At 48.7% G+C, this 283,013-nt stretch overlaps 7 protein-coding genes and 1 non-coding gene across 24 annotated transcripts; 5 read left to right on the top strand and 3 right to left on the bottom strand.

Moving 5' to 3' along the window:
- Window positions 1-66,808: 66,808 nt before the first annotated feature.
- UBIAD1 (UbiA prenyltransferase domain containing 1) lies at window positions 66,809-82,380 on the bottom strand. The gene is made up of 2 exons (XM_036350386.1): window positions 81,511-82,380; window positions 66,809-69,352 (listed from the first exon to the last, which is right to left on the bottom strand). The coding sequence occupies exons 1-2, from the start codon at window positions 82,037-82,039 to the stop codon at window positions 68,865-68,867; spliced, it is 1,017 nt and encodes a 338-aa protein (XP_036206279.1). The 5' UTR covers window positions 82,040-82,380; the 3' UTR covers window positions 66,809-68,864.
- A 6,641-nt stretch (window positions 82,381-89,021) lies between these two features.
- MTOR (mechanistic target of rapamycin kinase) lies at window positions 89,022-208,243 on the top strand. 6 transcript variants are annotated; one of them, XM_036347881.1, is made up of 59 exons: window positions 89,022-89,136; window positions 90,144-90,312; window positions 91,542-91,717; window positions 92,337-92,445; window positions 93,146-93,378; window positions 94,847-95,047; window positions 95,802-95,936; window positions 98,066-98,341; window positions 98,424-98,532; window positions 101,422-101,608; window positions 102,522-102,650; window positions 103,554-103,798; window positions 104,841-105,056; window positions 105,389-105,594; window positions 108,773-108,895; window positions 109,983-110,072; window positions 110,195-110,287; window positions 111,168-111,302; window positions 111,549-111,678; window positions 113,427-113,677; window positions 115,435-115,521; window positions 118,732-118,899; window positions 119,601-119,713; window positions 120,028-120,190; window positions 121,306-121,398; window positions 122,091-122,237; window positions 126,843-126,985; window positions 129,881-130,043; window positions 130,179-130,324; window positions 162,767-162,842; window positions 165,826-165,965; window positions 174,796-174,896; window positions 176,703-176,818; window positions 178,019-178,096; window positions 178,282-178,389; window positions 181,501-181,626; window positions 181,722-181,853; window positions 185,796-185,911; window positions 187,053-187,170; window positions 189,314-189,562; window positions 190,179-190,279; window positions 190,980-191,076; window positions 191,378-191,476; window positions 191,763-191,885; window positions 192,074-192,256; window positions 192,637-192,771; window positions 192,982-193,156; window positions 195,066-195,201; window positions 195,854-196,001; window positions 196,871-196,993; window positions 198,323-198,405; window positions 199,516-199,588; window positions 200,078-200,152; window positions 200,545-200,680; window positions 201,452-201,517; window positions 203,849-203,929; window positions 204,200-204,280; window positions 206,585-206,690; window positions 207,342-208,243. In XM_036347881.1, exons 3-59 carry the CDS (start codon window positions 91,556-91,558, stop codon window positions 207,355-207,357), a joined length of 7,650 nt encoding a protein of 2,549 aa, XP_036203774.1. In that variant the 5' UTR covers window positions 89,022-89,136; window positions 90,144-90,312; window positions 91,542-91,555; the 3' UTR covers window positions 207,358-208,243. The 6 variants fall into 6 exon arrangements, with proteins under 6 accessions (XP_036203774.1, XP_036203772.1, XP_036203775.1 ...); XM_036347879.1 differs by having other exon boundaries at window positions 122,064-122,237; XM_036347880.1 differs by lacking the exon at window positions 90,144-90,312 and having other exon boundaries at window positions 89,025-89,136; window positions 122,064-122,237.
- ANGPTL7 (angiopoietin like 7) lies at window positions 136,260-142,129 on the bottom strand. The gene is made up of 5 exons (XM_036347885.1): window positions 141,528-142,129; window positions 139,130-139,230; window positions 138,372-138,566; window positions 137,649-137,847; window positions 136,260-137,405 (listed from the first exon to the last, which is right to left on the bottom strand). Exons 1-5 carry the CDS (start codon window positions 141,895-141,897, stop codon window positions 137,236-137,238), a joined length of 1,035 nt encoding a protein of 344 aa, XP_036203778.1. The 5' UTR covers window positions 141,898-142,129; the 3' UTR covers window positions 136,260-137,235.
- LOC118677827 lies at window positions 161,484-161,590 on the top strand. The gene has a single exon (XR_004974553.1). It is a non-coding gene; the product is annotated as a U6 spliceosomal RNA (small nuclear RNA).
- A 2,272-nt stretch (window positions 208,244-210,515) lies between the features above and the next one.
- On the top strand, window positions 210,516-230,892 carry EXOSC10 (exosome component 10). 4 transcript variants are annotated; one of them, XM_036350426.1, is made up of 25 exons: window positions 210,542-210,652; window positions 213,013-213,149; window positions 213,934-214,057; window positions 215,061-215,165; window positions 215,709-215,874; window positions 216,030-216,144; window positions 217,462-217,537; window positions 217,757-217,867; window positions 218,069-218,212; window positions 218,721-218,911; window positions 220,039-220,195; window positions 220,461-220,609; window positions 220,791-220,841; window positions 221,462-221,573; window positions 222,915-222,965; window positions 223,118-223,196; window positions 223,285-223,394; window positions 225,080-225,175; window positions 225,450-225,524; window positions 226,672-226,759; window positions 227,682-227,755; window positions 228,257-228,428; window positions 229,393-229,454; window positions 229,881-229,957; window positions 230,756-230,892. In XM_036350426.1, exons 1-25 carry the CDS (start codon window positions 210,542-210,544, stop codon window positions 230,784-230,786), a joined length of 2,664 nt encoding a protein of 887 aa, XP_036206319.1. In that variant the 3' UTR covers window positions 230,787-230,892. The 4 variants fall into 4 exon arrangements, with proteins under 4 accessions (XP_036206318.1, XP_036206319.1, XP_036206320.1 ...); XM_036350425.1 differs by lacking the exon at window positions 229,881-229,957 and having other exon boundaries at window positions 210,516-210,652; XM_036350427.1 differs by lacking the exons at window positions 227,682-227,755; window positions 229,393-229,454; window positions 229,881-229,957; window positions 230,756-230,892 and having other exon boundaries at window positions 228,257-228,423.
- A 9,596-nt stretch (window positions 230,893-240,488) lies between these two features.
- Window positions 240,489-246,724, top strand: SRM (spermidine synthase). Of its 2 annotated transcripts, none has more exons than XM_036349681.1 (8): window positions 240,489-240,762; window positions 241,332-241,452; window positions 241,872-241,964; window positions 242,611-242,764; window positions 243,306-243,389; window positions 243,468-243,613; window positions 243,704-243,826; window positions 246,302-246,724. In XM_036349681.1, exons 1-8 carry the CDS (start codon window positions 240,596-240,598, stop codon window positions 246,323-246,325), a joined length of 912 nt encoding a protein of 303 aa, XP_036205574.1. In that variant the 5' UTR covers window positions 240,489-240,595; the 3' UTR covers window positions 246,326-246,724. The 2 variants fall into 2 exon arrangements, with proteins under 2 accessions (XP_036205574.1, XP_036205575.1); XM_036349682.1 differs by having other exon boundaries at window positions 240,490-240,762; window positions 243,939-246,724.
- A 3,993-nt stretch (window positions 246,725-250,717) lies between these two features.
- Window positions 250,718-265,312, top strand: MASP2 (mannan binding lectin serine peptidase 2). 2 transcript variants are annotated; one of them, XM_036348647.1, is made up of 11 exons: window positions 250,718-250,983; window positions 251,079-251,307; window positions 251,435-251,612; window positions 252,286-252,417; window positions 254,505-254,701; window positions 254,775-254,922; window positions 255,861-255,979; window positions 257,575-257,653; window positions 260,500-260,634; window positions 261,139-261,213; window positions 262,431-265,312. In XM_036348647.1, the coding sequence occupies exons 1-11, from the start codon at window positions 250,751-250,753 to the stop codon at window positions 263,195-263,197; spliced, it is 2,292 nt and encodes a 763-aa protein (XP_036204540.1). In that variant the 5' UTR covers window positions 250,718-250,750; the 3' UTR covers window positions 263,198-265,312. The 2 variants fall into 2 exon arrangements, with proteins under 2 accessions (XP_036204540.1, XP_036204541.1); XM_036348648.1 differs by lacking the exons at window positions 254,505-254,701; window positions 254,775-254,922; window positions 255,861-255,979; ... (2 more) ...; window positions 261,139-261,213; window positions 262,431-265,312 and adding an exon at window positions 252,989-253,114 and having other exon boundaries at window positions 250,904-250,983.
- Window positions 260,862-272,554, bottom strand: LOC118675854 (TAR DNA binding protein). 7 transcript variants are annotated; one of them, XR_004973942.1, is made up of 9 exons: window positions 272,454-272,554; window positions 271,303-271,551; window positions 269,915-270,078; window positions 269,174-269,314; window positions 268,190-268,360; window positions 267,677-267,803; window positions 266,603-266,742; window positions 265,599-265,873; window positions 260,862-264,821 (listed from the first exon to the last, which is right to left on the bottom strand). XR_004973942.1 is itself a non-coding variant. In XM_036348650.1 (7 exons), the coding sequence occupies exons 2-7, from the start codon at window positions 271,538-271,540 to the stop codon at window positions 266,687-266,689; spliced, it is 897 nt and encodes a 298-aa protein (XP_036204543.1). In that variant the 5' UTR covers window positions 271,541-271,551; window positions 272,454-272,554; the 3' UTR covers window positions 265,892-266,686. The 7 variants fall into 7 exon arrangements, 2 of the variants coding, with proteins under 2 accessions (XP_036204543.1, XP_036204542.1); XR_004973940.1 differs by lacking the exon at window positions 265,599-265,873 and having other exon boundaries at window positions 260,862-261,436; window positions 264,723-264,821; window positions 266,603-267,803; XR_004973941.1 differs by lacking the exon at window positions 265,599-265,873.
- Window positions 272,555-283,013: the final 10,459 nt, after the last annotated feature.

The raw sequence follows: 283,013 nt of genomic DNA, 5'->3' as shown, positions 1-283,013 counted from the left end.
CTGTGGCCAAAGCTTGGGCCAGGATTCTATCTATGTTCTGGTCCCCATCTGCCCCTGCTCTAACGGCAGATCATGAGGACACTTTGGATCCCTATCATCAATGTCACCTTGGGCTCTGTATTCAACAGTCTTGGACATGTCTGGCTATCCCCTTCCCCCAGCACAGTTACCCAAGCCAAAGGCCACAGCTCCCTTTGCAGAAGGCCTGGGGCAGGCGTTACCCTGTATGCATGGCTCCTTCTTCTTGGGGATCCAGCCTCTCCTTCAATGAACAGGTTCTGGATCTGAGCACCAGTGCAGGCCTGGGAACTGAGTAAGGGACCATGGCCTTTGATTGGGGCAGCTGCTTCCGCCTGCTGGTCACTGGCCCCGGAATTCCTTTGGCTGTGTAAATTACGTAACGCCTTGCGGCTGCCCGCCTATCTTGTAGGACACCGTGTTCTATGATCAGCCGTGCTGATCGCTCTCTGCAGGCCAGGCGTCCTACCTGCCACTCTGACCTACTTGCTCCCTGCACTCATTTGGCCCCCCTGCTTATGATGTTGAAGTCCCACCACTGGGCCTCCATTATTTCCGCATCTCATCATCCCTCTTGCTCTCGGAGGACTCGGTTCTGACCCAGCATCTCCTGCTGTCAGCCTTGGCTTGACGGAGAGCAGCCACGATTGAGCTTTGCAGCCACGCTGTGTCTCCATCACGGGTCCTCCGGGCCTTCTCACGGAACCCAATTAGCAGGCACACTTTCTGGCTTTCCGTCGTGTATCCACTCCGGCGTGGCCACTTCTCTGAGCCTTTGATGATCTTCCTTCAGCATCTGCCTTAGCCGTTCTGGCATTTCTAGTTCACATAGTGTGTGCCCTTGCTTTTGCCAACCTTCCAAGAGCCATCCTAGCATCGGGCTCGCATCATCATCTGGGGCGCTTGCCAGGCTGTGCAACCCTGTATCGGGGTAGGGTGCTCCATGCTGATGAAGTCCCGCTGTGCAGCCCCACGTTCCATTGCCTTTGATCCCAACATCCCCGTGGCCTAACCCCACAGACACTCTTCTGGTTGCCGCCAGGACGTGTTGGCGAGGTCCCGCAGCCTCTTTGGCACGCGGCTCCTTTCTGCCCCGGCATGACTGCATGATATTGTAACTTGACTCTAATGACTAAGGTTTAGTGGCCAGAATGGGAGGTGGAGGAACACACTGGCCTGCAAGCCAGAGGCGTCAAGCAAGGGGAAGAGCCTGCCTTTGACAAGGAGGAGGGGGCCACTTCTGCAGGCCCAGAGGCGTTAGAACAGTGGTTCTCAACCTTCCTAATGCCGCGACCCTTTAATACAGTTCCTCATGTTGTGCTGACCCCCAACCATAAAATTATTTTCGTTGCTGCTTCATGACTGTCATGTTGCTACGGTTATGAATCGTCATGTAAATATCTGATATGCAGGATGTATTTTCATTGTTACAAATGGAACATAATGAAAGCATAGTGATGAATCACAAAAACCATATGTAATTATATATGTCTTTTCCGATGGTCCTCAGCGACCCCTGTGAAAGGGTCGTTCTAACCCCCAAAGGGGTCGCGACCCACAGGTTGAGAACCGCTGCGTTAGAAGAATACAGGGATTTGAAATTTTCAAATGCATGCACCCAGCTGTCCCCATCCATATGTCATATATCAGCATCCCACTCTTTCCAATCAGCCCTGACCTTGGCGGAGGCTTGACAGAACTGAGACGCCAGCCTCCTCTGCAGCTCCACTTATAGCTGAGTCCTGGGCCCGATCCTCCGCTTCTGCTGTCCTCGAGCTGCAGGAGACGAGCGTCTCTTGATAGATGTTGCCAAGGAGGCTCTCTGGATTTCACACTTCATGAAAATTTGTGATTAATCACCCTCAGTCTTTCACAGCCTTTGTCCAACGCATGGGGAGCAACCCCAGCCATAGCTATCTGACTCCACAGTCCCTGTCATTATGACTGCCTCCAACGTTCTCGAGTGCCTGAGCTATGGTACCCACCCCCTGCGACAGGCTCTTCATCCCAGTTCCCCACCATTGACAGTTTCAGTGACTGCGTTGCGACAGCACATCAGGCCCTATCAGTACCCCACCTCCCACCAGCGCTGGGGTTCTGCTGCCTTTGAAACTACTACAGAGAGGGAACAGGATGGCGGTGAGCCCGAGCCCTGCCAGGCAGCGTGGCCAATGCCAACATTCCCGCATCTGCCGCGAGCTTGGCTGTTCAGAAGGCCTGTCACCTCCCCGACAGGCTGATCCTCACAGAAGCGCTGCAAGGAAGGTATTGTCATCTCCAGGTTACAGCCAGACTGTGAGGCTCAGAAAGGGCAAGCAGCTTGCTCCGGGTCACCCAGCTCTGCGGACTCCCCGTCCAGCGCTCCTTCTATCCCTGCCCCCTGCACACGCCTGCGGAGGTGGTTCCTGCAGAGGAGAAATCAGGACGTGGGGCAGAGCCCAGGGGCCACGGTGTCCACCCCCAGCTTTCAGGCAGCAGCCTTGCCTCCCACATTACTTGAAATCTTCAAGTGAGGGGAGGAGCCAGAAAGACCCAGATTCCAAGGTGCAGAGGCTCTGAGCATGCCCTGCAGAACTGCCCAGGCTGAGTTCAAACCCCCCTCTGCTCTTCTTCTAGTGTGACGCTATTGCTTCTTCCCAGCCTCGTTTTTCCCATCTGTGAAATGGGTAATCTGTAAAATGGTTATGCCAAAAAGGTAACCGACACCTTTTAGGTTGGTGTGAAGATTAATTGAGCTAATACTCAATAAATAATTGTTATTCTGAAGCATTAATAAAAGGGGCTTATCACACCCTACCTATTTATGATCTTTCCCCAAACCCAAAAAACACAGCATTTATATCTGATTAGAAGCCCGGTGCGCAAAATTTGTGCATGGGGGGGGGGGGGGCCTCAACCCAGACTGCACCCTCTCTAATCTGGGGGGATCAGGCCTAAACCAGCAGTCAGACATCCCTCTCACAATCCTGGACCATGGGCTCCTAATCGCTCACCTGCCTGCCAGCCTGATCACCCCTCACTGCCTCTGCATGCCAGCCGGGTCACCCCTAACTGTCCCCACCCTGCCAGCCTGGTCATCCTTAACTGCCCCCTGCTGCTGGCCAGGTCGTCCCCAACTGCCTCCTCCCTGCTGGCCTGGTTGCTCCTAACTGCCCCCCCTGCCAGCCTGGTCACCCCCAACTTCCCCCCCGCCGGCCTAGTCGCCCCTCACTGGCCCCCTTGCCAGCCTAATCGCCCCCACCTTTCCCCCCTGCCAGCCTGGTTGCCCCCAACTTCCCCCCGCACCAGCCTGGTCGCCTCTTACTGCCCCCCCCTGCCGGCCTAGTCACCCCTCACTGTCCCCCCGCCATCCTGGTCGCCCCTCACGGCCCCCCTCCGCCGACCTGGTTGCCCCACGTAGCCTGCTTGTTCAGTCATTTGGTCATCCCTCACTAACCCCCCTGCCGGCCTGGTCATAGGCAGCCATCTTGTGAGGGAGTGAGGGTTAATTTGCATATTACTTCTTTATTATATAGGATACCCAAATCTGTCCTCCTTAAGTTTTATATGGAACCAGGTAAGGTAGTATAAATAGAGTAATATGCACATCTATCACGAATGTCAATTTCCTTGTGAAAATACAATTACTTTACTATGAGTTCGATAATGACAGGCTGACTTAGCAGTCCTCTCATTTCTCCAACTTGACCCTGGTCCACCCAACAGCTGTTGCAGCCTCCTCTCCAAGCCCCCGCCTGCCCTCGCCAGCAGCCCGTGACCTCCGTTCCTGCCACACCATCCCTGCTTGCCAGAGGAGGAGCCCTCTGGCTCTCGCCCAGGATTTTATGCTGAGCCCCAACCTTATCTCATTAAATCAAATTAGCACCTCGGCCTGAGCGCTCCTTTGAGTAAGGCTATTACTTCTCTCTCCACTCCCTCATTCCCTGCCTTCCTCCGGATCCCAGAGAAAAGACATTCCTCCTCCCTCCACCAACACCTCTCATCTGTTTGCTTTGCCAGCTCCTCTGTCCCCAATCCTCCCCCTGTAACTGGAAGCTTCCCACCAAGCTCCCTCTCAGCCCTCCACACACACTCTCCTCTGTTAACGTTCAGCCGGTCACCAGTCCCCTTGGCTTGTAAGTCTCGCAAAATCCAAAGAAGCCTACACTTTCAAGAAGTGAGGAAATAAATATTTCCAAAGGGTGAAAGTGATTTAACCAAAGTCAAACAGAAAATTGGTGGTAAAACATTGTTACCCAGCAATTCCACTTAAAAGCATGCACCAGCCCGGCCGGGGTGGCTCAGTGGTTGAGCGTCAACCTATGAACCAGGAGGTCATGGTGCGATTCCTGGTCAGGGCACATGCCCAGGTTATGAGCTCAGTCCCCAGTTGGGGGTGTGCAGGAGGCAGCCAATCAATGATTCTCTCTTATCACTGAAGTTTCTATCTCTCCCTCTCCCTTCCTCTCTAAAATCAATAAAAATATATATTTTTAAAAAGCATACACCCCCCAAAAAAATAAAAAACAGTGACTAGGACACTTGTACGTAGATATTCATAGAAGCATTATTCACAATAGTCTAACGGGAAAAACAACCAAGTATCCCTCGGCAGATAAATAGATCAGCAAACTGTGTGTCACCGTGCAATGGAATATTACTCGGTCATGAAAAGGAGTGACGTTCTGACGTGTGCTACATGAACGCATCTGAAAACATCATGCTGAGTGAAATAAGCCAGACACCTCGGCACAGAAGGACAAATATTGTACGATTCCACTTATTTAGAATACCTAGAATAGGCAAATCCATAGAGACAGGAAGTTGCATAGCTGTTCCCAGGGACCTGAGGGAGGAGGGAATGGGCAGCTACTGCTTAATGGGCACAGTTTCTGTTGGGGGTGATGAAAAGTTCTGGAAGCGGATAGTGGTGACAATTGCATAACCATGGGAATATACTTAATGCTATTGATTGCCCGCTTAAGATGTGTTAAAATGCTAAACGTTATGCTATGTATCTTTTGCCACAATAAAAAAAAATAGATGACTTGGATATAGCTACTGCTCTGCCATTAACTAGATCAGTCCCCTGCTACCCAGTCCAAAGCTCTGAGGTGCATACAACTGTCAGTCCCCCGACCCCCTCGCCTCTGCCAACCAGCAGTCTGATCTCTGTATCTATGAGTCTCTTTCTGTTTTGTTTGTTCATTTATATTCTTTAGTTCCAACGGGAACTAACACAAAATAACATCGAATGTAAACTGTAATGGAAAAGTTTTAAACGGATATATTTTAACAGCAGGAAAAGGAAAAGAGCTGTCAGTCCGTCGCTGTTGATTCAGAATCCTCACATCCAGAGCTTTGCAGCCACGTGTTTTCCATGTATCATCTACACCCCAATGATAACCTCCACTGACGAGCTCCTCCCTGACTCGGCGCAACGGGGTTATGCTCAGCCCCTCGCTTAAACTTGGACCGGCTGTGCCTGCGCCCTCTGCCCATGCAGGCTTCTTTCTGCTTCTGCTGCAGGCTCGTGTCACCTTTCTTGAAATACCTGCCCAGTGGGCCCCTTCCCTGGCGAGGGCCACCCCCCACTGCAGCTCACTTAACTCCCACTACAGCCGCCCAGTTGCTTCTCCGCCCCTGTCTACTGCCCGCTCTGGGCACCCCGTCAAACCAGTCAGCAAATCTCAGAGTTGGACGGGATCTCGGCCTTTACCCTCTCCTGATGCACAGACACTCTTTACACGGTGAACAAAGAGCCGGGAGTGTCAGCTCCAGCACCTCCAGGGGCAGGCCACTGACAGCCCCCAGAGCCTGCAGGCGGAGTCAAGCTCCTCAGTGGGCATCTGGGATCAGACCCCGCCCACTCCTCCAGGCAGTCCCCCTGCACACCTGTGGCCTGGGTGTCCCACAGGGTCCAGCACACACCCTGCATTTAAACCTCCACGCCTTTCCCGGATGTTCTCTCCACAGGGGGCAGGGCGACTTCTCTTGTGCATCAGAGAATTGCCCCACTCATCCTTCAAGCCCCAGCTAATCACCGGCTCTGTGAAGCCTTCTGTGACACACGGCCTGACAGCACTAAATGATCATCTTTGTGCCGCTGCGTCTATACTCCACCCCCCCATTACCTCCTCTAGCTCCCCAAGTGCAATCTTGGTTTCTATCTCCTTCACTCAGCTAAGACTCTCTGAGGGCAGGTAACATGCCTTATTTCTATGTTCCCTAAACGAGGCCAAGGCTGGCACTTAAAGGCCCTCTCACTAAATAGGACCGCTAAGGGCTTCAACATATGGATTGGGGAGGGGCACACAATTGAGTCCATAACAGGTAGGAACACATACCCCTTACTCTAGAGGGCACACCTGCCAAGTCACATGGCAGAAGGTGTACGGGCCCTATTCTGGACCAGGGAGTGAAGAAAAGGCAGCAATAATTGGATCTGCCACAGGTTGGTGTAAGGGCTAAAGGTGTTCACTCGTGGAACGTGCTTAAGACAGTGTTCGGCATCTAATAACCTCTAAATAATTTTGGCTAGTTATTACCCTATGGTTCAACTAAAATACCTACCATGTGATGGTTTCACTACTTATACATATGTCAGACCCACCAAAATGTTTATTTTATACACGTGCAATTCATTGTATGTCAAGTATACCTCAATAAAGCTGTTTTATAAATATATAGCAGATAGATAGATAGATAGACAGATAGATGCATTTGTTCATTAAAAAATCGAGGCTCCTGCCCTAGCCAGTTTGGCTCAGTGGATAGAGCCTTAGAACTGAAGGGTCCCAGGTTCAATTCTGGTCAAGGGCACATGCCTGGGTTGTGGGCTCCATCCCCAGTAGGGGACACGCAGGAGGCAAATTGAGGCTCCTAAATGCACTGTGGCATCCTGGATTTAATCCTGAAACAGAAAACAACATTAGCAGACAAGCTGATGAAGTCTGAACAAAGTTGGAAGTTTAGTGAACAGACTGTACCCATGCTAATTTCTTAGTCTTGATGAATGTGCTGTAATTATGTAACATGTTACCATTAGAGTAATCTGGGTGAACGATATACAGGAACTCTTTGTACCATCTCTGTAATTTTTCTATAAAATCTAAAGTTATTCCCCCAAAAACTTACAAACAAACAAACACCCCTCCCAGGGCTCCCTCCCGCCTGCCACAGAGGGAGGAACTTCGGGCTTGGGAACCTTGCCTGCATTTCCTCTGGTCTGTGGGCAAACTGCCAAGATCTGATCACAGATCCAAACTAGCAAACACATAATAGCATTTTAGTGCAAATGAGAGGCTGAGCGGAAATGAAAAGGCCCAAATCACCCAACCAAGCTCTCGCAGGCACAGGCGGCAGGCTGCTTCCCGCACCAGGGGGTGACTTAGAGCTGCACTGTCCCACGAGGTGGCCGCCAGGCACACGTGGCTGCTGAGCCCTGGAGAGGTGGCAGGTCCAAGCTGACATGTCCGGCTGCTTCCACAGGGTGGGCGTCAGGCGCAGGTGCAGGCCCGAAGGAGGAGAGGAGCCTGCGTCTCAGCCAGGATTTACACAGGCCACTTCATGCAAATCTAACCTTTCTACCTGCAAAGCAGCCAACTTTGTTTAAGACAGCCGGGCTGCCTACATTAGACCAGGCAGCCCATCACAACAACCTATTAAAAAGGCCAGAAGGGCCCTAACCGGTTTGGCTCAGTGGATAGAGCGTCGGCCTGGGGACTGAAGGGTCCCAGGTTCGATTCCAGTCAAGGGCATGTACGTTGGTTTGAGGCACATCCCCAGTAGGGGGTTTGCAGGAGGCAGCTGATCGATGTTTCTAACTCTCTATCCCTCTCCCTTCCTCTCTGTAAAAAATCAATAAAATATATTTTTTTAAAAAAGGCCAGAAGGCCCTGAGGCAGCCACCAGCAGCCTGGGAGGAGGCTGCCCAGTGGCGTCTCTCCACAGGAGGACGGGGCCCCAGCCTGGGTCCATCGAGGCACAGCAGGCCACCCGACACCTAGAGATGCCCGCCAGGAGCTTATTCTCTTTTTATCCTCTGTCTGGGTGGCCGCCTCACCTGGGAATCACCCTCCCAGTCCAAAGGCCACAGAGAAGGAGAAGTCTTTTCTTTCTTCACATGTTCATGTGTACAGTCCCAGGGAAGGATTCTGATTGGCTCAGCTTGAGTCATGTGCCTGTTCTTGGAATAATCACTGTGGCTGTGGCTGGGTCACATGGTCATAGAATAATGTGATTGGCAGCTTCTCCAGAAGCACATGGAGTGGGGAAGGAGAGAGGAAAGAGCAACTCTCCAAAGGAAGGTCGGAGGGAGAATTGTCAAATGGGGAGAGATGCAGGACAGAAAACAAAAAGTGCAGACAAGTCACTGCCCTCCTCCAACCCCAATGCCACCTGGAGTTGCATCTCCCTGCTCACCAAGGTAAACTGAGCATTAGTCCATTGAGAGAGCCAGAGCCAGAGGTGGAATCCAGGAGCTAAACTCAGGGAGCTTTCAAGGTGGGGGGACCCTGTACTTGCCCCACACAGACAAGCAGGAGGGAGACCACTGTGAGGTCAAGGAGTTCTACACATCCTGTCCCCCGCTCCACCCAATGACCTGGTTTCCTCCACCACACATGTGTCCTGAGCCCCGTGTTGGGCTCTGGGCAGGACACTGGGGACCCAGGAATGTAGAAGGTATGTTCCCTGTTCTCGGGAGTGCACCGCCTGTGGGAGTAGAATGGGGAGTGCGACGGTGTCCGTGGGGCCGCATCAATCCGGGAAGAGCTGGACCCCAGTCCTCTGACTGCCTTGCACCCAGCACCACCTATAAGTGGGGCATGCACAGCACCCTGAGTGGCAAGTGCCTCCTGTACCCAGCGCCACACCCCGGAGCCCACCCCCGATGGCAGCTGCGGCTGCGAAGGACAGACGCGTGAGGACTCCGAGGACTCTGGGCTGGCAGCCTCCTGCTGGGATGCACTGCAGATCAGAGACCTTTGAAGCAAATGTCACCCAGAAGTTAGGGGACTTCACGCCCCAGAGCAGCCTTGGGAGGAGCCAGTGGATGAACGCTAACTCCCCGCCCCCCAGGCCGGCATTCTGGGAGGCATTCCATCCGTCCTTCTCGGGGAAGTCACGGGGAACCAGCGCCTGTGGCTCATGACAGCAACCTCATCTCGCACCTGATGTGGCTTGTCCTTCTCCCTGACTCTCCCGCTCCTCGTCCCTCACACCTGTTTCCCAATTAAACTACCTGCACTCAAGTCCTTGTTTCATGTTCTGCTCCGGGTGGAGATGGTCCCCAACTGAGACATCCAGGTACTCGCTGGCACCACAGGGATGCAGGGATGAAATGGTCCATTGCTCCTGCTCTTGGCACTCGAAGTGTAACAACCTGCCGGAGGTCCCTTAGGCACAGGGCAGCCCTCCCCCACTCCCCCAGGCCCTCAGGGCCCCCAGCCCTAAGCCCCACCCCAGAGTGGTGCCCTGGCCTGGGCTCTCCATCCCGGCCTGCAGCGCAGCCCCACCGAAGCCCTGGGGACTGGAGGCGGCTTCGCTGCCAAAGCCACGCACACGCACACAGAGAAAGTAATTTCCCATTCTCCACTAATTGCTTTCCACAGCCTGGCCTGGCCCTCCCACTGCCCCTCCTCCTCCTCCTCCCCTTCTCCTTCTCAGCCTCCCAAGGACAAGGACACAGAGCTATGGCCCCCCTGGGCCCAGCTCCTCTCACACAAAGCGTTTGTGAAATGTAATCCGGGAGGTGACAGGAGGACTGCGTGGTCGGCACAGCCCCACGGGGAGGGTGGCTTTCTGATGCTGCCTCGGGCCTTGGGGCTCTGGCCTGGCCTGAGAGAGCTCTTGGGCTGGGAACCAGGCACACACCCTCACTCTGTGCTCCTTCACGGCTCACCTCACTCGCTTCCTCACTCCCTCCCGCCATCCCTCAGGCACTGTGATGGGGATGTCGCACGCACGGCCCACAAAAGCCCGCGTCCCCTGCTCAGTTCCAGGCGCCTTGCCTTCAGGAAGGCCCATGTCACCTGTTCCGGCCAAAAGACCGTAAAGGAAAGTAACATGACTCCTTTCAAGGCTGAAACACTTAGGAGCCAGCGTGTGACCTTCGCTTCTCTCGTCCCCTCCTGTGGCAACCATGGAGACCTCGGTTCCAGCTGTGGCAGCTCCCAGAGGATGGAGCCTCCATCAGCCCGGGTCCTTGAATGACTGTGCTGGGCACAGCATCCCCAGCTCCTCTAAGCCACACTGGACATGTCCTGTGAGAAATAAACCTTTGTTAGGTGAAGCCCTAGGTTTGGGGTTGCTTTGTTATGCAGCATAACCTGTACTATGCTGATTAATACACTTGTTTACTTAGACATTCTCTTCCAGGGATATCATTGGTGGCCAAGGAGGAAAAACAGGGCAGTGTATTGCAGACAAGCTGACATCATGTGGGGATATACAGGGGGGCTGCTCCAGAGGGTCCCTCTTCGAAGAGCCTCAGAAGTCACCAAACGCCCTACCCCCATCTCACCGATGAGAATACTTTGACCTAGGGAAGTCCGAGGACTAACTGAAGCTCCTGTGACTAGGCCCCTGGGACCCAGGATCCCAGGGCCCCAGACCCTCATGAGAACATCTGCCTCCCGGGGTGTCCTGAGGGCATTTTTGAGAAGTGTGAATGCCAAAGGCAAACTTCCTGGAAACCCAACTAGACCTCATATCACAACAAAATGTGACATTTATTAAGGATGACCAAGGTGCAGAGCCTGAAGAAGCTAGTTTTAATAAAAATATAAGAAATACAAGGCCCAGACCCTATTCCGGAATCTAACCAGCCAACCTGAGAGCAACTGGGATAAATACCCTCAAACAAGGAACAGAGATGAAGCAGCCACATTTTGTCATAAGAGGCATAAAGGGTGAACTCCGGCACCTAAGGGTGTTTTCTTCCTTCCCTCTTCCTGGCCTGTCCCCACCTTGCTGAGGCCCAGGGAAACGGCCCCGCCCCCTTTATGCTAATCAGGGCTCAGCGCTCTCCCAGTTCACACCCACTCCTTCCCCTCAGCTTCCACACGCTGGAGGAGAGTTCCCCCGATCCTCACTCCCAGGACCCCGGGGAAGTAACCATGTTGGACATTGTACTGCACCTTTCCCAGGCCTCACCTTCACCTGAAACAAGCCGCTCTGTCACCCCATCCCTTTTGCTAAGCAGGCTCCTACTCTAGCTTCAACACCCAGCTGAGGAGTTACTTCCTCCAGGAAGCCAGCCCTGTCCTGCCCTCTCCTCAAGGCTGACCCCCAACAATGTTTGGTGGTCCCCCACAATATTCCAGCACCCTGTGTGTGATGCCTACTCAGGCCGCCTTGCTGTGTTTTTTTTGCCTATTTATAAGTCTTCTTCCTCCAGAAAAGGATGATGGTGAGCAGGGACTGAGTTCTGTGATGGTGGTGAGCAGGGACTGAGTTCTGTGGTGGATGGTGAGCAGGGACTGAGTTCTGTGGTGGATGGTGAGCAGGGACTGAGTTCTGTGGTGGATGGTGAGCAGGGACTGAGTTCTGTGATGGATGGTGAGCAGGGACTGAGTTCTGTGGTGGGTGGTGAGCAGGGACTGAGTTCTGTGGTGGATGGTGAGCAGGGACTGAGTTCTGTGGTGGATGGTGAGCAGGGACTGAGTTCTGTGGTGGATGGTGAGCAGGGACTGAGTTCTGTGGTGGATGGTGAGCAGGGACTGAGTTCTGTGGTGGATGGTGAGCAGGGACTGAGTTCTGTGGTGGATGGTGAGCAGGGACTGAGTTCTGTGGTGGATGGTGAGCAGGGACTGAGTTCTGTGGTGGATGGTGAGCAGGGACTGAGTTCTGTGGTGGATGGTGAGCAGGGACTGAGTTCTGTGGTGGATGTTGAGCAGGGACTGAGTTCTGTGGTGGATGGTGAGCAGGGACGAGTTCTGTGGTTTCTGTCCAGGATCTTTTGCCATGTTCTCTCCAGCGAAGTTCTTCTGTCTCTAGAGAACGTTCTGTGTAGGTTCTGTGCCTAGGTTCTGTCTCTCTTGGTTCCGTGTTCTAAGTTCTGTCTCTAGCTGTCTTATTACATCTGTATTTATACCAGTTGATTCAATCCTATCAATCTCTATTACAAAGGTTAGGGCGTTTCTTATCTTCATTCCAGGGAGTAAAGATTATGTAGCTTAAGCATGATTGTTCGTAGTTAAAGTGATTAATTACCCACCTGGCACTAGTTAAGAGGTTTTATTCCCTCCCTAACTTCAGGGGAAAATCCCTACCTGGGGAAACAACCTTTCTCAGAGACCTTGGTTAAAACACATAGTGCCAAGAAGGTAAGCAAACATATAAAGAACCGTATGCCATATGCCAGGTCCCTTGAAACAGCAAGCATGGACCGGCTCCCGGCAAGCAGGGACTGAGTTCTGTGGTGGATGGTGAGCAGGGACTGAGTTCTGTGGTGGATGGTGAGCAGGGACTGAGTTCTGTGGTGGATGGTGAGCAGGGACTGAGTTCTGTGGTGGATGATGAGCAGGGACTGAGTTCTGTGATGGATGGTGAGCAGGGACTGAGTTCTGTGATGGATGGTGAGCAGGGACTGAGTTTTGTTCATTTCAGCTCCTCTGTGCCTAGGCCAAAGCCTGGAACTTGGGAGGAGCGCCCATACGTTTGTTAAAGACACTCATGTGTGCATGGTGGCTTGAAGATATGAGTGGGAGACAAAGGAAGTTTCTAATGGTGAAATTCGTGGCATCGGGAGCTAAGTGTGGAATGAGGTGTGTGTGTGTGTGTGTGTGTGTGTGTGTGTGTGTGTGTGTGTGTGTTGTTGCTGCTGCTGCTTGGAAGCCCATGTCATTCAGTCCCTTCAGCCTCATCACACAGGTTCAACCCTCTGCCTGCAAGCTTACAATTTTTACGCCGTTCCTGATATTCTGTTCTATTGCCAAATCTCGAACTGGCCCACGTGTTCTCCTCTGGGCTTCATAAACTCCGGCCCCTGTACTTGCAAGTAGTTGAGCTTGCTCATGGCAATGGACCAAAGTGTTCAAAGTGCCTCCGAGGCCAGGGCATAATGCAGGGGGTGGGGAGAAGAGGGCATTCTTTGGGAGACCCCCGCCCCTCCTCCTCAATCTTGAACTGAGAAGACATCAGGAGGCATCTGTGCGCACTGCACACCGTGGAAGGGGAAATGAGCTGCTTGCATAATTAATGAGCCACCTCCGTAATCCTGGAGGCTTCTTGGAACAGGTGGAGTGAGAAGGCAAAGGAGATGAGGCGGCTTGGCTCCCCACTTCCAGCTGAGAAGGCTTCCCAGCTCAGCCCTCGCCTTCCGAGGTCAGATCTGCAGCCGCTGACCCTCCCCTGTGAGTAGAATTGCTGTCCTCTCTTGGGTGCCCCCCCACCCCCTCCAGGCTCTGCTCAAACCTCTCTCACATCCCCTTTGATGACATGTGTGTGTCTGTCACCCCCAGGAGCTTGCAAAGCCTCTTGTTGCAGGAACTGTTTCTTCAGCACTCGTGTGCCAGGTGTTTGGCAATCAAAGTTGATGGATTACTGGATGGATTACCAGATGGATGGATGGATGGATTACCGGATGGATGGATGGATGGATGGATGGATGGATGGATGGATGGATGGATGGATATATGGAGAGATGGAATAAGATCTTCTCAGGAGCCAGAACCGGTTTGGCTCAGTGGATAGAGCGTCGGCCTGCGGACTCAAGGGTCCCGGGTTCGATTCCGGTCAAGGGCATGTACCTTGGTTGCAGGCACATCCCCAGTCGGGGGCGTGCAGGAGGCGGCTGATCAGTGTTTCTCATCGATGTTTCTAACTTTCTATCCCTCTCCATTCCTCTCTGTAGAAAATCAATAAAACATATTTTTAAAATAAAATAAAATAAAATAAAATGGTTAAACTTTAAAAAAAAAAAAAAAAGATCTTCTCAGGAGACACTATGTGCAAAGTGCCATGCTAAGTCCTTCTGACATGCATTGTCCTCATTTAATTCTTACAGCAACCCTATGAGTTAAGGAATCATAAGCCCACTATGATGAGAGGACAAGGAGACTGAGGCCGATGTCACAGCCAGAAAGCATCAAGGTAGAAATTCAAAGCTAAGCAAGAATGAATGACTACGGATTCCGTGCTCTTAGCCACCCTGGCTTCTGTACTACCTCTTCTCTGAGCCTTGATTTACTCACCCATAAAATGGAGTGATGACACCCACCTTGTGGTTTGTACATGTAAGGGTCGAGCTGGGGTCATTGCAGCTTCCAGGTTTCCAGGTGCCTTTCTGTGTCTTTCTGGGTTCCCTAGCTTCTGCCCATTCGGTTTTCTTTGGCTGTGGGAGGCCACCCTACCACCTCACGGGGGGAAGCTTCCCTGTGCTTGCAGGGAGCCAGTCCAACTGCAATGGTGAGTCCTGCTCACTGGGCACCAAGCTTGCCAAGGACAAGTGAAGGGTCCCTTCTAGTACCCTCTCCCCAATGCCTTTACTCTCCTCTCTCTCTCTATTTTTTTAAAATATGTTTTAATTGATTTCAGAGAGGAAGGGAGGAGAGAGAGAGAGAAACATAAATGATGCGAGAGAATCATTGATCAGTTGCCTCCTGCACATCCCATACTGGGGACTGAACTTGCAACCCGGGCATGTGCCCTGACTGGGAATTGAAGTGTGACCTCCTGGTTCATGGGTTGACGTTCAGCCACTGAGCCACGCCAGCTGGGCCTGCCTGTCTCCGTTTAATTCAACAGGCCATGGCATGGGAGATATCAGTCTCACGTATCTGTACGCAGCAGATCTTCTCGCCCACCATGGAGAGGGCCTGATGGCTCCCCTAACCCACTTGAGCCCTCACCATGGCCTGGGTGCTGTGAGAATCTTCGAGAGACCAAGGCTCAAGGCAGATCCCAAAGCCACCAGCACTAGAGCCCAGATTCCACATTTCTGACCATTTGGGGGCAAAAGGCGGATCCTTCCAGCTTTTCCAGAGAATGAGGGTTGAGAAGGGGGCTTCCTGGAAGCTTGATGGAACCTGGAGCAAGTGAGAATTCTCAGCGGGCCTTGCCCGTTCCTATCAGGGTGGGCTTCCTGGAAGAAGAGGGATTTAAACTAACATTAAAATGAGAGGGGAGCAGTGAGGAAGTCTGGTTGGGGGAGAAGTGGAGAAAATGAGAGGAGGAGGTGGTTAGGAAAGGAGAAGACAACGTGTGTCTGGCTGGCTGAGGAGGAGGGAGGCTGACCAGACACAGCAGGAATCAAAGCAAGCGTGGCAGGCGCACGGGGGACGGGGTGAGGGGCAGGGACCTCAGAGGCCAGCCCGCAGTGGACGAGCACAAGCCCTGCCGGAGAATGGCACTCTCTAAAGAGAAACAGCCAAACCTGAGCAATGAATGGCCTTGCTAATTGGCCATTTTGTTTTTTATGTATATTCATTAGCAAGATAAAATAACAACTAATCATGTAACTGTCTCCCCGGCTGGGAAATAAATGCTCGTTAACCACCTGAGTGTTCTCAGCTGCTGGCTGAGCTGCAGGTCTTTTGGGCCAGGGCTCTGTGGGTTACAGGGGGCCATGGTGTGAAGTCTCCTGACCTCATACCCCAGGCCAATGCCACTCCACTGAGCCCAGGACTTCCAGCAGGGGTGGCTGAAGGGGGCAGTCCTTCAAGCCTGCCTGGGTGGGGTAGGAGAGGGGAGGGCTGGGAGCCAGACCCCCAAACAGCCCTGAGTGACGCTCTTTTAAAATATATATATTTATTCATTTCAGAGAGGAAGGGAGAGGGATAGAGAGATAGACACATCAATGATGAGAGAGAATCATTGATTAGCTGCCTCCTGCAAGCCCCACACTGGGGATCAAGCCCACAACCTGGGCATGTGCCCTGACTGAGTAGTGAACCGTGACCTCCTGGTTCATAGGTCGACGCTCGACCACTGAGCCATGCTGGCCGAGGCCAAATGACACTCTTGAAGAATCAAGATGTGGGCGGCCACAGAAGGTCCACCTTCCTCCTTTGCCAGAAGAGCCTCAGTTATTTCTCTCCTCACACAGAGACCCTGGCCCCCAGCCGGACAAGGATCTCACCTGCTGATGCCCTCCCCATAGCCATCCTGAGACCGATGCTTTGGGAAGGCGGCAGTGAGAGGAAGGCGGGTCTCCATGGTGACCCTGTCCACTCACCCTCCCATCACTAATTGGTGGGAAAATGGGGCAAGGGAGCCTGGTTACCCAGGCAACTCTCTGGAGTCCCCAGCCAAGGGCTTGCTCCCACAGGTGGGGGCTGGTGTTGTCATGGAGACTCCTCAGCAGCATTGCAGAGGCAGGAGCTCTGGTTCCCCTCCCAGCCTGGGGGCAGGGGACTTAGGAGTTAAGAGATCAGGAGCCTCTTGGAATAATGTGGATGTCAGAGTGACAGCTTGCCAGGGAAGAAAGTTTCAGAAAACAGTGTGCTCTCCCCCTTGCTTCTCCCCACCCAGCCCAACACACACACACACACACACACACACACACACACACACACACACACGGACCCTGAACTTGAGCTGCCTCTAGAGCTCTGCTGATGCCCAGCTCACACCCGTGGCATGGGGTCTTGTCCTTTCCATCTCTTGGCCCTTCTTTCTCAGTGATGCTGATCATTTCAGGCAGAGAGCCTAACCAAGGGTCACCATGACAACTAACCAAGCCTTCGGTCTCCATGGTGACAAGCCTTCAAAGTTATTTTTATTTACTTACTGGGAATTTCAAAAGAGATTCCACTCCCTTGGCCAGGCCTGGCCTTTGGGAGACTTGGGTAGAGCCATCCTTCTCCCCCAGGCCGAGAAAAGGAGGGTGAGGGGGGGAATGATAGCTAACATGTGGCTGAGAGGTGTCCAGTAACTACCTCCTTGAAGCTGCAGAAAAGAGGCCTCGCTGGGCTCTTCCTCCCTCGTCAGCCAGATGCCTGGAGAGGCTCTCAAGAATCACTTAGCAGCCACCCTCCTTGGGGAGGTTCTAAGTGCAGCCTCCGGGGATGGATGCAGAGTGAAGATGGCTAGTTGTCCTCTAAAGAACCACTGGTGTATTTACAGGAATAGACAAGGCCCAACAGACAAAAACAAATGGATGAGGGATGCGGAGCCCAGGGAAAATGAGATCATGCCGGGCCAAGGGGGAACGCAAACATGCATATTCTAAGATTCTCACAATAAGGGTGACGCACCACAATCCAACTCTGAGCTGCCTGCTGGCCACGGCAGAGAAGGAAGCGAGATGTAAGGAGTCCATAAGAGCAAAGAAATGGACAAAGGCTGGTTCAGGAGAAGTATTGGCTATGGGAGGATAATAGGAGCTACATTCCCAGCTCAACTGGACCCCTCCCTCGTGTACCTGACCCCAGGCCTTCATGTTTTCTGCTTGTTGGCCCTATCTTGTTAGTTTCCTCTTTTTCCAATAAAGCCTATTTCTTAACCCAGGCCATGTGAGGCCGTGTGATTGTTCCCAAACCCGGTGCATGATGGGAACCCAGATGACGCTCACCTACAGAACAAATGAGTATCTAGAAGGGGTCCACCTTCACGGCAACTTACCACTGTCTACATCATATCCATCGGAATGATTTGGGTTTGCAAATATTAGGCCCAACTCAAGATGGCTTCACCAAACAGACGCTTTATCATTGCACAGAACAAGACATTCTGAGGTCGGTGAATTCCAAGCGTCCTTGGCATCATCCAGAACCCTGGTGTCTTGCACCTTTGAGCTGTCCATCCCCGGGATGGCAACCAAGGTCCCAGCCATCACACACAGTGTAGCATGCCCAAGGGGGGTTGTGGATTTACCTTTGTGTCTTGTTTAAGAAAGTCATTCCCAGAAACTCCCCATGGATATCCCATTCTGTGTCCTGGGCCACATCTGGTCACCTGCTCCCTGGTAACCTAATCCAGGGCAAGGGTGAATGAGGTGAGCATGACTCGTCAGACTAACTGGTACTCATGCTGAGTCACGTGGGAGGAGGAAAGGAGCCCAGAACAAAAAACAAAGGCTCGGCCCATTGAGGAAAGAAGGAGATGGGTTTCAGGTAGGTGTCTTCTCTTCTGTGAGCCCCTTAGAAGTGAGCTTGAGATGAAGACTGTGTACTGGGGTTTAAGGAATGTTCCAGAAGGAGCTGACGGGGGACCTGGGCAGCAGGACAGAGAAGATCTATGGGAGTGCTCTGGAGCAGAAATTACATCTCAGGGGTCATTCCAACTCAAGGCCAGGGAGCGGGCTTTCATTCTCCAACAGTCGTCAGTCATTGGCTCATGGCCCCCTCTGGGGAAGCGTAAACTCCGGGGTAATTCCTGTTCTCTGCACACGGCCACACCAGCTCAGGCAGCCCAGGGGCAGACCTCTGAAGACTGTCGCAAGGCAGGCTGGCTGTTAGAAGCAAAGCACACAGAGGGAGGGATGCACATGCAGAAATGGTAACAGGGCTCCCAGGGGCATCTGGTCAACCCACAGTGTCCACCGCAAAAATGATCTGTGCGCCTGCTGGAGTGCAAGCACCATGAGAACAGAGAGCAGGTCCATCTCCTCTGTTTCCTCAGCCCCAGCACGATACTTGCACATGTGGGCCTCGGTAAATACGTGTTAAACAAACAAATGAATGCCCAGGCTCTGGGGCTCAGATGGAGCTGCAGCTGAGCCTGGGGGCCTTGCCAGCAGATGAGCCCACTAGATGAGCTCCATGCACACCATCCTCATGAGGCTCTCCAGCCAGAAGCCCCTCCTGCCAGGGGGCAGCCCCCACCCCCAGCCCACACTAGAGTTTTCTGGGGTATCCTGTCTCCATGGAGCCAAGGGCAGCCCCCTTGGAGAGCCCCCAGCAAGCCAAGCCCACTGGGGTGAGTCTATTCAGAGGCACAGAGGGTGGGGGCCACCCTCAGGAACTGAATGTACCCACAGCAAACAAGTCGGCGTTGTTATTCTAAAAAAGAGGGTGCAAATGAATTCATAGCAAATGGTGCGGGGCGCCTCACCTTCCAAAGGCTTCTGCAGACATTACCTCAAGCATTTCTCACAGCCATCCTGTGTGTAGGGTGTGACTGTGTCACCGTCATCACCCTCAAAGGAAGAAAGAAAAAACTGAGGCTCAGAGAAATGAGTTCCCTTGCCCACAAGCAAAGAGTAAGGGGTCAGACACTTTGATGCGAGGTCCCCATCACGCCGCCTCCCGTGAGGTCTGGGGAGACGTCTTTGGTGGTGCTGAGCCCCCAGATCACCCTTGACTGTGCATCTGTCTTGCACGAGACCAGTGGTCGGCGAACTGCGGCTCGAGAGCCACATGCGGCTCTTTGGCCACTTGAGTGTGGCCCTTTGAGTGTGGCTCTTCCACAAAATACGACGTGCGGGCGTTCATGTACAGTGCAATTGAAACTTCGTGGTCCATGCGCAGAAGTCGGTATTTTGTGGAAGAGCCACACTCAAGGGGCCAAAGAGCCGCATGTGGCTCGTGAGCCGCAGTTTGCCGAGCACTGCACTAGACCCTGAATTCATCAAGAGAAAAGGCTATGACTGTGTCATTGTCATCTTCCAGGCCTGGCAGTGCCTGTGAGAAAGTCATCAGGAGTGTCCACAAACACTCTTTTCCTCTCCCCTTCAGGGCACATGGTGAAGTGACACTTTCTGACCCACTTGAGGTTAGATATGGCCACCTGACTTGCTTTGGCCCATGAAATGACATGTCATTTCCGAGTGGAAGCTTTAAGAGGAGGTACGTGTGGTGGCCACAGTCAGGAAGGTGGCTGCTTCCCAAAGTGAAAATGACACAGAGTAGAACCTCAGGATGACCTGCGATGACAAGTAACTTGAGGGATAACTATGCCTTGTGAGCTGATGCCACTGAAATTAGAGGCATGTTTGTTACTGCACCATAACCTACCATATCCTGACTGATACGGCACATATTAGTAGAGACTTAATAAATGTTTATAAAAGGAAATTTAAAAAATGGAAAAAGGGAGGGAAGCGGGGGAAAGTAGGGGGGATGTGAACAGAACAGACAAATACTTCCAGACCCCAGCAAGATCCTCCAGAAGCAGATTAGGTAAGTGCGTTCCTGCAGCTCAGACACCCTCTGCTGCCCACACCCTCACTCCAGGATGCTGAGGTCCAGAGGGGAACTTGGATCTTCCAGGCCCTGGATTCCCTCCTTAGCTCTGGACCAGTAGTTCTCAACCTTCTGGCCCTTTAAATACAGTTCCTCATGTGGTGACCCAACCATAAAATTATTTTCTTTGCTACTTCATAACTGTAATGTTGCTACAGTTATGAATCGCCATGTAAATATCTGATATGCAGGATGGTCTTCGGCGAGCCCTGTGAAAGGGTCGTTTGACCACCAAAGGGGTCGCGACCCACAGGCTGAGAACCGCTGCTCTGGACAATGCAGCCCAAAGCCAGAGCACAGAGAAGCCATTTCCCCTCCAACCGGAGACTTCTTCAGCCAGATGAATAATTCATTGTAAATGACTTTGAGATGAGTCGAGTCGCCATGTTGCCACCTGATTACATGCACCATAAAAAGCAATGGCAGTAATTTGTCTCCTTTCTCTCGAGGGGTGGGCCATGGGGACGGGAGGAAATACTCGGTGCCGGGCACGGGGTTATGAATCACTCCTCTTAGCAGTTCAGCTGCAAGCTGCTGACACGTTTACTGATTTGTCATTAAATAATGCCAGCCTTGGTCTGGAAGCAGAGAGAGGGTCCGACTTCCCTTTCCCAGGGAGGGCCAAGGGGAGTGAGAGAAGCGGGCCAGGGACCGTGGTTGTAGGGTAGGAGGAAGGGAGGCGTAGAGGGGAGAGGAGGTGTGCAATTTGGTCTCATTAGTGCAGCCTGAAGCTGTCTTTTCTCTAAGACACAGGACGGAGGCTGGGGCCTGAGCTGCAAGTGACAAGCTCACATCTGAGCAGTCTCAGCTCCGTGGGCCGCGGAGGGACACAGGCAGGGGCCGGCTGCTCCCGGGACATGCCCAGCCTTTCCAACTTAGAGGAGGCCGACACCCAGCCGCTCACCACCCTCTTTCAGATAAACCCTGGTCTTTGTGCTGGAGGGACCCGAGAATTCCCTAGCCACGACTGCTCTTCTCTATTTCAGCTACAAGGGGGAAACATGCTTCGCAGCTTGCAGATGGGGAAACTGAGGCCCAGAGTGAGTCCATAATGAGGTAAAAGGCACACTTCGAAGAGAGAGAGTGGGGACACACCTCCTCCAAAATTCAGACCGGACCCTCCTCTGCAAACCCCAATCGCTTACTCTATTCATGTGCGAAGAAGATAAGAGAATCCCAGAGAACCCTGAGGCTGCACACACAGTGTGCATATCTTTATTTTGACAAAAAGATTCTTTGGAGGCGTGGGGAGGATCCCATGAAAACCAAATCCATTCCCAGAAGGAATACATTCACGCCCGCCCTGGTCAGTGACTGCACAAACATTTTTCCAAAACCCACCCTCGTTTGAGTCAGAAGCATCAATGAAGGGATCAGTTCGGTTTTTTTTTTAAAAATCTCCCCTAATAGCAGCTTTATTTGTAATAGCCTCCAACCGGAAGCCACCCAGATACCCATCCTTCCCCGGGGAGAGGTTGAGCAAACTGCGTGCGTACGTCCACGCCAGGGAGCAATGCCGGGCGACAGACAGGAACGGGCTGGTGACGAGGAGGATGAACAGCGGGGCCTTGTGCTGAATGGAAAGCCGTCCCCTACAGGTTCCACGTTGGATGAGCCCACGGAGGTGTCGTTCTCCGAATGACAAGATTATAGAGCCAGAGAGCAGATTAGCGGCTGCCGGGGGTCAGAGATGGGGTCGGGGTGGATGTGGTTATAAAAGGGTAGCCCAGGCCCTAGCCGGTGTGGCTTAGTGGATAGAGCCTCAGCCGGCAGAAGGAAAGTTCCTGGGTGCGATTCCAACCAAGGGCACGTACCTCGGTGGCAGGCTCGATCCCAGGCCCTAAAAGGGGCATGTGCAGGAGGCAACCAAGTGATGTGTCTCTCTCACATGGATGTTTCTCTCTCTGTCCCTCCCTTCCACTCTCTCTAAAAAAATCAATGGAAAAATATCCTCAGGGGAGGATTAACTAAAGGAGTAACCCAGGATCCTGGTGCCAATGGAACTACTCTGTCTTGACTGGAGGTGGATTCGAAAAACCCACCCATGGGATAAAATTGCATAAACACACACCAATAGGTACATGTGAAACCGAGGAAATCTGAGTAAGAGCGGTAGATTCCATTTATGTCCATTTGATGGTGCAGTACAATTCTGATTCCGTTAACACTGGGAGAGACTGGGGAAGGGTACACAGGACCTCCCTGTGTTATGTCTCCCAACTGCATGTGAATCTACAATTATATGAAGATTAAAAATTTAATTTAAAACAATTATTTTAAAGCTCTCTGAGTGATTCTGTTCAACCAAGGATGAGAACGCCTGCTAGATTGAGTTTCTTTTAAAAATGTCCCCATCCATATAGTCCACACACGTCCCCTTTCAGCGGCCAAGGAGAAACTGTGCACCCGTTCGGGATGCAGACGTGCGAGCCTGGCCCGGGGCTAACCAGGCAAGAGACGAGGCCTTTACTGCCAAGCAGCGGTGGGGGGGGGGGGGGGGCAGGGGGGCGGGGGGGGGCGCTCTGAGCAGCCCAGGCTCTCCACCCACCAGCTCTGCAACTTTTGGACAATTATTGAGGGCCCCTAAGCATCTCCACAAAGTGGCACATCGATGACACCTGCTTTCAAAGGTGGCTGTAGGGTGGGGACAGGAAGGTGAGGAGCCTGGAAAATAGAAATCTCTCGGCGGTAGAAGCATTGCCAAATGTGCAGTGAGCCCGGCCGGCATGGCTCAGTGGTTGAGCTTTGACCTATAAACCAGGAGGTCACGGTTCAATTCCCAGTCAGAGCACATGCCCAGGTTGTGAGCTCCATCCCCAGCAGGGGGCGTGCAGGAGGCAGCCAATCAGTGATGCTCTCTCATCATTGATGTGTCTATCTCTTTCTCCCTCTCTGAAATCAATAAAAATCTATACATTTTTTTAAATGTGCAGTGAGCAGTGGGGAATTGGGTATATGTGGGCCTTCACTTCACCCCTGGGCCTTCACCCCACCTGGGCACACCTGGGCCTCAGCCCCCCTGAATCTCAAACGTGCTCTCTAAGGACTCGGAAGCAGAGTGCAGGGTGCAGGGCCGAGGTGGGCTGGAGGATGTCCCGTCTCTGTAGGAGCTGCAGTGGATCTAAAGGACTAACGCAGGGAAGAACTTCATAAAACGTGTCCCCTCCTGCACCAGGCGCTGGTTCGCTCCAAGCCAGCAGCCCCAGAGGTGAGGCTGGGACTGAATTGAATAGATTATGTCTGAGGTTTCTGCAGCTCATGTTTCATATAATAGGAGGCTTCCTCTCTGTCAATCAGAGCCTTCCTGCAGAGCCTGCGTGCAGACAACCCCAGGCGCCCAGCCTGTGTGTGCAGACCTCTCCCTGGGTGTGCAAGTGAGCACGCGCACGCGCACGCGCACACACACACACACCACACACCACACACACACCACACACACATGCCACACACACACCACGCACGCCACACACACCACACACACACATGCCACACACCACACACACACCACACACACATGCCACACACACACACACCACACACACACACACCACACACCACACACACACCACACACACATGCCACACACCACACACACATGCCACACACACACACACCACACACACACACACACACACCACACACCACACACACCACACACACACGCCACACACCACACACACACCACACACACATGCCACACACACACACCACACACACACACACACACACACACACCACACACCACACACACATGCCACACACCCACCACGCACGCCACACACACCACACACACACATGCCACACACCACACACACCACACACACCACACACACACATGCCACACGCCACACACACGCCACACACACACCACACACACATGCCACACACACACACACACACACACACACCACACACACGCCACACACACACACACACACACCATGCACGCCACACACACACGCCACACACACGCCACATAAACACACACACACACACCACACACACACACACACACACACACCACACACACACACACACACACACACACACCACACACCACACACACATTCCTGTGCCACATGCGCCTCCTTCCTAGGAAGGACTCGGATTCGTGTGAGAAGGGACTCTGTGAATGCCAAGGCCGTGCACAGCCCATCTCCTCCCCTGGGCCCTGCGGAGGGAAGCGGGAGACGCAGCTGGGACCCAGGCCCTTTCATTATTTATGGTGCTTTCGTTATTTCACGTATAAATAATCGATGACTGCAAAGTGCGGCGGGCACCACCACGGAATATGCATGAGCCACGTTTGCGGGGATTTCGGCTGCCGCCCGGCCCCAGATGTGCTCGCGCGCACACAGGCCCCAAATACAAATCATCATAATGTAGATTTCATCTGTCAGGTGGGGCCTCGTCTCCGGGACAGAGAGGCAGCCTGTGCATCCTCAGCACCCAGGGGGGTGGCCCGCCTGGTCATGGCTGGAGCCAAGCGCCCAGCTGGCTGGGGAGAGAGGAGGTGGCCCTGGCCATGAGGGAGTCCTGACATGCCAAGGTCTGATCCACTCCTCACCCTGCCTCGCCAGGCGTGCCTGCTGAGCCCACGGCCCACCTGGCCCTCGGAGGGGCTAGTGCTGTAGACTCGGGGCTGTGCGTGGGAGAAGTGGTCCTGTTCCTGAGTTTCCGCTCTGCCTGGTCCAGAGCATGGGAAGCTGACCCCCTCCCATCATGGGATTCGGGGGGGGGGGGGGGGGCGCAGGGGAGGATGAGCCAGATGGAAACAGCGTCATCCCCCGGGCTCTGGGAGGCTCCCTTCCTTGCCTCTCGGGCTCCTGCTTCGCTTTCCAGGCTACCGCTCCTTTCTGTCTCTGCCTTTTCATTCCCTCTCTCCCCAAGGACTTTGCATCCTCGGCTACTTACGCTGTTTCCTTTGCTTAAAATTCTTTTCCCTTCCCCACCAATGCCTGGCTAGTGCCTAGTCGCCCCCCAGTAGATGTTGGGGTTGTGGAGAAGGGATGAGGGGCTGTCCGCTTACTGAGCTGCGTGCCACCTCCTCGGGGTCATCTTCTCCAGCCCCCTACGCTGGGTGAGGACCTGGACGCCCTGTTCCGGATCTTATTTCGTCGTGTTGTAATGATCTCTTTGCTCATGTCCCCCTCCCCCACCACACACATTAGATTGTAGATTAGGTGACAATAGCGGGCTTTGGCAGCCAGCAGACCTTCGTTAGAGTCCAAGCTCTGCCACTCACAGCTGTGTGTCCTTAGCCAAGTGATTGAACCTCTCTGTGCCCAGACGTCTTCTTGTCAAGTTGGAATAATAAAAATAGAACCAACCTCACAGGGCTGTCGGAGGATTTAATATATGAATCCAGTAAAAGTGCCTGGCCCAGTGCCTGCGCGCAGCTCAGTAAGCGGACAGCCCCTCGTCCCTTCTCCACACCCCCAACATCCCCAAAGCTATGAAAACCAAAAAGCTTGTGAGAACTTATTTGGCAGTAAAACTTGAACTAAAATGACCTTGGAGCTACTTATGGTCTTTATTTATCTCATTTGCTGGAACTATCCATACGTATTCTGCTACAGAAATATGAATGTGTTGGCACGTTCCATAACATATTTAAAAAAATGACATTTCGAAAATCTGGAAACATTTCAGAACCTGAAATGCATGTAGCCCAAAGGTGTCTGTGAGGCACCGTGGGCCCACCGCGTTCTCACGGTTTTTCTTCTTGACGGTGTCGTAACAGTGGGCGCCCGGCGGCCAGCAGCATGCCCCGCGCACAGTCCTCCGGAGATACTGCTGAAGGGCGAAGGTTGGGACTGTGACTGGAGTTAGCCCTGATTCCCGGCCTTCCTGGGAGGCTGTGTCCTCCCGCCCACCCTCAGAGCCCCGAGCCCAGGCCCCGCGTGCTGGCATCCCGCGGTCACCCATTGCTGTGGGTGGCAGGAGCGGCACAGAGGGTGAGTTACTCTTCCAAGTCGCAGCTGAGGAGCCGGGAGCAGCCAGGAGCCACTGCCTGTCTCTGCTCTCACAAGTGGCTCCCTTCTCCCAGGAAGGCGGGGGATGCCCTCGGGCCCTCCCTGACCCCTCCCCACAAGGCACCAGAGGAAGAGCCCGGAAGGGAAGGAACCATCAAATTAAATGAGGCTGAGCACTGATTGTGCTGAGTCCCAAGGTGTATAGATGGCATGGATGCTAGAGATGGAGAGAGTGATAGAGGATATAGATTATGGATATAGATGATAGATATAAATGATATAGAGAGATAGAGATAGAGATAGAGATAGAGATAGAGATAGAGATAGAGATAGAGATAGAGATAGAGATAGAGATAGAGATATATAGGTGAGATGGGGGATATAGACATAGATCTCTATAGAATACTAGAGGCCCAGTGCACGAATTCATGCATGGGTGGGGTCTGGCCGGCCCACCCCAATTGGGGTGGGCAATCGGGGGCCGGGCCGGCCAGGGGGAGGGGCCATGAGCAGTTGGCCGCCCATCCCTGCCCTCTGGTCGAACTCCCGGACAATTTGCATATTAGCCTTTTATTATATAGGATACCACCACCTTTTCTATCCTGAGCTTGATGTGAGCACTATCAGCTCCCCACCTGAATTCAGATCCAATTGAGAGAGAGAGAGAGAGAGAGAGAGAGAGAGAGAGAGAGACTGGAAACCCTCAGTTAAAGGTCAAACGCCAGGTTTAGCACTTGCCAAACACTCCACTGCAGAATGTGACATGGCAGGAAAGGCTGGGGTTGTCACATCCCTTCTCATAAAAATAAGAAGCCCATTTTGCAGATGAAGAGACTGAGACAAGTGAATGGAAGGCGAGGATTTGAACCAGGACCTTCTGTCTCCACTCAGTTATTCCACCTGACTTGTTGCTCTCAACAAGCCCCAGAAACAAGGCCTCGGGACCTCCAGGAGCCCATGGTAAAATGAACCCCCTATGAAAAGACCTTAGGGGTTGGGGAGCCTGCAGCAGAGCCCAGGGTCTGGCCAAAGGCTGGTCACGATTTCCCTCACTCCCTGTTCCCCTGTCCGATCACCACCGCTCACTGCCGCTGGGACTGTGCTTGGTGAAGCGGCTCTCCTGGTTCCCTGTCTGATCCTCGCACCTGAGCCAGGCCAGGGACTAGCTTTCAGCAGCCACTTCCATCTCCAGCTCATTACACAGCAGATGCCCACGTCTGGGTCCACCAGTCTCAAGCCTGATCCATGTCTGGCAGCTGGAACAAATCCTGTGAGAAATTAAAACAGCCCCAGTCACTCCGACACCTGCGGGGAGGCCAGGGCACCAGTGGCTGGAAAGCCAGCTCTCAGGGCAGCGCCTCTGTCTCATGGCTACCCTAATTCTGTCTCTCGGACTAGGATTGCAGTCAGTGTATAAACCAGGCAGAGAAAGCTGCCACATGTTCAAGAAATGGGGCCCCGTGCTGCCCCCCACCGCCCAGGACAGACAGCCTGCCTCTGCTTCTGGCAAATGTTTCCTTTTGTGAACCAAGCCCGTGCGGGCTTTCCAGAATTCTGAGGCGGCTCTGAGCTCAGCGGGAAGGCGCCCTGTGATGGATTAGGGATGTCTGCCGCGGCTGCAGCCTGGGAGACGGTGGAGCTCAGGCCATTTGTTCACTTTTCCGGATTGTCTGACACTTTTACCGATGGATGGCCTTTCGGGGAAGGACCCTATCACGGTGTCACTCTGAGCTTGGAGGTTCTCTGTGCGCGCGCATGTGTGTAATTTTGAAAGATAGGCGTTTACAAAGCTGAGCATAAATCAATGGCCCAAGAAACCTCTTTCTTCCGCACCATATGGCCTGTATGACCCCCAGCGAGCACAGGGCCTTCTGGAGCCACATTTACAAATCGAAGAGGAAGCTGTCAGTTGGGACAAGGTTGAATGCATTCGAGTCCTCCCTCCTCTTATGGTGACAGAGGATTTGGGTTTGGGAAATCATTATTAAAAAAGCCATACATTCGCCCAAACCGGTTTGGTTCAGTGGATAGAGCGTCGGCCTGCCGACCGAAGGTCCCAGGTTTGATTCTGGTCAAGGGCATGTACCTTGATTGCGGGCACATCCCTAGTAGGGAGTGGGCAGGAGGCAGCTGATCGATGTTTCTCTCTCATCGATGTTTCTGACTCTCTATCCCTCTCCCTTCCTCTCTGTAAAAAATCAAATATATATATATATATATATATATATTTATATTTTTTTTTTTTAAAGCCATACATTCTACAGACCGTGGTAAGCAGGGGATAGAGCCTCAGACTTGCTGCTCTCTGGGTCCTGCACTGAGGGGAGCAGCAGGAAGTTCAGTTCCCCCAGGATGTTAGAGCCCAGGGCCTCCTGGTGCAGGGGAACCCCACCACCAGAACTCTGCAAGAGCACCTCATTTCCTCGGGGCAACAGATAAAGTGCTTACAGCCGGCCATGTGTCCTCATCAATGGCCTCTCCTACTACTCTCCCCTCCTCCGCTCCAGTCCTACCACACTCACCTCCTCGCTGTTCCTCAAACTCAACAAACACACTCCTGCCCCAGGACCTTTGCACTTACTATTCCCGTGCCTGTGTTGTCGTCCCCCGCCCCCGCCCCCCCACCCCTACCCCAACCCCAGATATCTTTGTGGCTCATTCTCCCACTTCCTGCAGGTCTTTGTTTCAGACGTTAGCCTATCAGAGTGGCCGGCCCTGACCCACCACCTTATATAAAATAGCCTCTCCTACCCCATCACTCTCTATTACTCTTACTTTGTCTCATTTTCTCATAGGACGTATATTTGTCTCTTTGTCTCTTGTCTGTCACCCCCGCTGCCCCGATCCCTAGCTCCACGCGGTTAAGAGTGCTGTCTGCTGTGTGAATTCCTTTATCTCCAGAACCTAGAACAGGGCCTGGCCCAAAGCAGGGACCCACGGGATGTGTGCTGAATGGGTGAATGGCGGCTGGGCATCCGATTTTATGGATGAGGAAGCCGGGGCTCAGACGTGTTGAGTGACTTGCCCAGTTACCATGGCTGTGCTCTCTGGAGGGTGCTTGGTGCCAAGCCGTGCGCAGAGCCCGTTCACGCACTGTCCCTTCAGCCCGGCAGCAGCTCTGTGAGGCAGGACAGCCCCTTACACAGGTGAAGACCAGCCAGGCTGAGTCTTGTTCAAGAGCACACAGTGGGTCAGAAAGGGAGCCAGGGTCTGATGCCAGGCTGCGTGTGTCCCACGCCCCCACTGGTAGCTTCTTGGCTCCATGGCCTCCCAGGGCCTGAAATCAAGGTCTTCCGACCCCAGTGTCCCCGCAAACAAAGCAAAGGCGTCTGTGTTGAGGGAATCATTTAGTCATCCCCTCTCTCCGGGCACACTGTGTCTATACCATCAGGATCTCTCCCAACTTTATAAACTCCTTGCCAAGGGATCTCACCATTTCCCAAGTCTCCCTTTCCAATGGTGTTCCTGGAAGAACAGTATGTTCTTCTTCCCGTCTAGCCTAAACCCCCTTGTTTTCCTACTGGAAAGACCTATTTCTTCTGGTCCCCGCCTTCCATGGAGCTGGGCAAGGCCGGCTCAGGACTTCCGACACAGGCAACGTATCCAAGATGCTTCGTTGAACTGGGAAGGAGGAGGAGCCACGGGCTCTGGGTCCCAGGGGTCCACGCCAACCCAAGAACCCCGGCTCCCGCGGCTGGCGCTGCATCAGCAGTCTGCCCCTCGCTCCTCTGAGGCCGGCCTTGCCAGGGTGATTTATGGGCCCTGTCAATCTGCGGGCTGAGCCGAGGAGACAGCGGGAGGAAGCGGGGATCAGGAGCAGCCATCCGTGGGGCCAAGCCAGGACGGGGTGGGAGGGGGGAGAGGCAGACCAGAGAAGGGCTGGGGTGGGGCTGCGGGTAGGAAGGCAGAGACCCCGACCCTCCAGGTGATGGGACACAGATCAGGATGGAAACCCCAGCAGGTGGTCAGAGAGGCCACCGCCCCAGGCCAGGCCCAGTGGTGGGGGACAGAGACACAGAGCAGAGTGAAGAAAGAGGGCGGGAGTGAGCGGGTAAGTCAGCTGGTAGACATCCACCTCGGGAGTTTCTGATTCCCTTTATCCTGAAGACAAAAGCAAAATGAAAATGACTGACGGCGAGAGACTTTTAGGGGGGGTTGCTTTTCTGCAGACCGGCTGGAAGTCACAGATTCGCACATCTCCCCACGTGTCAGAGCCCTGGCAGGGACCTCAGGGTCCTGCCCCACCCACCCCAGGCGGGGAGCGCTCCATCCTCCCGCTGTCTCTCGCCCTGGTTTATGTGTCCGTCCCTGCAGCGTCACGCCTGCCCACTCCCGTTTGCACCCGGCCTCCCTGCCTTAGATTTTCCTGCTTGATGTTCTGTGGCCTCTTCCTTCCTTCCTCTCGGGTGTTCTTACTCCCTGGGAGCCGCTCTGGGTCAGCCTCCCTGCCTCTCTCCCGTCTGTCTAGCTGCCCCCGTCACTCTCTGCCCCTTCATGGTGTCTCTCCCTACTTGCCTCCCTCCTGGTGTGGCCCCTGGGCCTCACCCTCACACTGTCCTTGGTCCTTCAATCTCTAAAGTCCACTAGTCACAGGTGCCCCTGACCCAGCCCTGGGCAGTGGGTCCAGGTGGGAGGGGAGGGTCTCCAGGCCAGGAGTTGCTGCGGGGAGGGGAGCCCCCACATCTGTTAGCTGGGCAGCTAGGCATAAAGGTGAGGCAGCACCCCTAGGTAGGGGCAGCAGAACAGGCAGCTGGCAGCTCCCTTTTATCCAGAGTGGATTTGATATTCCAGGCTTGCACACACATGCACACATGCACACGCAGGACACAGCACAACAGATATGCACTGAGCAGCCTCAGACAGCCTGGCATCCAGACTCCCAAATTCACATCTTCTCCGCTGGGTCTAGAAACTCCCTCCTCCAACTTCACCCCATCGGACCACAGAGATGTCCCCCAAGCCAGTGCACCGGAACCCACGGTGGGAAGGCATGTCTACTATCCCCAGGGGAAAGGACAAGGGCCCCAGACTTAAATCCTACCCCCTCCAGCACCATGGACACACAGCCTCTCCCCCCACCCTCCCCTCCCACCGCCCCCCCCCTCCTCACCCGACCCCGGGCAGGAGCCAGGAGCTCAGAGCTGAGCTGCAAGCCCATCTGCTCCAGGTGATCTCTGTTTCCCACTTGGCTTCCATGCCCTTGATTTATGAGACTAGGGGAGAGATCCCTTCTCATTTATACTTTGAAGCTGATTCAAACTGTTTCAGTAACAAATTAGTCTAAATGGAAAGCAAAGTTTCCATCTGTTTCCAGGGGGTCTGGTGGGTGGGTGGCTGCCCCCCTGACGGTTCTGGCAGGGAGGGTGGTGCGCCCCCTAGGGGCCAGTGTGGAGATGGCAACGCCTGCCCCTGGAAACCAGGCAAGGGGAGCCTCACCATGGAGCACTACGCATAACTAATCATATGCTCTTATGCACCACATATACACTGTGTTCAGTGTAGATGCACTGTGTAGGCACGACTAATACACTGATGTCCACTGAGCTATAGACTGGCTGCCCCCTCCCCTCGTCATATGTTGAACCTATTCCCGTGTGATGGAATTAGGAGGCGGGGCCTTTAGCGGGTCAGAAGGGAGCTCACAGCATCTAACCCCACAGACTGTTCTAGACCCAGCCTCTCTACCTGTGCCTCGTACCCAGGCTCTGCCACCTAGAAATGCTCACACAGGCCCCCCAATCAGATAAGGGGCAGCTTGAGCCCCAGGGACCCAGGCAAGAGCCACCCAGACCTCCATCCCAATCCCAGCTCCCCCAGGGTTTAGCTCTGTGACCTTAGGCAAGTGGCTGGGCATCTCTGAACTTCCACTTGCTGGGCTGACACAAGGACACCCCCAGATACATACACCCCCACCCGGCAGAGGGAGGCGGCGTGGAGGAGGTGCAGAAGGAGCTGAGGGCGGAGGTATTGCACAGGTACATGCGGGGTCTCAGGTGCCCCGTCAGGAGCAAGTGCAACCAGCGTGCTGTTTCTCTGGCCCAGCACACGCTGCCCCCAACCGCCGGCCCGACAGCCGGGGCAGCGTGGCCTAGTGCGGAACCTGGAACGGCGTTCTCTTTGAGCGCAGGACCGCATGAGCAGGCCCCCGGGTCTCCTGCCAACTCCAGGCTGCGCCGAGGGAGGGAGGGCATGGTTTTGGGGGGCCTGCCTGGGTGGCAGGGGCAGGGCCCCGGGTATGGTCGGAGTGGAGCTGTCTGCAGCACCACCTCCCCACCTGGCAGCTACTGAGAGCGCCTATCTGCTGGGGACAAAAGATGTCGCAGGAAGTGACAGCGTGCTATGTTTCCCCTAAAAATAACAGTGACAGGGGTTTTTTTCTTGTCAGGAGAGACAACCGCTCAACTTTGCTTCTGTCAGCAGCTCTGCCGCTTCTCGAACCCCACCCCTCCCTGCTGCCCCCTCAGGGCTGGGGCTCAGCCAGGTGCTGGCAGGGTCTGAATCAGGCCTTCCTGCCCCACCCCGAGGGCCACCAGCAGCCGGCACTCTCCCTGTCTCTCCCTCTCCTCCTCCCTCACAGCCTCAGCTTTATTTCTGTCCCTCAAGTCCCACCCCCAGGGACAGGAATCAAGAGGAGTCTGGGCCAAGTCCACCCTCCCCAGTCCCCGGGCCCCACTGTCCCCCCTCAGCGGTGGCCTCTGTGGCGGCCGGGCCAGACAAGGCCAGAGCTGGGGAGCGGGCATCCCTCTGCCTCTCCCTGGCGTGTGGGGTCCCCCCAGCCGGAGCAGAACGCTCCATGGAGAGCCGTCCACGAGGAGGGCCAGGATCAGCCACAGACGCATTTACAAGCAGCTCTAATAAAAAGTGACGTTCCTATCTTCTAGAAAATACGGTGCCATTGCCCCATTCGTGTCTGGCTCAGCTTTGTGGGGAGGGACGATTCGATCTCCCTGGCAGCCGCCTCCCTCCCACCACCTCCTGGCATGTGCTAGGGCCATAATGGATAGGGAGCTGCCTCGGGGGCAGCCGCCCACTGCAGGTGCATCCATCTCTCTCGCTGGGGCCCAGCTCAGGCTGGGAACTCCAGGCCCACCCCCACTTCCCTCCCCACCCCCACCTCCCATATTGGTGTATCACAGCCTTAGGGAAGGGGAGGGCTGAGTACCCAGCAGGGGTGCCCCAGGGGAGCCTCCCTCCGAAGGCAAAAGGTTCACTTATTCATTCAACAAACACTTATTGAGCACCTGCTAGGAGGCACTCACAGGTCTAGGCCCCAGGGTGAGAGCGGTGAGCAGACAAGGTCCCCACCCTCAGGGAGCTGACATTGGGGGTTGGGGGGGGCGGCCTGAAATGAAGCAGCTACAAATCAACGAGGTCACCTTAGATGGCAGACTCGCAATGTTAAGTGCGACTGGGTCATGAAACAGGAAGAGGCAGATGGAGGAGCCTGGGGCCGCTATCACAGGGGTCAGGAGGGCTCTCCCAGGAGCTGGCCTTGTGCTGAGACCTGAATGATGAGAAGCAGCGGCCTCGAGCCAAGGAGAGGGCGTGCCAGGCAGAGAGGGGCAGGGGCAAAGGTGTGGAGGAGGGGGTGGAGCCCTGAGCCCTGGCAGTACAAAGGCAGCGAGTGCCAGTGTGGCGGGTGGAGGGAGGAGGGCACACGAGGTGAGAAGTTGGAGAAGGAAGGAGGTGTGCGACTCCGAGAGCATGTGGGAGATTTTACAGGTGGAATCAAAGCCGTTGGAAGTTTTAAGCAGGTTGTTCTTTTAGAATCACCCTGGCTGCTGGGTGGAGAGTAGCGGGCAGGGTCCGTGGAGAGGAGGGAGCAGCCCGGGTTGTATGGGTGGGGGGTGATGGGGAACCGAACAGTGCGTGCACGGTTGGGGGAGTCGTCAGTTCAGGATATATTTCAGGCCCCGCTGACGCACTGGCAGGTGTACTTGGCCTCCCCTGCTTCCTCCAGCAGGAAGGAGGCACGCGGCCTCTGTTTCCATAGCCACCCACCTGAGGGCCGTGTCTTCCTCTGTCTCTCTGCCGCCCCAGCTCGAGGCTGGCTCTCACTCCCAGCTGGGTCACGAAGCCACATCTTCCCTGGGGGCAAGGAGAGAGACCTCGGACCAGAGAGGGTGCCTGGCGGCCAGGCCCCAGCTCAGGGGCGAATCTGACCCTGCTCCCAGCACCACTGAGGCATTCCACCCATTCTGCAGAGGGGAATGTGAAGGCCCCAGGGTTGGGGATATTCTTGGCTTCTGTGCTGGGCCTGGGACTCGAGCTCCTCCCAGCAGCACAAGGGAGCAGGAAAGAGCAGGTAGGAGCTCAGATGAAGCCATCCGCCTGGGTGTGAATTCAGCTCCACCAGATACAAGCTGTGTGACCCTGAGAAAATGACTTACCTCTCTGAGCCTCGATTAAGTCCTTCATTGATTCAACAAATAGGTAGTGAGCCCCTACTATGTGCCAGGCCTTAGAGTGGATGCTGGGGATGCTGCAGCGACAAGAGGGATTTACAATCTCAGAGAGAAGATAGGCAACGAGTGAACAATTAGTGTCATGGCTGTGATCAGTGCCAGGAAGTGGGGATGGGGGTGCGATGGAAGGAAGGAACTAATTAGGAGGAGGTGGTGGTGAGGATGAAAGATCACACACGGAAAGCCCTCAGTGCAGAGTGTGGCACGTGGTAAGTGCCAGTGCCCAAGAGCCACTATTGGGAGGGACCCAGGGGGAAAGGGTGAGGGCGTCAGGACTGGCCCTCAACTCCAAGCCCAGAGCTGGCCAAAGGGGAAGCCTGCTTTTGCCCCTGGCACAGGTCAGAGGTCAGGCCTGGAACCTCTTATGGGGCCTCGGGAACAGACCAAGCCCTGACTCTGGGTCTGGTGTTCGTGAGTAGGATGCCCAGGCCCTTCCTCCGATGTCCCACTCGCGGGGTCCCTCACACAGCTGTCCCTTGGGGGAGTCATCTTCCTGTTATGCCCAGAATTCAAGATCCCCAAGAAACCATGCCAGGGAGTCAGTCCGATGCAAAAGCAGAAGGTCCTTTATTGAGTTAGCTAACCCAACCCGGGCCTCCAGTCGACTCAGCGACCGGAAACCGAGTGCCACCCGTGAGAATAGTGAGGGGAGGGGAGCCGGCTGTGGGCCCTGCCGATTGGCCAGGCGCAAGTCGGGTCTTGTTAAATCCTGGGCGTGGCCAGCAGGGGCCTGGGCTCAGGAAGAAGGCACTTTTCTGAGCACATGGCCTCTGCCCCATCATTCCCCCCTTGTCTTGGAACTTCCGGCTCAATCATGAGACGGACTGCACTTTTATTTCACCGTCGCTAGGGGCCCGTAGTGAGCACACAGAACTATCAACTGAACTATTTTATACACGTAACAAATGGTCCGGTGGAAGGGAAAGAAACCATTTTAGCTTTAACAACTTCTATTGAAATAGGATTTTTCTTCTTAAAATTCCTCCATGGCTATTAAAAAGCCAAATCAAGATTAATTTATTTACTGTCCTGATGTTTACATAAACACAACAAGAATGGTAACTGACTACCTTTGCTGGAATTTCATGGTTGAACCTTAATGTGCCCCGTAGGGCCAGGAAGCCAAGCCATACAGCTGCCATCAGGCCTGCCTGCAGTATCTGCTGAGTTAGGTGAATCCCTCACCTGTAGCAACTCCACCTGAGCCCATGCTCCAGGCTTTAAGGCCCATTTCAGTAGCCCTCCTACTCGTTGCGGCCCAGAGTGTGTGGGGTTTCTGCAGGGATGCAGAGGCATCTTTACTGCTCCCCTTCTACTCTTACCAACCGCCAGTGATGGTAGGGCATGGGCCTGACGCTCCAGCACCAGCCGTCTTCAGGGCTCCCAGGCAGGATACCAGGCTTTCTTCATGGCATTCTTAGTGGCTTCAAGTCTTTAGAGCTCAGATAGGGCTCTTTAAAACATGATACTCCAGTCAAAGTTTTCTGTTAATAAAACCACTATTAGGAACCAGTCTTACTGAATCTATGCAAAGAAACGTACTTACTTAGCATTGCCAGATTTCGGAGGAATTACATAAGGAGAAAAACATACTGATTTACTCTAAGATTTTCTGACTTTCCTTGCTAATTTCTTTTCATGGATTTAAAACAAAACAGTAATTGTTGGTCCATGCCTCAGACTTTCTACTCTAAACAGGCTTTTTCCAGCTTTACTACCCCTGACATGGGCATGGTGACTCAGGCCTGCAAGACAGTATTACAGGCTGTCAACTGTTAGCTGTCTCTCAACAGAGACCAAAACCTGATGGGCACCCTTCCCTGCCCAGTTGGGCACTTGTCCTCTTGGCAGCTAGACACCCTTTACTTTTGGGGGTCACACCACACAGCTCCCTTCCAGGACAGCCAACATACATTCAAACCTGCAAAAGAATCAAAGGTTAATATAACATATCAATACAATGAAACATAATATTGGCATCATGGCCGCTTCAGGCAGCCAAATCTACCACTAAACATGTGATCCTATAAATGGTCCTTGTCTCTTTGGAGCCATGTCCATGAAGATGCAGGCATTATCTAAGTGTACTACACAGTATTGTGGGGGCTCCTGGTGACAGGAGCGATCGCGAGTCATGTTACCGGCATCAGGCAGGTCAAGCACTCCTTAGCTTGAGCTTGAGCGGGTTGCGTTGATCTTGATCGATCGATGCTCCATTTGGTGATGAAGTCTTTCCGGATGGACCCAGGTCGTGACGCCTGCTACCTTGAGAGCGGTGGGGGTCTTCAGCACCACAGTGTAGGGACCCTTCCAACGTGGCTCTAGGGTCTCCCAGCAGTGCCTTCTGTTGTAGACCCAATCTCCTGGTCTGTGCTGATGAGGAGTTGGGGTTGGGCTGGTCCCGTAGATGGCGTGGAGGCGCGGCCAAATGTCCTCGTGTACCCTCTGGAGCCCTCTCAAGGAAAGAGATTGTTAAAGAAAAGCCACCCAGTCCTCACCAGTCTCTGAGTCAGATTCCTCCTCTCTTGGAGAACTTCAAAGTCCTGATGGCTTCTAGGTAACCCTGTTTATCAGTTACAGCACTCTGCTTTTTTGTCTTTCTACCAGTTCCCTTTGTGGCAGAGCAGCAACCAGGCCTCTTTCAAGGGAGTGCGCTAGAAGTGGGTATCAGCCCCTCCTTTGCTAGCAGCAACAGGTACCAAACTCTTTCAGTACATTTGACCAGCTTCATTCCCGCCCACCTTTACAGATTCTAAGGTCCATTGTTTTCCTTTAACCAGCAAGCTAAATGACACTGGCCTGTATTATTTAATTCAGCACAGGCAGGGGGAAGGGCCCATGGAATCTCTGCCCTGAGGAACTGTGAGCCCTACCCTTAAATGTCCCAATCAGACTAGAAAAGTCACAAATATCTTTTAAATCTACCCCAGAATTCCAAAATCCCAACCTAGCACAGAATATATTTCCACACTTATATAAACAAATACAGTCTTGGGATCTTGAGCAGGTAACAGGAACACCGCCCAAGTCCCCTGATGGGGGCCTGACAGGAACAGATGTGGGGGCCTCCCTTTCCCACGTCCCAGGACAGGATTCTTGACCTATGTTTCATCCAGATAGAAACGGTACTCATATTGAACAAGGAAATCAAGACTAAATAGACACGATAACTAGATACATTCCCCATTAAGAACTTTGAGGTGCATGCCACATTTATACCACAAAATACCAACAAATCAGTTTCAGTTGTGTCAAGATACAGAACAAGTCCCTGAACAGAGGCAGTAGAAAACTGTCTAGGAATGCTTCTTTTCTATCTTTCTAAAACCCCTAGAGATTCTTGATAATCTACATCAGTAATCCATTTATACAATCCCCTAAAAGTTAAAGAGGAAGGAAAGAACCATTCAATGTCCTTCAAGAGGATTAAACACATTGGATCCTCTGACGTTTCAGGGGTACCAAGGAAGGAGAAATTAGGCCATGTTCAGCCCTTCTCACAATCCATCATTAGTGACCAGTCCCAGCTCACTGGTATATTATTCACTTAACATTTCTTTTTTTTTTTTCTCCTATCACACCAAGGCCATGCTTTCCAGGTAGCTAGAACTCTTAGCCTTAATTCTTAGGTGATTAGCAATACATTTTAAGGGACACAGAAAAAAGAAAAATCTTTCTTGGGTAACCTAGGTAAAACTTAGGAAAACATTTTCAACACTTAAAAACAGTTCTCAACATAATAGGATTTAATAAATTACTCTTAATTTGTGTATGATATATGTATAACTGTGGTTCTACTGCTATCATACCACTGAAATTATATTAAGACCGTGATTGCTAATTTATTAAGTATTAAATAAATCCACGAGGCTAGCACACTTTTTGCCCCATCCGCATTTCCGCAGTAAAACTCCGCCTTAAAACTCCACCTCTGAAATTCTATCCTCCCTTAGTGAGCAGACACTCCTTTTGTGATTGGCTAAGTCAGAGGGAGGGGCTGTTCCAAGATGGCGGCCCCCAGGGGCGCGGCAGGCCATGCGGCCAACATGACGGCTGCCAACTCAGGCAGCTCAAAGTGGCGGCTGTCTACACTGTTCTCTGACAGAGCAAACCAAAACCCCTAAAAGGTAGATGGCCAACATTATATTGTAGACAAACAGAAATCTCATTAGCTGTTTATACCCTTTATAATTATTTTAAAGAATATCAATTAAGTTTAAACTGGTTTTTGTATTAAAAATCTTCAGTTGAGGTCACAAAATAAATCCTCTCTTCTCAATCAGATTAATAAGCAAAGGCATTTTCAATTAACAGATTAACTTCTATCATTTAGACTTCATAATAGGCATACTCAGATCAACATTTCAGTATTATAAATTTCAATGCTTTTAGATGATTTGCACTTAAAAGTTTTAAATTTCCAGCCAATAAGCCTGGCATAGCTGCTAAAATGGTCACAATTTTCCTGTTGGGGAAGTCAAGAAACAAAACCATAGCTATTCACATGTAAACTTGACTATCAACTTCCTGGTGGTACTTGCCTCAGGGCGGGAAATTCCAAAAGCTACTTTAAATCGCCTTGGGAAACCTGCCTGTATTTTTTTTTGTCAGGTTCATCTCCACCTTTTTAAAGACCAAAACAGTCTTGGGTTTTTATTCTGTACACAGCAAAAAGTCAAGTCCAGCTCAAAACTATGCGCACTCGTTTTTAAACTGGCCTTTTCCCTTTACATGTGCACAGAAATCCCGGATGCATTTATAAATTTGTAAACGCTTTTCAATTACAAGAAGGATTTTAATTTTAGAATACTTGGGGAGGGGGTGACCTGTTTCCACAGACCCTCACTCAGGCGGCCGTCCGACCGCCACACAAAGGAGGGGTGAGAGCAGTCCCCCTCCCTCCACATTCATACACTTTCACCAGACATCCATTCAGAGTTTAAATAATCCATTCAATTCCTAACAACTTCCCCATTCCTGAGGGAGCTCTAAAGCCTCCCCCAATCTCCTTGAAATTATTAATCCAGCAAGTCCACAAAATAAAACGGAAACACAAACAACTAAAGGGCCCAAAAAAGTACAGCCTTCCAACTCCATGGAAGCAAAAACCGAAAGCTAGACGATGGCTGCGCGCCAACCAGCAGGAGCGACCCGCCTTTTCTCAGATTGAGGGGTTCCTACAGACCTTCCGACTCCGCGGAAGCAAAATTTCCCCTTTTCAGATGGAGGATCGGGGCGCCCCCCGACTCCTCCTGCCTGTCTCAGGTTAAGGGGGTTCCTACAGACCTTCCGACTCCGCAGAAGCAAAGCTATACCCCTTCAGATGGAGGATTGGGGCGTCCCCCAGCTCCTCCCGCCTGTTGATCTCATGCATCCACTCAAATCATTATTACAGGCATTTATAGGCATTTACAGATTTCAGAAGTGAGCTCACACCGGATAGATACAAAACAAAACACACGACACAAACAAAACAAGACCTACCGCGGTCAGTCAGGCCCTCCGGACTGGGGGTCCCTCAATGGTGTTGGGGATCCCGGACGAGCCCCCAAATGTTATGCCCAGAATTCAAGATCCCCAAGAAACCATGCCAGGGAGTCAGTCCGATGCAAAAGCAGAAGGTCCTTTATTGAGTTAGCTAACCCGACCCGGGCCTCCAGTCGACTCAGCGACCGGAAACCGAGTGCCACCCGTGAGAATAGTGAGGGGAGGGGAGCCGGCTGTGGGCCCTGCCGATTGGCCAGGCGCAAGTCGGGTCTTGTTAAATCCTGGGCGTGGCCAGCAGGGGCCTGGGCTCAGGAAGAAGGCACTTTTCTGAGCACGTGGCCTCTGCCCCATCACTTCCTAGGCTGCAGGTGGAATTTACAAAACCTCTGCCGTCCCTGGTCACCCAGGGCCAGAAACCCCTCTGAGAGGCTTCCTGGGATAGTCGCAGGAAGGCAGGGCCCTTGACCTTCCGGGTTGGGGGAAAGTCCCCGCACCCTCCCAGAAGCATTGGATGAGAAGGCAGGAGGGAGGAGCACGGGGTGGGGACACCCCAACCATTCTTGACCTCAGGAATGTCCTCCATGAGCACTCCCCCAGGTAAGGGCCGAGCTAGGACTGGGCAGGACAGACAGAGGAAACGGGGGCCTCCCTCTGTCCCTCTGACTTCTCGTGAGAAGGTGATAAAACTGCAGGCCAGCACGGCCAGAGGACATGATTTACTCAGGCTGGGAAAGCTTTCATAAGGTCCCTCCGCAAACGGCCATTAAGGGAGTGGGATAACCACAGGCTAAGGGGCAAGTGCTACGGGCTCCAGAGTGGTTGAAGCAGAGAATTAAAGAGGCCTTCGGAGCCTGGAGACGTTATTAATAACCGCCCCGGGCACTTGGGAAGGCCCTTCATCCCAGCTGGCTTCGTGGGCACCAACTCCTGGCGCTCAGGTCTCTGGTGGAGCCGGAGGAACAGGCAAGCTGGGGGATGGGTTCCCCCACTTTTCAGCTGGACAAGTGTGGGATGGGCTGGGGTCTTGGAGCTCAGGGTGCCTGGAAGATTCTGGGTGACACACTCTCTAGTGGTGCAAATGAGATTGTAGAGGGAACGGCCAGCGCTGTGAGGAGGGCAGGACTGTGGGGAGGGGTGAATATCAAGTGGGCCTCCAGTCCCACTATCAAGGCTGGGGGTGTGTGTGTGACATGGCAGCAGGTGGGAGCAGAGAACCCACCCTTCCCATCCGGAGGCTCCTCTCCTAGGCCTCCTCCTGCACAGAGGCCTGAGGAAGCTTGAGTCTCACCTCCTGTGTGGGCCACCCCACCCCACCTGGATCTCCCGGGTGAAAAGTCCAATGTCCATAAGGTCCCACTCCCTCCTCCTCGCCCATCTCTCAAGGCTCAGTTCAAGCAATGCCTCCTCCATGGAGCCTTCCCAGCTCTCACCCTAACTTTGCCCCTCTGAGCTGCATCCTCCCCACGCCCTACTCTCAATAATGCAGACAAAGACCCTGACAAAGGGTCCCAGAGAACCTCCCCATGGGGCTGCCTGCTGAGCAGAGCTGCCTGGCCCCTCCATCCCACCCCCACCCTGGCTTCGTCCTCCTCTGTAATTTCTCCTTCCCAGAATTTATCTCTCCCACTGAAATTAGCATTCCTTTTAAATGTTTTCACACTCTCCAATCATTCCTCAAATGCGCATATTAACTGGGAAAATGACTTGCCTGAGCTACTTCACCCAGCCTGACATTAATCTCCCCACAACCCCATTCCACTGAGCGCGCCTGGCCTTCTCTGCTCAGCCTCGAACACCCAGGGCCACTCCAGAACAGCCCCCAGTGCCCAAGGCTCACAGCCACAGAGAGCCAGGTGCCACCTGGAGGGCCAGCGGAGGAGCCCCGCCCTGCTGGGCTTGCCGTCCACAGGCAGAGATGGCAGGGGAGGCTGCCCGCCTTGGCACCCCGTTCTGAGTTAGTTTCTCACAGTATCAGAGCTTCCCCAGGGCCAGTGACTTCTCATCTTATGGGAGAGGGAGCTGGGAGTGAGAGGTCAAGTCACTTACTCAAGCTGAAGCCCTGGGCATTGTGGGCTCCAAAGCCCAAGCCCTTGGCCACCATTCTGCTTGAGGAACCAAGGTGATGGGCGGGAGGTGGTGTGGCGTTGCCACCTATCGGCTGTGTGACCTTCGGCAAGGACAGTTAGGAGGTCAGAGCAGATTTGTATTTATAGCTCTTCATGTACAACTAGAGGCCGGTACACGAATTCGTGCATAGGTGGGGTCTAGTCGGCACACCCCGATTGGGGCCAATTGGGGCTGGGCTGGCCAGGGGGAGGGGATGCAGGAGGTTGGCCGCTGGCCCCCACCCCTGATCAGGGTGGGGGGCCAATCGGGCCACAGTGTGCATCAAAGCAACTGGTCGTGCCCGTCGTTCCGGTCACTTGGCTTGTATATATATATAGATAATCATGTAATCCTCATCACAACGCTATGAGGTAGACACTACGACCACTGTTCTATAGATAAGAAAGTTGGTGCAGCCCTAGCCGGTTTGGCTCAGTGGAGAGTGTCGGCCTGTGGACTGAAGGGTCCCAGGTTCGATTCCAGTCAAGGGCATGTACTTGGGTTGCAGGCACATCCCCAGTAGGGGGCGTGCAGGAGGCAGCTGATCGATGTTTCTCTCTCATCGATGTTTCTAACTCTCTATCCCTCTGCCTCCCTCTCTGTAAAAAAAGTCAATAAAATATATTTTTGCCGAAACCGGCTTGGCTCAGTGGATAGAGCGTCGGCCTGCGGACTGAGGGGTCCCAGGTTCGATTCCGGTCAAGGGCATGTACCTGGGCTGCGGGCACATCCCCAGTGGGAGATGTGCAGGAGGCGGCTGATCGATGTTTCTCTCCCATCGATGTTTCTAACTCTCTATCTCTCTCCCTTCCTCTCTGTAAAAAATCAATAAAATATATAAAAAAAAAAAAAAAAAAAAAAAAAAAAAGTCAATAAAATATATTTTTAAAAAAATAAAAGAAAGTTGGTGCGAAGAGAGGTTAAGTAACTTGTCCAAGGACAAACAGCTAATACATAGCAGAGCCAGGACTCAAAGCCAAGGAGTTTGCCCTCTTAAGCTCCACATTATATGGGCCCCTCGATAATGACAGGGGAGACCCATCATTGCACCACTCTTCCAGGCGGCCTCCCAACCATTAAACCTGGAAAGGTCTTGTCCTGAGTCCAGTGTAACGTTTAGCTCCGACTGCAACTTTAGAGTCTATGCAACCTCTCATTTGGCCCAAGTGCAGATGGCAAAGGGAAGGGACCCCACACCAGCTCTGCCCTGCACCCCACCCAGCCAACCACCACTTGGTGACAGCCCCAAGGCGGGCAATGGCCACCAGCATCTGAGCCTGTGTGGCCTCATCCTGCTTCCTCCTCACTGGAATTCTCTGGGACTTTCCACCAGGACTTCCCCCCAGGCCCCTCCACTGCTGGGCAAATGTTCCAAAGTCCCCACATCAGGGGCCTGCCAGAGTGCCTGGGACAGAGATCTGTCTTCCAGAATCTATAGACCAGTGGTTCTCAACCTTGGCTGCACATTAGAACCACCTGGGAATCTTTTTAAAATCCTTATTTCTGGGCCTCATCCTCTGGAAATTCTGTTTCTTTGTTATGGGGAGGGGCCACAACATTAATAACAAAGGAACAGAATTTCCAGAGGATGAGGCCCAGAAATCAGGATTTTAAAAAGATTCCCAGGTGGTTCTAATGTGCAGTCAAGGTTGAGAACCACTGCTATAGACTGTCCCACCCTCTGCCCCTAATGCGGGTCCTCAGGCCATTAGGATCAAACAGACATCCGATTCCGGAGCCTTGGCGGGCAGGCGGGAGGCCGGAGGGAGGCGGGCGAGAGGCGGGCTGGCCAGGGTGTCGCCAGGTCAGGAACGGGACCTCACTCCCTGGCTAGGATACAGCAGTCCCCCGGCCTCCCCGATGTGATTTCCCAGACAATGACAACCTTTCACGTCCGCTTGGCTATAATCTCCTTTATCTTAATACAATCTTTTCCTGTTGAACTCTCCAGAGCCCCAACCGCTTTTTCAACGGAGAGATTTTTTTTATTATGACTTGAGACTATGATAACTGTCGAGCTCTCAGTCTTTGTGGAGGGGAAATTAATAAGTTTTTCTTAAGCACTCGGCACGGCCACTGCATACCGAATGAGGCCGGGCCAGCTCCCCCGCTGTGGGAGTCGATTATCAATCTGGCCTCTTGCCCGCTGGGGCCCGGCAGTTCTCATATCTGCAGGAAGCCGGCCATTAGGGGCCAGCCTGGTGCCAGTACTTCCGGCAAACGCTGGACATCCCACGAGGGGCCAGGGGCCCACCCTGCTCCATTCCTGGCCGTGTCCTGGGGCAGGAATCATAGATGTCGAATCCCAGAACCAGAACAGGCCTTCGCTTCCAGCTCATTCAGATGGAGAAACTGAGGCCAAGCAAGATGTGACAGCTAGCGGCCAGGCCAGGCGGTCCCGCTGGGTGACATCTCGGTGCTTCGGACTCTCTTTCCTTCGAGTCTGGCTGCCGTCCCTCCTGCTGCCCTGCTGCCTTTGTCCTGTTCCAATTAGGCTGAAGGTTGACAGGTGACGTCTCTTATCCCCGCAGGGAGAATGAATGGAGACAGAGCCCTATCCCAGAAACCCCTGCTCTCCTCCTGGCCTCAGCCATGCTCGGCCTGGGGGAGGGAAGGGCTCCCTTGGGCGGGCTGCCAGTCAGCTGCCTACTCGGGCAAGCGTGGCAATGAACAAACAAAACAAACACCACCCTATTCTGCCCCGACCAACCGTGACCATTCACTGAGCAAGCTTGTCTCAGCTACCCTGGGAGACGGGAGGGGAGGGACTAGATTGTTCCTGTGACCCAAGGCGAGGCCAGGCTCGGGCAGCAAGCCGGTCACAGTGCCTGGCGGTCCCAGGAGTCTCAGGCTTGGCCTGGAAGGTGGAAGCCAGTCCCCCACCAACTACACTGATGGCGAGCAGTATTGGCTGCAACCGGAGGGAGTCAGGTTAGACAGCAGGAGACTGTCAATCATAAGGAAAGTTTAGCCCCTCCCTGGGGTCACCAGAACAATGACAGCAGTCAAAGGGGGGTCCGGTTGAGGCTTGAGCCCCCACTAGAAATGGAGACCTGGGCTTCTCTGGCTGCACGTGGGCAGGCCGCTCTGGGCTGGACGTCCTGCTCCCACAGACCCTGGGTTCATGCTTGACCTCTGTTCCACCTCTGTGCTGCATGATCTTGCATGTCTCAGGTGACAGAATGAAGACACCGGGCTACCTGTCACCCCCAGCCATCACCTGGGAGGCGAGTGGAGCAGGGAGACACACAGATTTGGAGAAGCCCCAGGTCCAAAGTGCCCGTTGCAAGGACTGAGGCACACGGGGTGCGGGAGCGAGGCTCTCGTGTGCATTTGGGGATTTGACACACGGAGCACCTGACAATGTCCCTGTCATCACAGATGCTCAGGCTCCAGAGCAGAGAGATGGTCAAGAAGCAGGGAACCAGGTAAAACGTCAGCCAGGGTGAGGGCTGCATGGGGATGAGACAGAGGGAGATGGGGTGGGGACAACTAGAGATCAGGGGGCTCTCCCTGCCCTGTGCAGAGGTGACTTGGGGGGATGGGAGGGCCACCTCCCCAACTGGCTGAATTTCTCCTTCCCAGAATGTACCTTTCCTGCTGAAGTGAGCATTCCTTTTAAATGTTTAGTTGGTGGGGGACCAGCCTCAGCTCTCTACGTGGGGTGGATAAGACCGTTCCTCTCCTCAGCACCCAGGGGGCAGCAGACAGGCTTCCCAAGCAGGCGTGGTGATGGCCAGGAAGGTGCCTGGGCTCAAGGGATGCCTGGCCACCAGGGGGAAGGCTGCCAGAACCTGGGTGGGCACCTGTAGGGGGAGAAGGGAGTGAGTGGACACTTGGGCTGGGTTCTGACAACAGAATGACAGCACATTACTCTTACTAAGTAAATTAAATCCATTCATCATTGTAATTAGCACAACTGCTCCTCAGGCCTTCGGCCGAGCTATTAATACATTGGCAGAGGCTCCCACCATGGACTGGTGACCTCCCCACAGCTGATCGGTGCAGGAAGGCTTGGCGGTTTGTTGCCAGGCTTGGCAGGAGAAGGTGGAGAATGGAGCCCAAGTACTCTGAGCGGAGGAGAGGCCACTGTCCCTTCCACATGTCTCCTTCCGCCCTACGGTTTCTTTGAATGACCTGAATGGCCCTGTCCCACTAGCATGTAAGAGCCTTGGGGTAGGGACACCATTGGCCTGGTTCACTGCTGTAGCCAACGCCAGCGCCTAGAATGGTGCCTGGCACATAGTAGGTGCTGGAAAAGCGTCTGCTGAATGAATGGATGCGTGAACAAGTAAATTAATGAATGAATGCCTGAATGAGTGAACGCTCTCTTGCTCCTGGGCATCTGTACAAGCACACTTTGCCTAGCTACTACCCCAGATCTTTCAGGTCTCAGCTCAGCTGCCATCGCTCCCTGGGAAGACTTTCTGTCCCGCAGGTAAAGGTTCTGTGCATCCATCTCGCACCTGGAGTCTCCTGTGCTCACACCTGTTGTAGAGGTTAGCACACAACATTACAGTTCATCCCTGTCCCCCAGAGACTAACCGCTCCGTTACGGCAGGGGCTGTCTGGGCCACCGTGGTCTCTCAAGGCTTAGCCAAGTGCTCAAGTGATATTTGTTGAATGAATGAGTCAGTGAATCAGTGAGCGAGGAATAGGAAACCAGCCGCTGGGCCGCTCTGACTTTGACTTGGAGTTGTCCTGAGCCGCAGTGTGGACGGGGAGGGAAGGGGGAGCCTGAGCCCACAGTCCTGGATGCTGGGGCTCCTCCTCCATCCATGAGCATCTCCCAGGACCTGGGCTTTAATAACAAAGGTGCCCAGGGCCTCACAGTCCAGGGCCTCCTGGGCTGCAGGTGGGGTCATCCTGTCAGGACACCCCTGTCTCCAGAAGCCTCTTGGCAAAGCATCCCCAGGGCTGGTCCCTTTCCCCGGGCCCCACCCCTCAGCAGCCAGAAAGGCCGCCCCGGGAGCGCCCTCTGGTGGCAGTCAGGCCCTGAGGCTCGGCTCAGGCTTGGCCTGGCGCCTGTGGCGGGCAGTCAGGGGTCCCAGGGAAGATGGGGTGGCTTCAGGGACCAGATGATGTCCACCCTTTGATGGTGAGAACCCGTGGACATGCTCAAGAAACTGGAAGCCGCTGCCAAGACATAAGTGGGAACAGGGGAAGTGGTATACGGTGAGGCTGCAGGGGGGTTTGGGGGGCTCTGGGATAGGTGGGCTGGAGGAGGGGAGGCCAGGACCCAGCGGATGAAATGAGGTCCAGGTGAAGACCCTCCCTGGGCAAGTGGCTTGGGGCGGACACTCCCTGCTCAGGGCGGACACTCCCTGCTGGGGCGGACACTCCCTGCTTGGGGTGGGCCTCCGTGGCCTCCGGGGGCTCGGAGTCAGGGCAGGGCCTTTGGAATCAGCTCACCTGAGGGAGCGCATTTTTATGACTTAACGTCTCTGAGCCTCCACATCTTTACCAACTTAATGGGATGATAACACCTACCCGGCAGGTGTGGGGCTTAAATGAGACAGAGCAGGCGAAGCTCCCGGCACACAGCAAGGACTCGGTGCTTATGTCACCCACTGAGCCCCCACCAGCCCACCAGCCCTGGGCGCTCCAGGCCAACACTGCCATGTCCCAGGGCACAGAGCTGGACACACAGAGCATTGGAAATATTTCAGCTCCCACACAGCCCCTTAGCTGGAGCCTTCGAGCGGCTGGAACTACCAACATAGGGAGCCCCCACCCTCCCTGTCACGAGGACAGACAGAACTGCTGGTGAATGAGGCTGAGAGAGAGACAGATAGAGCCCTGGTGACATTTGACCCTAGATCCACCCCTGGACTCCCCTGTCACGGAGACAATGAAGCCCCTTATTTTGCTTAAGCCATTTAAGTCGGGTTTTCATCACTTGCTCTCTCCTTTCCTGGGAACCTCCAAGCCTAGAGGCTGCAAACCTGGTCGCCTGGGCAATCTTGTTAGCCACGGGGGCACAGGAAAACGGCTTTCTGGAAACTGAGGTAGCAGCAGAGCGGACAGGGGGAGCTTTAAAGTCTAGCTCTCACCAGAAATGAGAAAATAAGAAGGGAGTCCCGCCCTAACCGGTGTGGCTCGGTGGGTAGAGCGTCGGCCTGCGGACTGAAGGGTCCCAGGTTCGATTCCGGTCAAGGGCATGTACCTTGGTTGTGGGCACATCCCCAGTAGGGAGTGTGTAGGAGGCGGCTGATCGATGTTTCTCTTTCATCGATGTTTCTAACTTTCTATCCCTCTCCCTTCCTCTCTGTAAAAAAATCAATAATATATGAGTCCTTTGTTTGCTAACAAGAATAATAGCAATAATACCAGCACGTAGAACAGTACCTCCCAGAGAGACAGTTAAGACTATGTATTAGCTAGCATTTTGAACATTTATGTGCCGTGTAGTTTATTAAGGATTGATAATCATCACCCTCCCGTTTTGCAGATAAGAAAATTGAGGCCCAGACTTACCTAAGATCTCACGGCAGAAAGTGGCAGGGCTTGGACCGCCTCATCCTGGGGAGCGCCCTCTGGTGGCAGACGGGAGCTCTGGGGATGTGTCCTCTCTTGGGCTTGACTTGGACTAAGTCCCCTTCCCCTCCATCAGTCTCAGTGTCTTCATCTCTAAAATATAGAATCAACTTCAGTCCCTCTGCCCGCCCCCAACAAACGAAGTGGGAGGTGAGCCAGCCAGGAAGCACAAAGCTGGGGGGCTGGGGGGGGGGGGGCTCTTGGGAAAGACAAAGGTCCTCCCAAGGCAGAGAGAGCTGTTCATCTCCGGCCGGAGCGCACACCTTTGACTTCGTGGAGTCTTCGCCGTGCCTCACGGCCGACGTGGCAGATGTTATTTGCTCCGGTTTTACGGATGAGGAGCCCTGCTCCTCCCCCACCCCCACCACCCCCCGACCCCAGTTTCGGTCCCACGGCTGGTCCAGGCAGACGGGCCCTGCTTCACGCTGTGGGGTCAGCGGCCAGCAGACAGTGTAGCCAGCACAGACGAACATTCTGGGTGTCAGAGCGCGGGTCCCTGCTGCTCCCTTCCTCCCGGGCAGGGGTCCTCCCAGCTGGTTCCCTCTGCTTTGCTCTGCAGCCCCAGCCTCAGGTGTTCCTGCCCCCACACACACCTACCCCCCCACCCCCCCCCCCCCCCAGGCTGCCCTAAATGCTCAGACACACTGACTACCAGAAACAGCAGAGGGCTGGCAGAGAGCGGGGCTGCTGATATGGCGGACTGGGCCTCAGGACCCAGTGATGGTCACCTGCCGGCAGGCTCCCCACCAATCAAAGACTTTCCCCTTCCTTCCCTCTCCCCTTCTCTGGCCCCTGGAGGACAAGCTAGTGAGCAGGTGAGCCAAGAGGTGAGCAGCTGCCGTCTAGGATGAGGAGGCTCCCTGCGGGAAGCTTCGCAGGAGAACTTTGACTCGGGAATGACACGCACGAGGATTTAGTTCCTCGTTGCTGGGCTTCCAGCTGAAGCGCGGGCTTCTTTCCACTTGGCTGGGCAGGTGAGCTCAGCTCAAAGGTGTCAGCGAAGCCGCCCAAGACTCCCATTCAACTACATTTCCTGAGCACCTACTGTGTGCGAGGCCCGGTGCCCACGGCTTGGCCCACTCCGTCCCACTTAACCTCATAACAACCTCTGGGTGTGGGAGTCTTGCTCCCATTCTAGAGATGGCGAGGGAGGCTTCTTCAGGAGCCCACGCTTGTGATAACACAGCCAGCTGACATCACTGCACGTATTTGCCATGTGCCAGGTATACTCAACGAGGTCCACCCATCTAACCCATGTAATTCTCCCAACAACCCTGTGAAGTAGATACTGCTCTGATCCCCATTGTGCCGACGGGGAAACTGGGGCCCAGTGAGGGTAAGTAACTGTCCCAGGCTACAAACGTTGGTGAGTGATGGAACTCGGATCCCAATCCAGGCCAGCCGGCACCAGGGACCAGAGCTAGAAACGGTCCAGTTCTTTGGGTTCGTGACCAATTCCTAAAAACCACAGTTATTCTTGGCTTGACCGCCCTCATGCCCAGGCAGGGATGGGTGCAGAGGGACCACGTCCAGGAACCTACAGGCCTCAGGAACTGAAAGGCAGCGTTGGCGGGACATTTCCCTGGCAAGCTATGGAAACCCGACCCAACCGGCTTAAGCAAAATAAGGGGCTTCACTGGCTCCACGACAGGGGAGTCCAGGGGTGGATCTAGAGATCAAATGAGGTCACCAGGGCTCTGTCTGTCTCTCTCTTGGCCTCATCCACCAGCAGGTCTGTCTGTCCTAGTGACAGGGAGGATGGAGGCCACCGATGTTGGCCATTGCCACCCTGCTCAAAGGCTCCAGCTAAGGTGCTGCAAGAGAGCTGAAATATACCCATCACTCTGCTTGCCAAGCTCTGTGCCCTGGTCTGTGGCAGTGTTTTCCTAATTCATCTGCGGAGGGGAGGGGAGAGGGGGGGGACAGTGCTCACCTATTCCTAATGCATGTAAGACGCTGTAGAGGCCAGTGGCAACCCTCCTCCTGGTGCCTGAGGCCAGCCTCACACCAGCGCCTCTGTCCCCACACATGTGACTCCATCAGATTCATCCTCTCAGCGAATATTTATGGAACCAATGGAACCACTGCCACTGGCCAGGTAACTGAGGAACTCCCTGCCCTCCGGCAGCTCGCATTCTGGTAAGGGACCCAAGGAGTCACAGCCACACTAAGGCCAATCACCGACGCCCAAGAGGATTAGGATATACTGTGATTGGCATAGCTAGCCATGCACCCACCCCTTTGGGAAGCTGGGACACTGGACTGACAGCCTCACCAGGCTGAACTAGGGCACAGGAGTGGGAGTGGGGGGAGCCGGGGAGGGGGGCGGTAGGAATCCAGGAAAATTGCAATCCTTCCCTTTCTTGGCCAATAACCTTCCCCATTGCATTGGGAGATGCCTGGGGCACAGTACTGACAGGAGTGGGGCCAGGGTGTCCCTGAAGGGCTTAGCCATCAGCCTATCACAGGGGAAAACTCCCTCTGGCCCTGCTCAGAGAGAAAGGTCAGGGGTCAGGACTGTGTACCCAACAGCAAGGCAGTCTTGACTTTCGGGGCAAAGGGGAGGGCGGGGACTGCGTGGGCTCCTGGCACTGCTAATAGAGAGATCGTCTGCTGTGTGCAGGAGGGGCTCTGCCCGGCACAGGAGCCAGTAGATTCCAATCCTTTTCCTCTTTAATCTTGCTTTCGCCTCCTTTGGCTCACAGGTTTCCTCATGCCCCACAGAGCTCCAAAAGATAAGCCCCACACCAGAGATGACAGCTACCCTCCCTGTCTCCAAGCGCAGCAGAACTCAGCCAAGCAGGGAACCACGGAGTCTCTGATTGGCTCTGGGAGCTGGAGGAGCCTGTGGGTGTCAGAGACCAGGAACCGCCGCCCCGGCTGTCATACCCTCCAGCCACTGACTTGGTCCTGCCAAATCCCACAGGACCCCCGGATGGGCCGGGAGCTGGGGGCCTGCGTTACCCATGGAACGGCCGGGCCAGGCTGAGGCAGGTGGCCCAATGGTCAAGGGCAGGGCCTCTGAAGTCAGATAAGCCTGGGAGCAAATCTCAGCTCTGCCACTTTCTCCACGCGCCCTCGGACAGCTGACTTACGGGCTGGGCCCTCAGTAAGTAGGAGTGGTCAGCAATAGGACTGCAGGTGACCCCTCCCTGTCCTCAGCCCCCCTCAGCCTTCTTCCCGTTAGACAAGGAACAAGAGCAGGGCAGGGCCACGCTGGGGTGCTATGCCACACCAGGACATGAAGCTATCCTTCAGGCCAAGCAATCCCCACAGAACAAATCCGTTCTGTGCAATAAAGCACTTGGCTGCAGCCCTGCTCAGGGCGTGCAAGATCCGAATTGCTGCCCTGGCACGTCAGGGACAGAGAAAGGGAGAGGCAAGCTCGGGGCCCCTGGGAAAAGACCTTTAAACCTGCTTAGGAGTCAGACTTGTCTGACTGCCGTCCATCTGCCCTTCAGGTTTGGAGAAAGGGAAGGAACTGTGGAGGGCTGCCTGTCGGGCACAGGAAATAGTGGGTGAAAAGGGCAGGATTCGGAAAAGGGGTGTGGCGAGGACACACCAACCTCTTCCCCTGACCCAGGGATGCTCTGGGCAGCGGGAGAGAAGAGCCCCTTGCTGGGGTTAGGATGAGCAGACTTGAAACTCACAGACGCAGGCAGATAAACAGCTCAGGCCCCTTCCATTCATCCAGGCCAAGCTCTGCCCTCCTCCCGGCCCTGCAGACTCCATATGGATCCTCTAGCCCAGGCTGCCTTTGATGCTGGCTCATCTGTTCATTTATTCATTCAACGCCCTTACATGGCGCATCCTCCGGGTGCCAGTGAACAGGGAGGACGGCAGAGCTGATTAATGAAATTCAAGTTCGGAACTACAGAGCTGATGGAACCCATCATTGCAGCCCAACCTCAGGCATCTATTGAGAAACAGGGCATTTGGGGGAGAGGGGTCAAAGAAGGTAACAAACACTGCCCGAGAGAGTCTGGGAAGGCCTCACAGGAGGGCACATTGGAGCTGGACCGTAAAGGCTGAAAGGGAGTTTCCTGCAGATGAAAAAAGAGAAAGAGGAGGAGAAGCAGGCAGAGGAAGCAGCATATTCAAAGCACAGAGGTGGGAAGGGCAGGGAGTGTCCAGGAAGTGGGTTTCACTTGAATTATGTGCAGAAGCTACACGGGGATGTCTTCCATCAGCTCCACACCCTGCTATGCGATACCCCTGGCCCTGTCCTCCCATCTCCCGCCCCACCTGTATTGGTTATCCATTGCTGCATAACAAATTATCCCCACAAGGCCACTTAGACAATAATACACACTGAGATCTATTATCTCTCCCAGGGCCTGTGGGTCAGACACTGGGGGAGAAGTTCACTCCGGGTCTCTCTTGAGGTGGCTGCCAGGGCTGTGGTCATCTGAAGGCTCGACCGGGCCTGGAGGCTCTCCTTCCCAGTTGGCTCACTCCTGTGGTGCTGGTGGTTGGCAGGAGGCTTCCCCAGAGTGAGTGACAGGGGAGGGAAGCAGGCAGAGGCTGCCATGGTGTTTTATGAACTGGCCTCAGAAGCCACGTACAGTCATTTTAGCAATAGTCTCCTGGGCCCCCAGGTCAGCCCTATTGGGTATGAGAGAAGACCACACAAGGGGGTGACTACCAAAAGTTGGGGGTTCTCAGGGGCCACCTCCGTGGGTAGCTCTAGGCAGGACAAAAGACCTAGTCTACAGACTCCCAGGAAAGCAAACACTCAGACTCCAAAGCGGACTCTTCCATCAGTTTCCATGAGGCTCTCAAGGGTTGGGTGAGCGTGGCATAGGGCAGGGCTGCTGCTGACCTTCCCTGGGGGAGGGGCCTGGAGGTCAGGAGGACCACCTGTGTCTCTCAATTCAAGGCAACACATAAGACTGAGCCACCCCTAGCCCTTGTCCACCTGCACACACGGCTTCTGGAGGGGTTATCCTCTAAGGAGGTGCACAAATGTGCCCTCCAGAAAATCCCCGAGACATTGGACGGCCCACAACGCAGCAGAGATCAGCCATGACAACGAGATCCATGCAGGGGCCTGGGACCTACTCAGGGGTTAGTATGGAAACTGGGGGATCCCACGAGGCCTCTACATGCCCAGCCCAGGTCCAGGGCAGCTCCCACCTGCCTGCCCCTCCGGCTGTGCAGGCCTTATATAATTGGAATGCCAGGCAGCACCCACAGACAATTTTATCACACTCTGTATAATGTGTAAATACCATTAAGTTAGACAGATTTTCTCATTAATTCTCGGTCCCAGTGACAGACCAGGAATTAACACAATTGATTTTCCAGTCCCTACTCATTATCAATCATTCCCAGAACTTAGTCACATTTCATCTGTTCCACCTGGGCCCCGGCATCTATTTGGAGGTTTCAACATACATTAAACTAATAAAGAGCAAGGGGCACAGCTGTGTCAGCCCTGGACTCTGGTGGGGATGATCAAAGAAACCTATCTTGGGCAAAAAGTGGGGGGAATGGACAGACTATTTAAGGGCACAGTCCAGTGGGTGCTCAGGCAGGGGCCTTCGTCACTGTATCAGCTATGAGTTGCTGTGTGACAAACTCCCAAGCCTAATGGCTCAGAACTAGTGTCTTATCTGCTCATGATTCTCTGGGTGGACAACTGGGCTAGTCCCTCCTGGCTCACTGGTGTGCAGTGAGCTGGTGGCTGGCATGGCCAGGGGGTCTACTAGTAAAAGTGGCCTCGTGCACATGTCTGGTGGTTGGTGCTGGCTGTCGGCTGGATGGTCTGGGGACCTCAGCTGGGACAGCTCATCTCTGCTTCCTGTGACTTCTCACCCTTCAGGGGACTGGACCCGACTCCGTCACCTGGCAGTATCAGGTGTCCCAAGTGGAGGGAGCTGAAGCTGCCAGGCCTGTCGAGGCCGAGGCTGGGAAGTTGTACAGCATCGCCTCTGCCGTGTACTGTTGGTCAAAGTAAGTCAAAGGCCGCCCTCGCTGGTTTTGCTCAGTGGATAGAGCATCAGCCTGCGGACCAAAGGGTCCCGGGTTTGATTCTGGTCAAGGGTCCATGGCCGGGCTTGATCCCCAGTAGGGGGCGTGCAGGAGGCAGCCGATCAATGATTCTCTACCATTATTGATATTTTTATCTCTCTCCCTCTCCCTTCCTCTCTGAAATCAATAAAAATACATATTTTTTTTTAAAGTCAAAGGCCAATGCAGATTCACAGGATTGGGAAAGAGACTCTGCCTCTTGAAGAGACGAGTGGGGTAAAGGCTATGAAAAGGGATATGCCCCGGGGAGGGGGCTCCTTGCAAACAGGGGACCACAGTCACCAACCAGGCTCTCGGGCCCTCCTCCAATGGGAAGTTTCTTTCTGACCACTCATACTAAGGAGAGCTGTCTCTCGCTCAAAACCCGACTCTGTTACCCATCAAAGCAGGAGAGAAATGTGCACTCCAGCGACCTGAACAGCGACCACACTGAGCAAAGGGACAGGAGGGGGAGGGAGGAGATGACCCTGTCAGATTCTTAACCCTCCCTCAGTCTGACTCCCTGCCACGTGGAATGCTTCTGAGCCATCTCACCCCCAAGACTGAGTAGCATGTATTCAGAAACTGCCAATTCATTTTAATATTAGCAAGAGCACGTACACTTCCAGAGGCAAATCTTTTGCAAACAAAGTGTGTGCTGTGTCTAATGCCCTCATTCCAAGTCCAGGTTGAGAACAATGTGGGTCATGCACTGCTTTCTGTGATCTGAGCCGCCCCTCCCTGGCAGAGAGCCTTTCATCTCAGGGGTATCAGTATGGAGGTATTAACAATCTCCCCTTGACAAAGGGCTTCTGGGGTATACATTTTGTTGAGGTGTCATGCACGTTCAGAAGGGGGCGCAGTTCTAAGTGTCTAGAGGTAAAGTCAATGCACCCCTTTAATCTGTTATGAAGCCCCATCTGATCCCTCAAGGACAAGCACTCACCTGACTTCTGACACCATAGGTTAGTTCTGCAAGGTTGTACAGGGAGGGGCAAAAGTAGGTTTACAGGTGTTCGTATGGAAAATAATACAATAATCCTTTATAATAAAAGCCTAATACGCTAAGTGTCCAGTCGTCCTGTTGGCCGTTTAACCAATCAAGGCATATTTAATATGCTAATGATATGCTAAAACTGCTCAACCACTCGCTATGATGTGCGCTGACCACCAGGGGACAGATGCTCTGACCGGTAGGTTAGCTTGCTGCTGGGATCCAGCCGATGGGGATTAAGTGAGACGGGCTGGACATGCCCTGGAGCCCTTCTGGGTTCCCTCCCCGCATCCCTCCCCGGCCCCAAACGTGCACCAATGGTGCCCTTCAGCCTGGCCTGCCCCCTCTCACAATCGGGGACCCCTTGGGGGATGTCAGAGAGCCAGTTTCAGCCCAATCCTGCAGGCCAGGCCGAGGGACCCCCTGGTGCACAAATTCATGCACCGGGCCTCTAGTTAGTAAATAATAATACAAGAATAAACTGTGTTCACATACTCACAACTGTAAACCTACTTTTGCACCACCCTGTATATTTGTAGGGAACATGCTTTAAGGAGGCGCATCTGCCCTGCCCAGGTCCCACCTTGGGAGATGACTAAGGTGCTGTCATTGCCTTCAGGGCTATAGGAGTCCCTGCTTGGGGCAAGGTGATGGCCGTCCAACTTCTCAGGGCTCCTCTCCATCCTAAGTCCTCGAGTGTCATCCTTAGGGAAAGCCCTTCCCTCCAGAAAACACCTCTTTGCCACACCAGATCTGAGCATCAGAGCAGGGGCAGTGGGGGCTAGGGGACCGAAGTACAGGGGAGGGGAGAAGGGGCCATCGCAGGTAAGCAAGCTTTTGGGGGCTCCAGCCCATTTCCTTTCGTTTTCTCCTGGACGCTGTATATTAATGCTGGTATGGAAGTCAGGAGAGCTGGCAGGGATGCAGTGAGGGGTTGGGTAGGGGGCATTGGAAACATTGGAAAGAACTTCCTTAGTGCTTCCTGGAGCAGAACAAAGTGGGTGGGCCCCAGGGCAAGGGGCACGTCCTCCCTCAGTTCCGGTGCTAAGCCCGAGCTCACCTAGATCATCACTAGACAATAATAATCATTTTTATGGGAACCACTTCAGATGAATTCTAATGTGCTTTATGATGTGACTTTTTTAGAAGTTCTGCTACGGGAAGTGAAATAGGTTCTGAATACCAAGTAGGAAAAGGTTACGAAGGGCATCTCTGCCTGGTAGGCACCTCCCCAATTAATTAGCTCCCTAATTCATGCCAGGTAAAGAGGGGATGACAGAACAGGGCCCCGCCACCTCCCCGCCCCCCACTCAATGATTAGGTTCTCTCTTCTTTCATCAAAGCTGTCTGGGTGGACCAGGGCACGCTCTGCCCTGGGAAGCCCTTGCTGGCTGGGGGCCTGAGCTCACCTGCAATCAGCTCCGCGGTCCCAGCGGGGGGAGGAGACAGGCACAGAGCAGGGTGAGGTGCAGTTAAGGCAGCCGGGTCAGGGAGATGGGTGAGATGCTGGGGCCTCTGTCTCCACCCCATCTCTGCCCCTGTACCCCACTGAGATGTGGAGGAGGACGGGTGCAGGCAGAGGTGGCCCCATCTCTGAGCTTCTGGGGTTTGAAGGTCAGCAGAGCATAAAAAGCCCCCTCCTCCCACTCCAGCCAGGGGCAGAAAGGCTGGGATAGTTCTGTGCTCTCACACTGCCAGTCTCAAAGCAGAATGGGGCGATCAGTGATGTGTGGAACCAGGTCCTTCTCAGAACTAAAATTCCTAATTCTCCCCCTAAAATTCCTAATTCTCCCCCTAAAATTCCTAATTCTCCCCCTAAAATTCCTAATTCTCCCCCTAAAATTCCTAATTCTCTCATACAGCCCCACAGCCCCCTCCCAGGGCAGCAGCCCATGGGCTGGCCGCTTCTCCTCTCCGTGGCATCAAAACTTGCCCACTTTGCGTAGCATTCATTTTGGGCCCCAGCCTCTGTTCTCCACGGTGACGGCAGATTTTTTTCTTTCCCCTCTGTGAGCGCTTGTACATCAGCAAGGGCCTTTGGGAAATACAATGCCTTCATTTGAAGGACTGGCTCATGGGGGAATTGGAGGCACCCGGGCAGGTTGCTGCAGAGCTATTTAGGTGCAGGAGAGCCTCTGAGCTGCCATTAAATCATAGCCACAGTGGCCTGGTGGAAGAGCGTGTACTGTTCTTCCCGTGGAAAGTTTCCACCTGCAAACGAGCAAGCTGCTGCCAGGTGTGGGGCTAAGCCTTTGAGAACGTGCTCAGCATGTCCAGCCGGCATGGCTCAGTGGCTGAGCGTCGACTTATGAACCAGGAGGTCACGGTTCAATTCCTGGGCATAGGCCCTGATTGCGGGCTCAATCCCCAGTGGGGGGCGTGTGCAGGAGGCAGCCAATCAATGATTCTCAGCATTGATGTATCTCTCTCTCCCTCTCCCTTCCTCGCAGAAATCAATAAAAATATATTTTTTAAAGGAAAGAATGTGCTCAACAGCAGATTGTTGAATGAATGCATGAATGAATCACAAAAATAGGACTCAAGACCTTCATCTCATCAGCCCTTGACCTCATCAACCTTCTAGACCAGTGGTTCTCAACCTTGACTGCACATTAGAATCACCTGAGAATCTTTTTAAAATCCTGATTTCTGGGCCTCATCCTCCGGAAATTCTGTTTCTTTGTTATGGGGTGAGGCTACAACATTAGTCACAAAGAAACAAAATTTCCGGAGGATGAGGCCCAGAAATCAGGATTTTAAAAAGATTCCCAGGTGATTCTAATGTGCAGCCAAGGTTGAGAACCACTGCTCTAGACTCTGAAAGTCAAGGCGGAAGGCCCAATGTCTCCATCATCCCTTCCTCTTACATCAGCTTAGGGTCCCCAGGTGGTGGACCTACGAGAGAACAAAGGCCCCTCCTCCCAGAACCAGTCCTCAGCACCCAGCGGCCTGGACAAGGGACCAAAAGGGCAGCTCCTCCCCACGGCTGGCCCAGGACACTCAGAGCAGGTGGAGGAGGTCCCTCCCTGCACCCTTTGTGTCCCACAGAAGTGCCAGCTTCCGGAAAGAGCCTGAAATAGACACACATCTCCGTCTCTCTAACCCCCCTCCTGGGCTTAAGTGCCTACTAGGGACAACGGGCCAGGAACAGAGGACGATAACATCTGTTTTTCCAACAAGCCAGTGACAATGCGGATCTGGGGGGTGGCGCTCGCATCAGCACTGCGCCCAGCTGCAGCCCTGCAGCTGCGGGAGCAACCGGCACGCCATCATTTCTCAGAGAGATGATCTCCCAATCAGCGGCTCCTCGCTTGTTTGCTTTATCCCCGCCCAGGGAGCCATCGCTGCTCTCGGCAGGATCAGGCCGCCTGGCTGCTTGCTTTTTACCTCTGGCACGGGCAGGGCGCATTCCTTCCCTCTCAAGGCGGGGACCGAGGTCGGGATGCTGGCCGTGCCCCGAGCACGGTGGAAAGAGCACTGGGTGAGGCGGCCCCGCGCTGACTTCTAACCCCACTTTGGCTCCTGGCTCTGCACCTTGGGCGGCGGCACCTTGAGAGCAAGGGGTTCAATCTTGTCGCAAGAGCCTGTTTCCTCATCTGGAAGACGGGAACGCTCATAACTCCATCATGGAATTGCTATGAGCCCCAAAGGTGAACACCCACCCGTGTGAGCCTAATCCGGGTCAGATGGCAGAACTGAGGGGGGCGGTGGGGCGCTGCACTGTGGTTTCTATAGGGGCCTCTGTGGGAAGACGCTCTCGCCTAAAGATGATGCCCACCATGCCCAGCTGGCATGGCTCAGGGGTTGAGCATCGACCTATGAACCAGGAGGTGACGGTTCGATTCCCTGTCAGGGCACATGCCTGTAATATGCGGGCTCGATCCCCAGTAGGGGGCGTGCAGGAGGCAGGCGGTCAATGATTCTCTCTCGTCTTGATGTTTCTATCTCTCTCCCTTCCTCTCTGAAATCAATAAAAAATATATATTTTTTTAAAGATGATGTCCACCAAATTTATAGGAGCCGCGCTTTCGCCCTAGATGGGGGATGGCTGAGGTGACCTCCACATCAGACTGCACAAAGCAGACAGAATCACCCACTCCTCAACGGGGAGGACCCTCTCTTTCATGAGGCCCCTACCTCTTCTGTGTCTCCTGCAACACCCAAGGCAGCCAGCACGAGGAGCCCCATGTGCAGGGGGAGCTCAGGGGGAGCTGAGAAAAGGGTTGCGGGGGGGGGGGGAGCAGAAGGGGAGGGGAGGGAGACAATGACAAGAGAGGCAGCTGTGGTTCTTTCAACATTTTTAAAGAGACTGAAATTGAGATTTATAAAAACGAACCCATCATGCATTCCCCCTTCTACAGAAGAGAGAAGTGTGAACATGGAAAGGATTGTTTAACCAAATGAGTGCTGCATTCAGAGTCAGAGAAGCGAGGGTTTGGGTCGAGGTGCTGCCGTTCCGTGGCCAGGTGACCTTGAGCGAGTCACAAAACCACTGAGCCTGTGGCACGAGCTGAGCACGCGGCTCTCAGGGCCCTGGGGACGCTGGGATGAGAGGCTCGGGGAGAAGGCCTTGGTGCAGCCCAGGTTGTGCCAGACTCAGAAGACGGAGACTCTCGCTGTGATCACAGTTGGGTGGTGTGGGTGGGCTGCTGTCCCTCCCGCCCCTCCCTCCTCTTCGCCATCTGAGGACAGATCCCAGGGAGTGAAGGTGAAAGGGCGAGGGCTACGCCCTCCATCTTACCCTGGATCCTCCATGTTGGGGCAGAGGCCATGTGCTCAGAAAAGTGCCTTCTTCCCGGAAGCCCAGGCCCCTGCTGGCCACGCCCGGGATTTCTTTGAACTAACCAATGACAAGCAAGGGATGTGCGCGCCATAGAGATGACCACATCCTGTGTAACAAGACCCGGCCTGCGCCTGGCCAATCGGCAGGGCCCACAGCCAGCTCCCCTCCCCTCACTATTAAAGCCCTGATTTTCTCACGGGTGGCACTCGGTTTCTGGTCGCTGCGTCGACTGGAGGCCCGGGTCGGGTTAGCTAACTCAATAAAGGACCTTCTGCTTTTGCATCGGACTGGCTCCCTGGCGTGGTTTCTTGGGGATCTTGAATTCTGGGCATAACAAAGGACGGGCACCTTCCTCGAAGCAGCCCAGGCCACCTCCAAGAGCGGCCACCCAGGGCACGTCACCTGACCCACAGAGGGGGATTCAGAAACTAGTATGGAGGATCATGCGGGGCGGGCGGTGGGGTCTCCGGGCAGGGCCTGGCCTCTCCCCGGAGACAGGGACCCTCCGGGGAAGCAGGTCTTCCTGGCGGTCAGGCAGAGCGAGATTAGCTGCAGCCACCGATGGCCCGGCCCAGCCCGGTCACAGGGCACCCTTCTCCACGTGACTAATTTGGTTACCTGTGCTCTTCACCGTCCCCTCACTGTCCCTTCCTGGAAGAGGAATGGCGCTTCTCAGCTGAGCAGCCACCGTACCCAGCCTCTGCTCTGAGCTGGCAGATAAGGAACCGCCCCATCTCCCTGCCTCTGCCTCTGCCCCAGCGGCTCCGGGCTATCACTTGCTCACAGTCCCCGAGGCTTCCTTTTATCCTCCCTGGGATTGCACAGAGATTGGCTATCTGGTAATTGAGATTGTCTTACAAGGTGTCGCTCATTGCATTGGTTCCATTCATTTTCGGCTCCTTCTGATGCCCAGAATAATAACTGCCCTGTTGGGGAAGGGCTGGGGCAGGAGAGGGTGGGCACATGTAAGTGTCTCACATGTGCACACATGCACGTGGGAAAAAACGTTTTTTAATGTGACAACCCTGGTAAGACAGACTTCAGCCTCTGGCTGTCCCTTCCCTTGCTGGACTTTGATAGGACCCCAAGGAGATGATGTCACCTCTCCCCAGGGCATATTTGGGGAATAGGACCTCCTTAAAATTCCCTTAACCTAGAGATTCCTGAAGCCCCTCTGAATGACAGGCCACCCACAACCACGGAGAAGCCACCCTGACAGTCTCTGTCCCGAAAGGGAAGCCACCCTGACAGTCTCTGTCCCCCAGGCCAGAACCCCAGGGGGACTGGGCTATGGTCGGGAGAGGGGCCAGTTTCCCAGTCCCCCCACTGGGATTCTAATCTCACACAACCAGCTCTGGCTCGCCCTCAGCTTCCTCACAGAACCTGTGTGCGCACCAGAGCAGAGCCCCCAGGAAACAGCAAAGGGACCCCCACACACAGCTTCACAATGAAGAGCTCTTTTTCTTTTCCTCCTCCCTTACTCCCTTAGAAGCTCCATGAGGGCAGGGACCTGGTCTTGTTTGTCTTCTATTTTGAATTTTTTAACACAGTGACTGGCACTTCTCAGAAATGTTTGTTGAACGAGCGAGTGAACAGGCCAGCACTGTGAAGAACACCACGGTGCCAGCCGTGTCCTCTGCCCATCGGCGGGGAACTCTGCGATCACACAGAAGCACCCACATTCTAACATAGTCACCAACGGAAGGGGAAAGGGGGCTCGCTTTATGAAGTGCCTGCTACAGACCAGGCGCCATGCTAGGAACTCTCCGAACAACACTTCGCTTACACTCAGAGCTACCCCACAAGGTAAATGCTCTCATCCTCCTTTGCAAAGAAGGCGCTGGAAGCTGACAGAGGCTGCACATCTTGGCTGAGTACATCCGGGCGAGGGATACAGCCTGGGCTTAAACCCAATGCTGGCCGCTTCCGGCGTGTTTCATCAGACGAGTGGCGTGGGGAGTGCCGGTGTGTCTTTCCTCGAGATTGCAAGAGGCCAGAGGGCAGGGGCCAGGTCTAATTCGCCATTATCCCCCAGAGGCTAACCAAGTGTTGTTAACATAATACTTGCTCAATTAACTGTGAATGACAGACTGGCCTGGCAGCCGCCTGCAGATGGTGCCAGAGAGGATCAGAGGTCAGAAGAAGAGGTAAAACAGGCTCTTGCCACCAGCAGTTTGGAACAATGGGGCCTGGAGAAATTCATCTCTGCCATCTCTTCCCAGAAGCCATTCTCCCACAGCCCTTGGAGCTCTGCTATGACCCTTGGGGTGGCATCAGGATAATGTATGTGGATGTGATCTCTGCACAGCTCACTGTGATTCCTTAGGCAGAGGCGTGCCTTGAGTCCTAGGACAGAGATGGCCCGGAGCAAGTGCTCAGTAGGCCAGGGACCTCGGCCATGGAAAGTGGCAGCTGAAAGGCCCTAGTTGCTCACAATTGGTGCCAGAAGTGACCTTGGACCTCCTTGGCATCCCCCCTGAATCTGAACTCCTCCTTGCCTAGCATTCCCTGGCCTCGGTGCAGCCCCGCACCGAGGCCGTCTTCCCATTCCCCTCCTAGGATATACTACCCCCGGGCCTGGTCTCCCGGAGCCATTCATCTTGATTAGGTATTGGCAGTCTGGCTGATTTAATGGCCCACCATCGCTCCTGCTTGTTTCTCAGCAAGGAGGTGTCAGGGTTCTTCATTCTTCGGGCTTTGACCTTGCCAGTGGCGTGCTGGGTCTTCGCACACCTGCCTCAACGCCGAGGCTGCCTGTGCAGCCAGAGAGGTTAATTAAGAAAAACGTCCACATTCTCAGGCAGAAATCAGGGATTTTTCTCTAGCTGGGGGAGTTGGAGGCAGCCGTCCACCGGCACCTCCGCTTTGAAGAAAACAGTCACCCTTCTGGCCATCTCTTCCTGGAAGTCTTGATCCCTGCTCATCATCACCTCTTCCTGGAAGCCTTCCTGATGACCTCCACCCGGCACCCTATCTCTAACCTCAATGCACTGTGTTTATCAGTGTTGATTCTATAGTTGACATAGCCCCCTCTCACGGAACCTAAACAGCGAGTCTTCTGTGCCCCAAACACGCGTCACTATCACCTCCTGGTGCTGCTCCCCCTGAATGTGGGGCGGGGCTCTCAGTCTCCCCCCCTCCCCCGTGGCCAGCACATTCCTGACGTGGGCACTCTGAATCAGTGGCCGGTGAGAAATATAAGAAGCAGAAAAAATAGAGACAAGCAGATGGGGGAATTTAACCTGAGGCTAGAGCTTCCTGGGTCATCGGAGGTGAGCCAGTGACCACTCTCTGTTCTTCAGGGATGGGAGACTTTGACCTGAAACTTTGGCCCGCCCAGCCAGCCAAGGCAGGTTAGACAAGCGGGCTTACTGATCCCTGTAGAGCCGGCCTCCTGGGGAGCTGAAGGGCAGAGGGCCAGGGGCCTGAGGGGCCTCATCTTGAAGACCAGAGGGCAGAGAAACAGTGCCAAGGCTGAGGGCAGCACCCAGCAGGGCCCATGGCACCTCCTGGCCCTCCAACTGCTCATCTCCCCTGTCAGGTCTCAGGCTTTCCCAACCCCCAGGTACCTGTCGCAGCCCTCCTGAAGCGCCCAGACCCGGTCCTCCTCGCCTCTTCAGGCAGGCGACCCGACTTGCTTCACACCACTGTTTGGCAACCGGGCTTAGTCACTCACGGTGGGAGGGCTGTCCCAATGTGAAGAAAGGCAAATCACAAATGTCAACTGGCTGAGGCCCGAGTGCCAGGTTCTTGCCAGAGGCACTACTCTTACACCAGCCAGCACAGTCTGGAGCCCGTAATGAAAGAGGCTGACAGTCCATTAGCAGCAGAGTGTCCGCGGGGCTCGGGGGAAGGGAGCTGTCATCCACCTCACTTCAAAGGCTTTTGACAGTGAAATCAACTCTGTGTGTGTGCATGTGTGTGTGTGTGTGTGTGTGTGTGTGTGTGTGTGTGTGTATGCGCGCGCGCATGCGCACAGGCATGCATGCAGGTGCACGTGTGTGTGCACAATATAAAAAGAAAGGAATATCAACCGCAACTGTGCCTGTAAAAATGGGCCGACAGACAACAGTCTAAAACTGAGAAGAGGGCATGTCAACATTTTTCTTGTTCTCTGTCCTCCCAACCCCTGAGGGCAGGTCTGAGACAATCCCTTAACAACAGAACAACCATGTCGCAGGATCAGAAGACCCTGAGGTCTTCTCATATACCCCTTCTCTGATGTCCAACTCTCCGCTGCAGTGTTCCTGACAAGTGTTCCTTTCTCTTGAATGCCTCCAGTCACAGGGAACTCACCGCCCACTGGGACGTGCCAAACATCTCACTTGCGATTCCTCTACTAGCTAGAAAGTTCCTCCTGACCTAAGAGCTTAAACGTGGGGCCATATAACTTCCACCCATCGGTTTAGCTTTGCCTTTGAAGTCAAAGGGGGGAAAAAAGCCCAATCTCTTTCCCCCAAGACAGCCCTCTCGTGCGTCTCCTTTCCACGCTGCCGTAGTTTAAGTGCCCTCACCAGGCTGCCTAGTGCTTTCTGGACAAGATCCAGTTTGTTAATAACATCTTCAAAACGTGGCTCCCACACCAGGACGTAAAACCTCTGCTGCAGCTGTTCCCAGTGTGAAAACACATGCATGTGCACGTAGAAATCAAGTTCCCAACTGGATTTTCACTAATTCCACATTTCACATCACACTGGCGAACACCTTGCTGAAAGCCAAGCGGACTGCACCCGCAGCATGCTCTTGACCAACCCCCGTATTTGCTCTCTCAAGAAAAAATAAGAAGGAAAGGTGCCCAGGAATGGATCCTGCTCCCACCTGTGGCCCGACAGCTCGGGGATGGGCAGGGCCTGCGCCTTCATTGTCCTGGACACTAATCTATTAATTCCACCTCCGATCACATTCACCTTCATGGAAGCCAGAGCTCACTGACTCAACTGAGGTTCAGGCCAGGTCACAGGCTCAGATTTTTGCTTGTTTGAATGCAGGAATAACAGAAGAGTTAGTAAGATAATAAATTATGTGTTTGCATCTTCTTCCTCACCCCACGCAAGAGGCCAGCATTGGGCTTCCAAAGGCACCGTGGGTGGGACTTTGTGCAAAGGTCCTGCAAGGGGTGGGGAAGGAGAGAGACACTGTAAATAGGGGAGGTAGATGAGGTAGGTCATGGGGAGAATGGGTGCTTCCCGGAGACGGGGCAGAAATGGGGGTGGGGTGGCAGGGACTAGTGCCCTGCAGACCTGCGGTACTTGTCAGCGGAGGGCTCTGTCAGGGACATTCTGAGCCCTTTCAGAGCAGAGTGTAGAAGCAAGGGCAGATTCCAGGGCTGAACCCCAGCATGGCGGAGCAGAGAAGCGACCATAGAGATAGTGAGCAAATGGAGCAGGGCCCAGCCAACATCTCTGGCTTCTTGCCCCACGGAGGGCCAGGAGTCCTGGGATGGGGGCCAGCCCGAGAGGTGGCTAAGGTTAAATTTCCAGCCTCCCGACTGGATAAATCCGGATCACAGAAATAAAGGCCTGTGATGTGGTATCCGCGTCATTAATAAAAATCACACCCACCACATCTATTGTCAGCACTCCAGGGATCTCCCCCTTTGGATGTTGGGGGATCCAAGTATATTGCTTCCTATTTATTCATGCTAAAGTCTTCCTCTGACACATCGAAGCAGCCATCTGATTTGTTGTCATTCTATAAGCTCTTCCTCCCAAGATTTACAAGACCTGCGATTTGGGCTGCCTAATCCCAACCAGTAACAACAGGTGTTGAACCCAGCCGGGCAGAGCAGAGGGCAGAGGGCAGAGGGCAGAGGGCAGGCGCACACTTGCTGCCAAAGGCGCCCTTGCCTGCTGACAGTGACACGCTGATTAGTGAGCTCTCGCTCACAGCTTGTCAGTCCCCCAGAAATTCATCCAACTAGACTGCTATCCATTCCACGTTTCTCTGCTTTGTTCATAAAGATATATTGTCAGATGCCTCGCTGAAACCCAAATGTACTCTACCGACTACGTGTTCTCAATCTATCAGCACAGAGACCCTCTCAAGGAAAAAGAAACATAAAAGTAGGAAAGGACAGAAGGAAACTAGGTTAATCTGGCCTGACTGGCTCTTGGCGAATCCACACTGGCTCTGAGTGGTCCCTACTGTCTTTTCTAAGGACTCCATCAAATCTGGTCCCATCCTAGCCCAGCTCATCACTAAAGATCATGTACCCCATCCCACCCCCACCCAATACCCCAGTGCCCCTGTGCTGGTCTCCAGAGATTTATGAACCAGAGTTCACAATCAGACAATAAGACAAGAAGTAGGAGGAAAGCAAAGAAAAACTGGAAACATAATTTTTATTTCATTTTATTAACAAGTCTAAAGAAAATTTCATTGAATTACGGATATAATATAAATTATGGTGACCTGCATATAAAACCTGGCATCAAGTTTGGCCTTTTAGAAACATTTGTGTATAAAAATATGCATTAAAATCCGCACCAGAGCACAATGTGGAGGCTGACACCCCAACAGGAGGGAGCGCTTACAAAGGTGGGTCTGGTCTGCGGACACAGGTCTTGGTCCTACAGCCGCAGGCTGAGCCCTGTGTGAAAACGGTCTGCTCTGAGGAGGGGCCCAAAGAGCTGGCCTCTGAAGGCAAGACCCTGTGAGCACCAAAACGCCATAAGCCTGGCGTGAACCAAAGATGGTGCTGGGAAGAAGGGTTCCTTCCCTAGTTCCTGGGCTCGGGCCACCATCTGAGGGTTTCAGATCTCTATACAAACCACCTTCCCCTTTGAGGAACTTCTGCCATTTCCAGATATGTTTTTTCCAAGTAAGCTAATTCCAACTGAAGGAGCCAAATCATATCATTAGCCTGATTTTCAGAACTAAGAACTAATTCTATGTCATTTTCTGCAGGTCAAGCCTCTGAAATAGCTATCAGAATGGCCATCATCACAACAGAAAAATACAACAATGATGGCCTCAATCTATTTCAGTCTTAGACCAAATGCAACTGAGCAAGTCTGGCCCAGAAATTATACTTCCCAGGCAATGAAATGAAAAGCAGCTTTGATCCACGTTGGAATTCCCCCATTCTGGGAGCAAGCTATCTCTGCACAAGGCAACTGCAGGCTCTGGGAGAGGCAGGGTCAGTATTGCACATCCGTCTTCAAGGCGGAAGATGCAGCTCTTTAGCTGGCAGGCCTGTCATCTGTCTGAACAGGGTTAGGTGGGAACTTCCTTTCCGCCCAGGGCCATTTGGGTATTTATAACATCATTCGTGGGCCATACAAAATAATCACCTTCAAAGTGAGCCTGCTGTATTTAGTCAAACATTTCATTCACTCATCCCTAATGCCTGGGCAGGGCCAGACCAAACGATTTAGGGCCGGACGTCCCCCACCCCTGGTCTATTGGCTGATTCCTTCATGGAGGAGCTGATGTCCCTGGCCTGCTCGTCCTGTGGCTCTGTGGCAAGTGGCAACTGTCCCGGGCTCAGCTGCTGAGCTGCTGCACAATCAGTCAGGATGCCAGGCTGGGAGAAACAGAAACGGGAAGCTGATAGACAGGGAGGGTGGGCGTCAAGGAGCAACCGGAAAGGCAATTGGGCAGGACGAAGAAGCCTCGTGGACCGGAAGTAGCTGGCAAGGAGAGCAGGTGCCTCTACAATTTCAGGGCTCCTACCAGTAACTGAAAGGGCTGAGAGTCGTAGGGCCCCCCCGCCCCCCCCAATCATTCCAGCAGATTCCACAAAGGGAAACAGCCGCCCTGCCCATTCCCATCCTGAAACAGCGATATTCTCAGCTTCCTCCAGGGGTGGGTCTTTCCCCTTCCCAGTCCTGCTGGCTTGTCTTGCCACAGGGGGATCTGACCCTCTTCCTCAGCTGCCACAAGAAGTGAAGAGAGATAAAGGACAAAGGCCTCTGAATCACAATTTAGGCAAATCGCCTGGAGGCACGCTAGGCTGTTGCTGAGGGACCTTCTCGGCTGTGTATTTCAGGACCCAAATGCTCAGAGGAAGAGACAGGTGCTCTTGGTGTCGCTGAGCCTGGCACCAGTCATTACCACATGGCTCTCTTAGGTCTGGAGGCCAAGCCAGGCGGCTCCTTCACCAAGTCTACTTTAAAGTGACCTAACAGCACCCTCTAGTGGAAATTATAAATAACACACGGGCCATGCAGCCAACTCACCTTCTGATACCAGTGATTTCAAGATTCCCCATAACACAGGACAAGACGTTATCTTTAACAACATAATAACTTTTAAAAAGGTGTGAGTTTACAAGCCATCCTTAGGCTCCTCACTGCCAAATCACCTTCTCTCCTGAGAAACTGCTTTCAACGCAGTCTCAGACAGGGCGACCTGCTGCCCGAGGAGCTCCTGGTCCCCTTAGAGTTTGGGCAGGCTGCCTGCTGGTGCCAGGATGATGCCAAAGACGTAGAAGAGCCCCAGCAGGAGGTTGAGTTTGGCGGTCCTCTGGGGCAGTTTGTTGAAAGTCTGGCTCCGGAACTGCCTCTCCAGGGAAAAGGCCATGGGAATGGTGAGCAGCGGGAGGGCCAGGCTGATGCTGTAGTGCGTGGCCAGGATGCTGAAGATCAGGTAGGGCAGGAAGAGCAGCGCGTTGTAGAGCATGTACGAGAAGGTGGGGCCGATGAGGATGGCGAGCGTGACGATGCCCGCCTCCCGGTCGGACTCCATGTCCCGGGTGTTGTTGGAATGGAGAATGGCCTCGGTGCTGAGGGCGAGCGGGATGGCGTAGACCAGTGGGAAGACGGCCAGGGACCCCACCTGGACGGCGTAGGCGAACATCACGGCCAGCGGGCCGAACGTGATGAGGATGATGAGGTCTCCCAGAGCCACGTACTTGAATCCAATCCCTGTGGCCAGAAAACCCAGAGAGTTGGTGTGAGATCAAGGACTGTTCATCAGTCAGAGACCAGCCACTTCTGGCCGGGAGCGCTGAAGTCAGCCGAGGAGAGAGGACTCACTGAGTTCCCTCCCTCCGGTGGCACGGAGGTCCAGAGAAGACTGTTCTCTTAGCACTCAGTGAGGCTTCAGAGTCACAGCCAGTCTTTCCTTCCTACTGCCCCCAACTACATCCTGCAACAAAGAGCTGTGGGTTCCCACCACACACACAGTTCCACGGAAGAGCCGTGAGGATCTGAAAGGTCTTACAGTCCAGTTTCCGGCTTCTTTCACCCTTTCCCGGCCCCTGCAAGACACCACTTCTGGCCCTGACTGGTTTGGCTCAGTGGATAGAGCGTTGGCCTGCGGACTGAAAGGTCCCAGGTTCGATTCCAGTCAAGGGCATGTACCTTCATTGTGGGGAGTGTGCAGGAGGCAGCTGATCGATGTTTCTCTCTCATCGATGTTTCTGACTCTCTATCCCTCTCCCTTCCTCTCTGTAAAAAATCAATAAAATATATTTTTTTAAAAAGATTCTTTCTTGCCAAAACCGGTTTGGCTCAGTGGATAGAGCGTCGGCCTGCGGACTGAAGGGTCCCGGGTTCGATTCCGGTCAAGGGCATGTACCTGGGTTGCGGGCACGTCCCCAGTAGGGGATGTGCAGGAGGCAGCTGGTCGATGTTTCTCTCTCATCGATGTTTCTAACTCTCTATCTCTCTCCCTTCCTCTCTGTGGAAAAGTCAATAAAATATATTTAAAAAAAAAAAAAAAGATTCTTTCTTTACTTCTGCACAGCAAAAGAAACCATCAACAAAGCAATGAGAAAACCCACTGTGTGGGAAAACATATTTGCCAATGTCATTTCTGATAAGGGCCTAATCTCCAAAATTTATAGGGAACTCATACAACTTAACAAAAGGAAGATAAACAATCCAATCAAAAAATGGGCAAAGGACCTAAATAGACACCTTTCAAAAGAGGACATTCAGAAAGCCAAGAGACATATGAAAACATGCTCAAAGTCACTAATCATCCGAGAGATGCAAATCAAAACAACAATGAGGTACCATCTCACACCTGTCAGACTGGCTATCATCAACAAATCAACAAACGACAAGTGCTGGAGAGGATGAGAAGAAAAAGGAACACTTGTGCACTGCTGGTGGGGATGCAGACTGGTGCAACCACTATGGAAGACAGTATGGAGTTTCCTCAAAAAAGTGAAAATGGAACTCCCATTTGACCCTGTGATCCCACTTCTAGGAATATATCCCAGGAAACCAGAAACACCAATCAGAAAGGATATATGCACCCCTATGTTCATAGCAGCACAATTCACCATAGCTTAAGATCTGAAAACAGCCTAAGTGCCCATCAGTAGATGAATGGATTAGAAAACTGTGGTACATCTACACGATGGAATACTATGCTGCTCTAAAAAGGAAGGAACTCTTACCATTTGCAATGACATGGATGGAACTGCAGAGCATTATGCTAAGTGAAATAAGCCAGTCAATGAAGGAAAATACCACATGATCTCACTCATTCATGGATAATAGAGACCATTATAAACTTTTGAACAATAATAGATACAGGGGCAGAGCTGCCTCAAACAGATTGTCAAACTGCAGCAGGAAGGCCGGGGAGGGTTGTGGGGCAGGAGGTAGGGGGGTAAGAGATCAACTAAAGGACTTGTATGCATGTATATAAGCATAACCAGTGGACATAAGACATTGGGGGATAGGGGAGGCTAGGGGACTGTCTAGGGCGGGGGGATAAAATGGACACATATGTAATACCCTTTGTAATACTTTAAGCAATAAATTAAAAAAAAATAAATAAAAAATAAATAAATAAAAATAAAAAAGATTCTTTCTTTAGAAAAAAAAAAGACAGCACTTCTGTCTGTAACACCGCTGGGCCAGGCCCTCACGGAATATCCAGCCCAGTCTCTTATGCTTCCGCCTCCTTCCTCTACAACCTCTGCAGGCATCTGCTGGTTTTGAAACCACCACCACCACCACCCCCTGCCCCAGCAAATCTCAGTGAAATTGCAGGGCTCCCAAACTCTGCATAAAGAAACCTTCAGCTACACAATGAGTAAAAGAGCTAAGGTGATGAAGTTACAAAGCAGCTTCCCCTCTCTGGTTCCCATTAAGTTAAAACTAAGTCATCCTTAACTCCTCCTCCTGTACTGCTATCGACTTCAAATCCTGTCTAATCTACTTCCGTAAAACCTGCCCAGTTCTCTGCAACCCCAGCGGCACACTCCAGCCCACCTCACCCCATCTCCAAATCCGAGTAGTGGTCATTATATGTCTGGAACACTGCAACAACCCCAAATTGTTGTAAGAATGGCTTCCATTCTTATAACAACCTCCGTCCCCCTCCTCCCCCCCTCAGTCCCCCCGACTCCCCCCACACACACACACCTAATCTCCACATGCAGCCAAAGTGATCCTTTAAAAATACTAATCTGAGCCCTAACCAGTTTGGCCTGCGGACTTAAGGGTCCCAGGTTCGATTCCGGTCAAGGGCATGTACCTTGGTTGTAGGCACATTCCCAATAGGGGGTGTGCAGGAGGCAGCTGATCAATGTTTCTCTCTCATCGATGTTTCTAACTCTCTATCCCTCTCCCTTCCTCTCTGTAAAAATCAATAAAATATATGTTTTTAAAAAAATACTAATCTGACCATGCCCGCCCCGTCTCCCCCCCCCCCCCCCGCCCCCAACATATACCTGAAAACCCTTATCAACGTCTGTCCTCAGGATAAAAGCCAGACCTTTCTTCCTCCTGGCTCCCCTCTGGCCTGCCCTGGCTCTCTCCTGCTCACCTAGAGCTCTCCTCCCCTCTCCCCTCATACCTTTCATTTCCTGAGGCCTTGAGAACCATCCTCCCCCCTTAGCCTGGCTGACTCCTACTCACCCTTCAAGACTATAAAGACCATTCCTCACCCCTTCCTTCACCCCTACCCCACAGTCAGCCCCTTGCAACATGGTCCATGCACCCTGACTCCTACTTTCATAAACTTCATCACACTTCTCATCACTTCATCTCTGTCTTTCCCAACAAACACTAGATTCCATGAGGGCAGGGCCTGTGTCTAGCTTGTTCACAGCTCGCTCCCCAGCACTTGGCACAAGGCTGAACTGAACACAGAGCTACAATAACAAGCACCTGGAATATGGGTCGGGGGTCAGACAGACATCCCACTCAGAGTAAAGCAGCACGGATGGGCGAGGGGTGACCCACGCATACACTGCCACAGAAGCTTGGGAAACTCCAGGGCTAACTGTGGGGCAGTTAGACATGAGCAGAACAGGACGATGGGCCAGTACAGAAGGTCCCCAGGGTGGAGAGCCCCAGGTGCCAAGCAAAGAACAACTGTAGGGGGGACCTCGCCCCCAGGGTGACCTTTCCTCCCCTAGCACATCACTGGTCATGAGGTTTGGACCCCCTGACCTTTCCTCCCATACATAACATCTAGTCCCCAGTTATATTTCAGCTCCAGGCCCAGAGAAGCAGCCAAGCCAGACCAGCGACCCCATGGCTGACCTCAGAGCAGCTGCACTGAGTAATGCCCCCTGCCCTGGGCCCACCAATCAGTCAGTGCAGACCACAACCCTGAAAGGACCCCTGGAAAGCTGCTGGATGCTCTATTGAGATCTTCCCCTGCGACCTCCCCTAAGATCTCCCTTAAAAATCTTAGGATAAGGCCCTGGATGGTTTGGCTCAGTGGATAGAGCATCGACCCAGGTTCGATTCCGGTCAAGGGCACATGCCTGGACTGTGGGCTCAGTCCAACGTGCAGGAGGTAGCCAATCAATGATGTTTCTATCTCACTTCCTCTCCCTTCCTCTCTGAAGTCAATAAAAATATATATAAAAAATATACGAAAGATAGTTAAAAATAATTTTTAAAAAATCTTAGGATAAGGACCCAGCATGCTCTCCCTCCCCTTCCCCTTCCCCTCACCTCCACCATCACCTTCCTCACTCCCAGGCTCCAAGGGCCCTTCCTTTACCTCCACAGCTTGTTTCCTAAGCCCCTTCTCTGAGGAATTACTTCTACCTTCTTCTACCTGTGACTTACCAAATCGCTGTTCTCTGACAGTTTGGCCTACAACACACCCGGGCTGGGCCAGGTGACTGATTTCTGTGCACCACCACCAAGCTACCACGGCACAGCCTCCACAGGAAAGCTGCTTTCACCACCTAAAGCGGTAAGGGTCAATGGTCTATAGAGGGTCTGAAGCCAGGCAGCCAAAGAACAAGATTCAGCCCAACATCACCTTCACTAGTCGTTGGGCTTCTTTGATTTCTGTCCCCCCCACTTGAACTTTATTGCGATATAATTAACATATAACACTGAGTAGGTGTAAGGTGTACAAAGCGTTGACTTGATACCCTTATATTGCAAAATGATCCCCACCACAGCGTAAGCTAACACCTCCATCTGTCACCTGACAACCACCCTTGGGTCTTAAGAATGAAGTGCCCCAGGGGACTGAAGCACAGGCATGGCCCTTTATACCCACCAACACGCAGCAAGCCAACTCTGTACTCCCCAGCAGTGTTTTGATAAATTGCTTGGTTGTCTGAGGACATGCCCTCCAGGAGGAAGTTCTCTCAAGCAGAACATTAGCTCCAGTTCTAAATTAGTAAATCGATGTCTCCTGCAATAGCTCACATATTTAGAGGACTACAGTAATCCCCTTATCCTCATCCAAGACCCCAAGTGGGTGCCTGAAACCACAGAGAGTGCTGAACCGTATATGTACTATGTTTGTTTCATGTGCATTCTGCACATGCCTTTCCACTTCAAGGAAACACTTTATGTCTTCTCTTTGGCATATCCCAATTGCCAGCATCACTACTCATGAGATGTGAAATAAAGGTCACTTGAACACAAGCACTGTGATATCTCTACAGTCCATGTGATAAGCAAGACAGTTACTAAATACGGCTAATGCCAGGGAGCGTATACAGCGAGGATATGCTGGACAAAGGGATGATTCACTTCCAGGGTGGGACAAAGCAGACAGCACAAGATTTCATCACACTACCCAGAACAGCTCGCAATTTAAAACATGAGTTGTTTATTTCTGGAATTTTCCATGTAATATTTTTGGACCACAGAAAACTGAAACTACAGAAAGTGAAAGCGCAGATAAGGGGGGACTGCAGCAGCCCTGCCCAAGGAGGAAGATGCCGGGCAGGAAGACTCCCAGCACAGATCTGGCTTCTCCTCCAGCTGCCTGCTTTCCTGTGGCTTATGTTCTCAGCTCTCCAAGCAGAGGGAAGGGCTCTGACTAGGACAGAAAACACAGCTCTGAAGCCCCGACCTCTGGCTTACCCAAGATTACCCAAGAACACCTCCCGAGAACACCGAGCAAAACAATGATGTCAGCACGTTGACAGAAACCTGTGCCTGCAAGGACAAGCCCCCACCTTCCACAGGCCTTACCCCAAAACCAACCGCAAACCCACTTTAGGGGTGAAAAAGGCCTAGAACAGGGGTGGGCAAACTTTTTGACTCGAGGGCCACAATGGGTTCTTAAACTGGACTCAGAAGGAGGAGCTGCGGCCGTGTTTCCCGACGTTGCCATGTGAACACTGCTGCTGGTGAAGGAGCGGAGGGGAGAGCAAGAGAACCCTCCGCTCTTTCGGCTCCGCGGGCCGGATAGAACAGCCGAACGGGCCGGATCCGGCCTGCGGGCCGTAGTTTGCCCACGGCTGGCCTAGAACCTCCTACAGCAGTGGTTCTCATCTTTCCTAATGCCGTGACCCTTTAATACAGTTCCTCATGTTGTGGTGACCCCCAATTTCATTGTTACCAATTGAACATAATTAAAGCGTAGTGATTAATCACAAAAACAATATGTGATTATATATGTGTTTTCCGATGGTCTTAGGCGACCCCTGTGAAAGGGTCGTTCGACCCCCAAAGGGGTCGCGACCCACAGGTTGAGAACCGCTGTCCTACAGGATAGCGGACCCAAGAAAACGCTAGTGCCCTGAGGCGGAAGCCCAATGTCCTAAGTGTCCAACAGGTGGGCACCTGCTCCAGAGAGGGGCCCACCTGGGCGTCTCCTTTAAGGCACGCCCGCCCCTCCCAGCACCATTTTCCACAGTGAACTACTGGGCCCGATCTCCGCACAGCAGCTGGAATGAACTCGTTAAAACAGGAATCAAGCCCTGACCGGTTTGGCTCAGTGGATGGAGCATCGGCCTGCGGACTCAAGGGTCTCAGGTTCGATTCCGGTCAAGGGCATGTACCTTGGTTGTGGGTACATCCCCAGTAGGGGGTGTGCAGGAGGCAGCTGATCGATGTTTCTCTCTCATCAATGTTTCTAGCTCGCTATCCCTCTCCCTTACTCTCTGTAAAAAATCAATAAAATATATTTAAAAACAAAAACAAAAACAAAAAAAAAACAGGAATCAAAATATTGACAAGAATGTGGAGCAGCGGAAACTCTTGCATACTGTGGGATAGAGCAGGACAACCACTTCAGAAAACACTGGCAACTTCTCATAAGGTGAAACATCATCGACCTAGGACTCAACAATTCCCTTCGTAGGCATTTACCCAAGGAAAGTGAAAACAAATATCAAAAGACAGGAACACAAATGTTCAGGCAAAATAGCCAAAATATGGACACAGGTCAAAGGTTGAGGGCCAGGAAAATGGATAAACAAATTGCAGTATGTCCATCCGATGAACACTACTCAGCAATGCCCTCGCCGGTTTGGCTCAGTGGATAGACCGTCGGCCTGTGAACTGAACGGTCCCAGATTCGATTCTGGTCAAGGGCACATGCCCGGGTTGTAGGCTCGATCCCCAGTGGGGGGCTTGCACAGGAGGAAGCTGACCAATGATCTCTCTCATCATTGATGTTTCTCTCTCTCTCCCTCTCCCTTCCTTTCTGAAATCAATAAAAATATATTTTTTAAAAAATAAATAAATAACAAAGGAACTGCTAATGTACATCACAACCTGGCAAATCTCCAAAGCCTCCTGCTGAGCAAAAGAAGTCAGGCACAAGGATGCATAAGGAATGATTCCATTTCTATGCGGTTCTAGACCAGGCAAAACAAATCTGTGTAAACAGAAAGCAGAGCACTGGTGGCCTCTGGCTCGGGATGGGGAGAGAGGGGTTGACGGGGAGGAGGCACCAGGAAACTTTTGAGGGTGATGGAAATGTTCTGTATCGTGATTGGGTTTGGGTTATACAGCCATATGCATCTGTCAAAATTCATCAAACTGTAACACTTAAAATCTGGGCACTTCACAGTATGACTTTTATTGCTATATAATTGACAGTGTTTAAAAAACCATAAAATCAGATTATGTCATTACTCTGCTCAATATATTTTATTATCTCCCCATTTGTTCATTCCATGAATATTAAGTACTGACTACATGCCAGACACAGTTCTGGGCACCATGGGTTCAGAGACTAAAATCCCTAACCCCAGGGAGTTTACAGTCTAAGAGGGAAGATAATTAACAAAGTACGTACTTACTTATGCTAAAAGGTAGTATGCTGTGATGAAAAGGCAGAGAAGAGCAATAGGGCAGGTTTGGGGGGGATGGGACACAGGGTATATTGTATGTGTGTAATTTTATTTTTTCTCAGCTGCTGCAGAAAGCATTGTTTTGTAACTTTAAGTAGGGTAGAAAGCAAGGCCTCACTAAACAACTGACAAATGGGGAGAGTAGGTTAGAAATGGAATCATACAGATAGAAGGGGGAAAGCATTCTAAATCCAGGAAGCAGAATCTTCAAAGGATCCATGAGGCAGGAGCATTCCTGGTGTGTTTCAGAAACAGCCAGGAGGGCAGTGTGCTGGAGCATGTGAGAAGGCAGAGGAAAGGAAGAGGACAGATCGGAGTGGGGGGGACTGGAGAAGATGGGAAGATAATGGCCCTGGGATCATTGTCAAGACCTCAAGACCTTGGCCTTTACTCTGAACATGATGGGAGCCACTGCCCAAATGGGTGTGGCTCAGTGGTTGAATGCTGACCTATGAACAAGGAGGTCATGGTTCTATTCACAGTCAAGGCATGTGGTCAGGGCACATGCCCAGGTTTCAGGCTCAATCCCCAGGAGGGGGCATGCAGGAGGCAGCCGATCAATGATTCTCTCTCATCATTGATGTTTCTTTCTCTCCCCCGCCCCCCCCCCCCCGAAATAAAAACTTATTAAAAAAAAAAAAGATGGAAGGCATTGGAGAATTTTGAGCAGAGGACTGATGTAACTGCCTGTTTTAACAGGATTACTTTGGCTGCTGGCTTGAGAATGCCCTGCCAGGGACAAGAGTGGGTGCACAGAAGTCAGTAAAGAACCTGCCAAAATACCCAAGGGAGATAAGAGTGGCCGTGGCAAGAGGCGGTGAGCAAAGGTCAGATCCCAAATACATTTTTGAAGTAGAGTCAACAGGATTTGCTGACGGACTGATGCACGATGTGAGAAACGAGTTGGGATGATGCCTGTGAAGAACTAGAAGGAAGAAGTTGCCACTGAGTAAGAGGGGGAAGCTGTGGAAGAGGTTTCTTTGGGGAGAAGACCTGGAGTTGGGTCTCAGACACGCTTAGCGGGAGGTGCCTGGAGACCTCGAAGAGAAGTTACCGAGGAAGAAGCTAAGTAGGAGTCTGGAGTGTAGTGGAGAGATCTGGGCCAGAGGTATAAATTTGAGTCACCAGTTTAACAGATAGCATCTGAAGCCATGGGACTTGGCTAAAATCACGAAAGGAGGAAATGGAGACAGAGGAAAGAGACCTAGGGATTAAGCCTGCAAGCTGGGAATGAGGAGAAACCCACACAGAAGACTGAGGCCCTAGTAGACCAGCATGATCTAGCCCCCGCCTACCTCTCCAACTACATCTCCATTCTCCCTCTCGAACACATGGGCCTTTCGGTGGATCCTAGGTGTCAAGCTCTCTCCCGTGCCAGTGCATTTGCATTTGCTGTTCCTTCAGTCTTGACGGATTCAGCACCTGAGTCAGACCCCAATTCTGCCAGAGGATGGCTCCTTATCCTTCAAGTCTTAGATTAAGTGTCGCCTTCACAGAGAGGGCCTTTTCCCTCCTTACCCCCTGACACACTCTGTTACAGCATCCACTGGTTCCCTTTACTGAACTTCTTACAAGTGACCACCAGGACACCAGCCTCTTGGTCTTCTTTCTCCTCCAGATGCTCCATCACAGTTCCCTTTACCTGTTCCTTCTCTTCTCCCCACCTCTTTTTTTTTTTTAATATATTTTTATTGATTTCAGAAAGGAAGGGAGAGGGATAGAGAGATAGAAACAAGAAACATCAATGATGAGAGAATCATTGATCAGCTGCCTCCTGCACACCCCCCACTGGGAATTGAGCCCACAACCCAGGCATATGCCCTTGACCGGAATCAAACCCGCGACCCTTCAGTCCACAGGCCAATGCTCTATCCACTGAGCCACGCAGGCTAGGGCTTCTCCCCACCTCATAATGTCGGAGTGCCCCAGGGCTGTCCTGGTCCCCCTCACATCTCTATCAACAACACTCTCTCCTCTGGTGGTCTCACCCAGTCGTACAACTTTATGTGCCAATGATCCCCAAATATCTTTTTTTTTTTAATATATTTTATTGATTTTTTACAGAGAGGAAGGGAGAGGGATAGAGAGTTAGAAACATCAATGAGGGAGAAACACCGATCAGCTGCATGTACTGTAGCCAAGGTACATGCCCTTGACTGGAATCGAACCTGGGACCCTTCAGTCCTCAGGCCGACACTCTATCCACTGAGCCAAACCAGCTAGGGCCCCAAATATCTTTATCTCCAGCTCAGACCTCTCCCTGAACTGGCTCTTATATCCACTTGACATCTCCACTTGGAGATCTACTACGTCAGCGGTTCTCAACCTGTGGGTCGAGACCCCTTTGGCGGTCGAACGACCCTTTCACAGGGGTCGCCTAAGACCATTCTGCATATCAGATATTTACATTACGATTCATAACAGTAGCAACATTACAGTTATGAAGTAGCAACGAAAATAATTTTATGGTTGGGTCACAACATGAGGAACTGTATTTAAAGGGCCAGAAGGTTGAGAACCACTGTACTACATTAAGATGCTCTGTCAATTATCTCTCCCAAAACCTACCTTCAACTTTATCTCACTTGAAATCAACTCCATTATTCAAGCTGCTCAGGCCAAAACTGCCAGGAGCCGGTCCATCCTTGCTGTTTCAAGGGACCTGGCATATATGGCATACTGTTCTTAATATGTTTGCTCACCTTCTTGGCACTATGTGTTTTAACCAAGGTCACCTCTCTGAGAAAGGTTGTTTCCCCAGGTAGGGATTTTCCCCTGAAGTTAGGGAGGGAATAAAACCCCTTAACTAAGTGCCAGGTGGGTAATTAATCACTTTAACTACGAACAATCATGCTTAAGCTACATAATCTTTACTCCCTGGAATGGAGATAAGAAACGCCCTGACCTTTGGAATAGAGATTGATAGGATTGGAATCAACTGGTATAAATACAGATGTAACAAGACAACAGGACCCAGAACCTAGACACAGAACCTAGACACAGAACCTACAGACAGAAGAACTTCGCTGGAGAGAACATGGCAAAAGATCCTGAACAGAAACTGGCCACAGAACCTAGAGACAGAACCTAGAGACAGAACCTGGCTGAAGAACCTAGAGACAGAGCCTGGCTACAGAACCTGGATAGAACATGGCAAGAGAACCTGACTAGAACCTGGTGACTGAACCTGGCTGGAGAACCTAGCGAGGGAACATGGCTACAGAACCTGGCTGGAGAACCTAGAGAACCTGGCTATGATGATCAACTGAACTCTGCCTCCGTGTCCTTCCTTCTTCGCTGACTCCGTCCACACCTTTGGGGACCCCTGGACCTGCTGGGGTTGGACCCCAGCACAAAACCTCTGAGTTATGCTTCATTGTTCTTTCTCTCCTGCCTCACATCCCATCTATCAGCATACCCTGCCTGACTACTTCTTCCCTCTCCACTACCAGCCTGATCCAAGCCACCAAACATCTCCTGCCTGGGTTACTCAGCAGCTCCCTTCTCCTCCATCTCCCTGCTTCTACCCTTGCTCACTCCCCGTTAGCCATTCTCCATACTTTAGCCAGAGTGACTCTTTTAAAGCAGTAAGGCCTACATAATCTTTGTGCCTCCCTGACCTCCCCAAACGTACTTCCCTTACTTCACTTCCTTTCACTTTCTCTCTCCCTCACCCTGGTCTCCATGCTGCTCCTCAAACTTTTCAGGAACATTCCTGCCTTAATGCCTTTGGCAATTGCCGTTCCAAGATTTGGGACACCCTGCTCAGCCAACTCCCTCACTTCTCACCTCCTTCCATTTTTGCCCACATGTTACCTTTTTGATGAGGCTTTCCCTGATCAAACTGCTTAAAACAGTCCGCTGTGTCCCCCTTCCTGGCTCTACTTACTATTTCTCTCCGTGGCACTAATCATCTTTCATATGCTATCATCAGGGTACCGACTCATCCTAACCCACCAGGAACTTTCCTGGTTTCAGCACCCAAAGTCCCACATCCTGGGAACCCTCTCAGTCCTGAGCAACCAGGACACTGGCCAACCTAACTATAATGGACTAGTTTTGCTTTCTGTCTCTCCTCATCATCTATAAAATAACTTTCACAGGAGCAGGGATCTCTGTGACTGCTGTGTTCACAGGGAACAGTGCTGGCACATAATAAATGCTCAACAAACAGAGCTTAGCCACCTGGCCAGCGCCACCTTAATTAGCTGTACCAATTGTGAGCGCTTCCAAGTTAATTCCACTAAAATTTGTAACTGTGGCATTATAAGATAGGGCCAACAAAAAGAAATTGGATACAAAAAGTTTCCATATATATGGCAATGACATATATATATATGTATATAATTTCTAACATCCATAAGCCAAGCCAGGATCTTCTCAACCCACCCTTGTTTTCAAAATAACCCACATAACCCGCACACTACAGATTTCACATAAGTGGCCTGGGAACTTTTGATACCCCTCCTCTAGTCCTAACTCCCACCCAAAGCCGCAGTTTGGAGTCCATGCAGCGAAGACCTCCAGCACAGGAATCGGGCCGGTCCTTACCTCCCGTGTAGAGAAAGGAGCCAGACAGGCCTCCGAAGTAGATGAGAGCCAAGTGCTCCAGTTTCAGGGCGGACAGGTAGTAGAGGCAAGCGGCACAGACACAGCCCAGGGTGTAGAGGAAGACTCCAAACCGGACCACATCCTGGGGCTCCAAGATCCGGTCCACCAGGGTCCGGTCGTCGCTCTTTTTGTGGTCAATGCCCTTGGAAAAGTCATAGTACGTGTTGACCAAGTTGCCAGCCCCGTGCACGGCCAGCACCGCCACGGCACAGCCCACCAACAGCCTGGGGTCCAGGACGCCCTGGGATCTGTAGGCCAGGGCACTGCCCAGGGCCACCGGGGTGAGCGAGGCGCTGAAGCTCCAGGGGCGCAGGGCCAGCACATAGGAGGCGCACTTGTGCCTCCAGGAGCGCGGGACGGGCTTGTCCCACTCGGGGCAGTCGTTGCCCGGCAGGTCCCTGTCCCCGGCCGGGGCGGTCTCTCCCGCCTGGATGCTAATCTTCTCCCCCGGGACCGGCGAGGCCGCCATGGAGGTGCACGTGGCTGAAGTCGTCAACGTTGATAGTGAGCCACCCACAGAACAGCCACGGCGGTGGGACCGGGAGGGGTGGGGCGTCCAGCCCTGACCTTCCTTCGGGTCCGCCCCGGGGCAGGGCTGGGGACGCAGCGGGGCCCCGGGGCAGTAGCGAGCGGGCCTGGCGCCCCACGAGCCCGGTAGCACCGCTCGGCCTTCCGGTCACCTGCGCGAAAGCTGTCTCCGGACCCGGCTCGGCGCTAGAGCCCGAAGCCGAGAGGCGACCACCTCCCCGGGGATACCGGGGCCGCCATCTTGTGCGCCCGCCTCTGGAGGCCGGCGGGAAACAGGGGCCCCGGGCACTGGCGGGCCGGGACCGGAGGGGCCGGGGCGGGGCGGGGCGGGGCGGGCAGGGCGGGGCGGGGCGGGGCGGGGCGGGGCGGGGCGGGGAGGGGCAGGGCAGCCTTCTCTCCCAGGTGTGCGCCCCGCAGCTGCTGGGAGACCCGCTGAATGCAGCCTCGCTTAGCATCACGCGATCCACCACAATGCATGTGGCTTTTCGGCTTCCCAAGAGCTTTCATGCACCGAAATAGGACGCACTCATTGTTTCCATGCAGTGGGCGCACTATTGTACGCAGCAATGAACAAAACCAACAAAAGTCAGGGAGCGTATTGAGGAGGTAAGAAAAGTATCATTATCCCCGATTTTTTCAAATGAGAAACTTGAAGCTCTGAAACGGTAAATGATGTCTAAGAAATGATTAACTCTAATAACAATCACGACAGCAAAAACTCTCACTTTCTATTGTGCAACTTCCAATGGCATAAACTGGCCTGCCTACTCATAGCACACGAATAACTGCCCTTCCCACCCCACTAGGTAGCCGGCTGGGTGTCTTCATTGCCGGCTCTCATTGCCCACCTTCTGGGAGCTTCGGGAGCTCCTTCTGACTGGGGAGAGTTGGTTGTTAAATTTTAAGAAGTTTTGTGAGCCACTCACTAAGCACAGCCATTATTAAAAATTAAACTACACAAAGTTACTAGTACAGTTACATATATATATAAAACCCTAATATGCGAATAGACCAAATGGCAGAACAACCAAACAACTGGTCACTATGACGTGTGCTGACCACCAGGGGGTGTACATGGGACATGGTGGGCGTCGGCTGTGGTGGGATAGTGGAGCTGGTGAGTGGGGGCACCAGATCAAGGCGGGGCCCTGGTTGCTGTCATCGGGTGAGCCTCTGGTGGTTACTGAAAATTCTTTGCTCCCATGTGCCGCAGTCCGACCTGGCGCTCGCACCTGCTGCTGGCAACAGCCCTGCTTGCACCCACTGCCAGCACCTGAGCCGTTGCTCACACCCGCAGCTGGTCCCAATCACTCGGCACCGTCAGCAGGTGCAAGTGGTGGCTGCTGACCCCAATTGCCCCTGAGGGCTTCTTCACCTCCCCCTGTTCCTGGGGGGCAATCGGGGGCAGCAGCCGCCGCTTGCACCCTCTGACGGCGCCGGCCTTGCTTGCACCCGTGGCTGGTGCTGGCCCCAATTGCTCTGTGCCATCAGCGGGTGTGAGCAGGGCCGGCGCTGTCAGCACTTGGGAGCAGCAGTGGTGGGAGCGGGGCTGCCAGCAGACAGGGGACCGGGGGCTGTGGCGGGAGGAGCCAAGCAGGGGCACAGAGGATGGGCTGAGACCCACCCCTCTGCCCACTGCAGCCTCGCTGACCACAGTTCCTTTCAAGGTGCACGAATTCGTGCACTGGGCCCCTAGTATTAAAATAAAATTAACAAATACTCTAAGCTCATTACTTCCTCATTACTACATTTTACCATTTGTGCTCTTTAGGTTGTTCACATTTGTTTTTGTTTAATGTTTTTATCGACTTTAGAGAGAGAGGAAGGGAGAAGGATAGAGATATAGAAACATCAATGAGAGAGAAACATCATGGATCGGCTGTCTCCTGTACATCCCCTACTAAGGATCAAACCCGAAACCTGGGCATGAGCCCTGACCTGAAATGGAACCAGTGACCTCTTGGCTCATGGGCCCATGCTCAACCACTGAGCAACCCTGGTTGGGCTGTTCACATGTGTTGTATCTGCATTGTGGAAATACTATATAACAAGATGCTGCTTGCTCATTCATATCTCCTCCCAGCTTTTCATCCAGTGACAGTCATTGGTAGTTGGAATCTGCCATAGTGGGAATATTTACTGCATGCAAACCAGCAAATGCCTGATAATTGTTTTGTTCATCTAGACTACAATCACTGAAAAAAGTTTATCATGCAGATTAGACTTAAAAGTGTCAACTCTATAGCCCTTACATTGTGAATAGCAGCAAAAATATGAGGAAATATTCTTCCAGTATTGGAAAATGAGTATCCAGTTCAGCAAAGAAGTCTTCATGCCATTGACAAACTAGCGAAATTTCAAGGTATCTCTTGATTGTCTCACTTTCCCCTTACTCATTAATATAAAAGAAAATATCAACCAACATTCATGTTGGAACTACACCCATCGGTCAACTGCAACCATAGGGAGGCTACACGATATTTAAAAAAAAAAAAAAAAAAAAAAAAAGACTCCTGTTGGAATCAATTGGCCATATGGAATTTACAATAAAGAGTATTGTGGCTCAGTCAGTGTGGCTCAGTTGGTTGAGCATCGTCCCATGGACCAAGAGGTTGCCAGTTCGATTCCCAGTCAGGGCTCATGCCTGGGTTGCAGGCTCAATCCCTAGTTAGGGGGCATGCAGGAAGCAGCCAATCGATGTTTCTAGCTCTCTCTCTTCCTTCCTCTCTCTCTAAAATCAATAAGAACATATTTTTAAAAGTGTTGTGTATTTTATTATTTGTGAGTTGTATGCGACACATCCTTTATATCAATGAAAGTTATACTAAAAATATAACATATATGTCCACAGGGCTGACTAGATAATTTTGGTACCCAGTGCGAAATAAAAATGTGGGGCCCCTTCTTAAAAATCATGAAGAATTTCAAGACAGAGCGTGATAACCTCACAGGTCACAGCAGCCACAAAGCCAGCCCTGTACAGACATACATGGTCCCTCCCTTACCAGCTAGCTCAGTGGTTCTTCAACCTTCTGGCCCTTTCAATACAGTTCCTCATGTGGTGACCCAACCATAAAATTATTTTTGTTGCTACTTCATAACTGTCATGCTGCTACTGTTATGAATCGTCATGTAAATATCTGCTATGCAGGATGGTCTTAGGCGACCCCTGTGAAAGGGTCGTTCGACCGCCAAAGGGGTCGCGACCCACAGGTTGAGAACCTCGGAAGCTGGTTGTTAATTTGCAACTTTAGCACCCAGCACATACCTGCAAACCCAAGTAACCTATACGTCCAATGGGACACTAGGAAGAAGCAGATATTTTTTAACTCCTCCCCTACCAATTCTATGACCCAGTCCTTCTATATGTCATTTTACTCATGGAAAAAGTATAAAGTGGGGACAATACAACCTGCCTTGTAGGAAGTGTTCAGAAAGAACAGTAACAGCATTTTTTGACTCTGCATGTGTCATGTAGTGTTTTAGGTACTTCACATGTAGTAGCATTTAACCCTTACAACAGTGCCTACCAAGGTAGTGTGGACACTAAGAAAAAAGATACCTACTAAGAAGGGCTCCTGGTGGCCAATTGGGCTCAAATTTCCTTAAACACACACACACACACACACACACACACACACACACACACACACAGCCTAACAGCCATTTCTAAACTGGGGCATCTTATGCAAACCGCACGTCAGGGAGAAGCCTGCATTCAGCTACCTGCCTCCAGCACTGAACTGCCTGCCTGCAATGTGCTCCTGTCACTTGAGCCAATCCTAGCTGTGCAGCTATATCCCCCGTCAACATCTTCACCGGTCAATCAGAACTGATTCATTCTGACCAATCAGGACAGTGCCTTTTGGCCCAATCAAACTTCGAGGATTTGGAATCTTCATTTGCATGAGGACAGACCAATCAGGGACCAGAGGCAGGGACTTCTGTCTATATAAGTTAGCGACCCTCTGGCTGTAGAAGCACACTTTCCACTGAAGACTGTGTTTCTCCGACTGCAGCTGAAACGCTACGGAGCTGTTCCACAGCCATGCTGTGTCACAGTCGGTCTGTTGCACTGAATAAAAGCTCCTTCCTCACCACATGCCTAATTGGGGATTCCTGTTGACTGAATTGGTGCCAACAACCATCCAACCCTTGGTTGTCAATGGGTACATTATAATCTTTCAGTTCTTCAATTAAGGGAATATGTATATAGACATTAAGTACTTGCTCATATAGCTGGTAAGTGCTAGTGCTAAGTTTCAGATTCAGTTAGTTTGACTCTACCCTGCTTTTAACCTCTATTCTGTAATGTCCACTGCCGGAAGCAGGTCCATCCTTGCTGCTTGACACAATCGCTGCAGGGAAGAAACATCTGCACAGCATATGTTTCAAGGCGTATATGGCATACTGTTCTTAATATGTTTGCTCCCCCTCTTAGCACTATGTGTTTTAACCAAGGTCACCTCTTTGAGAAAGGTTGTTTCCCCAGGTAGGGATTTTTCTCTGAAGTTAGGGAGAGAATAAAACCCCTTAACTAAGTGCCAGGGGGGTAGTTAATCACTTTAACTACGAACAATCACACTTAAGCTACATAATCTTTACTCCCTGGAATGGAGATAAGAAACACCCTAACCTTTGGAATAGAAATTGACAGGATTAAAATCAACTGGTATAAATACAGATGTAACAAGACAATAAAACACAGAACCTGGCGGGAGATCCTGGCTAGAACCTGGCTAGACTGCTGATCAACTGAAGGCTGTCTCCGTGTCATTCCTTCTTTGCTGACTCCGTCCACACCTTTGGGAACCCCTGGACCTGCTGGGGTTGGACCCCAACAGTCCACCAGCATGGTCCTTGTGGCTCAGTGGTTGAGCATGGACCCATAAACCAAGAGGCAATTGGTTAGATTCCTGGTCGGGGCACATGCCCAGGTTGCAGACTCGATCCCCAGTAGGGGGCATGCAGGAGGCAGCTGATTGATGATGTTTCTCTCACATCAATGTTTTTCTCTATCCCTAGCCCTTCCTCTCTCTCTAAAAACCAATTTTTAAAAAACATAATGGTCACCAAAATGCCTGATACTTTGTAAATACTCAAAAAATATTAGTTATTATTTTAACATAATGGATAAGAAAGCTCTTTGTAAATTTGGAAAAGAGGCCTAAAAATGCACTGGTTACTGTTACTATAAAGCCATCTTTGATAGTTAATTAGAAAACAGCCTTATCATGTCTTAGGGTGGCAAAAATCTCATATTGCTGATGGAAATGAAAATTGGTACCTCCTTCATAGAGTTAAATTTGATAATACCCATCAAACTACACGTGTTGACCCCTCTAATCCCATTTCTGGGTATCTGTTTTGATCTAATGCCAGGGAATAAAATTATATATATATGAATTTATTGTAGCATCATTAGTAATAACAAGAATTTGTAAACAATACAAAGGTCCATCAACAGAGGACTGGAAAAATAAATGATGGTACATCATGTGATGGAATACTATGCAGCTATAACAACAAAAGAACAAGGAAGCTTTCTATTTACGAAGACAGAAAGATCTCTAAGATATACTAATTTTTTTAAAGTACAGAACAGTGATATACTGTAATAAAATGGAAAAATAAAAATATATATTTGGGATACAGAAAAACAGAAAATAAGTGAAAGGACAGGGGTGAAGCAAGACTTGGTGATAAATACCATTTTATTTATTTTGAGATTTGAGCAGTGAATATATTACATAATCAAAAATGTTTAATGGGTAAATATGGACATGTTGAACACAAGTGAGGAATGTGAAATTCAGAGTAACAATTATTTCACAGAAAATCAATGCAATGAAGAGATCCTCAACTTAAAGCAGTAATCATTATTTTTTTTTTTTTCAATCTGACAGAGTATTTTGTTAGCCACAGAATATTACCAAACCTTTTTAATTTGGCAGGTTAACACCTCAGGAAATTTCCATATCCTCAAAAAACACTATATGTTTATTATACAAGTCATTGATGGTAACGTATAAAGAAAATAGTATGTCTTTCCCAAATTTCATTACATCTTTGTACATGTTCCCCATGGTAACAAAGACACATAAGAAATAATAAGTGTTTTTAATGGTTATATGTAACTTATATTGTGTAATTTATATTTTTAATAAATTATGAACCCTCTTCCTTCTTAACAAATATTCATCTACATTACCATTATTAATGGCGACATATGTAATAAAAATGTGTTATATTTTATTTAATGACTCCTATTGTGGATTATTTAGGAATATTCAATATTTATTATAATAGGCCATAGTTTTTTTTAATTAAAATGTAGTCAACTTCTATTTTTGTTATTGTTTTCTGAAAAGTTGTTTTTAAAATTATGTTGCTTTGAAATTATTGATTTAGGAGAAGCTCATTTAGTTCAAATTTGGCTATGGTTTCTCGCGAATGATCTTGTGAGCTTCGATAATTTTGGAAAAGAAGTAAATCTAAGTAAAAAACTTTTCAAATACATGTTACACTTAACAAAAGAGAAATCACGGTCCCATAAGCCCGAAAAGTTTACGTCTTTTCCTCCAGTCGTGGCCGCGAGCCTTCGCTAACCACCGCTCAGCCCCATCCCAGGTACCAGACAGCGGACTAGACAGGGCCGCACCCCCAATGCTGGGGGGAATTATAGTAGCGATGGACCGGATGTGTGCGTGGAAGTGACTGAAGTCAACTCACGACCGATTGGTTCTCCCTAGTGGACCTGAGCCTCCTTTCGTCTGCCACTGGCCGCGTGGTTTGTCTATTTGAACAGTCCCCGCCCCCTAGAGAAGCCGGGTCCCCAAGCTTCACTTCCCCTTCATCCCTATTGGCCAGCGTTTCAGTCCATCGTCTTCTTGCGCCTGTCGATTGGTCGTTGGGGCTGGGAACCTGCCCTCCCTCCCGCGGCTTAGAGGACAGTGGGGAAGGCGGGTGGTGGGGCTGGGGGCCTGAGGCGGTACCGGCGCTGTTGGCGGCCGCTGAGGCCGTGGCCGAAGCCGCACGGTGAGTCCGGAGCCTGGCACCGACCCCTGCAGGGCGGCGGAGTGTCCAAACCCACAGCCAGTCTGGCCCGGGGTAGGGGGACGGGGAAGCCGCCCGCCGGGACGCGGGGTCCCCTGGGAGACGGCACCCTGGAATTGAGCACCGCCGGAGCCCTGGCCCCCACCCTGTGAGGCAGCGCCCACCTCCTCCCGGGTCCGCGGGGGATCCCCGAACCTCTGAGTCCGCCGCGCGCCTGTGGCGCCGCGAAGGCCGGCCCAGGAGCCCCGGTACTGCCGGGCCGCCTTTGCGTCCACCTCCCAGTTGTCTTCAGGGGGGACCGGCGCCGGTGTCAGCCCCGTGCACTCCAACCTGGAGGCTCCGTGGGCCCGTCCCCCAAGTCCGAGCTCGGTCCCCTCCCCAGGCTCCGTCCTCGTGCCTCCCCCGCTCCCATCCCAGGCTCAGCCTCCCAACTTCGGCTCCTTTCCGAAGCCCTCGCCAGGGTCAGGATGCCTGCCCGCCAGTGCCTCCATTGACATTTGCGAGGAGCCGGGGGCCCGTGGACCTCGGCCGGACAGAGAGAGGCCGGGGCCTCCCCGGGAATGGACGCTTCCTGCCTCTCGCAGAGGCGGCCGCGCACCCTGTCGCGGGTTTCTGGGTTTCCTCTCCCCGGAAGGGTGACCCTTCTTTTGCAGTCATTTTCTTGGTACTGGAGTATTGAAAAGCTTTCAAAAGCGTTTACTCCTTGTTTACTTTTTCTTTCTCAGCATCACAAAGTCTTTCAAAATAAGAATTTTGAAAAACTGGTTTTCTAATATAATCTGGACATACGTAGGAGATATGTGTTTATGTAGGTATACATGTAACTATATATATAATACGTATAATGTTTATAACGTATATATGTGTAGGTATATATGACATATAATGTATATGAAGACATATATATGTATATATATGTAATATATGTTGGCTGAGCCCTATTCTGGCCGCTTTATTGCGGTTGCCTGATTATTTGTATTCACCCCCAGGTTGTAAGCTCGTGGAGAGAAGAGACGGTACCTAATGCAGGAATGAACGAATGCTCTCGGGGTCCTTTCAAGTGTTAGTGTTCTGTAGACCCGCACTGTCCAGGGCCGTGCCACCAGCCACGTGTGGCGCAGAGTGTTTGAAATGTGACTCGTCCACACTGAGATTGTTGTAAGTGTAAGATGCACGCTAGATTTTAGACATTCGGTACAAAAAACAAAAAAAGGATGGAAATGTATCCATTTTTGACATTAATAACATTGAAGTGATATTTTGGATATATTGTATTAAATAAAGTTCATTTCACCCATTTCTTTTTACTTTTTTTTTTTTATATGGCTACTAGGAAATTTAAACTTGCAGTTTGTATTTTATTTCTGTTGGACCGTGTTGCCATAGAATAATTACTCTCTTTAAATTGAACTCTTTGAGGAAAGAGGTAGTTGTAGGTATGATTTATTCTCTCTTACCTCCCCACTTTTTTTTTTTTTTAAATATGTTTTATTGATTTTTTACAGAGAGGAAGGGAGAGAGATAGAGAGTTAGAAACGTCGATGAGAGAGAAACATCGACTAGCTGCCTCCTGCACACCTCCCACTTGGGGATGTGCCCGCAACCCAGGTACATGCCCTTGACCGGAATCGAACCTGGGACCCTTCAGTCCGCAGGCCGACGCTCTATCCACTGAGCCAAACCAGTTTCGGCACCTCCCCACTTTTAGTTCCTGGCACTCTGCCATGTGCATCGTAGTAATAATGATAATAATAGCTAACAATTTTAAGAACTCGCGGTGTGTCCAGCACTTTTTAACATGTATTAACTTACTTAGTCCTCACATCAACCCTATGAGTTAGGTACTATTATTGCCCAGTGGCAGCTGAGGAAATAGACATTTTTTTTTTTTTTTAAATATATTTTATTGATTTTTCACAGAGAGGAAGGGAGAGAGATAGAGAGCTAGAAACATCGATGAGAGTGAAACATCGATCAGCTGCCTCCTGCACATCTCCCACAGGGGATGTGCCCGCAACCCAAGTACATGCCCTTGACCGGAATCGAACCTGGGACCCTTCAGTCCGCAAGCCAACGCTCTATCCGCTGAGCCAAACCGGTTTCGGCAGGAAATAGACATTTTAAGTATTTTCTCAAGGTATATAATTTGGGGGTGGATTCAAACTCAGGTAGCCTGGCTCCACAGCCCACAATTTGACCCTCTTACTATGCTGCCTCTTCTAAACATGAGTCATTGTTGAATAAATAGAGGCTTTCTACACAGTCCTCAGCGAGGTCTCCCCACCTGACGTGGACAGGGTGGAGATCTGTGTTGAGGAACGGGGCCATAAATAAGTTTATCGCCGTAGTTTGTTATCCAGAATATTAAAGGAAGCTTTTCTCCACAGAACCTCAGGGCAAGATGCTTGGAACGGGACCCGCGGCCGCCGCCGCAGCGGCCATGGCATCTAGCAATGTGAGCATACTGCAGCAGTTTGCCAGCGGCCTGAAGAGCCGGAATGAGGAGACCAGGGCCAAAGCTGCCAAGGAGCTCCAGCACTATGTCACCATGGAGCTTCGAGAGGTGGGGGCTTCTGTGATTTGGGGCCATTCGTTATAGATGTTTGGGCAAGTGCACCATCCCTGGCTTAGATTTCATTGGATAGCTAAGTAAGATTCTATTTCAGAAAGGCACCCAGTTTCTCACGTCCCTAAAATATGCAGGTTCCTTTGCTGCGGTTATACCTTTCTGTGGCCTCTCGGTGTTGTGACACTTTAGGAATCAGCTTAGAGTCAGCTGTTTTTAAATTTTTTTTTTTCTTTTTCACACTGCATTCCAGACCTTTGATTCTTTTTGCCTGATAACATCGGTTGGGGTGGGTTGGAAGAGCTTGGGGTTTTTAAAATAGAGACCAAACTGGAGGTCGGGGATATTGTCTTGTTCGTTCTTACACCCCTGGTACTAGGTAGATCCGAGGACAGGACCTCAGAGTATACTCAATAGTATTTGTTAAATAAATAGATGAATTGCGAGTTCAGTTGCTCTATAGTTTATAGAAATGGGAAGTGCCTTTGTTATGTTCAGTTTAAACCGTACCTGCTGATACCTGTCAGGTCCTATTTTTTTGGAAACCACGCTACCAGCACCATCACCATCATCAGGGAGACATTAGAAATTGTTCTGAGTACATCTTCCTTTGCAGATGAGTCAAGAGGAGTCTACTCGCTTCTATGATCAGCTGAACCATCACATTTTTGAACTGGTCTCCAGCTCAGATGCCAATGAGAGGAAAGGTGGCATCTTGGCCATAGGTAAGGACAGAGTCTCTGGTGACAGTATCAGCTGGGAACAAAGGACTGTTCACCTTTGTGTCCACTGCACCCCGTATCTGCTGCTTATTAGATGCTTAGTTCATATTCGTTTATTAAATATTTAAGGAGCCCGGTGGGTTTCCATGTACTTATTTAGGTATTAATTATAGCAATAGTCCTGGCACGTAGGCAAAGCAAGTATTTTCAGATATGGAGTCTCAGAACCATGAAGCAACTTTTCTAGGCCAGACAGTGTGCCGGAGCTGAGACTGGATGCCAGCTTTCTTTCCACCACCCCATGTAGCTCTTCGCAGGTTCTAATTTCTCTGTAGAGTAATATCTGCCATAAGGCTCATGAATGGAAAAGTAGAGTTGGGACAGTGAACAAAAGGCAGGTAATTTTCAACTCCCAGAGGTGGTCATCCAGCCTGTGATTTAATTTTCAGTCCCAGTTTCTTTTCCTTTCCTTGAGAAAACAAATTATATATACTAAAATGAGAGCATTTGCTTTATGCAAATATCCTTGTACAAATATCAAATCTGTTGGTTAAAATGAAAAGTGTCTGCATTGCTTACCGTCTGGACCTTACAGTGTGTACGCAGAATGAAAGGAAGGGGTCCTGCCCGCTTTCCTTTCAAGGCAGCGCACTTTCCCGGACCGCATGTGTTCATCCTCACCTTTTGCCTTTCTCTTTTCCAGCCAGCCTCATAGGAGTGGAAGGTGGGAATGCCACCCGAATCGGGCGATTTGCTAATTATCTTCGGAACCTCCTCCCCTCTAATGACCCAGTTGTCATGGAAATGGCATCCAAGGCCATTGGTCGCCTCGCCATGGCAGGGGACACTTTTACCGCTGAGTATGTGGAGTTTGAGGTGAAGCGAGCCCTGGAATGGCTGGGCGCTGACCGCAACGAGGGCCGGAGACACGCAGCTGTGAGTGCCTGCAGGAGCACAGCCAGCCAGGCCTAGAGCATGATGGCATCGTGCCGGGGTCCCTCACACAATGTGCTTAGGTCCCCAAGGGGCAGAACATGAGAGGGGATGCTCCAGGCAGAGACACTGCTTCTTGGTGGCCTTGGGTTCTGTCCCGGATTCCTTTCTGTCTTCACCCTGAGCTTTGCACCTGAAGAGGAAACTTAAAAGTTGTTTTTCATTGCTTGAGGGGCAGCCCTACGTGCAGTGTTTATCCTGAGCTCTGATTTTCTAGAGTCAAAATTACAAGAGCCATAGCAAGAGAAGAAGCCACAGCCAAAAGGCTGCAAAGCCCCAGACAGCTGTACTATCTGCATGATCCCTGTCATGTCTTTGCCAAGGTCTCTGCATCTGCCGGGGGAATATGGAAGAACTGGGATTAAGAGAGGAGCAGGGGAAGTAGATACCTTCCCCACCCCCAGTGGGAGAGTTGGTCAGCCTTTCCTGTTTATTTTGTAGACATTTGTTCATTGGTTGGTGCTTAGCCCAGACTTCCTCTTTCCCCATTGGCTATTCTGCATTTGGGGGAGTGGTAGCTTATCCTCTTCTTTTGTGGGTACATCTTCCGTGGTTTTCGAAGCTTGTCCCTGAGGCTGGTTTGTTGGGCTAGGACGTCGTGCTGTGAGATAGGAGAGTCTGTCTTCAAGAGGGAGAATTTGGACATGAATGTATTGGGGGGGTCACAGGCATCAATCAGATCCTTTCCAGTCAGCTCCCTCAGGAGGCAGCACCACAAGGAGGGAGAATGGTGTGGGGGAGAGGCCCGCATTGGGACCCTGGTTCAAGTCTTGGCCTTGCCATTTCCTAACTCTATAACTTGGGGCAACCTCTGATCTTTACTTTCTTTCACTGCCGAGTGAAAACAATAGCAAGATTAAGCATTAAAGAGGATTTTTCATTCATTCAATAAGTGTTTATTGAAAACTTGCTATATTCTATGTATGGGGCTAGGCTGTCAGTAGAACAGGATACAAAACAAGCCTGCCCCTCCAGAGCTCGTGTTCTAACATTACCAGCATCGTCTGTAAACACTCTAGGATAATGAACACGGATGTTTGAGCAGTTTTCCTTTCCTTCCTAGAGCCCCAGAATTCCCAGGTCTGCTCTTTTTCTGATGTACATAGGTTCTAGGAAGCCAGAAGCGATATTCCTGAGAGAACAAAACTGTGTGATACAGCTTGGCTGGTGTGGCTCAGTGGTTGAGCATTGACTTATGAACCAGGGGGTCATGGTTCAATTCCCGGTCAGGGCACATGCATGGGTTTTGGGCTCAATCCCTAGTAGGCGATGAGCAGGAGGCAGCTGATCAATGATTCTCACTGATGTTTCTATCTCCTCCCACTCCCTCTCTGAAATCAACTTTAAAAAAAAACATTAAAAAAAGTTCTGTGATACAGATGACAGTTCTCAGTGTGCCTTTTTCTCCTAGGTCCTGGTTCTCCGTGAGCTGGCCATCAGCGTCCCCACCTTCTTCTTCCAGCAAGTGCAGCCCTTCTTTGACAACATTTTCGTGGCTGTGTGGGACCCCAAGCAGGCCATCCGTGAAGGAGCTGTAGCCGCCCTTCGTGCCTGTCTGATTCTCACCACCCAGCGTGAGCCAAAGGAGATGCAGAAGCCTCAGTGGTACAGGGTGAGGAGATGGTTCTGTTCCAGCCGCTAGCAAAGCACATGCACAAAGAGTATCACCGGGCCTTGGGCAGCAACAGGCCCCTTGCCACACAGCAAGTTTGTTTTGGTCTCATGATTTTTTTAAGCTCAGTGTACTAGTAAATCAATAGTTATTTTATTATTTCAGTAAAGCAGATTCATGGGTAGCATACCATTATTTCATGTACCACTAAGACTGAAAATATGATGCCAATTAAACTGTGACTCAGTGCCTTCTTGTCAACAATGATAAGGTATCTCTTTTCAGATACCTTAAAATAGGAAAAAAAGGGTGACTCAGAATCGATGAAATACGGTTAATACTAATTTAGAAAGTGCCAGTTCTCTCTCCTCTAGAATGTTGAGCCCTGTGCTGATTGCTGTTGACAAGAGAATTTACTAAGGAGCCCGTACAACAAAAAGAGCCCTGAACATGGGGTTGGAGTCTTGGGTTCTAGTTTTGGCTTTTCTATGTGACCTGGGACAAGTCACGTAATTTCGTTGAGCCTCTATTTTTTATTTATTAAAATAGGGCTGTAATGGTATCTGCCTCATGGTATTGGGAGAGTTGAAGCTAAATTAAAGGCGAGAGCTTGGTGAGTTAGTATTATCGATGATACTGGTACAAGGCACTGAGCAGGCACGCTAACCCCTCCAAACCACCATATAGATGGGGTCTGCCTGTGTCCTCTAATTTTGGACGTTGGGTAATTAAGGCATTCTCTCTCTCTCTATAGCACACGTTTGAAGAAGCAGAGAAAGGGTTTGATGAGACCTTGGCCAAGGAGAAAGGCATGAATCGGGATGATCGGATCCATGGAGCTTTGCTGATCCTCAACGAGCTGGTCCGAATCAGCAGCATGGAGGGAGAGGTGAGAATTCGTGTCAGGGGAGTCCAGGCTTCTCCCTGACACCCTGAGCCAGACAAAGCAAGGCCCTTGTCCTCACGGAGAAGGGAAACAGGCAGTAAACCAATTACTTTACCTCCTTTAGTCTCATTTTCCTCACTTTTGACAGGGATTTTACTCACCTCATTGAGTTCCTGGGAGGTTTCTTGATGCATAGTGGGAATTCCTTAAATGGTAGCCCTCAGAGATTTGCCCAGCCATGTATGACGTGGTGCTTTCCACGGTAGCCCCGACAGCTCTGGGACCTTTGTTTCCTCCTAGTAACACAGGACAATATTTCCTAACTCACAGATTTAAACGAAATGCTCTTATCGTGGTACTTTGTAAATTCCCAAGAACTATCCAGATGTAAGGTATTGTAATTTCCTAATACTATGGGCAAGCTACATCATGTATTAAGAGCTAGAATAATGCAGCATGAATAAAACATTTCATTCTAGCAGGGGGAGACAGACAATGCACAAATAAGTAAATCTGTACAGTGTATCTTACAGCAGGGAATGCTATGGAGAAAAGTAGGGCCGGGAAAGGGAATAGAGATGCTCGCATGGATTAAGGATTCTCTTTTAAAATATGGTGATGTTTGAGGACAGTCATGGGAGAGGTGAGAAAAAAAGCCAGACAAGTACCTGGGGAAGAGCAGTCCAGGCAGCTGATTCTGCAGGCACAAAGGCCTGAGGAGACAGGAGTAGGCCGCTCTGTTTGGGAAGCGGCAGGGTCACCATTGTGGCTGAGCAGAGCGGGAGAAGGGAGGAGGTGGGAGAGAGGTCAGAGGAATGCCTGGGGCAGGGTGGGGGCACATCACGTAAGGTCTCAGAAGCCACGCTGTAGACTTTGTATGTGAAGTGGGACGCTATTAATGGTTTTAAGCAGTGGAGTGGCATTTGACTCATGTTTCAAAAGGATCGCTCTGGCCACTGTGTTGAAAATGGCTTATCGAAGGGGCAAGAGTTGAAGCCAGGAATCTAGTTCAGAGAGAACTGCAGCAGTCTTAGCAGGGGACCTTTGTGGCCTGGACCATAGTGGCAGCTGTAGGAGTACCAGGGGTGGCTGGGTTCTGAATTTGGGATTTGGAGGTCGACGGAAGAGAGAACAGTCCAGGTGTTTGGCCTGGGAAACTGGAGTTCCCATTTACTGGGGGGGAAGATGGAGATGGGAGGGGCAGGTTAGAGTGGCTACAAGGTGGAGGGCATCTCAAGATGGTAGCTTCAGCTAGCATTGGAGAAGAGATAGCGTCTGAGAACCCAAGGTCAAGAAATGAGGAGCAAACATGGCGGGAAAGCTCTAGGTCCAAGAAGCCAAGTGAAGAAAGAGTTTCAGGGAGGAGGAAATAGTAAGTTGGATCAAATGCTGCAGATAAGTCACATAAGTAGAGGCCTGAGAACTGGCCTTCAGATTTTGCAGCATAAGAGTCATTGGTGACCTTGGCAGGAATAGGAGACAAGATTTGGCGAGGCGGGTAGTGGTGGAATCTGTGTTGAGAAAAGTTTGGAAGTTTAGAAAATTGTTTTATATCCTCATTTTGGACTGTTGGAGGGTGAATTGCTAAGCAGCCCTTTGAATAGGGAATAGATGTGAGTTCTGTGCCAGCCAGCATATTGCACACCTCCTATGGAATTCCTAGGGTTCTTAGAGAATGATTTGCCTAAGTTGTTTCTACCTGGGTTTCCGGCCAGAAGCAAGAGAGCAGACTGGCCTTAACAGGATGCTGGAGTGGGGCTGCCCCTCACCTTAGCAAGAGACTTCCTTGCCGTGACTTGGGTCTGTAAGCAAAGCAATTTGCAAATTAGCTTTCCCAAACCAGCTTGGGGTGGGGGAGAGCGAGTCTTTGGCAGTCGATCCTACTGCTTCTTTATTGTTCAGTAGGTGGTGCTCTTTTACCTAAATTACAACAAAATTTTGTTCTAATTTGTTACCCCAGTAGGTGGCCTCTTGTAGGGTTCTGGGGAAACCTTCATCCTAAAGTTGAAGAGTGGCCACCGTCCACTTTGGAGCTAGTTTCTTTTAGGGTCGGGCACATGTGCTGCTCTGTAGGCTCACAGTGCCTGGGCAAATGCTACTTGTAAGTAAAGGTGGTGTTTTTCCCTCTACAGCGCCTGAGAGAAGAAATGGAAGAAATAACACAGCAGCAGTTGGTACATGACAAGTACTGCAAAGATCTCATGGGCTTCGGAACGAAACCTCGTCACATTACCCCCTTCACCAGTTTCCAGGCTGTACAGCCCCAGCCGTCAAACGCCTTGGTGGGACTGCTGGGGTACAGCTCTCACCAAAGCCTCATGGGATTTGGGGCTTCCCCCAGCCCAGCTAAGTCCACTCTGGTGGAGAGCCGGTGTTGCAGAGACTTGATGGAGGAGAAATTTGATCAGGTAGGTGGCAAGAGGCCCGCTCCCTCCTTCCAAGCTCCATACCTCCCTTTCCTTCGCCAACCCTGTACCCTTCCTCTCTCAGGTGTGCCAGTGGGTGCTGAAATGCAGGAATAGCAAGAACTCGCTGATTCAAATGACAATCCTTAATTTGTTACCCCGCTTGGCCGCCTTCCGACCTTCTGCCTTCACAGGTGAGGATGTCTGTGGAAGACGTCATTACCCACTGAAGGGTAATTAAACAGAGAAGTGATTCCAAAAAGTTATGTCTGCTTCTCATTTGAAGCAATGCCAACTAGAGGCTAGTCTCTGGTTCCTTTGTCTCCTATCCAATTTCAGGCGTATTCGTTCAGGTTTTCTATAGACGTCTGAGGCAGCAGAGCGTGTAGGCACAGAGGCAGTTCTAGAGCCAAGCAAGCTCTCCGGTATGGAAGCCAACAACAAGGTCACGAATGGACTAAAAAGAGACCAAGGAAGGGAGTTGCATTTTAGATACTCGGTGGGGCAGGGAGGACTGGGCGACTGTCCTGCTTCTGCCTCTGGAGGTCACTGGGATGCCTCTCCACTCACGGGAAGAAAGGGCTGGGTGTCCCAGAGGCGGGTTTTGTGGATAATAGACTGTGGGTTCTCATATTCCACTCTTTGTCAGCGGGAAGTGAATTCCTGGCTCCTGAAGGTGGCCCAACGCAGATACTGGCTTCCCCGAGGCCTTCCTGGATTACTCCAGCTAGAAATATTCCATGCCTCTTCCATGATAGCCCCAGCTGTGCAAAGGCTTGTGCGTCAGACCTGGGGTGAATCCTGCCTCTGTCTGTAGCTGAGGTTTTGGACAGTAACATTAAAACAGCAATCCCTGCATCACAAGGTGAACTGCAGTAATGCCTGAGCACCTGCTCTAAGTGCCTGGCCCAGAGTAAGCCCTCCAAAATGGAAACTATTACTGCTGCCTCTAGGTACTTCAAATCCATTTTAGAAATTAGGTAAAGGTGACAATTACAGTATGCTCCAGTTGCCTGCTCATATTTATGTCCTGTTTCACCTCTGTATGTGCTGAGTGTAGAGGCCCCATCTGGGACATGTCCTTGTACTTCATTGTGGTGCACACTGAAGCATTCAGGACCAAGTAAGAGCCCGGAGTGTAAGTGGAAGGCCAGCCTGACCCTCGGCAGATGCCATTCCCTAGCACAGACTCATTTCACACCACCCAGCCCAGATGCAAGCAGGAGAAATACAGAGCTGTTGAGCTGTTAAATGTGCTTTGTGCGAGAACAGAACTGCGTTGTGTAAGGACAAGACAATTAGCCACATGAAACCAATGAACCAGAGAGAAATGATATTATGAAAATCACCCCTATTTTTTCAGCTTTCCATTCTTCCCACTTGATACCAGCAGCTTTTTTCTTTTTAATGACCAGACATGCCCCAGTTCAGTAGAGCTGTAAATGATCTTGGGTTGAAAGTCTGTGGTTCAAAAGAAAACCCGAATAACTAGGCCAAATTTGATGAAAGTCTGGCATGGTGTGGAAGCAGTCCCCCTAGTATGTTCCAAAGGCTGCCGGCAGCGGAACACAAAGGCTCAGAGGGCCCCTGGGTTATTCTTTTGAAGTGGGTTTTTGTTGTTTTATTAAATAATATACTAAAATATGCCATTGAAATTCATCTGGGCAGCCTCCAAAGTACATGTCTCATCAGGAAAGTGCTGCCTATTTAAAGTTTGTAGTTTAGAAGTCATTGCTCGAATTTCCTGATGATGTCAGCTTTCTGAACATCAAAAATACCCTAAGATTGATTGGGTTGGAATCTCTAACAAAGTCAGATTCCTAATCTCTTAGGGTGCTAAATCTAGAAAAGGAACTTCTCTTGAGTTAGGTCCGTTTCCTGCTGAACTGCTGTTCCCCTTTGCAAAGGCCTGATTTTCCTTGATGATGCACTCTGGTGGTAGGGTCGTGTCACTGTGGCCGTTTTCAAGCCCCAGCATGCTTTAATGTCATTTGCTCACAAGAGCTGTAGGAGAGGACGTGTCTTGTTAGAGTAAATATAGTGATGTGTACGTGCTGTTTGGGAGTCTAATGCACTGTCTCCTGACGGTGGTTCAGAAGCCCTCGACACCCCTAACTTTCTAATGGATGTGTGGTCCTTCCCTCTCTGCTGTTATGTGCTTCTGGTGCCAATTAAATGGAACAGAAGAAACATAAGAAGAGGCAAGAATCAAGAAATTCCAGCCTTCACAGGAGTAATAACACTTTAACTTAAATTGCCCAAGAATCACCTACCCATGCACATTGGCTAACGTAAACTTAATGAAAACACACATGTGGATTCCCCAAATTACAGACTCAATCTTGTTCTGTTAAATATAACTGTAACAGGAATCTCTAGGTCAGCGGTTCTCAACCTGTGGGTCGCGACCCCTTTGGGGGTCGAATGACCCTTTCACAGGGGTCGCCTAAGACCATCGGAAAACACATATATAATTACATATTGTTTTTGTGATTAATCACTATGCTTTAATTATGTTCAATTTGTAACAATGAAATTGGGGGTCACCACAACATGAGGAACTGTATTAAAGGGTCGCGGCATTAGGAAGGTTGAGAACCACTGCTCTAGGTAATGGCAGAGATTTCTAGGCCTAACCTAAATGGAATGGCCTATTTATTGCAAATAGTATTTAATATTACTTTAAATCCTCAATACAATATAAAATAGTTTAGGTGGTCCTCTCTTTGTTTTTAAACAAGATGTAACATATATTCCTTAAACAGGAGGATGTAATCTTTTCCTCAAAATATAACACTAATGGAACAATTATGTGATATTGTTTTGGAGACCCGATAAGTTTTGTGGGTTTTTCTAATTAAAAAAAAAAAAGTTATATTTTTAGTATTTACAAAAGATGTATTTGGAGAGTGATTATCAAGCATAAGTCTTTGGTTATTTAGTACATCCTCTAAATTCTTACCATCTTTCTAACAGACATTTTTAATTTATCCTTAAATCTAAGTGATTTATGGGAACTCTGGCCTTTGACATATAGACCAACCCTGACCTCGAGCCATACACTTTGTCTTTTCTGTGCCCAGATACCCAGTACCTCCAGGATACCATGAACCATGTCCTAAGCTGTGTCAAGAAGGAGAAGGAGCGGACAGCAGCCTTCCAAGCCCTGGGGCTCCTTTCTGTGGCAGTGAGGTCTGAGTTCAAGATCTACTTACCTCGTGTGCTGGACATCATCCGAGCAGCCTTGCCCCCTAAGGACTTTGCCCATAAGTAAGCATCTCTGTTTTGATTTCCCCTGCCACCCTAGTTGGGAGAGGAAGGATGCACCATCCATCTCCATGGAGCTTAAGTCCGTTCTCTACCTCCTTAACCTCCATGCCATAGCAAAATCATATAAAGAACAGCCTTCCTCAGTTGAGCGCCAACCTTTTCCCAATGAAATGGCATTGATATTTTTAGGTTGATTGAGTACCCTGTGAGGACGTTAGATGCCAGTGCTGTTTTCAATATTATTACTCACTGTGAATCACCTGGTTTTGCTCTTTTCTCTGGCTTTCAAAGGTCTTAATTTGATATAAGACCTAAAGAGAGACTCCTAGACTAGAACTTAGTTGGATGAGTTATTCCATCTCTTGAAACTTTCCAATGAATCAAGCATGAAAACAACCATTAGCACCACCAAGATGGATAGGCCAGGGTGACTTCTCTCAGTCTGGGGGTGGGGGGGGAGGGGGTGTCAGTGTTCATTAGAATTGTGTCTTTATATTTTCCTGTATTAGTAGCAAGGATTGTTCTGGCCAATTAATAGGGAGAAGAATTTCTTTCCGTAGAATGGCTGTGCCCTGCACTTATGGTCCCTAATGTACACATTGTTCAGTTTGCTTCCTAAATAGGTACGTTTGCCAGCACCACACTAAACCACATGGTGCCATTTGTGTGAACTGGGGAAAGGGGCCCCTTCCTCACGACCTTTACCAGTACTGCCGTCTGCTGGATTGTTGTAAATGCTGTGGACAGATCTGCAGTGACTGTGTGTGATGGGCCCCCTAGAATTGTGTAGTAGATAACCTGCACGTGTGGTGACCCTGCCTGGGTAACTGGCCCTCCTTGCCCCAACAGTTTTGAGGTGGGGCCTCACAGAATGATGTTGTGTCTAAACTAGCCCCTCCCTGGTTCTCTGCAGAAGACAGAAGGCAATGCAGGTGGATGCCACAGTGTTCACCTGCATCAGCATGCTGGCTCGGGCAATGGGGCCAGGCATCCAGCAGGATATCAAGGAGCTGCTGGAGCCTATGCTGGCGGTGGGACTGAGGTGGGTGTCAGAAACCTCGGCGTTCCCTGTCTCTGGTAAAGGCATGAGCCACAGGATTGTGACTATTGAAAGAGCAAGGCATGATGGTTTGCACGCTAAGTTGGATAGGTAGGATAGTTCTCACTAAACACGTAGGCTAGTTTCAAATCCTAGCCTCGTCACTAGCTAGCTATGTGATCCTCAGTTACTTTACTTCTCTGAGCCTCAGTTTTCTCACCTGAAATGTGGGTATAATAGCAGTTCCTGCTGTCTGGGTTTGGGAGGATTAAGTGAAAGCGTTCATGAAATAGCCGCTCTTAGCACAGTGCCTTGCATATAAGAAGTGCCCAATTCATGTTTGCAGCTATCGTGTATATGTTTATTGGGAAAATAGCTTAAGCTCTCTACACTAGTTCTCTTCATCCATAACGGGTGGGGAACCTTTTTCTCCCAGGGATCATTTGGATAGTTTATAGCATCATTCTTGGGCCATACAAAATTATCAACTTAAAAATTAGTCTGCTATATTTGGTCAGATATTTAATTAACTCACCCCTAATGCCTTGGCAGGGCCAGCCCAAAGGATTTCTCATGCCTTATATGGCCCACAGGCCGGACATTCCCCACCCCTGATCTATAAAATAAGGACAATGCTCTCAATCTGACTCCCATGTTGTTTATTGAGACTTGGTCTTCTACAGTGGTCGAATTATGTTCAGCAAGTTCTCTCATGGCAAAAACCAGAAACGCATTGTTTTGAAATCTGACCAGGCCTAGAGAGTTATTCTGTAGTTTTCTATATACTTTAAAGACCAAGAGTGAAGGGGCCCGATCCCCTTGCTGGACAAGGAGGATTGCTTCTTCCCAAGAACAGACTGAATGTCATGTATGCAGCCCGTGGATGACTGGTGTCCTCCCTCTCAGCCCCGCCCTCACAGCTGTGCTCTACGACCTGAGCCGTCAGATTCCACAGCTAAAGAAGGACATCCAAGATGGGCTACTGAAGATGCTGTCCCTGGTCCTCATGCACAAGCCCCTCCGGCACCCAGGCATGCCCAAGGGCCTGGCCCATCAGCTGGCTTCCCCTGGCCTCACTACCCTCCCTGAGGCCAGTGATGTGGGCAGCATTACTCTTGCCCTTCGAACTCTTGGCAGCTTTGAATTTGAAGGTAAGAAATTGCAATAGATCTTGCGAAGATAGTGAGCGATGCGGGGAACCTTGAGAAAGAAATGAGGGTGTCTAGAATTCCTGGATCTTGCTAGAGGCCTTGGAGACAGGGGAGCTGTCTCTGTAGCAGCTCATCTTTCCTAGAGTCTTTCTGTATATTGTTAATTCCTACTGCTTGTTTCTTTGTCCCATACTGCGTTTTGGGGCAGATGGTGTTTCAGGAAAAGTGTGCTTTGGTCTAAGGAACTAATGCTTCAGAGATGGAAAGTCAGAGATGGATCCCCTAGGCCCCACCTCCGGGTAGCTAAGATGGTACTTAATGCTTTAACATGTGTGAGAATGGGCTTTGGGTGTTTGTATTCCTGTGGCTGTGTGATTTCCGAGAGCGCTATGCTGTGTAGTTCAGTTTGGAATTCTAAGCTGCAGGTAAACCCCACTAATTCCCTAGAGAGATTGAGGTCAGGAGAGAAAAATGGGCACTTTTTGAAATTTAAGATCATGTAGGTGGTCTTAGTCAAGCCTATAGGGAAACAAGCAAGTACCAAAAGCCTGAATGGCATGCCGTCTGAATACGGACAGCCATCTGTTTTCCCATTGCAGTTCCTCATCACGTTGATTAACATCCAGGACAGTTTCTTTGTAATGAATAGAAAGTAGCTATATTTCAACCCAGCCTACAACAGACTCTCTTTTTGGTATTTAAATCAGGAACTAAAACAGACAAGGTAAATTTGATCAAGAATTGTTTTACTCTCTGGGGTTGGGCCAGAATAAAACAAAATGATTTATTCTCTGAAGAGAATAAAAGACAGTTAGGATGGGAGAATGCCTTTTTTCTGTCTCCCAGCTCCTCCGCCTCCCGTCTGCCTTTCTAATGATTGAAAGCTCATTGTTAGGAAGAGTTCTGGGTCAGTGTCTTGCTGATCAATATCTTGTTAAAAATTGAATTAGTAGCCACAGAGTGGAAAATGCAGCTAGCAAGTTGCAGACCTGTTGTCTGAAGCAGCAGTGATTGTTCTGTTTTCTCTCTGCTTTATATCCAGGACACTCCCTGACCCAGTTTGTCCGCCACTGTGCGGATCATTTCCTGAACAGTGAGCACAAGGAGATCCGCATGGAAGCCGCCCGCACCTGCTCCCGCCTGCTCACGCCCTCTGTCCACCTCATCAGTGGCCACGCACACGTGGTTAGCCAGACTGCAGTGCAAGTGGTGGCGGACGTGCTCAGCAAGCTGCTCGTGGTTGGGATAACAGATCCCGGTAAAGTTGATTAGACAGAAGCAGTCGCGGGAAGTTTAGGGGTTTGGGGCAGGTTCATGGCATGGCCTCTCCAGGGACCTTCAGCCTCGTGACGCTCAGCTCTTTCTCTGCCAAGGTGTTGGGTTTGGCTGCTCCATCCTATTGTTGTAAGATAACCTGTCTTTAATTCTATTCTCTTTGTTCCTGTGACTAGAGAAAGGAACGACAGGTTAGATGAGAGAAGGGTATCTGGAATCCTCTCCCGAGGCTGACGGCAGTGGAGGGAACACTGGGGAAGGGCTGGAAGGATGAGCTAATTGAAGAGGTGTTCAAAGGCTCACTTGTTCTTGCAGACCCTGACATTCGCTACTGTGTCTTGGCCTCCCTGGATGAGCGCTTTGATGCACACCTGGCCCAGGCAGAGAATTTGCAGGCCCTGTTTGTGGCCCTGAATGACCAGGTGTTTGAGATCCGGGAGCTGGCCATCTGCACAGTCGGCCGGCTCAGTAGCATGAACCCAGCCTTCGTCATGCCTTTCCTGCGCAAGATGCTCATCCAGGTAATGATATGACAGTCAAAGCTAGAGGCGCTGGGAGAGGACTTTTCTCATGACAGCTGTTGGGAGAAAGAGAATTTAAAGACAGGATTGAGATGCTTGGTCAAAGCCACATTTGGCTCTAAGGTCCACGTTTCCCCGGCTTTATAATTGGCAATTCTAGTGTTTATCACCTCAATAACTCTCTTGTTAGTATAACTCCAGTGTGCCTCTTAGTCCAGACTAACCTCTCACACAGCTTTTTCCTGGCAAGTCACCAGCGATTCTATTTCTTGGTGCTCTTCCCTGCAGATGGTCTTCCCAGCACCTCTCTATCCTTCCAGGCTCCTGCTTTTCTTGCTGATGCTAGGTCAAGCACAGAGGCCAAATATGAGGTTCCAACATTGTTTCTCATAGTTATTGCTCCTGGTCTGTGGTCCCTGGCTTTCATTCTTAAACAGTGTGAGATGCCAGACTAAGCTGCTTGGACTAGAGCCTGCGGTAAATCCAGATTGACATTGCTGGTAGAGCCAGTAGGATTTTCTATTCTGGCTAAAACCTGTCTTGACCTACCCAAGTAAGTTTTCTGGCCTCCTGTGAGTGATGTGTGGTTCAGTCCTTCCTGCCTCCAGTTACTTCCACCCACCTTTTCTGGGTCTCAGTGTGGCTCACCCAGACCTTCCCTATGCCCCCATTTCTACCCTGTCCCCACCTCACCCTCTGCTTCCTAACTCTCCCCCATAGTTTCTTTTGAAATAAACACTTTTCATAACATATAAAGAACTTAAACATAGAAAATCATTAATATATATAATTTTTACCCTAGAGAAATGTTATTTATTCACAATTTGTCATAATTAAAGTGACCATAAATTATATCGTCATTCAATAAATTAGAAGATTTTACAGCGGCACTTCTGTTTTTAGCCTAATAGTTTACTTATTTAACTGCTGGCTAGGTCTGTGTTAGGAATACCTGCTGTTTTGTCTTTTAAAAATACTGTAGTTCAAATCATGCTAAATAAGCTTGATGTAGAAATATCTCCTAGTGAGAACAGCAGTGTGTTAATTCAGTTAACAGACCTTTTGAGCACCTATGTGTTCCAAGGTGTTCCAAGTATGCTGGGTGCTGGAAGCAGGGAGCAGGCCAGGTGGGGCGTGCGTCCTCTGGGAGCCTCCAGTAAACTACCAGGCCGCCTCACTGTGCTGGTACTGGGGAGCCTGAAGCACCAGTGAGTGCGCATATCAGGACTGGACTTAGCCTCCGAAACTCCAAAGTTTAAGTAATCGTTCTTGTTTTGAAGATGCAGATTTTTCCGAGATGACGTGCACGTTTTCATGCCTTGATAGGGACATTACCTAACCGTGCTTCAGCTTTTTCTTGCTGCCTTGGTCATCGAGGTGGGCATTGGGTATTGTGATTAAGGTGCAGTGATGCTCTCTAGCTCTAGAGGTGAGTTTGGGGTACTTTGATTTGGCCCTGTGCTGCCCCAGAGAGTCGTGCTCCCCTCACTGGTACCCATTTCTTCCCAGTCAGCCATCTCTCCTTGCTGTTGTGGGTCTGTTCTTAATATTCCACTCCATCCTCTCTCGCTGCTGTCTGCTGTGACAGGAAAAACAGGCTGCTAAGAGGATCCAGAAAGTCAGGATTAATCTTAAGTCAGTAACCAAGACAAAATTTAACACCACGTTGTGGACTCCTCCTCTGGGTAGCAGAGGTAGCCGGAGCTTTGTTTTTTCACTTTCCTCACTTTTCAGAGATTTCCTCTGGCAACTTCAACTCTTCAGAAGTCTGTCTATAGTAAGTTCTTAGCCCGGCCGGCATGGCTCAGTGGTTGAGTGTTGACCTATGAACCAGGAGGTCATGGGTTCGATTCCCGTTCAAGGCACATGCCTGGGTTGCAGGCTCAATCCCCATTGTGGGGTGTGCAGGAGGCAGCTAATCAATGGTTCTCTCTCATCATTGATGTTTCCTTCTCTCTCTCCCTCTCCCTTCTTTGAATGCAATTAAAACATATATTTCTAAGAAGTTCTACCCCTTACTGGTTTGGCTCAGTGGATAGAGCGTCGGCCTGCGGACTAAAAGGTCCCAGGTTCGATTCCAGTCAAGGGCATGTACCTTGGTTGCGGGCACACCCACAGTGGGAGGTTTGCAGGAGGCAGCTGATCGATGTTTCTCTCTCATCAATGTTTCTAACTCTCTATCCCTCTCCCTTCCTCTCTGTAAAAAATAAATATATGCCAAAACCGGTTTGGCTCAGTAGATAGAGCATCAGCCTGTGGACTGAAGGGTCCCAGGTTCAATTCCGGTTGGGGGCGTGTGCCTGGGTTGCGGGCACATCCCCAGTGGGAGATGTGCAGGAGGCAGCTGATCAATGTTTCTCTCTTATCGATGTTTCTAACTATCTCTCTCCCTTCCTCGCTGTAAAAAATCAATAAAATATATATATAAAAAAAAAGTTCTTTTTTTTTTATAGCAAAGGTGAAAATTTATTAAGAACAAGTACAGACTCCCACATGGGGAAAGGGAAAGATTCTCACAGCACAGACTCCCACGTGGGGAGGGGGAAAGAGCCCCCTAAAAAGTTCTTAATGTCTGTGTCACCATGAGCATAATGTGTGATTTGCTAGTGCTTGAAGGATGTCGGTACAATCATGTTATCTCTGTTCATTAAGGTCCTTGGAGATTGATTCTACTGCTATAATCCCTAACTATTTGGGTTTACCTAGATGTGCCTGAAGCCACTACTGAATGTCGGTATTTCTCTCAGCATCATAGCTGTTCTGACTATTCTCTGATTCCTTTGTCATTATTTATAGGCACGCTTAGTAATTTGCTGTCTGGACAAAGATTTTTTCCAGCAGAGAGCCCTTCCTTCATTCCTCATTTCTGCAAAACACTGTTCACAGCTATCCCTTCTCAGTCTTTTGTGACTGCTGCACTGTTAAAAGCTGTGCGCTGGAGAGGACTGTGGGACCTTGGGTGTGGTGATGGGGAGATGGGGCTGGTTTCAAACAGTGTGTCTTTCAGTCACTGCTGCCTCCAAGGCTGGGCTGCAGAAATGTCCTTTACGTGTAGAGTATCAGGCAGCTACCTCATCCACAGTGGAGTTCTGGTTCCTTCTCCTGTCCACACTTTCCCTTTGGCACGCAGTTCCTCTCTGCAATTTCCTCTGCTGCAGTGAGCCTTTCTTCCCTGCAGATTTTGACAGAGCTGGAGCACAGCGGTATTGGAAGAATCAAAGAGCAGAGTGCCCGCATGCTGGGCCACCTAGTCTCCAACGCTCCCCGACTCATCCGCCCTTACATGGAGCCTATTCTGAAGGTAACTCACGACAGACAGACTGGCACTTGCTCTGGGGTGTCTCACGCCTGCTCATTTGGGGTGATGAGACTGTTTCAGTGCTCAATGGGATGATGAACAAACTGGACAATTTCTTTGGTCCCAGGGACAAAGGCCACATCAAGCACCCTCAGTTAAAGAATCCCAAGAATCTCACAGATTGCAGCAGAAGGGTCTCCTTATAAGAGATATGCTTCCAGCACATCCTCAAATGTGTGCTTGGGAAGAAGTAGGTGGTTTGCAGCATAAAACAGCTCCCCCAAAATAACAAAAAAAAATGAGCTTTAAAATCTGAAACAACATTCAAATTTGAACATGTTAGAGCCATGTGCTGCCTTTCATAACTTATGTGAATCAGGGCAGATGGTCACACCGATATAATTTAGAGGAAGCATGGAAAAGTTTTTAAATCATGGCACTTCCCAGCTCTGTCATGTGTCAAACTTGTGCGCAGTATGGAGAAAAGTTTGAAAATCCATTTTCCAGCCCTAACCGGTTTGGCTCAGTGGATAGAGCAGGGGTGGGCAAACTTTTTGACTCGAGGGCCACAATGGGTTCTTAAACTGGACCGTAGGGCCGGAACAAAAGCATGGATGGGGTGTTTGTGTGAACTAATATAAATTCAAAGTAAACATCATTACATAAAAGGGTACGGTCTTTTTTTTCAATAGTTTTATTCATTTCAAACGGGCCGGATCCGGCCCGCGGGCCGTAGTTTGCCCACGGCTGGGATAGAGCATCGGACTGTGGACTGAAAGGTCCCAGGTTTGATTCCGGTCAAGGGCATATACCTTGGTTGCGGGCACATCCCCAGGGGGTGTGCAGGAGGCAGCTGATCAATGTTTCTCTCTCATTGATGTTTCTAACTCTGTCCCTCTCCCTTCCTCTCTGTAAAAAATCAGTAAAATATATTTTTTTTAAAAATCCACTTTCCAGAGAAATCCTGGCTTCATAAACCTCCAGTAATTTACCCATGACTGAGCTGGTCTCTGTGTGAAGTTTGCTTTTATAAAATAAAGGTTTCTCGTAGACTAACCTGCATTCAGTTTCTCATACTTTGTTTCCATAGGCTTTAATTTTGAAACTGAAGGATCCAGACCCTGATCCAAACCCAGGTGTGATCAATAATGTCTTGGCTACAATAGGAGAGTTGGCTCAGGTAAGGAGACAACTGCCTTTTCCATTGGATGGAAAGAATACTATTTCACCTCTGAGGAAGTCAAAATACTTCTTAATGTCACAAGTTCTAATTTTATCCACTCCCTCTTTTTCATGTTGTAGGTTAGTGGCCTAGAAATGAGGAAATGGGTTGATGAACTTTTTATTATCATCATGGACATGCTCCAGGACTCCTCTCTGTTGGCCAAAAGGCAGGTGAGTATCACTGAATCCTGATGGCAGGACAGAAGGACAGATTCCATGAGGCCAGGGCCTTGTCTCTCACAGTCACCTCAGTGTCTCTAGCTAGCATCTAGCACATGATATGTACTCTGGAATATTTGCTGAATGAGAAAAGGGAAGAAAGACTTGGAGCCAGAATTAGCTGTCATCCTGGCTAGGAGTCACTTTCGGCAAGGATCATGGCTGACCAGTGCCATTTCCTCTAGACAAAAGAAAATGCAACTCATCTGTCAGGGCCCAGCCCCTAAAGGGAAAAAGAAAGCCTTGGCCTTGGGCTGTGGATGCCAGCAGAGCTTTAGCCTGCCCTCCCCAGCTTGGCTTCCTGTTAGTCATTGAGGTCATTAGGTGACTAGACTAAAATTAAGAGCAGTTTTAGCCCTAACCGGTTTTGCTCAGTGGCTAGAGCGTCGGCCTGTGGACTGAAAGGTCCCAGGTTCAATTCTGGTCAAGGGCATGTACCTTGGTTGCAGGCGCATCCCCAGTGGGGGGGTGTGCAGGAGGCGGCTGATCGATGTTTCTCTCTCTCATCGATGTTTCTAGCTCTCTATCCCTCTCCCTTCCTCTCTGTAAAAAATCAATAATATATATATATATATATATTTTTTTTTTTTTTTAAAAGAGCAGTTTTAATGTCCTTTTGAGTCAGACTTCTATTATTCAGTGAGGCTATGTAAGGGCTATGGATTTCCTTTGGGAAAGGTGGGACTGTTGTTTCCTTTTTGATTTAGTGATTGTCATAAAGGTTTATAGCCTTGTTTTTATGTCCCAACTCCCAGGATTTCTGTTCATGTGTAGTGTCTTTACTGGAGATTCCTATTGGCTCAACTCACCATGTGTGCTTTTGTCTGTCCAGGTGGCCCTGTGGACCCTGGGCCAGTTGGTGGCCAGCACCGGCTATGTGGTGGAGCCCTACAGGAAGTACCCCACTCTGCTGGAGGTGCTGCTGAATTTCCTGAAGACGGAGCAGAACCAGGGCACACGGAGAGAGGTAGGGAGCGTGGCGTGCTTCGTCTTCAAAGCCTGTGCTGGGAAAACGGAGAGAGAGACACGAAAGTGTGGCATTCACATGCTCTGACAATGTTGATTAGACTTCCTGTCCCTCTCCATTCTGTTCATGTAGCTGGTCACTGAGTATGAATTGGATATCATGGAACATGAGAAGAATGCCCCTGAGAACTGTTGTAATCAGATGTTTTGATGAATGTTTTCTTTTTCCTTCCCCCTCCCCACCCAGGCCATTCGGGTGTTAGGGCTTTTGGGGGCCTTGGATCCCTACAAGCACAAAGTCAACATTGGCATGATCGACCAGTCCCGGGACGCTTCTGCTGTCAGCCTGTCAGAATCCAAATCAAGTCAGGATTCCTGTAAGTTGAGGGGACCCATGAGAGACTTGCCAAGTGTTTACCTCGCAGAGCCCTTGCCAGCTATGTTTAGAAAGAGCTGGATAACTATGAAATTAGAGCATATTGACTTGCTTTGCAACTTTGAATGAAAAGTCAGTAGTTTTCCTCTTGAATCTTATCAGGAATGCTGCTTCCCAGTGCTCCGGAGTCCTCATATCTATCCAGGTTCTTTGTCAAGGTTCAACAGGCTAAGTCTGTACTCACATTCTTGGGGCCGATGAGAGAGATGTAAAATACCATCCCAACATTTCTGTTCACATCTCATGCTTTGTTAGTGCTTCTCTATTTTCTATTGTTTTCTATTCCCATGGCACCCAAGGAGGAAGAGGGTAGAATTTTAATTGATAGGAAAATCTGAGGCAAGGCTCAGGAGCCTGGGAACACGAGTAGCAATCAGATTCCAGGGCTCTTCTGTCCATCAAGTGGTCTGGCCCTAGAGCCTCTTTGCCTGTGGACATATTGTCTAAGACAGTGATGGCGAACCTATGACACACGTGTCAGAGGTGATGCGCGAACTCATTTTTTTGGTTGATTTTTCTTTGTTAAATGGCATTTAAATATATAAAATAAATATCAAAAATATAAGTCTTTGTTTTACTATGGTTGCAAATATCAAAAAATTTCTATATGTGACACGGCACCAGAGTTAAGTTAGGGTTTTTCAAAATGCTGACATGCCGAGCTCAAAAGGTTCGCCATCACTGGCCTAAGAGCTTGGATAGGGTGTGGGGATGCAGGAGAATTTAAAAAAATAATAATTTTTATTGAATTTAGAGAGGAAGGAAGAGATAGAAACATCAATGATGAGAGAGAATTATTGATTGGCTGCCTCCTGCACGTCCCCTACTGGGAATTGAGCCTGCAACCCAGGCATATGCCCTTGACTGGAATCGAACCTGGGACTCTTTAGTCCGCAGGCTGACGCTCTATCCACTGAGCCAAACGGGCTAGGGTGAGAATTTTCTAATCATACCCATTGTTCATCACGGCAGGCTTATTTCCAAGTGTGGAAGTTCACCAATGACTCTCCCACTGTCCAGCAAAATGTTTTTTACCCAAAATAAAATAATTTGTTCCTAAGTTCTATGGATGGGATCATGTTGCTTCCAATTTGTTCTTCCATATTATAGAGGTGTACCTGTGATGTTACCCTGTCAAGAGCAGAGCCTGAGCCATGTCCCTCCACGTGTTCCCCTTACTCAGCAATGCCAATCATCCAGTCTTACCCTGTCCTTAGTGTACCATAAACCACCCATCCCAAGTCTTTGAAATCCTTGTTCAGGTCAGGTAGTATTTGCCACTCACTTGTCTCAATTGCCATGGGGACCAAGCAACTGCTGAACAGATGTTTGCCTAATTTAATTCCCTTTATTTTCATTTGGGAGAGTAATTATTTTTATAGATGGTTTCAGCTACAAAGTTGTGAACTGTACTGGTAAGAAGCAATTTAAAGAAAAACCCATCATGTACTGTTTTAGGCTCTAGTGGTTTAGGTAATAGGAAAGCCAAAAACTGTTTAGTCCTTGATGCTGAGAATCTATCCACTGGTTCCTACTATATCGTGTATTTCCAATGGTGTTGGACCAAGGGAGAAGGATATGAATGCTCATGGCGGTCAGGAGGTTTTTCTATTGTTGTTAACCAAACCATGCTGTGCCTGAAGTCAGTCGTGTCATGTACAGCTCATGATTCTCGTTGTCCTGTCCTAGCTGACTACAGCACCAGTGAAATGCTGGTCAACATGGGAAACCTGCCTCTGGACGAATTCTACCCAGCCGTGTCCATGGTGGCCCTGATGCGGATCTTCCGAGACCAGTCCCTCTCGCACCACCACACCATGGTTGTCCAGGCTATCACCTTCATCTTCAAGTCCCTGGGGCTCAAGTGTGTGCAGTTCCTGCCCCAGGTCATGCCCACATTCCTGAATGTCATTCGGGTCTGTGATGGGGCCATCCGGGAAGTAAGTAGCTAAAACTTCAACCCTTGCTCCTCCCTGCTCTAAGCCACACCTGAATGGAAGGTCTGTCTGTTCCTAAGCTTCCTAATAATGCACTCTGCTGGCTCTTGAACCTGATGCCTCTCCTCTTCCTGTTTTTCCTCCAGAGTAGATTTTCTATCTTCTTTCAGGTTTTGTATAACATAACTAAAGAACCATATACTTAGCGGCTCATGTTCCTTGATGTCTGTAATGTACTTTTATAGGAACCATTTCACAAAAACTGTCAGCAGTGATTCTGTGAGGAGGTGGCCAGGAAATATTAGGGATAGCTCTACTGAGTTAAACCTGTGCCGTGCAGTGACCAGTTCTAACCACCTTAGAATCCAGTGGTGTCCCTGTCATTAGAAACAGCTAAATTCGCTTTGAGCCCAATCCCGTATGTCCTGTCAATCTCACCTCTTCAGTTAATGAGTTCTGTAATTTTGTTACTCACTATTTAAAGTACTTTATTTATCCCCAACTTAGCCAGGTTTCAGATTGCAAGAGTGAAAATATGTATGTTCATCACTAAATTATTCTTTCTTTCTTTCTTTTTTAAAAAATATATATTTTATTGATTTCTTACAGAGAGGAAGGGAGAGGGACAGAGAGCTAGAAACATCGATGAGAGAGAAACATCGATCAGCCGCCTCCTGCACACTCCCCACTGGGGATATGCACGCAACCAAGGTACATGCCCTTGACCAGAATCGAATCCGGGACCCTTGAGTCCGAAGGCCGACGCTCTATCCACTGAGCCAAACCGGTTAGGGCACTAAATTATTCTTGATAATGGAGGGCAGCAAAGACACGAGAGCTATAAAAATACTTTGGGGATAAAAATCTTTGGGGGAAGGGCATTTAGAATATGATTTACTTAATATTGAAGATCATAACAAAATAAAAACTACACCCTGAAGACCTCTTTTACCTGGAAAGTACTTGGGGTTTCCCTTCCCTAAGTCCTCCTTATTCCCAACTTTATTTAGTGGATGGCATTTTTACTTACAGTTGCAAGGTATCAACCTAAATAGAATTTCCTTATCCCATCCCTTCCCCAATTTGCTTGCTGTTTTAATTTCTTAGAGACAGTTAACTTAATAATTAAGACCTAATTAATTGAGTTAATTACTGAAAATGCATTTCAGTGCCCATAATTGTATTATATAGCTGTATTTATTTTTAGAAAGTAATTGGTAGTGAATTAGAGTTGAATAAACAAAAGGTACATTTATAGTTGATTAAAGTTTTTTGTTGACTTTGGAGTCTGGTGACTTAAGAAATTCTTCAGTGATAGCTGACATTCATTGAGTACTCAGCAGTATTCATGTTCCTGTTCTTGTGCTTTCCAGATATTATCCCATTTAACTCTTGCAGCAAGCCTGTGAGACAAAGACTATTATCTCCATTTTTCCTCTGAAGGAGGAAATGAAGGCTGGGCACAGAGAAGTGAAATGAAGTTCACAAAGCTAATAGGTGCTAGAATGGCTCACACTAGTCAGTCTGGCCCCAAAGCTCCTGCTCTGCAGGAACTGGTATGCCTGATGTATGAAGCCATTGACGGTTATTTCTAGCCCCCGCTACTATCACCACCAAATGTTTTAAAACTTTGAACTTAGTAGATAGAATGTGTGGAAACTGATTCCATTGTTGTCCTTATTCATTCACATGGACTTAAGGTGAGCCCGGGAGTTCTGCGTCCTTCCTGGTGCCAATGTGCTGACCTCTCTCTGTTTCAGTTTCTGTTCCAGCAGCTGGGGATGTTGGTGTCCTTTGTGAAGAGCCACATCAGACCTTATATGGATGAAATAGTCACCCTCATGAGAGTGAGTAGAAATTAATGCCTTGGTCTGCTCATCAGTGTTGGGTCTGTGAACTCGGAGCAGGTTTGGATAAGGTGGACATTCTTCCATGGGTCCTGGTAGAACTCTTACAACCCAAGTATAAGCTGGAGGAAGGTGTCCCACTGACTTAGGAAAGGGGGCAGAGGGTTATTGCTGCAGGCTCCCAGGTACAAGAGAACCGGTGTGAAGTCTGCAGAGGAATCCTGAGGCAGTTGTTCTGCCAGAAATAGGCTCTTGAGTTCTTTACCTCACACACAACAAAGCAATTTCACTTAATATCACAACAGTGCTTTACTATGCCCATGAAACCCTCTTTCTAACTGCCCATAAAACCAGGGGCCTGAGAGCTCTGGGGACTGGGTCTCCTGTATGATGGACTCCTGTCAGGCACCAAGGAAGAAGGTGCTGCTTCCCCTGCTGCCTTCAAAGGCATAAATGCTGCCTCTGACTGCAGTGGCACATGCAGAAAGGCTCACGTCCCAGGTTTTATAACGTTCTTTCAGCAGGTGCAGGACTCCCCATTGATGGCAATAGCGATTTTCTATTTGAGTGTGAGGCCTGCTTCCTGCTGTTCTATATAATTTAAATGTTCTGTTGGGAAGGTTGCTTGCAGAGATGACTGTGTCCTCAAAGAATTAGAAGACAATCCTTCCATTGATTTCTTTTCTTCCATACCAGCCCTTTGTAGTTAGCTTGGAAGAAGCAGCAGGACTGAAATCAAAGTGGCTGGCTTCAAAAATGGAACTTCCCGAAACTGGGTCTCAGAACTGAAAACTCCTCCACGTGTGAATAATTAAAGCCGCTCTGTTCCCTGGCTGCTGCCACAGCAGCTCTACATGGAAGAGTCAGGCAGAATGCTAAAGAGCCTGGCGGACGGTCCTGGGGGAGGGGCGGGGAGAAGCAGTGTACTTGTGTTTGAAGCTGAAGTGATCTGTGACTTATCCCCAAAAATACTAATGACCAAAACATAGGGATTTGAGTCAGGGAGCCTCACACCTGAAAAATACAGCCTTTATTTCTTCCAAGATAGAGAAGGTGCAACAGGGCTCCTTTGTTGGCTGTTGATCCTGGTGTTTTAATGAGCTCCCCTGAGCCCAGGAAGAGAGCAGTCTTTGTGAACACTGATCCAGCCCACATCCCTGGGCAGGCTGCCTGGCTTCTTTGAGTAGAGCAACCCCTGTGAGGAGCCGAGAGAATACAGTGGGGGGGTAGGGGCGCTTTCTCTAAAGAAGGCAGAGTGTAGTACAAATGAATGAACATCAGAAAAACGGTGGAGACCATAAGATCTGTGGTGTTTCTTTGGCAAAGCTTTCTTATCTAGAGAAAAAATAGCTGTTCCAAAGAGATTACTTCTCACTCCAAGCAGAGAGAAAGAACATTTTACCAGCATCTTTTAGTATGGTTTTTACTTTCTAAACGACTATACTTTTTAAAAAAATTTAAGTACCTTATGCTTCTATGTAAAGTCTTTCTCTTGAGAGGTTATCCTTTGTTTTTATTGATTTCTACTCTGAATTATTTGGGGGCCCAAGAGTGTTAATAGGCATGTGTTGCCATCATTATGGTTTCTGTTATCAGGTCTCCTGTGGAGGTTCCAAAGAAGGCAGGAGGCCGCTGTCTTTTTTAGTTGACTTTAAGTGACTGCTTTTCCTGGAGTCAGAGACTTGGACCAATTTGCCTCGCACTGCTGAGGCAGAATCTGTGGCCAGTTGACCAAATTTTTATTTTAGTAACTTTTATAGAATCTATATATATAAAAACATAAGTGACCTTCCGACCAGTAGCTATGACGTGCAATCACTACCAGGAGGCAGATGCTCAACATAGGAGCTGCCGAGCTGCGGTGACTTTGCAGCTGCAATTCTCGGGTGATGCACCCGGAACCAGAGAGGAGAGCCTGCAGGTGCGTCACCCAAGAGCCGCCCTCTCACAACCTGGGACCCCTTGGGGGATGTCAGAGCCGGTTTCGACCCGATCCCCACAGGCCAGGCCAAGGGACCTCACTTGCCAGAGAGACCCCCCACTCCGCAGACGCCCTTTGAGCCTCAGTGCCACCCCAGATGCAGCCGGTGCCACCCCAGGTACAGCCGGCCAGGGAGGGACCGCGGGTGGTTGGCTCCAGGGCATGTCCGGCCCATCTCACCCAGTCCCGCCCCACTGGCCACCTTCTAATTTTCTTTCAATGTGCACAAATTCATGCACCGGGCCTCTAGTGTAATTATATGGGTATAGAAAGTGCTTTTTTTTTTTTAAAGGATGTTTTTATTGATTTTTTAGAGAGAGGGAGGGAGGGAGGGAGATAGAGGAACAGAAACATTGATGAGAGAGCAACATCATCAATCAGCTGCCTCCTGCACACCCCCCATGGGACCAAGCCTGCAACCCAGGCATGTACCCTGACCAGGAATCAAACTGGCGGCCTCTTGTTCCCAGGGTGGATGCTCAACCATTGAGCTACACCAGCCAGGTGAAAAGTGCTTCTTTTATGCCACTATCCAGGCCTGAAAATGATATTGGACAGTTGTCAGATGATAACCAACAAAGTCTAAATTCAGAAAGGGCAGGACACGTTACAGTGGAATAGCCCTTTGGGAGAGACCAGGTGATACCCAAAGTAAAGAATCCACCCTGGACTCCTTGAGAGCTCCAGGTGACGTATACTTAGTCATTTGTTTGTTCTGTAAAGGTGTGTTTGGCTGGAATATGCCATGTGCTCTACTAGATTCTGGGGAGTTGGGTGGATCAAAGGGGTTCTTGCCCTTAACTAGCTTACAGTCTAGCAGAGGAAGAGTTGCAATGAGAATTATTACAGGTGCTAGAAAAGAGGAGGGCAAAGGGACCAACATGGGTAACGGCAGGAGAGGAGGAAAGCCTTCATAGAAGTGAGGCTTGAGTCAGGTCTAGAAAGAGGTGCTCAACTCTTGCCCAGCTAAGAGGTGGGATTCTAGGTAAAGAGCAGCATGAGCAAAGCACAGAAGAGCACAAGTAGCCTTGTGCATTCAGAGAAATGCAGTTTTAATTTGTTCACTGTCACTGTGACAATACAAGGAGGCCCAGGGAGAGGAGAGGGAAAGGGTTTATCTTGGGGCAGACCGTGTCAGTATGTTTTTGCTCCTTTTGGCCATCTCAGTTCCTTGGTTCATACCTCAGCAGAGGGAAACCTGACTTTGCTCCGCTCTCCCCTCTTTATAGGAATTCTGGGTCATGAACACCTCAATCCAGAGCACGATCATTCTTCTTATTGAGCAAATTGTGGTAGCTCTTGGGGGTGAATTTAAGCTGTACCTGCCCCAGCTGATCCCACACATGCTACGGGTCTTTATGCATGACAACAGCCCAGGCCGCACCGTCTCCATCAAGGTGAGTAGCCAGAACTTCTGTAGAGCAGCGGTTCTCAACCTGTGGGTCGAGACCCTTTGGCGGTCGAACGACCCTTTCACAGGGGTCGCCTAAGACCATCCTGCGTATCAGATATTTACATTATGATTCATAACAGTAGCAACATTACAGTTATGAAGTAGCAACGAAAATAATTGTATGGTTGGGTCACAACATGAGGAGCTGTATTTAAAGGGCCAGAAGGTTGAGAACCACTGCTCTAGAGAGATTTCCAGCATCCATCAAGGTCAGCTGGGAGACAAGACCCTGTTCTGAGTGTCAGGGTGGTGCTTGGTCCACAAGACTAACTCCAAAGAATACTAATACCTGCTACACACAGCTTATAGTTTGCAGAATGTGTATTGTCCTTGATTATCCTTATGTTTTGTCTCCTTTAATGGATTATTTTTGGTAAATGTTTTATCTCAGACCAGTTTTTTTCAGTTGTCTAGCATCGGATTCCTTACCAATTGAAATAAGCTCAGAGAAAGCAGAGTAATCTGTAAGCAAAATAAAATGAGGGGAGAAAATGCTGCCGAAAGAATGTAGTTCAAAGCTACTTAATAAAGGCTTTTCGGAGGCCCCAAAGAATTTGAATTCCCCATAGCACTGCCCCTCCATGTACTTCAGTACTTGACCCCTGACCTCACGTGTCCGTTGCTGTGCCTTTGCTCCCTCTGCAGTTGCTGACTGCAATCCAGCTGTTTGGCGCCAACCTGGACGACTATCTTCACTTGTTGTTGCCGCCCATCGTGAAGCTGTTTGATGCCCCTGAAGTTCCACTGCCATCTCGGAAGTAAGCACCTGCTCTTGGGGACGAACAGTCAGCAGGCCTTTAGCATTCTGTTGAAAATGTCCTGTTTTAAAATTCCCAGGCCATCTTTTGTTGTTGTTATTGCAACTCCCATTATTTTAGTCCAGAAATGTTCCAGATTTATGGAAATCTTAACTGTCCCCATCCCACTGAAATATATGTTAGATCCATGTCACCCAAAATTCCTCAGAAGCCATCCCTCCCCATTCGGCACTGATTGCTAAGGTAGCCCTCAGCCACCTCTCTTCCTTTGGGGTTATATGTTAGCAGTTACTGTATGTCAGTGATTGTTATAGGGCAGCTCTGGAGACAGTGGACCGCCTGACAGAGTCCTTGGATTTTACTGACTACGCCTCCCGGATCATTCACCCGATTGTTCGAACCCTGGACCAGTGCCCAGAACTGCGTCCCACAGCCATGGACACGTTGTCTTCCCTCGTCTTCCAGCTGGGGAAGAAGGTGAGGCAGTCTCTGTGGACACACTCTTCTGCCTGCCTTTGGTGGAAGACTGGTGGACTTCTCCATCTGTCAGTCTGTAGGCCTCACACTCTGTCAGAAAACTAGGAATTATAGGCGCTTTTTTTTCTCCCTTTATTCAGCAAATATTTATTGAGCCACCTATTTGGCGGGTGAAGTGCTGCTCTGGGGATAACCTAATAAACAGAATAACGTCCTTGTTTTCACAGAGCTTACATTCCAATGAAGCCAAAGTTAGTACACGCAGTTTGTCTCAGAAGAATGGTGGAGGGAGTGGGAGAGATGCTCTTTATTCAGGGTAGACAGGGAGCATCTCTGGTAAGTTGACATTTGAGCAGAGACCTAAATAAAGTAAAGGCCCAATCCCAGAGAGAGAGGGGTGCAGGCAGAAGGAATAGCAATGCAAGGGTGGGAGATGGCAGCGTGCCTGAAGAGTCAATGAACAGCAGGAGAGCAGTGAGACTTCAGAGGAGGAAACAGGGAAAGTGCTTAGAAAAGGTCCGAGATAAGGCAGGGCTGGGTTGGGGCATGGAAACTTGGTGTTGGCTGGCAATATTCAAAATGTAGTCCCAGATGAGCAGTGTCCTAATCTACATAGCTGGGAGCTGTTAGGAATGCAGATGCTCGGCCTCAGCGCAGACCCACTGAACCGGACACTCTGGCTATAGAGCCAACGATCTGGTTTCATAAGCCCCCCCAACCCCCTGCGGTGATTCTGACGCCATTTGCACATGATTGTTGTAGCCATTGTACTTTGGCTTTTACTCCAAGAGCCAAGACTGGAAGTCTCTGGAGGATTTTGAGCACAGGACGACTATGATCTGACCTAAGATGTTTAAATGATTACTCTCAGTGCCGTGTGGAAGAGTAGCCTAGGCCACGAAGGAAGCAGAGAGGCTGTTTTAGGCTGTTGCAGTAACCCAGATGAAGGTATCTGGATAGATTTATAGCAGGAGAGGGTGAAAAGATTCTTCTGAATACCGCAGAGCTAGCCCCACACTCAGAAGAAATAGCTATAATGTAGTGGGGGTAATGTTCTTTTCTCAACTTTCCACTCTCCAAAGTAATGGTTTCTGATCTCCTTCCTCCTGTTATAGTACCAAATTTTCATTCCAATGGTGAATAAAGTTTTGGTGCGACACCGAATCAACCATCAGCGCTATGATGTCCTCATCTGCAGAATTGTCAAGGTGAATTGCACTTCATTTTTGTTTCTAAATCCCTTGTTGTCTTTCCTATTGGTATTTTTTAATCTTACCTATGGGACTATATCTACATTTTTAGTTCTCAACCAGGGATTGGCAAAAAAACCCCAAAACAACACACAACAACTACATTTTTTTCAGGTTTGCAGGCTACTAATACGTGGTCTCTGTGGCAACCACTCAGCTCTGCCACTGCCTCCTAAAAGCAGCTATATGCACACATACGAATGAGCCTGGTTGCATACCAGTAATATTTTACCTATGGACACCAAAATACAGTGCTCTGATAATTTAATATGTTACAAAATAGTCATCATCTTTTGATATTTTCAGCCATTTAAAAATGTAAAAACCATTCTTGGCTCTTGGGCCACACAGGCACAGGCTGCGGACTCTTTGCTGCCCCTGCTCCTCATCACTTCACCATTGCTCACAGTTGCTTCCTCTGTGCCAGTTGCATGCTCATACTCCTGTCAGTGCTTGTCAGTGACCTAGGGTGACCAACACAGACTGGTCTGCAGTGGGGAATACAGCCTCATTTTGTCCATACTTGGAGCCATGCCTACCTAAGTCCTGGCTCGTCCAGAAGATGTGACCCTCGCAGAACTTAAGGATGTTTTCCAAACTGGGAACATCTTGTGGAGTTGCAGGTCTTGTCTGTCAATCTCTGGTTGCAGGGCTACACCCTGGCCGATGAAGAGGAGGACCCTTTGATTTACCAGCATCGAATGTTGAGGAGTGGCCAAGGCGATGCATTGGCTAGCGGACCAGTAGAAACGGGACCCATGAAGAAACTCCACGTCAGCACCATCAACCTCCAAAAGGCAGGTCTATCGTTTTTTGGGAGACTTGGAAAGGAAAGCCCTCCTCTTCTGTCTTGTTCAAAACTTTCAGTGCTTGCTACCTTTTGTTAAAAACAACCAAAGACCAGCCCAGGAATTTTTCTGAAAATCTAGATACCATCAACTCAGGTCATTTTGTCTTTCTTGGGGTAGCTGAATTATAATTCTTTTTTATTTTTATTTATTTTTTAAATATATTTTTATTGATTTCAAAGAGGAAGGAAGAGGGAGAGAGAGATAGAAACATCCATGATGAGAGAGAATCATGGAGGATCAGCTGCCTCCTGCAAGTCCCCCACTGGGGATCAAGCCCACAACCTGGGCGTGTGCCCTTGACCAGAATCGAACCTGGGACCTTTCATTTCGCAGGCTGACGCTCTATATCCACTGAGCCAAACCAGCTAGGGCTATAATTCTTTTTTATTAGAGGGAAAATAAAGAACAAAGTGGCCTTTTGTGCTTTGATAATAAAACGTTCTGTTGCAAATAACGTTTGTTACATGAACGAAACACAACCAGTGAGCCCCCTAGTTAGCACTGAGACTGATGCAGGCTTTTTAAAGCAGGGCTTCTCGGACTTCTCGGGCACGTGGGGTTTACCAACCGCTTTAACTGCTTGTTAAAATGCTTGTTCTGATTCAGGTGGGTTGAAGTCAGGCCTGATACTTTGCATTTCTAACAAATGCCTAAGCTACTGGTTCACAGAACACACTTAGAGTAGCTATACTGACCAATGCTTGGGACATAACCAGCTGATGTATGCCATCAGTCATACACTTCCAAACAGGCAGTTTCATAACCTCTGTAATGGATCTGAGCAGAATAATCATAGTTATATCACTGGCTTTTAAGTAAATACACCAGGTTGCTTATTTTTCCCACTTGGCATTAGTCTTTAGTGCTTCTGAGGAGTGTAAGCGGTTCGCAGTTTGGAGTTTAACATGGTATTCCTCACTGTTAGCAGCTGACCCAAGGCAGCTAGCTGCACTTAGAGTGTAGCGGCAGATCAAGGTGAGGAACTGGACAGGACTGAGTCCCAACTGACCCTTCTCTTCTTGGCCAAGCCCATAAAGATGTGAGCACAGACCTGTGGGCATGTGTTCACACACAGTTCAGCACATTTGGAGTTTATTACTGACTGTGATGTCAGTCTTTATCCGCCCAGACAGCTTAAAATGACCACTGCTGAGAGATGTATGATAGTTTCAGATGGCCTGGTGAGCGATCCCTGGGTCAGGAGTGACAGTTTTCCCGCTGTGGGCTTTGGACTGCTGGCCCCAGACTCGAGGAGGAAGAGAAAGGTCATCAGTCACCTGGCATTCCCAGGCAGTTTTGAGGCCACCTTATTGACACCTCACACTTGAGGGAAGGACTGAGCAAGAAGGCCATTTCCACCGTGATGTTTTCAGCTGCCTAGGTTCAGAATGTTCTTCCAACCAGGCAGCTGTCCACCCTGCTTTAGAGCTTTGGTCTCTATTTTAGGAAATTCCCCAATAGTCAAGCTTGTTTCCAGGAAGTTTTGCTTTCTACTCAGGACTTGGAAAAATAAGCATAACCATTGCCAAATCAAAAAAAGAAAAATCTCTAGATTATGTACCCTGAGAGAAGAGATCAAGTTCAAAAGCCTTGAGCAAAATCCTCCAGAGCTACCTCTCAGCTCCATTTCATCAAAAAGTAAATTGTGCTTCTACATATGTACTAGTATGTGTTGACAATTAGGGATTGGAATAGTTGCCAGTTTTCATCAGCTTTCAAAATAAGAGTTTGCCACCTCAGTCACCTTTCTATTGGCAGTGCTAATAGAGGATTTCCATGGTACAGAAAACCATTATGTATACATGTTGAATACCTTCCAGGATTTTCAGCAGTTTTTACTGTCTTACAATCATCTATTAGGTCTACCTTCTGAATGAGTAAGCTGACATCCCAGCAACCTGTACCAGCATTACCAGACAAAGCAGTCAGCAGGCGGTGGGCAGGTGGCAGAAGGAAACTGGTATCTAAACAGTTACTAGAGAATGCAGAGAATTGAGAGTTTAAATTAAAGAACACAGGGAAAGGCCCATGTGGAGGACTTGGCCGTTAAGCTTTTTTTAAGACCTATCTGCTATCATTGATCAGGTGATAACAACAACAATGATATCAGTAACAGCTACCAACATTTGTTGAGTGCTTTCTGTGTGAGCCACATTACGTATATTGATTCATTTAATCTTCACAATAACCCTATGAGTTAGGTGCTATTATTAATGTCCCCATTTTACAGCTGTGGGCATTGAGGCACTGAAAGGTTAAGTAATTTGCCCAATGTCAGCTAGAAAATGGTGGAGCCTGGATTTGACCTAAATAGTGTGACTCCAAAGCCAGTCTCTTAACCACTGTGCTGAATTGCCTCTGCCTTAGCCAGGCTCAGCCTCATGTTAATAGAGGGCAAAGACAGTAATACTTTCTTGCATGTGTCCAGCTTTTAAAATGCCTTGTACTACAGTGCAGCTATCCGGAGACTCACTGTGTAGGGAGGAAGCTAGAAATCCATGGATAGAAAAGGACCGATGTTTCTATTTCATTCAGCAGAACAGGGTCTAAAAGGCAAGTCTTTAGTACAGAGGTGGGCAAACTTTTTGACTCGAGGGCCACAATGGGTTCTTAAACTGGACCGGAGGGCCGGAACAAAAGCATAGATGGAGTGTTTGTGTGAACTAATATAAATTCAAAGTAAACATCATTACACAAAAGGGTACGGTCTTTTTTTTTTTTTTAGTTTTATTCATTTCAAACGGGCCGGATCCGGCCCACGGCTGCTTTAGTATCTAGTTGTACTCTTCCTTCTAATTCAGGGGTGTTCATTGTGTGCTCAGTGAGAATGCTTCACATAACTTTTTAGTTTGTCTCTTCTAGTATCTCTACTTCACTTTCTGGTATAAAATAGTAATTTGTGTAATATCACTCATTGGTAACTCATCAAAAGCAGCGGCAAATTGTACAACTGAAACTTACATAATTTTATTAACCAGTGTCACCCCAATAAATTCAATAAAAAAGCATCAGTGCCCAGCCAGTGTGGCTTAGTGGTTGAGCGTTGACCCATGAACCTGGAGGTCATGGTTCAATTCCCAGTCAAGGCACATGCCTGGGATGCCAACTTGATCCCCGGTAGGGGGTGTGCAGGAGGCAGCTGATCAATGTTTCTCTTTCATTGATGTTTCTACCTCTCTATCCCTCTCTTTTCCTATCTCTGAAATCAATTTTTAAAAAATAACTTTTTTTTGTTGTTTAAAGCAGCAGCAAATCTCCAGTTTATCCCAGGAAGGGGATGGACTGAGTTGGTGGTGGTTAGGTGCTGTAGCACCTAGGGGCCTCTTCACTCCCTATTCCACTTCACTTGAGAACTTCTTTTGTAACTTCAGTGATTTCCTAGTTCAGGGAGGATTGACATGTCTATTCTGCTGAAGAAATCTTTTAAGAATATATAAAGTTTGGGGTTTAGTAGTTAGGACCAGGCCAGTACAAAAGAGATGTCATTTTTGTAATAATTGCAACCATTTTTTGCTCATCTTTTCCAGCTAGGCCCTTAAGATAACATTACCCTCAGGTGAGGAAGACTGAGGCTCAAATGTAGCAAACAAGTAAATTGCCCAGAGTGCTATGACCGCTAAGTTGCAGAACTGGGATTCCAACCAGGTGTTTCTAACCAAAGTAACAGGCACCTACGTGCACAGCACTTACTGTGCCAACCACTGTTATAAACCCGTTACACATATAAACTTAGTTAATCCTTAAAACACCCTATGAGGTGGGAACTATTTTCCTTATTTTACAGAGGCAGAGACCAAAGCACAGAGGGGTTAAGTGACTTGCCCCAGAGGAGGAAACTGAGGCACAGAGGAGTTAAGTAATTTGCCCAAGGTTAAACAGCCAGATTTACACTCAAGCCGCTGAGATCCAGGGTGTGGCTGTTGGTCACTGCACTGTACTGCCTGTATCTAGAGCCTGAGTCTTTCCATCCATCTCCCTACGCTGCCCCTGAAGTAATTCTCAGTGCCTGGAGGGCCCAGAGTCTTGAAAAGTTGGAGGGCATGTACTAGAAAGTAAAAACAAAATCTGCTGTACACCTTTTGTCTCATTCCACTATGGTGCCATGTGCCTTGGGCTCACTGCTCATCTGATTGTAATATGACTCATGATGCTGAGAACCTGAGCGTTTCTCTTCTCCCTGTGTGACTCTACTGTCAGATGAGCCAGAGCCCTAATACAGAGAGTGCCCAGGGCCCTTCCCACACTGCACAGGCCATTCGTTGAATGTACTCTGAATGTGACAGTCCCCATCCTCTCTGGGTCTGTAGAGCTCTCTGCTTTGCTGATAGAATCCAGCACAAATGAGTGGTAAAACAGGCTTTTTCTATACTGTTGTATATTTTAGAGGTTGCTGTTTTTGCTCTTTGGCTTTTAATTAAATATTACTCTTTCATATTTGTGCTCTGGGGGAATTTTATAAATCAAAGAAGTAGGATAATAATTACATGGATGAGGGCTCTTTACATTTGGCCCTTGAAGCTGATGGTTTTCCGTTGTCACCTGTGGAATTAGGCCTGGGGAGCTGCCAGAAGGGTCTCCAAAGATGACTGGCTAGAATGGCTGAGGCGGCTGAGCCTGGAGCTGCTGAAGGACTCCTCATCGCCCTCCCTGCGCTCATGCTGGGCCCTGGCTCAGGCCTACAACCCTATGGCCAGGTATGATGTGTGGGCTCCTTCTGCACAGCCTCAGATCGGTTCGAGAGGATTTACACATAGAAAATCACATACAAGAATTGGTAATAGTAATAGGCAACCATAAAAGGGCTAGTAGTTTTGTTTGTTTGTTTGTTTTTGTTTTTTATATATTTTATTGATTTTTTACAGAGAGGAAGGGAGAGGAATAGAGAGTTAGAAACATCTATGAGAGAGAAAAACATCGACCAGCTGCCTCCTGCACACCTCCCACTGGGGATGTGCCCGCAACCAAGGTACATGCCCTTGACCGGAATTGAACCTGGGACCTTTCAGTCCGCAGACCAAGGCTCTATCCACTGAGCCAAACCAGTTTGGCAAGTAGTAGTTTTAATCTTGCTAACTTCTGGGGGGGGTGGGGAGGGAGTACACAAAAAGCAAATGGAAAAGCTCATATTGCAGGAAAAGCATCCATTTTAATCTTGCTGGTAGGCTTTTCTTAGTAGATTTAGGTCCAAAATTTTAATTAAAAGTCATTTATAACTCTGAAAACAACTATATAATAGTTTAATATAGCCTGTTTCCAATAATAATATTTTCTAATTATTTATTGCTGCATTACAAATACCCCAGAACTTAGTGGTCTAAAACAACAACAGTCATTTTATTTGGCTCATGAATCTATAATTTAGGCAGAACTTGTGGAAACAGCTGACCTCTGCTCCACAAAGAATCAGTGGGGGTGTTCATCTGGGGACTGGAAGGTTTACTTTCAAGATGGCTTATTCATATGTCTGGCAAGTTGGGGCTGAGTAGCAACTAGAAATTCAGCCCTGGCTAGGGCCCTTGGTTCCTCTCCCCATGAATCGCTTGGTGGATTGCTTGGGCTTCCTAGGAGAATACTGGCTGGGTTCAAGAGTGAGTGTCCCCAAGGAAGTGCATGGACCAGTATTTGTATGACCTAGCCTTGGAAGTCCCATAGTGTCACTTCTGCCAGACTGTAGTCCAAGATAGTCAACAAAGACCCACTCATATTCAAGGGGCAGTGTTTAATTGACAGATAGGGACGTGGATGCCCCATGATAGGGGAGTAGCACAATTCTAGAAGAGTATATGCAATAGGAGAGTGTTTCAGCCATCTTTGGGAAATAGAATTTGCCATGAAAAACACTTTTAACTAGTAAATCTTAAACAGTTATTAAAAATTAGGTTTATAAAAAGTTATGTATGCAAAAGATTTATAGTATAGTGTAAGTGAATAAAATGGAATACAAAATGGCATAAATGTGTGTTTAAAACTATTAAAAACATATGTACATAGGGAAAAGATTAGAAAGTAATACAACAATGATTATCTCTGAGTAGAAAGATTTAAGCAATAATTATTTTCTCTTCATTTTTTTCCCCTATTTTCCAAAATTTTCTACAGTGGACCATTATTATTTACACTGAGGCATAAACTGGTGGTTTAATGGACAGATAGCTCTTCTCATTCACCAGAAGCAAAGAGCACGGCATTTCATTTCATTTCACTTTTGGCAGCACAGCAGGTGTGCTGTTGGAGTGTATTTAGCAGGTGGTGGTGATTTAGCAGTGTATTTAGTGATGGTCCCTGAGACTGTTGCTTTGATGCCATGATTTGGTTCATCTCATTTCTTTCAAGTATTTTTCTCATGCTTTAAAAATAGTTCCTAGGACTTCTCTGTTTCCATAGTGTGCAGATTCCGTATGTTTAGCTGGCGTGGCGTACCTCTCTTCTGCTCCAAGTCACTTTTGAGCATAATGCCATCCAAGAGAGACTTGTGATAAATACACACATATGTGTTTATCTTCTTAGTGCCACATATTTTCATTTGGGACCCAATGTGGCCTCGGACCTAAATCAGAAAGCTTTATTTCTTAATTTGCATGGGACTTCTTCCCATCTTTGTGTTATCCTTTGAATTTCAGATATTGTTCTTTCCATCACATTCCAAGATTACATACATTGGTCTGATTTAATCTTTTAATGTAACAAAAAGTGAATGCAGAGCCATCAAATGCTAAACCTACACATTATAAGCATATTCTGTAGTTTCCAAGTCCCCTCCCCTCAACATTCACCTAAAAAGAGGGGTAGGATTAAAGGCCAGATGTCAGGGGTAGCATATATGTCCACCCATATGATGCTGTAATGATTTTTAAAAATAGTTTTAGTAACCTTAGAAATGGCACCTCTGGTTCCAGGTCTTCCTAAGGTCCCAGCTGTAAGAGACTGGCTCAGACAATCCTTCAAGACTTACAGACTTGGATTCTATCCTCTAATGCTTCCAGTTTCTTAAGTTCTGTTGTCATTTTGTTTATGACTATCCAAAAAAAGGATTCTGGTTTTATTTTGAAAAGAAGTAGCAGATGCTGCCTTTGCCATTTCCAATTTTAGGAATTTGAACATTGTCTGAGAAACATCCCAAGAACCATTGGAGGATTATTTTCAGCATCTGTGACTGCCAACTTCTGTGATAGAAGTCCCCTTTCTGATCGTTTTTTCCAGTGAGGAGAAGTGATGCAAAAGCTGCCAAGAAATGTGCCTTTTACTTTTCTCTTCTATCTCCTCCTGCCCCCACACAGTCCCTGTATATCACGGTGTCTACCTGCACTATAAAATAAGTCATCAGTAGCCACAAAGGGGTTATTTTAATTTAGTTGAAATGAAATAAAGTTTAGCATTCAGTTCCTCAGTCGCACTTAATATAGTTCATGTGCCCAGTGGCTACTATGTTGGACAGGGAAGATATGACCATTCTCAGCAAGTTCTGTTGGACAGCACTGGTCTGTATAACCAGTATCAGCGATGCCAGGAGTAGACTGGTGGGTATGACTGTGTCAGGCAGAGGCATGAGAGGTGTTCCAACCTCTTTCTCCACTCCTCTCTGCCTTCAGGGATCTCTTCAACGCTGCCTTTGTGTCCTGCTGGTCTGAGCTGAATGAAGACCAGCAGGACGAACTCATCAGAAGCATCGAGTTGGCCCTCACCTCACAGGACATTGCCGAAGTCACACAAACCCTCTTAAACTTGGCTGAATTCATGGAACACAGTGACAAGGTGAGACTTTTCCCCATTGTTCAAATGGAGCCCGACAGGGCACCAGCTGGTGGGAGGGGAGAAGCCCCCACGCAGCCCACTCTTATTTGTGCCCCACCTGCCATTTTCCTATGCTGGGGTTCTGCTCTCCTCCAGGGCCCCCTGCCATTGAGAGACGACAATGGCATTGTTTTGCTGGGTGAGAGGGCTGCCAAGTGCCGAGCATATGCCAAAGCGCTACACTACAAAGAACTGGAGTTCCAGAAAGGTCCCACCCCCGCCATCCTAGAGTCTCTCATCAGGTAACCCTTTTAAATTGCTGCCTTTATCTCAAATGACCTCTCTTCTCCCGCCAGTTCACTGGAGTCACTTGGAGACTTCTGCTCTGTGAAATCTGCCTCTCGGGTCTGGTCGGTACATTTAAATAAGATGTTGTGATGCAGAGGGCTTTCCCTGGTATTCCAGCCCTAATTGTCATTTCTCTTGACCCTTAGCACTGGGGCTCCTCTTGTTTTCCAGCCTGTGCTTACTTGTCCCGATGAAGTCAGTCTAGAAGCAACTGTTTCCATAGCAGCCTAGAAAAATAGCTTTTCAGTGTGGTTTAGGTAGTGCTCTCTGGGGCAGGAGGGGGAAGTGCTGGTTCCTGTGCCTCAGGGGCCACCCAAAGGCAGGGCGGGCTTTATCGATACATATGTTGGTGCCTGTGTTGTGCTCCTCTGGAGTCTGTGATTATAGAAGGCAGAGCGATGTCTGAGATTCACTGGTCCTTTCCCCTGATTTAGTTATGTTCTGTCCTCTCATAAGCTGGTATTGAGTCTTCTGGATACGGAAAAAATAGGTTGTTTAATAAATTTTCTGCTGTTATGAAATTACAAGCAGCCTGAAATGTCAGTTCCTGCTCTTGGAGAACTGCTCACTTCCCCTAATGATGACCAGAGAATATTAACCCTGGGATCTAATTCTCTTCTTGTAAATGCCAACATGATAGTGTAGGAAAGATCCCCTGGCTGGTAAGTGCCTCCAGAGCGGCTGGAACAGGCTGCTGTGTGTGCTGCTTCCTTCACTTACTTGAGAGTGTAACCAGATAGCAAGTTCTCCGCCAGCTCTGCTTTTGAGTAGACACTAAAAGTGTTCCTGTACACACTAAAATGTGATAAAACAAAAACAGTACAAGCATGTTTTTGCCCGACAGAATTGGACTTGGAGAGAATGTTGATTTCTAAAATACCGCATGTTATTTTAGAAGCCTGCCATGCTAGGGGTAGGCGTCAGTTTTCAATTAGGTACAGCACATGTGAAAACCTGTGTTTTTTCCTCCCGTCTCTGTCATAGGTAATGCAATCTTGTTTGGTAACTAATAGAAAACCCGGTAACTGAATATAATAACTTGAACATCAAATAACTAGTTTTGCACCTTAACTTCCCTGCTAACCTTTTCTGTTTGATACCTCTCCAAAGCCTTCCACGTCCTACCCCAGATTTCCTCCCACATTTGAGAAGTCATAGAAGCATTAATGTTTATGCAGATTTGTAGTAGGAGGATATAGTCAGGGGCCTGGAAATGTGTTAAAGAAGGTCATTTAACTTATTAAGGCAATATACTTGAAAATAAGTCCTCAGAATTCCCTACAGATTAATGTTGGCTTTGAGAAAACAAACACCTCTGTTCCCAGGTAAAGCCAAGACTGGAAGTTCTGTGGCATGTTCCTAGTCTGATTTAGCTCAGCTGCCTCCCTTCAGTTGGTCTCCAGACCAGAAGGTCCACCTGTTTTTGTTTCCATTTATAGATTTTTCTACTGATTTTCTAAACTGCTTTTCCTAAGCACCATTGCAATGTTCTGGTGCCATTTTCATTGAAGAAAGTTTGAAGAAACAAACTGCTGTTAAGAAAGTCTCTCTCAGCCTCCCCAGTCCTCTATGGGCCTCTTGGAAACCCCTTCCAGTGGTCAGACCAGTGGTGGTTGTACATCCCTGAGCCACTACGTTGGTCTGATCTTGGGGACCTTGCTCTGCAGTAATAAATGGAATTCCCTGCCTCACAGTAGCTACTGGCAGCTCGGTTACTGGCCTGCCTCTGACAGATTACAGATGTCTTACCTGTTTGGTCTACTAGCATTACCTTCCTCGCCTCCAGCTTTATTTTTCCTACTCTTCTTTTCTCTTCACTATTTGTGCACCTTTCAAAAGCTCATCAAGTGTATACACTGAGTGAACTGCCGTATTCTTTTTTCTTTAAATTCTTTATTGTTTAAAGTATTACATAAGTCTCCTCTCCCCCCCCCCCCCATTGACTTCTCCCTGGTTGCCCCTGCCCTAGCACATGCCTTCACATCCTCCATCCCCCTCCCCTCGCCCCGCCTAATTCTTTTTGAAAGAATCAGGTTTGCTGTACACAAGAACATCTTTGCATAGCTGATTCTTCATGTTTATTTTAAAAAGCTATGCTGAGGTGACAACATTTTTCTCTTGCTGCTGGATTGATCTATCGGTCTTCCTACCTATTGACATTTTCCCCCTATCTGCTCCAAGACAAATTAAATCCATGTGCAATCCCCAAATCAGAGTTATCATTAGACAGTATAAATTATACTCATCTCCTCAAAATGCATATACATCAGTAAGTGTAATAGCTTCTTAGGGAAACAGAGGATTAAATGGATATTCAATTATTTGGAAACAAATACATACACACACAGATACATGGCTTTACTTGGTTAGCCCATAGCATTAGGGTAAGGTCTGGTGGCCTGTTCAAGCTGCTGTAAGTATCGTAGATTGGGTGGCTTAAGCAACAAACATTTCTTTCTCACAGTTCCAGAAACTGGGAAGTCCAAGATCAGGGATGGATTGGTTGGATTCTGGTATTGTTCACATGGTGGAAAGTTCTGTGGGGTCTCTTTTATAAGGGTGCTAATCCCATTCATGAGGGCTCCACCCTCATGACCTAAAGATCTCCCAAAGACCTCACCTCCAGCTACCATCACATTGGGGATTAGGCTTCAACATAGATTTGGGGAGACACACAGTCAGTTCATAGCACCTGTTTTTCTTTCTCTACAGTAAGTAGAAGAGAGGGTCTGATCAGAACTGGATGTTTTCATTGCCTAGCCCCTGACATATCTCATTTTAAGAAAATGTTCTAATTGACACATCTGTAGAATTAAAAATAGAAACAGGAGCCAGTGCTTACTAAGTGAACATGTAACTCTAACAACTGCCCCTCAGGCCTGTTCTTTTTCATACCATTCATACCTTCTTGTCTCACATCTTAGAGGATGTGCTCAGAACAACATTGCTCTCTCCTTTGGCTGCTGGGGGTTTTGTCCTCTCTAAGGTCAGAGACCATGATGTGCTCATCTCTGAGTCTTGGTGTCCATCAGCCTGCTCAGAGAGGCTTTAAAAGTGTTTATGGGGGGAAAAAAGGAGACATACCCTTTGTAATACTTTAAGCAATAAAACAAAAATAAAAATAAAAGTGTTTATGATCAGAGCCTATACCCTGTAGGTGAGTGGCTGGGTGTTCTGTGCATTCTTTAACAGCCACTCTCCCTTTTCCCTCTGTCCACTCTCAGAAATCTTCCTAGAACATGAATAAGCCATAGGCCCTGGCTTAGGACCTCCATCTTATGGTGGTGGTGTTTTTTTAAGTAACTTTTTAAAAATTAAATGTTAATCTTGTTGCAAAAAGTTTATAATTCAGTTACTCAACTGTGTCTAACCTATATGGTATATATATATAAAAGCCTAAGCAACCATTCGACTTTGACGTGCACTGACCACTAGGGGGTAGACGCTCCGACCAGTAGGTTAGCTTGCTGCTGGGGTCCGGCCGATCAAGACTGGGCCAGAAGGACTGGACATGCCCTGGAGTCCTCCTGTGGTCCCTCCCTGGCCCTGATCATGCCCTGGTGGGGTCCCTCCGCCTGGCCTGCGTCCTCTCGCAATCCGGGACCTCTCGCGGGATGTCAAGAGAGCCGCAGGCCAGGCCGAGGGACCCCACTGGTGCATGAATCCGTGCACTGGGCCTCTAGTATAACAATAAGAGTAAATTTCAGCAACTGTAGGTTTTGATTAGCACAATATAGATACTTTTCTCCCCCAAATGTATTGAGGAATAATTAACAAATGTAATTATATATATTTAAAATACGCAGTATAAGGATGTGATATACATTATGGAATGATTACCAAGATCAAGATTATACCTTCATCGCCTCACATACCTAAATTTGTGTATTGTGTTGGTGGTGAGAATGCTTAAAATATACTCTCAGCAAATTTCAAATATACAATATACAGTACTGTAGTCACCATCCTCTACATCAGATCCTCAGAACTTAATTTATCTCGTAATTGAAAGTTTGTACCCTTTGACCTATACCTCCCCGTTTCCCTATCCCCATTCTGTTCCTGGCAACCATTCTATTCTCTGTTTCTGTGAAATCAACTTTTTTTTTTAGATTTCACATAAGTGATGCCATATAATATTTGTCTGTCTTTGTCTTATTTTACTTAGCATATTGCCCTCCAGATTCATCCATGTTGTTGCAAATGACAGAACTTCCTTCTTTCGTACACTCTGTGTGTATGTAGGTTGTCTGTCACATTTTCTTTACCCATTCATCTGTTGAAGGACATTTAGGTTGTTTCCGTATCTTGGCTATTGTAAGTAATACTGCAGTGAACATGGGTGCAGGTACACCTTCACGATAGTGATTTCGTGTCCTCAGGTATATATCCAGAGTGGTATTTCTGAATCATACAGTAGTTCTATTTCTAATTTTTTGAGGAACCTCAATACTATTTTCCATAGTGGCTGTATCAAATTACATTCCCACCAACAGCGCACAAGGGTTCCCTTTCTTACATCCTCATCAATACTTGCTATCCCTTGTCTTTTTTATAATAGCCATCCTGCCAGATGTGAGGTGTGAGGTGATGCTGTGTTTTTGATGATCAGTGGTGAGCTTATTGGCCATTTGGATGTCTACTTTGGAAAAATGTCTATTCAGTCCGTTGCCCGGTTTTTAATTGGATCCTTTGGTTTTTGGCTGTTGAGTTGTATGAGTTCTTTATATTTTAGTTATTAACCTCTTATTAGGGATTAAGGTTGCAAATAATTTCTCCCATTCTGTAGGTTGCCTATTCAGTTTATTAACTGTTTTCTTTGCTATGCAGAAGCTTTTTAGTTTGAGGAGTCACACGTGTTCATTTTAGATTTTGTTGCAAAGAACCTCAGTTTTGTTTTAGTTGTGGGATATTGGGAAGTGAGAGAAACTCATGTACTTCTGCCATAGGCATCTTAGGCTCTTCCTTCTCTCATCTCCTTCTAACCCCCTGATCTTTTTATCCTGTCTTTTCTAGAAGTATTATGCTGGCTGCAAAGCATCTCAGATTCCACTGCCTGCCTTAGGAAGTTTCTGTTTGAATACCTGTCCCATAGGAAGCCCTACTCCAGTGTACTTTTCTATTCGGTTTATTTCTTTGAAAATTACCAAGGTTCTTGTTTTTGAGGTTAAGTAGGTTCTCAACAATCAAGGACCATTGATAATATTTAAAAATACTGAGTAGGAATCATGGCTTCCCATAAATGGTTCTTTTCGGCAAGAAAAAATGACTTCCTAAAGGTCAAGACTGTCATCTCTTGTGGCTAAAGATATTTTCCCTCTCTCAACGTGTTAGTTTCTTCAAGTAGAAAGTAGTTTGCAAAATGTTTTAAAGCCAGGTGATGACATTGGCCTCCATGGGAGTTAGGTAGGTGGGTAGGCCAGATCTGACCTCTTCTAGTGACTGTTGCCTTTTTAAAAGTCCCTCGTCTTTTCTTTTAATATGTTTTTATTGATTTTAGAGAGAGAGGATGGGAGAGGGATAGAAAGATAGAAATATTGATGAGAGAGAAACATCATCGATTGGCTGCCTCCTGCATGCCCCCTACTGGGGATCGAGACCGAAACCCCAGACATGTGCCCCCAACTGGGAATCGAACCAGCAACCTCTTGGTTCATGAATCAGTGCTCAACCACTGAGCCACACTGGCCAGCCTCGCCTTTTGATTTTTGGCCTCCTGCTGCTCCCATGGTTTCCTGAAGTCTGTAACGAATTCGGAGTCTCTTTCTCATTGTTTTCTGAGTTTTCACTTAAACTTTTTATCATGCTCTGAGTGGTAATGGTGATCATTTAAAAATGAACAAGTGTTAAAAGTTTATTGTAGAAGAAAAAAGAAACTTTGAACATTTGAAACAATCTATATTATATTTTTACAAAGCAAAATGCTTATAAACAGCATGAGTTATTAACTATAGTGCCATCTACTTTCATTTTTCAGCCAATTTTATAGACAAGATAAAAAAGGAAGCTCTTCAAGCTCTTTTCTTAAAGAGTAAATAAAAACAGATATATCTGTAGACTGAATCATTCCAGGCAGTGTCTAGACTGAATCATTTCAGGCAGTGTCCAGACTGAATCATTTCCGGCAGTGTCGTGCAAGCATCCATGAGGGAACTTATCACCACCGCCCGCTGAGCTCCCCGGCCACCACCAGACCCACTTCCTGCCTTCACTGCTGTGCCTTGATGAAGGCCGAGCAGAGGAGGCTCTCAGAGGCCAGCTGCAAGGCCCATTGCCTGGAGTTTCCTCCAATCAAGTCCAACCTGGGTCAGCTCACCTCCAGCAGGACAATTACTGTCTTTTTTTTTTTTTTTTAAGTGTAGACGGAAGGTAATTTCTTGGATTTAAAAATAGAAACTCTTCTCCCATTACCCCCTTTCATTCCTTTCTTTAACACCCAGGTCTTCTCCTTGGTGAACCAATATATATGATTCTCTTTAGCAAAGGGACTTGTTTTCTGCCCTCACTTCACCTTAGAAATGGATAAAGTCATCTGACAACTTTTTTTTTCATAGCAAAATCATGTGGAAAAAAGAAGCTGCTGCTGTGTCAGGGATCACGGCCACAAGAGCCCACTCAGGCAAGCCCCCCGAGAAGTCCGTGTCAGGACCCCTTCATTGTGTCCCAGTGCTTCCTCCCGTTACTGTAACATCCTGGGTCATATCATTGTATTGTGTTCCTCAAAGACTTACTCTCTCATTGGAGACTTTTCTCATAAGCCATTTGCCATTCACACCCTGTCTGTCCTCTCTTCCGGTCCTCCTCCGCCCTGCCCAGTCTCCATTGGTCTCCCATTTCTCCAGCCCTGCTCCGCAGCAGGCCTCCTTTAGGGCTGGAAGTCTTCTGGGCGGATCTTCATCTCCACCCGTTTGAGGGAGTAGGTAGAGCCGTGCCAGCCGTACCAGGTGATGCCGTCCAGGTGCTTGTTGTGCTCCCCGAGGCGGTAGAAGACTCCGTTGAGGTTGGAATCTGTGCAGCAGTTGTACCAGTATCCACCTGGCACAAGAGACAGATCAGCGCTAGTGGGCTGGGTGTATCCTCCTTCCCTTGGAAATGGCTGATAGATTAGGCTGCAGGGTTTGTTTAGTTGTTTTTTGACTAGTAGTTAAGCAATTGGGGCCAATATAAAAAGGAAGTACTGAAGCCAGGATACCAGCCATGCAGTTATAGTTCACACTTTCTCTTTAAGTGGGACTCTGGGTTGATACCCGAACTCCCCCCACCACCTCCAAATCTCACCTTTGCGGAGCTGTGCGCACTTGTCTAAGCAGTTGTCATTGTCCTTGTCCTTGGTGCTGAAGGCTGTATTGTTATGATAGATGAGGGCGTCGTTCCCCACATTACCACTGTAGTTCCCCAGAAAGAGGCGATAACTGTTCAGTTCATTGCCCAAAACAAAGTGGCTGTACTCGGCGTAGCGCACGTTGCCTTCCCAGTCCTGTCAGAGGAGGCAGAGCCTGAGAAAAACTGTGGCAGGTGACATTTCATCCCACCCTGCACTCCTCTCTCCAGCCGCAGCCACACATCTCTACTGCTAGGAATCAGAAAACAAGGGTCCCAGACCAAACTGCTCTCCTGAGTCACCATACGCCTTGGTTAGTCTCTCTTCCTGTATCCCCTCACTTCCTTGTATGTAAGGGTTAGATGTGTGTTTTTACAGTCTCCCCACTTAAAGATGTCATAAGAGTAATTTGAGAATATAGTGAGGCTATATTCTGGGTCAGTAAGGTTTGCACACAGAGGACCTTGTGTCCAGGTCACTGACTGTCGGATGACTCTGCTCTAGCCTGAGCCTGGCTCCTTCCTGTTGTACCTGCAGCCTCACTTTTCTGAAAAATGGGAATGAACCTATTCTTTCTCAACTGTACTGCAACCTGAAGGAAAACCGTCAGAATAAACATACAAGCCTAAAGTGAGTAAGAATAGGAATGTCCTCCCCAGAATTGTACAGTCATTGCTCACCTCCATCTCCACACGTAGCCGGGTTGGCCGTCTGGAGAGCCGGTGGATGTGTTCATTCCCCAGCCAGAAGTCCCCACGGATGCTGCCAAAGCCCTGCTTGTACTGCTTCCAGTCCCGGTAGAAGGAGACGAGGCCACTCTTTCGTCTCTGAATGATGGTCCAGCCACCACCTGCCATCTCCATGTCACAGAACACCTGGAGCAGAGAGAATGCTCTGGTCAGGGGCCCGCGGAGGCAGGAGCAGGAGCGTGGGGTGGACTTCACCTCCCTTTTCCCATCCCTGCAGAGGCAAGGGATGTGTGCATTTCCATGGTCCCCCAGGTGCACTAAAGCACAACTCTGCCCAGTGTGGGCGAGCTGGGGCAGGGTGGTTTGCTGAGGAAGACTTATGGGAATTTAGGATGGGGGCAGGTCAGTGCACATGGAGTTCGAAGGGAAAACTCCAGGTACTTCTGGTAGGCTCCCTCCATGGTCTCTCTTTTCTCTTCCCCCAAAGAGTAGCTGCTCTAGGACATGGCAAGAGATTTTAACTAGTTAGGTGGTGGTTCTAGAATTATTTAACCTGGTGTTTGGTTGATAACGGTTTGAAAGGGCCAAACAGATGGCTGGATTCCCCCTCCCCCATAATTTGAGTGTTTGGATAGTTCCCTGGGGTGTTTGTTCTGTTTTGAGTTTCCCTTTGCTAGACTCTGTCTAGCCCTGCTGTCCCTTTGAGCGCAAGGAGAACAGGGGTAGAGCATGGGTGGTGATGGCCTCACCTCCAACTCAGGGCTGCCCAGGAAGTCATCGGGAGGAAGCTTATACACTCCAGAGATGCGGTAGTTCTTCTGGTAGAGGGATGAACAGTCATAGATGGCATCTGCAAAAGGGACAGACCACAGCAGTGAGCGTGCACATCCTGGCTCCCTGGCAGCCAGGCCTTCCTGCTGCTTGGACATCGGCAGTTTAAGCACAGACTTAATTTCTGCCACAAAATTTGCGTAATTGTTCTGAACTAGGTAGTAGCTGCATGGGAGAGACCAAGACAGGTGTGTTTTGGCTTCTCTGGTGCTGGGACTGAGGGCTGGGGAAGCCCATCCCCTGGAGGGCATCAGTGTGACGAGCAAACAGGTGGTTTAAATAAATGATCCTGTGGTAGGTCTAGACCAGTGGTAGGCAAACTGCGGCTCGCGAGCCACATGCGGCTCTTTGGCCCCTTGAGTGTGGCCACGAAGTTTCAATCACACTGTATGTGCGCGCCCGCACGTGGTATTTTGTGGAAGAGCCACACTCAAGGGGCTGCAGTTTGCCGACCACTGGTCTAGACCATGAGTTCTGGGATTACTACAGTGTGTGAGGGCCACATAACATGCTGTCATAGATCCAACTTCTGGCACAGCCAGCCTCTGTTTCCAGGTAATTGCGAGTATCGTGAGGTTTTGTTGTTTCTTGATTTGTTTGGTTGATTGGTCGGTTTCGTTGTTTTTCAGAGGTAATGGCTACTAGGGCCCTGATTAAGGGAGACAGATTTATAATCTTACCTTTCCCCTGCCTTAATCTCACACTGCTAGACAATGGAAGTGCATTCTGAGGCACCCTTAGAGGCCTCCCCTGAACAGTTATTAGAACAAGGAAGTGAGAGCATTGGACAGGCCAGCTTTCATGCTGGGCTGATTTAAATGTGTCCAGGCTGCCCTGGGGCTCCTGCTTTATACCAGACTTGTCTCCTTATTCTAAATGTTGAAGACATTGTGGAAGGTCCAGCTTCCCTGAGAGGAGGCAGAGAGTGGGAACTCACTGACCAGAGAGCTTCTGCCCTCTGTGTCCTGGAGCTTCTCTTGGGCCTTCGAGAAGAGCACACAGACGGCAGAGCACGTCGGGGAGGGGAGCCTTGAGGATCCTGTCCTTTGCTGAACTTGAGGAGCTGCGTTTGACTCCATGAAACTCCCTGCTGGGAGGTGAGGAAACCCCATTTGGAGGAGCAGGGAGTGGCAGGCAGATTCATCTGTCCGCCCTGGTCTTCTTCATGTCCGATTTCATCTCATGGACCAAATCAGGACTCACTTATCTGGAAAATGGCCTAAGAATAGCTTTCTAGTCCCAAACTGAGGGTCAGGACGTACATGCTTAGAAAGTGATTTACACACATTGGTTTCTTTTTTTTTTTTCTTTTTTTTTTTCCCCACATTGGTTTCGATAACAGAATTGTTAACCTTAATTTCATTTGAACTGAGACTAACCAGTGACTTACTCTATTCTTAGTTCTTGATTTAGTTTGTAGTGTGACCAGAAAGTTTTTATATCAGCAAGAAGTGACTTATCTATAGGATATGCTCCTGATAACTAATAATTTTGGAAAACCAAATTTCTCTCTAATAAATTCACCTTGACCGGTCTGAGCCAAGGTAATCAGAAGCTGAAAGTTATTTTGCAGGAGAAAACATTAAGTGTGTCTTATTTTTGGCTTCCCAAAAATCCAAATTTCAACATTACCTTTTCTTATTTTCTATATTATTGGGCAGAATTTTATTTTAGATCATGGGGAAAATACAGAAATATCAGAATTGAGGAACCTTGAGGACCCTGCCCGTTCCTGAAGACAGGAATTTTTCAAATGGCTTTGGGTCATGTCCATACACTTCATTCTGAGCCAGTGAGAAGACAGTTGGCAGAGAGATGGTACCAAATCCCATTTATGCCCATTCCATAATGTTAGAGACATGAGAGAACTTCTAGAGTAACAGATGCTGTGGTTTTGGTGTTCGCTCCTGCTTCCTTGGAACCGAGGGTGCAGCCTGTCGGCTCTGGGTTACGAAGGGGACCAATGAGGAAACTTGAGCCCTCTTTCTAAGACTTGCTGTGTGACTTTGGGCAAACCACGTAATCTCTGTGCTCCAAGATGGTAATTCATACCTTCAGTGTGCTGGGACATTGTGTTAATAAAAGAGACCTGTGAAGGTACTGGGTAAATTTACAGAACATTAGAAATCAAAATAAATACTTCCTAAGCCTTTAGTAAAGCGAAAAGAGAGCTGGTAGCACGTACCCGAGAAAGTGTATCTCCAAAGAACCCCCCAAATTGTTCTGACCAGGTTATCTAGAAGCAATGTACAGACAGGAGACACTGGGCTATTTGAGGGCAAGGTGGTGAGAAACGTGAGGACACATGCTCCTTACCTGCCGAGGTCTGCGTGACCGTCTGCGCTGCCTGCAGCTGCATGATGTCAATCTGGTTGTTCATTTCAGAGTACTTGCTCTCGGCCTCCGTGAGCCGCGACTCCATACGCTTGGTGTTGCTCTCCAGTTCCATCACCTGCATGACCACACTGACCCAGTCCTTCTCCTGCTTCTTGCTCAGTTCACTCAGCAGGCTGCTTAGGTTGGCAATTTGGGCCTTGAGCTCCTTCACCTCCTCACAGCAGGCGGCCACTTTGAGCTGCCCAGGTGTCTTGCGCTTAGGGGGCTTCTGCGGCCACACTGGGTGGCTGACAGAGACCAAGATGAAAATGCAGAGCCAGGTCACAGCTGAGAGAGGTTTCTTCAGCATCTTTCGTGGGTCTGGGTGAGGAAGGCTCTTCCTGTGGGGAAATCTGGATCTGCCCGGCCAAGGCTTGCAAAGCTGCAGCAATTAAAACCTCACACTTGCACTCTTGATGAGCTCACCACTGTTTTCTCTTTCCTGGCTCTTTCTTAGCCTTTGTCAAAGCTTGAGCTTCTGAAAGTGCAGCTTAATGGGGTATCCTATAGCTTTCCTCCCCAAGCCTAATGCTCCACAAACTCAGCATCTTAAATATCATTTGCTGCCTGCACCTCCACCCCGTGTGCATGGCGCTTTAGCCCCTCCCAGCTCATCTGGGAGGGTCAGGTGCCTGTTGGGTGAAGTCAGCGTAAACTTAGGCCAGAGAAGGGGAGGAGGGAGACAGGGCAAGTCTTTCTTTCCTTGCCGGCACAGTCTCTGGACCCAGACAAGAGGACTGTGAATTTGTGTGTTTCTAGTTTTGCCTATTAGATTATGCCCTTGCCAGCCACTGGCTCAGCTCTAGCAGCAAGCAGAGCAGGGACAGGGAATTTCCAAATTCCATTCTAAAGGTTATATAACCATGGGGTGAGCGCAAGGTGGGCAAAGAGAATTGGGAATAAGATTCCACTCAGCCGGGGAGGCCTGTTAATGTAATCCATGCTGTTTATAGGAGGATCTGGCCTACTGCATGTGCTTTTAACAGGGCTGCTTCTTCCTTCCTCTGGTGTCATTCAGTGTTTCACAAAACCCCCATCCGACCTGGATCTAACACCATCTCACATTTGCACATTTACAACTTAGAAAAGCTCTAGAAAGAGGAAGATGGAGTAAATCTCTTAGGAAGCAAAAAAATGACTTTGTAGTTTGTATGCACAGGACTTGCTCGATTATCTTTCTTTTTACGTACTTTCTCCTTCAACAGAGCAGGCTTCTCACACTTGACTTTAGCAAGATGTCAGAGGTGACAGCAGGGATGAAAACTCAGGAGTAATTGGTCACCCACATTTCCATTGGTCTTCAGGCAGAACAGAGAATCCTTGGCCCATGGGTTCATGCTTGGAAAATACATTAAATCATAGAGAAAAGAGTCCCATCACCGAATAAAGCCATATCTCTAGTCTCATTTTCCACTTCCTGTGCCATATGGTGCAAATCTGAAATTATTCTCTATATATCCCTGAAAACAGGTATATTGTAATTTTTCACGTACTATAATTGAAGGGCACTCTTCCTTTGAGAACAAATGGAAAAAAACTGGGATTTTAGCAACCATAAATCCTTAAAATGAGGTTTTCACTAAGAATGTATACAAAGCTCCCTTTGTCCTTAAACAGTAACCCTGTCTTTGGAACATACTCTTTCGCTTTCCAAGTTATGGCACCACTGAGGCAGTTCCTGGTCTGCTCGGCCTGGGTCCTTCACACACAAGCCAAGCCGACCCCTGACAACTTTTCTTCCCTGCCATGCCCCCCCCCCCCCCCCCCGAGTCCTTTCCGGTCAGGGCTTCTAGCTTCTCAGAAAGTCCTTTCTGTCCAGGCAGCTGGAGTTACCAAACAATTTTTTTTCCTCAGAATAAAAAAGCAGTAGAGGATGACGTGGATCAGGGTTTGTTTTCTCACGTTGTCTCCTTGGCCTGCTAAAGGGTGAGGATGTTGCTGGCACCCTATAGCAAGTTATCGTTCAGCCCGAAAGAGGCTGTTTACAATTGGCACTGTCAACTGGTCCCAGATCTCTTCTCGCAAATGTCTAGCCCAGCTGGGCTCTACAGTCTCAGCTCCATGGAGTTCATTTCATTAACTTGAGTCTGATCCCAACTGCCAGCCTCTGACACAGGGTCTGCTGAACTCCAAGAGGATCTTCAATAGTCTGCTAGCCATCAAGTGACACTGAGCTCAGTCGTGTGCCACGGACGTGGTGTGCGCCATGCAGTCATGACCCTTGGAGCTCCCATGTAGCGGAGTCTAGGGGAACCATCATGGACCAGTGGAGCTTTATGGATTCCGTCAGCTTTTTGTTTGTTCTTCCTGGGAGCTGTTTCCCCCACTAAACAGGAAATGTTGGAAGTAGGTGTTCATATCTGGGCAGAAAATGAACCAGTTGTTCATATTTGCAACCCATGTAGGCAGTCCTTTCTAAGAAAGGTAGGAGGGGGTTTGGCTCACAGCTCTGGCTTTTAGCATGAGTGCCTATGCTCTGACATGTCTTTTCTGGAAACTTATTTCTAACATAAGGCATAAGTTGGAAACTGGCTTTTCTTATTTGAAGATTTTCTTAACTCGCCTAAGCTGCCCAGATGTCAATAACACCCCCCACCCCCAAATTTTGAATAAAATAGCCAATTAAGGGTATTCCCCATGCCAGGAGATGATCTACCCTCCAGAACATCCACAACCCTTCGACATCCTAAATCTGAATTTCTGAAAGAAGGCAAAGTAAGCCCTTGTTTTGAGTACAGCTAAGCCCATAGAGAAAACCAGGAAGAATATGAGACCAGAGCATTTCCTTCTCTCAGAGGCTTTCACTCCCTTCTCTAAAAATGGGAATTAACTGGAAAAATATGGAGGAACCTGGGTTGGATACCTTAGAGTTTTTCCTTTTCTCCATTTTGCTGGTGGTGAAAGGGATCAGCTTGGTGCTCCCAGGGAAAGCTGGTTTTGAAAAGAAAGCTTATATTCTTAATGAGAAAAGCCAGTGAGCTTTTACTTAGCTTGGAAGTTCCCACCGACCACAGTCCGGGCTGCACAGCCTTGGCTGGCACTGAGGCCTGGCAGCATTCAAGCAGCCCGAGGGCAACCGCTGGGAAGGGCCTAGCGGAGGTCTCTCCTCCAAATGGGACTGTCATGTCTCATTTTCTTGAAAATGCCCCCATTGGAGAGAAAGGCTTCTTTTCTAAAGAATCCCTACCCCTGCCTACTCTTACACCATCGCTTTCAAAATCGGTGAGGGAGCCCTAGCCAGGTTGCTCAGTGGATAGAGCGTCGACCAAAGGGTCGAGGGTTCAATTCTCTGTTCCTCCCCCTTCCTTCCTCTCTCTCTCAAAAATTAATGGAAAAAAATCCTTGGGGACGATTAACAAACAAAGTAATTGGTGAGGGAGAGAAACAGCTGCCTTCAGAATCAGACTCTGTTATTGAAAAGGTACATCTTAGAAGAACCTGCCTTGCCGTTAGTTAGTGTACTTCATGGGAATATTTTACTTCTGAAGTCTCTTCATGAGTCACCCTTTTATCACTCAGTCCTATTTCTATCTCACTTACAGCCCAAGTCCATCACAGAAGCTATTTCCATCTGTTCCCCAAACCTTCTAGTTTGCCACTTCTACCAAAGAGGACAACCTGGATGTCTTAGAAACCATTTCTCTCAGGCCTCCTCCTGGAGCCGATTATTTAATTAGAGCACCTAGCACAACAGTCAATCTCAGATCTCTCTCAGGACTTTGTAGCAACCACTTGTTCTGTTAGCCAGGATGCAAGCTGCAGCACCAGTCCAGCCTCAAGTGCTTCGCAGTCCACTTGGAGAAGCAGACAGCCGAACTTTAGGACAGTGTGACATGCTAGGATAGGGGACACAGAGGAGGATTGTTCAACCAAGATGAGCTTCGGGAAGGCCTCCCAAGGGAAGTGGGCAGGGGCACTGTGGGCAGAGGTACAGCAATGAGAATGCGGGTGGTGAGCATGCTGAAGAGTCCGGAGGCAGAGGGCTCGGGTAGTTCAGGCTGGAGAGGTGGAGGGGAGCCAGGCCTTAGGGACTGCATGAGTCCACGTGAGGAGTGTGATTGTTATTCTGGGGACAGAGGGCTGTGGAGAAATCCAAGAAGCTTTTACCTCTTGCTGCTTTGTTTTCCTGAGTCTTACCAGGAAAGTGGCTTTTGTCGCTGCCAAATAAGATTTTTAACTGGATATGGGTGGCTTAGAACATTGAATTTCTTAAAATTGCAAAGCATTCATATTAAATGCCCTGAAGGAGTCAGCTGGCTTGAGGCTTAAAGAAGTGGTATATGAAGGGCTTTAAATGCTTGGGTAAGAATCAAACAAATCTGGGTTCTAATCCCTGATTTAATTTGATAGTTATATCTAATCCCAGATATAACTTGATAGTTCTATGACTCTGGGCAAATTAAAGTACATAATTTCTCTGAGTCTACCAGTGCGAAATGGAAATAAAAATAACTACTTCACCTCACAGGATTTATGTGAGGATTAAGTTAAATAAAGCAAAGGATTAAAAATAGCTAAGGCATTTTTGAATAAGAAAAGTGAAACTAGAGGAATTATACTACTAGAAGTCAGATTTATCATAAAGCTACAGTAATTAAGGCAGTATAGTATTGGCACAAGGATAGGCACATAGATAAGTGGGACAGAATTAAACATCCCACACATATATGGACACCTGATTTATGACAACATAGCACCACAGAACAGTGAGGAAAGGACAGTCTTCAGTAAGCACTGCTGGGTGAGTTAGCCTCATAGGGGATTGTGGGGGAAGCTCTGACCCTTACCTCACACCACACACAAAACTTCAAGTCCAGAGGAGATTTAAACTCTAAATGTGAAAGGTAAAACTGAAGCTTCTGGAAGATAACATAGGAGTTATCTTCAGCATTTTGGGATGAGCAAAGATTTCTTAAACAAGATATTAAAAACACTAACCACATCTCTCTTGGGAGCAACTAAGATGGCGGCATAGGTAAACACCGGGAAATTATTGCCTCACACAACAATTGAAAATTACCCCAAAGGACTGAGCAAACATCATCCAGAACAACAGGAAGGCTGGCTGAGTGTAAATTCCACAACTAGAAGGAAAGAAAAGCACGCTGAGAGCCAGAGGCGCTGCGGAGGTGAAGTGCAGAGGTACAGCGGCGCGCGCGCGCGCGAGGAAAGGGGGTGGCGCCTGAGGACGCGGCTGTCTTTTTGAATCACAAACTCCCGACGGCTCTGAACTCCGGTTCCGGGAAGTCTCTGGGGACCCAGGTCTCACACGGGGAGAAGCTGGTCTGTCCGGCAGCGAGCGAACTTGAGGGCGGCTTTCCCTCAGAGGTGCTTGCAGCCGTTACCGGAACACTGAGACGCGCGACTCCGGGCGGAGAATCGGCCATGGCCGCTTTCTCCGCCCTCTGACTCCCTGAGACCCCGCCCCACCCAGGCTGCCGCAGAGGCTTTTGCATGTGAATGTACCTAACTGCAGCCGAACCAGGCAGACCTGGAACTTCCAAGAGAAGGCCCAAGGCCCCGCAGCGGCTTGCATTGCTTCACAGCTGAGCCTCTTCGTGGCTCCTGCTGTGTGGCCTCAGGCAGAGGCTGAATTAGCACCTCCTTAGATCCAGGAGCCACTGTACCCAGTGGTCAGAGGGGGTCCATCCAGACTGCAACTCCTCAGATCCATAAGGGACGCACTCAGGGAGCAGACTCAGTGAGCACCAAAGCCCCACTGAAGCAAGTCTTGCCCCAGAAGGGTATCTTCAGCACAGAAGTTCTCCCACTTTAGACACAGCTGATTCTCACAGCCAATTGGCCTGGAGGTCAATTCCTCCCAGTGATTCTACAACAACCAAGGCACCAAGAGTGCACCAAGAGTGTCTACCCCAGGTAACTGGGGAGGCTGAGCTACTGGGCCCTACAGGACACCTGGCGCACAGGGCCACTCTATCAACACAGGGAAGCTGCCAAAATGCGGAGACAAAGAAACAGGTCACAAATGGCAGAAATGGAGGAAAGCAAACGATTGGATATAGAGTTTAAGGCCACGGTTATAAGGTTTTTCAAGAATTTTATGGAAACCGCCGATAAATTTAATGAATCCCTCAATAAGTATAGGGAGACCATGGAGGACATGAAAAAGGACCAACTAGAAATTAAGCATACACTGACTGAAATAAAGAATAATTTACAGAGATCCAGCAGCAGACAAGAGGATCCCAAGAATCAAGTCAAAGATTTGAAATACAAAGAAACAAAAAATACCCAACCGAAAAAGAAAAAAGAAAAGAGATTCCAAAAATATGAAGATAGTGTAAGGAACCTCTGGGACAACTTCAAGCGTACCAACATCAGAATTATAGGGGTACCAGAAGGAGAGAGAGGGCAAGATATTGAAAACCTTTTTGAAGAAATAATGACAGAAAACTTCCCCTACCTGGTGAAAGAAATGGACTTACAAGTCCAGGAAGCGCAGAGAACCCCAAACAAAAGGAATCCAAGGAGGACCACACCAAGACACATCATAATTAAAATGCCAAGAGCAAAAGATAAAGAGAGAATCTTAAAAGCAGCAAGAGAAAGACAGTCAGTTACCTACAAGGGAGTACCCATACGACTGTCAGCTGATTTCTCAACAGAAACCATGCAGGCCAGAAGAGAGTGGCAAGAAATATTCAAAGTGATGAATAGCAAGAACCTGCAACCAAGATTACTTTATCCAGCAAAGCTATCATTCAGAATAGAAGGTCAGATAAAGAGCTTCACGGATAAGAAAAAGCTAAAGGAGTTCATCACCACCAAACCAGCATTATATGAAATGCTGAAAGGTATTCTTTAAGAAGAGGAAGAAGAAAAAGGAACTCTTACCATTTGCCACAGCATGGATGGAACTTGAGAGCGGATAAATACCACAGGATCTCACTCATTTGTGGAATATAATGAACAACATAAGCTGATGAACAAGGACTGATCCAGAGACGGAGAGGCATTGATTGGACTGTCGGGACTTGGAGGGAAGGTAGGGGAGGGTGGGGGTAAGGGGGAAAGATCAACCAAAGGACTTATATGCAAGCATATAGGCCTAACCAATGGACATGGACAACGGGGGGGTGAGGGCATGACCGGGGGTGGGGGGGGGTGGGGGGTAGAGGGTAACGTGGGGACAAGGACACATATGTAATATCTTAATCAATAAAAAATATATTAAAAAAACAAAAAAAAAACAAAACACTAACCACAAAGGAAAACATGCAGTAAAAGTAGTCATTTGTGTGCATTAGAAGACACCATGGAGAGACTGAAAAGGCAATAAGATATCTCCACCATACATCTGTGTATATTGTATCCAAAGTACATATACATAGAACTCATTAATTTTTTTAAAGGTGGCCAGATGTGAACAGGCACTCACAAAAGAGGACATCCAAAAGGCCAATAAATGCCTGAAAAACTGGTCAAGCTCCTTAGTCATTATAGAAAGTCAAATTAAAACTATAAAATGCTACTACATACCAATCAAAATGGCTGAAATGGAAAACACTGAAAATACCAAGTGCTGGCAAAGACATGGAGCAATTGGGATTGTCATACATTCAGTGGGAATGTAAATTGGTGAAACCACTTTGGAGAGCAACATGTCCAGTGTCATCGAAAGCCGAACATACCCTGTAACCCAGCAATTCCACTTCAGGAATATCCCGAACGGAAATGTGAATGCGCCAAAGACACGTGCGAGAACGTTTGTAGGAACACCACACACAATAGCCAAATACTGACAACGACCTAACCTAAATGGCAGTCAACAAAAAAATAGGTAAATTGTGGTCTATTCGTACAGTAAAATACTGTTCAGCAATAGTGAAAACTACTATGGCATGCAGCAACATGGCTGCGTCACACAAACATAATGTTGAGCGTTTAAACCAAGTCAAACCCTGGCAGAGCCCACCCATTGTGTCAGAAGTCAGATAGTTGTTACCGCTGGGCATGAGGAAGGAGCTGTGGTTGGGAGAAGGCTCGGGTGCTTCTGGGATGCTGCCATGTGTTGTGTTCTGTTTCTTGGTCTGGATGGTAGTTCCAAGGGTTTCTTCACTTTGTGTGATAACTTATCCAGCTGTACCCCGTGTATACTTTCCTGTATATGTGTGTGTTGTGCTTCAACTAGGAAGTTTCTTTAAAAATAGTGTACATAAACACCAGTAGAATAATATCTGACACATGGTCAGTGTCCAGCAAATAATAAGTATTATTTTTTAGGTAGGTGATTATCATCTGATCAGAAAAGCCTCCCCTGCCCACCCGAATTTAACTACATGTCTAAGCCAGCCGTGGGCAAACTACGGCCCGCGGGCCGGATCCGGCCCGTTTGAAATGAATAAAACTATTGGAAAAAAAGACCCTACCCTTTTATGTAATGATGTTTACTTTGAATTTATATTAGTTCACACAAACACTCCATCCATGCTTTTGTTCCGGCCCTCTGGTCCAGTTTAAGAACCCATTGTGGCCCTCGAGTCAAAAAGTTTGCCCACCCCTGGTCTAAGCACTCTGTTTTCTTTGTGGTATTTACCTCCACAGCACCTACTGCAGTTTGGTTTTTGTACATCTACTTCATCCACCTGTAAGCTCTGTGAAAGCAAAGACCATCACAGTAGCTCTAGCATCTGACACTTAGCACAAAGCTGAAGGCAAGAGATACTTAATTGGAACATGTCAGATGAAAGACTGAATTCCCAGCAGCAGGTTCTGTCCCTCTAAATTAGTGGTTCTCAACCTTGACTGCACATTAGAATCACCTGGGAATCTTTTTAAAATCCTGATTTCTGGGCCTCATCCTCCGGAAATTCTGTTTCTTTGTTATGGGGTGGGGCCACAACATTAGTAACAAAGAAACAGAATTTCCGGAGGATGAGGCCCAGAAATCAGGATTTTAAAAAGATTCCCAGGTGATTCTAATGTGCAGCAAGGTTGAGAACCACTGCTCTAAATGAACATCTGTTATGGAGACTTAGCATCTCTCTCCATGGCCAGTGTTTTATGGTAAGGTCTTCATTGTAGGGTACTGCATGCTCTCCTGCTTTAAGTCCATTTTTCTTCCATAGATCATAGTTTTTTTGTTTGTTTTTTTATAGGTCGTAGTTAAAGAATCAAAGTGAGAACTGGAAGAGTTGAGATCTTTTTTAATCAATAACTTGAGGTAGCATCCTTATAGTATAACTAGTGGCCTGGTGGACAAAATTCATGCATGGGGCAGGGATGTCCCTCAGCCTGGCCTGCACCCTCTCCAATCTAGGACCCCTCAGAGGATGTCCGACTGCCGGTGGGATTTGGCCTAAACCGGCAGTTGGACATCCCTCTCGCGATCCGGAACCACCTAACTGCTCACCTGCTTGCCTGCCTGCCTGATCGCCCCTAACCACTCTGCCTGCCGGCCTGCTTGCCCCCAACTGCCCCCTGCTGGCCTTCTCGCCCCCAACTGCCCCTCCTTGCCGACCTGATCACCCCCATCTGTCCCCCCACCCCGCCGGCCTGATCACCCCCAACTGCCCCCCCCCCCCCCCCCCGGCGTGTCACCCCTAACTGCCTCTGCCTCGGCCCTGCCACCATGGCTTTGTCCGGAAGGTATCCTGGTCTAATTAGTATATTACCCTTTTATTAGCATTGATCCCTTTGTATCCCTGAAAACCATCAATTTGTGTCTCACCCCTCTTTCTTTACCTGTGAAAATCAGCGAGAGGACCACAGAGCAGTGGGTAGGGTTTTGCCCCACTCCTGTTTATTCTGGAGGCCTGTGTAAATGGCATACTTACTCACTTCAGCCTGCATGGGCCTATCAGTAACCTTCATCACTGCCAAGGGGCCATATGCAGCTGCTAATGTTGAAGACAGAAAAAAGAAAATAACATGTCCCAATAAAAACAGCCATGTCTCTGGTAGCTATATTCCCCATATTGTATCCAGGAACCTAACAAATCTTGTGGGCATCAAATGCCCATTACATTGTAATTGTAGACCATCACTGTTAACCAGAGTTAGAACCCTGTCGGGGATGGGGATGGAGCAGGACAAGATGACAAGCTGGGGCCCAACTGCCCTGCAGAGCTTCCCTTCAGGCTGCACCTCTGCTGCCCTGACTTAGACAGCACTAACGGGAAAGTGGTCTGTAATTCCTTAAGAATGTTGGAGGATTTGAGCCAGTTGTGCCTGAGCAGCCAATTAATGGCAGCAGTGACTGGGCTTTACGGTCTTCAGGAGAGGCCTAGATGGATGAACAAAACCGCTCTGTGTCTTAATTCTGAACACATGTTCCCAAGGTGTCTATTGTGTTGCTTGGAAGTATGAGTCCTGCTTTTACAGTTGTTTCCTGGCTTCCAGAAAAGGTACACTGTCTCATTTTTTCCCTGCACCTCTGCTGGAAGAAAAAACACGGTCCAGAAGGGTAAGGATTTGCTCAAAGCTCCTCACTTCTCGGTAAAAACACATTCCAAACCTCTGGGCTCATGCTGACTTCAAAAGTGCCATTGTGCCTCTAGGAACCTGTACTCCTTGTAGCAAAGCTCCAAGCAGCGAAGAGTGGGCGAGTGCAGGAAGCCCAGTGTAGCCAGAGGACAAGCACAGGTTGTGTCTTTCTTTGTAGCCCCATCATTTCTGTAATGCCTTTTCACAGCCAGCCACACCCCAGAGGTCAGGTCTGTCGCCTGTCACCAATAGAGTGTAATTTATCTGGCTAATCTGAAGACTTCCTGCAGGGTCACTGTACAATAGTTTGCATTTGTAGAGCATCTTATAAACCCCAAGGAAGGCTCTTTTCCGTGCAGGAAGCTGGTCCTGCATGAGGAGCTGTACAGAGGGGATGGTCCTAGGGTTTCTCCTCAAGTTGACCAAGAGGGCAGAGGGTCCTCGATTGCAGCCCCAGCCCATTCTTCAGGGAGGAGCTTGCTGTAGTTTAGCGGTAGCCCTCTGCGCTTCCACTGCATCTGGCTCATCCTCAGGAACCCCTCGAGCCTTAGGACCACTAATGGTGACTCAAGCTGCTGCTGCTGTTTATGTATCACTACACGGTGGGGGTGAGGGCAAACTGCTGACAACTAAACAGTGTCACAGTGCTCTGAAACCTTGAATTGTGTGCTGCATCACGATTGCAGAGACGTTCAAGCGTGAAAAAAGTGTGTGTCAGAACTGATGAAATACAGATGCTGGGTTCTGCCCCACCGCGCCCTCTGACAGTTTGTTCCGGTGACAAAGCAATGATCAGTGGTGACATATTGGTCTCCTCAAATTCTTTTGGACATCTCATTGGCTCGGAATGTTGACAATCCAGTCCTCTTCTGTCAGCTTTTCCTTACCAAGGAGTAGGCACATTTTTCCCCCCGATCCCAGAATGGGGATCAGTATTTTTACAATGCCGCCTGACTCCTTAATGGAGTAAAAAGGCCAGCTCACATCTGCTTATACAGTTAAATGTGGAGAGTTCGAAGCTGCCAGGTCACTAGATGCCAGCTCATTTCATTTTTGTTTCCCAACTTCATCCACATAATAGACTGAGTCAGAGCTCTTGGACTTTGAGAAGCCAAGAAATCAGGATTTTACCCAAAGTATCAACTGCTTGGAGTCAAGGTAGTTGAAAATAAGCTTTGGATTCAATCTGTCAGCCCTCTCCCTTTTGTTCCTTTTCTCCCTCCTTTTCCTGGCAGCTTCTTTCTAATCATCTCTCAGAGCTCTTCATTTCGCTCTGGATGGGAAGAAAAGGCCAGGAGAGAAACCTCCAGGCATCACCAGAAAAGGAGCAGAGCTCATTGTTGTAGAATAAAAAGATAATGGCCAATTTGTCAAGAAGTGTTGACAAGAAAGATAAAGTTGGAAGTAATTACCTGGCTGACATGCTGGGAGTGATGTGCCTGCCAATAGCTCCCTAAATCAGCCAGAGCCTTGGAGATGTGACAGCCATTCATCATTTTTACAGCACACCTCTGACAGGCCCCTGGGTTGCACAAATCGAGTGCTTTGACATTTCGGGGCTGTGCAGCCCTCCTGTGTCTAATGCTGGGTTGTACTAGGGCACCCGGGTCCCGGGTCCCCCAGGAGGTGCCTGGAGGTGATGTGTAAAACGGGACAGCTTGCCTGGCTTATCGCTGAGGGTGGTGCTCATTCTCAGGGGACGGGCACTGACGTCTAGGCCTGACCTTGAAGACTGTAGGACATCACTTAATGAGCATAGAGGTGCTGACCGTGAGCTCCCAAGCAGCTCTCCTGGGGGCCTGGTCTTCGACAAGTGCCACTCCCAGCCAGCCCAGAGGGTACACCCACGAGACTGGTTATATACTGGACATCTCAGCAGGATGAAATTAGTATGCAACCATTAAAAGTGATTATGAAGGCTCTGGATAAAGTATGAAATGCCTGTGTTCTGTGAAAAAGCCTAATGCAAATTATAAGGATGCTCTGGTTACCACATGTATAAAATATGTATTTATTTAAACAGATTGTGCATTGGCAAAATAGTTTTTCGGAAAGGTGATTATGTTGTGGTGAAATTCCCTTCCCCAATTTTTTCTTTTTTTGAAAAATATGTTTTTATTGATTTTTAGAAAGAGAGGAAAGGAGAGAGATAGAAACATTGATGAGAAACATCATCCATATGCTGCTCCTGCACGCCTCCAGGGATCGAGCCCACAACCTGGGCATGTGCCCTGACCAGGAATTGAACTAGCAACCTCTTGGTTCATGGGTCAATGCTCAACCACTGAGCAACACCAGCCAGGCCCAATTTTTTCTTAATTAAAAATATATATATACCTGCCCCCCACCGGTCTTGAAAAGATAGGGATTTTTGTCTCCCCTTTTCCTAATTTATCTTCTTTATTCTTAAGGGCCCCCACTTTCTCATACTGATTTAGCATGTCCTCTAGGTATGTGACAGACATGCCTTTTAAATTGCACCTGGACAAAGGAAGGAGTGAAAACAAAGTAAGAGCTCTTTACCTTTAGGCCACTAGGCACTAAGACAGGGGTGGGCAAACTTTTTGACTCAAGGGCCACAATGGGTTCTTAAACTGGACCGGAGGGCCGGAACAAAAGCATGGATGGAGTGTTTGTGTGAACTAATATAAATTCAAAGTAAACATCATTACATAAAAGGGTATGATCTTTTTTTTTTTTTAGTTTTATTCATTTCAAACGGGCCGGATCCGGCCCGCGGGCCGTAGTTTGCCCACGGCTGCACTAAGATGTCCAAAACCTATTTTGATTGTCCAAGGTGGACCACCTCTCTTGCACCAAATCTTTTTTATCTTGGTGCCTTAGGTCCTCAAGAACTCCAAGGACATCAGATGTGCTAGCTTGGAAACTGTCCGGCAAGGCCAGCCTTCTCTTTCTCAATGTGTAGAAAAGGAGTAAAGTTACTTCTAAGTTTCTGAAGCAAGAAAGAATGCTTGACCTGCTATTTTCATCACCTGACTCTGGCCTGACTGAGGCCTGCTAATCTCCCTTCACTTCCCCTGCTGCCTGCACTTAAATTGCCCCTCACAAGCTTTCTCATGTCATGTTTCAAATGTTCCCACATCTGTCTTCACTGCTGTCCTTTTGCTTTTAAATGACCCTATTAAAAGAGAGAGGATCACATGGTTGAGTTCCCCAGTCCATGCTGCTGTTCCCCAAGTCTGGGGTAACTGCCTGGTAAGGACACCAGGGCCCAGCCAATCCCAAGGCTTCCTGGCTCTGTACAGGCACCCACCTGTTTTGTTGGTTCATCCGTTGGGCACAGAGCTAAGTTTTGATGCTGGGGAAAGAGATGGGATGGTCTGAAGCAGTCACTGCTCTATATGGGAAGTAAGGGCTGTTTGATGTAGTGCTGAGAGCTTGCCTCATCTGGGCTGGTCAGGAGCTCCTCACTCAGACCTGCCGAGGTCCCTGTCAGCTGGGTTGCATGTGTCACCAGCGTATCACCAAGGGAATTCAGAGCATTCTTACTTGACAGGGAACCAAATCAAACTCGGGCTTTGGTCTGCATTGGAACTAGACAGGAGAGAGAAGACCCAGAGCCATTTGGGAAGCAAGTGCATAACATTCTCATAAATTCCTCACGGGAGCACTGGGAAAGCCTAAATGGTCCCCCAGATGGGACTGCAGATGCTCCCATCTCACTGACTCCGACAGGCCCGCGCTTTCTGTTGGATAATCCTGCATCGTTTGTTCTTAATAGTGAGGTTACCAAGGCGCTAAGACTAAGAGATGAGGTCGGTAACCAAATGGGCCATACAAGAAGGGATTACCAGGCCAGATTACTTTGACTTTGACATCAGCCCAGAGCCTCTGGAGCAATGACTTAGAAAACCCTTCAGGAAACAAGAGTTCTTCAGGTGGCGGGAATGGCATTCGGAGGCCACGCCGGAGACCCTCTTACTGCTTTGCATGAAGTCCTTGAACAGTTAATGACTGGCCCTTTCTGTCAGTCTCATCTGTAGGGCAGCCGGTCACCGCCTGCCCGTGCAAAGCACTGAGGAAAAACTCAAGAGGGAAAGCCACAGAGACGTAACAGCCCCGCTCCCAGCACTAGCTTCTCAGCCATCGCTCCTGACAGGGCACCTGCCAACGCAATGAGAAGCTCAAATCGGAGTCACTTACTCAGCTTACACACTCTCCTACTTCTGGACACAGATTTTTGGAAAGGAGGGAGAAAAGATGCTTGGCAGAATCTGTTCTTATCTGTGTTTGTTAATTCTACTCAACTCTAGAAAGTCTTTCCTCAGTTGTTAAGAATTTTCTCTGCTGAAACCGGTTTGGCTCAGTGGATAGAGCGTCGGCCTGTGGACTGAAAGGTCCCAGGTTCGATTCCGGTCAAGGGCATGTACCTGGGTTGCAGGCACATCCCCAGTAGGAGATGTGCAGGAGGCAGCTGATCGATGTTTCTCTCTCATCGATGTTTCTAACTCTCTATCTCTCTCCCTTCCTCTCTGTAAAAAATCAATAAAATATATTTTAAAAAAAAAGAATTTTCTCAAAGTCTTCAACTCATCTTCCTTTAATAAAAATTAACTCTTGAGGTAGGGAATGAATGAGAGTGCAGATGTCTGTATGTCCTCTTGTTATTTTTATTTTTTGTTAGTAAAATATTTTTACAGAAAAAACATACATCTTAGGTTGAGGCTAGAGCCAGCACCCAAGGATATTTTTCCATTGATTTTTAGAAAGTGGAAGGTAGAAAGAGGGGGGAGGAAGGGAGGGAGAGAGAGAACAACATCGATTGGTTGCCTCCTGCATGTACCCAGACTGGGGCCAGAGATCGAACCTGTAACCCTTTGGTGCACGGGCTGTCTCTCTAACCATTGAGCACACCAGCCAGGGCTGTATATCCTCTTGATATCCTAATTCATTGTGTTCTCCTGTCTGTCCCTCTTCATTGTCTTTCTAACACCCAGGTTCATTTGTAGGCTCTGGGTTTTAATATATGGATAGGCAGTTTCCATTTGCTCTGTAGAATCACAGCTATATGAAATCTCAACTGGATGTTCTCACTGGAATATGGAGTAGAATGTATACCCCTTCGCCCATGTGAAGACAGCAGTGGGAATTGGTATCCACCAGCTTAGAAAGTTCTTGCGAGACAGCCCTCTTTTCCTTCTGGTCTCAGTACACGTCGAGAGGAGATGGAACACCTGGCCGCCCTGTCACTTCTGCACACTGTTGTGGCACGTTGCTGCCCAGGCCTCTGTCTTGTTGAGCTTGTCTGTTGTCAGGTCTTTTCACACAGACCAACGTCAGTGGGGTCTGGTTTGTGTCATTAGCGCTCATTTGCTGTCAAGCGGGGCTTTGAACAGTTTGCCCTTTGTAAGGCTCCAGCATTTACAGGGGAGAGCTGAGGGGCACACAAGGGAGTGTTTAGAGAACTGGCTGTAGAAAGCTCCCAGCTGCCCCATAAAACGAGAGCTCCTCATTAGGGGGGCTTTTGAGCAAAGGTGCTTTTTTTCCCGTGAGCCAAACGTCATAGGCAGTTTCCATTTGCTCTGTAGATTCAGAGCAGTCTCTCCCACCAGTGTCATAAAACCACATCTGAGTTTAAAAGGGGAATATTTCAAAGGACAGGCTTGTGTCACCCAAGTAGGGAGGAGACTGGGGACTTAGTAACTAGGAACTACTGAGTTTCCATGGAGGCTAATTTATCCCACACATTGCAATCTGAGCTCTGTCTGCCAGCCTGGCAGCCTTGAACAAGCTGCCTCGGAAAAGCTCGCTGTGGCAGCATGGCTGACTATTGCACTGGGAGACTTTAAGGCATATTAGTACCTCCTGAAAGGAAATAAAAAACTAGGGGATGGGAGCTTAGGGGCTGGAGGGGAGTGTTCGCCATAATATCAGTGAGGATGTTAAGATGAAGGTGCAGTAGGATTCCTTTCTCTTGAATGGCCAATTAGAGAGTTAGCTAATCAAAACATCCCGTCCAGTGCTTTTATTCATTCATTTTACAGTTATTTACTGGGTGCCTACTGATGCCCAGAGTGGAAAACTAAGACAGTGTCCCTCCCATTGCAGAGCTTACAGTACACTCTTCGTTATTATTTAAGAGCCTTTCAAATGGCACAGTTTTTTAAGGGAAAGGATGACATCCAATAGCCTGTGACCTACTGGGCCACAGTTTCTTCATATTAAAAAGGGAATATAAACAATAGTGTCTACTTCATGGGGTTGCGATAGCACATGTAAGCATTTAGCACAGTGAGCTCTCAATAAACTTAGGTATCTTTCTGTTGTCGTTATAATACATTGTCTCCCATGATAGAGCGCCGAAGTCATGGAGGAAGGGGAAAAAGCTAAAGTCCCAAACAAGACGACAGACTCTTGAGCACCAAGAGTTTTGTTCTCTTACCTTTCCAGAACCTCCACGTCTGTATTTGCATTCAACAGCAGCCTGTAGATGCATGGGAGACCCCACGGAAGAAACGGATAGAGAAGCGTAGCTTAGGGACAAAGTCCTATGGGAAAGTAAGTAAAAACAGGAAGGAGGAAAGATTAAACAGGTGATAACCGCTGGCTCACTTAAAAATCCCTTCTTTGAATAGTCAAAAGTGGGTGTGTACAGTCCTCTTCTTTCCTTCAGGTCTTCAAATGAGGGACCAAGAACTTAATATTTGAAAGGGACTCAGACTGATCCCTCTCATTTTTCATGGGTGTGTTTTAGTCCATTTAGTCAGGGTTGTAATTCCTCAGTGATTGCCTTGCTGAAGGCCGAGTCAGGAGTCCCTCGAAGGAGCCTGGCCCCTCTCTTTCCCCAGGGCTGTCTGCATCCTCGTCTGCCTCCACACACATTCAGGTGGGAAGGATTATGCAGATGACTTATTTGGCCTTTCTCTTCAAGAAGTGGGGCCATATGAGGAATTTTCTTTTTTAATTTGCAAAGTTGTGGTGGAGGTATATCCAAGCCATAGCAACAGCGAAGTAAAATTTGTATTTCTCTGAGGCCTCCAGTCACTACTCCCTAACTTTGGTCACTTTTTGTGAAACTATTTTTAATGTGTAATGAGTGTGAGAGTGGCACGGGAAGAGATTTTCACTTGTTTTTGGTTTTGTGTTGCTTTATCCCTAGTGAGGCAAACTTTGGTAATACTTTTAATTTTTTCTTGAAAATAGAATATTGCCGAAACCGGTTTGGCTCAGTGGATAGAGCGTCGGCCTGCGGACTGAGGGGTCCCAGGTTCGATTCCGGTCAAGGGCATGTACCTGGGTTGCGGGCACATCCCCAGTGGGAGATGTGCAGGAGGCGGCTGATCGATGTTTCTCTCCCATTGATGTTTCTAACTCTCTATCTCTCTCCCTTCCTCTCTGTAAAAAATCAATAAAATATATTTTTTAAAAAAATAGAATATGTTTCAGAACACAAGATTAGAAGATAGTTGTTAGAACACCTAGATTTTAATGTTTCATCCTTAGAGTTAACACCATTCAGGCAAAGAATACTTTATTTTCCTTATCAAAATAGTTATATTCCTACCAGGACCATCCCAACAGTCCACATTAGGACTATAAATAATATATAAAATATGTAGTTATTTATGTTTATATGATATATTACATATTTGATTATCTATATTATAAAAGGCCTGTGGCCGGAACAACCAAACAGCTGGTCACCAGGAGGTGCATAGAGCATCTCTCGGGCCCTCCCACCACCTCCCAACTCCCACCCCCACCCCCCACCCCCGGGTGCCGGCAGTGTCAGTGGAGTGTCGCGGGGTGGCAGACATGGCCCTGATGGCAGGCTAGGCCTCGGGGACCCTACACGTGCATGATTTAATCGTGCACTGGGACTCTAGTAGATAACTGGTTTTCTTTTTTTCCTGCCTTCTTATGCTTCCAAAATCTTTACTTGGTTCAAGGAACTAGATAACCACAAATCTATACCCAGTGATATTAATTATCCTTAAAGTTCACCCAGCCCATGTGAGTGAGCAACAACATTGAGAACCTGACTTTGGGGTCAGGAGGAATGGGAAAGTGCTTCACAATGGAAGTGCGGTGGGGTTAGTCCTTTTAGATTTAGCTTTTCGTTCTCAGCTTAGAAAGCCTCTGTGAATTCTACAGCAAAAAACTTAGGGAGAATGTTCTGGCTCACTGCTTTGCTTGGGCCTGAGCACTCGGGGGCCTGCCCAGTAGATCCCACATGGGGCTGCCTATCTACTCCTGTAAGTAAAAGAGAGGGACCACGGTACCGTGACCTTCACCTCTGGTTACAGAGCCTGGTGCCTAGAGCTTGGGCTATTTGACTAGTCCTCTACAGGATGCGTTTGGAACTTGATGGTCTGTTAGTGCTGGCTCCAGCCTCAACCTAAGATGTATGTTTTTTTTTCTATAAAAGCATAAAACTGTTTCTAACAACTTCTATTCTTGGACAAAAACAGATGAAGGAAAAAGCATTTATAAGGGCCTGCTTAGCAATTTCATATCCATTATTCCATTTAATTCCCTGAACCCTGTGAAGGAGGTAGAATTAGCCCCACTTTATTTATTTTTAGAGAGAGAAACTTTTATGTGAGAGAAAGAGAAACATCAATCAAGCATCAATCCACTGCCTCCTGCATGCCCCCAACCAGAGACTGAGCCCACAACCTGGGCATATGTCCTGACCAGGAATTGAACCGGCAACTTTTTTTTTTTTTTAAATATATTTTATTGATTTTTTACAGAGAGAAAGGGAGAGGGATAGAGAGTTAGAAACATCATTGAGAGAGAAACATCGATCAGCCGCCTCCTACACACCCCCTACGGGGATGTGTCCGCAACTCAGGTACATGCCCTTGACTGGAATCGAACCTGGGACCCTTCAGTCCACAGACAGACGCTCTATCCACTGAGCCAAACCAGTTAGGGCAAACCGGCAACTTTTTGGTGTATGAGATGACACCCAACCAACTGAGCTACATTGGCCAGGGCTTAGCCTCATTTTATAGATGAGAAATTTGAAACTCAAAGTTAGTGACTTAGTTATGTTCACCTTAGCTTATAAGTAGCAGAATTGGTCTTCCAGAAATGCAAATCCAAGTCTTTTGACTCCAAGTCCAAAGCTGCCTCACCGCCAACCTCACCGTAATAAAGAAGAGGCACAATATTGCTTTGGTCACAGGGGGACTGTCCCCAGTCACGGTAGGCGTTGGGGAAATCACTGCCCGTGTGGGCCTTAGTCTCCTCAGGAGTAAAACAGGCTGAACATACCTTTCCCTTCGTTCTCTTAGGGAGGTGTGAGGTCAAGGCAGTGAGAGGTTGGAAAGATTGTTTGAAATGTGCTTCGTAAGTATGAGACATTAGATTATTACTTTCACAAATGTTAACTGCTCCGGTTCATCATATTTCTGGGCGGTTCCCTCTTGGTTTTATTGGAAAAAATGTAATGATACTCAATTTTTTAAAAATAATATTTATGTGCTCACTTTGGCAGCACATATACTAAAATTGGAACGATACAAAGAAGATTAGCATGGCCCCTGCTCAAGGATGACACGCAAATTCGTGAAGCATTCATAAAAAAAAAAGAATAATAATATTTGTAACAGTAATCTCTTGCCATATTACCACATTGAACTGAAAACCTGGAATTTCCCAAAACCACTTAAAAATGAATTCTAGTCAAATAGTTCGCACTCAGGCGAACTGGCTTCTTGCTTGTTAAACCAGTCTAGACTTCCAAGTTGGTCTGTCGCATTTTGCTTCCTACCTGTGAGCAGAAAGAATCATGTTGTCCTTTGACTTGCTCAAGCCTGTGCCTTCCATCCTAACCTCCTTCCATAACTCAGAATTGGGGTTAGTGTTGTGTCGTCTGCTGTTCCCCCTCTTACATAGAACCCCACTGGAACAAGGTCTAAGTCCTGCGCTCTCCTGCTTTCAGGACCATTTGCAGCCTCTCTGATGAACTGATTCCAGCCACCAGGCCTTCCTGCATTACTGCTAGTTGCCCCAACACAGTTAGAGTCCTCCAGTCCCTATTGCCACATGCTGCCCACACGTGACATCACCAAAGAAGGGGGGTGTTAGGAAAAGGCGTGTCTCTGCCAGAGACCAGGCAGGTAACGCTGAATCTGGTTCCTTCGCAGCCTGTTGCAGAAGTAGGTGGTGGTCCTTGAAGAGGGACTGAGGGGGCATCTGAACTCGGAGGAGAGGAGATGTCAGGGGAGCAGGCAAGATGGCTGCACAGCCACAGTCCCCGGGATTTTCTGTCATTGACGTGGGTGACCCAGCCTCACTGTCATTTCTGTGTTGCCCACAGAGCCCAGTGACTTTTGTTTATTTTGGTTATTCTTATTACTGAAGGCACTGGGGTAGAAGAAGTAAGAGTTCAAAGTTCAAAGGTACCCCATCTGGTTGTGCTATACAACAGGGACAGTTTTGGATTCAGAGTGGCTAGTTTTTAAAAGGCAGACATGTGCTGCCTGCCCTACAGTGTCTAAGAGGAACCAGCCTGTGCCAGCTGGAGGACGGGCCGAGCAGGCAAGGCTTCCTGTCCACCAACTGCCCCCTCACAATGAGTATGCGATCAAGATGAAATCATTCAGGCTGAGCTTTCTGAGTGGTAATAGTAATTGGTTCTCTCTCTGCATCTGCAAAACACTGTCCCGAACATGCTGGTGAGCCACCTGCCCACAAATGACCCCTCGCCTCCCATGCTCTGACGTTTTGAGTATAACCACCTCGTCCTTTTGTTTTCCCAGCATTAATAATAAGCTACAGCAGCCAGAGGCCGCTGCCGGGGTGTTGGAATATGCCATGAAACACTTCGGAGAGCTGGTAAGTGCCTCATTCCTTTTAGAAAAGTAAGAGGTAGCAACCTGGCCAGGGATGCACTTGGCCACGACCTTGAGAAAGTTACTTTCCTTGTCATTTTTCTTATTGGTAACAGTCTGATGTAACTTACCTCTACCAGTATCTTAAGGACGAAGGAGACAGTGGCTATATGGACTCTATTCAAAGTGAACACAGATCCTGAAGACAGAGTCCATAAACAGTAATAGCTGGGATTTATCAAACTCTTAGCATGCGCCTAGCCCTTTGCTCAGTGCTTTATCTGCTTCATCTAATTCAGTCCTCACAACAGCTTCGTGAGTAGGTACTGTTGTTATCCCATTTTACAGATGAGAGACTATGGTCCCAACAGGATAACAACCTCGCCTGAGCTGAGAGAGGGAGTCAAAGGCAGAACCAGAACTTGAACCTGGGCAGTCTGGCATCAGAGCCCAGGTATTTAGGCCCGACCTGACTTCTCTTTGTGTCATCTGTGGCAGCTGGCATTGCCACTGGCCCACAGTTAACACTCAGTACATCAGAAAAAAACCATGGCCAATTCTCCAGAAAAAAATATACTATAATTTATACCTGATATTGAGTGATTGTTCCATTTCATTATTGCTTACATAGCTTCTTCTCTTCTGCCATCTTTGCCCTACCAATATTAAAATCTTTCCATTACTCTCTGTGGTCCTGGGAGGGTGCTTTGGTAACTTCCTAACCATATATAAAGCATCGACTTAATCAGCTTAGCATTGACTTCCTGGAAGGGCAGGGAGTTCTGGGTCCATATATCTGATAAGGAACCCCGCATTAGTAGTGTAGGTCACTTACTCTGGTTTGCTTTAATCAAGAGCCCAGTGTGTTAGAGTGACGGAAAGTGTGACTACTTCCCAGGCTTTTGCTTCACACAAGGACTGAACCCACTAAGGGAATATTTTGCTGTCTTGAGCATAGATCTGTAACTAGACTCTAAAGAAAGCATCTCCCCAGATGACAAAACAGAAAGAACTATGTCTCATTCATCCATGCCACCGTCCTTGTTTGCAGAGGGAAGAAAGTTGGCAGAGGGGCACTTAGGCAGTCCACCCAGACAAAGATGTACTCTTCTTTGATAGCCTTAGAGCTCTAGACCACAGTGAGTGCCAGTTTGAAACCAGGATGCCACAGTCATCTGGTATTCAGGTGATCTCCAAACGGATGGTTTTTACCCCAGTGGCTAAGAATGCCCACCTTACATGAAAGTCCCTCTGTCTCCAGGTCCTAAAGGTGGCCATTAGCTTCAGGGTTACTGCTAAACCCATGGTTGGTTTTCTGTTATATGTAGGTAGCTGAATCATATTAAACTTGACAATGGTTTGCTTTTCCTTGGCAGAGCCTGCGCTTTCTCAGCACAATTTATGTAACAGCAATCTCATTAGAATTTTGTGTGATTCATTGCTTAGACCTTATAGTTTCTGCAATCTATTGCACTTCAAAATATCCTGCCCCCTATCTGACCTGCTCCATATGCCGCTCCCTCTAGTTTCTGCTTGTTCATACTGTGTGTGCCACATTAGTCATTAGCCCTCCTTTCTTTTCCATCCCGTATAGAAATGCAAACCGGGAAACTCTCCAGTGTTACTTCTTAATTTAAGAGTTTTTAATTTCACAGTCTTTGCAGTCACTCTTTCTCTGTGAGTTTTCTCTTTCATGTTGAGGCATAGTCTAAACAGGCTTGGAAAATGAAGCTTTGGTAGTTTTACCTGCCACAGAGCCAGAGATGCCCATTTCGGGAACCCCACTATCCACTGACACTGAAGAAAAGGCTGTGGTGGAAGCAGGATTAGTTCAGGAGCAGCAGAGGGGATTGGCTCTGCTGAAATAAACAAGGGGGTAGTACAAGTTAACGACCTAAAATGGAAATGACCTCCTTACAGAGGTTCAACAAGAAAAGACCCTTTCAGCGAGCTTAGCAGAGTTGCTATGAGTGTATATGGTACTCAAATATCAGTTTTATTTACAAAGGCGAGAAGGGTAATAGGGGGAACTAATGTGGGCCCTGCATTATTTCATATAAATTCCACCGTAGAATCATACTGTTAAAGAAATCCCTGGAGAGCCACTGCCCTGGTCTGGTAGAGAAATAGTCATTTACTAAGCTGGTGATGAAGCCCAGAAAACCAGCTGAGGTGGAGGGCAGATGGAGGGCAGACTGAGACATAAAACAGCCCCCTGATCATTTAGAGAGCCACAGTCTGCAGCTCCTCTTCTCACGTGGCTGACACTGCGTTTCAGCGTGGCATGCCATCTGCCCAGTGCTGGAATCCACCCTTTGGCCCTGACACTGGTGAAGCTGCCAAGCGCTGAGCAGGAAGGAACGTTGGATGGGGGACTTGAGGAGAAGGGGGAAAGGTTTTCCAAAGAATTTTAAGTGGTGGTATTATATTGTACTTAAATTATTTCCTGGAAATTTAAAAATGCATGAAGAGATGCAGAGAATCAAAAGCCTTTCAAAAGTGAGCTGTTTTCCTCCAGCAAATATGCAGATGTGGCCTGACTTTCTGGCCCCATTGAGCAAGCAGTTGCCATCCCTGCCATGTGGCCGCCATTAGCACTCCAGCAGATCAGGCCTTGGCACCCTGCAGGAGCTCTGTTCGGGGCTTCCTGCTGTCCCAGATGGTTCCTCCTGTCCTCGGATCCCTGCACACTGGCATTCTGGTGGCCTCTGTATCTGGGCAGGAAATGATGGGGGAGGGCATGACCTGACATCTACTCTCAGCTTATCCCAGGATCATTCATTCCATCGGTGTGCCAAGAACCAACATTCCTATCATCACCCAGCATACCTCAAACATTCGGAAGTTCTTCTCCATCAAGGCCAAGACATACTGTGATAGGTGAAGTGTCATCCATACAACACGGCACCTTAGGAAAGAGTGTGTGGATTAAAACTGTCCCTCTTGTTCTCCGTGCCTCACCATAGTCCTTCTTTTCCACTTGGCAGGAGATCCAGGCCACCTGGTATGAGAAGCTGCACGAGTGGGAGGATGCCCTTGTAGCCTATGATAAGAAAATGGACACCAACAAGGATGACCCAGAGCTGATGCTGGGCCGCATGCGCTGCCTCGAGGCCTTGGGAGAATGGTGAGCTGCAGCAGGGTGATGGCCGAGTGGCTGCTAGAGAGTGGCTTTGAAAGGCCTCCCCTAAGTTTGTTTCATTTGGTATTTTCCCATGAGTATTTCTGTCTCTGTTCTGTCTCAGTGCTAAATAGAAAAAAGGTTCTTTAAAAAAAACAACATAGATTTTGTCATGCTCTGGGACAGGACAGGCTTGGGTTCTGCTCTGGATCTGCACCTGCTCTTTCTATCTGCCTCTCGACCTTGACTGACTGATGAAGACCGCCTAGGTCAGTGGTTCTCAACCTTGTGGCCCTTTAAATACAGTTCCTCATGTTGTGACCCAACCATAAAATTATTTTCGTTGCTACTTCATAACTGTAATGTTGCTACTGTTATGAATCATAATGTAAATATCTGATATGCAGGATGGTCTTAGGCGACCGCCAAAGGGGTCGCGACCCACAGGTTGAGAACCGCTGGTCTAGATCCTATTTGTTAGCACTTGCCAGTGAGTTTAGGAAAGAACAAATGACTGCCCTCTTCAGGTACTTCAATTTTACTGAATGCTTGCTTATGTGCCCAGCCCTATGCCATGCTCCAGGTGTAAAAAAGACAGAAAACAAGGCCTCCGTTGTGAGGTGGGTGAGACAAGCACATAACAGATAGTTACTAAAGCCTCAGGGAACAGTGACCATGGTATGAGCTCTGACTTCACAAGACCCAAGGCTGATCCTGCAGTTCCCCCTGGAGGAAGGGCCACGGTTGGAGGCAGGTAAAGGAGAGTGGGAGAGGGGAAAGGAGTCCTAGGTAAAAGCAATGGTGGTGCTTAGTTGAGAACACTTGCCTATGTCTTGGTTTGGGGAATTTATGGAGACAGGGAAGAAAAAAATGGTTTCCATTCTTGTTTTCTAGCATCAAGTGCAGTTTTTTTGGTTTATTTTGTTTTGTTTTGTTTTGTTTTGTTTTAGTAAATCTTTATTGTTCAGATTATTACATTTGTTCCTCTTTTTTTCCCCCCATAGCTCCCCTCCACCCAGTTCCCACCCCACCCTCTGCCCTTACCCCCCCCCCCACTGTCCTCATCCCTAGGTGCACAATTGTTGTCCAGTCTCTTCCCATATCTCCCACACCCCTTTCCCCACCAAGAATAGTGAGTCCATTCCCTTTCTATGTCCCTGATTCTATTATAATCACCAGTTCATGCTGTTCATCAGATTATTTATTCACTTGATTCTTAGATTCACTTGTTGATAGATGCATATTTGTTGTTCATAATTAGTATATTTACCTTTTTCTTCTTCCTCTTCTTAAAGGATACCTTTCAGCATTTCATATAATACTGGTTTGGTGGTGATGAACTCCTTTAGCTTTTCCTTATCTGTGAAGCTCTTTATCTGACCTTCAATTCTGAATGATAGCTTTGCTGGATAAAGTAATCTTGGTTGCAGGTTCTTGGCATTCATCACTTTGAATATTTCTTGCCACTCCCTTCTGGCCTGCAAAGTTTCTGTTGAGAAATCAGCTGACAGTCGTATGGGTATTCCCTTGTAGGTAACTGAGTTTCTTTCTCTTGCTTCTTTTAAGAGTCGCTCTTTGTCTTTTGCTCTTGGCATTTTAATTATGATGTGTCTTGGTGTGGTCCTCTTTGGATTCCTTTTGTTTGGGGTTCTCTGCGCTTCCTGGACCTGTAAGTCTATTTCTTTCACCAGGTAGGGGAAGTTTTCTGTCATTATTTCTTCAAATAGGTTTTCAATATCTTGCTCTCTCTCATCTTCTGGCACCCCTATAATTCTGATGTTGGTACGCTTGAAGCTGTCCCAGAGGCTCCTTACACTATCTTCGTATTTTCGGATTCTTTTTTCATTTTGCTTTTCTGGTTGGGTGTTTTTTGCTTCTTTGCCTTTCAAATCTTTGCCTTGATTCTTGCGCTCCTCTGGTCTGCTGTTGGGAGTCTGTATAATATTCGTTATTTCAGTCGGTGTATGCTTAATTTCTAGTTGGTTCTTTATCACAACATCGAGGGTCTCATTAGATTTCTTGAGGATCTCAATAACTTTATCGGCGGCTTCTAGACAGTTCTTGAGAGACCTTAAAAGTGTGGTTCTGAACTCAATATCCTCCATTGACAGTTTTGTCCTGTTTCTTTGTCTCTGCATTTTTTTATGTTTTCTTGGTGCACCCCCTAGTGGTCTTTGTGTGCAGTCTTGTTGTAGTTAAGCCTTGATTGTTGTAGTTAATACTAGGGGGATTTGACCTCCAGGCCAACTGGCTGTGAGAATCAGCTCTGTCTGCAGTGGGAAAACTTCTGTCCTCTAGGGAGGTGCTAATCTAGCCTTTGCCTGAGGCTATCCGGCAAATGGCTCTGCGCAGGGCTTGGGCGGGGCGGGTCGCACGGGATCAACAGAGCGGGTGGAGGGAGCAGTTATGGCTGCTCTCATTCCCGTCCCCAGAGGCTCTGCCTCTCAGAGTCCCAGCAACCGCTGCAAACCTTGGAGAGAAAGTTGCCCTCGCGTTCCGACCGATGCCAGATAGTCCCGCTTCTCCCAATTGAGTCTGGGTCCCTAGAGACTCGCCCAGAACTGGAGCTCAGAGTCTGCGACTCCCTCCCGATTGAAAACGACAACCGCACCCTCAGCCGCCAGCCCGCTCCGTGCGCACCTCCGCACCTTTGTATTTTCCGCACTGCGCCTCCTCTGAGCCTCAGTATGCTGTTCTCTTTCCTTCTAGTTGAAGAATTTCCCCTCAGCCAGTCTTCCTGTCGTTCTGGGCGATGTCCATTCCATCTTTTAGTTATATTTGTGAAGTGGTTGTTCGAGGCAGCTAACTCCGGTGTTTACCTATGCCTCCATCTTGGTTTTTTCAAGTGCAGTTTTTTTTAAAATAGTTAAAACAAGGTGCCACACTCTAGTCGTTAAATAGTTTAACTATAGCCCTAGCCTGCTTGGCTCAGTGGATAGAGCATCAGCCTGCAGACTGAAGGGTCCCAGGTTCAATTCCGGCCAAGGGCACATGCCTGGGTTGCGGGGGTCGATACCCAGTACGGGGCATGTAGGAGGCAGCCGATCAATGATTCTCATCATTGATGTTTCTCTCTCTCCTTCTCCCTTCCTCTCTGAAATCAATATATTAAAAAATAATAAAATAAAATAAATAGTTTAACTATAGTTTTAAATAGTTAAAATGCCAGACCACCTTCCCATGAGTAGATTATCTGACATTCTGTTGGACATAGAATGGTCCCCCATTCGTTCATTCAACCAGTAATTATTGAGCACTTATTCATTGCCAGTGTCTGTGCCAGGCCCCAAGGACACAGCCATGAATGAGACGGACACAACCCCTGCCTTTCCCAAGCTTTTGGAGGAGACAACGTGAATACAGTTACACAGGGAAGCCTAGGGAACTGTGGGAAATAAGAATCCTAATCCAGGCTTGGAAGGTTTAAGAAAGCTTCCAGTTGGGAGTGATATCCTACTTGGACCTGTGCAGTGAGGAGGAGCAAGCAATCTAGATTCAAGATTCTGAAAGTCCAGTATGGCTGGAGGGTCAGGTGTGATGTGGAAAGAGGTAAAAGGTGAGCAGGAGAAGTAGAAAGGGACCGTAGCAAGTACGGCTTATAGGCCAAGTTAGGCATATGGACTTTAACCTAAGGGTTACTGGGCAGCCATCCAAATATTTGAAGAGCCATAATTGACAGGTTTATTTTATAAAAAGACCCTTTAGGGGAAAATTGGAGAGGATTGAAGGTATGCTAGAGGAGATAGCAAGACAAGTTCAGAGACCATCCAAGGAGAGAGATGATGGTGGCAAAGAGGGAAAGCTGAGGCAGTGGGGATGGAGAATGGCTGGATCCAGAGATGTTTAGGAAGTGGCATTAGCGGGATTTGGAGAATTACTAGATGTGGAAGTGAGGGGGGTAAAGGCATTACAGTTTGAGCTTCCAGAAGGAAGGTGACGCTGGAACACGCAGCGCTCCTCAGAGGCCTGATTAACCCGAAGCGTAAGGTTCCCCTGCACCGGACCTCCAAGGAGCTGTCTTGGGGAGATAGAATCCGCAGGCCTGTGCCCTTGCATTTGGATCTGTATGGGGAACCTCTGTCCCTGAAGGCTTCTATTTTTTTAATCTACAGCTTTGTATTCATTTTTTTAATGCATTATTTTTTGAAAAGGTAATATACACATAGCACAGAATTCAATAGTAAAAGAACAGTGATGGAACTGTGAAAACCAAGTCTCCCAGCCACTCAGACTTCCGGCACGGGGACCAGGTCCTCGTGTAGACTTCAGGGAGGACCCGTGCACGCAGGCATCTATGTTATGACAATGCAGTCAACACACCGTTGTGCACCTTGTCTTGTTCATTTAACAAGTCTAGACCACTGTTCCATTTGAGTGCCTACAGGTGCGTCCTCATCTTTTCAATGACAGCATCACTAAACCACAGTCCCTTTAATATAGGCAAATTTTGATTTGTTTAAAAACTTTATACCTTGGAGTTTAAAAAATATAATTGAAAAGTCAAAGTAAGACTTCTAAAAAGAATGATTTCTTGCTGCACATATTCTTTCTGTACCTAATCACAGATATCCTTTTGCTAAATGATTGCTATTTTTATTTCTTAATATAGAGTTATATTTCCCAAATAAAAGATGTTGTATATGAAAATTTAATGTCAATGAAGTTAGCCTTAGGCATTGGATCACATATATATACAAATAATAGTCTGTATATAGTTATTTGAAATTGGTTTGTCTGGCAGCCATTATTAGAGAGATTCAAGTGTTATCATTTATTTTCATAATTAGCATTCCATATTCATCATTTACCTCAATAAACTGAGGAAACATATCCTATCAAATCTGCTCCATCAGTCATCGCTTCTCGGCCTTTTGGCTAAGATCAAGTGAAATCTGCTCCATCAGTTTGTGCAACTAAAGCTGGGGTATGTTTTTTATGTCCAACAGGTATTTAAACTGCACTGTCCAATGTGGTGGCCACTAATTAAATTAATAGTCCAGTCACACTAGCCACATTTCAAGTCCTCAGTAGCCACTGTGCCTAGTGGCTACCGCATTGAACAGGGCAGATATAGAACATGTCCCTCACCATAGAATTTTCTGTTGGCTGGTACTGATCAAAAGTAAGAGAAACATATGTTAATAAGAATTAACTACATTATTTCAAAACCAATTTTCTTTAACTTTCAAATTGGTTATCATACAACTATATGTTATTAAGAGGAAGATAAAAAATGTAAATATTCTCAAAATTAAACTCTAATCAGTTCTTCGAATGATTTAGTATAAATGTCACAGCCTCACATCAAAGTCTTTTGTGTTGTGATCTCAGCCCACTTCTTCAGCCCATTTCTCAGTAGCCTCTGCCCGGAATCTGTGCTCTGGCCAAACTATTTGCTCTTCTCCAAACCCCACAGAATTTTTCTCTGCATTTGTTCCTTCAGTTTCCTGAATTGCCTACCTTTTCTTCTGCTCCTTTGCCTGTTTTTGAAATCCTCCCCATCTTTCAAGGTCTACCTGGACTGCTTCTTCCTTCTTTGAAATCTCTCCTGGTCCCTTCCCCTCCCACCTTTTCTAAATTAAAGACAACTACTTTCCTTAGATGGGTTACGTAGGGACAGCTTAGATATATGAGAAGAGATCTTAGATGCAGTTGTGTCTAGTCCACCTATGTGACAGTTGGGAAACTGAGCATCTCAGAAGTTGGCACAGCCGGCCTGAGGTCTCCCCAGAGCCCTGTGCTCCAGGTCTCCTGACACTGCAGTACCCAGTCCATTTCCCTCGGACCTCTTGGGTTCATTCCAGCTTTATAATCACCTATAAAGAATAAGTGGCAGTGATGCTGACCAAGGGGTTTAAGAATGCAGCAGACTAAAAGATTTTTAAAAGAGATGAAAGAAGCAGAATTCTTTTCCTGATTATATGTAGATTCCTTACTTGGTTTATTCAGTTAATTTAGAGTAATTTCTAAATTGCTTTTGATTTGAATATATACCCTGAACATGCCTGAGGCAGGCATTCACTAGAGGTGGAATGATCCAGGGCTACCACTGAGTTAACCCTTTGCGGTCGTATTAAATTTGGACATGGGTGTCGTACTGGTCGGAATTAATGTCCATTGAAAGAGCAGTGATACTAACATGCAAGATTATGAAGGATAACCAAGATTTATTCATTCTTTTTTGGAACTACGTCACTACTAGTAGAATCACTACAAACGTTATCACTTTCTACGTCAGAGTCAGTATTCAAGGTGCCAAAATAAAACTCTTCATCGTTACTTTCAGATCCGCAGTACACTTCTTTCGGTAACTTTCTTTTTGCCATTTTGGAGTATTATTTTGAAATATCTTAACAAGCGAGAATGCCTAATTACAGTTAAACATAATTTGTAAAGCTTTATTTGAAATTCTGCGAAGTATCTCCGAAGCTTGTCAATTTCTTCACTCTCAAAAGGCGACTGACTCGCCACGGTGTTTTGCATGGCGAGTGTGGAACGACCGCGTTTGTTTATATTGAGTTTCGATATCTCCGATTTGTCGGGGCAATGTTTTGGTTCGTGACAAGGTCGCTTAGACACTTAGGAGCTTTCAGAGAAATTATGAACTGACACATGAATGAATAGAGTTAAGATTCGTACGGTTTCTTGCTGTGGTGGCTGAGAGCAGACATACGACTGGAACGGTAAGAAAGCTTTGGTGGCTGAGAGTAGACAAACGACCGCAAAGGGTTAAGACCCTACGCCTATGCCCATACTCATCTGCCTCTAGGAAGCTAAACTACAGGAGTCAGCCTCCAGCCCCATAATGCACACAGCCACAGCTGCAGCCAAAGTGAGCCTAGGTAAACCCCCTCGCCACCCTGTTCCTTAGATGGCCTCTGGATCCTTGAGAACAGGTTATTTGGGAGTCAGCCAACCGCTTGGTGTTCTAAGCTTTCTGCTGCTACACTGGGTGGGAAAGTCAAAGTCCTGGGGATGAAGCCTTTACCTATTCCTCCCTGGTGTGCAGTGAGAGGTGTCAGAAAGCAGATCCTAATGTTTGCCCCACACACAGTCTCACATTTTTTATTAATTTGATTTTGTTCTGTCCTCCCCCCCCCCCACACACACACACACTTTCTTTGAGAGTTAGGACTCAGTATATTCTGCATTCTTTTTTCTTTTATTCTTTTTTCTTTTTGCATGCTTGCTCATAACAAATACTGTGGGGAGAGAAACCCCACCTCCCTGGGTAGAATTCTGACAGCTGTTGACACAGCCGCAGCTTTAAAGGTGGTGCCTGTGTCCACTGTCAGGGCTGCCTTCCCAGGATGCTGCTCCTGCACTGCTTCTGCCTGGTCTCTTGGGGTAATCATTCATAGTGTTTCACATTGAACTTGCTCCCTTCCTCTAAATGAAAAGCAATGCTAAACCCTTAGACCAGTGGTTCTCAACCTGTGGGTCGCAACCCTTTGGCGGTCAAACGACCCTTTCACAGGGGTCGCCTAAGACCATCCTGCATATCAGATATTTACATTACGATTCATAACAGTAGCAACATTACAGTTATGAAGTAGCAACGAAAATAATTTTATGGTTGGGTCACAACATGAGGAACTGTATTTAAAGAGCCAGAAGGTTGAGAGCCACTGCCTTAGACCCTGGGCCCAGAAAGGGATAGTCCTGACAAAAGACTAGAGAGATGCTGAATTGTTTGTGGCAACAAGCTTTGAATTCTGCTATCCGTGCTTCTTCCCTCGAGGTGTGTGCCTTTGTTCTCTCTCTCTCCGTTAAGCTCCAAGGGCCCTTCTTTTGCCCCTGTAATTTGTTTCCTGAGCCCACACAGCCCAGCTGGCTCACTTTTTCTACCTCTTGGACTTTCTAAATAAACTTTTGCTTTTACTTGGGGGGGAAAATGAGTACCAGAGTCTGTTGAGATCACTCATAATCTCAATATCTCATAGTCTTTAGCCACATTCATGATATTTGTGCAAACCTCTGAGAATAAGCAGCATCTACATAAGACCATTGAAGAGCTTTCTTCCTTCGGTGCAGATTGATTTCATTGGAGTTTCATTTCAGCCTGCAACCATGGGTGTAATCCTTCGAAGAGCCAGTTCTCCCTATAGCTTTGAGCTAAAAATGAATGTCCAGATGTGTCTCTTCAGATCGCTTTCTCTCTAAGCCTGCCAAAGGGAGTGAGCTACAGTTCATTGGCATGCAAGAGAGGGTAGTTAATATTTATGAAGGGGGCCAGATTTTCAGGACATTTCACATCGCATCAAGTTAGACATGGTCCCTATTTTGATAACTCACTGTCAGATAAATTATGAGTACCAGGCCATAGGAACAACAAATTGCCAGTCACTGCTCTGTCGTGTGATCCAGCTGAAGTCCTTTTCATTTAAAGCAGCGGTTCTCAACCTGTGGGTCGCGACCCCTTTGGGGGTCGAATGACCCTTTCACAGGGGTCGCCTAAGACCATCAGAAAACACATATATAATTACATATTGTTTTTGTGATTAATCACTATGCTTTAATTATGTTCAGTTTGTAACAATGAAAATACATCCTGTATATCAGATATTTACATTACGATTCATAACAGTAGCAACATTACAGTTATGAAGTAGCAACAAAAATAATTTTATAGTTGGGGGTCACCACAACATGAGGAACTGTATTAAAGGGTCACGGCATTAGGAAGGTTGAGAACCACTGATTTAAAGGCTCCTGGTTCAAGGCAGGTCCCTATCATCCACTTCCTCTGTGGCCCCCAGCTAACCCAAGAGGCAAAAGAGCGGCAAGTCATAGAGGTGATTTTGGTTAACCCAAACATATAATTCTTTTCCTCCAGGGGGCAGCTCCACCAGCAGTGCTGTGAAAAGTGGACCCTGGTTAATGATGAGACCCAAGCCAAGATGGCCCGGATGGCTGCTGCAGCTGCATGGGGTTTAGGTAAGGCTTCCCTCATAGGCACCCTAGTCAGTGTGCGGAGAGTGAGGCTGGGTGCTCACATCAGAAAAGAAAGCAAGGTACTGCGGCTGCAGGTAGGATGTCAGATCTGCCGAAGTGTCAACCAGTCTATGCGCCTCTGTCTTTTGCATCTGTCCCTACCAGATGATTTTGACTAACTTGTTAGACTTGGATAAAATGGCTTTGCACGGGGAAGCCAAGGAAAGCAGTGAGCAAGCATGGAAATTCAGATGACTTAGTGAGGTGTATTTGGTTTTGTTTTGGGTTTGTCTTTTTGCTTTAAACAAGTTACTGGTTTATTTTCTCTCTGATTAAAAAAAATCGCAAGGTAGGAATTCCCAGACTGTATTCTGTCTCCATTGTCATTAGCCTTTTTCCATATTTCTGCTTTGCATGGGGCCTCTGTGTTCAGTCTACCTCATGATCCAGTACAGTTGCTGGAGCTCCACCCATCATGTCTTTAACCAAAGCAGGAACAAAGAGAGAAGAGAGCTGTCTCCTTTTATTTCTTAACTTTCCCAACATATATAAAGTGAAGAAGATCATCTATTGAGCCCCCATATTCCTTTCACTGTCTCTAACGATTATAGTCATTTTAGCAATTTTGTTTTCTCTCTTCTCCTCCTTGCTGCCTGCCTTACTCCCATTCTACAAGTATTTGAAAGCAGAGGTTTCCTTTTAACCTCCACAGACTAGATTTCTGACCTCAACCCCCAGTTGAGAGGGTGACCAGTGTCTGTTCCAGACATGTTAATGAGAGGGGAAGGGTCCAGAGGATGTTGCAGGAGAAGAGCTTCACCCATCAAGCCCTGAGGAAGGTTACATAACCTTCCACCCACATTCTATCCCTCTTGAGTCACAGAGCTTATAGCCTTTCCTTTCATGAGCTCTGGGCTGGATTCAACACATTTTTCAAAAATAAATTACTTCCTGAGGAGTCATTGTTTGCTATTTTGCTTTTACCCAGAGGCATAGAGAATGGATGAGCTGCTGGGCAGGAGTGAAAGGCAGGAAAATGCCTTATGAAATTGGCAGCCCTGCAGTGTGCAGCAAATGAAGCTGATATCTTTTCTGCAGATGGTCTTAGAACCCCTGGCATTCGATACATGCTCATCCCACCAGGGGAAGCCATTCCGGCTGCATTCCTGGCTGCAACCATTTTCCCACTCGGCCACGACACAGGCTACTGTGCCATGACCTCGGCCATCTTTCTATTTATCTCCTCCCTTCCGAGGCAAAGGTACTGCCAGAGTGAGACGGGCAAACTATTTGTCTAATCCTGTCCCCTGTCTGGATAATGGCTATTTTCAGTTGTTAAGGGGAAATGTAATTTCCAATGTACCATTGAACTGGGAGATGCTTCACTAGTGAGGAAGAAAGCCATTCCATCTCACCTAGAGAAACCTGAGCGAGTTCTCCAGGTTAATGAGGTACTGCATCAAACCCTCTTGTCATGCGGGCTTTGCACTTGGGCGTTCCTCCCATCCTTCATGGAGCTCCCTGGGGCAGCGTGGAGTCCTGTGTTCAGAAGACAGATGTGGCTTTGTTTGTGGGAATGGGTTGCTCAACCTCACAGAGTGTGGAGGGTTCTCTGTAGGATTTTGATACATCAGGCTCAAGTTTGCCTTGTTTGAACCCCAAGCTAAGTGCAAGTAACAATGACAAGGTCTCTTTGAGATGCTGCCTTTAGCCCAGGAAGTTGGCCACCCTAATGCTTCTCTCCCCCTCTCCCCCCCCACCGTGTGTGTGTGTGTGTGTGTGTGTGTGTGTGTGTGTGTGTGTGTGTAGGTCAGTGGGACAGCATGGAGGAATACACCTGTATGATCCCTCGGGACACCCACGATGGGGCATTTTACAGAGCCGTGCTGGCGCTACATCAGGACCTCTTCTCCCTGGCACAACAGGTAAAAAACGCATGTGTGCCCAGACCATCTAGCAAAAACAAGGTACTTATAGGTGGCCTGTCAGTTCCTAGGCACATGGTGCCTGTGCAAACGGGCTGCTGCCCTTCAGCTCTGGAGTCCGGTTCAGTGAGCTCCTCGGAGAGCGTCACTCTCAGAAGAAGCAGGCTGCCAGCACATTAGCCGGGGCCACTTTCCTTTAGAGAGGGACAAGTGTGTTCCAGAAGGGACCATTGCATCGCTTTCGGAGTTAGCTTCTTGGATGCAATGTCATCACTGCATCCTTCTTACCACTTGCCTTGGCGGTCCTTGCCACAGAGAGAAACTGTTTCATCAGCCATCCCCCCTGCAGCAGAAATCAGTCACAGGTGTCTTCTGGTTCTGTAGGTGTGTCACACGCTGATGACCTTCCAGAAAAGCCAGTGCTTTATTTGAAAGCCCTGTGCTGACTTGCAGAATGACATAATGAAGCAATCACATCCACCCTGTCGGGCACCAGACTGTCTTGAATGAGGTGCTTGGGTAAATGACCTGAGCAGTTAAAGGATGGGGACATAGTAATTAACCTTAAACATTCAAACAAGGAAAAGCTCCGCATGATGGGTTTTTAACTGGAGAAACAGCGTAGGCTGCAGTTGCAGTCCCATTGGCCGTCCCTGGGGCCTTGATTTAGTGACAAGAACTGAGACGTGGGCCATCCAGTCACTGGCCCAAAGCCCCGTTTGTACATTCTTCTCCCAGTGTCAGAGGCACCCTCATGAGGACAGGTGCTTCTCAGCCAGAGATGACCCCACCCCCACCCAAGCCACGTGAGTGTTTGCACACTCCAGTTTCACAAATGTGACCCGCAAGGAAAAGGTGAAAGCAGGTAGATACCCAAATTGTCCTCTTGATATGCAAGAGCACGGTGATTCGAAGCACACATTTCCCTCCCTCGTTACCCAAGATTTGGGGTGTTATCATAGATGTTAAGTTTTTGGCTGCCATACATTTCTGTCTTTTCCAAGACACCAGTACTCTTCCCTTGGCATGCAGCTCTAGGAAGAGGTTTCTTCCCTTCTTTGGTGAATGTTTCTCTTTATCATTGGAATTGAAGTGAGACAGGTAACTTCTGCAGCTCATTGAAAAGCCTGAAAATAACAGCACTACCCTCAGCTCCCAAGTCCAGCGCTCAACTCCGGGGGCTCCCTGTTTCTCTCCTAGTGCATCGACAAAGCCAGGGACCTGCTGGATGCCGAGCTAACTGCTATGGCGGGAGAGAGCTACAGCCGGGCATACGGGGTGAGTATTGTTTTAGGGGCCCATTCAGCTCTTTTGTTCAGAGTGGGCTGCTGAGGACTCACGGGCCGCTGAGCACACGCCTGCGTGTTCTCAGCAGACACCCTGCACCAGGAGTGACTGAAATGAAGCCTGGCTTTTGGATGGCTCATGTAGCACTAAGTTGGAATGTGGTTTGCTTTCGTCAGGCCATGGTTTCTTGCCACATGCTGTCCGAGCTGGAGGAGGTTATCCAGTACAAGCTTGTCCCCGAGCGACGCGAGATCATCCGCCAGATCTGGTGGGAGCGGCTGCAGGTGAGCCTGGCAGAAAGCCCTAGGTGGCCCGCCCGCCCTCCTCACAGGCTTGTTTGCTTCGAAGCAGGCCACTCAAAGGCTTTTCACCTGAGCCTTTAGCTATGAGGACTGCCGCTTTCTAGCCTCCTTTTATTCTTCTCTGGGAATAGAAGAAAATGTCTTTTTTTAGTAAATATATTTTTTTATTGATTTCAGAGAGAAAGAGAGAGGGAGAGAGAATGAGAGAGAAACATCAGTGAAGAGAGAGAATCATTCATTGATCAGCTGCCTCCTGCATGCCCCACATTGGGGATCGAGCCTGCAACCCGGGCATATGCCCTGGCCAGGAATTGATCCATGACCTCCAAGGTTCATAGGTCGATGCTCAACCTCTGAGCCATGCCAGCCGGTGAAGAAAATGTCTTTAATAAGTGGCACTTAAGGCCAGCCAGTTGAGAATCTTCACCTCAAAATCAGTGGCTCTCAGTTTTAGCTGCAAATAGAGTGAGCTGGGGAGTTTTTAGGAATTCAGATACCCAGGCCACTTTCCAGACCAAATAAATCTAAACTTCCGGGGAGAGACCCAGGAGCAGCATCTCTTTAGCCTGAGTCCAGTGGGTGGCCAGCACTGAGCACCACAGCTCTAAACCCAGCCGCTGGTCACCTGCATCCAGCTCTTCCCATGGCGTTGCCTGATGTTCTCATTGACCAGTGCCACCGTGTACAGTTCCTCAGGTCATGGTCATCCCATGATCTCTATTCAGACTTTTTCACAGAAGTGTCCAGTCCTAGAGAAGCTTTTCCATGTCCTCCATCAGTGTTTTCATCGTACATTTCTGATCATTTTAGCATGTGGAGCTGCCGATTCCAGGTCTGGGATTCAGCAGTCTTAGGTGTTCTTGGAAAGGGCAGTTCTCCCATGCCTTGAGCAGGTAGGAGGGGAAGTTCATCGGCAAAGACAGCCTTTGCCACTTCAGAAGCCACTTGTCCCCCTGCTTGTCATATTCAGCCTCCTCAGTTTTAAACTGTTTCCTCTTGGCCCAGTCCACACCTAAATTCTGTCTTCAGAATTTAGTCAATCCAGGTTGTGCTTCCAGGCTTTCAGTAGGCTGTGACAAAGCCTTTTGACTCCAGGCTGCATTCCTGCCTAAGCAGCTCAGGGCACATTCCACTGGAGAGGAGAGAGTAGCGGGCAGAGGATCGTCTGTGAATATAGTAGTCGTTTATGCTCTGAAGCGAGCACATGTAGTTCCTTCACATGTTTTATTAGCAATTATGAAATGCCCAGTGAATGTTTTGATGGAAAATTGTCTGTTGGACACCAGAAAAGAGCAAGCATTGCCCACTTGACTGGTACACACCCTGGTTTCTTAAGTGCCTGTAATGTGGCAAAGAGTTTCCAAACCAGAGATCTGGTGAGTGTGCCAGGCTAACAGTGGGACTTTATCCAGTGGGAGATTTGGAAGGGGAGTGGACTAAATGAGCCTTGGGGAGGGGAGACCCAGGTCTGACTTTACTGTGTCCAAGATACCATCGTCATCTTAAGCCTTCACCATTCCTAGCTCAGGACAGCAGGACGTTTCTTGGCTGACCAGGGCCAAATTATTTCGACATCTGGGAGAAACTAGCAGATGGTGAGAAGTCTCCAAAATACTCACTCAGTATACATTTTCCTGTTTTTCTAACTTTCTAAATCACTTGTTACACTTAATGGGATAGAAAGATAATGGTCCAGGTCCTGAAAATAAAGCTTAAGTCTGTGGTAGAAATTTGGCTCTTGTGGATGGCTTGCTGTCAAATACTCAGCCAGCTGCCTAGGCTGGAAGACTGCCATGTTCTGCACAAGTCATCTACGTTGAAATCCCCAGCCAGCATCTCCCTTGGGGCAGTGCGAGAGGTCAACCCTAGTGGCATTGGGTCTCTTCTTGCCTTGGGTTCTTTATTTGGGCTCAGCCTGTGTCCTGTTTGTTACGTTGAAAAGCCTGCCATTACTGCTCCCAGACTTTTAGACCTATTTCCTTGGAGAACAGCTCATTTGGCTTCATGGAATTCACCGATGAAGCGGTAGATCTCAAAAAACCATCTCCTCATCTCCCCTAATGGTTGTCTGACTACTTATCAGTGAAGGTGGAAAAGGAGAAGCTCACTTCACTCTCAAAGTCTTTGGGTATAAGATTAGCTTAGCTCCTTTGATAACAATTAAGAAACTTTTTTTAATGAAAAAAAATTTATACATGTGAATGAATGAGGCACTTCCCCTTATAAATGTAGTTTTCAGTCTGAGACGAACAAAAATGAAGAGGAAAGACTTTCGCCGGGCCAGCATGGCCCAGTGGTTGAGCGTCGCCCTATGAACCAGGAGGTCACGGTTCGATTCCTGGTCAGGGCACATGCCCATGTTGCAGGCTCAGTCCCCAGTGTCGGGCGTGCAGGAGGCAGCCTATCGATGTTCTCTCTCATCATTGATGTTTCTATCTCTCCTTCTCCCTCCCACTCTCTGAAATTAATAAAAACATGGCGGGGGCTCGGGGGGAGGAAAGACTCTAAGCATAAGCAAGGACGAAAGTCTTAGTGCTGGTTTAGGCTCTAATAACCAGAAAAGTCAGTGCTACCAACTTGCAAACAACACCGTGTGAAATTTTAATTATTTACACTTCTTTTTATACTTAGTTTTTTGGACTTTGAATGATACGTTTAATTTCTTTGTCAGTGATAGTCATCTTCAACTAGAGAGACTAAAGCAAAGAAAAAAGTTAAAAATGTATTTATAATTCAGAAAAGAAACTTAAATAATTTAATTCCTTTAACCTTCACTGTAGCCCTATGAAGTTGGTACTGTTTATATCCCATTTTACAGATAAGTCGCAGGAAGTTCAGTAACCTGTCCAAAGTCACACAGATGCTAAGTGACAGAGTCAGGATTCACGTCCCAGAGTCCCTGTTCTCTGCTTCTCGAGTTTTGAGGAGTCCCATAGAGGGGTTTCAATCACACACAGTACCTGTCACTTGAGAAAGTTCAGATTATAAAAATGAATCTCTTTTCTGTTTCAGGGTGGATCTCGCTGTTGTTTGGGGGGGGCAGGGGGAGGCGGGTTTGAGGACATATGTAATCCTCACTTCTGACTGTTCCAGGGCTGCCAGCGTATTGTGGAGGACTGGCAGAAAATCCTGATGGTGCGGTCCCTTGTGGTCAACCCTCATGAGGACATGAGGACCTGGCTCAAGTACGCAAGTCTGTGTGGCAAGAGTGGCAGGCTAGTGAGTAACCCCCACCCTGGGATGGGGAGGACGCTGAGGGAGGAGTGGCACGCTTGGTCGGCTCTGTTTATACCCTGACCTCTCTTGTTTTGAAGGCTCTTGCTCATAAAACCTTGGTGTTGCTCCTGGGAGTTGATCCGTCTCGGCAGCTTGACCATCCTCTGCCAACAGTTCACCCTCAGGTGACCTACGCCTACATGAAAAACATGTGGAAGAGTGCTCGCAAGGTCTGTGTCTGGGTCCCTCAACAGTAGGCCAAGTTCTCCAGAAGGCTCCCTGGCTCAGCCGCACTGCCTCCTCAGGCCCCGAAGATAAGGGCGGCCACACCATCGTGTCAGGGAGCTTGCTTCGCTTAGGCAGCTATTTGGCCTGATTTCAAAAAGGAAATCATACTCAGGGAGATACATATATACCATTGACCAAACCAGTGAGTTTAATCACAGTTATGTTAGCAAGCAGAATGTGCGGGAACGTAGAAAACGCACTTTCTATCCCTCAGAGAAGATGGGCTGTTGAGTACCTAGAAGAGCAGCATGTTTGTGAGGCACTGACGGACTTCCATAAGACCAGTTTGGTGATCAGACTGCTTGTCTGCTTGCCTGTCAGCAGTTGGGGATTCAGAAACAGCAGCACCCAGACTGATGCTGAAGCCGGTGGGGACAGGAAAGTCATCCTGCAGCCAGTGCAGGCTTCCTCCTGCCTTATGTACAGACGGGTCCTTGGGAGACGGATGTGCCTCCTGGGGGGCGGGGCTGGGGGGGTTGTAGTTTCTATTAAGCAAGCTTCCTGCATGGTGATGATGATGAACAGAAGGTAGGCCCTGGAGGCAAAATGAGTACCTGCTGTGGCTCCTCAGCCTCCTCCTGTATAACAGGCGGGGCCCCCACAGTGGGGCCTGCGGTGAGAAAGGAATGTGGAGCAGCCGCCAGAGCCATGGCTGCCAGAGAGCTGGTAAAACCGCAGTCGTGTCTGCCCACGGCGTACCTGGGAGATCCTTGGACTGGGTCTAGAAATTGACTTCTTTTGTGGGTTGTTGACCCTATGACAGTGTCAGCCACTCAGAGTGGGGTGGACAGCCCTGCACCCAGGCACTGAGTCTTTGGGGTTCACTTCGGTAGTAATGGCCCAAGTTTCCTTTTGTTTTCTTTCGTTGTTCTTTGGGTTTCTGTTTTGGGTTGTGTTTTTTCAGTCTCTGTAAGCCTCGCAAGCCAAAGCAGTTCTGATGCAAAGCCTGACCTCCCTCCAGGCAAATGAGAAAAACAGAAGGTGCTGGATCTGAATGTAGTCTGGTTTCTTTCCTATGTGCAGCCTCCAAGTCTTTGAATGTCTTGCCGAAGGCAGGCAGAAGGAGCCTTTGGCTAATATATCAACCAGGGAGCGGCTTCTTTCAACTTAGGACCACAGCCCAACTTCTCCACAGATTAAGGCCTTTTCTTAGGAACCCAAGTTCTGGTGGGAGACCATAAAACCACATGGGTGAAAATTTAGAAACCTATTTAAAGTGAGGTGCTGGGACCTCGAGCCCAGAGCTAGAGATGGCACATCTTCATAAGAGTTCAGGAGAGCCCAGAGAAGACCGACCGCTGAATAACTGCTAGTGAACAAGTCGCCTGTCTTCTGTGAGCTTTACTTTCCTCCACTGTAAACAAGGACTCTGCCTGGCCTGAGGCAGACGCAAGTGTTTGGGGAAGAGCAGCCCTGTTCTGCAGGAAAGCGTCAGGCACCCGCGTATGTCATGTAGTGTTTTCTCAGTCAAAATGCTTCACAGAATTTAGCAACAGTGTGCCCTTTCTTGAAATCTCTATCGTCTTGCCCAGAAACCCCCAGGCAGTCAAGAACCAGGAATACCATGCCCAGCTTAAAGCTTGGACCTGACAGAAGCCCCTTCCTCCAATGACAGTTCTGTATCTGTAAGGAGAAAGAATCTTTGTTCTCCTCACTTCCCGGAGTGGAGAAAAAAAAACATTTTTAATTCCTTGCAAATAAGTTGCCTCCATGCCACAAAGTAGAGAGAGATTAGATTCTCCCACACTGGATAAACACACTAAACCTAACACTGGGCTTCAGATCCAAACTGATACCCAGCCTCTCCAGTTGGGGCAATTTATTTTTGGCTCAGCACCTTGTTGCATCTCCCAAACAGAGTTTTAACCGTGGGCTCTGAAAGCATCGGGCACCAGTTCCCAGTTTAGTTCTCACCTGCTTGATGCGCACACTAGTCACACGAGTGATCTGTCACCTGGTAGTGACTGATCTTTTCAGTACTGTCTCCCAATTCTTGTTTTTTTCTTTCAAATATGGTCAGTGTAGTTCTCATAGAAAGGAAACTAAAGGAACATTTATCACTTCCCAGGTGTGGGATGCTAATGTAGTTCATTTTTCAAAGCCAGTGGTGAGTACTAGAACTCTACGAAGGCAGCTGTCTGAGGGAAACAGGTGTCTTGTTAGCTTTTGGAACATCTGTGTGTCTGCCCTGTCCTCATGCATGGATTCGCTGCCTGATAAAGTGTTTGTCACATCGTTCTGGCTCGAGGTTAGCCCTAGCTCTTCTTTTATTTTTATTTTTTTATTTTGGAATGTCTTGAGTCAGCTTTCAAGTCTTCCTGCTTAAGGGGTTATTGTGCAAGTTTAGGTAAAGTGCTTGACACATGGCCCATCACACATACTTCATAAATGGTATGGTTCCTGTAGGCTGGAACCATAGGTTGGGGGCCAGTATACGAATTCATAGTCAGGAGTTATGGTTGACTCTGTTATTCCAGAGCACACAAGTGGCTCATCTTGTTACCCAACTACTTCTACACCGGAGACTGGCCCTGCCCCAGGACCTTTCACATGTCAGGTGACCTCCAGGTTCTTGATTCGCCCAGGAAAGATTTCAAGGACAAATTGGAGTGAGAACAAAGCAAGTTTTATTCAGGTAGAGAAAAAGAAAGAGGTCGGCACGAGTGCCACTGTGGAAAAAAAAACGAAAAGTAGGTCCTGGTGGATGCAGGCCAGCTTGTGAGGGGGTTGTGCCAACCCTAACTCTTAAATTAATACCAAGTACTTCCTGATGTTGAGAAGTATCTGAGGTTGGCCCTGGCCCCCAAGCCAGGGACTTTCATTTTCCTTCAAGCAATCATCACTGACATGTTTCCTTTTTCTATTTTTCTTTTTTTTTTTAAAGAAGACTCACATGATTTACTATAAGATCATTCTGACCTTGTTTATTTGAAGTGTTTATTCTATTCCCTCCTCTTTTGCAGCCAAGAACACATAGCCTCTTTTTTACATTCTCACATACTGTGTCTCCTTCCCTACTTTAGGAGATTGAACTTTCACCATTTTTTCCATTTGTGCTTTTGATGTTTGTGGGCTCATGTATGGACCCAATTTATCAGGATGCTGTGTGTCTGTATGTGGCGGGCTGATACAGATAGATGGCTTGTAACTGACTCCCAGATCTCTGGCTGTCTCTACTCTTCCCTAGTTCGGCTACCTGTTCCTAATGTCTGTTTTCCTGTTTACCAGGAACTTCTGTTTCTAACCAAATGCCCTCACTTGGTATGAAATCCCATTGCATATAAAGATTTAGCTGCTTGAGGCTGCTCTGAAGATGCTGCTGCTAAGCCACCCTGTTCAACTGGGTATCTGCTTAGCTAGTGACCTTTTCCCCGTGGATGCACGGAGGGTTTGCCTGTCTCTGTGTTCTGATTTGGGTACTGAGGATTCAGTCAGATTTTTTTAACTGTAGTTTTTGCTCTGCTGTAGTGTCCAAGGTACCACGGTGTTTTAAACAAATACTAAAGTTTTACTAGCTGAAATAATTCCCCATAAGCCTAATTTCCCCCAGGGCAATATATTGATAGTGAAGTAAGCAGTTATTTCCAATTACTTCATATGAATTGTCATTTCGGGTAGCCAGGCAAGTAGCTTTTCCAAGGCTTGTTAAAGTAGTAATTACAGTTGGCCAAAGGAGAGCTGAGACTTGGATTGAAAAAATATGAATCTTCCTGAAAAGCCCAGCCTTCTCCCAGCAACATGCCCTGCTGGTCCTCTGTCCAGTAAGTTCTTACCCTGCATTCAAGGTGCTCTGTTTAGAGAGGGGTGGGCTCACATGCCTGTGACATTTCCCATGAGGTTGGGCCCCATGCCAAGTGGCTCCCTTTGTCTTTTTCCTGCTACAGATCGATGCCTTCCAGCACATGCAGCACTTCGTTCAGACCATGCAGCAGCAGGCCCAGCACGCCATCGCTACCGAGGACCAGCAGCACAAGCAGGAGCTGCACAAGCTCATGGCCCGGTGAGGTCCCCACTGGCCAGGGCCAGTCACACTCCAGACCTGCCATGCCAGCAGCCTCTGCAGCAAGGGGAATGTTCGAGGCTCCTTGGGCAGCCAGTTGCTTACATCTCTCACCATTTCCTATAGGGATCCCAGGCAACCATCAAATTGTGCTGCTCCAAGCCTCTGCTACTTATTTCCACAGGATTCCCCTGAGCACACAGGTGTTCCCCTCCTGGGTGTCTGGCTTCAGAGATAGACTCCTTGTTTCCAAATGCCAGATGTGCTGCTGATTTGATGTGTGACTTTAGCTAAGTTACTGAACCTCTCTGTGCCTCCAGTTCCTCATCGTATAAACAGGAGATAGTGAGAGTTCCTATTTTCTAGGGTGGAATTAAGTGGTGTGAGGATTAACGAAGAGAATACATTGTTAAGCATTTGGAGCAGTACCTGGAACAGAGTAGCAGTCAGTGAATGCTAGCTGTGAATATTGTCACTATGAAGAATGGAGGAGAAGGGAATGTGAGGGAGAAGCCATATGGCATGCGGCAATAAGGAAATTACTCTCACTGCTGTCACCCACAAAATTGGATTTGGGAAAGATAGGTCCATACAAACCTACTGTTCCTGGTCCCTGGTTTAAGCTAGCATTGAAGGATAAAGGTCAAGAAGAAAAGATCTATATATGTAAAAGCCTAAGCCAACCCTTCAACCGGCTGACCAGTAGCTATGATGCACACTGACCACCAGGGGGCAGACGCTCACTGCAGGAGCTGCCGAGCTGTGGTGAGTTGGCAGCTGTGGTTCTTGGCTGACGCACCCAGAACCAGAGAGGAGGGAGCACAATTCCAGGGTGCGTCACCTGAGAAACGCTCTCTCGCAATCCAGGTCCCCTTGGGGGATGTTGGAGAGCCAGTTTCGGCCCGATCCCCACAGGCCAGGCCGAAGGACCCACCGGTGCACGAATCTGTGCACTGGGCCTCTAGTAATACCATAAAAATTTATCCCACACGCCCATCTTTTCCCTCCCGTGTAGTTTGCAATTCTGTTGGTTCTATCATGTTGCTTCCTGAGAGCAAGTGTAACCTCAGAAAGGCTGTAGTGCTCTCCACCATAACTCCTTCTTGGGAGCAACATGAGGGGCTTGTTTCTCTGTTTCCAGGTGTTTCCTGAAACTTGGGGAGTGGCAGCTGAACCTCCAGGGCATCAACGAGAGCACAATCCCCAAAGTCCTGCAGTACTACAGCGCCGCCACGGAGCACGACCGCAGCTGGTACAAGGTAACCTGACGCAGGGCGCGGGGCTCCCAGCCCTGCCTTCTCCAGATGGCACCCCAGCACCCGATAGCCCGCTGTGCTCCTTCGTGCTCGTGGTTGGCAGCTGGTCTGATACTGTGAATTTGCTTCTTTGAGTGCTGGGAGCCTGTCTGTCAGGCCCCTTAGAAGTATAATTGGTGTAGAAAGATGGATTCTTTTATTTGAGAAAGATTTATTACACCTTTGTTACACACGTGGCTGCTGTCTTCCAGCCCCTTAGCTGCTTATTTTCCTAGGAGCATCTGGACACATGGTTAATCTCTGGAACTTTATCTTCCCTTGGGTCATCTGTTCCTTCCTAGCTCCTTTCTGACTTCCATTCCTGCCTGCTCTTCATCTAAGAACTTAACTTTCTCTGTTTTTATTGGAAAGCTCTGGGTAACATCCTGTTATGCTGTAGGAAACTTTTCAAGAAGATAAACAGAATTAGGAAATGCATAAAAGATACAACTGACAATAGAGGAGCAGTTCTTGGAAGTGTACATTGAGGGGCCTTCTGGTAATAGCTGCTTGGTGTAGCAGATGTCACTGATTTCTTTCCCGTATCTTCTTAACCTGCTAACGCCTTGTCAGTTAATCCCCCAGGGCTCTAAACTTGTATCTGAAAACCACAGAAGCATCTAAAACAAAAATCTTATCTTTATTAAAAAATGCCCAGTTCATGCTATCAGCATAATTACTCTAGGACAGCTTCAGTCCAGGGCTGGAAAAGTAAATCCAGTAAACCCTTAAATATCTGGAACCATACTAATTTGAGCTGTTTCCTAACCAGATGACTTTGCTTCATCCAACGTTTAGGAAAAACACAAATCACATGAAAAAACTGCTTCTAGAAATTTTAGATTTTTCCTGCCTAGTATGGGTTCATGCTGTCTTCTCCATCCGTGGTGTAGTCCTTTGTGCTTGCAGGGGCTGCTTCTGTCTTGTCACCGTGTCCCCCAGCTCAGGGCCTGGTGCAGAGTAGATACACAAGAGGTATTGGTTGAGTAAATGAGGATGTGGGAGAACTGAACCTGGTCAATTTAGAATTCTTACTCATCAAATAAAGTTCAGTTATGATCAGCCTCTCTGCTTAGGAGAAGAAATGGACACGTTTTTATTAAAGGAAGGTTTTAGCAAGGAACACAAAGGAATTTCATGATTATTTAGAAAGTCTAATTGCAAACTTACTAGGCGCCCAATCCAACGCTGCCTCAGGCTTCCTGCACCACTCAGTGCTGTGCCATAGCATCACTGCGGCCCAAACCTCAGGTGTGACTAGTCCTCTTTTATCCAGCAAGCATTAGGTTCCTTCCCGCAAACAGTCATTGAGCTGCCAGGTGTGAGGGCTAGACGGTGAGCAAAGTTCACCCTCCACAATGTTCATTTTCCCACTGTCACATGACCTGGTGAAGACCTTCACCATCACTGCCCTGCACCTGTGCCCTCTGAAATCACCTGGTTTATGCACTGTTGCCAAAGTAAAGCTCCATCTCCTACAGAATGAAACGGGACCTCCTGGGCCTGATATGATATGCCGGCCCCTCTGTGATCTGACCCCCCGCTTGGCTAGCCTTCCCATCACCACTGTCCTGCACACACCTAAGCTTCAGTCACATCAGTTTCTTTGTTTCCTGTGCTGGCCCGCCTGCATCTTTGTCCCTGTTCTTCCCCCGCCAGGAAGTCCTGACCACTGCTCTCGGTGGTTCTCTCCTTGCCCATCAAAGGCTGCCCAAGACCTACCCCAAATCCCTCTGTGAAGCTTTCCAGGCCCTGTCCCTGGCATTCCCATTGTCCGCCTCTAATTGCCCCTGTCGCATTCTGCCTGTCTTCAGGTGTGTGAGTGAGCCCCCGACTAGACTAGAAGGTCCCTGAACAGGACCAGGGCTTGCTCCTCTCAGATGCCCTTCCCCCACAGCACTCATCACAGTGGCAAATACAGTAGGTGCCACAACATGAGTGAGCCACATCGAGCTGAGTTGAGGTTTGGCTCCAGTGGCCAATGAGGAAGGGCAGTCACAGCGCTCCTCCTCAGCTTTGTCCTCAGGCTCTCAGCCCTTGATGCCCAAGCCCCGCTCCGCTGCTGCTGGTCACAGCCTGTTGTCTGTCCCCACTCTGCCCCACCCAGGCCTGGCACGCGTGGGCCGTGATGAACTTCGAAGCTGTGCTCCACTACAAACATCAGAACCAAGCCCGCGACGAGAAGAAGAAGCTGCGTCACGCCAGCGGGGCCAACATCACCAACACGACCACTGCCTCCAGCACAGCAGCTGCCACCACCACCGCCACCAGCACTGAGGGCAGCAACAGCGAGAGCGAGGCTGAGAGCAGCGAGAACAGCCCTACACCCTCTCCTCTGCAGAAGAAGGTCGCTGAGGTACCCAGCCCTTCCTCCTCCGGGGACCGACTCAGGCACCAGGCACTCTGAGTGGACACGTGGTTGGGCTTATAGGAATCTGAGGCTTTCCTCCAAAGTGCCAGATGGAGCTAGAAAGCATTGCTCATTTGCCATGTGGCATCGTTGGAGCTTTTGTATGCATCCTTGTGTTTGGGGAGCTGACAGCCCCGAGCCAAAGAATGAGCTCTTTGTCATTCTTCCGGGGCATGAGCTCATCCTCCCAAGGCCCTGCACCTGTGTGCGTGGGTGGCCGTGCACATCTGCCGGTCCACTCTGAGGACAGCCCGGCGGGATCCTCCTCTGTCTTTGGGCTGTCAGTTCAGAGTGTACCCTGGGCTGTTCAGAGATTCAGCCCCGCCTCCTCTGCCACCCTGTTCAGGAAGCCACCATTACCCCAAGGTAATAACAGTTATGACACCACTGCCATTTATTGAGTACCTGCTATGCGCCAGGTACCGATTTAAAGGCTTTTCATGCATTGCCTGACTTACTCCTCACTGCCACTCTTGGAGGTGGGCACTGTTAGTATGCTTTTGCCCATTTTACAGATGAGAAAGCTGAGACAAGAGTGTCACTAACACATACGTTTCTACAGGATCTATCCAAAACCCTCTTGATGTACACTGTCCCCGCCGTCCAGGGCTTCTTCCGTTCTATCTCCCTGTCACGAGGCAACAACCTCCAGGATACTCTCAGGTATCAGGGACGGGAAGGGGAAACTGGTAGGCCATGGGAGTGGCAGAACACAGAAGTTATACATAAAGTGCTCCTTCCCTTCCCCACCCCGATCAGTACATCCAAGAGGAACAGCTGAGCAGGCCCCACCCCTGTGGGTGAAACCTGCAAAGATTAAGGAGGAGAAATGGCCTGAGGAGTCTTCCTGTGGTTTGTCCCATAGAGAAGAAGAAGCTCACCTGTTTGTTGCAATATTGGTGAACTCCCCTCAGCTTTAGAGCCAACTCTGAGAGGCTAAATAAATGGCATGGACCCGCCAGGCCAGAGGCTGCAGGTGACGAGGGCGGCCTCCTTTTGTTTTGGGATATCCAGCTGGCTAAGCGTCAGGTTTCTGAATTGCCACTGGTGTCTAGGCGACTCTTTCTACCTGTGCAAAGATTATCCCTGCGTTGCCCATAGGCCCATCTATTAGATTTCTGAGTTTGTACCATGGTGATCCCTCCACCTTATCTGAATGCAATGATTGTTCACTTGGGATGATCCTGTGGTGTTAGTCGAACACTGTGGCCCCACCACCCACCCACTCGCAGTGGTCCTGAGAGCAGACACCTTGGAGAGCCACTGATTTGAGGTCCTGCCAGTTCTTCTCCTCTCAGTCTTAAAGGTGAGAAACACAGAAGCCGGGAAACAATGTCCTGTGACTCTCATTTTTCTTTTCCAGAGTCCTCACCTTATGGTTTGATTATGGTCACTGGCCAGATGTAAATGAAGCTTTAGTGGAAGGGGTGAAAGCCATCCAGATAGACACGTGGTTACAGGTGAGGACACGTGGTTACAGGTGAGCATGGGTCAGCTCTCACTCCTCCATCTCCTCTTAGAGCCAAGCAGTGTTGGGAGTAGCAGGTAGCAGGGAGTACAGTGGTGAGGAAGTGGAGATCGGTCCCAAGGTCAAGACTTCATATTTTCGCTCATTTCTTTTAGAGAACTGAAGGGGATGAACCATTTCAGTGCCCAACAGAATCTACCAAAACAAGTGACAAGAGCTAGTCCTTGGCCTGAATAACTAGAGTTGTTTCCATGTCTCATATGCTGCATAACTGTGTCTTTTTTTAATAACAGGTTATACCTCAGCTCATTGCGAGAATTGATACGCCCAGGCCCTTGGTGGGCCGCCTTATTCACCAGCTTCTCACAGACATTGGTCGGTATCACCCCCAGGTATGTGGAGACCTTGGGCAAGTTGCTCATTGACAGCTGCCTTTTGCTTTGGTGCTCAGCCTTTCCTAAAGCTACTCCAGAGACAGTGTGGAAATGGGGCCGGCCCCCTATCCTGCTAGAAGCGTCTGCCCCGCTGGCATCCCAGTAGCCTTTTTCAGAGAGCGAGGGCCCCGCCTGGTACTCAAACGAGCATCAGGATCATTCAGTTTCTTTTGTCATCCTCCTTAAAGTTAGTGTCGGGCTCCTGTCACACATGTTTGCACATAGTCCTCTCTGTTTGCTTCAGGCCCTCATCTACCCCCTGACTGTGGCTTCTAAGTCTACGACCACAGCCCGTCACAATGCAGCCAACAAGATTCTGAAGAACATGTGCGAGCACAGCAACACCCTGGTGCAGCAGGCCATGATGGTGAGTCGGGAGCAGAGCGGGCTTCCACTGACCCTGGTCGCCGGGCCAGAGGGCTTGAGCTATTGTTTATCTTCCTCGTGACAGTGCTGCATGCTCCCTCTGGCTGCCAGAAAGAGCACCTTCTGTTTCTCCAAGACATTCTGAGTTTCCTTTATACTTGGTCTTCTCTCCTCCCCTTTGGGATCCAGGTGAGTGAGGAACTCATCCGAGTGGCCATCCTCTGGCATGAGATGTGGCACGAAGGCCTGGAAGAAGCTTCTCGTTTGTACTTTGGGGAGAGGAACGTGAAAGGCATGTTTGAGGTGCTGGAGCCCCTGCACGCGATGATGGAACGGGGACCCCAGACGCTGAAGGAGACATCCTTTAACCAGGTACGGGGTAGCAAAGCCTGACAGACATGGCCCAGAGCCTTTGTCAGACACCTTTCCTTCTAGCCTTTCAACTGACTTGAATAAACTGTACTTTGTCAGAGGTCACAGGATATAAAAACACCAGAAATTTAATTGTCATTAAATTATAAACCCCCCCAAAATTTTAAGTGGAAAACCACGAGATCCTACTTTACCTAACAAGCCATCCTGAAATTGGGAGCTCCAGGACTGGAGAGCTGCAGAGCGGTCCTTGTTGAGCCAGCCATGCCGCTGCCTCCCAGCCAGTGTGCTCCGAGGGGTGCTGCTGTCTGCTGGGATTTAGCCTGCGGCTTAAATCAACACCCGGGACCATTTGTGAATTTCCCCTGCATTCCTCTCAGGCATATGGTCGAGATTTAATGGAGGCCCAAGAGTGGTGCAGGAAGTACATGAAATCAGGGAATGTCAAGGACCTCACCCAAGCCTGGGACCTCTATTACCATGTGTTCAGACGAATCTCAAAGCAGCTGCCTCAGGTAGGATCTTCAGGTTCTAGCAGGATTAACTGTCATTATAGTCCTTTCTGTTTTACTACCTGCAAATGTTCTAACACTAATCTGCTTTTACTTGTACTTACAAATTTGGGACAAGTCATTGCTATTAGCAATTCATTAAAAAAATACTTAAATTGCATTTTAGTTCCTCCGTGGAGGCAGAAAACTAATCCCTGTGGTAATTATTCACAGCTCACATCCTTGGAGCTGCAATATGTTTCCCCCAAACTTCTGATGTGCCGGGACCTTGAATTGGCTGTGCCAGGAACATATGACCCCAACCAGCCAATCATTCGCATTCAGTCCATAGCACCATCTTTGCAAGTCATCACATCCAAGCAGAGGCCCCGGAAGTTGACACTTATGGGTAAGTACCACTATGTGCATCTCCCTCGCACCCTGGCTGAACCCCTACCCCGGCTTGGAAATTACTGCTTGCTCTTCACACTAATCTTTCACATGCTCCGTCTCTCCCGTGTTTACCGTGAGGGGAATAGAGGACAAGTGGATTTCTCCTTGTTCCATCCTCCTTGGGACTCCTAGTCCTTCATAGAGCTGCACTTGTGTAAGTGAAGCACAACGATCCTGCACAAAACCAAGTGGGGGGCATTGTGAGCTTGCAGCATGGAGGAACTGTGAGGCAGCGGTGGGGGAACTGGTGAGGCCCACAAAGCCATCTGGGTGCGTGGACGTGACAGGCTACATTGAAGGAAGACCTCTGAGCTCTGGACTATTCTCTTTTTTTTTTACCATCACAGTCCGTCTTTGTGGGAAATGATTGTGTAAAATCCAAACAAGTGGGAATGAGTTCTCACAGTGAGGTTTGCTACCTGTCAGGATAGTTTTGGGAGGCCTAAGTACTCTGGTGGCACTTTGACGTCTTTTGCCTTTAGTACTAATGCTCATATTTTCTAAATGCAGTGATTATTCATCAGCACCAATTCCTTGTCCACAGAGATTGTCTCTCCACAGACGGGTATCTTCTAATACTAAAACATGTGTCAGGTTCCCAGCAATATTTAAAGAGACCTAATGAAGGAGCTGTTATCAGAGGTGTGAGCAGAGTTAGGAGAACCAACAGTGAGAAGCTGTTACCCCCACTCTCCAGACCCATCAAGGGCTTGTACCACCAGAAGCTATAGCCCAGTTAGAGGGACGTAGCTGCTTCTAGAACTGTGGCCAGGCTGGGTGTTGGGCAAATACCCTGACCTCTTTCTCTTCCTGCATTCTATACCCTGACCTCTCTCTCTCTTCCTGCATTCTTACCTCCTGCCAGTGCCCTCATTGGCCAAGCCCAGCTGGGGGCCCAGGTGATACAGTCTGGAGAGGCCAGGCTTCTCAGGTCAGAGCAGGACAGAGAAGGCCAGAGTGTGTTGGGAAGGGAAACATTCAGAAGACCATTTCTATGCAGAATCATTCCTGGTTCTGCCCTGGCTAGTGTGGCTTAGTTGGTTGGAGCATCATCCCATGCACCAGAAGGTCACAGGTTTAATCCCCGGCTGGGGCTCATACAGGAGGCAACCAGTCGATGTATCTCTCACATTGATGTTTCCCTCTCTGCCTTCCTCCCTCTCTAAAATACAATAAAAAGAATCATTCCTGGTCCTCAAAGACAGAGCTTTTTAAATTTAATTAATTAATTAATTTTGGTTAATCATCACCCGAAGATATTTTTCCATTGATTTTTAGAGAGAGTGGAAAGGGGAGGGAGAGACAGAGAGAAACATCGATGTGAGAGAGAGACATCAATTAGTTGCTTCCTGCGTGCGCCCCGACAAGTGCCAGGGACCCTGCAACCCAGGTATGTGCCCTTGACCAGAATCGAACCTGGGACCTTTCAGTCCACAGGCTGACTCTCTATCCACTAAGCCAAACTGGCTAGGGCTATTTATTTATTTTAAATATATTTCTGTTGGTTTCAGAGAGGAAGAGAGAAATAGGAACAGTAATGATGAGAGAGAATCATTGATCAGCTGCCTCCTGCACGCCCTCTACTGGAAATGGAGCCCGCAACCTGGACATGTGCCCTGACTGGGAATCGAACCATTAACTCCTTGTTCATAGGTCGATACTCAACCACTGAGCCACACCAGTCGGGCTCTTTTTAATTTGAACATCACATTGAGGGAGCACCAAAAGCAGGGCTGTGTTCTCTTTATCAGTTCTAGGGAGTTTTACATGCAGTCTGCAGGATCTTTTGAAGACAGTGGTGGTCTACCCCCTGACAGGTTTAAGACCCTCTGATCTCCACTAACTGCTCCTACCATTCCTTACAGGCAGCAACGGGCATGAGTTTGTTTTCCTTCTGAAGGGCCATGAAGACCTGCGACAGGACGAGCGAGTGATGCAGCTCTTCGGCCTGGTTAACACCCTTCTGGCCAATGACCCAACATCTCTTCGGAAGAACCTCAGGTATTCCGGATGCATGGAAATGGCAATGATTTCAGAAGTCTCCTAGTTTTTTCCTACATCTCTCCTATGTAGTCACGTACTTGTATGAATAAAAACAAGAAAAATATATACCTGACAGGAAGCCATCGATAGCCAAGGTATCAAACACAAAAAGAAAAATCCTCCATATTTTTAGAGTATGCACATGAGAAATGTCTTTAACAACCTCCGAAGGATCCAGAATGGAACACTTTGTGGCCATTAGATTGGAGATTCTGCAAGTTTGATGTGTTGTAGCTGAGGTGGGGTTCCAGCCCAGCCAGACCTTTCCTATCCTCAGTACTCTTACCCCTCTTTCTATTAAGAATTATGAATATTTACATTTCTAAGCTGAGTTGGAACATGTGAGAGGTTTAGAAATTTAGGCTTAGAAATAATCACTGAATTTCCCCTCAAAGCACTGAGTTTGTTAGGCTGGTTGAGAGACTGCTGTGCTTCTGTACTGTCACTGCATCATCTTTATGTGATACCTTATTCTTTGCCAATGCCCTCATCACACACCTCACAACAGCCCTGTGCAAAGGGTTCATTAAAACTAGTTTGCATGTGCTATGAGCAGTCAAAGGTGTACTCTGTTTACTGTACAATAATCCTGCTTTCCTGTGGGCACCAGCATCCAGAGATATGCAGTCATTCCTTTATCAACCAACTCGGGCCTCATCGGCTGGGTCCCCCACTGTGACACGCTGCATGCCCTCATCCGGGACTACAGGGAGAAAAAGAAGATCCTTCTCAACATCGAGCATCGCATCATGTTGCGGGTAGGTGACGCGGCTGCCAGACCCAGCCCTGTAGCGTCTCGGCGAACTTGACCAGGTGGGGAAGGCTATGCAAAGCTGTTCTTCTGTGCTCTTCTGTATGTCCATCACTGAAAAATCGATTTGAGGGAATTAGCCATTAAAGAAGGTTTAACCCTTCGAGTGCCAACCAATATCCTAGGAACTATGCTAAAATTGCCAAGGCATTTTTGCTGATTTTACAGCAGTTTAGGAAAAAAATTATGAGTCGCAAGTAAATGAAGTTACATATTCAATTTTAGAACTACAAACATTCGGCATCATAAGTAATCTGCACTTAGGTGCCATCTGTCAATAAAGAGTGAACTACTAGCATCTAACAGTGATGCTGCAGGAGGGGCGCGATAGCGCACCCGGCACTCTAGGGGTTAAGGAGGTGAGTCCTAAAGAAGACAACCTTCTCTAAGAAACAGAAGGACCCTAAAGCCCAAAATTTAAGATTTCACCATCCGAGGTGAGACTGCGCAGTATGACTTATAGTACCCAGTGCATACAGCGCTGGCCTGTGGAGAAATACTGTTAGGCGCTGTGTGGGTGATGAGAAAGACTTGTTCATTACCCAGAAACGTGACCGCTCCAGAGCTCTCATTCTCACCAGTGGACTGTGCTGCGGTGAGGCCTGATGTTTTACCCTCAGGCTCTGGCAGCTCCGGTGGTCCTAGGTGAGAGTGGCCCCTCCCATTTTTTCTTTTGCACCGTTCTTATTTCACTTCTCCTTTTGGCTGTGGTGGTGAAATTGGAACCAGCTCTGCCTCGACCTCAGCCTTATTTCTTCCTGGGTTTAAGCTGCTTGTCTTGGGCTGCTTTCTCACAATGGTTGTGTCCTGATACAGATGGCTCCCGACTACGATCACCTAACTCTGATGCAGAAGGTCGAGGTGTTTGAGCACGCCGTCAATAACACAGCCGGGGACGACCTGGCCAAGCTGCTGTGGCTGAAAAGCCCCAGCTCCGAGGTACGGCACTCTCGGCTCCACGCACACGCTGCACTTTGGCACCCACTCTTGTCAGGAGGCTTTCTCGTGCTCATGCTCCTGTGGGCGCATTCTGTCATGATTAGCTGGAGATTATGTGCAGTCTTTTATTACAAAGATTAAATGGGTAAGCCGTGCACCTTAGCAGATGTAGATTTAGTATTTAATGTTTCTCCTGTTACTTATGATAGTATTTGAGTTCTTTATATATTAAGGTGATTAAATCTTTTTCATGTGTGTTATAAATTTCCTGTTTATTTGTTGTTTTAATTTTGTTAATGGTATGTTCCTTGGTTTTTAATTTTTTTTTTTTATATACAGGCATTTTTAAAGTTATAAATTACCAGATTTTTAATTATTTAAAATTATATAAAAAGCCTTTGGCTTTATATTTAGAAAAACCCTAATTAAGGAAAAAAGAAAAAAAAAGGCCCTCCGCACTTCAAGATTATATCTTTTTACATATATCGTAATAATTATAAGATTTGTTTTTGCATGTAAATCTTTAACCCAATTTGGAATCTAGATTAGGATATAAATTTTATTTTCTTATGATAACTAGCCAATATCACAATATTTACCATATAGCCCATCCTTCCCCTATTTAAAAGATTATTTTTGTTTGTTTAAATATATTTTTATTAATTTCAGAGAGGAAGGAAGAGGGAGAGGGGATAGAAACATCAGTGATGAGAGAGAATCATTGATTGGCTGCCTCCTGCATGTCCCACACTGGGAATCAAGTCTACAACCTGGGCATGTGCCCTGACCAGGAATTGAACCGTGACCTCCTGGTTCATAGATAGATGCTCAACCACTGAACCATGCCATACACTAAATTTTGTTATACACTAAATTCTTATATGCCTTTGGATTTCTTTCTAGAGCGTCTATTCTCTTTCATTGATCTTTCTGCCTGTTTCTCCTCAAGTACCGTACTATTAATACAAGTCTCTTCTCATTGGCTATTTTCCAGATACATTTTGGAAACATTTTGCATTAAATGTGTCTAATAATTTGGGAGGATATCTTGACAATCTTAAGTGGATATCCTTAAATGGATATTTTTATTTATTCAAGTCTTTACATTTCTAGGCTGAGTTTAATTTACTTATTCATCTAAGTTCTGCACATTTTTTAGTTTATTTCGAGGATGGGTTATTATTTTTTGTAATTGTGAATGGGATCTTTATTCCATTCTACATTCTAACTGCTTATGATAGAATATAAGGAAGTAATTGATTGTGTACACTTATGTGGAAACTGTTTAAAGTTTCCAGAGCCTGGTTCACTTGTGCTCCTGTGTTCTAGGTGTGGTTTGATCGAAGAACCAATTATACCCGCTCTTTAGCTGTCATGTCCATGGTTGGGTATATTTTGGGCCTGGGAGATAGGTGAGTGAGTTTAATTTGTTTCTTTAAGTCTTCTTTCTCCATTGTGGTATTCTTGAATGGTTTCATTTTGTATCCCAGTGAGATTTCTGACCATTGGTAAACGTTTGTATTTTGTACTTTAGGCATTTTTTGCGGCATCAACCTTAGTCTCCTATTTATTATTCGTGCCTGCGAGCAACACATCAAACTAAAGGGAAGGAAAATCGTAGTTCAAGGGTACTGCTTTCTGCATAGGTTGGTTTCATGTATTAAAAAACCATATTAAATCCAGTTGATTTGATTGATTCAATAAACATTTGTCAATCACCACTGTGTTAAGATAAATAATTCTATTTCTGTAATTGAAACCAACCAAAGTAGATCCTGCCAATATTTCTTCATAATAAATTTCATCTTAATGTACTGACTGGAATAGTGGTTAAGGAATGCACAGAAATTGACTCAACAGACTTTTTTAAAAAACTACTTCTCTTATGTCCACTATTTTTTCTCCTGGGATCATGTCTCATACACTTATTTGAGAGTAAAAATAATTTTATCACACAAAAATAATAAATACTTGTGTGTTTTTTAAAAAGCAGAATGCCTGTTTACAGAATTCAGGTGGTCCTGCCTGGATGGGCTCAGGGCGACAAGGCCCTGTGATAGGTCCTGAGCAGTAATGACAGAGCCTGTCACTCTGAGATGCCAGCTCTGCCGGGAACTATTTATCTTGTGACTAGATTATCATGGTATCGTGGGCAACTTGTGATTCACACAGATAAATCCTGTTTCAGGCCTAGGGCAGGGGTTGGCAAACTTTTTCTTAAAGAGCCAGATAATATTTTTGGCTTTGTTGGCCATATAATACGATCTCTGTCACAATTGCCCATGTCTGCTGTTGTAGCACAAAAGCATCCTGAAGCAATACTTAAACAAATGAGCATGACAGTGCTCCAATAAAACTTTCATTTACAAAAACAGGTGGGGGCCGGGATTTGGCCTGACCTGTGCTTTGCCAACCTGTGGCCTAGAGTATCACATACTTGTTAATTTATTTATCAGTGTTGCTCTCTTGATACCCTCCCTCTCTCTCCCCTCCTCCCCTGATCTCTATTCGGTTTCTCAAAGACACCCATCCAACCTGATGCTGGACCGGCTGAGTGGGAAGATCCTGCACATTGACTTTGGGGACTGCTTTGAGGTGAGCACGTGTTCCAGAGCAGCACAGAAGCTCACCTTCCCGGAGACCAGTTTTCACCCTCCTCTGACCATTTTGGCAAACTCAAGCTCACCCCTGCTGTCCTGCCAAGGTGCTAGGAAGTCAGTCTGAAAAATGAAATCCGTGCTCTTTAATACTTGGTTTAGTTGGATTCAAACTGCCCTTGGGGTAAGGGCCACTCACTCACTGAGCCTCTTTGAATAGAGAACCCTCATCCTCCGCATGGCCTGCTGGTCCAAGGCCTGAGCATGATGCACACTTTTTCTTTTTGTTTCTTCTTTCCCTCTTTGTCTTTTTTTCTTCTTAGTTGTCTTTTAAATCCCTTTTCAAGTCCCCTCACTAGACTCAGGTTACTTCATTTCTGTGCTTAATTGAAATAGAAAGGAAAGGAAAGCCCCCCTATTTTCCTGGCATTAGCTAAAGAAAACAATCTAACGACTAGACTGGGTTTTTCCCTGTATTACCCTGTAGGTTGCTATGACCAGAGAGAAATTCCCAGAGAAGATTCCATTTAGACTGACAAGAATGTTGACCAATGCTATGGAGGTGAGTAGATATTGGTAACAAGCTGCTTTGAAATAGGGGCAATACAGTTACAACCCTGACAACAGACTTGCTTGTTAGAGCTCACCAGTTCCCCAAAATGCCTGGAGTATTTTTGTAGTCTTTTTCTGGTATTTTCCATTGTTTTAAAAATAATCTTTGAAAGTATTACCATTCTTTAGGTCACATGAATCACAATGTTTCATATGAATCACAATTGTGACCTCACTGATCCCTTGCTCTGAAGACATTCCCAGCCTGACACATGGGTATCGGCCTGTGTCTGCTTCCTCAGTGGGGTGGTGGATCCTCTCGACTGTCTGACTTTTGGTCCTGAGGCCTTAAGGGGCCAGTATCAGTGACCTGTGTGGTGAGTGGCTCTGGCCCTTGTGCAGGTTACTGGTCTGGATGGCAACTATAGAATCACATGCCACACCGTGATGGAAGTGCTTCGGGAACACAAGGACAGCGTCATGGCTGTGCTGGAAGCCTTTGTCTACGACCCCTTGCTGAACTGGAGGCTGATGGACAGTGAGTATTAGCAAGTGCCTGGGAGCTGGAGTCCGCACCCTCCCAAATGAGGAGTATTTGACTCAGTACATTTCACCAGCCTGTGGCCCTTCAAGCCTGGAGCCTGAGCTGTATTACTGAGCAATTGCATTACATTTCACAAAGTACTCTGGTGTTTGGAAATGAATTTCAAGTATTTTTATTAACCAGAACATATAACTCCAGTCACCAATTTGAATATTATCTAAAATATTTTTCAGTATAAATGAAGTACCTCAGTGCTTTTTGTCTGTTTAGGTTTCATATAGAGTAACAAGCTGGAATTTTGATAGGAAATGCAAACAGTTGTGATTTGAGTCAGCATTATCTCCCTCTGCCCTTCGTTCCCACCTCCTTCGAAGTTTATTAACACGTTAAGCGCCCAGTCAGCCACCGGTGACTGACACTATACTTTCCATCCGGAAGACAAAACAGGCTGGGCGCTTAACGTGTTAACAAGAAGAGTTTACTAACGAGGAGTCTGATCACTGCGACTAAGTCATGCTTTTACCTTAGGAGATCTGGTTTACGTTCTCTAACTCCAACCTGACGAGAGAGCATCCCTCAGGATTGCACATCCATGCTCACATCCACCCACGACTCCTGAGTGATACACCTTTGGTTCTGTCTTAGGGGATATAGCTTTTGGAAATACTATACATTTATGATTGTAAGAAAATATCACATCAACCAAGTTACTTTCAAGTCAAAGTCTGAGGCACTCTTTAATCATCCCTTTACTTCTTTCTCTAGCAAATACCAAAGGCAACAAGCGATCCCGGACAAGGACAGATTCCTACTCTGCTGGCCAGTCAGTAGGTAGGTGCCCCCGTGGGAGACACATTCTGTCCCCTTCTATCCAGAGTGTTTCTAGAACAGGGTGAGCTCTGCTACTGCATTAGGAGGCATGACTTACAGTAGGAACAGATGCTGAATATTCGGGAGGTCACCCAAAGGGAAGGAAGATTCTATCACTGCTAAAGTCTCACCTCATGGGCATTTATTTAACTTCAATAACGTGGAATAGAAATATCTACTGAGCAGCAAGCAGTTGGTATATGTTTTTTTATTTAATGCCTCTCAGGATGGAGTGGGTACCTAAAGCTCAGAAATTTTGATCCAACTATCCAATCTTTTTTTTTTTTTTTTAAATATATATTTTATTGATTTTTTACAGAGAGGAAAGGAGAGAGATAGTCAGAAACATCGATGAGAGAGAAACATCGATCAGCTGCCTCCTGCACATCTCCCACTGAGGATGTGCCCGCAACCCAGGTACATGCCCCAGACCGGAATCGAACCTGGGACCCTTCAGTCCGCAGGCCGACGCTCTATCCACCGAGCCAAACTGGCTTCGGCCAACTATCCAATCTTAATGTAGCTATAGAAATAAAATTAAAGGTGTGTCTGAATATTAGTTAGTATTTAGCATGCCCTTGAGCAGTGTGTGGATTGGGATAGTTATTAGCTATACTACCTTGATCCTAAAGCATTGTTAATAGCTCAGAAGTGGAAAGGTGCAGGCAGCAGAAGTATACTCACATTGCTGCCTGAGGAGCCAGAAAACCACGCAAAACATTGTTTCCAAGAGAGTGGTCCACAGAATAGGCCCCCAGGAAGGTAATGCCCCACAAGGGCCAGAGCCCCACAGGGTTTGTGTGTGAGCACTCTTCAGAGGTCTTACAGGAAGGCTGTTAACCTCGTGTAGCCTTCCTCTTGTCCCCAAACCCCAGCCTGCCCCTTCTTTCCTCATAAAATCTAACATCTACACAGTTCACATTTTGGGAAATACTGTTGGGGGTGTAAAAAAAGTAAATATTCTCTTCAGTCGTTTATGGAACACTTGCAACTAGTTACTTAGCTACGCCAAACAATGTTAAGGATGCAAAAAGAATGTGACATAGAGATTGCCCTAAAGCACAGAATCACATTATAGAATTGACCAAAATATATATAAATAATAAGAGAACAGTACATCCCACTGTGTAATCAAGTACCACGTGATCTGGTTTGGAATAAAGGACTGTGGACTTAGCGAGCAGAGTAATCAGTCTGAGCTGCAGTAGGTAAGGGAGCTCTTGGGTTGGTGGAATTTAAGCTGATACTTACTGGACAGATGGAATCTGGATGGGTAGAAGGGAAAATGGGCAGGAAATTGGAATCCTGGGTTACATCTCTGCACATGTGTGGACTCTACCCTAGACACATGATAGCATCCTTAAATACCTAAATCACCCATGGGATCTGGGGTACCTTGTGTAAGTGACTGGTCTCATCCAAAGCATGTGAGACTTATTGTTGAACTCTCAGCGCCCACCTCTTCACTACATCATTGGATGACTTCCCCATGCTGCCTGGGGCACGCAGCGGGGAATTAGGACAGCCAGCTCTGATGCCAGCAGATGGGAATAGACCTGGTTGGTTTTTTGTGCCGTAAAAGTTAAGTTCCAGAGGCTCATTAAAAAAGTATCATCATCACTGGGTTCATTTTGAAGGTGTGTAGTGGACAAGGGCATTGTGTGAAGAACTTCATAATTCTGACTTTAGACTCTTTCTCCCTGAAGGCCATAGTCAGTGGAGGGTGACCCTAGGCCTGAGGATTTTTTCTCCCCAGATTTGATGTATAAGTTCCTCCAAAGAATAATACTTCAGCCCTGGCCGGGTGGCTCAGTTGATTGGAGCATCATCCTGTACACCAAAAGGTTACAGGTTCAATCCCCAGTCAGGGCCCATATGGAAGGCAACCAATGTATCTCTCTCACATTGATGTTTCTCTCTCTCTCTCTCACTTTCTCTCTTAACATATTGAGGATTAAAAAAAATCCTCAGTCATATGTGTGACCCATTGAAAACTGGTTTTCTTTATATTATTGCCAGTTTCTGTCGAACCAAATAAGTCACCAGGTCTTTGACTCATACTCCTATTCTCTATGTCAGAACACTTCATTAATGCTACAATATTTGCCTGAAAAGTTATGCTTTGTAGATTTAAAAGCTTTTAAATACATAAAGAGTAACATAATGCTTCCTTTTCCCCTTAGAGGTATGTAGGGCCAGTATCAGAGGGAATATAGTGTATGAAGAATTAGAGCTAATACCTCAGAACAATGGCTTTTTAAATTTTCTGCTAATTGATTGTTTTCCTCCTAGAAATTTTGAATGGTGTGGAACTTGGGGAACCAGCCCATAAGAAAACGGGGACCACAGTGCCAGAATCTATCCATTCTTTCAGTAAGTCCAACCTCTGAGGACTTGTGCCAGTAACTAGCTCATTAAGAAAATAGCAGCTGTGTTTTACCACAAGAGGGTCAATGAGATGAAGCAACAAAACCGCCTTTGAGCAGAAAAGGTTCCATGAATTTCTCATTATGCTCTGAGGACAAAGGTAGACACAGAGGAAGAATTGCTCAACACACGCGTGAACATTTGAGAAAAGCAGGGGCATTTATGGAACCTGTTGTGATGATCCAATTCTGTTATTTCTACTTTTGTGTATTCCAGTTGGAGATGGTCTGGTCAAACCAGAGGCCCTAAATAAGAAAGCTATTGAGATTATTAACAGAGTTCGAGATAAGCTCACTGGTGAGTATGTGGACATGTTTACTTACAAGGACATAAAATCTGAGTGACTTTATCTCCTTGAATGGTGGTCACTCCCATTTTCTAGTGGTGTTGGTGCCTAAACTATGCTGTTAACTGGAGTGTCTCTGAAACCATCAATTAAGAACCCTCTCTGATTCTTTCTAATAAGTTTACTTCAAGTAATGTGGTTAATCTCAGTTTAACAGAAGAAAGTAAAGTTATGTTGGGTTCAAAGTCAGCCAAATTCAGGAAAGTTTTTTATCGTGACTGGTATTAGAGTAAATCTGACCACCCTGATCATTGCCAATATGAACTTTGATAGCTGTAATGGAGGGGAGACTCTGGAAGGAGAGAAATGCGTGCTTTTGTAAAGGAGACATGTCACATTGACCAGACAGTGTGACATGGGGTGGGAGTCGGGGAAGCCAAAGACCCAGCTCCACCACTTCCCATGTGTCTCTCGGTCTGAAGATGATGAGAATGCCTCTCAGAAGTCAGTGAGGCTCCAATGAGACATGGGGTACCAAGTGATTCACATTAGGGCCTGGCACGTAGAGTGGTAGTCGGTATATTATTTATGGAGCACCTATAAGAGCTAGGTGCTGAAGAAACAGAGTGGGTAAAACAGACAGAGGCCCTGCCTCTGCAGGGCTCGGGATCTAAAGGGAACTCTCACTGTGTTAAGTGGAAGAAAGGGACTTGGGCTCTGCTGCCATTGACAGAGGAATGTAATCTAAGTACCTGAGCAAACCAGGCCAGGAGGTAAACGCTGAGAGGAGTTCATTAGGGGTAGATTGTTCTGGTGGGAGGCAGTGTGGCACGAAAAGGGGCCCAGAGGGAAAGGGAGAGGGAGAGGGAGAAAGAGAAGGAGGGAAGAAAGGAGGGAAGGGAGGGAGGGAGGGAGGGGGGGAGGAGGAAGGGAAGGAAGGAGGGGGGGAGGGAGGAAAGGGAAGGGAAGGGGGAAGGGAAGAGAGAAGGGAAGGGAGGAAAAGCGGGCTGGTCTGACTGCCCCAGAGAAAGGAAGCTGGGAGGAGCCCAGTGCAAAATGTTTTGACTCTGAGTAGCAAAGCACTGACGGTTTTTAAGAGGGTGGGAGGGAAGAGGAGGGTCTGGGTGGATGAAATACTATGCCTGTTCTGGCTTTGTATGGAGAACAGATTAGAGAGGAGGGAGTAGCTGCCCTAGCTATTCCAGCCAGGGGTGGGCAAACTTTTTGACTCGAGGGCCACAATGGGTTCTTAAACTGGACCGGAGGGCCGGAACAAAAGCATGGATGGAGTGTTTGTGTGAACTAATATAAATTCAAAGTAAACATCATTACATAAAAGGGTACGGTCTTTTTTTTTTTTTTTTAGTTTTATTCATTTCAAACGGGCCGGATCCGGCCCGCAGGCCATAATTTGCCCATGGCTGAGCTAGACAGTTGATTAGGGTGGTGGCAGTGGAGATGAATTCAAGAGATCATTAGGTGAAATCAAAAGGATTGATGATGCGGAGGGCTCAAAGGCGGCTCCAAGTCATTGGTGACCTGAGAGCTGGGATGAACCTGGCAGGCAGACTGAAGCAATTGAAGGGAACATGCAGTGAGAGAGAGAAGCAAAGAAAGCAGACAAGTTCAAAACTCTTGAGAAGTTAGGCTGTGCAGGGGTGAGAGCCCATATCTAGAGGAGGAGGAGTTGCATGAGAGGGTTTGTTTTTGTTTTTGTTTCTTTAATAGAAAAGAGGAACATGTTTACAAAACAGAAAAGGGCAGTTGAGAGGGAGAGTTTGAGGGCACAAGTGAAAGGATGGGTCATTGATGCTGTGAGGCTCCAAGCACAGGTGAACTTGCCCTTGAATGGGAGGAGGGCCAGCTCTCCAGGGTCATGGGAGCAAAGAAGAGGAAGCGCAGATCGAACAAACGCAGCACCTTGAACACTGCCTAACGCCTCAGGGATCAGAGCCTGTGTCAGTTCAGTAATTCAGGAGATGAGGGCGAGAAGCCAGAGGAGAGGCTTGGACATGGGAGAATAGAGGACTTGAAATAATCCTCATGAAACGGAAAGGCATGTTGCCAAAGAAGCAGCGTGAGCTGGCCAGGCAGTGTCACATGCCTGTTTGAGGTTCGAGGTTATGAATTTATAATGGAAGCAACTGCCCGGTGGGAGGAAAGGCTCAGGTCACGTGGAGGAGGATTTAAAATCCAGCTCTCGTGTAGCCTTTGTACACCTGTATGAGGATAAACTGATTGGCTGCACAGAGAGTTAAGCCAAGCAGGAGTTGAAACCAGGTACAGGTTAAATGTTCCCGTTTCCCTTGTCCTAGGTCGGGACTTCTCTCATGATGACACTTTGGATGTCCCAACACAAGTGGAGCTGCTCATCAAACAAGCCACATCCCACGAAAACCTCTGCCAGTGCTACATTGGCTGGTGAGCAGGCGTCTCCAAGTACCTGCGTCCAGAAGCAGGCAGGACCCTCCCTGTGTCCAGTCACAAATAGGATTTGGGGGAGACCCAGGAAGTGTAATCATAGTTTCATGGCCCTTTAAAAGTTGTACTCACTTTGTGTGCTCATTGCTCTAAAAAGAAGAAAATTTTTTAAAAAGGATATATATTTGGAAGGCAAACACCAAAATAAGTTAAAAGTACATTTAACCTGGTTGAGAAGAGTGAGGCCTCCTTATTTTCACGGGGTGGAGGGATCTTTTGGGATTTTTGCTGTCAATTCTGAGATACAGGAAGGGCAAAGAAAAGAGAAACCAGAGCAGTGACAGAGAAGATGAAAAGACACATTAATGACCTGGGATTGTAACGTCAGGGACCACTCGGGTCTGCTTTGATTAATTGCCTGAGGCATGCTGGATGGGAGAGCTGAGAGGGGGCTACAGGGAAGTGTCCTGGGAGCGCGGCAGGCTCAGCATTGGCTGGAAAAGATGAGTGCGTCCTGCACAGTTAGTGGTGGGAGATCTCAGGCAGTGTCCCCGGGGTTGTCAGACCGTGGTCTTTCCTTTTTCGATGAGCTGTGTAAAGCTTTGAAGAGCCCAAATTATTAAAATATTCCTTTTCTTTCTGTCTTCTTAGGTGTCCTTTCTGGTAACTGGAGGCCCAGACGTGACCACAGCATTTCTCTTGAGCCTTTTGTACTTTGGTATATGCTTCCACTAAGCTGAAACAGTGGTCAGAAAGTTCAGCTTTGTTAAATATTTCAAAATGTAAATGAAAAAAACTACTGTATATTAAAAGTTGGTTTAACCAACTTCCTAGCTGCTGTTGAAGAATATATTGTTGAAACACAGGCTTGATTTGGTTCCCAGGACAGTGATACTACAGAAATCAAGCCATTGATTTTGGGGAACAGAAGATCATAACTTAAGAATTACGGGTTTTGACTTAACTCATCGTGTTTGCTGATAGCAGAGTGGCCTAGTCTTTCCTGTCAACATGCACACAGCAAACACAGCGCAGTCCAGAAACCTCGGATCATGGAGGACACGTCCTAGGATTCTGGACTGTCAGGAAGCGGGAGGAGCCCACTTCCTCACTCACCCATCCCATTACCTCACTGGTCCAGCAACAGCATTTGCAAGATGGACCAAAATGGGTGGGAAAGGTCTGACTTCTGCCTCACCTGTGATGCTGCGATGTAACCCTTCAGTCCAAGACCCAGACCACTAGGATGGGGTTTCTTCAGAGCGGGCGGCCTCGGCTGAGCACAAGCATGGAGGGGACACTGTGCAGAGGAGTGGCCCATGCGGTTCTGGGATGTGTCTAGTGAGGCCTGAATGCTGTGTTTGGAGCAGGGGCTTGGAAAAAGCGGTGTCATGGAGCTGCTGAGCACAGAGGGAAGGCCTCACCTACCTGTTGGGAATGATGAGCAAAAGAAACATTAAGTGCACAAAGTATAAAGTGTACCATGTCTAGGCTCCATGTTGTATCAGAATAATTTTTGTGCCAATAAATGACATCAGAGTTTTAAAAACGTGTATGAATAACTCGTTTCCTTTTTTCATTTTGCTTTTTCCCCTTTTGTTGTTGTTTTTGCTTTTTCCTTTGTTTTTTGTATGAATGGCTTTTTATTCATAATTAGTAGTTCATAAAGGAAGCAATTATTCCTTCAACATTCATTAAGCAGTTAGTATTAGGAACTGTAAAAGACACTAGATCTACATGACCTGGTCCGTTTCCTCAGACTGTTCACCGGGCCAGAGTGGACCGATAACCTTCACGCAGTTGAACCTCATAGTTCAGCACAACTGCTTCAGTGGTCAGTGGGGAATAAGAAGACTAATAGGAACTAAAGGGAGGCTAGAAAGTACAGTGGGGCAAGACTGGCCTGCCTCACAGTTCAAAAGCCAGGAGTTGATGCTGTGGACAACGGGACCATGTGAGGTTTTAAAACAGGTAGAATCTGAGTCTTGTTTCCTCTGAAAGTGCAGATAATAGTAAGATCTACCCCATAAGGTCGTTTTGAGGATGAAATAACCCATGCAAAGCATGCAGTGCAGCTTGACACATGGCGTTAGATTGAACCATATGAAATAAATGCTAAAAAAGATTGTTAAAATGAACTAGACTAGGCCTTTGTCCTGCCAGGGTACACACTGGGGGGAAGGGGTGGGGGAGGACAGTGAAAAACAAGTATCCTGTTAATAGGATATTCTGAATAATGGTTACAGCTAACATTTAATGAACACTCACTAGGCCAAATGAATTGTATTAAGGGTGTCCCAGCCCTAGCCTTGGAAAGCGGATACACTCACAGAGCTTCCCAAATCTATCTCCTGAGGTCCTCATAGTGCCTCCCTCAAAACAAGAGCTCCCCCACTTGGCAAATGCTCTGGGCTCCCACTGTGCCTAGGCCAGTGGCTCCCGAAGGATAGATGGGGCGGAACATGTGACTGGAGGAGTTGGAGGCATTGGGGGTAGCATATAGATAGATGCCCTGTCCAGTGCTTTGCCTACAGGAGCAGGAGAAATGAGACAGTGACTGGAAGGAGGTGTGGGGTGCCGGAAGCCGGTCCACCCTTGCTGCTTGACACAGTCCCTACAGGGAAGAAACATCTGCACAGCATATGTTTCAAGGGACCTGGCGTATATGGCATACTGTTCTTAATATGTTTGCTCCCCCGCTTAGCGCCATGTGTTTGAACCAAGGTCACCTCCCCGAGAAAGGTTGTTTCTCCAGGTGGGGATTTTTCCCTGGAGTTAGGGATTAACAGGACTAAGGAAGGGAATAAATCAGTAAAACCCCTTAACTAAGTGCCAGACAGGTAGTTAATCACCTTAACTATGAACAATCATGCTTAAACTACATAATCTTTACTTAGGATAATCTCCTTCAGTTACTTCCTTGTAGCTTAACGGAACAGTAGAGTAGTGACCTTGGAATGGAGATAACAAACATCCTAACCTTTGGAATAGAATGGATAGGATTAAAATCAAATGGTATAAATACAGATGTAACAGGAAAATAAAGAACCTGGCTAGAACACCTGGCTGGAGAACCTGGCTAGAGAACCTGGCTAGACTGCTGATCAATTGAACGCTGTCTCTGTGTCATTCCTTCTACGCGGACTGTCCACACCTTTGGGAACCCCTGGACCTGTTGGGGCTGGACCCCAAGAGTGGGGCAGAGTGTTGTTTTTTGTTTTGCCTCTTTTGTCCAGAGAGATGCCAGCAGAGGAGTAGGCTGTTAGAATGAACCAGTAACCAGGAAGCAGCTGATGCAGAGAGGAGGGAACTGCAGGAGCCAAGATCCAGAGCGTGAAGGGGTGATGGGGGCATGAACCAGCTCTTGGAAGGAGCTGGCTTTAAATATGAGGATCGCCCTGGCTGGCTTGCTCAGTGGTTGTGTCCACTGAGGGTTGGATCCCTGGTCAAGGGCCCATACCTGGGTTGCAGGTTCCATCCCGGGACCCAATACGGGCACATGTGGGAGGCGACCAATCCATGTGTCTGTCTCACATCGATGTTTCTCTCTCTCCCTGTCCCACCCTCCCTTTCACTCTCTAGAGAGCAATGGGAAAATCCTCGGGTGAGGATAAAAAAACAATAAATATGAGGATAATTGGGTCCTGCGGGTCTCACGCTCAATCACTGGGTTGTGGGGATGATAAAATATGAGGGTAGAGAAAAATGTAAAGTTCACTTCGTGGAGAGAGCACGGCAGGGATGACAACCCCAACGCACACGCTCCAACACCGGCCCCTTTGCACATGCGCGGTGCGCCAGGTCGCGTCGGCCGAGTCACTCTCGCGAGAAGAGCCGCGCAGGCATTAAACATGGCGCCTCCCAGTCCCGCGGAGCCTAAGGCCCCAGCCCCGTCGAGTGCGGCCAAGTCCGAGGAAGAGATGGTGCTGCCGGGATTTCCGGACGCAGACAGTTTCGTGAAGGTGAGTCCGCGGGGCCTCGGGCAGGGGGCGGGGGAGCACGGGAGCCGCCGCGGCCGGTCGGGGGTAGGCCTGGGCCCTCTCGGCGGCCGCCCTCCCGCCGCGCGCACCTCCGCGGAGCCGGGCGCCGGGCACAGTCCCTCCCTAAACCTGCCGGGGATGGGGTCTCACGCGGGCCACCGAGGGTCGCCCCGCTTCCCGGAACCCTCGTTCTCCCAGGAGAGCCCTCCCCACAGGGGTGAGGGCTTCCTGTCACCCCGATGTCCCAGCCCTCGGGACCTCGCCCCGCCCCCGCCGGAGCCACCCGCCCAACTCTGCGGAGGGCTCGGCTGCCTGATGTTCCCCACACCGGCCGGCGCCCCTCCTGCCCGGGGATGGCACCTCTCCCTCCCCTGGGCTCCAGTCCTACACAGTCCCCAAGCCTGGGCTGACTGTCACCTGTTACAGTGGCCCCCGAGCCTTCCTCTCTGGGGACCATGGGACCTGGACCACTGCCTTATGGAAGGAACACGGAGAGGGTTCATTTACATCATTTGTGCAGTGCTGCTCAGCTAGGAGCCGACATAAAAAAACTAGGCTTAAACGCCTCGTGCATAGCTCTTACAAAATGGAGCTAAAACAATGTGTAAGTTAGCCCTACAAATTCCCCACAATTCCACCTACGTTATGTCCACTTTATTATTAGCAGAAGCTATGATTAACTCAGTTATTTGGCTTTGAATAAGTTTCTGGACCTCTCTCTAGCCATGGTCCTGATTGGGGGCGTTCATGCTCACCAGCTGAGCAGCCGCGTGCCCCACCATAAGCCCAGCTCCCACTTCCTTCCTCTTTTTTAAAAAATATATTTTTATTGATTTTAGAGAGGAAGGGAGAGGGAGAGGGAGATGGAAACATCAATGATGAGAGAGAATCATGGATCAGCCGCCTCCTGAACGCCCTTTACTGGGGAATCGAGCCCACAACCCGGGCGTGTGCCCTTGACCGGAATCCAACCCAGGACCCTTCAGTCCACAGGTCGATGCTCTATCCACTGAGCCAAACCAGCTAGGGTTCTCTTTTCTTTCTTGGGAAACATCTATTTCACAACTCACAGTGAAGTCATTTGCATTATCTATGATAGCAATGTCAGGTTTCTCCTCTCGTTATCACACAATTAAAATAGAGGACTGGTTGGCACAAACTGAACCATAAACGGAAGTCCAGTTGTGGGCAGTAGCCGTTATCAATTGGTCATCCAAAAGTTTTAGACTGTGCTTATACTGGTTTTAAATGCCTGCCCAAATGAAAACACAAAATTAAATTCCTGTAAAAAACTCATGGCCCTAACCGGTTTGGCTCAGTGGATAGAGCGTCGGCCTGCGGACTCAAGGGTCCCAGGTTCGATTCCAGTCAAGGGCATGTACCTTGGTTGCGGGCACATCCCCAGTAGGGGGTGTGCAGGAGGCAGCTGATCGATGTTTCTCTCTCATCAATGTTTCTAACTCGCTATCCCTCTCCCTACCTCTCGGTAAAAAATCAATAAAATATATTTTTAAAAAAACATAACTCATGGATCTGAGTTTGAGTAGTAATGGTAATGATCCTAAGTGATTTTAATGAGTTTTTGTAATCCTCTCAACAGCTTATGGGGTAGGCACTTTTGTGATGCCTCTTTTTCAAAGGAGGAAACTAAGGTCCAAATAAATGAAATAACTTAAGATCGCAGTTAGTAGGTAGCAGAGTCAAGATTCAAACCCAGGCCGTTTTGAATACTAGCATATTATATATGTACTAGAGGCCCAGTGCACGAAATTTGTGCATGGGTAGAGTCCCTAGCGGCTGCCGGCCACCAGCTGGGGCCTTCCTTCGTTCTGTGCCGCCCCCTGGTGGTCAGCGCACATCATAGCGAATGATGGAACTCCCGGTTGGTCAAACTCCCGAGGGGACACTTTGCATATTAGGCATATATATATGTAGATTTGTTCTTTTATTCCCCACTCTTCCAAGAATGTAAGCTCCAGAACCTGGCTTTGTGCTCACCATTGTATCCTGAGAGCCTGGGGTAAAATCGACAACAAATGAATATTTGTGAGATTGTATGTCTTCCTCATCTAGCACAGGTGGGGAACGTCCAGCTTGCAGGCACTATAAGGCCCGCGGAATCATTTGGTCTGGCCCTGCCAAGGCATTAATAGAGAGTTAATTAAATGTTTAACCAAATAGAGCAGGTTAATTTTTAAGTTGGTCATTTCGTGTGGCCCGCGGATGATGTTATACGTACCCAAAAGGCCCTTGGCAGGAGAAAGTTTCCCACCCCTGCTCTAGCACAATGTGTCATGTATAGTAGATGTTTAAAACATGCTTGTTTTTCTGGTTTTTGGCAGTTTGCTCTTGGGTCAGTAGTGGCCGTCACCAAGGCATCTGGGGGCCTACCACAGTTTGGCGATGAGTATGATTTTTACCGAAGTTTTCCTGGCTTCCAGGTATTTTGTGAAACACAGGGAGACAGGTTGCTTCAATGGTAAGTACTAAATACAGTTGTTGTTTTTTATGTTTAAAGAAATGAATATAGTTTTCTGAAATGTGTGTGGGTTTTATTTACCATAATTTCCTGTGTTATAAAAAGCTATGAAGTGTAAAAATGAAACACTGGATTTTTATTTTATATAGGACTTGGAAGCCTGGATTCAAGATCCTTTCACACAAGTTGCAGAGTCACGAGATTTAGCTTTCTGATAAGGTTTTAGGACAGACAGTACACAAACACTGGTCTAGCTGTTGCATGACAGATTTAGAAAATGTTTTAGATTTTATGTTGAAACGACGACTGCAGAATACATTATTTACATTGTATTATACATTTTTTAGAATTCAAAGGCAGCTTTGAGGTAATTTCTTCTACCCCTTCAATTAGCAGGTGAGTCTTAGCGAGATATAGCGAATTTCCCAAGGCTACACAATGTTGTTTTTGTTTTATTTTTAGGAAGGGAGAGAAAGAAACATCTATGTGAGAGCAGAATTCAATCAGCTGCCTCCTCCATGGCCCCTACACGGGATTAAGCCCACAACCTGGGCATGTGCCCTGACCAGGAATCGAACCAGCAACCTTTCAGTGCATTGGACGATGCCCAACCAACTGAGCCACACTGGCCAGGGCCACACAATGTTTTTAATAAGAGTGCAAGTTTTATTAGTTCAATCATAAAGTATTAGAAATAGTCTGAGCCAAGCCTTTCAAGCTTTCTCCAAGTTTGTAAAGAAATGAATAAAAGTATACAAACTAATCTTGGTTTTCTTGTCCTTAGCATGAGCAAGGTAATGCAGTACCATGGATGTCGAAGCAACATTAAGGATCGAAGTAAAGTGACTGAGTTGGAGGACAAGTTTGATTTACTAGTTGATACCAATGATGTTATTCTGGAAAGAGTGGTGAGTATTGCACCTTACTCTTAAGATAACTAACAAATGAAGAGCTTTTGTATTATCAGAAAATGAAAAAAAAACAAGCACCTTAGGAAATGAAAAGAAAGTTTAGCACTTCTTGCCTATAACATTTCTTTTGTCTTATAGTTGGCTCCCCCCCACCCCATCCCAAAAAAATATCGCAATTGTTTTCAAGTATATCACTTAAAATTTCACTGCCCAGTGGAACCCTATTTTTAAAGTGCCTTCTTATAAACCTACTTTCCAGATTTGCAAATCTTGTTTGTATTGTAAGAGAAGAGGTCTCTGGATGCAAAGCCCAACCAAAACTTGGTCTGTTTTTACTGTTATTCACAATCTGCTAAACACTCTGACTCACATGATTGGAAGGGTATGTGGATCGTTTGATCTAGCTTACCGCCTTTACACAGAACTCTACAGCAGAATATTATTTACAGAAACACACAGAGATTATCCAAAACAAATCTAGCCCTGTGAAGGTGCTGCAGATATTTAAATCAGACTCTCCTGTCCTCTGAAATCCTCTCTTCCATAGCCTGAGTGCCCACAGGTATTTCCATGGTTTCTCGTATCTTCTGATTTCATGTCCTGCCATGCTACCATCGGTCACCTGGGTGCACTTCTATTAGTGGTGCCCCAGCTAATACTCCGCATCTGCTTCTATAGTACAAAGTAGGTCAGGACACTCTTCATCCTCATTGCAAATACTGACCTTCTGTGTTTAATAGTTGCAGTCTAGGGTCTTTTTAATTATTTTGGTGGGCCACGTCACTATTAAATCAGGTTTGAAGTTTCAGCCCAATTCAGAACTGTAAAGAGAGTTGAACAAGGGTGGGGAGTGGCTGATTTCTGCCCTGTCTTTGAGCAGAGAATGCTTTAATTGCTCTTATATGTGTATATTATCTGAATATAGTTCTTAAACTTTTAGATAATTAACTCTGTTAACCTTGAAAAGAAGATACTGAGCTAATATCTCTTCTACTCTTAGGGTATTTTACTGGATGAAGCATCAGGTGTGAATAAGAATCAACAGCCTGTCCTCCCCACAGGACTACAGGTCCCCAAAACAATCGTATCCAGCTGGAACCGTAAGGTGAGGCTTCTCTCACATTCCCTACAGCACCTAATGTCAGCTTTGGCCCATTCTGGTTTGCATTTTTGTTCTAATTTGTTGGATGCAGCCCTGACCGGTTTGGCTCAGTGGATAGAGCGTCGGCCTGCGGACTCAAGGGTCCCAGGTTCGATTCCCGTCAAGGGCATGTACCTTGGTTGCGGGCACATCCCCAGTTGGGGGTGTGTGCAGGAGGCAGCTGATCGATGTTTCTCTCTCGTCGATGTTTCTAACTCTCTATCCCTCTCCCTTCCTCTCTGTAAAAAATCAATAAAATATATTTAAAAAATAATAATAATTTGTTGGATGCAGAAGTGACCACTGCCTAACTCATTCTCATAAACAGATATACCTTTATTCCACTCTCTTCTTTACTTTGCACACCACCCCCTCCAGTGTCACACACACATACTTTTTCCCCCCACACATTCTTAAATGAATGACTCTTGGAAGGCATAAGTTGGAATTTATTCTTCTAATTCATTGAGTTGCTGTGTTATAAAGTCTTGTATTCGTTGATCATAGGCAGGAGAATATAGCAAAAAAACAAAATCTGAAACTTTCCGGCTGCTTCATGCGAAAAACATCATCCGACCTCAGCTTAAATTCCGAGAGAAGATTGACAATTCCAACACTCCATTTCGTCCTAAAATCTTCATCAAGCCCAATGCCCAGAAACCCCTCCCTCAGGGTAAGTAGTGCACACTCTGCCTAACAAACCTAATAAAGGGAAAAGGTCTCCCTCCCACCGTCCTTTCCTCAAAGGGAGCCAGTAACCCTCCACACCAGACAGGATGTCAATGTGTCTGCCCCTTTGTGATGTGCTTGCCACTGCTTGGTCCCCAGCACTCTCCAGAGAAAGGCGGGCGTGCCCACAGGACCGCCCTGAGGACTTGGATGTCCCCGCTGCCCTGGCAGATTTCATCCATCAGCAGAGAGCGCAGCAAGCGGAGCAGGACACGTGAGTGTTTGCCTCTCTGAGCTTCATGCCACGTTTGCATTGTTGTGTTTGATTGAACTTATTGGGGAGACACTGGTTAATAAAATGCAGGTTTCATCTGTACATTGCACTTCTGTACCACATTTTCTTATGTCAGATGTATTTTTGGGCCACATTTTCACTCGCTTTACTTTTGTAAAATGTCTAAATGAGCACAGAGAATTTTTCACCTTATCTCCTGTTTGTGTTTGCGGAGGGCCTGCACAGCACCGTCCTCTGTGGCCTTCCGTGCAGTCCTAAGAGGTGGCAGTGCTCCCCTCGCCATTGTAAGGATGTGAAAACAGAGTTAGAGATGCTGACTTTGCACAGAACTTGAACCCAAGTTTTCTTAAATTGTTCTTTCTCTATACCGTTCCGCTTTTCTTGTTAGGTGGGGGAAAACAGTAAGCTAAGGTTCACTAATGAATTAAGGAAAAGGCATTTTTCACTGGCAGAATAAGCATTCTGGAAGCCCTCTGCTTAAAACAGACAAAAGGACTTCGTCCTCAGAATAAAGAAAGAGGTGATGAAAACGGTGTTAGTGTTGGTCTTTTTCTCACATAGCCAGGCTGTCTGAGCACTCCTTCAGCCCCAGCTGTCCATTGTGAGGCCACAGGTTAATGCTAAAGAAACAAAGGTAATGAAGGCGGCCCTGCCCTCAAGGAGCCCAGAGATTCGGGATTTTCATACAATAGATGATGGAGGAACAGAAAAAAGACATCATTTGATGCACAACCATATTTTCCCCACCCTCTCTCACTTCACAGCTTTGTTATTCCAAACCACAAGGAATTAGATACTTCACATTTTTGTATCATCCATAACACCGACCATACAGTCCTTTGCAAATAAGTGCTCAGATCTTTATAATAGATTTAATTGTCCTACTTTAAGGACAAGCGAGTATCATCTGAATTTTTTTCTTATGCACTTCAATTATCATTGAAATAATGGTGCTTTTGCCCAGCCAGTGTGACTCAGTGGTTGAGCATCGACCTATGAGCCAAGAAGTCTCTGATTCCTTTCCCGGTCAGGGTGCATTCCCGGGTTGTGGGTTCAGTCCCCAGTAGGGGGCAGGCAGGAGGCAACTGATTGATGTTTCTATCTCTCTCTCCTTGCTCACTCTCCTTTCCTCTCTCTCTAAAAAACAATTAAAAACATGTTTTAAAAGGAGAAATAATGATGCTTTTTATATAGAGAAAATATTTTCACGATGGTCTTTTTTTTCATTTGTTTTTACAAATTGGAGTAAAAATGGAATTAGTAAAAAAAGATTTTTTGTTTGTTTTATTTACTCAGGTTTGCACACCCTTATCAATACGAACTAGATCACTTCACTCCACCGGATTCAGTCCTTCAAAAGCCACAACCCCAGGTTAGCCCCCAACTTACTTTATGGCTGGTTGGTATCTGAGTAGCCCAGGAAGAACCAAACAGCGAGATTAGCTGATATGATTTTGACTTTCCCTAAATATCTGTAAAATAGTAGGTTATGACTTTGTATCATTTATTGAACTCTTAATTCATTGTGCACTTTAGTGAAGGATGATTCTTAACATTCCTCTCCTTTTCTGCCTGGACTTTTGTGACGCAGTTATATAGGCCTGTGGGAGAGACACCCTGCCATTTTGTATCTTCCCTGGATGAACTAGTGGAACTCAACGAGAAGCTCCTGAAATGTCAAGAATTTGCCATAGACTTGGAGGTAACTTGTAAATGACTTGGAGTGAAATTTTTACATTTTCTGTGAGTTCATCTTGAGAAATATAAAATTAATACTAATTTAAATCTGTGCTTTGGTAAAAAGTAATTAATCCTACAACTTGTTTCATAACTGTTCAAAATCAGTATTGGGACGCCTAGTAAAATCCGTTTTTCCTGTTCTTCCTTCTTTCCGCGTGTTTAGCACCATTCTTACAGGAGCTTCCTGGGGCTGACCTGCCTCATGCAGATTTCCACCCGGACCGAAGACTTCATTGTGGACACCCTGGAGCTGCGAAGTGACATGTACATTCTCAACGAGAGCCTCACAGACCCAGCTATTGTCAAGGTCAGCCAGCCTTTTTCAGTCCTGCCTGTAAGCGCAAGACTTAAGTGCTTTTCAGTTTACTGTTTTATTATTTCAACATAGGCCCAATAACATTGAGAGAAATCGTTGTAATTTCCTGCACTAGGGTACCACACACTAAACTGCTTTTGTTTCTGAACTTTTGTTAGAACAGCTAAGACTTAGCTCATTACCACCCAGAAAAATGTTAAATCATTTTAATGACTACGGCAATGAGCCTGTGCCATCAAGATTGTTTGAACTTAATGACTACCCTTGAAGCAAGCAGAGCCGCTTCTTTAGAATCATTGGCTGTTAGCACACTTTTAAGAGTGTGCAATTAGGAGTGTAGAAGGCTGGGGCCCAAATTAAAAGAAGCATTGAGAACGCAACCCATCTTAATCTTCCTTCTGGCTTCTAATTCCAGTGTTCTGATAACCTGGAGGCAGAGTTCACTTGAGAGCACAGGGGCCTTCACGCAGGTGCTGCATGGCTCTGGTCTTGTTTGCAGGTCTTCCATGGTGCTGATTCAGACATAGAATGGCTGCAGAAGGACTTCGGGCTGTACGTCGTGAACATGTTTGATACCCATCAGGCAGCGCGCCTTCTTAACCTGGGCAGGCATTCACTCGACCATCTGCTGAAACACTACTGCAATGTGGAATCAAACAAGCAGTACCAGCTGGCTGATTGGAGAATACGGTCAGTTTGCTCCTGACAAGGAGATATGGGTGCAGAAGAAAGTGGGTGGTCATTAACCTCATCCATGGAGACCTGTGTTCAGCCTATAACACTGTTTGAGGCTTGAGCTGAGCTGTTTCCATTGGCATAAGTGAAACTGGAGTTGTGGAGTTGTGGAGGGCTGTGGTACACTGTGCTCCATGGAAGGTGGTTGAAAGAGATGTGCCATGTCAGCATTCGTCATGACATCTCATTTGAAACACATCTCCCTAGTGGGATGGCTGTATATGTGTGTGAGATGATCTCCCATAGGCATGACAGTTCTAAGGCACGTGGTTGAGCCTGGCTAGGTTGCTCAGCTGGTTAGAGCATTATCCCGATAGGCCAAGGTTTTGGGTTCAATCCCAGGTCAGGTTACATGCAAGAATCAGCCAGTGTATGCATGCATAAGTGAAACAACAAATCGATGTTTCTTCCTTCCTCTCTAAAATCAATTTAAAAATAATAATAAATCAATAAGTGAAATTTTAAAAAATAAAGTTATCCTTACAATAATAAGTGTTTACTATAGGATAGGGTTGTGATGGCGTCCTGCCACATTTTTTGGAATTCTTGCTCAACTTGATCCTTTTCAGACGACTAGCTTTCTCCATAAGTTTGCAGGGCTGTTGTATGAAGAAGCCACTAAACTTTTCTCCAATTCTGCATGTCAGAATTTATAAAGAGAATCTAAAGTCTGAATAGAAGGTGAAAATTGACAAAATCTAAAAGCCACTCCCTGCTAGTTAACCCTTGCCATGTGCCACCCACCAAGCTAAGAACTGTAGGGATGTTGTCCTGTGTGATCCTCACCGTAGCTGCGAGGGGCCTTTCCATTTTATAGGTCTGGAAAGTGAGCTCAGAGAGCTTAGGTGACATCCAAGCTCAGATATCTGGAGCTAAGACTCAAACTCAGGTGACAAAGTCCTTATTTCCACATCATTGTCTTGCCGCCCTTTCTACCCGGCTGTGAAACAGTGGCCTGCCGTCAGCTGTGAAAGAATCTTTGACAGCAAGGGGGGCCAAGCGAGTCAGCGCCTACAGAGTAGACACACTGAAGTGCGGCTGCTGAGGGAAGTTAGTGAAAGCGTCCTCTGTCGCTGTTCTAGGCCTCTGCCCGAGGAAATGCTCAACTACGCCCGAGATGACACCCATTACTTGCTTTACATCTATGATAAAATGCGGTTGGAACTGTGGGAGCGAGGCAACGGCCAGCCCGTCCAGTTGCAGGTGGTGTGGCAGCGCAGCAGGGATATCTGCCTCAAGGTAAAGCCACCCGCACACAAACCCGGACTTTCTTCCTTCCTGATGAGGTCCCAGGTCTTTCCTTGCTCTTTACGTTTATGATGAGAGCCAAACGTTTGAAGAGCCCAGGGCACAATTTTTTTTAAATCTTTATTGTTGAAAATATTAAATATGTCCCCTTTTTTCCCCCCGAGTGACCCCTAGCTGCCCCACCCCGCCGCCCCCACCCCAGGCTTTCACCACCAGGGCACAATTTTGGTCATGAATATCCTGTAACATTTTGCAGAAATTCATCAAACCTATCTTCACGGATGAGTCCTACCTTGAACTATATAGGAAGCAAAAGAAGCACCTCAACACGCAGCAGCTGACAGCCTTCCAGCTGCTGTTTGCCTGGAGGGACAAGACCGCTCGGAGGGAAGATGAAAGTTACGGGTAAGGGACTAGGGATTCTTTTAACATTTCTCGTAGACTGAGCAGATCTGGTAACAAGGAAATAATGGACTTTTTCTCCTTTTGCCATGAAAGCTGGTTACATTTTCCCCTGGGTTATAGCATTTACTGGAACTTGCTGGCTGAACTTAATGTAATCCGCCCATTGTGTGTTTTGTTCCAGATACGTCCTGCCAAACCACATGATGCTAAAGATAGCCGAAGAGCTGCCTAAGTGAGTCTGAGAACCGATGAACATGTTCCCACTTTCTCAGCAGAGAAATGTGGTCCTTCAAAAGCAAGCTTCTGTGATGTAGTCCCTCAAGGCTGACTCAGAGATTGGCCTTGAAGGAAGTGCTCAAGTCCAGGAATATAGAGCTTCTGCCCTCGGGCTGCCATTCAGGAACTGAAACTCCTGAACTGGAACGTTTCAGTGGTTATGCCGTATGTTGAGTCCTGTGGAAGCCTCTGAGCCTGTGGCATCGGCATCCCCTTTCAAGGGATTCTCTCCAGACTAAGGCATCTCGTGACTTTAAATGTCTTATGATGCTAATTGAAGTATAAGCACAGAATCTAAATCCATAATCTTCTGTTCATCCCGTTGTGGAACTGCAGATCAACAGGGCTGTGGTCCTTCTCTCTGCTTTCCCGGAGAGCAGGCGCAGGCTGTGTGAGGACCTGTGCCAAGCTGGTGCTGCAGAGTGTGGGAAGCGGCTAGCCCCGCTGCCCTGCCATCACTGTTTTCTTAGTCTCCCTCTGCCTTAGCGCCCTGGCCCTACCTGATCATTGCTCTTGTCCGGAAGCCTTTGAGAGCTGTCTTCCTAAGTAGTGAGTTGCATGTGTTCTTGTCTTCAGGGAACCTCAGGGCATCATAGCTTGCTGCAACCCTGTACCCCCTCTCGTACGGCAGCAAATCAACGAGATGCATCTTTTAATCCAGCAAGCTCGGGACATGCCCCTGCTCAAGGTAAGAAGCCTTTCTGCAGAAGGTTCCCCAGTCCACAGCCTGTTCTGTCTGTCAGCGCCTTGCTCCTTGTAGTCTCCTACATAAAAGATCTCTCCACTCTAAAAAGCAAGGGAATAACAGGGCTTATGAAACCCAGTGCGAGTGTCTTCTTTATGATAGTCATAGCTAACGCGTATCCTTCTAGGGGCCTTATTTCTGATGCCGAACAACTAATGTCTAGTGCAGGGGTGGGCAAACTTTTTGACTCGAGGGCCACAGTGGGTTCTTAAACTGGACCGGAGGGCCGGAACCAAAGCATGGATGGAGTGTTGGTGTGAACTAATATAAATTCAAAGTAAACATCATTACATAAAAGGGTACGGTCTTTTTTTTTTAGTTTTATTCATTTCAAACAGGCCGGACCCGGCCCGGGGGCCGTAGTTTGCCCACGGCTGATCTAGTGACTGGGCTGGTTACCTATTCGGAGGCAGTTAGCCTCATGAATGAAATGGAGGAGGCTCTCTGGTGAGGGAGCTCAGATGTGAGAGGTGGTGCCCTGAGGAGGGTGGTGGTCACAGAAATGGAAAGGAGAGGGCAGGTGCAAGAAGCACCGTCAGAAGAAAAGCTGATGGTGAAACAGCTGTGTTCCTCTGAGCACCGCGCTAAGTCCTGCCGAGGTGCACTCTGAGTGGCAGGTGGATTGGGAGATGATGGAAGTGGCGTCAAAGATGGCTCACTCCAAACATGAAGCCCAGGGGACGAGGACGCTAGGAGAATGGGGGCTCCGAAAGAGCTGCTGTGTGTGCGTGTGCTGCTCAGGTGCGGTGCAGTGTGTGTGCTTCTGTGAGGTGATACACGGTCAAGTAGGTTTGCATGTTTGATGTGTGTTGTGTTGGGACAGTTTTTAACGTGTTGCCTCAGTAGCATTATCAATATGTGCTAAGTCAGTTGTTTGTAAGTTTTTGGAAGATTATTGATTCAGGAAGACTTAGAATCAGCTCCCTGGAGGTGAAAAGGAGACCCTGAAGATAAACACACTTGCAGTCTTCATGTTAAAATGTCTCAGCTCCACAGTTCGTCCACGTAAAGAGAGGAGCCTGGTGACTAGAGAAGAATTTTCTCAGGCTCTTTGGAAACCTACACTGTGCCTGGTCATGATAAAGGGCCCTATACCTTCATCCTACAGATCATGGCGGAGCACTCAGCAATGACAGTGCCAGGCACTGGGATGGATGAAGGGCTGCAGGCAATCTCAGCTTTTGAAAAACACAGTCTAGTGAAGGGACACAGTCTGCCGAGGAACAAATGTATGTGGCATCGAGTTCAGCAGCTTTCCTAATTCTCTCTGTTTCTCCTGTGTAGTCTGAAGTAGCGGCTGGAGTGAAGAAGAGTGGACCACTGCCCAATCCTGAGGTACAGTGACATGTCTGCTATCTCGTCCCCTGGGAAGATAGTGGTCCAAGCCACTGCAAAATAACCATCTGCCAGGCCGGCGCCTCGCACTGGCGGGAGGCCTGCGTGCTGGCAGGCGTTTCATTGCACCTGTTGGTTTCTTTTTGATGCAGAGGTTGGAGAACGTTCTCTTTGGACCTCACGACTGCTCCCACGCCCCTTCAGATGGCTATCCTGTCACCCCAGCCAACGGTAAGGTCGAGGGCTCTGGAGTCTGGAGAGGCTGGGAAGCGGGTACACAACCCCATAGGCTCTGACCCTGCTGCCTCTGTCCCTCCAGGGCCTGTGCCAGTGCAGAAACAGGCCAGCCTCTTCCCTGCCGGAAGAGAGGACAAGGCCCCGCTGGACTCCAAATGCCTTATCGCTACCGCTGTCATCACATTATTCAACGTGAGTCACACAGCACTGCCAGCGAGGTGATGCAGACCCACAGAAACGCCCTGGGTTCTTATGCCCAGAGGGTTGCTTCCACCTCTGAAATTAATGCCAAAACTAAGACCCAGGAGCAGTGGGGATAGGCATGGAGGCAGATCATGAGGTGGTTTGCTCTCTGGACAGGGGGTCCGTGAGAGGTGGGTAGAGGATTCTCCGTGAGTGAGCTCTGTGTGAAGAAAGTCGCGAGGAAGGATTGGCCTCTTGATGCCCACTGCTGCCTGGGAGATGAGAGGGCGTGGGCCAGTGATGCCCAGCAGGACTGTTTCCACTCTGCCACCCGATTCCCGGGAGGGAGGAGGGAGCTCTGATGAACGGCAGAGTGTCCAGCGCGGACCTCCCTGACCAGTACCAGCCCACCCGGGTGTGTGGGAGAGAGAGAAAACTTTGACACGCTTTCCTACACTGAGGCTCCTTAGACATAGTGAGGAGCGGGGTACGCAGCACCAGTAAGTGGGGTGAAGTTCGTTTCCCGTTCCAGAAAGAGGCTGAGTAACGGTAGTAGTGACTGTTCAGTCTGCAGACAGCATGGCCAACCCGGGCCAGGCCGTGCTCCTGGAATGTACGTTGGGTTGTGACAGCTTATCCCAATCTGTCCTGCCCAGCAGGCTCTTGTTTCTGCCAGGGACTTGACTACAGGTTCTTTGCAAAAGGAGGTTCAAGGTGCATTTGTTGGTCAGGATGGGTGATCCCTGGAATAACCAGGGATAAGAGGCTAAGACTAAATACTGCAGGCAGCTGATGTGGTAGAAGAGAAACTTAATTTCTAAAAAGAAAGAGCCAAGAAAGAGAAGCATAGTACAGGCTACTTAAATAGAGATACATATTAAGCTTAACATATGTTCAGATGACAAAAGGCTGCTGGTTCAGCGGGTTTCAGGGTCCCAGTTCACAGCCATGCCGTCACACTGGAATGCTGGGCCAAAGCCAGGAGGGGAAATGCTGCCCGCAGAGCGTACTGCCTGGGAGCTGGCTTTCTGTTCACTTGATGACATAACATTTAGATCAGGTCTTGCTTCAGTAATTCATGAGGAAAGAAGTCTGGAAGCTTTAGCTGACCACAGAGTTAATGAACCGTCAAGGTGACGAGGCAGCCCACAATGTGAGCGTGCCCTGTGGGCTGTGGGAACATGGAGGTGCCCACTCGGGCTGAAGGAGGCTGTGCTCTCCCTGTGCTTTGAGTGGCAGGGACTAACTACAGAGTAAGCAACAGGTTCGCACACGTTTTATGAACACACTTGGAAGCAGCAATCTGCTGCCTAATGTCATTGATTACTCATAAAGGTGTATAATTATAAGTCTCAGGTAAGTGTCGGGTTACGATCTGAAGTTCTAGAGCAGACAGACCTGGGTTCCCACCCCTGTCCTGCCTGTTAGCTCTGAGGCTCTGGAAGACTCACCTCCCCAAGCCTCAGTTTCCTCATCTGGAAGGTGGTGAGGAAAGCACCGCCTCCCTCACAGGTTGTAGGCACAGTGCTTTACTGACTATGTTAGACGCTCCACAGTGTGCTGTCACAGGCTAGTGTAGTGGCTCATACGTGGGAGGGGCTCGCAGACATTAGCCATTGCTATTCTCTTGCTTCCATCTTAATGTCACAGAATGATTCCGGTTGTAAGTGACTGTTTTCTGTCTGTTCCTGCAGGAACCGAGTGCTGAAGAACATGGAAAGGCTCCATTAACAGTCGCGCAGAAGAAAGCCCAGAACATAATGGAGTCCTTTGAAAACCCATTCAGGATGGTAAGTGATACAGGTGCAGGATGTGTCGGTCTGGAAAGGAAGAGAGGGTGCAGGGGGTGGGCTGTCCCCAGTGTCCTGGTGGGGAGTCGAGGTCTCCTGACACGAAGCCAGCAGGAATACCTCATTTGAGTACCAGTGAACTAAGGCCATGTTGACGCTTGGAGCGGAGGCCTCCTGAGATGAAACCGACCAGAAATCCCCTCTGGGTACCCTGAAGCCTGGGTCCAGCTTCCATTTTTCACAGCATTTAACGTGATTGTTTCCATTTCTCCAGTTTCTGCCTTCGATAGAACACCATGCTCACATTTCTCAGGCAGCAAAGTTTGACCCATCATCAAAAATCTATGAAGTAAGTGGATTTGTCATCCTTTCTAAGACTGACTTTCTAAGAAAGGGAGACTCCTTAATTATAAGAACCAAGTTTCTGTTTTAAACAAACCCAACTGCAAACCCCCTGAAAATGAATGTGAAAACCCTTCTTATACAAGCGTTTCTCCAGAGAGAGGGCCAGGCCTTTAATCTGGTTCTCAGGAGCTTTTGGGAAAACCCTTTAAGAAACAGGTCTTTGGGGGAGGGTTTTGGCTTGTTTTTATTTTTTTGTGCCTTTTTTAAATTGAGGTTTAATTTCTATGTAGTAAAGTGCATAGATATTAAATGTACAGCTTTATGCATTTTTATGTGTGAATATTAATTTAAGGCTCTTAAAGGTGACAGCTTAAATTTTAAAACACTCTGTTTTATATTGTTTGGTTTGTTTTTAACAGCATTATGAATAAGAATAAGAAAACACCTTCCCTGGATCCCCATGAGATGTTCCTGGGAGCCAGCGTGTTAATTGTTAAAAGCCTTCTTCCTCCCTGCAGGAAGTGCCTGCTCTGATCAGATGGGTGGCCTGGCTCCCTCTGCTCACCAGCACCGCCCGAGAATCAGGCCAAAACCCTGATGGGCCTCAGCCCTGTCGCTGGTTGTTAGCTTGTTGTTTTTAGAAATGGGGAGTCAGGCGGAGGTTTTGCCTTCTCTCCTCTTTCCCCCACTGGGTGTGGCACACTCCACAACCATCCATCCCTTACTGTGCTTACATCTCCCACCACCTAGATGTGCTCTGAGGCCACAGGTAAATGTGCTGTCACAGAGGAGCACGCAGGCTTGCAGAAGTCCTGCCTGAGTTCCAGCTCCCCATTTACTAACCGTGTGTGTCCCTTCGGACAGGTTACTTAGCTTCTCTGAGCCTGTTGTTCCCAGGATTGTGGAAGGGATTGAATGATGATATGAAAGCATCTGGCCCAGTGCCTGGAACAGTTGTACCTTGTCCTTCTTAATAAGTATTATAAATAAAGCCAGCATGAGATTTTATTTTTTGTGTCATCAGATTTGGAATTTATGACTTAGAATGTGTGTAGTGACTAGGCTAGCATGCCCTGCATCGCCTCATTAAAAAAATAAAGCATTCCTAGGTGACTGAGTTTTGGAGTTTTTTTGTTCTGTTTTCATTATAGATCAGCAACCGTTGGAAGCTGGCAAGCCAGGTACAGGTACAAAAAGAATCTAAAGAAACTGCCAAGAAGAAGGCAGCTGAGCAAACAGGTAGCATTCACTTCCTTGTAAACTCAGCCACTCAGGTGTTTGTTAGAGTAGCCCCGGTGCATCATTCTGTTACTCAGTCATTCGACAAAGTGCCAGACACAGCAGTGAGCAGGACAGACCCCGCCGCTGCCGCATGGAGCGTGCCTTCTACTGGGACAGTGGACAATAAGCCCCTCAGTGTATGTTCTGTCAGATGGCAGTAGGCATTACGCAGAGAGAGAGGTAGGAGGTGCCGGGTGGTGAGGTGGAGGGGACTCGGCAGAGAGGCAGGGGGTGAGGACATAGCACTCCAGGTGAGCTGGGCGGCCTCGGAGGGCTGGGAGCAGAGGCATGCCAAGAGCTGACTATGCTTTGGAAAGGGCGCTCTGGCTGCTGTGTAGGGACCAGAGGGTAGAGGGCGGGGGCGGGAGCCCAGTGAGGAGACGTGGCGGTCATCCAGGTGAGGGGGTGCTGGCTGGGAGGATGGCGGCAGAGGAGGGGGTGGAAGTTGTCAGAATGGAGGTTCCTGTGGTAGAGCCGACAGCACTTGGTGATGAGTCGGATGTGGGGGGTGAGGGAAAGGAAGGCGCTGTGAGTGCAAGAGGGTTTTGTCCTGAGCAGCCAGAAAGGTGGGGTCTCCATCGAGAGGAGGGAGCCCGTTTGATGCCGAAGAGGTTTTGGTTGTGGTCCTTGACATGCTGTGGTTGAGAGTCCTATTGGCGTCCTCAGAGATGTCAAGTAGGCCGTGGTGTTGGGTGTGGGTTCTTGGGAGAGGACCGGGGCGGGGTGGTCATCACCCTGTCGGAGTGAGAACCATGGCCCCCTGCAGAGGCTGAGCAGCAGGGAGGGTGCCCCCCACTGGTGACCCGTGGACGGGGCAGGCAGGTGGGGATGGCGCCCTGGCCTGAGTCAGCAGCTCCATAGACAGTTCTCTCTCTTGCAGCTGCCCGGAACCAGGCCACCGAGGAGTACCAGGCGGCGGCGGAGCAGGCCGTGTCTGTCCGGCTGCAGGCGGCCGTACGTGCTGGCTTTTCTGCTGGGTCTTTGTGCCCCTGGTCACTGTCAGGATTTTCCTCAAATATCAGGAGGACTTGCCTCTGCTGCGAATTAAATGCTCTTGTCCTTCCAGTTCATTTTGGCTTGCAAGTAGTGCCTGCCTCTTGTCCCCTCAAAAAAGTTTATTTGTAATGCCTCTGGGGTGGTTTCTTCCACTGGCTTGAATAGATAGGCCATCCCACCCGGCCAGCCGTAGGCAGGAACTGAAGCCAGCAGTGTTCTCTGCCCCCGTAAATACTCCTCCTCACCTCAGAGTGCCCGGGAGGCTTGGCCCTGGCCTTTCTTAAATGGCCCGTGTTGTCTCTGCTCAGACTCTCGTGCCCACACCCCTCTCACCGTCACTGCTCAGTCTCACCGCTTGGTAGGCACCCGAAGCCCTAGGAGTGTGCTCACAGCAGAGGCCGCGGGGTTGCCTCCTCATGTACCTCCATCTTCCCCCCTGTGGATGTGTTCGACCTACAGCTAGAAAACGCCGCCATGAAGAGAGAGCGAGCAGCAAGTGACCCAGGGACCACAGAACAGAAACAGGAGAAGAAACGACTCAAAGTTTCCAAGAAGCCAAAAGACCCAGATGCACCAGAAAAAGATTTTACCCCTTATGACTACAGCAAGTCGGACTTCAAGGCTTTTGCTGGTGAGGCCAGATCTGCTACTCTGTTGGGTGTCTGTCCAGGTCAGAGGAAGGGCAGCTGTAGAGTAAAGAAAGCGGGACTCAGTCACAAACAGCCCTGCCCAAGACATGCACCGCCCAGACTTAGGAGAGCAGTGCAGAGAAACAGCAGTGACGGGGAGAAACCCATCACCGGCCGCTGGAGTGGTTTAGCAAGAAGGCATCCATTCTGAGTGTCTGCGCCCTTCCTCACCGCAGCTTGTGTCCAAAAACAGTTTCTCACAGACACACACGCAATAAAGATCTTGTTTGTGGGAAAAACCCGATGCCCATGATGCGAAGCTCTGGTTGGTGCCTTAGCCTGTGAGAGCCCATCTACTGTGCAGGCTGCAGGTGGCATTCCTGACCATCAGCCTCCTTGCCACTGTGTCCCTTTGGAGAGCGAGAAGGCTGGGCAGGGTGGTCGCCTCGGCCCAAGTTACGGACACTGGCACCATCCCGCACACAGACCCGAGCGGGTCTCCTTGAGGTAAAGTGGCCGGTGCTTTAGCACCCGCCTGGCCCCTGAGGACAGGCCTGTGAGCGCGTGGCCGGCCGCTGCCCTTCGCTCCTGAGGGCCCGGCATGAATTTACATCAGCCACAGTCCCTCCTCACAGAGCAGCGGTTCTCAGCCTGGGGGCCGTGACCCTTTGGGGGTCGAACAACCCTTTCACAGGGGCCACCCAAGACCATCGGGAAACACATATATAATTACATATTGTTTTTGTGATTAATCACTATGCTTTCATTATGTTCAATTTGTAACCATGAAATTGGGGTCACCACAACATGAGGAACTGTATTAAAGGGCCGCGGCATTAGAAAGGTTTACAACCACTGTCATAAAGGGTAGCAACTGACAGCTAACACTTCCAGTGATAGCGCCCAGCCCAGCAGTGAGCCTGTCGTGTGTGTGAACTCACTCACATGATCACTCTTACCTTTCAGGAAGCAGCAAACCCAAACCTTCTTCCCAGTTTGATCCAAATAAGCAGACCCCGTCTGGCAAGGTAAGAAATACACTTGGGATTTCTAGCGAGTGTGGGGTGCTTATTTTTTTACCGCTTCTATGGCTGGGAAGACAGGTCCATCCAGGAACCTCTTGCATATCTTTCCCCTCACCTCATTTCTTCCCAGGCACAGACAATACACACCAGTGATTCCAGCAGTTAAAAAAAAAGATTTCTTTTTTAAGAGACTATAAAGGCTGGTGTATGGTTTTAAAGGTGTTTTTCTGTGTTTGCTACCATGGGAATGACAGCTGCAGGCCAGAAGCACTCCTGGTGCCGGCACAAGCCTGTATTTGCCCGTGTGAGTGTTGGTGCCAGGCAGAGCCAAATGGGGCTGAGAGTTTGGCATGTGGAGCATGAGGCCCGGGAGGAGCCCCCCAGTTCCTTTAATAGCTCATCTTGTCTTTGTGCTTCTTACTGTTTCAGAAATGTCCTGCAGCCAAAAAACTTAAACAGTCCATGGGAAACAAAAGCATGTCCTTTCCGACTGGAAAGTCAGACAGGTATGTAGTGAGCTCAGAGGGCTGGACGGGAGGATGCTCAGCCTCTCAGGACCACGTCCCTCCTCTGAGTCTGGGAAAACGGCGATGGGCAGAGGGGAAGTGATCGTGGGAGGCCACGGGTCAGTCTCAGCCGTCCCAGGGCCCACATGCCAGTCCTCAGCTCTCTCCACCCGTTACCAGTTTCCCAGTCACCTCAGAGCAAACGGGCTTGAAGTTTCCCTAGATGAGCCTGTTTCAGAGGCATGAAAACAACACACACACCCCCAGATGTTGAGTATTTACGTCCTAATCCTTAGAGCAGCCCTGAGATCAAAGGACGCAGGGCAGGGTGGGGAACCGCTTCTCTGCCGAGGGCCATTTGGATATTTGTACATCCTTCGAGGGCCATACAAATCATCAATTTAAAAATTAGCTTGTATTTAGTCAGACATTTAATTAACTCGCCCCTAATGCCTTGGCAAGGCCAGACCAAATGATTTCGTGTGGCCTGTGGACCGGACGTTCCCCACCTCTGCCCTAGGGTGTGCGTGATGAAGGAGGAACCTGCCTTTAGATCTTGGTCAGCTCAGCCAACCCTGTTGGGCCTCAGAGCACTGCCCCAGCCCACACACGGCGGAGGGGGGGGGGGGGGGGGGGGGAGCAGGGGGGAGTTGCTGCCCTGCTCCATTCTCCAGGATGCCAAACAAGCTATTCTCCCTCAGTTCTGCAGCATTAGTGCGCGCAGCATTTTATGAATCAGCTGAGAACAAACATCCGTCAAACTGAAAGAAGTAACTTGTTTTCATGCTGTCTCTGCAGGGGTTTCAGGCACAATTGGCCAAAGAGATAGTGTTGGAAGAGAACCTTGGGACCCCGCAGTGGATGGAAGCACCAAATGGTGGTGCTGGTTTTGTACAGACTCATTTTTAAACCATTAAAAATAATTCTTACTGGAAGGAAACTGGTTCCTGGCTTTTCCTTTGCTGCCACCACAGCACTGGCAGGAGAGGGCAGATCCCATCCTGTTCAGATCCACACGTTCAGCTGTCCGTGGGTAAGTATGGCCTTGGGGGCTACTGTGATTTCCGGAGAAATCCCGAATGCCCCCAAAGAGGAATGAACGAGGAGACTCTCCCCTGACTTGGCAAAGGGCGACATCCACAGGCAGGGAGCGCCATACTCAGCTGGCTCCACGTCAGGAAGGTCCAGGGGCCGCTTTCCTCCCTTCTCACGCCTCCAGGTAAGGTGAAGGAGGCCAGGCCGTACGAATGCAGTGGGAGGAGGAGCCGGCAGGCGAGTTGGAGCCAACAGGGCCCGGGAGGGCCTGTCCTTCCCTCTTCCTTTCTGTCGTCTGTTTGTTTGTTTTTAACTTTGTTTATTGCCAATTATAAAATCATAACATGTTCATTATAGGAAATGAGGAAAACAAAAAAGGAAAAATAATTAAATCATCTATAATCCTGCCACATGGAGAGAACTTTTAACATTTCGATATAAAGGCTTTTTACTATGTGTAAATATACTAAATATATAAACTTGGATTTCTGTATCGACTGGGGTTTTTTACCTTTAAGGTCTTATTATAGAATGGATTTTAGCTAACCCCCATTTTCAACGTATAGCTTTCCATTTCTGTACTTTTTAAATGATACTGCATGGAACTTGTATATGTTTGTGATCCAGTCTCCAGTTATTTCTTTCAAACATTATTTGATTTTCGTCCTGAGCTGGGCAATTAAATTTTAAAAACCACACAGAATAATACCTTTTTCCCCCTCACAAATATTGAAACAAGGAACCTGTTTTGGAACTTTTTTCCACAAATTATCCAGAAGGCTGGCTGCCGTGCCCTGTGGGCTTCCGGGCCAAATCAGACATCGCTCTGCCCTAGAGAGTGGCCCATGGAGCAGGCCAGCCTGTCCCAGGGTGAGCTGGCACTCCAGTGGTTGGAACTGATAGAAAAGCCGGGCTATCAGGGGCTTAGCAAAATAGATGTTTCCTTCTCCTTCTCTTCTGTCAATACAGTCAGTCCAGAGCTAGTGTGGCAACTGGCAGCCCTGAGACTCTGGCTCCCATCTTGTTGCTTGAACACAGGCCTTCCACCTCATGGCCAAGTAAGAGTCCTAGCTCCATCCACTGCATCCTCATTCCAGTCAGCTGGAAGGAAGGGAGGAGCTAGCACCCAGCCTCCCTTTGAAAGGATACTGCCCATGTCCACTTCCCACGGCCACAACTTAGTCGCATGTCCACAACACAGGATACTGGGAAGTCATTTCAGTGCCCACATGCCCCGCTAAAAAGCCAGAATTGGCCCAGCTGGTGTTGAGTGTTGACCCATGAACCAAGAGGTCACAGTTCGATTCCCCGTCAGGGCACATGCCCTTTAGTGGGCTCGGTCCTCAATTGGGGGCATACAGGAGGCAGCCAATGGATGTTTCTCTCAATGATAGGTCTATCTCTCTATCCTTTTCCCTTCTTTCTCTAAAATATAAATATATATATATTTTTTTTTTTTAATTTTTTTTAAAGCCATCCCAGCCAGTATGGCCCAATAGTTGCATGTCGACCTATGAACCAAAAGGTCACCAGATGGATTCCTGGTCAGGACACATGCCCAGGTTGCAGGCTTGATCCCAATAGGGGGCATGCAGGAGGCTGCCAATAAATGATTCTCTCTCATCATTGATGTGTCTGTCTCTCCCTCTCTCTTCCTCTCTGAAACCAATAAAAATACATATATATTTTAAAAGAAAATATAACCCTTATTAATATATAGGCACCCAATACGGGAAGACCTAAATATATAAAAAAATCTTTTTTTAAAAATATATTTTGTTGATTTTTTTTACAGAGAGGAAGAGAGAGGGATAGAGACTTAGAAACATCAATGAGAGAGAAACATCAATCAGTTGCTTCCTGCACAGCCCCTACTGGGGATGTGGCCGCAACTAAGGTACATGCCCTTGATCAGAATCGAACCTGGGACCTTTCAGTCTTCAGGCCAACGCTCTATCCACTGAGCCAAACCTGTCAGGGCAATATCAAAAAATCTTGATGGACTTTAAGGGAGAGATAGATAGCAATACAGTCATAGTAGGGGACTTTAACGCCCCACTGACATCACTGGGTAGATCTTCCAACAAAAAACAACAAGGAAACAGTGGCCTTAAATGATACATTAGATCAGTTGGATTTAATTGATATTTACAGGACATTTAATCCAAAAGCGACAGAATATACATTCTTCTCAAGTACACATGGATCATTCTCAAAGATAGACCATATGTTAGGACACAAAATAAGCCTTAACAAATTCAAGAAGATTGAAATCATTTCAAGCATCTCAGATCACAATGGCATGAAACTAGAAATCAACTACAATTTTAAAAAAAACCTCAAACACATGGAAACTAAATTAAACAATGAATGGATTACCAATGAGATTCAGGAAGAAATAAACTTCCTGGAAACAAAGGAAAATGAACACACAACAACCCAAAAGGAAATAATAAAGATTAGAGCAGAAGTAAATGACATCGAGCAGGGGTGGGCAAACTTTTTGACTCGAGGGCCACAATGGGTTCTTAAACTGGACCGGAGGCCGGAACAAAAGCATGGATGGAGTGTTTGTGTGAACTAATATAAGTTCAAAGTAAACATTATATAAAAGGGTACGGTCTTTTTTTTTTTTTTTTTTTTTTTTAGTTTTATTTCAAGCGGGCCGGATTCGGCCCGCGGGCCGTAGTTTGCCCACGGCTGACATAGAGACTAAAAAAACTACAAAAAGAGCTGGTTCTTTGAAAAGATAAACAAGATTGATGAACCTTTTAGCCAGACTAATCTAGAAACAAAGAGGACCCAGATAAATAAAATCAGAAATAAAAGGGCAAAGTAACAACTGACACAATAGCAATTCAAAGGATTGTGAAAAAAATACTATGAACAACTATATGCCAACAAGCTGGACAACCTGGAAAAAATGAAGAAATTTCCCAGAGAAATATAATCTCCCGAAATTAAATCAGGAAGAATCAGAAAGCCTGAATAGGCCAATACCAACTGATGAAATTGAAGCAGTAATCAAGAAACTTCCAGCAAACAAAAGTCCTGAATTGGATGGCTTCACAGGTAAGTTTTACCTAACATTCAAAGAGCCAACACCTATACTCAAACTATTCCAAAATATCGAAAAGGAAGGAACATTTCCAAGATCATTTTACAAGGCCAGCATTATCCTAATTCCAAAGCCAGACACTACAAAGAAAGAAAATTACAGGTCAATATCCCTGATGAAAATAGATGCTAAAATCCTCAACAAAATATTAGCAAAATGGATTCAGCAATACATTAAAAAGATCATATACTGCCGAGACCAGTGTGGCTCAGTGGATGGAGCGTCGGCCTGTGGACTGAAGGGTCCCAGGTTCGATTCCGGTCAAGGGCATGTACCTGGGTTGCGGGCACATCCCCAGTGGGGGATGTGCAGGAGGCGGCTGATCGATGTTTCTCTCTCATCGATGTTTCTAACTATCTCCCTTCCTCTCTATAAAAAATCAATAAAATATATTAAAAAAAAAAAAAAAAAGATCATATACCGTGACCAAAGTGGGATTTATTCTGGGGATGCAAGGCTGTTGTTATATCCCCAAATCAATAAGTGTGATACATCGCATAAACAAAATGAAGGATAAAAATTACATAATCATATTGATAGGTGCCAAAAAAGCATTTGACAATATCCAGCACCCATTTTTTATAAAAACTCAGCAAAGTGGGAATCATAACACTATAAAGGCCATATACGACAAACCTACATACAGCCAACATCATATTCACTGGGCAAAAACTAAAAGTGTTTCCCTTAAAAACAGGAACAGCTGAAACCGGTTTGGCTCAGTGGATAGAGTGTCAGCCTGCGGACTGAAGGGTCCCAGGTTTGATTCCGGTCAAGGGCATGTACTTTGGTTGCGGGCACATCCCCAGTAGGGAGTGTGCAGGAGGCAGCTGGTCGATGTTTCTCTCTCATCGATGTTTCTAACTATCTCTCTTCCTTCCTCTCTGTAAAAAATCAATAAAATATATTTAAAAAAAAAAAAAAAAACAGGAACAAGACAGGAATGTCTGCTTTCACCAGTCTAGTTCAACATAGTACTGGAAGTTCCTAGCCACAGCAATCAGACAAGAAGAAAAACAGGAATCCAGATTGGAAAAGAAGTAAAATTGTCATTATCTGCAGATGATATTGTACATAGAAAATCCTAAAGACTCCATTTAAAAAACTACTAGAATTACTAAATGAATTTGGCAAAGTAGCAGGATACAAAATCAACATCCAGAAATTGATGGCATTTTTATACACTAATAATAAACAGATAAACTAAAAGATAAAAAAAAACAAAAAACCATTTACCATTGCAGCAGCAACAACAAAAAAGATACCTTGGAATGAAAACCAAGGAGGTAAAAGACCTGTACTAGGAAAACAACAGGACATTGAAAAAAGAAATAGAGAAAGACAAACAGGTGGAAGCATATACCATGTTCATGGGCTAGAAGAATTAACATCATTAAAATGTCCATACTACCCAAAGCAATCTATAGATTCAATGAAATTCCTATTAATATTAAAATACCAGCAGCATATTTCACAGATCTAGAACAAATATTCCAAAAATTTGTATGGAAACAAAAAAGACCCCGAATAGCTGCAGCAATGCTGAGAAAGAACAAAGTTGGAGGGACCACAATACCAAATCTCAAACTATACCACAAAGCCACTGTACTCAAAACTGCCTGGTACTGACACAAGAACAGGCATACAGACCAATGGAACAGAAACCCCAGAAATTTACCCTCATCTTTATGGTCAGTATTTGACAAAGGAGGCAAGAGCAGACACTGGAGTAACGACAGACTCTTCAATAAGTGGTGTTGGGAAAATTGGACATGTACATGCAAAAAGAAATGAAACCAACTTACACCATACACAAGAATAAACTCAAAATGGATAAAAGGTTTCAATGTAGCCCAGTCAGCATGGCTCAGTGGTTGAGCATTGACCTATGAACCCGGAAGTCACAGTTCGATTCCTGGTCAGGGTGCGGGCTCCATCTCCAGTGAGGGGCGTGCAGGAGGCAACCGATCAATGCTTCTCTCATCATTATGCTTCTCTCTCTCCCTCCCCCTTCCTGTCTGAAAGAATAAGGGAAGACATCCAGAAAACCTTGCAGCCAGTGCTACTCAGGCTCCTGAGAGAGCCCATCAGGAAGCTGGTTAGAAAGACAAGCCCAGACAGCCCAGACCTGCCTGGTCAGAGTCAGGGGTGGGCTCAGGACCCAGGTCTGAACACGCTCTCCAGGCGGGTTCTACTTCTGCTTAAGTCCACAACCACTGTTGTTGGCAAGGCCGTGTGCCCAGACCTTGCTTGGTGGGCCGCAGTGGACGTCCCGCTGCCCAGGGGTGAAAAGAGGACAATGTGTTAAGTTCTCATAGAGGTCAAATGATGCCTGGTCTTTACTAGTTTTGCTTCGTGGCAATGTTTGTTTTCATTTTTTAAAAAGATGGGGACCATGCCCTAACCGGTTTGGCTCAGTGGGTAGAGCGTCGGCCTGCAGACTAAGGGGTCCTGGGTTCGATTGCGGTCAGGGGCATGTATCTCGGTTGCGGGCACATCCCCAGTGGGAGGTGTGCAGGAGGCAGCTGATCGATGTTTCAAACTCTCTATCCCTCTCCCTTCCTCTCTGTAAAAAATCAATAAAATATATATATAAAAAAGATGGAGACCAAATAAATAAATATAAAAAGATGGGGACCAGAGATAGGAGTTTAAGGTCTTCTTAAATGCCCTTTCTTGCATAAGAAAAAGTTAGCAACCCAAAGTCAGTCCCCAAAAGTGTTTTTGAAATGTTCCTCATCCATGGAACCGTAAAGCCCAGAAGTGCTGAGCCATGGGATGGGGACAAGGGCCTTGGCGTGTGGAGAAGTGGTGGGGAGAGGGCTTGGCCCCCCAAGGGCAGGGCGGGGCTGGGGGGTTGGTGGGGAACTGCTCAGTGAATGTGAATGTGAATGTGGAGAGGTGGCCGGGCTTTGGGGGTTGCAGGTGGAGAGAATTTATGAGCAGCTGGCTCTTTGCTCAGGGAGGCACGCTGCTGTTTACGGCAGCTTGGGAAGCTTGCCTTGAGTGTTTTCAACCAAGTAACACCACAAAATGGCCAAATCCATCCTGCTCATAACCACAGCTGTCTGCCTGGCTGAACACAATGCTTAAAATGTGACCCTCGCCCTGGCCGGTTGCTCAATGGTTAGAGCGCCAGGTTCAATTTCTGGTCAAGGGCATGTATCTGGGTTGTACGTTCAGTGCCCTGGGATGTGGGTGGGAGGCAACCAATCAATGTGTCTCTCTTACATTGATGTTTCTCTCCCTCCCTCCCTTACACTCTTTCTAAAAATCAATGGAAAAAATTGCCTCAGGCCCTAACTGGTTTAGTGCAGTGGATAGAGCGTCAGCCTGCAGACTGAGGGGTCCCAGGTTCGATTCTGGTCAAGGGCACATGCCCGGGTTGCAGGCTCGATCCCCAGTAGGGGGTGTGCAGGAGGCAGCCGATCAAGATCAATGATTTCTCTCATCAGTGATGTTTCTATCTCTCCTTCTCTCTTCCTCTCTGAAATCAATAAAAATATATTTTAAAAATATATCCTTAGGTGAGGATAAAAAATATCTCCTTAGCCCTAGCTGGTTTGGCTCAGTGGATAGAGCATCATCCTGCGGACTGACGGGTCCTGGGTTCAATTCCGGCCAAGGGCACATGCCTGGGTTGTGGGCTTGATCCCCAGCCAATCAATGATGTTTCTATCTCTCCCTCTCCCTTCCTCTCTGAAATCAATAAAAATATATTTTAAAAATATATCCTCAGGTGAGGATAAAAAATATATTCTCAGATGCTAACTGCCAGAAAGTCTCCCCAGTGACAGACACGCTTCCTGTGGCAGCCCCACGTAAACCACTGCCTTGGTCATAGCCATCGCCCACCTCGCCCTGCTCCCCTTTTATAGATGGTCTACCCTTAGGTGGTTAAGGCGGTGGACCCACTAGATTGTAACGCTTTACCACTGAATCCTTAATGCACACTGGCCTGAATTTAAGGAAACAGTTCATGCTCTGCCCTAGTTTCCTCCAGCCTGATCTTCCTGAATCTCACTGGATAAGAATGACTATTGCTGACAAAACTCTGGTTTTCCTCCTGGCGACCTGAAATTGGATGGCCTTTCTGGGCTACTGGCCCGGTACATCTGGGGACTATTTTGCCTGAAACTTATTCAGGGCCTTTGTGTTCTTTGAACTTGGAAGGTTTGTACACACTGGCCTGGAAGTTCATGCTTGGCGCGCTGGTGACACTTTTACCTCCTCTCCAGGTGTCATTCACGGACTTTCCCATCAGAGGGTGCATGTGCTGAAACAATTCTGTTCATCTTGCAGGTGGGATGGGATGGACATGATCCCCCCCCCCCCCCATCAATGTCCCAGGAATGCAGGGCTCCTGTGTGGGCTCAGCTGGGCAGCACCTAGAACAAAGACAGCTGATTCCATAAGGTGCCCGCATGGGTGTTCTGGTTCCCACTTCCACTCAGACTCTTACCCAGTGCTGCCAGCTACACACACTATCCCTAGTCTGGCTCAGGGTACACAGAAGCCAACAGGCGATCACCAGTCAGAGGCATAAATGTCATGTTGGAAGTACAGGCTGTAAACAGGGCTGGAGCCAACGAAGCCTATAGTAACTGGACATATTGTATCTTTTATTTATTTTTTTAATGTGTTTTTATTGATTTTTAGAGAGAGGGAGGGAGAGGGATAGAAAGAAACATCATTAATCGGCTGCCTCCTGCATGCCCACTACTGGGAATTGAGCCCGCAACCCAGGCATGTGCCCTGACTGGGAGTTGAACCAATGACCTCTTGGTTCATGGGTCAGCACTCAACCACTGAACCATACCAGCCAAGTATATGGTTTTTTAAAAAATATGTGTTTTTTTACTTTTTAAAAACATGTTTTTTTTATTGATTTCAGAGAGGAGAGGTGGGGGAGAGATAGAAACATCAATGATGGGCATCGCTGATTGGCTGCCTCCTGCACGCCCCCTATAGGGGATCAAGCTGTGGGCAAGTGCCCTGTCCAGAACCCAAGGGTGACCTCCTCATTCATGGGTTGATGCTCAACCACTGAGCAACGCCGGTCAGGCCTGGTTGCCTATATTTATCTGCTGTGTGATCCTTTTCTGCATGACCTTCGGTCCAGTAACTGTCACAAGGAAGCTCCCATCTCCTAGCAACCTGTAACTGCCTTGCTCACCTCCCCTTTAAAGAGTGTAAAGTAAACTGATGCACATTGTTGCTGAGGCCTGACGCTTGCACTCACAGATAAACACTACTGTGCTCTTCGTCTGGGGTTAATAGGTGGGGAACAAGCTTTCCACCTCCAAGTGGAGGCTGCAAAACAAGCTTTCCACCTCCAAGTGGAGGCTGCAAAACGTCAGTGAGAAAACATCCCTGTCATCATGTCACCAGGAGGTTCCACCAGGCTCATCTCCTTTACTTGTCATGGGAAGAACTAGCTTGCAGAGCAATTAGCATTTAATATTTCGTAATTAGCATGCTTAATGTGATTCTGAGAAGTGCCTTGACATTTTCATAAAAACAGAAAGCACATTCCCGCCCACCCTTCAAAGAGCAAGGCCCCGTTTGTTAAAAAACCGCGTGCCACTCTTTCTTGGTGCTGAATATGCATGTGTTGGCCTCTTCCCAGACACTGCTGGTAAATTTAGAAACTCGTTTTGAAAAGAGTTTCTTATTCAGCAGCCATATGCTCCCGGCTCAGGGAATCTAGCGGGAAATGGCTAAATCCCGCTCAAGTCGCTGGGCGGTGAGGGTCCTTTTCAAGTAAATAAAAACCCTCATGCGCCCCAGACAAACTACACACGCGGCTCAAGTCCAACAGGGAGCCGGATCTGGGGACAAGTCGAGAAATGTATTTACTCTCGCTCCTGCGCAACATCATCACTCTTCGCGGGACAGGGTAGCCGCCAGCTCCCATTTCTCCAGCCCCAGGGTAGGCGGGCGACTCAGCGCTGGAAACTCCGCGCGGAGCCGAGATGTCATCTCAAGTTACCCCTCCCGATCCCTCTGCGGCAGAGAACGGCTCGGTACCACCCGGATCCAGGGAAGGGAGCAGGGGCCCAGGGGCTGCGCCGCACCGCCGGGTCCGGACCGGTGAGGGACCCCTTCCGCCCGCCCACCCCGCCCGGAGGCCAGACCGCTGCCGCGCTGCCCGGGCCGCGGCCCCACGTGGCCACCTCGGAGCGGGCCGCACTACCCTGATGAGGCCGACGGACAGCCCGCCCCAGCCACTGGGCGCCGCTCTGCGGGTCGGTGGCCAATCAGCATGCTAGGAGCCCGGCGGGGGCGGTGCCTCCGAGTAGCCTCGCTCCCACTCTCGCGCCACCATTGGGGGGGCTGGGTCCCGCCCCTGCCATCAGGCACCGCCCCCTTCGCTCGTTAGGTTGCGGCGCGGGCGGCGGGCGGAGCTGGTCCCGTTGTGCTGCGGCTCCGCGCGGCCTGCAGTCCCGGGTCCGCGCCCCGCGCCGCCCGCCAGCGCGCCCGCCATGGAGCCCGGCCCCGACGGCCCCGCCGCCTCCGGCCCCGCCGCCATCCGCGAGGGCTGGTTCCGCGAGACGTGCAGCCTGTGGCCGGGCCAGGCCCTGTCCCTGCAGGTGGAGCAGCTGCTCCACCATCAGCGCTCACGGTACCAGGATATCCTCGTCTTCCGCAGGTAGGACTCCCGCCGGCCCGCCCTGCTCCCCGCAGCCCTCGGACGGCTCGCGGTCCAGACCCCCCGCCGCCCACCCCCCACGCGAATCCACCGGGACCCCCGCCCTGACCTCGGCCCAGCCCACCCTCTCCTGCCAGACCCCTGCCCTGCGCCCTTTACCTCCGACGGCCCTGGGCCGCCCCGCCCGCCCCTCCTCCTGCAGAACTGTCAGAAGTTGCCGCGCACTAGGCCCGTGCGTTCCCTCGTTCCCCTCCCGCCCCAGCATCCCGTGCCCTGGGCGGGGGGCCGGCGTCCCAGGCGGTCCTCCGCGGCCGCAGGGAGCCGGAGTCTGCGCGGACCCGACGCGCCGAGCTCCACGTGTCCGTCTGGGACACGTCAGAGTCGCACCCGAGGCTAACCCCAGCCTCCGCGCAGCGGGCCTGCCCGCGGGTCCCCGCCACGTGTCACCCCCAGCGCACCACCCCGGGACCCCTTCGCAGGGCGGGGAGGTTGCTTCTCACGCGGGGTGAGTGGAGGCGCGTTGCCCCCGCCCCGGGGACCAGGTCCCTGACTGTCACTCCCCCCGGCAGTAAGAGCTACGGCAACGTGCTGGTGTTGGACGGCGTCATCCAGTGCACGGAGCGGGACGAGTTCTCCTACCAGGAGATGATAGCCAACCTGCCGCTCTGCAGCCACCCCAACCCACGCAAGGTACCCCCAGATTCAGCCCTGCGCGCAGCGATGGAAAGCCGCCCCTCAGCATCCCACAGGCCCGTGTGGAGCCCACCTCTCCCCATGTGCCCCGTTCGGCCCAGCGCTTCCTAAGGGGTGTCAGGGAAAGTGCTAGCAAGGACGGGGGGGGGGGGGGGGGGGGGGGAGTGGGCGAGGGGCCCGCTTCGCAGGGCTGGGGCTGACAGAGGAGCCAAGAGTTCTGTCTGAGGCCTGAAGTTCAGGAAAGGGGTACACCTCGGGCAGGTCCTGCGAGGAGGGAGTCAGGAGGTCTGTGGGTCGGAGGGTGAGGCTCACTCTGCTCCGGCTGATTCTGGAACCCGCCCACGGAGCCTGCTGGGACCTGTTTGGTGGGGCTGGGGCTGGTCCCAGCGGGTGCTGACTGCTCCTCCCCCTCCCAGGTGCTGATCATCGGGGGTGGGGACGGGGGTGTCCTGCGGGAGGTGGTGAAGCATTCCTCCGTGGAGTCGGTGGTCCAGTGCGAGATTGACGAGGTGAGTGCCCCGAGCAGGGCCAGGGCCTGGGTGCAAGTTCCTCTCCACACGGAATGGGCTGTGTGGGCAGGTCACTTAGTCTTTAGGTGACTGAGCGACATAGTCGGGTGCCGTCGATGCCAGTTCTTCGTAAGCTGGGTGCTGGTTTTTCATTGAAGTCCCTGGCAAGGCCCAAGGACATTCCAACCATTAGGGCGCCCAGCATGTCTTTAGTGACTATCTGGTGTGTGGCAGCCATTGTTCTAGGTGCTGGGGTACCATGGTGAATAGGCAGATCCGTCCCTGTTGGAGCTGATATTCCAGTTAAAAGGAGATAGCGAAGGGCGATATGATATCGGCCTGAGGCCGATCAGCGGTCAGGCAGGCCTCTGAGAAGCATCAACACGTGGAGACAGGGACTGGCTCTCTGATGGGAGCTGGCATTGCCACCCTCTGCAATAGCAAGAAAGCCCTCAGATGGGACACGTGGATCTGGGGAGAGCGGGAAGGGTGGAGATTCAGCTGAGGAGCTGAGGGAGCTCCCAGAGTGCCCCCCGTTTTATAAATGTGGAAACGGGGGTTCACGAAGCCAGTGGCTAGCCCAAGGCTGCAGGGCCGTGAAAGGGACTCCATCCGGCTCCAGCCTGGTCCCCCTACCCCCTCCTAGGATGTCATTCAAGTCTCTAAGAAGTTCCTGCCGAGCATGGCCATTGGCTACTCCAGCTCAAAGCTGACCCTCCACGTGGGCGACGGCTTTGAGTTCATGAAACAGAACCAGGACGCCTTCGACGTTATCATCACCGACTCCTCGGACCCCATGGGTGAGCAAGCGATGGGCCCGGGCCCCAGCAGCTGCCGCTTCAGGAGCCAGCCTCCCCCTTGCTCCCGAGGCCTGAGTTGCAGAGTAGAGGACAGAGGGGCCCCCAGAACTAGCCCAGTCCTTTCCCTTCTCAGTTGTCACTGCCCCCCCTCCCCCAAACAACAGCTCAGCACAGTAGGGGGACCAGGCCACTACCCAAAGTTCACGGTTGGGGACCAGGAGGGGAATGGGGCGCTGGCCTTGGCCCACTGAGGCCCCAGTTTCCTCTTTAGCCTCCTCTCTGCTCCGGACACGCCAGCATTGGGGTGGGGTGGGTTCTCCTTTTAAATCCAGGTCCAGGGTGGAGATGCCACCATGCAATGCCGATGAGAATCCCCCGGGAATGGGGTTAAAGTGCCCTTTCCTGGTTGGTTTCTGAGTCCCACAGACCTGGGTTCAAGTCCCGGCTCTTGCTCCTTGGCCGCTCTGTGGGTCTGTGTAGCCCAGGCTCAGGGGGTCTCAGCCAGAATGTGCTCAGTGTCGCTTGGCCCTCCCTCCTGCAGGCCCAGCCGAGAGCCTCTTCAAGGAGTCCTATTACCAGCTCATGAAGACGGCCCTCAAGGAGGACGGGATCCTCTGCTGCCAGGGTGAGCGCCAGAGATGCTGAGCTGCGGGTGGCGGGCAGGGTGGGGCCAGCCACCACCAACCACTGCCACCTCCCCCAGGCGAGTGCCAGTGGCTGCACCTGGACCTCATCAAGGACATGCAGCACTTCTGCAGGTCGCTCTTCCCCGTGGTACGCTATGCCTACTGCACCATCCCCACCTACCCCAGCGGCCAGATTGGCTTCATGCTGTGCAGCAAGAACCCAGTGAGCTTCCGGCTGTCCGGGGGGCGGGGGCAGGGCAGGGACAGGTGGGCACGGAAAGCACTCCCCTGACGCCCCCTCGCCCCCGCCCAGAGCACCAACTTCCAGGAGCCGGTGCGGCCGCTGACGCAGAAGCAGGTGGAACAGATGCAGCTGAGATACTACAACTCCGACGTGCACCGGGCGGCCTTCGTCCTGCCGGAGTTTGCCCGCAAGGTGAGCCCCTGGTGGGGTGGGCCTGGTGGGGGAACCCAGGGCTTCCTGGGGAGCCTGTCTCAGCCCCCAGGCGACCCAGCACCCTCCCTGACCAGGCCTCATGTCCCACCAGGCCCTGAATGATGTGAGCTGAGTCCAGATGCTGCTGCCCACTCAGGCCGGGTTGCCTTGGACAGGCCCCCTGCCGGCACCCCAACAACCAAGTGTTACAGGCCCCAGGATGCTGCCCGCCTGCCCTGCTAGCGGACTGTCTGTCCCTGTGGTGTTCAGCCTCCAAGCCTATACCAGCTGTGTACAGCCCCCTCTCCGCCCTCTGTCACCCTCACTCACCAAACACATGTATTTATAGCAAACTTCTGAATCGTGTGTTCCCAGACCTTGAAAGGGCCCAGGCGGGGGCTGCAGTCGCCATGGTTGGGCGTTTCTGTGTACCGGGCTCTAAGCTGGAACCGTTGTCTGGCCTTTCAGTGTCTGTCCCGTGTCTGTGATAGGCAGGCCTTGCCCTCCCGTGCAACCTCGGACCAGCCGCCCCTTGTCCACTGGCACTAAGAGGCACAGCAGGCATCAAACTGCACTCCAATCTCCCTGGGGAGCTGCCCACATTCCCCCACCCGCCCCACAGCGGGCGGTGACTGACCCCCAGGGCCAGGGCTGTGGGTTGACAAGATCGAGGCGCATTGCTCCGGGCTCTGCTTGCTCCTGGGGCTGCCCTGCCATGATTTTGGCGGACCTGGAGGATTGGTAGGTCCCAGCGTGGGGTGGGTGCTGGAGGTGACTCCAGGGGGTTTGGGTGCTGTTACTTGGGCCTGTTGGAAGCACATCGCTGCCCTGACTTGGCTCAGGATTCAGACGTGGGTTCCAACCCTGCCTGCCCCGCCCCTGGGGGACCTCTGGGAAATTCCTAGAAGCTCCCCCAAGTGTTGAGAGGTTGAGAAAGCAGGTGTGAGTGGCCGCTGGGGACCGTGCCCTCTCCATGGTGCTGAACGCCCTCCCAGCCTGTTCCCCAGGCGCCTCACCCCTCCTGCAGGCCCGGACGAGACTGGTGTTGGGAGAGAAGCCACCACAACAGGGTGTGGCCTGGGGGAGAGGGCCTGCGCCCACTCCTGTCGCAGTCACCAGGCCAGAGGCACTGCCAGAGGACGGACTGTCCTGGGAGGCTTGGGAACAGGGAGTGGGCCCCGCCTGGGGGTGTTGCTAGAACACTCCCCAGCCACACCCCCACCCGGCAGCTACCTTGACCCCAAGCAGCAGGTTCTGGGACTGGAGTTCTCATAGGGGTGGGGGGAGGGGGAGCAAGCATCTCGATTTGCAGCCAACCCCTGAGCAGCCCCAGGCCAGTCGCTCATCCTCTGGGCTCCACACACGTGGACCTCACCCCCAGGAACTCACTGGGCTCGGGCACCGGATGTGTGACCTCGGTCAGCAAGTCTGACCCCAAGCCGTCCGAACTCCACCTCCAAATTCCAGGACAGTCTCACCCCCCTCCGAAGCCAACAGCACCTGTGCCCCAGGGCCTTCCGGCCCCCCCCCCCACCAAGAGGCCAGGTGATCAGCTCCTCTGGGCTGCAGTTCATGCATCAAAGGGACACGCAGTGGCTGGTTAGAGAGCTGACCCCCCAGGTCTTAATTCCTTTAACCTTCGCAGCCGCCTGTGAGGAGGGCACCACTGCCCCGCACAGGAGGACTAGGTGACCAGCTAGTAAGCGGGCTGGGGAGCACACACCAGCCTGAGGGCAGCCCGGGGAATGAAGGTGGACAGAGGGGGCGGGGCCCGTCTCAGGGCTCCAGCTGGGCCTGTATCTCAACTCCGATGACTTGGGTACCCCACCTGTAAGGGGAGCGGGGTCCTCACCTGCTCCCGGCTTCATTAGGAATTCCGCCTCTGTCATTCGGTGCTCGCTGAGCTGGGCGAGGTCCATGGCCTCTCAGGGCGGAGGAGGAAGGGGAGCAGGGCCGTGTGGCGGAAGTGGCTGGAGCCATTTGGGAAACTGCCCCCCCGGAAGTGGAGTCTGCAATGCCATCCCTCCACTTCCCCACTCTTATTCAAGTCCCCTGGACATGCACGCAGCCTCGGAGGGGTTTCCGCGTCTGGGTGGGCATGACCTACTGAAGCAGAAGCCGGGGGTTTGGTGAGGACACGACCCGAGTCCCCTCAAGTCCCAGAAGCCATGGAGGGGGACCGACAGGCACAGTTGGCCGCAGGGAGATTAACATGAATCCCATCTCAAGTTCTGAAGTTTAGTTCTTTCTCAGAATCAGCCAGGCCCCCGGTCTGAGGACTCAGCTCCACAGGGATCGTTAGAAGAAAGCGGCCGCCTGTGCCCACTCTCTCCCTGGGCGCAGCCACCTTTACCCCGTGCAGCTGCTGATCTCGGTACTTGCCCGGGTCTACTTAACATGCTTGTATTGCTGACCAGCCCGAGCTTCCACGGGGACGCTGAGGACTTACCTTTCCCTCCCCTGCTCCCCCCTCAGCACACACTCGCCACAATGACATGAGGGCCTGGGCTGGCTCGGCTCCGTGAAGGCCATTGGCAGCGGAGGCGAGGAGTCGGGACCACTTCTCTTCCCCACGGCTTCCTTGTTTTTCCTCTGGAGGTTTTTTGGGGACTTTTTCATATGCTTAGTTTGCAATAAATTTATCATTTGTTTAACCTCAAACTTTTTTTTTTTTTTAACCAAGTCTCTAAAGCTCTTAACATTTGTGGACACAGCACACTTCATGAGGGGCTGAACAATATGCTAATCAATCAACTTTTGAATAGGCGATCTTAGTATTTTACCTAGCCCCGTTATAATTTATAATGAATTCGTGATTATATTTAATGGGATATTCAGTAACTGGAAATACTAATAAACACAATGTGCATTGCTTTATTAAAATGATTTGTACGAGAATGTATATATCGCTTTCATTCAGGGAAAAAAGCGATTACTGAAAAAATTGTTTTGAAAGATCTTTGGACTCAATAGGTGTCTGTCATTTTCCTCGTCCTGAAGGATCTGTCTGGAGCGTTCCAACTACCCCTAATGGGATTCCCTATTGGAACTCTGTGTCTGGGACCCCGTGACTTCCTTTCTTGGTTTACTCCCTTGTTTTGATGGGGCATATCCTAGAGTGGCTCTCTGAGAAGGGACAATTGGATGCAAATTTTTAAAAATCTGACATGAAAAGGTCTATTCCACCTTCCTGTGCGATGGATGGGAATAGAAGTCTTAGAAATAATCTTCCTTCAGCATTTTGAGATGTGCTCTTTTCCATTTTTATTTTTTAAAATACTTTTATTTTTTTAATCCTCACCCAGGGATATTTTTCCATTGATTTTTAGAGAGAATGGAAGAGAGCGGGGAAGACAGAGAGAAACACTGATGTGAGAGCATTGATGCTGTTGCCTCCTGCACGAGCCCCGACCAGGATCCCAGTGGGGAGGAGCCTGCAGCCAAGGTTCGTGCCCTTGACCGGAATCGAACCAGGGATTCCAGTCTGCAGGCCCATGCTCTATTCATTGAGCCAAACCGGCTAGGGCCCATTTTTATTTTTTAAAAATTTTTTTATTGCCCAGTAGGCATGGCTCAGTGGTTGAACATTGACCTATGAAGCAGGAGGTCATGGTTTGATTCCCAGTCAGGGCACATGCCCGGGTTGCAGGCTCAGTCCCCAGTGTGGGTGTGCAGGAGGCAGCTGATCACTGATTCTCTCACATCGTTGTCTCTCTCTCCCCCCTTCATCTCTGAAATCAATACAAGAAATATATATATAAATATTCATATATATTTAAATATTCATATGTATTTAAATATTTTATTGATTTCAGAGAGGAAAGGGGGGCCTCTTTTCCATTTAGATTAGTTATCTATTGCTGTCTTTCAAATGAGCCCAGGGCCCAGCGTGGGCTCCCGGGAGCAGGACACCGCGTCTTTCTTCCCTCCCAGGCCTGCACCTTTACTTTTCTCTCCTAAACTCTAAGGGTCTCCATGAAACTAGCAACCAGGGAAGCAAGGGGCAGCGGCAGCTCGTCCCAGGCTCACCCGCTGCACCGTCTCCAAGGCCCCTTTCTGTGACTTTGCAGCGAGCTGGCAGCAGCCTCACCTTGGCTCACTTCTTTCCTGTAACGTTTCTAGGGAGCCGAGGCAGACCCCGCCTGAGCTCCCTCCTGTTGCTTCTTCTGTCCGAAGCCCTTCCTTTGTTTCACTGTCTCAGCTTTAATAAACGTTCTCTCAAAATTACAATCTACATATAAAAGCCAAGCGGCCGGGATGCCAGAATGACAAGAATAACCTGAATGACTGGAACGACCAGTCACTATGACGCACACTGCGGCCGGCCAACCAGCCAATCGGGGAGCAGCTCCTGCCCCTGGCCAGCCCTGGCTGGATCGTGGGCGGGGCTGGCGGCCAACCTCCCACGTCCCCTCCTGCCCCCACTGGCCTGGCCCAATTGGCCACCATTGGGGCGGGCCAGCCAGACCCCACCCGTGCACGAATTCGTGCACCAGGCCTCTAGTAAATAAATAAATAGTATTCTGTTCTTTCCTCTTTTTTCTCTGAAGGTAGTAACGATTGTTTTGCTTGGGTTTGGGGCATTTTCTTTCTTTTTTAAAAATATATATATACTAGAGCAGGGGTCCTCAAACTACGGCCCGTGGGCCACATGCAAATACGAATATTATATTTGTTCCCATTTTGTATTTTTACTTCAAAATAAGATATGTGCAGTGTGCATAGGAATTTGTTCATAGTTTTTTTTTAAACTATAGTCCGGCCCTCCAACGTCTGAGGGACAGTGAACTGACCCCCTGTTTAAAAAGTTTGAGGACCCCTGCACTAGAGGACCCATGCATGACATTTGTGCACTCAGGGGTGGAGGGTTCCTCAGCCCAGCTTGTGCCCTTTCGCAGTCTGGGAGCCCCAGGGGATGTCTGACTGATGGACAGTTGGACATCCTTAGCGCTGCTGTGGAGGTGGGCCACTGCGCTCGCCAGCCATCAGCCCGAGCCATCAGCCGCACTGACCACCAGGGGGCAGTTCCTGCGTTGAGCGTTTGCCCCCTGGTGGTCAGTGCACGTCACAGTGGTCGTTCTGCCATTTGGTTGATTTGCATATTACCCTTTGATTATATAGAATTTTTAAAAATATATTTTTATTGATTTCAGAGAGGGAGAGGGAGAGAGAAACATCAATGAGAGAGAATCATTGATTAGTTGCCTCCTGCACACACACCCACGCCCCCTACTGGGGATCAAGCCTGCACCCTGGGCATATGCCCTTGACTGGAATTGAACCTGGGACCCTTCAGTCCACAGGCCGACGCTCTATCCGTTGAGCCAAACAGGCTAGGGCTTAAATATATTTTTATTGATTTCAGAAAACAAGGGAGGGAGAGAGACAGAGAGAGAGAGAGAGGGATAGAAACATCAATGATGAGAGAGAATCATTGATCAGCTGCCTCCTGCATGCCCCACACTGGGATGGAGCCTGCACAACCCGGGCATGTGCCCTGACCGGGAATCAAACTGTGACCTCCTGGTTCATAGGTCGTATCTCAAGCCCTGAGAGACGCTGGCCGGGCAGGGGGCATCTTCTCCTCCCTGCTGGGATTCTGTATTCTTCAGTTGGCTGGTTGATTTTTCTTTTTTTAATATATTTCATTGATTTTTTACAGAGAGGAAGGGAGAGAGATAGAGAGTTAGAAACATCGATGAGAGAGAAACATCGACCAGCTGCCTCCTGCACATCTCCTACTGGGGATATGCCCGCAACCCAGGTACATGCCCTTGACCGGAATCGAACCTGGGACCTTTCAGTCCGCAGGCCGACGCTCTATCCACTGAGCCAAACCGGTTTTGGCTTGATTTTTCTTTTTAATCTTTCTCACATGTGAGGTTTTCCTCGGTGACCCTGGAATGCTCTGCTCAAAGCGTGGGGGTAACAAGCTCTCCGCCCCTGAGTGGGGCTTGTCGATCGACCCTCACTGTGGGTGACGGAGGCTGAGCCATGTGCCCATGGAGCCTTCGGAGTCGGTATCTAGGTCCTACCCCCTGGGCTGGTCACACTTCCCGGAGACGAGGGAGGAGCCGGAGAGCTGCCAGATTCCAGGAGCTGCGTTCGGAGGAAGGCTGGGCTCTCGGTGTCAAGTCTGTTTGCTTAACACCCTTGTTCTCTGTCTCCCGCTCCCTTCAGCTGGGCCTGGGACCCTCCACAGCACCCCTTTTAAGAACCAGTTTCCAGCCCTGGCCAGTGTGCTCAGTGGTTAGAGTATCAGCCAGCGAACCTCAGGCTCACAGGTTCGATTCTCGGTCAAGGGCATGCATCTGCATTGCAGGTTCGATCCCATCCTCGGCCAGGGCCTGTGTGAGAGGCAGCCAATCAGTGTATCTCTCACATGCTGTTTCTCTCTCTCCTCCCCCTCCCTCCCTCCCTTCCTTCATTCCACTCTAAAAATCAATGGAAACATCCTCTGGTGGGATTTTTTAAAAAAAGAATCAGCTTCCAGGAACCTCTCGTGAGTATGGGGTCGCTGGCTGCTCACATGGGTTCCCATTCACATGCATCTATTAGCTCTGGTTCCTGTCTCTTGCTAGAAAGAGGGAATCAGTGTCCGAGTTCCCGCGGGGCCGGGGGGGGGGTGAGAAATAGGAATCGGCGGGCTCCTTACGCCTCTGGAAGGACTTGGTGCTCCAAGCTGACGCCTGGGCCTACTGCCCGCTCGGAGAGAAGTGTTCCCACCTGCCGCCCCCTAAGCCACGCTCCCCACCCCACTGCATCAGGTGTTTTATTTTCTTTTATGTGTTTATTATTTTCAGGTGTTTCACAGCAGGGCGGGGGCGGGGGAGGGGGAGAAGCAGGGGGTGGGTGCGTTCCTCCATTCCTACCTGTGGCCTCATGGAGACCTGGGCAGCCACACTCACACCCTGGGGAGGAAACATGGAGGTGGAGGGCGAGGGGCAGAGCAGGATCTGTCCCCAGGGCTGGCGTCCCAGCAGGTCAGCCCTGGCTCCTGGACTGTCCTGTCCTCCCTGCCTCGCCATCTGGGCCGGCAGGAGTCACCGGGTCGATTCCCAGAATTCCAGGGGCAGGACCGGCTGTTGGACAAACAGATCAAAGGTGAGACTGCGAATCCAGACCCAGCCTGGCCAGCTGGACGGGCGCACCATGAGGTGGGTGGGAGCCCCCCGCAGCCTCCCTGGCAGGGGTGAGGGGTGGCAGCAGGTCCCCAGACCCTCACCCCCCTCCTGTCCCCCCCTCCCCCCAGGCTGCTGATCCTCCTGGGCCTGCTCTGGGGCTCGGCAGCCGCCCCCGGGGGCACACAGTGGCCGCAGCCCGTGTTCGGGCGCCTGGCGTCGCCTGGCTTCCCGGGGAAGTACCCGGACGACCAGGAGCTGCGCTGGACCCTGACGGCGCCCCCGGGCTACCGCCTGCGCCTCTACTTCACCCACTTCCACCTGGAGCTCTCCTACCGCTGCGAGTACGACTTCGTCAAGGTGCCCACAGGGGCGCCCCCAGAACAGGCTGGGGCTCGGGGACAGGGGGCCCTGGGAGTGGAGTCTGGCCTGGGAGGGCGGGAGGCCTGGGTCTGGCTGTCCCTCCCGGTGACCCCCGACCCCACAGCTGAGCTCGGGGACCGAGGTGCTGGCCACGCTGTGCGGCTGGGAGAGCACGGACACGGAGCAGGCCCCGGGCAACACCACCTTCTACTCGCCCGGCCCCAGCCTGAACGTCACCTTCCGCTCCGACTACTCCAACGAGAAGGCGTTCACGGGCTTCGAGGCCTTCTACGCAGCAGAGGGTGAGGGAGAGGCCGGGGCTCGCTGACCCCTGGGTCCCCCTGTCAGGCCGGGCCCCCCTCCAGGCTCCCAGCCCCTGAGGCTGGACTCCTGCCAAACCAGCGGGCGAGGAGCCCTCCTTCCTCTGACACCATCTGCCATGCAGATGAGAGTGACAGCCCGACCTCCCCTCGGACCCAGGACCCAGCCCCCCTCTGTGCCAGGCGCTGAGACGGGGTCATCCTGGCAGCTCCCCGCCCGCCCTCCTGTGACTCAGGGCGGAGGATGCACAGAGCTGGGTGCCCTGTGTCTGTAGGTCAGATTCTGGCTCCTGCAGGGACCAGCTGTGTGACCTTGGGCCAGGGGCTCACCCTCTCTGTGCTCCTCACAAGCTGCTTTAAGGGTTGGGCGGGCCTGTGTGCTAGCCCCGCCCTCTGCCCCCTGGGTTCCAGGGCTGGCTGCTCCCCTCCTAGCTGGGGACTTTGAGCAGGACATGCCTTGTCACTGGTTTTCCGAATGTGTTATTTCCTCCTCCCCTCAAGTGCTGTGGGGAGGTGGCCGTGGCCCGGGGCCCACGGTGCGTGGCTGGGCAGGAGGAGGCTCCTCTCCGGTCACCCTGAGGCTGGAGGTCCCGGAGCCCAGGCCTCAGTGCCGTCCCATCTCCTGCTGACCCCTGCCCGCCCCCCCCTCCCCCAGACATCGATGAGTGCCAGGTGCCCCCCGGAGCGGCCCCCGCCTGCGACCACCACTGCCACAACCACCTGGGTGGCTTCTACTGCTCCTGCCGGCCGGGCTACGTGCTCCACCAGAACAGGCGCACCTGCTCAGGTGAGCCATGGCCCAGGGTGCCCTGGGCCGCCCAGCCCCCCCCCCTCCTTAAAGCCATGGCTGTTCTGCCCCGGGGTCTGGAGGTTGCACCCCTGCTCTGCTTCTCTGTCCCCTCACCCCACCCCTCCCTCCATCCCCCCATCCTCTAAGTCCTCCCCTCCTCCCTCCTGTCCTGGCCTCACTCTCATTCCCCGGCTCATTCACTGGTCAGGCCCCCACGTTGCACCTGGCCCAGCTGGGCTCTGGGACCCCGTTCAGCTCCCTCACCCTCCAGAGGAGGCTCCCAGTGTGGAGGAGGGGGGTCTAGGTCCGCTCACCCCAGTACGGCCCCCACAAGACTTCAGGATGGGGGGCAGGGCCTGCCAAAGCCACCAGTTCCCTGGGCCCAGCACCCCGACCCCATTCCGTGGCCCCACTGCCTGAGGATGCGCCCTGTGCCCTGACCAGACACCTGGACAGGAAACCAGCTGGTGCCCTGGAGAGTGGGGAGCCCCCCAACCCTGGGCTGACCTGACCCTGCCTCCCCCTCGTGTCTCTCCCTGCACCTCTCCTGTCCCCCTCTCTCTTCCAGAGCAGAGCCTCTAGCCTCCCTCCGCTCCGCCCGCAGAGCCCGCTGGCTGCAGCTCTGGGCCCGGCGAGACTGTGGCTGCCTGCAGCCCCCATTCACCCCCACGGAGCTAACAATAAACCTGGTCCACCTCCACCCTCGGCTGTTTGTCTCTGGGGCGGGGTGGGGGGGGGGGGCTGTGGTGTGCGTCTGGTCCCTCTTCTCCCTCCCTCCCCTCTCACAGTCTGGAGGAGCCTCCTGGCTTTCTTGCTGGAAGGGCTCCCCACCCCCAGTTTTAAAAAAATATATATTTTATTGATATTTTACAGAGAGGAAGGGAGAGGGATAGAGAGTTAGAAACATCAGTGAGAGAGAAACATCGATCAGCTGCCTCCCGCAGCCCCCCTACTGGGGATGTGCCAGCAACCAAGGTACATGCCCTTGTCCGGACTCGAACCTGGGACCCTTCAGTCCCCAGGCCGACGCCCTATACACTGAACCACACCGGTTAGGGCTCCCCACCCCCATTCTGAAGAGGCTGAGAGGGGCGGAGACTTGCCTGAGCCCCAGGGGAACGGCGCTCTCTGCTCCCCACCAGGTGCCCAGGGGCTGCGCTCTGAGCATCTGGACCCCTCCTGCTCTGAGGGCAGCGCAGGTCCGGCTGAGCTGGGCTGGGGAGCCTGACCCAGAGCAGAGGCCCAAGGAGGTGTCATTGGTGGGCAGTCTGGTCCCCATGTTCAGGGGCCATTCCCTCTGCCCTTTGTGTGTGTGTGTGTGTGTGTGTGTGTGTGGCGGGGTGGGGGGCGGGTGGGGGTAGCAGCCACAGGGAGAAAGGAAGGAGGAGCTGGGACTCCTCTTTTTAGAAGCCCCCTCCCCCACTCTAATGCCTGCGCCCCCCTGTGTGCCTCCCATGAATGGCGGGGTGCTGTGCAGGCTGAACCAGCTGTCCCGGCTGGGAAAGACAGCAGACAAGGCCGTGATCAGTGTGGATCTGAGCGTCCCTCACCTGCCCCAGGGCCGAGCCCAGACCCAGGGCGGGTGGGCAAAGGGAGGCCCTTCCTGACCTCCTGACCCGTCCAGGCGGACACCCAGGGCCCGGGCTGGGCGTGGTGGGAGCCCCACAGTGGATGAACTTGGAGGTTGCTGGGGTCAGGGTGGGTCTGGGTCCCTCAGCCAAGAAGACTAGCTGGTCCTCCCGCCCCCCCTAATTCTTGAGGAATGAGGAGAGCCCCTCCTCCCTTCTCCGGTGCCTCTGCCCTCAGAGGAGCTGCCCTCACTCACTCCCCTCTGACTCTGGCCCAGGACTCCCACCTCCACCCTCTCTGGGGTGTGAGGGTCCCTGGAAGATGTACATGTGCGTGTCGCCTATTTTAGCTAAAGCCTGGGCCCTAGAGACACCCCTCCCTAAATTGTCCCTTCAGCTCCTGGGTGGGGTCCTTGGCCTGAGGAGCCTCTGGGGCGGGCCAGGTGCAGGGCCTCGACCCAGACCAGTGCATGCGCCGCCAGCCCAGGCTCACGCCGCCCTCTCCCCTCTTCCCAGCCCTGTGCTCAGGCCAGGTCTTCACCGAGCGGTCTGGGGTGATCAGCAGCCCGGAATACCCACAGCCGTACCCCAAACTCTCCAGCTGCACCTACAGCATCCGCCTGGAGGAGGGGTTCAGTGTCATCCTGGACTTCGTGGAGTCCTTCGACGTGGAGGCGCACCCTGAAACCCAGTGCCCCTACGACTCCCTCAAGGTCTGGTTCCCGGGCCCCCACCTCATCCTGACCCCTGCAGGTCCTGGGGTGACTGGGGCTCCCCTTCTTTCAGATTCAGACAGACAAGAAGGAATTCGGCCCATTCTGTGGGAAGACGTTGCCCAGCAGGATTGAAACCAAGAGCAACGCTGTGACCATGACCTTTGTTACTGACCAGTCGGGGGACCACACAGGCTGGAAGGTCCACTACACCAGCACAGGTGCGGGCGGCAGGAAGCGTGGAGCTCGGTCTCTTCCCGGGGCGTCTAACAGGGTGGGGGACGTCCAGCCCGTGGGCTGTGTAAGCTCTGAGAAATCTCTTGGTCTGGCCCTGCCAAGGCATTAGCGGTGAGTTAAATGTTTGGCCAAATATAGCAGGCTAATATAAAAAATACATGTTTTTATTGATTTCAGAGAGGAAGGGAGAGGGAGAGAGAAACATCAACGATGAGAGAGAATCATTGATTGGCTGCCTCCTGCACACCCCCCTAGGGATCAAGCCTGCAACCCAGGCATGTGCCCTGACCAGAATCAAACCCAGGACCCTTCAGTCCCCAGGCTGATGCTCTATCCACTGAGCCAAACTGGCTAGGTCATGCCTGGCTTTCCCTCCCCTCCCCTCCCCTCCCCTCCCCTCCCCTCCCCTCCCCTCCCCTCCCCTCCCCTCCCCTCCCCTCCCCTCCCCTCCCCTCCCCTCCCCTCCCCTCCCTTCCTCTCTTCCTTCCTCTCTCTCTCTCTCTCTCTCTCTCTCTCTCTCTCTCTCTCTCTCTCTCTTTAAAAAAAAACACACCATATATTTGTATTGATTTCAGAGAGGAAGGGAGAGGGGAGATAGAAAATCAGTGACAGAGACTCATTGATAGGCTGCCTCCGACAGGCCCCTGCTGGGAATGAGCCCGCGGCGACTGAAATTGAACCGGGGCCCTCCAGTCCCCAGGCCGCCGCCCTATCCACTGAGCCAACCGGCGAGGGCAGGCCTGGCTTCCTCACGCCGCTTTGGCTGAAGCGCAGGCCAGGCAGCACGTCCCAACGTGCACAACACGCAACCGAGGGTGCCCCCGCTTTGGTGTTAAATCCGAAGAGCTCTCATTTATAAACCAAGAACCGGGACTCACGGTCTTAGACCCCTCAGGACCCACAGCCTGGCTTCCTCCCGCAGCTCAGCCGTGCCCTGATCCGGTGGCGCCACCTCATGGCCGCATCGCACCTGTGCAGGCCACGTACGTCCTGCAAGACCGCTTCTCCGTGGAGTGCGCGGCTGGCTACGAGCTTCTGCGGGTGAGTTACCACTAAACCGTGAGTTTCCAAAGGGGCGCACTTTCATGTCAGCAGGCACGTAGCAGGAAAACGGCTGTTGCCGGCCTGGGTGTGTGTGTGTTTGCTGAGGAGAGGGATGGCTACGGAGAATTTTTATTCTTAGGATGACCTAACGCAGTGGTTCTCAACCTTCCTCATGCCGCGGCCCTTTCATACAGCTCCTCACGTTGTGGTGACCCCCAACCATAAAGTTATTTTCGTTGCTACTTCGTAACTGTAACGTTGCTACTGTTATGAATCGTCATGTAAATATCTGATATGCAGGATGTATTTTCATTGTTACAAATGGAACATAATTAAAGCATCGTGATGAATCACCAAACAATATGTAATTGTATATGTGTTTTCCGATGGTCTTAGGCGGCCCCTGTGAAAGGGTCGTTCGACCCCCAAAGGGGTCGCGACCCACAGGTTGAGAACCGCTGACCTAACGGAACAACTCCTGGGCCCACAAACGATTAAAAAATTAAACGGGCTGGGAAGCAGTGTGTCCCGCGAAGTTATAAATAGTGGCCACTGTTGAGGGAGCGGGAGGATAATTTTTTAAAAACGCTTAGTGTGTTGCTGTAGGGGCACAGGTAGGAGATTAACACACCCCCTTTATGTTCTTCAAAATTGTCACTGAATCCCAGTGGTACGAAGTAATAACAGGAAACGACAGCGAGGTGTGCAGTGCAGTCCTGTTGGGGGGGGGGGGGCGACACCAGGAAAAAAGTGCCACCTTGCCACCTTGCAGACTTTGGGGCCGGCTCTTCTCCGCAGCTCCTTGGACCGCAAACCTGCTCCGTTGCTGATTTTTAAAAAATCACCCGCCGACCTGTGCAGCACAAGGCTCTGCCGGAGCCACCTTCTCTCACGGAGCCTGGTTTTAGGAAGCTACTGCAGCTGGTCAACAAGGCTTCTCTGGGCGCAGCGGCTAGAGCGTCGGCCTGTGGACGGGAGGGTCCTGGGTTTGATTCCGGTCAAGGGCACATACCTTGGTTGCAGGCTCCTCCCTGGTCCGGGCCCTGGTCGGGGCGCATGCAGGAGGCAATCAATGTGTTTTTCTCCCATCATTATTTCTCTTTTCCTCTCTCTTCCACTCTCTCTAAAAATCAATGGAAAAATATCCTCCTGTGAGGACTTAAAAAAAAAAAATGCTTCTCTGTAAGCGCGATCAGCCATGAACACTGAGAACGCGGGTAGCTCTCCTCCAGCAAAGGCCGCAGGCGAGAAAACCCAGACACATTTGCTCAGTGTCGCACTGGGCTGGCCTTCCCCCCGCTTCTGGCCGGCTCCCCATGCACGTCACAGGAGAGAGAGATGGTGGAGAATCAGCCAGGGGTCAGCATTTGGTTCTAAAATGCCAAGGCACCTTGACAGCTGGTGTATCCCGCAGTTGCCCGCGCCGGCCGGGAGGCAGAGTTGGGCTGTGCGTTCAGACATGGGGGTGCATCGTCCTCTTGGGAGCATCTGGTGAAACACTAGAAGAGGAACTAACTTCTGTGGGGGTGTAGGTTTGGGGCATGATTTTTCTGATGTAAACAAGGAAATTAATATTTTCTCTTCCTCTTTAGGGTCATTTGCCCCTGAGATCATTTACTGCCATCTGCCAGAAGGATGGATCTTGGGACCAGCCGATGCCAGAATGCAGCAGTACGGTCACATGACAACCCCGGAGCTTCTGCTGCTGCCACTGCTTCTATTGCTGCTGCTGCCTTTGTAAAAAGGATGCTATTTTTCGGGGGTTGAATTCCAAATTTGCTTCTCTTCCCTGGCTCTCAGTGCACTCTTAGAGGTTAAAATGAAACCAAGCTAGTAGGATAATTACAGGGGGGCCTTGACTTACCAGTGTCCCGACTAACGAGTTTTCCGAGATACGAGCCGTCTCTCGGCCGATTTTTTGCTTTGAGTTGGGAGCTAAAATTCGGGTTACGAGCCAGCTTCAGACACCCCACCACTAGTTAGCACAGCGAACGTCACAGTGAACGCACAACATCAGCCCACGTGTCTTACTCGTTCACAATTGATTTGACATATGAGTAATTTGAGTTACGAGCTCCGTCACGGAACGAATTAAACTCGTAAGTCAAGGCCCCACTGTATTTCCTTTTAATTGATTTTAGGGAGAGAAGAAGGGAGCGGGAGGGAGAAACATCCATGTGAGAGAGAAACACCGCCCCGGCCAGGGATTGAACCCGAAACCTGGGTATGTGCCCTGACCGGAAATCGAACCTGACACTCTTCCACACATGGAGCAGCGCTCAACCAACTGAGCCACACTGGCCAGGGCAATTGTTTGCTTTAAAAAAGTGTGATCTTTAAAAATATATGTTTTCTAAGTATAAAATCCTTATAGAAGATGGGAAATAGAGAAAATGACATTGTAATACCCATAACCCCACAGTACAACTCTAATCACTATTTTGGTGTATGTGTCTCACATATGCACACAGGTTTAGGCTACTGCATGTAGGGATGGGGTAGTTGTGTGGACACACACACCGAACTGAGACCATGGTGTACTACCATTTTGTGAACTAAGAATCATGTATTTTACCTTAAATATATTTTCAATTATAAAATACACGTTGATTGGAAAATATGTTTACAAAAATATATAGTAAAAGCCACTCTTGACCAAATCCCTAAACTACCACTGAGTTTGGGGTCTACTCCTTCATATTCTTTATCTCCTATGTTACATATATTAACGTATTTCACTATTATATGCTTTTTTTTTCAAACTATAAGTTAAAGTTTAATAGAAAATTACACAGCCTGGCCGGCAAGGCTCAGTGGTTGAGCATCAGCCTATGAACCAGGTCACAGTTCGATTCCCAGTCAGGGCATACGTTTGGGTTGCAGACTCCATCCCCAATGGGGCATGAAGGGAGCAGCCAATCAATGATTCTCTCTTGCCATTAATGTTTCTCTCTCTCTCTCTCCCTTCCTCTCTGAAATCAATAGAAATATATTTTAAAAAATGATAGAGAGGTAGAAGTGGCCCGTAGAAGAGATGGGCTAAGGAAATGAGTTACAGGGGCAGAGGGCCTTGGAGCTTAGGAGAAAGGCAAAGGTAACAAGCTGTGTGTGTGGGGGGGGGGGGGGGGGAGGGAGGGGGGGGCAGGGGAAGGGAAGGTGCGGGTGTGCTCCTGTGTGGGTTTTGGTCTTTTTTTTTCTTTTTTTTTGAGAGTGGGAGGAGAGACAGAGAGAAACATCGATGTGAGGCACACACATCAATTGGTTGACCAGGGCTGGGGATTGAGCCTGCAAATGAGGTATGTACCCTTGACCGGAATCGAACCTGGGACCCTTCAGTCCACCGGCTGACTCTATCCACTGAGCCAAACTGGCTAGGGCTATTATTATTATTATTAACCAAAATGGGATACTTAATGATTGCAGTTGCTCTTCTCCGTCTTGTTGGGCTATCTTCCCACATCAGTTTAGGTGTTAAGAGAGCCTCTCATTCTTGTTAATGACCGTACAGCATTTCATCACACCATGCTTTTATTTAATCTTTCACTGTCCCCCCCCCCCCTTTTTTTACTGTTACAGGCACTTGCTGTAGTTAACACCCTGTACATGTATTTTTGTATATTTTGCGTAAGAATTTCTACAAAATGCCTGGGGGAATTAAATATTTTTATTTCATAAATTTACATTCCCACCTATTCTTTTAGTTAAAAAAGCAGCAGAGAAGTTCTAAAGGCAGTGGAAGCCAGAGGTCTGGGTTTGAGCCCTGCTTCGGCTATTTTTGGTTGGGTAGTTAGAGTGTCTCATCTACAGACAATTAGGCAATGCAGACAAAGCACTTGGCAGAGCCAGGCACACAGATACTGCTGAAAATCATTTAAATGCAGTCTTTGAATACCTACAGATATGCATCGATTTTATACATCCACTGTGTGGAGACGTTTAGCACTGTCTCACAAAGTGGTTCCTTCCTTCCTATTAGCAATGTCCCAAGTGTGAATTCTAATCCAAATTCAAGGACTTCCAGGTCTTCTAGAAAGTTCAGTTTATGAGCCCTGGCCTGTGTGGCTCAGTTGGTTGGAGCATCATCCGTACAACAGAAGGTGGCGGTTGGATTCCTGGTCTGGGCACACACACAGGCTGTGGGTCCATCGCCGGTTGGGGCGTGCAGGAGGCAGCTGATCTCTCTCTAACAATAGGTTCAATTAGGAAAGGGATCCTAGGGACAAGCTGCGCCCTCAGAGTCCGCTTTGTATGGTCGTGTGAGTGCCCTTTTGGGGGAGCTAGACAGTGCAGGCTGTGCCGCCTCCTCCCTCCTGCGGCTGCAGACCTTCCTGTCAGAAGTGAGAGCGTAGAGGAAGTCATGTGGCTTCAGATCCCCTTCCTGGAGGAAAGGCCTCACGCCAGCCCCGCAGGGACGGCGCCCCAACCCAGCACCACAGGGCTCACTGTCTATCCGTCTCCACATCTTTCTAGTGTTAGAATTAAAAGCAGAAACTGACTCCTCCCTCCCTGTTCATTAGTTGTTGAGTGTGGCCCTCCTGATGACCTACCCAACGGCCGGGTGGAGTACCTGGCGGGCTCCGAGGTGACTACGTACAAAGCTGCGATTCAGTACCGCTGCACCGAGACCTTCTACACAATGGCAAGAGGGGATGGTAAGCACGGTGCTCCCGGCCGGCCGGGGGTGGGTGCTGCTTGGAACCGAAGCCCTCACCATCTGAAAAGAAACTGTAGCCAACATTTTGGCTAAGGCTAGACAAAAGATTAAAAGGCACTTCTCCCACCAGCTAAGTGAAATATTACAGCTGAAGTGACTTTAATGTCAATTTGCAAGAATCTGAAAACAGATCTTATCTAGTAAATGACTACTACAAACACACAATATATTCCAAATGGTTTAATTTAACAAGTCAAAACCTTATCATTAAGCACTTGAGATCTTGATACATATTCAAGTTACACATCTAAAAGGTTTCCACTTTGCAAGCAAACATGGTAATGCCGAGACCTCCCATTTAGGAAATCATGTAAAATGGTTATTCAGACACCTCTATTTCCCACGGATGCTCAGGAATCAACATTTTTAAGGGGGTATTCAAGCAAATGACAACCACCTTATACATGCAGTTCAACATTTTTGCTTTTCCAATGATTTGCAGGTAAATATGTGTGTGAGGCTGATGGATTCTGGACGAGCTCCAAAGGAGAAAAATCACTCCCAGTCTGTGAGCCTGGTAATGGATACATTTATACAAGAGATTCGTAATTGATGGAAAGTGGAATGGGTCGGAGACAATAAGTAGAGCTTTAGCTGTGGTAGGCAGAAATGTAACTTCGGTACTTGGCTCTTAGACCAAGTTATTATTTCCAAATAATACATCCTCATTATCCCCTTTCCATGTGGAGAGGTTGTTAGGTGCTGACTGCATCAGTCATTTGATTATTTTGGCCTTACAACTAGGCAAGCATAAAAAATTAAATGATTTTTTAAATTATCTTGAACCATTTATACATTTATAAACTTAAGTTCCTCTGTTGTTACTTTTCTTCCCTGTTAAAAATGCTATTAAAACCCAAAGCTAATAACTTCATTATTTCCCTAAGCAATTGTTTTCAATGACATCTAATTTTTAAACATTAATGTAATTTGCCTTTTAATAGTACTTAAAATTTTTTTTTTACCAGAATTGGCTCTGAAGATATAGTTGAGTAGATATTAAAAAAATCAGAAAGGTAATAATATATTCATTACCCCTGTGTTATTTGGCTTAAATTAGTTATTTGATTTTAGCTGACACCACGTTTACAAGTTTCAATGCAAGTATTCTGCCACAGTAGGAAACATTTGGTACATTGAGTGTATTCCCTTAGTAATATAGAGTAAAACTTAGTGTTTGAAAGCATCAACTAGATGACAAATAATTTCTGACCCTGAAGGTTCCTGGCTATAGCTGCGACATTCTAATTTGTGAAACATTTAAATGTTCAAAAGTCAAATTAATTTTGCCAATCCGATGACAGTGACCTAGTTCCTGCTTTCACAGAACTACCTGGTGAACACCCCATTTTAAAGTGGGATAACAGAAGCAATGAAAAGGTTATTTCCTTCCACTTCCTATTCACATCACCCAATGCATCAGCTCAGCCAATTCCCGCTTGCCCTAATAAATAACCCCCCAACTGTGTAGACCTTTTATTTTTTTTGCAAAACAAATACAGCTTCTAAAAGAAATTTTACCCACCTCATTTTCTGAGGAGCTAAGAACTCCCCATGGGGTCTTTGGACTGTGCTGTTTTAAGGCAGCCTCACCTGCCTGTACAGGTGGGCACCCGCCGATTTAGGTGATACCATTTTGGGTTGACATGAAATATTAACAAGTCCGAAGTGGTGGGTGGAGAAAAGCACCACTGGGTTTCTACCAAGGCTCTACCTATCTGCTTCTTTCCCCAGTTTGTGGACTATCAGCCCGTACAACAGAAGGTCGTATATATGGAGGGCAAAATGCAAAGCTTGGCGATTTTCCTTGGCAAGTCCTGCTACTATTAGGCGACACCACAGCAGCAGGTGCACTTTTGAATGACAACTGGATCCTAACGGCTGCTCATGCCGTATACGAGCAAAAAGAAGATGCCTCCTCCCTGAACATTCGAATGGGTGCCCTGAAGAGATTGTCGCCTCATCACACACAAGCCTGGGCAGAGGCCATTTTCATCCATGAGGGCTACAGGCATGCTGCTGGTTTTGATAACGACATAGCGCTGATTAAACTGCAGAACAAAGTTGCCATCAACAGCAGCATCATGCCTATCTGCTTGCCAGGAGAAGCAGCTGAATCCTTCATGAGGACAAATGACATTGGAACTGTATCCGGATGGGGATTAACCCAAAGGGGTTTTCTTGCCCGAAGTCTGAAGTTTGTTGACATACCAATTGTTGATCATCAAACATGTGCTGCTGCCTATGAAAAGAAGCTGAATCCAGAGGCCAAGGTAACTGACAACATGCTTTGTGCTGGTGTACAGAGTGGGGGCAAGGATAGCTGTGGAGGCGACAGTGGAGGGGCATTAGTGTTTCTAGACAATGAGACACACAGGTGGTTTGTGGGAGGAATAGTGTCCTGGGGCTCCAATAATTGTGGAGAAGCACAAGTGTATGGGGTTTACACAAAAGTCATTAACTATATTCCCTGGATCAAGAAAATAATGAATAACTTTTGATTTGTATGTTTTCAATCAGTAAATGCCTTTTAAAAATGCCTGTAAAAGATCACAGCAGCAATGTGACCCAAGGAACATTAGTACAGCCACTGTCGCCCGCCCACCCAAAAACCAAAACCGAACTGCAGGGAGAGGCTGGCCAGCGTTTTACCCTTTACCTTGTGGTTCAAGGGGGTATGAACCACAGTGATGTTCGTCTTTGCCTGAGCAATAGAAACTCACTGGTCAGATTGCACTGTGTTACTTAGAGTCCAGTATCCTTTTGTACTGGTTTTTTTATTGCATTTCCGGAAATGGCCTGTACATGGTCTTTGAGTATTTTTCGACTTATTCTTATGGATCTCTAAGAGAGCTTTTTATATCACAGCAGTATTAATTCAGGGTAACCCTGAATCATAGATTTTTGTAGATGAACTAGAAACATCAATACTTTAGCCTAGGTACTAATTTCCATGTTAAAAACCAGTATCACAAAAACAGCGATATAATTTTGCACTTATCAAATTGGTAGACAAAATGAACATGGAGTAGCACTATTCACATTGTCAAATACAACACAAATTTTCTAAAGGAAAATTTTGCAATGTATTTCAAAAGCCTTAAAAGCATGCATAGTCTTTAACCTAGTAATTCCAATGCTAAGAACTTAATTTAGCCACGCTCCCAGCACTTGGAAATAACCTAAATAACGTTCAAATTCAGAAGACAATGGAATTAAATGTGGCATTTCCATAAGATGAAATATGACACCAGAAGTAAATGGTGGTACTATAGATAAATCTGTATTTTTTTTCCTTCTTATGATAAACATGTAAAAGAGGGTCACAGTTAGCCAAACAATAGATCACAGATCACACAATACGAGTATAGAACCTGAATACACAATTAAGAGCTATTGTCCTAGTACTCAAAAACAAATTATTCTAATTATCACATACATCTTCCAAATTAAGTAGTTAACTTCTTTTTCCTAAGGACAAAATTTAAGCTCTGTCTTAGGCTTAAAAATATTTCATTTTAGTTGGCTAGTCCTTCCTAAAAAGAGTTAATAGCTAACATCTAACAAAGCTTTTCATTCTAGCCAGAGTTACCATTGTATTTAAAAATTCATTGTGAGTTCTGCCCTAATTTCTCTTGTGCATGTAAAGTGCAACTTCTTGAGACTCACTTTTTAAAGGTAACTTTCAGCATCTTTGTCACATAGAAAAAGGAAACTGTGTTTCCAGTAAGACGCCAGACACTAAACTGGTGGCAACAAAAATTTTTATTCAACTGGTTCAAAAAATGTTTAGAATGAATGCATTTAGATGACCAAATAGACTTTAAAAACAAATCTTTGCCAAATAGTTTACTTCTAAACTTAAAAAAAAAAAAGTTTAGGGTAGAATTAAATGCCCATAGCTATGGATTACCACAAACATATTAAGAGAAGGCTACTCAACATTGAAAGCCTTCCAAGACCAGTTACTAGGTTTACACAAGTGTAAAGAGGGATTAAAACCATGCCATTGACAAGGTAACTTACCCCTGGGCTCCTTGAAGGCTTGTCAGTTTAGTCTTTGGAGGTCCCCGAATACCATTTTAAGTGTTACCATGTTACTGCTGCTGAGTAATAGTGCAAGTGCTAAAATGCAAAATTCAGATGGTACAGGGTTTGGAAATCATGCAATTTAGATGCAGAAAAAAAAAAAAAATTAAACAACTGCAAGATCCTTTTACAGAGGAAACTGAATAATGAAACAATGTGGCGATCACAGGTCTAAAGGATGACTTCACTTTATAAAAGTTTAAAACATGTAATTTGCAAAAATCCTATTTATCATAATCTAATTAGATAAGGGCATTAGGTAAACTATCAGCACAAGAACTGTTACATTCTTCCATTCGAAAACAAGCTCAACTCTCCTAGCAGTAGTTACATAAAAAGTACAATAATCAATATATCATCGCTTTTACATACTTAACAATGCATCGTGAGAGTCTAATCTGAGTTTTGTAAACGATTTTATTCAGCAGGACTGTATTTCCCCCACCTTGGGAGGACTTTGTCCATTTCAATTAACACTTTCACAGACAACCCACCACACCCTGATAGTTCTTAAAGCTATCAAGCTTCTTAATGGATTTCAGGCACAAGATAATTTGTGGTTTCTTCTACTTTTATCCCCATTGCAATTAATTCCACTTTTCAAATACCAAACTAAAAAGGCGCTAATATTCCCTTTCAATTGATATGCTTTGCTACAAAGCATTTAAAAAGAATTAACACTGTTTTGCCCACTCCCCCAAATAAGATTTTTAGGAGGGATGATTTCCCAATGGAGATCTATACAGGCCATGTAAATAGAACATCACCCAAATGCACAGAGGCACTAAGGAAAAGCTGGAGGGCACTGCTTACCATTTTAGGTGCGGTCACCCAGACTTATTAAAAGATAGGTTTAAAAAGAAAAACAAAACAACTTTTCACTTTGGACAATGCAAGAACAAATAGCAATTAAGTCTGGGTATCAGGTGTCAATGCATGACAGGTGATGAATCCATTTGACTTGAGACAACTTTTCAAATAAGTTTATTTGAAGCAAAATAAACTATTGCCAAGAAACTTTATGAAAGTTCCATCTCAAAAGGGTCAAAAAAGGGGAATTAACTGCTATGAATTCTTTGCATTCAGGGCTGCAAAACAAAGACACATATTATTTAAATCAGTTTTATTTAAGAATTTCCAACATTGACAACTCTTATAAAAAGCATCCAAGCACAGGACACAGAACTGCAGCAAACAGCATTCTTAGGGGTGGCTGACAGACATTAGAACGCCCACCCTCCTTTGAGACACCCCCAGCTCACGGGTGAGCTCTGCTTCCAAGTACTCCTGCAAAGCACACCACAAGCTCAGTCCATGTTCTCAACCCACCAGCTTCAGTTCACATGACCACACTTACAGATCAGTAACAGAAGAGAACACACACCATACAGCATTCACAGCAGTTGACAAAGGGAGAGGGGAAATACAAGTATCGTTTCACTTAACACATTCAGCTAAGGTGGGTTATCTAGGAACAAAACTCACTTAAAGTCTTCCAACAGATGTGGATGTCCTTTGAATGCAAGAAACATTCGTACGTTATTTGCTATCATTGCTCTCTGCACACGCTCACCAAAGCCACAGGATGGAGAGACACATCTCGCCAAGTTAAAAATATCCATTTTGCACCACCGTCTCTGCACGCGCTCTCTCCTTTTCTCGCTCATACTAGCCTTTCATGCCTCGGCACCACCATCAATCCCACACAAGGTTTCAAAAGTTCAAACAGCCTTCTGGTTCCATATCACAGCCTTGCGTTCATAGCGTTGATACGACTCCATGAAATAAAGAGTAGCGGATAAAAATGGGACACCCACCGTCAAAGACGCAGCCTGTGCAGTGTGATGACGGAATCTTGAATGAGAAAGCATGTAGACAGAAGTATTCCTATGGCAGAATATTTACAGCACTACTTTCAATGAAGTGCTTCTTCCATAAACATTTGAAATGAGATGAACTGCAGAGATTAAATGAAGGCTTCATATTGTACTTTTGCATATGAACCGAGACAAGTGTTAAAAACAAAAACAAAAGAACCAAACACTGTGACACCATGATCTCCAAAAAGGAGATATTCCTAAGGAAAAAATCCATATGGTGGGGTTCAAATTAAAAGAAAAGAATGTAGCTCTAATTAATGGTTTCCATTTTGAACATGCAAAGAATTCACTTGACGAGTCCAGGGATAAATTATTACAGGAGAAACCTTTTGATATCAATTGTAGTGTGTTGGTTTACCAATCAGGCAAACAGCAGTTCACTTTCAAACACTCAGTATTTCAACCCTTTATGTAACAAAACTTATAAAATTCCTTTAATTCTTCCTCTTTTTCTAAAGAAAATGTCAAAAATACTGCTGAATATACTCCACACTGAACAAACCAATTTTGAAAATTCTTAGTACATATGTATTTTACAATATACTTACCATGAGATTAGAAAAATTTGAATTCCCACCAGTCTATACAACCAACCGTCATCCACTGTCTACATTCCCCAGCTAGAAGGTTTAGAATCCATGCTTGAGCCAAAGCCTCCATTAAAACCACTGCCTGATCCTGGATTTGAAGCTGATCCCCAACCAATGGCTGCCCCTGAATTAGAACCACTATAAGAGTTATTTCCAGACCCAAAGGCCTGATTGGGCTCCCTCTGCATGTTGCCTTGGCTTTGGTTATTACCTGATGGGCCTGACTGGTTCTGCTGACTGGCTAACATGCCCATCATACCCCAGCTGCTCTGCAGCGCTGCCTGGGCGGCAGCCATCATCGCTGGGTTAATGCTGAAAGCACCGAAGTTCATCCCTCCACCCATGTTACTCCCTTGGTTATTTCCCAAGCCAGCCCCGCCCCCTCTACTGTTACCAAATCCACCCTGATTCCCAAAGCCACCTGGATTACCACCAAATCTTCCACTTCTTTCTAACTGTCTATTGCTATTGTGCTTAGGTTCAGCATTGGATATATGTACGCTGATTCCTTTAATGATCAAGTCCTCTCCACAAAGAGACTGGGCAACCTATAAGAAAATAAGGGGTGTAAATAAAAGCGATTAAACCACTGACTTTTACTTCAAAGTAGCAATAAAATTTAGATTTCAAGCCATTATCTAAACTGAAGGGAAAATAAACAATGAATGCTCATTTCATTTAAACTCAAACTAGCCTTTAGCTTTAGTAATGGCAGCAAGAAGTTTTCAGTTTACTTTCTAAAGATATATAACACTCTTGGTTAAACACCACATACTGAAAAGTACTAAAACGTTTATCACAGATATCTAGGTCCATATACCCTGCACAGCTTACAAGATCAGAAAGCTTAGTTATGGATGGCAATTAGCTGGAGGGAAAAGTTCAAGAGAAATTACCTAATTAGCTGGGATAAAATTTTTAAAGAGAAAAATACCTGATCATCTGCAAATGTAACAAAGGCAAAGGCCCTGAATGGTTTGGGAATGAAGACATCTACCACTTCTCCGTACTGGCAAAAGAACTGCCGCAGCTCATCAGCCGTCATGTCCTCTGTACAACGCCCAACAAACACCTTTCTGCTTCGCAGAGGCTCATCTGGGCTTTGCTGAGCAAATTCAAAGGTAGGAAAAACAATCAGAAATATTTTATGAGCAATGGAAAAGGCATTATGGCGGAGGATGTAACACAACCTATCTGCCTTTACCTCAGGTGAGTCATTAAAAAATAAGTACATTTTTATTTTTTTGCATTAGCACTCCTCCTTCTTGTAAGACTTCAATGACAAACGCAGTTTTAAAGTTTTAAGTTCATGAAAGTATATTTGGATCTAGGAAAGTCAACGACTAATCAATAATGTTCTAGATAAGCAAGTCTTGCTTGGAACAAGTTAGGCTTTTATAACAAGTTTACTGCACTCTGATCATCTTCCTGTTTTAACATGTATGTAAGATTGTTAACATAGTTTAGACTCTCAACCTTTCTAATGCCGCGACCCTTTAATACAGTTCCCTCATGTTGTGGTGACCCCAAACCATAAAATTATTTTCGTTGCTATTTCATAACTGTAATTTTGCTACTGTTATGAATTGTAATTATATATGTGTTTTCCGATGGTCTTAGGTGACCCCTGTGAAAGGGTCGTTCGACCACCAAAGGGGTCGCAACCCACAGGTTGAGAACCACTGGTTTAGAGGGATATTTAACTGAATGTTTCAAACAGCCATAAAATATTCAGCATGCATTAAGGTCCCAAGGCTTTAACCAGCCAAGAGATTTCAAGAAAACATCCTGACACTACCTTTCCAAGTGTATTTAACGCTTTATTTTATAGTGTCTTCTATAGGAAGTTTGTCAGCAAAAGTTCCCAAAGCAGAAATAAAAAAGGCAAAAAAGCAAAGAAATAAACAAAGCAAAGTACCTTAGAATTAGGAAGTTTACAGTCACACCATCGGCCATCTATCATATGTCTCTGTGACATTACTTTCACCTGGGTTTCATATTCCGTAAATCGAACAAACCCAAACCCTTTTGAATGACCAGTTTTAATATCTTTCTTGACCTAGAAAAAAATCATCTAAATTTACTAAAACAACACAGACACATAACCAAATGAGAAATTCCTTGACAATGTGAATGGCTTCAATTGGATGCAGTGGCTTAATTAAAATTTAAACCAAATTATTCTTGGTGTAAAAACCCCAAGAATAAATCTATGTTGAATTTAGATTCTGTTTATAGCAGAATAATACTGTTTTACATATCAGAATTTCAATAAAATGTTTTAGAATGCAAAGATAAACTAGATCTAATGTTTGCGAATCTTAAATTAAAAATACTGTCCGGCCGAAACCGGTTTGGCTCAGTGGATAGAGCATCGGCCTGCGGACTGAAAGGTCCCAGGTTCGATTCCGGTCAAGGGCATGTACCTGGGCTGCGGGCACATCCCTGGTGGGGGATGTGCAGGAGGCGGCTGATCGATGTTTCTCTCATAGATGTTTCTGACTCTCTCTCTCTCTCCCTTCCTCTCTGTAAAAAATCAATAAAAATATACTTAAAAAAAAAAAATACTGTCTGTTGAACATGAAGGGCAGTGTCACTAAAACAGGAATTCTGCGTGCTCATTCACCCAGAAAAACTGTTAAATGAAATCAAAGTTTACCTGAACCATAAGAACTTCTCCAAAGGTACTAAAATATTCTTTTAGATCCTGCTCAGTTGTTTTCCATGGGAGACCCAACACTATTAAATCAGATGTTTTCTGGACGGCTCTTTTCACTTTCACTGCTGATGAAGCATCTGTTTCATCCATTTTCCTTTTGTTATCTAAACAAAATGAGCAGAAACCTTTGAGAACTCTTCATGTAACACGTTTCAAAACACACTGCCTCCTACAACTAGGAGTGAGAAGCAAAAAGATTCTAAGACCATAAAGATGTTTCAACTTTTGGCAAAGAGGAACTCAGCTCTCAGAGACAGAATAAAGGATTGAGTCAGTGGTTGAGGTGCTTTTCTGGTGCAAATCCAGGGACTCATACCTCTGGTTTTGTAGTGTCACAAGATTACAAATATATATCCTCCCTTCTCAGAAGGCATATCAAAACATAAATAATTCTACTTCACTCTGACTTTGAAATACATTGAGGAAAAAATCAGGTTAAAAGAGTAATTACCATCTTTTTGCCTATTAAATGTATTTGCTTAATTAACTTACAGGCTATCTGCCAAAAAAAAAAAAAAAAAATCAGCAACTTTTATTTCCAGCTGTAGATTTAGGGTGATTTCAATTTTCTTTTCTAAACTTTCAATAATAAAGGCACATTAATTTTTGTAATATTAAAAAACCTTAGGTTATTTTTTAAAAAGCAAAATTAGAAAGGGAAGAGAAGAAATGAATGAAAATTAAAAAAAAAAACACAGACATTTTTGAACAACTTTAGGTTCACAGCAAAATTGAGAGGAAGGCAGAGATTTCCCATATAAGTACTGCCCTTTCTCCCCACACCTTCCCCCATCAACATCCCTCCCACGGTGACACGTTTGTTACAAACGATGGACCTACACTGATACATCATTGTCTAAACATGGCAACATTTGTTCAGATTCTTAAACACACACTTTTCACTTTTAAAAAAGCTTCTGTAACTTGCAGTTCTCATTTACACTAGTGCTCTTACAAACTAGTCTAATAGTAAGCAAGGTTTAAAGAAATACTTGGGTTATAGGAGACGTTGCCCCATGAAAAGAGGCCGCCCTCGCCCTGGCGGGTTTGGCTCTGGATAGAGCATGGGCCTGCGGACTGAGGGGTCCCAGGTTCGATTCCGGTCATTGGTTGCCGGCACATCCCCAGTTGGGGGTGTGCAGGAGGCAGCTGATCGATGTTTCTCTCTCATCCATGTTTCTAACTCTCTACCCCTCTCCCTTCCTCTCTGTAAAAAAATCAAAATATATTAAAAAAAAAAAAAAAGAGGCCACCCTCTCGGACGGACAACGCGGCACAAACACGACTGCGCTGGAGCGTCAGGGCTGCGAAGCCCGGTGGCCACGAACCTTTGGGGTAGTTGACCACATACACCAGGTTGCCCCAGCCGGCGTCCGGGGCGTGCAGAATGCCCTCCACCAGCCGGACGCCGCGCATGCACTGCGACACGGGGTTCCGGTAGCGCAGCCCGCAGGCCCCCGGAAACTGGGCCGTGACCGTGGACAGCAGCACCGTCCCGTCGTCTTCCGATGGAATTTCAATGGGCTCGTCATTCTCGTCTTCCGTTACCCGGATATATTCCGACATCTTCCGTTTTTCTTAAAGGGAAAAGAGAGACGAATGACCAACGCGTGCGTCAAAGGCACCGTTTCCTTATCATCAGCGGACCCGTCCCACGACCCTGCCATTGTCCTAGGGCTTCCAGAAAAGTCCTGGCTGCCTGGGCTCTAGCTGTCTGTCCCCGAAACGGTAGGAGGTGAAGAATCCTGCTAAAATGGGCGCCTCGCTCGCTCATTCATTCATTCATCCATTCATTCCACGAACATCTGCTGCGCGCCTACTGTGCGCCTGGCGCTGCACCGTGCTGGTTCCCAGGGGTGCGGCCAGCAAGAGGGAGACAGCAAACGAGTCGCCATCTCATTACAGCCGTGATGTGTGTACTGGGGAGCAGTCGATGATGTGGGGGGTCGGGGGGAACCTAGGCTGGTGGCGGCGTGTGTGGGAGGAGGAGGGGGGCGAAGGCGATTCCCTAGGAACGCGCTGAGCGGCCGGGTCTCAGGCCCGAACGGGCGCAGGGAGCCAGGTGAAGGGAACAAACAGGGGAGAAGGTCCCCCCTGTTCCTCATTTTGGGACTTGGGGGCTCTCTCAACTTGAGCCCCAAGGGCAGCGGCGACAGGTCCTGGGCGACGCGGGCCGCCGCCTCCCAGAAGCCCGTGCGTGACAGCTGAGGTCGGAGCTGCTCAGCGCGGCCTGCGGGGCCGCAGAGCGCCAGGCCTAAGCGGGCAGTGCCCCCCGGAGGGCACAGTCCCGGGGGCACCAGGCACTGCCCGGGTGCCCAAACCGGGCCAAGCCTCGGCTCGGGCTGCGCATCCCCGCTCCGGCCCCGCTGACAGCCGCGCCAGGCCGGGCGGGGTTCGCAGCCGCTGAGTCCGTCCCTGGCCAGCCGGGCCGGAGCCGAGGCGCCCGGGCCGTCCTTAGTGAGAAGCGGCCGCGACTCACCCGCTAGGCCGCTGACAGGAGGCCCGACAGGGAGAGTCAAGCAGCCGGGGATCCAGGAGCAGCCCAGCGACCGCTTCGCTCTCACAAAATGGCGCTGGGGCCGCCTCCTCCGCCCGACGGCACTCGCCGCGCCCACGGCTCCCCGGCTGGAGGGGGAGCGCGCCGTTCGGAGACGCCACGACCCGCTCCCTGGAGAGCGAGGTCTCCTTCCTGGGAACCTTAGCAGATAGAGATATGGAGAGGCTAAAAATGGACAAGCACCTGGGTCAGAAAATCTAAAAAATGGGAAAATATGGATGCGTGGGTTTTAACTCCCCCCACGTAGCGGCACAGATGGTATCGCCCAACCAACCGCCGGCCCGGGTCCCGGCCGGAAAGTGCGCGAGACTAGCGCGGGGCGGGAGCGTGAAGGGGGCGGGCCCCGGAGGGGGGGCGGGGCCTGGCGGGGCGGGGCGCGGGGGGTCCCTGTACCTCCTGACCTTCGCGCAGCCAGAAGGGCAGGAGAGGCCAGGACCCTCTTTCTACAAAACGGGCTGGGCATGTCCCCTTCGTCCTCCCATGGCCATGCTCCAACCTGGAAAGAATAACTTTTACATAATAGCCACGCTAGCGCCTACTCTGTACCAGGTGCCGTCTACTAGTAAGTACTGGAGCACATATTCCCCCTCCAGTCTTGCGAGGTGAGTAATAATGCGATCGGCATGTGCCCAATGGAAAACCGAGGCACAGAGAGGTGAAGCATCTTGCATAAGGTCGCCCAGGTGGTGGACTTGGGGTTTGAGCCCTACCCTAAAGCTGATGTATTTTCGCTGCAGGCCTCCAAATAGTGATATGGTACTTCCCCCATGTTAACACCTGTTTGTTTCACATTTCTGAAACCAATATGTGTTTTCAGTTCCAGTTCCATCGATGAGGTGTCCTGGTTTAACTGGCAGCAGTTTTAATTTCGCAGTGTATGGATGTATCGGCTTCAATGAGATGCAGTAATACCCACGTGCTCTATATTTATGCGTTAACTCATCTAATTCTCAGAGCAGCGCCGTGACGTAGGTGCCGTTGTTATCATCTCTGGTTTATAGATGAGGAAATGGAGGTACAGAGATTAGGTAACCCTGCCCAAGCTCACAGGGCTAGGGAATGGTGGAGCTGGGATTTGAACCAGGCAGCCTGGCTCTGTAGTGGGTGCCTCCTGCTTCTTACAGCCTCCTAGGGAATCAGTGTTAAATCCTTCCAGTCCATCTCTGATGCCTGCTGTTCATGTTAACCAGATTGTGCCCGAGTCTGTTTAGGGAGATTGGGAGGAGAGAGTGGAGGCATTCAGCATGGATGACCTTCACCTGCCCCCAGGGGCAGCCCTGCATACAGGGGACATGGCTCGACAGATGGCCCCTGGTGGTCACTCATGTTTCAGAACATTGGCCAGCGCAGGGAGGTCTGTGTCTTCTCAGTCCACCCAGTTATTTGGGGGAAGAAGCCAGTTTTATTATCTGTATTTTTTCAGGAGAAGAAACGGGCGCTTGGAGGCCATGTGACTTGCCGGAGGCCACATACTTGCCCAGCCTGTAAATTACTGTCCCAGGTTTATCAGACCCTGAAGCTCTGCCCCATCCGCCTCCCTGGGCTATTCTCTGGACTGACTGGACTGAGGCTGAGGCATTTATTTATTTTTTAATTTTTTCTACATATATATTTTTATTGATTTTTTGCAGAGAGGAAGGGAGAGGGATAGAGAGTTAGAAACATGGATGAGAGAGAAACATCGACCAGCTGCCTCCTGCACACCCCCTACTGGAGATGTGCCCGCAACCAAGGCACATGCCCTTGACCGGAATCGAACCTGGGACCTTTCAGTCTGCAGGCCGACGCTCTATCCACTGAGCCAAACCGGCTAGGGCGAGGCTGAGGCATTTAGTGTAGGCAGCTCTGCGGGGACCTGGATGCCTGCTGCAAGTGGGCAGAGCTGGGTATGCGGAAACTGGAGAAGGCCATGCGGGGACAAAACCACAGAGGCTGTCCCTTCTCCCAGAAGTTCTCTGGGGAGTTGGGAAGACCAGAAAACACAATCTTGAAGATGTAATATTCTTCAGGAAGAGAATCAGTAAGGCCAGAGGGAGGCTCCCAGCTGAGTGCTTCGGAGTTTCAGCTTTACGGTGCTGATGGTCAAAAGTTCTTGTTTGAAATGTGTTTTGTAAGTTCTCTTGGTTTGTTTGCCTGTTGGTTCATATCCCTTACACATTAAGCCCAAAGATTGTTAGAGGGCCCAAAAGTATCTACCCTCACCCATCCCCTCTCTTCTGAGCACTTATTTTTTTTATTTTATTTTAATTTGGAAATATTGGGGGGCCAGGCGGGTAAGTCCAACTCAAGAGGAAAGACTTCCCCTGGTCCTCAGGCCGCACCGACCTTTTATTTGGTTTGGGATTCACCCATAGTATAGCCCTTGGGAGGTTCCAGTGACACACAGACTATTCTTATCAATAAGGATTTACATGATTAAAGGTGGGGAGGTTGCTTCAGCTACCATTATCTGGATTAACAGAGGTGGTGCACAGCTCTGACCTTTGCTAGGGCTTCAGAGGTCACCAGCCTTCCGGGTTCTCTGTCTACACCTCTCTGCTAGTGAAGACAATAGGCGGTTTCCCACACCTCCCCCTTCTTTTTTCCTTAAAAAAATCTTGTATTTGTAGACCAGAAATAAACATATAAGAACAAAAATGCTTAAGTCCCAATTTCAATGTCCAACAATTCTGAGTCCAAGTTTCAATGTCCGACAGTTCCTTATGTGTATATGTCAGCAATGATATTTCAGTTCTGGATGGTGGACAAATGGTGGCAATGCAGGTCCGACCCTCTCTGGTTTGATTCTGGGCAACCTGCAGCGATGCACAGCTGCTTGACTGCTAGTATGGCAAAGCGTCGTCAGCGTCTTCCGTCTCTGGATTGTTTTTCCTCTTGTCCTCATGGCTGGAGCATTCCGGATAATTCCTCTCTGTTGCAGGAATTCACATGGTCTTGGAGTTGTCTTCTGAAAATATACAAACCTATTCTCGACCAAAGGTTAATAAAGGAAATTTTACTTGGGGTCCTTTTTATATTTGCCCAAATGATTTTCCTTTGGCTTATTTTGACACTATGTATGTTTTTCATTGTTAGCATTACAAATGAAAAAATTTTTTCTAGATGTACTGAGCACTTACTAAATGCTTTCTGAAGATGATGGCTCAGGAAGATTTGCTGGGGCCGTACGCCTTATCCAGTGCTGGGCTAAAACTCCCGTGTAAAGACGGACAAGGAAAATGAAAGCCAGCTGGGGACGGAGTAGTCTAGTCCAGAAGGAAGCGGGCAGAGAGGACAATTGGAAAAGAGTCCCAGGAGGCATAAAGCACACGGGTGCTGTGCGGGGCAGATGCTGAGGGACCGAGGGGGTCCCCCACAGCTCTCTTTGCAGGGGGAGCCAGAGGGGGCGGGGATGGACTGGCTTTCAGCATAAGGATAAGGATTCTCAACTGGAAAGAAAAGGTCCCGGACAGAGAACCAGAGCATCTGGGAGGGGCCCCCTTTGCAGCAGGTCACTCGGGGTGCCTCCTGGCCTCCCAGCTCCATAGAGTGAACAAGCATTCCCGGAACTGGAGGGAATACCAAGGCACTCAAGGTATTTAAATGCAAGTCACCCTACCAAGATTTAATTTTCTCTTAATTTCTGTATTTAGTTCCCATCAAAATTAGGAGCTGCCTCCCCAACTGGTCTAGGTCTAATTTAGATTTTACTAATTATTTTTTTACTCCAAATAATTTATCATTGCACCAGTAGTAGAAGGACTCCTATGTGGCCAGATGCACCCACTGATAACATTTTGTCTCGCTTTATCACTCCCTCTCTCTACACAGTTGGTACAAATAAATACTAAAGGCCTGGTGCACGAATCCGTGCACCGGTGGGGTCCCTCACACCGGTGCACAATTGGGGCTGGGGAGGGATCATGGGAAGGCTCCAGGACGTGTCTGGTCTGTCTCGCCCAGTCCTGATCGGCTGGATCCCAGCAGCAAGCTAACCTACCAGTCGAGCGTCTTCCCCCTGGTGGTCAGTGCACGTCATAGTGACTGGTCAAATGGATGGTCGGACACTCAGCATATTAGGCTTTTATTATATAGGCTCTATATCACAGTACTGTCTCATTATCAAATTCAGGAACTTTAACAGTAACATCACAGGCTTGAACGTTTGGCAGGAATACTCCTCGGGAGCACATCAGGAGGCACAGGGCATCTGTTGGTCCCATGACTGATGATGTCAGCCTGCATCTCCCGGTTAAGTGGGGTCGGCTGCCATTCTCCACTGTAAAATTACCGTTTCCCCCTTTCGGAACTAATTAGTAACCTGGGGGTAAAATTACTGAGACTATCCCACATGTCCTGCCTGTCTTCAAATTTTCAAATGGTTTTAAATGGTTTAGAATCTTCCCAGTTGGCATGGCTCAGTGGTTGAGCGTCGACCTATGACCCAGGAGGTCAGGGTTTGATTCCCGGTCGGGGCACATGCCTGGGTTGTGGGTTCAATCTCCAGTGTGGGGCGTGCAGGAGGCAGCCAATCAATGATTGTCTTTCATCATTGATGTTTCTCTCTCTCTCTCTCTCTCTTTCCTGAAATCAATAAAAATATTTTTTAAAAAGAATCTATTGACTCTTGCTGAATTCATTATTACTAGAATGGTTGCAAAATGGTGATTTTCTGGTTCTCTTTGACAATTAATGTTTAAACTTTTTATTTTGAAAAATTTCAAACTATGATAACATTGGGTAACAGTACAATGAACATCAGCATAGCCACTGCCTTAATGAAACAAGCCATATTTGCTTTATCTATCTATCTATCTATCTATCTATCTATCTATCTATCTATCATCCCTCTATTTTTTGCTGAACCATTTCAAAGTAAGTTGCAATGGTCATGGCATTTCACCCCTAAATACTTCAACCTGCATCGCCTAAGGACAAAGACATTCTCCTACCTACTCACAATACCGTTATCACATCCAAAAAAATGAACAATTATTTCCTAATATCAAGTCCATATTCAAATTCCCACAACTATTCCTCAACATGTCTTTATAGCTATTTTCTTGAACCAACATCCAATTAAGTTTCACATATTGCATTTGACTATTACGTTTTTTAATCTTTTAAATTCTAGAACAATCTCCCCATCCAAGATGTGGACTTTTTAAGAAGACTGGACCAGAGAGCACATAGGATGTTATCCATCCTGGATTTGTCTGATGGCTCCTCATGGCATCATTAGTTCATGCCTTGCTTCCCTGTTTTTCCTGCATCCTGGAAGTTAGGTCAGAAGACATGATCTCATCAGGTTGCACATATGGCCAGAACATTGTGTGGGTGAAGCCAGGCATGTCTCATTGCACCCCATCAGGAACACGAATGCCTGGTGGTGTCACTTTCAGCGATGCTAAATTCGATCTCTTGGTTAAGATCCCTCCACAGAAAAGGTATATGTATTTTTCCTCTTTACAATCTGCAAGTAATCTCTGATGATGCTTTGGCACATATCCTGTCTCCCTACAACCTTTCAACCTTTCACTTCATGGTTTCAGCATGCACCAGTGGTCCTTGCCTGATACACTGGGGGTTGCAAAATAGCAAATTTTTTTTTTAAAATATATTTTATTGATTTTTTACAGAGAGGAAGGGAGAGAGATAGAGAGTTAGAAACATCGATGAGAGAGAAACATCGATCAGCTGCCTCCTGCACATCCCCCACTGGGGATATGCCTGCAACCCAGGTACATGCCCTTGACCGGAACCGAACCTGGGACCTTTCAGTCCGCAGGCCGACGCTCTATCCACTGAGCCAAACCGGTTCCGGCAAAATAGCAAATTTTAAAATCCTATCATTCCTTCTACATTCTTTTGTAAAGAAGAACTTCCCTTCAGTAACTGGGGGTGAGCTCCAGTTCCCCCTAAATGCTGAACTTCTTATCAGGTTTTTTTAAAATAAAATATTTGAATATGTGCATAGTATCCTATTTTACAGATTTATCATCATTTATTAAGTCAGATCTCCCATTTTGGGATATCAAGATGCTCTTTATGTTTGTTAGGTTTTCTTTTTTAAAAATATATTTTTTTTTATTGATTTCAGAGAGGAAAGGAGAGGGAAAGATAGAAACATTAATGATGAGAGAATCATTGGTTGGCTGCCTCCTGCACGCCCCACACAGGGGATCAAGCCTGCAACCTGGGCATGTGCCCTTGACTGGAATCGAACCTGGGACCGGTCAGTCCACAGATCGACGCTCTATCCACTGAGCCAAACCGGGTAGGGCGTTATCTCTTTTTAGAATAAGTTGACACAATAGTCACCTCTAATGGCAACTAATTTAATTAATTTATTTATTTTAGAGAGAGAGGAAGGAAGGGGAGGAGAGAAACATTGATTAGCTGCCTCCTACATGTCCCCTACTGGGGACCAAGCCTGCAATTCAGGCGTGTGCTCCGGCTGGGAATCGAACTGCTAGCTTCTTGGTTTATGGGTCAATGCTCAACCACTGAACTATACTGGCCAGGCTTTTATCCTTTTTTTTTTTTTTTTTTTTTTTTGATAATCACTAAGAACTCTTGGATTTTATCTATTCAATGTTTTGCAGTAGGTCACAGTCATGAGTGTTTTTAATGATCAAATTGTCCTAATTATGGCCTGGGGAAACCCTTTACACTGGTGTAGGGTCCTTGTGATGTGTCCCCATTAGTCTTGAGCATGTTCTTGCTTTCTGGCACAACGTGCTTCAGGCTCACCTGGAGTCAGCCCTGGAGGCAGGCTTTCCTCTAGGGAGCTCTAGTTCCTTTCGGTTAGAAAAGGCACTTAGAAACCAGAATCTGGGCACTAGGTAAGCTCATTGCTACACCCGTTGTCACAAGCACTTTTGAAAGGTAAAATACTATAATACCAAGCAAGCTATTTTATTTAATCATGATTTACTTTCCTTTATCTATTTATTTATTTATTTATTTTAATTCTTTATTGTTGTTACCTTCCTTTTTAAAAAAATAGTTTTATTGATTCCAGAAAGGAAGGGAGAGGGAGAAAGAGAGAGAAACATCAATGATGAGAGAGAATCATTGATTGGCCCCACCCAGGGAGTCCGCAACCAGGCATGTGCCCTGACCAGGAACCGAACTGGGACCTCCAGGTTCATAGGTCTACGCTCAATCACTGAGCCAGGCTGGGCTACTTTCCCTATTTTTTAAAAAATATGTTTTTATTGCCGAGACCGGTTTGGCTCAGTGGATAGAGCGTCGGCCTGTGGACTGAGAGGTCCCGGGTTCGATTCCGGTCAAGGGCATGTACTTGGGTTGCGTGCACATCCCCAGTAGGAGATGTGCAGGAGGCAGCTGATCGATGTTTCTCTCTCATCGATGTTTCTAACTCTCTATCTCTCTCCCTTCTTCTCTGTGAAAAATCAATAAAATATATTAAAAAAATATGTTTTTATTGATTTTTAGAAAGAGAGGAAAGGAGAGGAATAGAGAGAGAGAAATATCAATGAGCAAAACATCATATGCTCAAGCCACTTAGCCCCACCTCACAGGCTACTTTCCTTTTAATTTAACTGTTACAACTTGCCACAATTAGATTATGCCTCCCCTATTTGGCCTAGGCCTTTGATTTTAAAATTATTTTTGCAAGAAGCCAATTAGTGCAAAAACGCCAATAACAACAACAAAAAAATGCAGTCCTTGCTCTCCCCAACCCTTTCCTATTCCTTTCAGGGGTAACCATTCTTTTAGTTGTTGCTTACAGATTTACCTACATATTTTAAAATAATAAATCTATTCTGTAATATTTTGGTTTGTCTATTTTAGAGATGATCTATTACAATCACTAAGGATTTTTAGCTCTCACACACTCCATTATCATTCCCTCCCTCCCCTTACTATACTTGCATCACAATTTTTGGTTAAATACACATTCAGTGTTTTGATTATTATGTCCACATAAGTCTTATACAACACTGAGCCAATCAGTATACTTTCTCTTGCAACTTTTTATTTTTCCCGATGTTAGTAATTGCCAATTTTTTAATTTGTTCTCTTTGAACATCTACATCTCCTCACACCCTCCAAAATCTACATAAACCTCTAAGGCTTTACTTGTATTCAAATCTGTCAGATAATTAGCCTTTCTGTTTCTTAATTTCTTGGAGCCTTCAGACCTCCTTTCCTGGGTGCCCTCTGGGACTTGTATCAGCTGTCATCAGGGACTTCCTTACAACTTTGGGAATAGCTTTATTTCACTCTCACATTTGACTAATAGATTATATGTAGATTTGGGGTTGAAAGTCATTTTTTCCCAGCACTTTGAAGGTATTGTCCCACTGCCCTCTAGCTTCTCTTGCTGCTTTTGAGAAGCTCATTGCATTCTTGGCCATTCACATAATCTTCGTTTTCTCTCCCGAGTCTTTCATAATCTCCTTATCACTCGAATTCTGAAATTTAAGATGGCGGCTTCGCCCTCCTGGAGATCCTCATTCATTGTTCTGGGCATACGGTGATCTTTCCATTCTGGATATTCTTGTCTGTGGAAAAGTTGGTTTTATTACCACCTGGACAGTTCCTTCCCCGTTGTTTTTCTCTTTCTGGAATTCCTATTAGTTAGCTATTGAATCATCTGCAATGACCTACCGTTAACAATTGTTTTTTTCTTCTGTTGTGCAAAGTTTTCTTTTTGTTCTACTTTCTGTGAAATTTCTCCACCCTTCCCTTCAGTCCTTGTAGTGGGTTTTTATTTTAGCATATATGTTCTTATTTTCCAAAAGATCTTTCTTATTCTCTGATTTCTCCTTGGTTATAGCATCTGTTCATAGAGATAATTGATTTTTAGAGAGAGGGAAGGGAGAGAGAAAGAAACATCGATATGAGAGTGGAACATCGATCCACTGCCTCCTGCATGTCCCCTGCTGGGGATCTAGCCTGCAACCCGGGCATGTGCTCTGACCGGGAATCGACCCAGGGACCTCTTGTGCCGGGGTCCAACCCCAGCAGGTCCAGGGGTCCCCAAAGTCGTAGACGGAGTCGGCGAAGAAGGAAGGACACGGAGACAGTGTTCAGTTGATCAGCAGCCTAGCCAGGATCTCCAGCCAGGATCTCCAGCCAAGTTCTGGTCTGGATCTCCAGAGAGGTTCTGCTTAGGATCTCCAGCCAGGTTCTGTGTCCATGTTCTCTTGCTAGGTTCTCCAGGTTCTCCAGCCAGGTTCTGTAGCCATGTTCCCTCGCTAGGTTCTCCAGCCAGGTTCTGTCCAGGTTCTCCAGCCAGGTTCAGTCACCAGGTTCTAGTCAGGTTCTCTTGCCAATTTCTGTAATCAGGTTCAGTCCAGGATCTTTTGCCATGTTCTCTCAATCTAAGTTCTGTGTTCTAAGTTCTGTCTTCTTACATCTGTATTTATACCAGTTGATTCCAATCCTATCAATCTCTATTCCAAAGGTTAGGGCGTTTCTTATCTCCATTCCTGGGAGTAAAGATTATGTAGCTTAAGCATGATTGTTCATAGTTAAAGTGATTAATTACCCGCCTGGCACTTAGTTAAGAGGTTTTATTCCCTCCCTAACTTCAGGGGAAAATCCCTACCTGGGGAAACAGCCTTTCTCAGAGACCTTGGTTAAAACACATAGTGCCAAGAAGGTGAGCAAACATATTAAGAACAGTATGCCATATATGCCAGGTCCCTTGAAACAGCAAGCATGGACCGGCTCCCGGCACTCTTGGTTCATGGGTGGACGCCCAACCACTGAGCAACACTGGCTGGGTTCTCTTATGTCATTATTTTCCCTTCTTATTCCCAATCCCTTTGCCCTTCCACCTCCCTCCCAAACTCTCATTCAGGTGTTTCTGTGTCCTTTAATCTGTGCGTGTCCTCAGCAACAACAGGCATTTATGCAGCGTGTACCACATTATTCCAGAACAGGCACGGACAAGCCCCTGGCCAAATCCAGCCCATTACCGGATTTTGTACAACCCCCAAACTAAAAATGGTTTTTGACATATTTAATTAGTTGAAAAACATCAAAAGACGAATATTTTGTATTACGTGACATGGCTATGCAATTCCAGTGTCAGTGTCCGTCCATCACTGAGTTTCAGGGTCCGCGGTCGCACTGGCTCGCTGACGTATTGTCTGTGGCTGCTCTCAGGTTGCAGTGGCAGATCGTATGGCACAAGGTCTAAAATATTCACCACCTGGCCCTTTACAGGAAAAAAAGTTGCTGGCCCCTGCTCTGGATGTTGGGGCACACGGGTGAACATACATTTTTAGTTTATATAAAAAGAATGATGGTTTCACTTGGGGAGGTGTATATACTTCACCTTTCGATCTGGAACTTTTGGGAGAGAAAGGGGGGCCACTAATTATGGGGACAGCATGGGGCAAACTAGTCTGCTCCTGGAAAACTGGGCTGTATGTCATCTGCCCTTAACCCTCATCTGCCCAAGATCCTGTGCTGGCGGTGCCTTTAGAATTTGTCCAGGGGGGAGATGTACACCTTTCGGGC

This window comes from Myotis myotis, unplaced genomic scaffold (assembly GCF_014108235.1).
Source record: "Myotis myotis isolate mMyoMyo1 unplaced genomic scaffold, mMyoMyo1.p scaffold_m19_p_2, whole genome shotgun sequence".
Lineage (NCBI taxonomy): Eukaryota > Metazoa > Chordata > Mammalia > Chiroptera > Vespertilionidae > Myotis > Myotis myotis.
Note: the sequence above shows the minus strand (reverse complement) of the source record. Positions and strands in the feature narration are given on the sequence as shown.

Excerpts from the sequence above, each read along its gene's own strand:
- MTOR (XM_036347879.1), top strand. The coding sequence starts at position 91,556 with ATGCTTGGAACGGGACCCGCGGCCGCCGCCGCAGCGGCCATGGCATCT. Across the intron at positions 103,799-104,840 it reads TGGCAGCTTTGAATTTGAAG|GACACTCCCTGACCCAGTTT; the intron begins GTAAGAAATTGC and ends CTTTATATCCAG. Across the intron at positions 178,390-181,500 it reads TCTGGTGGGAGCGGCTGCAG|GGCTGCCAGCGTATTGTGGA; the intron begins GTGAGCCTGGCA and ends TGACTGTTCCAG.
- ANGPTL7 (XM_036347885.1), bottom strand. The coding sequence starts at position 141,897 with ATGCTGAAGAAACCTCTCTCAGCTGTGACCTGGCTCTGCATTTTCATC. Across the intron at positions 139,231-141,527 it reads GGTCACGCAGACCTCGGCAG|ATGCCATCTATGACTGTTCA; the intron begins GTAAGGAGCATG and ends TCCCTTTTGCAG. Across the intron at positions 137,406-137,648 it reads GTGCGCACAGCTCCGCAAAG|GTGGATACTGGTACAACTGC; the intron begins GTGAGATTTGGA and ends CTCTTGTGCCAG.
- SRM (XM_036349681.1), top strand. The coding sequence starts at position 240,596 with ATGGAGCCCGGCCCCGACGGCCCCGCCGCCTCCGGCCCCGCCGCCATC. Across the intron at positions 241,965-242,610 it reads TCCAGTGCGAGATTGACGAG|GATGTCATTCAAGTCTCTAA; the intron begins GTGAGTGCCCCG and ends ACCCCCTCCTAG. Across the intron at positions 243,614-243,703 it reads TGCTGTGCAGCAAGAACCCA|AGCACCAACTTCCAGGAGCC; the intron begins GTGAGCTTCCGG and ends GCCCCCGCCCAG.
- UBIAD1 (XM_036350386.1), bottom strand. The coding sequence starts at position 82,039 with ATGGCGGCCTCGCCGGTCCCGGGGGAGAAGATTAGCATCCAGGCGGGA. Across the intron at positions 69,353-81,510 it reads CTCCTTTCTCTACACGGGAG|GGATTGGATTCAAGTACGTG; the intron begins GTAAGGACCGGC and ends TTCTGGCCACAG.
- EXOSC10 (XM_036350425.1), top strand. The coding sequence starts at position 210,542 with ATGGCGCCTCCCAGTCCCGCGGAGCCTAAGGCCCCAGCCCCGTCGAGT. Across the intron at positions 214,058-215,060 it reads ATGTTATTCTGGAAAGAGTG|GGTATTTTACTGGATGAAGC; the intron begins GTGAGTATTGCA and ends TTCTACTCTTAG. Across the intron at positions 217,538-217,756 it reads TTCAAAAGCCACAACCCCAG|TTATATAGGCCTGTGGGAGA; the intron begins GTTAGCCCCCAA and ends TTTGTGACGCAG.
- MASP2 (XM_036348647.1), top strand. The coding sequence starts at position 250,751 with ATGGAGGTGGAGGGCGAGGGGCAGAGCAGGATCTGTCCCCAGGGCTGG. Across the intron at positions 254,923-255,860 it reads GGTCCACTACACCAGCACAG|CTCAGCCGTGCCCTGATCCG; the intron begins GTGCGGGCGGCA and ends TTCCTCCCGCAG. Across the intron at positions 255,980-257,574 it reads CTGGCTACGAGCTTCTGCGG|GGTCATTTGCCCCTGAGATC; the intron begins GTGAGTTACCAC and ends CTTCCTCTTTAG.
- LOC118675854 (XM_036348649.1), bottom strand. The coding sequence starts at position 271,540 with ATGTCGGAATATATCCGGGTAACGGAAGACGAGAATGACGAGCCCATT. Across the intron at positions 270,079-271,302 it reads TGTGGTCAACTACCCCAAAG|ATAACAAAAGGAAAATGGAT; the intron begins GTTCGTGGCCAC and ends CATTTTGTTTAG. Across the intron at positions 267,804-268,189 it reads TTACATTTGCAGATGATCAG|GTTGCCCAGTCTCTTTGTGG; the intron begins GTATTTTTCTCT and ends ATTTTCTTATAG.